The 208,704-nt window shown below is 52.1% G+C and overlaps 7 protein-coding genes across 14 annotated transcripts; 3 read left to right on the forward strand and 4 right to left on the reverse strand.

Moving 5' to 3' along the window:
* Positions 1–2,392: 2,392 nt before the first annotated feature.
* PRX (periaxin) lies at positions 2,393–17,297 on the reverse strand. 3 transcript variants are annotated; one of them, XM_055552766.1, is made up of 7 exons: positions 17,260–17,297; positions 13,135–13,178; positions 12,953–13,051; positions 12,689–12,817; positions 10,260–10,416; positions 6,859–7,055; positions 2,393–6,251 (listed from the first exon to the last, which is right to left on the reverse strand). In XM_055552766.1, exons 4-7 carry the CDS (start codon positions 12,713–12,715, stop codon positions 2,598–2,600), a joined length of 4,035 nt encoding a protein of 1,344 aa, XP_055408741.1. In that variant the 5' UTR covers positions 12,716–12,817; positions 12,953–13,051; positions 13,135–13,178; positions 17,260–17,297; the 3' UTR covers positions 2,393–2,597. The 3 variants fall into 3 exon arrangements, with proteins under 3 accessions (XP_055408741.1, XP_055408740.1, XP_055408743.1); XM_055552765.1 differs by lacking the exon at positions 17,260–17,297 and having other exon boundaries at positions 13,135–13,382; XM_055552768.1 differs by lacking the exons at positions 10,260–10,416; positions 12,689–12,817; positions 12,953–13,051; positions 13,135–13,178; positions 17,260–17,297 and adding an exon at positions 9,341–9,828.
* An 8,462-nt stretch (positions 17,298–25,759) lies between these two features.
* SERTAD1 (SERTA domain containing 1) lies at positions 25,760–31,682 on the reverse strand. 2 transcript variants are annotated; one of them, XM_055551517.1, is made up of 3 exons: positions 31,664–31,682; positions 28,539–28,642; positions 25,760–26,813 (listed from the first exon to the last, which is right to left on the reverse strand). In XM_055551517.1, the coding sequence occupies exon 3, from the start codon at positions 26,811–26,813 to the stop codon at positions 26,094–26,096; it is 720 nt and encodes a 239-aa protein (XP_055407492.1). In that variant the 5' UTR covers positions 28,539–28,642; positions 31,664–31,682; the 3' UTR covers positions 25,760–26,093. The 2 variants fall into 2 exon arrangements, with proteins under 2 accessions (XP_055407492.1, XP_055407491.1); XM_055551516.1 differs by lacking the exon at positions 31,664–31,682 and having other exon boundaries at positions 28,539–28,706.
* Positions 31,683–35,759: 4,077 nt separating this feature from the next.
* Positions 35,760–39,225, reverse strand: SERTAD3 (SERTA domain containing 3). Of its 2 annotated transcripts, none has more exons than XM_055552797.1 (2): positions 39,069–39,225; positions 35,760–37,022 (listed from the first exon to the last, which is right to left on the reverse strand). In XM_055552797.1, the coding sequence occupies exon 2, from the start codon at positions 37,014–37,016 to the stop codon at positions 36,420–36,422; it is 597 nt and encodes a 198-aa protein (XP_055408772.1). In that variant the 5' UTR covers positions 37,017–37,022; positions 39,069–39,225; the 3' UTR covers positions 35,760–36,419. The 2 variants fall into 2 exon arrangements, with proteins under 2 accessions (XP_055408772.1, XP_055408774.1); XM_055552799.1 differs by lacking the exon at positions 39,069–39,225 and adding an exon at positions 37,451–37,944.
* A 2,919-nt stretch (positions 39,226–42,144) lies between these two features.
* BLVRB (biliverdin reductase B) lies at positions 42,145–59,223 on the reverse strand. The gene is made up of 5 exons (XM_055553089.1): positions 59,034–59,223; positions 48,187–48,351; positions 47,961–48,050; positions 46,592–46,720; positions 42,145–42,408 (listed from the first exon to the last, which is right to left on the reverse strand). The coding sequence occupies exons 1-5, from the start codon at positions 59,110–59,112 to the stop codon at positions 42,251–42,253; spliced, it is 621 nt and encodes a 206-aa protein (XP_055409064.1). The 5' UTR covers positions 59,113–59,223; the 3' UTR covers positions 42,145–42,250.
* Positions 59,224–63,220: 3,997 nt separating this feature from the next.
* On the forward strand, positions 63,221–140,448 carry SPTBN4 (spectrin beta, non-erythrocytic 4). The gene is made up of 35 exons (XM_055552315.1): positions 63,221–63,392; positions 73,989–74,140; positions 75,267–75,440; positions 76,541–76,632; positions 77,660–77,740; positions 79,256–79,371; positions 82,019–82,131; positions 82,231–82,418; positions 82,493–82,610; positions 83,060–83,218; positions 83,952–84,254; positions 85,030–85,180; positions 88,923–89,853; positions 91,387–91,524; positions 94,979–95,729; positions 97,625–97,827; positions 102,095–102,185; positions 105,919–106,065; positions 107,606–107,869; positions 121,524–121,748; positions 122,649–122,738; positions 125,024–125,302; positions 125,405–125,535; positions 126,412–126,616; positions 127,628–128,008; positions 129,281–129,525; positions 133,065–133,203; positions 133,298–133,382; positions 133,734–133,930; positions 134,503–135,128; positions 136,202–136,271; positions 136,886–137,178; positions 138,340–138,513; positions 138,668–138,710; positions 140,285–140,448. Exons 1-35 carry the CDS (start codon positions 63,221–63,223, stop codon positions 140,441–140,443), a joined length of 7,686 nt encoding a protein of 2,561 aa, XP_055408290.1. The 3' UTR covers positions 140,444–140,448.
* A 1,204-nt stretch (positions 140,449–141,652) lies between these two features.
* SHKBP1 (SH3KBP1 binding protein 1) lies at positions 141,653–153,795 on the forward strand. 2 transcript variants are annotated; one of them, XM_055552316.1, is made up of 18 exons: positions 141,653–141,813; positions 142,045–142,098; positions 142,214–142,259; positions 142,360–142,433; positions 142,738–142,796; positions 143,025–143,105; positions 144,070–144,231; positions 144,311–144,401; positions 144,498–144,688; positions 145,531–145,646; positions 146,653–146,740; positions 146,871–146,987; positions 149,372–149,542; positions 150,676–150,831; positions 151,246–151,342; positions 152,401–152,579; positions 153,171–153,285; positions 153,388–153,795. In XM_055552316.1, exons 1-18 carry the CDS (start codon positions 141,653–141,655, stop codon positions 153,617–153,619), a joined length of 2,190 nt encoding a protein of 729 aa, XP_055408291.1. In that variant the 3' UTR covers positions 153,620–153,795. The 2 variants fall into 2 exon arrangements, with proteins under 2 accessions (XP_055408291.1, XP_055408292.1); XM_055552317.1 differs by having other exon boundaries at positions 153,174–153,285.
* A 2,461-nt stretch (positions 153,796–156,256) lies between these two features.
* LTBP4 (latent transforming growth factor beta binding protein 4) lies at positions 156,257–185,803 on the forward strand. Of its 3 annotated transcripts, XM_055552371.1 has the most exons (33): positions 156,257–156,287; positions 160,490–160,548; positions 160,686–160,843; positions 161,329–161,438; positions 166,344–166,535; positions 166,687–166,934; positions 167,011–167,113; positions 167,469–167,543; positions 167,639–167,761; positions 168,301–168,465; positions 169,661–169,810; positions 169,937–170,044; positions 170,602–170,733; positions 170,818–170,943; positions 171,698–171,823; positions 172,612–172,854; positions 173,594–173,719; positions 173,808–173,927; positions 174,777–174,905; positions 175,125–175,250; positions 175,543–175,665; positions 175,904–176,035; positions 177,198–177,329; positions 177,409–177,534; positions 178,748–178,894; positions 179,955–180,221; positions 180,534–180,605; positions 180,880–181,008; positions 181,218–181,364; positions 182,342–182,494; positions 183,446–183,826; positions 184,222–184,374; positions 185,397–185,803. In XM_055552371.1, exons 1-33 carry the CDS (start codon positions 156,272–156,274, stop codon positions 185,549–185,551), a joined length of 4,752 nt encoding a protein of 1,583 aa, XP_055408346.1. In that variant the 5' UTR covers positions 156,257–156,271; the 3' UTR covers positions 185,552–185,803. The 3 variants fall into 3 exon arrangements, with proteins under 3 accessions (XP_055408346.1, XP_055408344.1, XP_055408343.1); XM_055552369.1 differs by lacking the exons at positions 156,257–156,287; positions 160,490–160,548; positions 160,686–160,843; positions 161,329–161,438 and adding an exon at positions 162,627–162,933; XM_055552368.1 differs by lacking the exons at positions 156,257–156,287; positions 160,490–160,548; positions 160,686–160,843; positions 161,329–161,438 and adding an exon at positions 162,627–162,933 and having other exon boundaries at positions 169,661–170,044.
* Positions 185,804–208,704: the final 22,901 nt, after the last annotated feature.

A 208,704-nucleotide genomic window follows, 5' to 3' on the forward strand; every position in this document is an offset into this window, starting at 1 on the left:
GAAAATTTTATTTAGTTACTTATTTTTAAATTTTGGCCTCAAAGCTTGCAGGATCTCAATTCCCCGACCAGGGATCAGACCCAGGCCACAGCAGTGACAGAGACAAATGCTAACCACTAGGCCATCAGGGAACTCCCCAGGGTCAGATTTTGAGTGTCAGAAAGCTACTGTGTGAAGAAGAGTGGATTGGAGGGGGCAAGAGTGGAAGCCCCCAGACTGCAGCAGAGTCCAGGTGGGAGAGGCGGGGGAGGCAGGTGGATGGGACACTCAGGAGGCCAGGAGGACCTGCCAAGGGACTGGCCGGTTATGGGCAAAGGAAGGAGCCGTGCAGGACAGGGCCCAGGGCTCTGGCCTGGATAACAATGGGACGGAAACATGGATTGGCAGTTCAGGGGAGCAGACTTTAGGAAGTTTAACACTGAAACATTAAAACACATATTGAATGCTTTAGAAGCCTTCTCTGATCCTTACACTATATATATATATATATACATATATATATATATGTATGTATGTATGGTTTTTTTTGGTCATGCTGCCTGGCTTGTGGGATCTCAGCTCCCTAACCAGAGACTGAACTTGGGGCACAGCAGTGAAAGCCCAAAACCCTAATCTCTAGGCCACCAGGGAATTCCCCACAATATGCATCTTTTATTTTTTTTAATTTATTTGGCTGTGCCGGATCTTAGCTGTGACATGCAGAAGCTTATTCCTTGACCAGGGATCGAACTTGGGCCCCTGCATTGGGAGTGCAGAGTCTTAACCACGGGACCACCAGGGAAGTCCCTACAGTATGCAACTTAATACTTCCATTTTATAGAAGAAAAAATAGAGGCCAAAAGAAGTTTAAAAAATGCCCAAGGTCACTCAGGTGGGTGCCAGAGGCAGGCTTTGACCCTGAGCAGTGTGTTCTAGAGCCAAGCTCTGAACCACCAGTCACTGCTTCCTAGTGTCCAGGAGATGCCAGGGGAGGTGTGCAGAGATGCAGACAGGCACTGGAGGCCCATGTGGACCCAGGAGAGACTTTGAGAATTGTCAGCACAGAGGTGAGGAGTGGAAGCCGGGGGAAGGGTGATGGGGCCCAAGGAGGGTGAGGAGGTGGATGAGGGCCTGGGAGGAGCCCTGAGGACCCAAGGGGCCTGAGGGAGATGGAGGAGGTAGGAGAGAGAAGAGAGTATTCAGAAAGGAGGAAGGAATCCTGAGAAGTCAGAACATAGGAGACAGAAGCAGCCCTGAACGTGACCATGGACTGAGGACACTGACAGTCAACCGTGGTGGGAGGAAAGCCCCCAAATGCTAGGGGGCTGGGCAAGGGGTGTGCACCAGGAATATAGGTATCTCATGCTACATTTGGTGGGGATGAAGAGGAAGCATGTGATGGGTAGTGACCCAAGGGGTGTCAGCTTGAAGGAAGAAGGTGATGGATTAAGTGAGGAGACTGGGACAACCCAGGGCTTCCCAGGGGGCACTAGTGGTTAAGAATCCACCTGCCAAGGCAGGAGACACGGGTTTGACCCCTGGGTCGGGCAGATCCCCTGGAGGAGGAAATGGCAACCAGCTCCAGTATACTTGGCTGGAGAATCCCACGGACAGAGGAGCCTGGCAGGCCACAGTCCATGGGGTCACAAAGAGTCGGACACGACTAAGTGACTGAGCAGGCGCACACGCATACTCATTGGGACAACTCAAAGGCACAGCCCTTCTTCCTCTAGAATGGGAGGGTGGAGACGTGACGAGAGTAGAGTGGCGGTTATAGCTGCATCATCGGGAGAGTCGCACCTGGACAGCTTACCTGGGGCATCTCGGTGAAATGGGGACCCTGGTGGGGCCTTAGATCCTGAGTGGGGAGGGGTCCCTGGGAGGCGAGGCCCAGCCCCAATATGGGCTGGCAATCCTGGGACTTAGTCCTAAGGTGTCATGGGGTGGAGGTTCTGAACCTGGGAGCTTGGAGAGGGGGCCGGGAAAGGCCTCCCTGGGTAGGGCAGGGGTGGACCGGTAGTCAAACCAGCCAGGCCGGAAAGGGAGAGTAAGGGTGCGGAGGCAGCCAGCAGAGGGCAGGGGGTAGCAAGCATTTTCTGCCCTTAGGGCTCCTGGGGTTGTCCTGGCAGGAGGGGCCCCCAAAGGACATGTGGAGTCTCCAGCACAGGGGTCCCTGGGCTCTGCTGGGGCACTTCCCCAGCTCAGAGGCCCCTGAGAATTTTGAAGGACTAGGACAGCCCCCCTCCCACTAGGCCCACACCAAGGCCTTCCTGACTCTGGGCTGTCTCCCTGCACAGAGGACCCCTTCAGGCCAGACCTCAAGGGACCCCTTTCTCTGGCCCACCCCCCACCCCCCACACTCCACCCCTGCAACGCGAGCACACAGAGGAGACCCCACACAGAGCCACCTCTGGATTATTTTATTCACATGACTTGGCAAGACATAGGCACTCCTGCCAAAGAGCCAGGCACGGCCACCCTGGCCCTGCCCTGGTCAGTCGCCCACCTCCCAGCCTTCTGAGGGTTAGTGCTAGTTAACTCACACACAGAACAAGGGGTGGGGGGTGGGAAAGATGAGACGGGGGCGGGGGCGGGGGTCTCCCTCTGCTCAGGGGTTTTCAGATGACAGCAGCCTGAGCCCCCTCCATCCTCGTGGGGCCTGGAGGGCCCGTCTCGGAAAACCCCACGCTGGGCAGCCGCACCCGGAATCCACCCTCATCCTGGTCCCCGCTCCCGCCCCGGGTCTTGGGGCTTAGGGACACCCGGGGGAAGCGGAACTTGGGTGACTTCTCCCCGCTGGGAGACTTGGGCGCTGCCTCGCCCTCCTGCCCCCGGGAGGCCTTGGAAGGGGCAGCCAGGCCCACACGGGGCAAGCGGACTCGGACGCGACCTCGGTGCCCGGAGGCCCCTTCCCCGCCGCCCTCCGCGTCCTCCTCCTCGGGGCTGGGGGAGCCTTCCCCACTGACCGCCTCGCTCTGGCTGAAGCCCACGCGGGGCAGCTTGAGTTTCGGGCTCTTGGCCTTCTCACCTTCCTCAGCCCCCTCCTTGGCCCGTGCCAGGCCAAACCGGGGCAGCCGCACCTTGAGCTTGTGTCCAGCATCTCCCTCGCCCTCTGCCACCTGGTACTCAGCGTGGGTGCCCACGGCGGGTGGGGAGAGCTCCACATCAGGCAGGGAGAGGTGGAAGGTGCGCTCTGCCCCTGCGGACTGGTCGTCCGGCCCCTCAACCCCAGCCCCAGCTCTAGCCCCCAGCGTAGGCACCTTCAGCTTCAGCCCACCCTCACTGGTGGCAGCCTCCCCATCCTGCACCTCTCGGCTCAGCCCCACATCCAGCTCAAGCTGGGGCACTGTCACGGAGGGCATCTTGAAGACACCCTCGCCCACCAACAGCTCGCCACCCGCCGCCTGGGCTCCAGGTAGAGCCAAGGTCACTTGAGGCACGTGGACCCTGTAGCCTGCTGTGCCCTCTGCTGGAGGGGCCGAACTCTCAGCCTGCTGGCCCGGGGTGGCCTCCCTAAAGCCGGTGAGCTCCACCTGGGGCAGGGAGATGCCCAGCGGCATCCTTAGCCCCCCGTCCTGGGCCTCAGTGCCCACCTGCTTGGCTGGGGACACTTGCAGGCCTGCGAGCCGTCCTCGGCTGCCAGCTGCCTCCTCCTCTACCCGCCCCTCCTCCTGGGCCCCCAGAGTAACCAGTTCCACCTCGGGGATCTTAAGTTGCACAGCTGTGGACTCTGGCTTTTCCCCGGGGCTGACTCGCCCACCCGAGATGTCTGCTTCCTTCCCTCGAGCCAGCCCAAAGGAGGGCATCTTCAGCTTGGGCATCTTCACCTTCCCATCCCAACCCCTGCTCTTGCCCTCCAGCTCAGCCGCCCCTGGCACTAGTTCTCCTGCCTCAGTGTCCCGGCCCCTGACCCCAAACTTGGGCAGGCCGAACTTGGGCCCCTTGAGCTTGATATTGGCCCCGGCCACCTCTGCCTTGCCCGTGGGCAGATGGGAATCCAGGCTTAGCTGCGGGATGGACAGGTCGAGGGCAGGCAGCAGACCTGCCTCCTCTGTACCCTTGGCCTCCACCTCGGTCCCCACCCGAGCCCTGGGGAGTGAGATGGGGAACTTGGACACCTTCAGCTTGGCAGCTCGTCCTGCCCCCTCAGCCTCTGGTTTGGTCACCTTTGGCCCCGAGAGTCCAAACTTGGGCAGGGAGAACTTGGAGGAGAGCTTGACTTTCGCCTCTGTCACCTCTGCCTGCCCTTCCTCCAGTGTGGGCAGCTGTGGGGTGACGATCTCCACGGAAGGCAACCGGAAAGCAACTTCCCCGACCCCAGCTGCTTCTGCCTGCTCCCCTTTGCCCACTTCGGCGGCCACGGCCTGCCCCTCCAGGCCCAGGGCCCCCGGCAGGTCTAGCTCCACCGAGGGCAGTGTGAGAGAGGGGACACCCACACGAGCCTCGCTGCCCACCTCTGGCTGCAGACAGGGAGGTGTCACCAGCTTCCCTGAGACCTCAGCGCCTGCCTCACCCGGCTTGCCCCGAGATGGGGACTCCGCCCTCCCTAGCTTGGGCAAGGTCATCTTGGGCATCTTGAAGCCGAAGTCCATGCCCTCCGCCTCCTCTACCCTGGCAGCTTTTAGCTGCGCCTCTGGAGCCTTGGGCAGCTTCACTTCTGGTGCCTTCGGCAGATGCACCTCCGGGACCTTGGGCGCCTGGACTTCTGGCAGCCGCATCTCTGACACCTTTGGCAGATGCACTTGTGGGAGGTGGACGTCCGGCACGACCATTTCCGGCACCTTGGGGAGTTTTATCTCCGGGAGCTTCACCTCGGGGAGTTTCACCTCGGGGACCTTCATCTCTGAGACTTTCGGCAGCTGCACCTCTGGGAGATGCACTTCCGGCACGGCCATTTCTGGCACCTTAGGGAGCTTCACCTCGGGAAGTTTCACCTCGGGGAGTTTCACCTCGGGGACTTTCGGCAACTGCACCTCTGGGAGTCGCACTTCCGGCACGGCCATCTCCGGCACCTTCGGGAGTTTCATTTCCGGGCATTTCATCTCGGGCACCTTCGGCAGCTTCATCTCTGGGACTTTCGGCAGCTGCACTTCTGGGAGACGCACTTCTGGCACGGCCATCTCCGGCACCTTTGGGAGCTTCACCTCAGGGAGTTTCATCTCTGGGACTTTCGGCAGCTGTACTTCTGGGAGACGCACTTCGGGCACAGCCATCTCCGGCACCTTTGGCAACTTCATCTCTGGGACTTTTGGCAGCTGCACCTCTGGAAGTCTCACCTCAGGCACGGCCATCTCTGGCACCTTCGGAAGCTTCATCTCTGACACCTTCGGGAGCTCCACTTCTGGGAGTCGCACCTCTGGAAGGACTGGCTCAGGCATTTTGGGGAGCTTGACCTCTGGGACCTTGGGGGGCTTCACCTCAGGCCCCTTGGGCACCTTGACCTCTGGCGGCGAGACCCCGATACCAAAGGAGGGAATCTTGATGGTGGGCAGCTTCAGCTTGCTCTCGGGAGCTTCGGGGACAGCAGGCCGGGGCTCCAGGAGAGAGAGCCCGAAGGTGGGCATTCGAAGCTTGGGCCCCTTCACCTTGGCCTCAGCAGCTTCCTTTGCTCGGGCCCCAAAGCGAGGGAAACTGAGGCGGGGCATCTTCAGGGCCACCTCAGGCACCTCGCCTCGGGGTTCCACCTCTGCACCAGGCAAGGCCAGGTCCACCCCCACTGTAGGTGCTGCTACGTCCAGGGTGGGCACCGTCACTGCCAGAGCCCCTTCCCGGGTCTCCAGGCAGGGAAGTGTGGGCAGAGCAGGTAGCGAGGGCAAGGAGGGCAGCTCCACTTGGGGGACCTGGATCCCTACAGCCGCAGGCTCCACGGCAGGGGCCGCCTCCCCCTTGGGGGTTGGGACCTGGGGGACACCCACCTCGGCACCTGGCAGCCGGGGCCCAACCAACTCCACTTGGGGAGCTGTGAAACGGGGTCCTGCTGCCACCTCGGCCTCTGCTTTGGCCTTCCGGGGGGGAGGAGCGGCGGCCGCCAGCCTGGCTACCTGGGCCTCTTCGGCCACTTCTCGGACCCGCAGCCGAGGCAGCTGGAGGCGCCGGCGGGTGGGGGCAGCTGGGACAGGACCCTCGACAGCCTCGGCTTTGAGGCCTCGACGCAGACGGGAGAACTTGGGAAAGGAGAATTCGACGTCAACAGGGGCCAGGTCTGCAGGGGCCCCCAGGGCCCCGGGCATCACCATCTTCTTCTTCTTCACAGGGGACAGACTCTGGATGTTCTGGGGAGAGAGGAGAGAGGCAGGAGGCGGTGGGACAGTGGGAGGCCTAGGGTGGACAGGGGGAAAGCCCCATGCAGTCATTTCACCAGGATGGGTATGTGTTGGATGGAGCATCTTGTCTCCAAAGCACCATCCCCACTTCCTGCCTGTCATGTCACCATGACTGTCCAGGAAGGCAAAGACTTTAATCTAGACTCTTACAGTGCATCACCAGGGGTGTATAAACTGTGACCCAAGACTTCTGGCTCCTCGTCCACCATTTTCCCCAATACCCTCACTTTAGAGATGGGGAAACTGAGGCCCAAGGAGGTAAAGAAGTTCCTCCAGGGTCACTCAGCAGTAAGTGAGCCACCCTTTGGCTTGACTGAACCTGGCCTCTCTGGTTCAGGACCCCTGGTGGGTGAGGATCCTGGTTTGGGTGGGTGGGTCCCCCTCCCCAGGGAGGAGTTTAGGGGCAGAGAACAGGAGGCAGTGGATGGGATTAGCGCTGGGTTAGTGATGAGACAGAGGGCAAGGCTGGCCCACAGGTGTGGGGCAATGGGGCTCACGGCGCAGAGACAGGATCGCTGGGGCAGTCCAGGGCCGGGGCCGGGCTAAGCACGCGTACCAGCTTGGCCACCTTGGCCCGCGGGCCCTTGATCTCGTAGCCGGCCACGGTCCCGGGCCGTAGGGCCAGGTCCCCGGTGGGTACAGTGCGCTTCAGGCAGAAGGAGACCTTGTAAGGCTCGGCGCATTGCAGCAGGCGGAGCGCGTCCTCGTACTTGAAGTTCTCGAAGAACACTCTGGCGCTCAGCAGCTGGTCCCCTGTAGGCCAGGTGGAGGTGGGCAAGGCGTGGGCATCGTCCGGCCCCGCCCAGGCCTGGTCCCGCCCACTTCCCTGGAGCCCCGCCTATACCCGCGTGCAGTGCGTGCTCGATCGCTTCAGTTGTGTCCAACTTTTTACAACCCTATGGGACTGTGGCCTGACAGGCTCCTCTGTCCATGGGATTCTCCAGGCAAGAATGCTGGAGTGGGTTGCCATGCCCTTCTCCAAGAGCACAGGATACTGAGACGCAAAGTTCTTCCCTGTTTGAGGTTCTGACACTTAGAGAAAGCCGCGGCCTAGGCTTTAGCCCTGCCTCCCTCAGAGCAAATCCAAGCCCATTTGCCGCACCTCTCCCCTTTCTACTCCCCTCCCCGAACCTCACACTTCAAACACTGATTTTGCTTTCTTTTACTGAGAAACAGTCAGAAGAAAACTTCCAGAAGCCCCCACCCAATTACTCACCCTCCCTGGTCCTGTGGCGATTTTCTCTACTCTCCATCTGTCCTAGGGATAAACCAACCCCACTCCTAGCTCGGGTCAATCTCTCCACCACCTTTTCAGGGACACACTGCAGCAATTCTCCTCTTGCTCCCTACATCATCATCAATTTGTCCTTCTCTTCTACATATTGTCATCAGAAAAGAACATATCACTCTTTCACCCATAAGAAAGGTTGTCTTGGACTTCCCTGGTGGCTCAGTGGATAAGAATTGGCCCGCCAATGCAGGGGACATGGGTTCGATCCCTGGTCCAGGAAGATTCCACAAGGCTCGGAACAACTAAGCCCCTGTGCCACAACTACTGAGTCCATGTGCTGCAACCACCGACGCCCTTGCGCCTATGGCCTGTGTTTGCAACAGAAGAAGCCACTGCAACTAGAGACCCACATACTGCAGTGAAGAGTAGCCCACACTGCCGCAACTAGAGAAAGCCCTCAAAAGGCACGGAAGACTCAGCACAGCCAAAAATAACTCTTTTTTTTTTTTAAGAAAGGTTGCCTTGACCTCACTCTTTCTGGAACTTCTGCCCCACTTATCTGTTCACTTTAACAGCACAATTCATGGAGTTGTCTGACTGCGTTATTTTCACTTCTCCAATCATACTTTTGACACCCCCCTCCCAGAGCCTCGAACTGGTCTCTCAAGGTCTCATACAGTGACCTCTGTGTAGCTGCTAAGTCCAGCAGTAAAGTCCCAGACTTCATCCACTTAAACCCCTGCTTGAGACCCAGCTTCACTCTCTCTCTTTCATCTACTTGCTCGGCTTGGCTTCCAGGGTGCCCAACCCTCTGGAACCTCCCTGGGGGCTTCTTCTCAGCCTCCAGGGATGATTCCTCCTATCTCCCAGACCTCTTAAAGACACAGAGTCCCAGAGAGCCTGCTCAGGCCTTGGACCTCTCCTCTTTTCCATACTACTTATCCCTTAGGGAAGCTCACCCAGATTCAGGAGTTTAAAGATACTGACAACTCCCAACTGTGTCTCTCCAGCCCAGCACTCCCCACATCCATCCTAGATTCACATATCCCTTCACATCTCCGCCTTGGTGTACAGCTCTCATTTGACAGGTCCAAACTGTACTCCTGGTCTTTCTCCAAACACGCTCCAGCCCCAGGGTTTCCCATTTGTGGGGCTACCAACTCCATTCTCAGGCCAAGAATTCCTGGACACATCCTTTACCCCTCTCTTTCCAACAATCCCATATCCAGTCCAGAAGACTCTTCCTTCAGATTATATCCAGAATCCAAACCCTTGTCTTCACCTCCAATAACACTCTTTTGGCTCCAAGTAGCACCAATCCCTGTCCTCCACTAACTCCCAGAGTTTGCTCAAATCCATGTCCACTGAGTTAGTGATGCTATCTAACCATCTCACCCTCTGCTGTCCCCTTCTCCTTTTGCCTTCAATCTTTCCCAGCATCAGGGTCTTTTCCAATGAGTCGGCTCTCACATCCATAGGGTCACAAAGAGTCAGTTCCCTGTACTATAAAGTAGGTCCTTTTTGGTTATCTGTTAATATTTTAAATATAGCACTGTGTACACGTCGATTCCAAACTCTCTGTTTATCCCTTCCCCTGGCTAGTGAACAACAACAAATCACCAGTCTCTTACCTGGATAATCACGGGAGACTTTTTCCCTGCTCCCCATCCTGCCCCCTACAGTCTACTGCTAATACAGCATTTCAATATGGTCAATTTATGTTCTTTCTTCACTCACAACTTCTGATTAAAAATCAAAGTCCTCCCCATGGTCCATTAAGCCCTCGAAAAACTACCCGTTCTCTTACCTCTTTGACCTCATCTCTTACTCTACTCTTCACTAACTCTGCTCCATTCACACTGGCTTCCTTGCTGTTCCTCCAACAAACCAGGCACTCGCCCATCTTGGGGCAGATGCACTGGTTCTCTCTGCCTGGAATGCTTTTCCAGATGGCCACAGAGCTCATTCCCTCACCTCCTTCAGGCCTTTCTGCCCTTCCTGGTTCAGCCTACTTAAAAAGCTTAAAAAAGCTTCCTTCCTAGCTTCCATAAGCATACATGGCCTTCTAATGTACTAAATATTTTACATTATGTTTCCATGAATTATGTACATATAATGTACTCTGTATTTCACAGATTTTGCTTAAACATGTCTCTCCTCACTAGAATGTAAGCTTCATAGGCGCAGAGAGTGTTGTCTGTTTTGTTCACAGCAGTAGCCCAAGCACCCAGAATAACATCTGGAAATAGAAGGCACTCAGTAAATAGTTGTTGCATGAATAAATCATCAACCTCATCCATGTTACTTAAAATATCCCTTACTAAGCTCTCTTCGCCACTCCCTCCAAGTTGTTAACTCCGCCTCTTTTCTTCAGCCCCAACAACCAAACTATAACTAGCACTTATATAGTGCTTACCATGTGCCACTTAAGTTACATGCTGTGTTTTCAAATATTGAGTCATTTAATCCACATAATAACCCTATGAGGTATGTACTAGAGTAAGTCCCATTTTGGAGGTGAGAAAACCAGGTCACAGAAAGATGACAAGATAGTTAACTGCAGATTTGGGAGACAATGAACCTCCAGAGCCGGTATCTGAGCAACCACGAAACCAAGACACACAAAGCCCCGCCCCTAGCCCTTAACCCCGCCTCCCGGCCCCGGGCCCTAGGGCAGATTCCCGCCCCCGCAGGAAGGCCCCACCCCATGCCCGCACCCCTCCCACCTTCCTGTAGGCTGAGGCTCCTGGCCGCTGGCGAGTCCTCACGCAGGTCGCGGACGAAGATTCCTTCCTTGCCGCCTCCCGCTACGTTGATGCCGCTGACCCCGGTCTGCGCCTCTGTCTCCACGATGATCTCCACCAACTCCGCCCGCCTCAGCTCCTGTGGAGAGCGGCGAGGGGTCGCCATGGCGCGCTGGGGCCGGACCTCGCCCAGAGCCCGCCATCGCGCTTAAAAGCAGCTCTTAACCGGGTCCTCAGGGCACAGGCGCCCAGGCGGGGCTCAAGCCGGTCGTGTGGGCCCACTCTCGCCGGCATCTCCCCTTTAAGTGAGCGCGAGGGCGGCTCGCTGAGACCACGGAAGAGTTCAATGGGTCTCCCGGCTCACTGGCCTGGGGGAGCCCCGAAGGCCGCAGTCGGGAGAGGCGGGGCGAGGGGCGGTATTATAGAGGAGGGATGGGATGGGGAATCCAGAGGGAACCTGAGTTGAACCTGAGAGGCGGGCCTGATAGTGAGGGCGGGGCTGTTTGCCAAGGGGGCGTGGTCAGTTCGGAGGCGGGGTTAGGGGTTGGAGCGCGACCGGATAGAGGACAGTGGCCGGAGAGGAGCGGCCAAAGATAGGCAAGGGGTGTGGCTAGAGTGTGTCCGTGGAGGCGCGGAAGGGACCCGTAGTCTATGGACGGGCTTGAATTATGGGGAGGGGCTTTAACAACGGCAGAATAGGGGTGGAATTGAGGATGGGGTCCCGAAGAAAGGGTGCGGTATGAAGGGGTGGGGGTGGGCCTGGCCTCCTTGAAGGCTTGAATATGTGTGACTGTCCTATTGTGTACTCTGTGACCCCAAGCCCTGCATAACGCCCATTGGAGAGGGAATCTAGTGAAGAGCGGCCGTGCGTGGGTAATGAGGGGTGGACTGGCAGACGTGGTATGCCTGGTATTTACTGTAAATGGTGCTGACCTGGCCCTGGCCCAGCAGTGCACTGTGGGATCCACATCCAGGCTTCCCAGAAGAGACAGTGAAAGACCTCAGTTTCACAACGCGTCCAGGAATGCACTCTGCTGTGTGTCTCTAGAGGAGAACTGTGCCCTCTCTGGGCCCATTTCCCTCCTGTAAAGTTGGGTGACATGGGTATATGGAAGGAATCTCTGATTGTGATTGAAGCAACAGAGATGTGAGGGGATACTGTAATGGGCAGTGTCTTGAGGCTGGCACAGACTGGCGTTGAGCCCAGAACTGAGCCCAGGACTTGGAGAAGGGAAAGCAAATTTGCCCAGATGCTCCACAGCAGTGGCCCCGGGACTAGAGCGCTGGGCAGAACATGGTGAGAAGGGGTAGGAAGAGTTGCGGTAGGGGCAACAGGGAAAAGCATGACCATCACCACCATCCTTAGGCCCTGGGCCAAGTATTTTATGTGTGGTGTCTCATTTCATCCTCCACACAGCTTGGGCAGTGACAGAGGAGGACACAAAGGTCCAGAGAAGTGAAGTGACTGCCTGATGCTACACAGGCAGTTCAGGGATGGGGCCTCAGCCTCGGGGGTGTGACCTCAGAGCCCATAAGCTGTCCTGTAGGCAGGGACCTCTGTGCATGTTACCCCGTGTCTGCCACCCCTCAGCCTCAGCTTGGCTGCTATAAAAGGAGACCCACTGTATGCTTGGCATCCAGTAGGATGCAGTCAGTGCTATGCTCTGTCTCCATGACAGTGAAAGCTGCTCACATTCAGGGAGGCCAGGTACCAGGCCCTGGGCAAATGACAAGTGTGAGTCCTCAGCACCCTCAGAGATGGGGACCATTGCCCCATTTCACCGATGGTGAAACTGAGGGTTTGAAAGGTCAGGTCGTCTGTTCAGGGTTGTACAGCTGAAGTGGTAGGACTGGGATGTAAGCCCATAGGTCCAAAGGCCATGTCTTTAACCCCTGCACCATTCTGCCTCTTCTAATGAAGAGGCTTTCTACTCTATTTTCTTTAGCTTAGTATTAACAGAATTCCAGTATGATCCTATCCCTTGTAGCTCAGTCGGTGAAGAATTCACCTGCAATGTAGGAGACATGGGTTCAATTCCTGGGTCGGAAAGATCCCATGGAGAAGGGAACTGCAAGCCAGTCCAGTGTTCTTGACTAGGAAATCCCATGGACAGAGGAGCCTGGTGGACTACAGTCCATGGGGTTGCAAGAGTTGGACATGACTTAGAGACTAAACCACCACCATGCTCAATGAATTAGCTTCTTGGAATCTTAGTCTGTGTCAGGTACTGTCTTAAGCACATCATGAATGTTAATTTCTCTTTCCCTCACAGTGACCTATAACAGTCTCTGTTGCTGTCTCCATTTCACAGATGGGAAGACTGAGGCAGAGAAGCCAAGAAGTGCCTCAGTGCCACCCTACTCAGTGCCCCTCACCAAGGCCCCGCAGGTCCCCTTTGAAGGGTACTCACCTCGGCACTCCGGCTCCTGGCCTCCATGGTGCTGCTGGGAGTCCCCTGAGCCCCCGGCTCCTCCGGTTTCCTCTCTCCCTTCTGCTGTAGGACCAGCTTCAGTTCTGCATGGAGCAGCTGCCTCTGAGCCTGTGGGGTCAGGGATGCAGGCTTGAGGCTATCCAGGGGAAGATGGGGGAGAAGGCCGGGCTTAAAGGGAGAGGTCAGGGTGGGTATGAGACGGGGAGAAGGGCCCCCCCGCCCCAATCCCAGATGTCCTCTCACCGCTGCCTGAGCACAAGCACCCCCTCCTAACAGGAGCCCAGCCCGGGGTGGCGCACAGTCGTCTGCAGGGCTTGCGCCTTTCCTCTGGGGTCTTGCTGCCTGCCAGGGAGAGACCAGGTCAGGAGGCTCCAGGCAGGCCAGGAAAGGGCAGGGAGGGGCATGTGGCACCAGCCAGTGCTCACCTCAGGGTCACCTCCAGCTCCTTGAGCCTTCTGGGTCCGGGGCTCTAAGAAGAATAACATGAGCATTACTGTCGCTGACCCTACTGATGATTCCTGAGTGTCTGACCCTTCCTGCACTCTGTCATTACTCTATCCCCACAGGTTCCCTGGTAGTCCAGTGGTTAGGACTCCACGCTTCCATTGCAGGGGGCAAGAGTTTCGTCCCTGTTTGGGGAACTAAGATTCCATAGCCTGCTGCATGGCTTGGGGATAAGAAAGGGTGCTCTGTCCCCAAAGTGCAGGTGGGAAACCTGAAGCTCCAAAAACCTTAATCCAAGGTGATGTGGCTAGACAGGAAGCAGTAGTATAGCCAGGAATAACTCCTAGGCCTTTCTGACAGCACCATCCCTATGTTAACCACCTCGGCTGACCAAGGGGGCCAAATTCACTGTAAAACCATTGCCTCTACTTGCCAGGTAGGCAAATCAGCTCACCTCTCTGTGCCTCAGTTTCCCCATCTATAAAATGGGGAGAATGAGAGCACCTACCTCCCAGGGCTAGTTAGAGCGTCACGTGTATTTGTAAATATACAGTGCTGGGCACCTGGTAGGCACTTCATAAGCACTTGCCATGATTATCACTAAGAACCTCCTGTGGTCCTGATCTTGTTTCAAATATCCCACAGGGGTCAGGGTATGTGGACTTCAGAACACCCTGGTGAGATCAATACAGTTATTGGGCATGGGACTTCCCTGGTGGTTCAGTGGTTAAGACCACACCCTTCCAATGCAGGGGGCACAGGTTTGATCTGTGGCCAGAGAACTTGGGTCCCACATGCTGAAGAGTGTGGCCAAAAAATAAAATTATTGAGCTTGTTACAGAGAAGACATCTGAGACTGGGAGGAGGAAAGTTACTCACCTGAGTCACAGATGGCCTAGCCAGGACTTTTAACTTGTCTGAAAGCTCCAGCTGCTTCTACAGATGCTAATAACTAATGGGCACTGTGTGGTAACTCTTTGCCAGTCCTAGGCTAAGACCTTCACTTCCCACCTCACTGCAGAAAACCCTAACCCCGGAGAGAGGCCAAGAACTTCATTCAAGGTCACACGGCCCAGTGAGAAAGAGGCAGAGCTGGGGTCTCCGCCGACAGACCCTCCTGGGGGAAGGGAGATTGATCCTGTCCCTCCTCCAAGCCTTGTCCTCCTGGCCCCCACCTGGCATGCCAACCCACCAACCCCCACTCCACAGGGAAAGGTCAGGCCTCACGCGGCACATTCCCTCAAACAATGGCCCATCTGCTGTGCTCAGTCACATTCCACCCCTGCCCACCCACCCCCAGCCACACAAAGGCCCTTCATAGCCCACCACTGGCCGAGACAGAGGACACAGAGACCCCCTCATGCTCCAGCTGTACCCACTCCACTGGTTGTCTTCCCTCCGCCACCACAACCCCCCGGTGTCAGAAGGCTCCTCTCTGGCTCTCCATGTCCTTCCCTGGCCTCCCCTGTGAGCCCCCAGGCCCTCCCAGCAGGCTTGACACCCACATCCGGGTTATTTCCTCTAGACTGGGCCTTATGCTGGCCCCCTTAGGCCTTGAAATCACTCTGGATGTGGAGGCTATTTTAGGGTTGGAAACTGGGGCTCAGAGAGGGAAAGTGACCTGTCTGGGGTCATACAGCTAGGACCCGTGCCCTTGACCCCCAACTCTGCACCTTAACTTGCACTGGTGACTCAGCACTGGAGGAGGCCTAGGCAGCAAAACAGTTGAGGCAGAAGTTGGGCTGGCAGAGGTGATCAAGGGTGCCAGAAACGTGTTTTTAGAGCGACTCAGTGCCAACACTGGGCCAGGCAGACACTTTATGGCTGTGGCCTCATGGTACCCCATTTTACTGATGAGTAAATGTGGGTTAAGAGATGGGCTATCACAGGGAGTTCCCTGGCAGTCCAGTGCCAGGGCCCAGGTTCAATCCCTGGTCAGGGAACAAAGATCCCACAAGCCACGTTGTTGTTGTTTAGTCGCTAAGATGGAGCCAACTTTGCAATCCCATGAACAGTAGCTCACCAGGCTCCTCTGTCCATGGGATTCTCCAGGCAAGAATACTGGAGTGGATTGCCATTTCCTCCTTCAGGGGATCTTCCTGACTCAGGGATTGAACCTGCATCTCCTGTAGCTCCTGCATTGGTGGACAGATTCTTTACCACTGAGCCATCGGGGAATCCCATTCACAAGCCATGGGGCATGGCCAAAAAAAAAAGAGAGAGATGTGTGGGATATCACAGTGATGGAGTTGGGACTTGAGCCCCGGTCTGAAAAGCTAACTCTTAGTCCCTGATACAAGGTAGTGTCCTGAGCTGTGGGTGAGAGAAGCCTGGTACTTGCAGGAGATAGAGACGGAGGGGAGGATCTCCAGGGCCACAAGCGCCCTGTCCAGGACAAGCCAGAGAAGGTCACACCCAGAAGCTGGCACCGGAAACCCAGCCAGGGTGGGGGCAAGAGAGAGAGTGACCAGTTTCTCCATCCCTGCCCGGGACGGCTGCCCAGCCCAGGTTATATTTAGCCCAACTGTGCCCTTCCTGAGCCACGTACCCAGCTCCTGGGGTGGGATTGGGTGGGAGCAGCTTCGGAAGGAAGCCCCCCCCAACCAGCTACCCCACAACCCCGGGCACTCTCTGTTCCCAGCTCTGGCTGTCCCACTAGGCAGGGGAAGGAGGGGTAGGGAGGTACCCGGGGGCGGGCCTGACCTGTGTTAGGGGAAGCTCTAATGCGGCTTCCCTGGGGAATCAAGGCTAGGCAGTACTCTCCAGAGGCTAACTGCCGACTTCTTGAGCTCCTGCGGCACTTCCCTGATCCATTCCTGAGCTTCCAGAATTCTGAGAATCCCCTTTCTTGAGCATTCACTATGTGCAAAGATTCTTCCCTGCCTGGGCTCATTAAATCCTAACAACACCTCCCTGGGGAAGTCACAACTCAGATGCTCATTTAAGATGTCACTCCTGCCCTTCTGGGTGTCATTTGTACCCTGAGCCCTTCAGCTGAGCTTTGGGCCTGCTGAGGAAGCCCCCAGCTTTGCCTCACTGTACCTTCTTCCACTCACCCATGCCTGGCACCAACATCACTTAAGAATTGTCCCCACTCACAGCCTCAGCCACCCCGAAGACCAGAGTGACCTGGAGCCCTTGCAGTGGCGGAGCAGGGGGGGGGGGTGGTGAGGGGTTGACCTGACTCATCCAGGCCCCCAAATATCATCTGAGGCCATCTAGTGATGTGGAGGGGGAGGCATTCTGGCAGTGGCCTCTGGGTGCCTCATTTAGGCCCAGCTCCAGCACTCCTCTGGTTTGAATACTGGGCAAGGTTTGAATTTCACCTCTCAGGGCCTCAGTTTCTTCCTCTGTAAAATGGAGCCAGTAACAGTGGCTTTGAGGAATTAGGAGATAACAGCAGGTGCTTAGAATATTCGGAGTATACAGTATAAGAGCTCAAGTAATAGAAACTAGTCTCTGAAGGCAGTTGTGTGTGGGAAGCAGGGGGCTGAGTATCTTAGTGTCTCATATCCAGCCTTTGCCCACAGTGACCCCACTTTCCTCCCCTACCAAAGAGGAACTTTGGGTGAGGGACAAGATCCAGCTTGGGCACCAGCCTCCAACCAACAAGATCAGCACTGCCTCCCCAGTGCTCTATTCCAGGGACCAAAAAGCCTGTCCCACCCCCAACTCTTTATAAGCAGCCATTCATTTACTCTCCTGTCAGCCCTGTGAGGTGGCTTCCATCAGCTCCTCCCGCCCCCCTGCCTTTTTCTTGGCTGCACTTTGAGATAGGCGAAACTTCCCCAGCGAGGATGGAACCTGTGCCCCTGCAGTGGAAGCACAGAAAGACTGGACCACCGGGGAAGTCCCATCAGCCCATTTTAGAGGTGAGAAAGCAGAGGCACAATGAATGCAGTGTCTTGCCCAAAGCGACACAGCCAGAAAGAAGAGAACATTGGGATTTGAACCCAGAGTCTGGTTTCAAAGTCTGTACCTTTAACTCCTACACCTTGCAGCCTCCTGAGCTCCAGGCACCCTCTCAGACCCTCCCAAGATCCTGGGTCTCATTCCCACAGCTTCTTAGCTTGGCCAGGATGGGAACTGGCTGGCTGATCTCTTACCACTAGGCCTCCAGACACCTCGAGAGCTCCCAGGTCCCGGTCAGTCTGCTCAGTCCTGGTCCCAGGCTGGGGGGGAAAAGGAATGGGGAGGGGGAGGAGGGGGAGACCCCAGCCATTGGCTGCCGAGGTATGACATCACCAGGGGGTGGGTGGTGGGGAAACAAACATCCCCTTCTCCCAGCCACATCCACCCGCCAGGGGGTGGGAGCCACAGAGGAGAAGCCTAGACAGCTGCTCTTCCTCACCTGGGCTGAGACCTCCACTGTGAGCCCTGATCCTGGGGTTGACAGGTTGCTAGTACCATGGGAGACTAGCCTCCTACCAACACTATTCCCTGGCTTCCAGGCCCAGGCATGGCCCTGCTGGTTCCTGGGGCCCCTAAAAATAAACTCTTTCCACTCTCTCTCCCAGTTAATGCGGTTTCAAATCCCAGCTCAGCCGTGTCCTGGCTGTGTGATCTTCGGCAACTCATGGCATCTTTCTGCACCTCAGTTTCTCCATCTCTAAAACAAGGATCACAGAAGTGCCTGCCTTATGGGTTTGTTGTGAAGATAAAATGAGTGAAAAGAGACAAAAAACTTTCAAAAGCTCCTGGCACGGAGTGACTGCTACTTATACGCATTTTGTATTATTCAAACAAATTAGGGGACCAGCTAGACTCGTCAGCGGATTTTTGGCTTGAGTGAGACTGGACCTAGGGAGCCCCACTTCTCTGTTTAATGGAGTTGCCACTTGGGGGGATATCTATCATGTACCGTGCTGGGCACCCAAAGCTTGGCCCCTGGAATCAGGGATGCAAGACAGGCAGATGAAGGCCCAGTTTTTAGTTAAAAATCCAGAAAGTGCTGGAGCTGGGATCCAACCACAGTTCTCCAGGACCACCAAGACCCTGCAATATGCTCTGTCCCCTTCATATAACAGCCAAGGAGGCTCAGAGAGGGGAGTGACACCCAAGGTCACCCACTTCAGGTAATAGGTAGCACGGGGATTTGAACCCACATCTGCCCAATTCCCAAACCAAGGCCACCAGGCCTCACCCTGATCCCCCGGCCCCCGGCCCCCAGCCGGCCCTGACTCACCAGACCCCGGGGGGCGGCACAGGGAGCATAGGTATTCCCACATGCCCCTCACACCCACCCGGCCGCTGCCTCGGATGCTCCTGGCTCTCTGAGCCAGAGCCTGGGGCCAGGGCTGGGCTGAGGCCGGGGATTACCCCCAAAATGCACATCAGCAGCTTCTGGCCCATTGTCCACCCGGGCACGGCCTCCAGGCCCTCAGCAGAGGGGGCACCCTCACCTTTCACATCAGCTTAGCTGGCCCCTCAGCAGCCCCCTCCCCACCTTGAGCAGTTGGGGCCCACTCCCGAGGGGCTTGAGGGACCAGAGACTGGCTGGCAGTATCCCAGAATGCCAGGGGCCTCCTCCCTTCTCTCCGAAATGCCCCCTGCCCACTCTCAGCCACCGGGGAAGGCAGGAATGTGCTGAGCTCTGGGAAATGCCTTCCAGGCCTGGCAGCCACCAAAGGTTTGGGTGTGGTGGAACCCAGCTAGAACCCTCCTCCCGGGAAAGTTGGAAGGCATGGTGTGGTCAGGGCTACTGATGGGCTCAAGGAGACCTACCCCCATTGCAGGCGCACGCTCTCTCTCTCTCTCATTCATTCATGCATTCAGACATGCATGGGTTCGTTCATTGATTCATTCAAACATTCATGGGTTCATTCATTCATTCAATAAATCTTCACAAGCCCTTGGTGGCTGGCCCTTTGCTGGGCACTGGAGACACTGTCAGATCTAAATTCACCACAGAGGGCAGGCTCAGGACACAACTTCTGGGGTCAAACTGGAGGGTTGAGGAGGAAGAAGCCAGGTAAAAGGTTAGGGAAGAAGCTTCCAGGAGGGAGGAGGAACACGGGCAAAGCACCAGCAGGGAGAGAGGGAGCAGTCCTTTATCCAAAGTCAGCAAACAGTCAATGAGCACTGGTCTTGTGCCCAGCCCCAGGCTGGATGGTGCTGGGGACACAGTGTGACCAAGATAGCCTGGGCCTGCTTTCACAGGGTTCACAGTCCAACCGGGAGACCAACCCAGAGTGGCCAGGGTTGGGATGGGGCAATTGCAGACAGAGAGATCAGAGCCTTGCTGGGGGAGCCCAGGCAGTGTACCTGCTGCAGCCCAGGAGGAGAGGTCAGGGAAGGCTCCCTGGAGGAGGGGACATGTGAGCTGAGACCTGAGTGACCCATAGGATCTAGGCAAGAGAAGAGGCGGTATGAGACTTCCCTGGCGGCCCAGTGGTTAGGACTCCGAGCTTCCACTGCAGGGGGCACAGGTTCAACCAATGGTTCAGGGAACTAGGATCCCTCAAGCTATACAGTGGGTCAAAAAAAAAAAAAAAAAAAAAAAATAGAAAGAGAGGGAGAGAGAGAGAGAGAAGAGGGAGTGGAAAAGTTTTATGAGCAGTGGGAACAGCCCATGTAAAGGATCTGAATCCAGACAGAGGTTCGCACATAGGAAATTCTCTGGAGCCAAGAACCATGTCCTTGTTCATGGCTGTGTCTCTATGGTCACATATGCCCTGTCATCTGCATCTCCTTCTCACTTATACATTTATTCACCAGCTATTTGCAGACACTTCTTCTGAATCAATCCATCCCTGGGCTGGGCGATGCTGGGGACACAGCGGTGACTGTGCCCTCATGGGACTGTCAATCCAAAGGTGGCAGACACTAAAGAAGTGAGCAACTAAATGAGTGTATAATTGAAACGAGTGTATAATTACACACTAAGTTAAGTGCTCTGAGAAAAGGATCCAAGTTTGTAAGAGGGGTCTGACACTCTGATACTATCAGCAAGGGCAGGGAGAGCTTCTTGGAGGCGGCAACATTTGAGTTGGCACTTGAAGGATACAAAGGAGTTCATGCCAAGCTGCGGGTGGTGGATACATGAAAGTGGGTTTCAGGTAGAGGGAACATCCCATGCAAAGGGCCCCTTTGAGAAACTGGTGAGTGTGAGAGCAAAGGGAAGCTGAGGGAAGGGCCACAGTCAGCAGGGCCATGAGGAGGGCCTCAGACTTTGTCCTGCCCAGCCTGGGCACCTGCAGGAGGGACGAGGCCAGAGCTGAGTTTTAATAACTGAGGGTGGAAAGAATCTACCAACAGGCCAGGCTAGAACCAGGAAGAAAACTCACTGCTTGCTACTCTGGCAGACAGAGAGGCTGGTACTGTACCGATAGACAGAGGCTATCCGGTCCCTCTCCATGTCTCGGAGGGCAGATAACCTTCTTTATCCCCGATTTTATGAGACAAGCACAGTCCTCTGTCATGAAATATAACATTAGCTGTATGTTTTTTGTAGCTGCCCTTTAGCAGGTAAAGAAAGCTTTCTTTCCTAGTTTGCTGGAGGCTTTTTTTTTTTTTTTTCTAATATTTCTCTATTTATTAGGCTGCATCTGATCTTAGTTGAGGCATATGAGATCTTTTTTTTACTTTTTATCTTATTTTTTTAAACTATGAAAATATGATAATACATTTACAGGAGACTTAGAAAATACAGAACAAAGTTACATATATTCCACTAAATATTACAGTTGCTTAAGTAAATAAGTTAAGATTCTCAGTTGGAGTTTCAGTATCAAACTCTGAAGCACGTGGGATCTTCATCTCAGTTGTGGCACGCGGGATCTTTTGAAGCGGCACATGGGCACCAGAGCGTGTGGGCTCAGCAGTTGGGGCGCATGGGCTTAGTTGCTCTGTGGCATGTTGGATCTGAATTTCCCCAGCAGGGATCGAACCCATGTTCCCTGCACTGCAAAGCAGATGCTTACACTGGACCACCAGGGAAGTCCCTGCTGTGAGTTTTGTGTGGTGAGTGACAGGTCTCTGTGTGTGTGTGTCTCTGTCTCTGTCTCTGTCCTCATTCCTTGTCTCTCTCTCTCTGTGTCTCTCTTCTCACTCTCTCTGTGTCTCCCTTTCTCTGTCTCTTGCTTTTCCTTCCCCCCTGGGGTGGGGGGTGGGGTGGCCATGGGAAGTTGAGTTCAGGGGCTGGCACCAGTGTCCCAGTTCTGGCCAAGGCCACCTCCGTAAACACAGGACATCCTGCAGGGCTGGGGAAGGACATGGAGGGCGCTGCTCAGGGACCACCCTCTCCCCACCCATCTGAGCCATGCAGGAGTCAGGTCCCACCCAGTGCAGCCCAGGGAAACTACCTCCCTCACCCCCATCCTTTACTCCTGCTCCTGTCCCCTGCCCTCTCTACTGAGCTCCAGTCCCCGGGGTTTGGGGAGGGGGGCAGCTGCCTGGATACCTGCCCCTGAGTGTCCCCCTAGTCCCTTGCACCCATAGGGTGTCCCTCTCTGGCCTCAGTGTCAACCCCAGACCTGGTCACCATCATAGAGTAGCCCCAGGTTCCCCGGCTAGAGCCCTGGATCTTGTCCTAGGCCCGTCCTCCACTGCAGCTTCTACTCACTTCTACAGGCTGTCCTCTCTGGTAGCTCTGCCTTCCCCTCCCTCCCCTCTCCAAGGCTGATCTGTCTCTCTATGGCCTCCCCTCGGCTCCTGGCCTCCTGTATCACCTCCCACCCCCTGGTACACAAGGCAGCCAGACAGATCCATTTATTCCTAGATTCCTTTACCCTAGCGCCTTCAGAGTAAAGTCTCCCAGCCAGGGCCTGTGTGCCCTGGTCCCTACCAACCCCTCCAGCTCCATCACTTACCTTACTGCTTTCCCCTTCTTCCCAATCAAACTCAGCAGCTTACAGATCCCTGAAAAGGTTGTAGGGTCCCTCACTCCCTTAGCCTTGCGCATCCTTCTGCCTAGAACACTCTCCCCTCAGAACAATAGCCCTTCGAGGTGGCCACACTTACTGTCCCAGCTTACAGATGAGGACTCTGAGGCCCAGAGAAGTTGAGTACCTTGCCTAGGGTCACACAGCCACAGAATGGCAAAATATAGGTGGCCTGGCTATTAACACAATCCATTTTTTTTTTTTTTTTTTAAATTTTGACTGCATCTCACAGCATGTGTGATCTTAGTTCCCCAACCAGGGCACAAACCTGTGTGCCCTGCATTGGAAGTGTTGCAGTGAAAAGGAAAAAAATGGGGAATGAGTGCTTCTCTTCTTTCCTGAGAACAAAGATAAAGAGAACAATAAGCAGGCCTGATCACTCCTAGTTTTTACTGTAACTGTTCTAATCTGTATTCTGTAACTAAGTTTGCTTTTCTGCCCCCTAACTCGGCAGGAGCTACATTTTGCAACTATTATCCTTTGACTCTGTGCTAATTACATTCTGTATCTGGTGCTCACCTTTACAGCACTCTCTTCACAGACCACCCCTCATAGTTTTTTTCTCTTTTTGCATTATATAGAGAATGCCACACATAAAAGACAGTGGACCTGACCCGCCTGCCAGATCCAATTACTGGGCTACCTGATGCCAGCCTATGACTGTTTCTGAAACAATGTAAGAGCAAGAAGAACACAAGTTCCTTATACCTTTCTCATCACTGACCCCTGACTGTGAGCCCTTGTCTTATATAACTCCCTAGATTCTTCCTGGAAGGGGAATCTGGACTTCAAGCACACAGTTCTCTGAAGCATGAGCCTACTGAGTTCTCCCCTCTGCCGGCTGAGGATTAAAGATACTTGTCCATTTCCTCTAGACTCTGTCTCTGTATCTTTTATTCGGCTTCAGTGGGCAGAGAAAGCCAAGACTTTGGCCGCAGAAGCTTGTAGTCTTAACCCCTGGACCACCAGGGAAGATCCCCGGTACAGCTTATTGGGTCAATAATCATTGACTAAGTACCATCAGTGGCTTCCCTGGTGGCTCTGATGGTAAAGAACCTGTCTGCAATGTGGGAGACTTGGGTTCAGTCCCTGGGTTGGGAAGATTCCCTGGAGGAGGGCATGGCAACCCACTCCAGGAGTCTTGCCTGGAGAAACCCTATGGACAGAGGAGCCTGGCAGGCTGCAGTCCATCGGGTTGCAAAGAGTTGGACATGACTGAGCGACTAAGCACAGCACAGCAGAAGCATCGTTAGATTTCTGCACTGGGACCAGTAAATGTTCATTGAATGAATGAATGGGACCAGGTGGAAGGTGAGCCTTGGAAATGGCAGGGTTCATATCCCCAAGGAGAGGGATACATTCTGAGGGGCCCAGAGGGTGGGAGAAATGCGGTCAGATTTGCCTTTTACATACAGCCCGGCACCTGGTAGGGTAGGTACCAGTAAATCTTTGCTGAATGAGGGAAGGAGGGGGAGGGGAAAGAAGGAGACCAAGGACAGTTCTCCCAGGTGCTGGAGGAGAGAAGGTTGTGTGTTGTGTGTGTGTGTGTGATGGGGGTCCCCGGGAACGCCCAAGGAGGGAGCAGGCCTGGGGAGGGTCGTGGTGGGAACACACAGAGGCTCTGTGAAAAGCAGCCACAGCAGCAGGGCTGGCAGCTCCATGTGGAATGGTGTGGGCCCTGGAATCTGCTGGCTGAGGTAGCCTGGCTTCCTGGGGTTGAGTCTGAGGGCGGAGGGGCACACCAGAGCCAGGGAGCTGCACAATCCTTCTCCAGGGGTCAGACACAGGGAGAGTAGCACAGGCCCTCAGCCACGAGCTGTCATAAACCTGAGGGCAGCAGGGGGATGGAACCAGAACCCACCTAGTCCATATGCTGCTTTTGTGCAAAAGGCACGCCCCCTTCTCCATCTACTGAGAAACTGTCCTCGTAAATATGTAAGCACAGGTGCCAGAGACGTTTGTGGCAGCCCCTTCAAAATGGAGCCTGTGTGCAGTACAGGACCTGGACAACTGTACACGGAGACTGGGGAGAGGGGAGCATCCCTCACCAAACAGGCACAGGGGTAGACGGGGCCATCGTTGACAAACTGCCTGCGTCAGTAGGCATCACAGATTATCCCCCAATCTGGCACTCAGAGACACCATCAGAAATAGGTCCTCACGGTGTTGTAAACAGAAGGCATTGCTGACCCCGCACGGGGGACTCCTTGACCCCCGGTCAGGTCACAAGGGAATCTTAAGGTAGTGACAGGACAGACCCCCTCCCCCAGACTGGGCACCAGGGGGCATTGCTGAGCTCAGCCTACCCCCAAGGTCTGGGTCTGGGTCAAAATCGAATCTGAGTCCCACTGCCCAGGGGCTGGAGCCCCCAGGTGTTGGAGTCAGGCACCCGGAAGACCCTGAACTGGGGCACCAGCTCCCTTTGGGGCATTCCCACTCCCCTCCCGGGGCCACCCCATCCACTTCCAGAAATGGGCACGACTTCCTCCGCTCCTCCAGGAAGCTCCCCTGTGCCCGCCCCTTCCAGGCCCGCAGGCCCGGCCGAAGCTGCCCGCCTCTCCCCCTCCCTCTCCCCTCTTCATCCTCCCGCCTTCCTCCGTTTCCACCCCAGCTTCAGCCTCCCCGAAGCTTCCGGCCAGAGTGGAGGCACCCGGGCCCCACGATTTGAAGTGTCCCTTTGCCGGGGTTTCCCGCATCCGAGACCCTGCCAGTCCGCTCAGGTCACCCTCCGCCCCTCCCCCAGCCCGCCGCCGCCCTCCCCCGAGGCCGCGTTCCCCGTGCCCCTCCCCCCTCCGGTACCCGGGGCGCGGCCCTGCCCCCACGGCCGCCAGGAAGGACGCCGCCTGGGTCCCGTGCCAGGCCTCTGAGTGTGCGGCCCCTCCCAGCCGGGCCAGGAATGCGGCTGGACGGCGGGGGCGGCGCAGACACCCGGCGCTCAGGCCGGCCCTATCACACAGGCCTGTCAGGCAGGTGGCCCCAGCCCGCCGGGCCTCAGAGTTTCTTCTAGAAGGAAAGCAGGATCCCTTGCCGTTCTTTCTGTCAAGCCACCACACTTAGTGGCTTTATTTCGGAATCGGCTTCCCAGCTGCCTTATCCCTAGCCCAAAGAGAGATTTGAGACCCGGAGTGGATTTTGTTTAAAACTTGCTGGAGTCTTTCTTTCACCATTTTCCTAGAGAACTGGCTCTGCGCTCAGAGGAGAGGCTCCATCCAGTCTTCAGCTCTGTGCTTTTATTTCTGATTCATTCTGAAAGCTCCTTCTGCACCACCAACACCCCCCCCCCCCCTACTCCAAGACACACAGGTAGACTCCAGGCAAGGTCTAGATTTCATTTTTAAACAGTGGCCCGAGGCTCCTCCTCCTCCACCACCACCCACCACCACCATTAGGTACACACATAGGCACAGGGGGAGACCTGACTGAGTATATTCCAGAAGTTTTCTAGAGAGCCAGTTTCCAGACCTAATTGGTCTGCTTCTCAGACCAAAAAACAGTAAAGTTTGAAACTTATCTCCCTAAGAGTTGACTTCTTGGAGCCTCAGTTTTCTCAACTGTAAAATGGGGATAATGACATGCCCATCTTGTTATGAGGATTAAATCAGTTAGCACATGTCAAGTGCTTAGAACTGTGCTGCATGCACAGTCCTCGCTTGATAAATGTTAGAGGTTTTCTACCACCCTCACCCTTGCCTTGGCTCAGAAACAAAGCAGTACACACACTTCAGACTTTCCAGGACTGGCTTTAATTTCAAAAAACAGGTTGGGGTCTCGTCCCACATCGTCGCAAATGTATACCAGGCTGTGCCTCTGGGGATTCAGCACAGGACCTGGTCCAATCACATTCCAGCCACCAGGCCCTGTCATTTCATCACAAGGGCCAATCCCAGACTCCCCTCCCCATCAGTCAGAGACAAGAGGATGGAGGTGACGTTGCCCAGGACTGGATTCTTTCTCTCCAAAGCCCCTCTCGAGGGAAGCCAGCTGTGTCTTTCCAAGGAGAGTTGGTCCAGCCAGCAGGCTCAGTTTGGACATCAGATCAACATCCTGGCCCAGAGGAGTCAACGCCCTGGCCCCGGTGGTCGCTCCAGCGCCTGTGTGCCCACCAGCACATCCATGAGGTAGTCCAGCTCAGCCTCGTCCAGATCTGGACCTACCTCCTTGCCTGGTCCATCTTCAGGGCTGGATTTGTGGCCCTCAGAGACTGGTGCCCAGAGTTCACTGTCATACATGGATGTGTCAATGTCCTCAAACAGGCCCTCGAGCCCATCGTCCAGCAGACAGCCAGTGGCTGGGCCCAGCAGGTCCAAGGCGCCCAGGCTGGGTGAGGCTCCCCCAGCAGGGCGGCCTAGTGGCCCCTCATCTACCAGGGGCTGTGGGGCCTGGCTCAGGCCCTCAATATGGCTGAGGTCCTCCAGGAGGCTGGCCATGGAGGCTGAGAGGGCAGCATCAGAGCTGGCCAGCAGGCTGTCAGCCACGCTGGGGGCTGTGGGTGGGGTGGGCACAGGTGGCAGGGCAGCCGTGGGTGCCATGGATGCCTGGATTCGCCGCAGTGTGTTCACCACCAGCACCAGGTGCCGCAGGTCCGGCTCACTTTGCCGCAGGCTATGATGGAGCTTGAGCACCGAAAGGTCAAAGAGAGAACTGGAGGCCACGGCTGGGGGTGCCTGAGCTACTGCTGAGTGGCTGGGATCCAGCCACCAGGCGTCCACTGCCAGGGTTTCCTTCTCCTCCTCCTCCTCCTCCTCCCGCTTTCGCTTCAGGCCCTTGCTCAGCATCATCTGTGGGGAGGGAAGAGTCATTCAGTTATGGAAAGCCAGTGTGAAGTTCTGACCATTGCTGTGTGATCTTGGGCAAAGCATTTAACCTCTCTGAGCCTACGTTTTCTTGGGGAAGCTTTAAAACATGGATGATAATTGTATCTACTTCCTAGAGTTGTTTTAAGGAATAAATGAGATTAAAAAAAGCACTTTGGGCAGTGTCTGGTACATAGCAATTACTCCTGTAAATAAGTACTATTGATAATAATTATTATTATCTATTTCTTCAATGAACTATGAAATGGCTAATGTGAAGTGTCCAATGTGAAAATGTCCAGTGTGAAATGTCCAATATTCAACTTTTTTTAACCTACAAAAGCAGTTTTTTCACATAGTTTAATCTAATATTTACTGAGTGTCTACTCATAGCATCAGACAATAAACAAACACAAGAAATGTACCGATGGTGCTAGGAAAATGCTAAGTTTCTGGAGAGTGGTCAGGGAAGGCTCCCCTGAGGAGGTGACATTTGAAATGAGCCCTCAAGTACAAGAAAGAATCAGCCATGGAAGAACCAGGGGGAAGGCATTCTGGGAATAACAACAGCAAAGGCAAAGAAAAGCCTAGAGACTGGATGAGTTTGAGCTGAAAAAAGGACTCTGTAGTCAGTGCGGGGGGTGGGGGGAGTAGGGGGGGTTGAGGGTGGAGTAGGGGGGATGTGGGGGGTTCGAGAGTAGGCAGAGGCAAGGAGCTTGGATTTTATTGGGGGGTGTGGTGGGAAGTCATTGAAGGGGTTTGAGCAGGGAGGACAGTGGTGTTGTGGACTGATGAGGTTTCCAGAAGATCCTCTTGGCTGCTAAGAGGCAGGGGGAGCGAGGAGGGGCGGGGAGAGTGGCCCTGAGATCCTTTCGGAGGCTACTGCAGTCTTTGGGGTGGGCGAAGACGGTGACTTGGGAGTATAAGGTGGCAGTGGACATGGAAGGAAGATGGTCGCTTCAGGATTTATTTGAGAGGCAGCGTGGACAAAGCTTGCCGGAAAATCCTGATGGGCACGGGGGTCAAGGAGAGAAGTTTGAAGACCCACACTTTCCCCGGGCTGGGTGCCCCTAACCCAACCTGCTTTTTTAAGCCAGGCAGCCTGAAGGGTACAGTACCCAGATCCTTGCCCAGGAGGACTTCAAGAATGACCCCCTCACACTACTCAAAACTTGGGTCCTCGCCTCCTTCCCAGCAGATCCGAGAGTCCGGAACCGCAGGAATTCAGCCCCCATCCCCGACTCCGCCCCCCCGGTCCCGGCGCCCCCTGGCGGCACCAGGCCGGCTTTCCCCGGGGATTCCGACTCTCCAGACCCGGGGACTCTTTACAGTGCCCCTCGGGAGGCGGTCATTTCTGCTTGCCACCAGGGACCGTGCGGGCCGGGATCCCCGGAGGGCCGTTCTGCCCTCTCGGCCTCCGCTCGCTTCCGGAAGGCAGTGGAGGCTACTCCTCCCGAAGCGGCGGCGGCGGCGGCGGGGGCGGGGGCGGGTGAGTCACGCAGCCGGAGCCAGGGAGCCGGCGCCTCCGCCCCCTTCCCGGGCTGCGGTGTGATTCACCCGCCAGGCCGGGGCGGGCGGCACGGAGAGGCCCGTGCGCCTCGATCCCGGGCAGCCCTGGCGCGCACCTGCCGGACCGGGGGATCGAACCTGCCAAAGGACCCCGCGGCCAGTACCCCTCTTTCCCCAGGCCTCTTCCCTTCATTTACATACCTAGTTCACCAGCTGCCAATCAGAAAGAAGAGGGAGCCACCCGCAGCCAATCAGGAAGCGGTGGCGGCAGCATTGCTCGCCCGCTCTGCTTCAGCAACCGGCGCCTGGGTTGAGAGACGCAGTTCTAACTCCAGCTCACGACTCCCGGCTCCTGACTCCCCTTAGTTACCGCCCACTCCCGTGGCAGCCCCGCCCTTCGCCCAGGGATTGGTCCTAGACGGTGATGGGCGGAGCCTGTAGAAGGCAGGCTAGAAAGAGGGGCGAGTTGTGTTTAGGGCGCATGTCCGGGAGGCTGCGTGAAGGGAGGGAGGAAGATAGGGTGGCTCTTGGCCCTGTAGGACGGTGGCGCGGTGGGGTTTTTGTCTCTCAAGCTGTGCACCCCTTCGCATCTGCCCACATCTGTATCACATCTGCCCACATCTGTATCACATCTGCACTTGTCAAACCCAATAATTGAGCTTACGCAAGCAGCCCCAACAGAGGTCTACACTCTAGGCCAGCTTAGTCCTGGGTTCAAATTCTGGTTTCTGAGCCCACAGAGTCTGTTAAAGGGGGATCTTTTTGCCTACCTCTTGAGAGTTGGGAAACTTAAAGTAAGGTATTATCTGTAAGAGCACTATATAAGCAAATTCTGGGTAGTTGAACTCAATCGTGGTTACAGACAGGAGTTAGGGGTAGGGAGTGGAATGGCACTGGAATCCCTGCCTGGGCTCCATTCCGTAAGTACAATAGCTGTGTGACCTTGACCAAGTGCTTTAATTCTTTAGGTTTTCTCACTTATTTTTTAAAATGAGAGAAATAGCCTCTGGCTCAGAGGATTGTTTTGAGGATTAAACAATTCCTGCACAATGCTGAGTGGTGTGTTAGGCGTCCTTTTTTCAGTAGTAATCTCTCTTGTAGTAAGAGCACAGGTGCTCAGTTCAAGGGGAGACATTCAGGGTGGGGTGCAGGTGGACAGGAGTTTAATACATGTCAGATAACCTGACAATGGGACTTACCTTCTTCAAATACCTCATTTGCTAATTCCTCATTTGCTAAGGGGAAGAACTGTTTGTGTATAAATCTTCTGACCAAAGTAAGCTATCAAAAATGCTAACTCAACTACTTGATTCAGGCAACCATTTTCAATGGATGCTCACCCTTTGGGGTGAAAAGTTAATGGGGAACAGGATCTCGACAGTTTCCAAAGCATCATCCCACAGATTCCTTGCTAACTGCAAAGGGGGAAATATCCTTTTATGATGGGAAGAGGAGGTGCTCAGCACCTTAACTATATAATGAAACTTTGCATCCACAGCAGTGGGATGCCCGGACACTGGGTGGTACCTGATGTGATGCATTAGTACACAACATTCGTTGTGGAGTTTCCCTGTTACATTTCATAAAGTGAGTCTCAAGCGTCTAGGCCCAAACTTCAGCTTACAGGGAACACAGAATGACAATATTAAACACAAAAACAATCAGACAAATACACAATGTGGGAAGTCTACGGCAAGACTGGGCTGTTCTTCCAAAAATTCAATTTCAAGAAACCACAGAAAGGGATTAGTGAGGTTAGGGGGAGGATGTTTCAGAATAAAAGATACTGTATAATTTCTTTGTTACAACCAAATAGGCATGTGAACCTCCCTTAGACTCTGCTGCTGCTGCTAAGTCACTTCAGTCATGTCTGACTCTGTGCGACCCCATAGACAGCAGCCCACCAGGCTCCCCGGTCCCTGGGATTCTCCAGGCAAGAGTGCTGGAGTGGGTTGCCATTTCCTTCTCCAATGCATGAAAGTGAAAAGTGAAAGGGAAGTCGCTCAGTCGTGTCCGACTCTTCGCGACCCCATGGACTGCAGCCTACCAGGCTCCTCCGTCCATGGGATTTTCCAGGCAGGAGTACTGAAATGGGGTGTCATTGCCTTCTCCGCCCTTAGACTCTAGTATGCGGTAAATTCTATAAAGGATGTTCTTAAGAAAATTGGGCAGACTTGAATATAGGCTGGATACTAGGTGATATTATGAAATTCTTAATTCTGTCATATGTGAAATAGGACTGTGGTTTGTAGTTGAGTGTCCTTAATCTTAAGAGATGCCTGCTGAGCTATTAGGGGTACAATGTTCAGATGTCTGCAATACACTCTCCAGTAGTTCAGCAAAAGAAAAAAACAGACATATAAACATACACATAAGGAAACAGAATGTTAACAACTAAATCTAGGTGAAAGGGTATTCAAGTGCTCAGAAACATACTTTTTTTTTTCATCTTTTTTCTCTGCTTGAAATTTTTCAAAATGAATAAAGGGTAAAATGCTAATTAGAACCAGGCCCCTGTTAGGCAAATTCACATAATTATCTTTTTGGCTTGGAAAAAGGAGACTCAGAGTCTCCAAGTGGCTCTTTCCAGGTCATAAAGAGAAGAGCTCATAGGCATCTGATTAGCGTGTGTTTATTGAGCACCTAGTATGTGGTGGGCAGTTGTAGACAAAGGGGGCACAGCACTTGATACGCCTCATAGGGTCTCTCTTCTCATGGAACAGGGGACGGATGGAGTGGAAAGAGAAAAGAAATATGAAAACAAATGAATTGAGCACTTTCTGTGTGCCAGGCACTGACGATATGGCCGGAACATTAGAAATAAAAATCCCTGATGTCAGGAGGTGGACAATAAACTGCATATAGCAATGATTTAGTATCTTAGAGGGTGATAAGTGAAAAGGAAAAGCAGAGCAGGAGAAGAGTAATGAAAGGGGGTGCAGTTTGGACAAAGAGCTGGTGGTGGAGGGTTTCTCTGAAGAGGTGACATCCACTGAGTAGAGACTTGATGAAGTGGGAGAGGTGGTAAAGCTCTGGAAGAAGCGTTCCAATCAGAGTAAAGGGCCAGTGCAAAGGCCCTGAGGTGGGGAGGTAGGGTCGCTGCGGCCAGGGAGGAAGTCAGAGAAGTTTTCAGGCCCTTCAGAGCACTCGGCGAACCTTTTGTTTTTTATTGAGTGGGATGAGAAGATCCTGGAAAATCATTAAATGAGGAAGATACTTTCTGCTTCTTTCCGTTCTTTCTGCTTTCTGTTCAGTGACTTAAAAACACACATACACACAAATAGGACGGGTTAGGGTTAGGGTTAGAGATGCTAGGAGAGAGGTACCTGCAGCCGAAGTGGTCCGGGAGAGCCTCCCTGAGGAGGTGACTGAAGAGCTGAAATCAGAAAGTGGAAAAGAAATTCAAAGGGCTAGGGGGAGGGAAACAGAGAGAGGCCGGGCCTCGAGAAATGAAACCAGAAGCGGAGCCAACGTCCCGGCAGGCCTGGGGAGGAGCCTCCGCCAGCAGGGGAGGGAGAGGGGCTAGGGGGGTTCGGGAGAACGCCCCGCCCCCAGCCGGCCGCTCCACCCCGCCCCTGGGGAGAGAGGAGGCGCCGGCCCGGCTCCCAGGCAGAGTGGGCAGGTGGGAGGGGCCAAGGTGGCCGAGGCCCATCCCCCAACGCGGGACCGAGGCGGAGGGCAGGTTGCGGAACGCGGACTCTGCCCTCAGGGACCCGATTTCTTCTGCGGGGCCAGCCCTTCCACTTCTCTCGCCAGTTTTCTGACGGCTGTAGCTGGGCCTCTCTGAGCCTCAGTTTGATCATCTGGAAAGTGGAGGTGCTCCTCATACTGGCCTCACCGTGGTCCTAACAAACTCCACGATTCCTCATCATTCCTGTATCTTTGGGCTTCCCTGGAGGCTCAGACGATAAAGAATCCGCCTGCAACGCGGGATTTTGGCCTTTCCTGGTGTCTCAGACAATAAAGAATCCGCTCACAATGCGGGAGACCTGGGATCAATCCCAGTTTGGGAAGATCCCCTGGAGGAGGGTATAGCAACCCACTCCAATATTCTTGCCTGGAGAATCCCATGGACAGAGGAGCCTGGCGGGCAACTTTCCATGGGGTCGCAGAGTCAGACACGACTGAGCGACTAAGCATACACCTGTATGTTTAGGGCAAAGATAGTTCATGTAAAAGTGAGTCTGGGGACTTCCTGGTGATTCTTAGCTAAGACATCCTGCTCACAATGCGTGTGGCCAGGGTTTGATCCCTGGTCAGGGAATTAGATCCAACATGCTGGAATCAAGAGTTCCCATGGTGCAGCTCAAAGATCTGGTGTGTCACAACTAAAGACTCTACATGCACAGCCAAATAAATAAATTAAATAAATGAATATTGGGGGGGGGAAAAAGTGAGTCTCCTTCCTGCACAGCCAGCCTTGCCTTCCATCTCACTCAGGGTAAAGCTCTAGCCCTCCCTACGGGACTCTACAACACCCTACAGGACTTGTCCCCTCAAACTCTGTCATCTTGTCTCCTAGTACTTGCCTCCTTGCTCTCTCTACTCCAGCCACATGGATGTTTGCTAAGTTATTCAGTCGTGTCTGACTCTTTGCTACCCCATGCACTGTAGCCCACCAAGCTCCTCTGTCCATGGGATTCTCCAGGCAAGAATACTGGAGTGGGTTGCCAGGCCTTTCTCCAGGGGATCTTCCCAACCCAGGGATTGAATCTGAGTCTCTTACATCTCCTGCATTGGCAGATGGGTTCTTTACCACTAGCTCCACCTGGGAAGCCCCACTGACCTCCAAATGGTCCTTTAAACTCCCAAATAATGCTCTGACCACAGGGCCTTTGCACTGGCTGTTCCTGCTATAGGGATTGTATCCCCACAGATTCACAAAGATCACGTCTCACCTCTTTCAGGTCCCTCTCAAATTTCATCTTGTCAGTGAGGCCTTCTTTGGCCTCCCATCTAAATAACAACATCCCCATCACTTTCTTGCTTTTTCTTTGTAACATTTGTCACTACTTGACAGACTACATTTTACTGTTTATTTCAGTGTATATTTCAGCCTCTCCCACGATGATGTTTTATGAGAGTGGGAACTCTATTTTGTTCATGTTTTTGGAAGAGTGCCAGGTCCACATAGGCACTCAGTAAATCTGAGCAATTATTGGAATCTTTGGTGTGCAGCAAGCGCCCTCTTACACACTTTGCATGATCGCTTAATGAGGCAGATACTACTCCAGGTGTTGAGGGTGGGACATGATGTGTTTGAAGAGCATCAGAAAATGCTATGGGGGAGGTGAGTCGAGAGAGGTGGCAGGGACATTTGGCTATCTCAAGATTGGGAGTTCATCTTCTCAACAACAGCAAAAAGAAAAAAGAAAAAGTTTGAGTGTCCACCTGTGCCAAGGGTAGTTCTGTGCAGTACCCAACCCCTTCCTCTGAAAGATTTCTCCAACAGACCAGAAGCCTAACCATAAAGAGGTCATAAATAACTTGAGATTGGATAGGTACTACTAGGGCTTCCTCGATGGCTCAGTGGTAAAGAATCTGTCTGCAATGCAGGAGATGCAAAAGGCTCTGGTTCCATCCCTGGGTTGGGAAGATCCCCTCGAGGAGAAAATGGCAACCCGCTCCAGTATTCTTGCCTGGAAAACCCCATGGACAGAGGAGCCTGGCAGGCTACAGTCCAAAGTGTCACAAAGAGTCGGACACGACTGAGTGGCTGAGCACAAGGTACTACTAACAAAGTCAAAGAATGTGAAGTGGGGTTGGGGTCGGGGTGCACCTGGACATGTTGAGCTAGGAAGGGCGGGGAAGACCTCTCCGAGAAAGAGACATTTGTGTGGGTGAACTTATGCAGGAAGTGTCCTCTGGGCAGTTAATAACAGGTGCAAAAGCCCTGGGGTCAACTGGAGTTGTGTGAGGAGTGGAGGAGAATCAGAGCTAAAACTAGGGAAGCTAGGTGCAAAATTGTCAGGCCTTGCATGGATTGGGGTTTTATTCCGAGTGTGGGTTTCCCCGATGGCTCAGTGGTAAAGAACCTGGCTGCCAATGCGGGAGATGCAGATGTGCGTTTGGTCCCTGGGTTGGGACGATACCCTGGAAGAGGGAATGGCAACCCACTCCAGTATTCTTGCCGGGATAATCCCATGGACAGAGCAGCCTGGAGGACTGTGTCCATGGGGTGGCAGAGTCGGACACGACTGAGTGAGCAAGAAGTCACCTAGAGGTTTAAGTCGGAGTCAGACATGGGCATGTGCCTTCTGATCCCCTTGACCACCTCCTTTCTTTCTCCGGATTGGCACCCACCTGTCAGTTACCCAGCTGTTTTCAGAGTTAGATGCAATGCCTCTCTCAGGGTGAGAATCTGGCTTTGAGCCAGAAAGCAAAGGCAAAATCCCCTTCCTTTCCCTGCATGTTACACCCACAAGTGGTTCCTCCTTGTATCCTTTCCAGAAAAGTCCCTAAATGCAGCATAAGCTTACCTGTTGTCATGTTTTCAAAGGTCTCTGTGGAGGCCTAGCCAGTGCAGCAGTATACATCACATCTTCCCTAGCCTCCCTTCTTTTCCCCTACTCTTGCCAGCCTGGGGTTGCACCTCCTAAATAAATCATTGGAACCTGGACTGTACTTCCTAGCCAACAGTTTTGTAGAAAGATCTGCTGTTAGTGCTGGGGATCTCTGAGCATTTTCATTCTCCTCTGGGCCTCTGTAGCACATTTCCTACAAAATAAATGGGCTGATTTTTAGTTTTTTCATTTAAAAATATTTTTCATTTAAAAATATTTATGTTTATCTATCTGGCTGTGCCAAGTCTTAGTTGTAGCATACGTGATCTGTAGTTACAGCGCTGAATTCTTAGTTGTGGTATGTGGGATCTAGTCCTCTGACCTGGGCTTGAACCTGAGTCCCCTGCCTTGCAAGCACCGAGTCTTAGCCACTGGACAGGCAGGGAAGTCTCAAAGGGCTGACTTTTAAGTGTCCGGGAGCCCTATCCTTTGACATGTTAATTCATGTGACCCAGTTTCTCCTTCCTGTGTCCACCATGTGGCTGGGGAGTCTAAATCTACAAAGCAGCAATGAATATAATAGTTAAGAAGGCTCTGGAGGTAGCCTGAATTTGAGTTCTAGCTCCTTGGTCCTTACTCTTCCTGAGCAAGTGACTTGACCTCTCTGAACCTTAACCTCCTCTTATGTAAAATGTGGTAACAGTATCTATTTCAGTATAATCATGAGGACAAGATGACTTAATTCAAATAAAGTAGGTAGAACAGTGCTCTTAGCGTTCAATAATGTTAGTGGTCTTAACATTCAATAAATACTGTATCTAATAATATACCTGCCCCAACTTTGACTGGAAAGGGGTACATGCCCCTAAGGATACCAGGTCCCTCCCACTGACCTACAAAGAAACTTTAGGCAATATCACCCCTTCCAAAATACTTTTATTAAAAAAAAAAAAAAAAAATCATTACAAACAATCAAACAAACAAACAAACAAAAACACCACAAAACCCGCTTTTCTTTTAAATAATGCGGCATGGAGCAGTTTGGTTTCCACCCTATTGCACGTGGTCCGGCCTGGTCATGAATCAGGAGGCTGCTGGGACTGGGGTCCTGCGAAGGAGGTGGGGTTCAGCCTGGGGGAGGAGGCCAGCCTCTCCCACTACCTGGAGGTGCCATGAGGCAGAGGCTGGGTTTCCATAGCAACCAGGTAGCACATCCCTGTCATCCTTTGACAGGCCCAGCTTATCTTCCCTGAGGCCCCAGTGACACAAGGGGAGTCGGAACTGGAGGAAAAGGCAGAAGAAATGTGGAAGTGGGAAATCAGACTCCTGGAAACAGAGTCTCATTAAGGCATTTGGAACAGATAAATTAATTCAGGAAGACCCACCTTCACAGAAGGCTGAGATAACCAGACACACACACACATGCAAGACAATTTGTGGAACCCTGAAGTGGGAGGAGAGGAGGCCACTGCTTAGAGGCCCCATCAAAACACACACACGCACACAGAATTGCATCCAGGGAGTCATCCCACCAAGGCTGGGATGAGGAAGGAGCCCTCCCCTGCCCCCCATCAAAGTTTTAGGATCCCAGAATGATTTCCATGATGTGATCTAGTTCATTCCATTCCCAGGACCCTGGGGCACAGAAAAGGTTGTGAGGAGGTTCTGGTGGGGCCACTGCAGGCTCCTTCTCCACTGCGGATGTGTCGATGTCCAGGAAGAAGTCATCCAGGCCTGAGTCCCCCAGGTACCGGGAGCTCAGAGCTTCTAAGAAGACTGGATCGGGCTGGGGAAGCACTTCATTCTGGGGGCTTGGGGGAGCTGCTGGATTCTGAGGTGGCTCGGTCTCATCCATGGAGGTCTCCAGCTCCCGGAGAATAGAGCCAATGGTTGCCGACAGCGAGAAGTCCTCCTCGCCCAGGAAGAGGGGCTCTGGGGGCAGGGCAGGTGCAGGAGTCAGGCAAAGCGCCGCTTGGAGCTGCTGGAGGGTGTTGTGGATGAGGACGTGCCTGCGAAGGCTGGGTGCTCGGGGGCCTAGACTTCGCTGGACTTTGTCTAGGGAGATGCGGAGCAGGGCTTGCTGGTAGCTCCGCAGGCCTGCTGGACTCCAGTCCCACTTCTCATCCTCTTCTTCTTCCTCCAGATCTGAGTGCTTCCTCTTCAAGCCTCCTACCATGATGCCCTAGGGAGAGAAGAGGGGCAAATAAGACACAGCAGGGCTAATTCAAATCCCAAATCTCTAGTATGACTATTGTTGATTTGTAATGATCCAAACTTCAGTTTTTGCATCTAAAAATTAAGATAGTATGAGTCTCACAAGGCTAAGAAGAAGAGTCAGTGAATGTGATTAAGAAAATTAGATCTCAGGACTTCCGTGGTGGTCCAGTGGCTAAGACTTCACGTTCCCAGTGTAGGGGGCCCAGGTTTGATCCCTGGTCAGGCAACTAGATCCCAATGCCCCAACTAAAAGTTTGCATGCTGCAAGGAAGACAGAAGATCCACATGCGTCAACCAAGACCCAATGCAGCCAAATAAACAGATAAAAATATTAAAAAAAAAAAATACACCAAAATCTGGACTTAAATATAGCTGGGTTTGAATCCCACTTACTTGCCCGTGTTGCCTCAGTGAGTTTAACTCCTTGAGACTCAAATTTCCTCATATGCAAGATAAGGATCCTAACTCAAGTCCCCCTAAATCTTAAAGTTGTTCTTTTGACAATACTCTTTTCTTCAAGTGTGACAGATACAAGACAGGTGTTGAGCACAGAGCTATGGCCTTGAAGCAGAGAATCCTGGGTCTGAATTCTGCTTTTCACACTGCTCAGTTGTGTGATCGTGGGAAGTAATGTGACATCACGCACTTCAATGAACGAGAGTTAACTGCTATTTATTTATGAAATATTTTTGAGTGCCTACTACATTCCAGCCACCTGGAGCCCTGTTAAGGCACCTATCTGTGAAGACGCTTCTTTCCACATGGAAGATATTTCTGTCCATGCCCTCATCCTAACTGACTGGGAACGTGCCCAACGACAAGGTATGGGGCCTCCCTCATTCCCTCTGCGGACGCCTTCAGGTTCCCCCTGGGCGAGCCCCACAGGAAAACTTGCTAGAACCGACTCACGCCAAGCCCCGCCTCCACCAGTCCATCCAACCAGATCTCGGCCCTCTGCAGGCCCCGCCCTCTCTACGGTTCCCCTTTCAGCATTCAGACACGCCCCAATTTGGCCCAGGGGCTTCTGGGAAATGTCGGCCAATAGCCACCAGGTACACGAACTGACGTTGAGCAAGCACTACAACCCCCGGACGGCTCCGCACGCCACAGGGACTAGCCTTCCCCGCCCTGCCCCCCCGGGGCATGCGCACAGGGGCCCAGGGTACGTGGGGGAAGGGAACCCGGACGTCCAGCTGCCTGGCGATTGCCAAGCCCCGCCCTCCGCTGCCTCCTGGGCTGCGGGTCTGAGCTCCACGCCCTGAACACCCCTCCCCCACTCCAGACTTGGGCTCTAAAACTGCTTTCTCCCGGCCCTTTGGAACCGCAGAAGGTCCTGGATTCTTCACTCAGGCTGCTCTCGGGTCCAGAGACCCAGGACCCCAGCACAACGCTCAAAGACTTACAAATGCGCTCCGATTCACTCCGTTCGGGACACTAAGTATCTCAGTTACGAGATCGTCTCCCGTCAACGTTCCTCTATTCTCCCGTCTTTGAAACGCTTTTCGACTTCATCTCCAGTCTCCCACTGTGACTTCCAAGACCCGACAGGGAACTCTCCCCAGAACCCGCTCTCCGACACTGCGTCTGGGAGACCCAGAGTCCTTGTCCCTATTTCTCTCGCTTCTCCAAAGGTCCAGGATCCCAGCCCAGCCCCTCACACCTTTCCCTAAACACTAGAGCCCCGAATTCAACCTGTCCCAGAGACCAGAACTGTCCTAATTTTTAGCTTCCTACCCCAAATTTTCCTTCTCTAGTTTTCTCGCTTCTCCAAACACCCTATCTCCCAGCTTCAAACTTCCTCCACTTGAAAATTTTGTCCCCCACCCCCAAAACTCTGTCTTCCGTGCAAGGATCTCGAAACCCCGGTCCCTAAACCCTCTCTTCAACCCCTATTATCACCCTGAATCTGCGCCCCCTACTCTCGCTCATACCCCGCCTCCACAACTCTCGAGGGAGCGCCTCCACTTCCCTCATCTCAAGGCAGATCCCAAGTCAGGTAGCCACACCTCACCTCAGCTGCCAGGTTCGCAACCACCACCTCCGGGAACGCCCGCGGCTTAGCGACCCTCCAGCTTTGGGTAGGGGCCTCGTTCACCTCCCCCGGGCCTCTCACCCTGGTCTCAGGCCCACCCAGCTCCGCCCGGGAGCCGAGCCGCGAGTAACGATTGGCTGGAGTCCTGCCGGCCGCGGGGCGCGGACTGCTGGGCGGGGCCATCCGCTAGTCGCCAGGAGACGCCCCACCCGCCCTCCCCTCCCTTGCTTCGCGGACCAATTAAAGGATTCCGACTGGCCGGGGCCACGTCTCTACAGAGCGGAGGGCACATCAACGCACTTTCCTTTAACTTAGCTACTATTTTCGCTCTTGCTCTCTGCGATCCCTTTATACCAGGCCAGGACCGCGTCGCGAAGCAAAAGCTGGCTGGCACTGCCCACTCAACCCGCTTTCGGGGCTGGAGGGGCTGAGCGTCTCGCTGAGACCGCGCCCATTGGATTCAGAGGGCGGACGCAGCGGGGAGGATGACGCATTGACGATCAGCCAATAGTTTGGCGCGGCCTATGTTGCCTGGGCGATCGTAGCCCCGCCCCTCACCTCCCCTGTCCTGCCCCTCACACTTTACCCGAAGCCTTCTTCTTATAAGGACTTCTCTGGCCTGTCTTCTGGTGGTGCCTCATGCGTCTTCCTAATGCCCTCTCTTTCCGCTCTCAGGGTGGCACGTCTGCTGCTGGAGACTGGTTTATGGCTCCCCACTGTCATGGGGACAAAGTTCAATCTCATTTTTGTCTCAAAGCCCTTCAGGTCTGGCCAGATACAAACTCCTGCTTGCTCGCTAAAATCCTGCCACACTCTGACTTTCTGTATTTCTAAAATGGCTTCAAGTGCACTCCACCATCAAGAACACAGAGATTCTGTTTTCTTCCCTGCTTTATCCACAGTGCCTACAACAATCCCAGAAACATAGCTGCTGCTGCTACTGCTAAGTCGCTTCAGTCGTGTCTTACTCTGTGCGACCCCATAGACGGCAGCCCACCAGGCTCCACCGTCCCTGGGATTCTCCAGGCAAGAACACTGAAGTGGGTTGCCATTTCCTTCTCCAATGCATGAAAGTGAAAAGTGAAAGTGAAAATGAAGTCGCTCAGTCGTATCCGACCTTCGCGACCCCACAGACTGCAGCCTACCAGGCTCCTCTGTCCATGGGATTTTCCAGGCAAGAGTACTGGAGTGGGTTGCCATTGCCTTCTCTGCAGATACATAGCAAGTACTCAGAAATGGAAGGGAAGAAGAGGCCTCTGGATCTTTAAACTTGTGTCCCCATTCTGAAAACACACCCTCATTTCCCAGAACCCAAAATTCTCATCAGAAACTCATTCCAAAGGATTCCTTCTCTCGGAAGCCTCCCTTGAAGCTCCAGGATGGGTTGGGGCCTTTTCTGGGCTCCCTTGGTGTCCTGTGTTGTTTCTCCCATCCGGGTTCTGACTCTTCTGCTCCTGCCACTGCATCTTGGCCCTGGGCTGTCACTATCTAGACTGTGGACCCTCTGATATACCAAGGTTATCTCAGGCTCCCACTGCTTGGGCCACAGCATCACCTCCCACAAGGCTGGACACAAAGCAGGTACCCAGTGAAAGTTTGTAAAATGCCTAGACAATGTGATTGAAAGAAATAAGAGGGCAGAAATAAAACAGTGCTAGTGCTGTGAAAGCCTGAACCAGCCTTGTCCCATCCCTACGTGTTCTCACCAAGGGAAGGCAGTTTTCTCCAGGCCCGCCCTGGGAAGGAAGGTTTAAGTCTCCTCAGGCCAGTTCTCACCGGCTGGAATTTGCTAACCAAGTTGTCCAGCTGTTTGCAGAAGTGCAGGATTGGAACGGATTGGGGGTGGGATGTGGACGGAGAGAGATTTGGGAGTTAGGTGGATAGAGGCTGGAGGTAGGGAGAGAGGAGTGTCTTGCTCAGGCCTGGGAGAGGTGTCTCTGGGGAACAAAGGTTGGGGAGAGTAGATTCCAAAGAGGGACATGTTTAGGAAGGGGGGGCGGCAATTCTTCCCCTTCCTCCTCTCAAACTTGCCCCTCCAGGGTTCCCTTCACAGGGTGACAGCACTAGAAGCCCATCTCCAGGATATAGCCCCAGGCTTCTTCCTAGATGTATCCTTCCCCTCGTCAGGGAACTGTCCACTCAAGACTCTCTCCCACCCACTCTCCCTTCTCTACCTCTGGGCACCTAGGTTCCCAGCCTCTGCTCTTTCATCCTCTGATCCATCTTCACACAGTTGCCAAGGAAAGCTTTATAAAATACAAATCTGAATGTGCCCCCACCCTGCGTCTCCCTTGCTCGACTCATTGCACAACACCTTAGACTGAAATTTAGACTTTTTACAAGATTCTGAACAGCTTCGTGTCCTTTGAACAGCCCCTCTTGGGGCTGACTGTGCTTCTCCTCCCAGCGAAAGTGAAAGTGTTTGTCACTTAGTCATGTCCGACTCTTTGCAACCCCATGGACTGTAGCCCACCAGGCTCCTCTGTCCATGGGATTCTCCAGGCAGTACCGGAGCAGGTTGCCATTCCCTTCTCCAGGGGATCTTCCCAACCCAGGGATGGAACCTGGGTCTCCTGCATTGCAGGTGTATTCTTTATCATCTGAGCCACCAGGGAAGCCCTCTCCTCCAAGCAAAGTGTTATTAACTGTAGGGGATAGATCTGAGTTCTTTAAAGGCACCATGTGCTCTTCAGTCACCTGGCTCAAGTGGTATCTTCTACCTAGAATGTCATAATGTCTTAGAACCTTCTCCCGGCTCATTTTCACTAAATCAGGTTTCAGGTGGGACATCTGCTCTTCCACAGAACCCTGTCTGCACCTCAAGCTGGGTCCCTCAGCCCTCTGTGCTTCCTCCATCAGCGTTGTGGCCACTCTGTGTTGTCACTGTCAGGGCAGGACTGTCTTCCGCCCTGGACTGTGAGATCTGTGAGGGCAGTGTCACCGCTTGGTCCACACAGTCACCACTGGGTCCCCGGCACAGAATCAAGAGAGGAAATGAATGAATGAATACCCAGAAAATCTCAGAGGCAGACAGAGACACTGAGACACTCAGATAGCTGTGGATCCTCTAGAGTAATTTGAAGCTCTTGGCTGTAGATTTATTGCCCCCTTCCTTTGTTCTGTTTCACAAGATGCTGTCTTCCTGGGACAGGGCCAGAGCCCTATTCATACACATGGGAGGGGTAGGTGGTGTGCCCGTCGTACTCATCAGTGGTGAGGCAGCGCAGCATGAAGTGGCCCAGGTCATGTTTGGAGATGACTCTCGAGGGCCCTCGTCCATCCAGGGTCACTGTGTAGGCCCCAGTCAACGGGTGGTCTCCTGCGAGGTAAAGACAAAGGGGCCAGGTAAAGCGGATGACCTTTCCTCTCCCCCAACTTGTGATCATGCCAATGACATCCCAGGGTGTCTACAGAGTGCCTAGACCAGATGGTAGAAGATGGTATAAGCGCTGGGCTTCCGTGGTTGTCCAGTGGTTCAGAATCTGCTTGTCAATGCAGGGAACTCTGGTTCAGTCCCTGGTCCGGGAAGATCCCACACATCTCAGAACAACTAAGCCCATGGACACAACTATGGAGCCCGAAAGCCTAGAGCCCATGCTCCACAACAAGAGAAGCCACTGCAAAGAGAAGCACAAGCATCGAAGAGTACCTCCCCCCTGCTGCAACTAGAGAAAGCCGGGTCACAGAAAGGAAGACCCAGAGCAGCCCAATAAATAAATTGAAGAAAAAAAAAAAAAAAGAGGAAAGAAACCCATGTTTCTGTCACCCATGTGGCATTCCTCCAAAATTATTTAATCTGAGCCTGTAAGACAGAAATTTCTGTAATGACAGAAATCCAGAATGTGGACTATTTTAAAAGATATCTGGGACAACAAGATCCTACTATTTAGCACAGGGAACTACATACATATGGGATAAACCATAATAAAAATAATATTAAAAAGAATGGATTCAAGAGGGAGGGGGCATATGTACACCTATGGCTAATTCATGTTGATGTATGGCAGAAATCAAACCAATATTGTAAAGCAATTATCTTTCAATTAAAAATAAATTTAAAAATAAAAGAATGGATATATATGTAAAAAGAAAAGACACCTTGCCTGTTATGTTTCATGTTAAAAAATAATTAAAAAAAAATGATATGGAGGATTGTTCCAGACTGAAGGTGACATGGCAACTAAATGCAACACATGATCCTGGATTGGATCCTGATTTTGAGGGGAGGGGAAGGTTGGAAGATATTTTTTGGCAGTTGGGTATGTCTGAGTACGGAGTGGATACTAAATGATGTGATAGAGTGAATGTCAATTCCCTTAGTACAATAACCGTACTGGGGTTTGTTTCCAAATACTTCTTGGAAGATGCCTACGAAGAGGTTCTAGGAGTAGAGTGTGCCAATGTAGACCCACACATTTAAAAAAATGTATGTTTATACACTACATATATATTCACATGATCACACATGTACATTGTGTGCTAAGTCGTTTAAGTCGTGTCCAATCCTTTGCAGCTCCATGGATTGTAGCCCACCAGACTCCTCTGTCCATGGGATTCTCCAGGGAAGAATGCTGGAGTGGATTGCCATACCCTCTTTCAGGGGGATCTTCCCAACCCAAGGATCAAACTCATGTCTCTTTACATCTGTCTGCATTGGCAGGTGGATTCTTTACGACTGGTACCACCTGGGAAGCCCCTGCACATGTATTCACATAAACACACATACACATTAGCTGCATGCATAAATGATAAACAGATAGATGGGGAAAGAAACAAGCCAAAATGTTAACAAGTGCACCCAGATGAAGGGTTTATGGGTAGATCTTAAACCTTGAATTTCTTTAACTTTTCTGGAGGTTTCAAAGTTTTCATATTCACACAAAAAAAGAACTAAACCCCGCCCCCCAACTTCATGTTAAATAATTTTTAGGCTTAATCTCTCCGAATATTCACTTTAAACCTGGGACGTCAAGAAGTAAAATGAGCCCTGTTTCGAGATGAAGAAACTGAGGCTCAGAGGTCACAGGCCTGCAGTCCGCACAGCGCTGGGGCTGGAGCTCTCCTTGGCTTCTCCACCATGCAGCCTCACCACTGATTCACACCTCAGGATTCTCATCCAACAGGGTCCCTGAACTGAACCTCAACACCGAAGCTTACCTGAACCTCTGGAGGGTGGTATACAAGCCTCCTCCTCCTCCTGGCAGAAGGCACAGAACACAGAACCGCTCATCCAGCAGGCAGGCAAACAGGAAGGAGATAACAGTTCCCGACTCAGGCCTGGGCACTGCTGTTCCCTTATCCCAGAATGTCCTCCCTTCCCCCAGACACTCACCTGGTTCCCTCCCTCAGGGCATGAAGCCATGTTCTTAGAAAGCCTCTAAGCAGCACCCCATTACTCTCTTCACTGAACTATTAATGTATGTTTCTTCATTCAGCATAGCACCACTCAACAGTAATATGGATCATCTATCTTTCGTCTGGGCTTGCCTGGTGGCTCAGATGGTAAAGAATCTGCTAGCGATGCAGGAGACCTGAGTTCAATCCCAGGGTTGAGAAGATCCCCTGGAGAAGGGAGGGGCTATCCACTCCAGTATTCTTGCCTGGAGAATTCCATGGGCAGAGGAGCCTGGTGGGCTACAGTCCATAGGGTTCCAAAGAGTTGGACGTGACTGAGTGACTAACACTTGTTCTTTCACATCTTTCTTTTGTCTCCCCCGCTAGAAATGTAAGCCTCATGAGATCTGAGACTATGTCAGTGATACTTGTTTTATTTTTTTGGCCTCATCACGCAGCTTGTGGGATCTTAGTTCCCCAACCAGGGATCAAACTCTGGGCCCTGGGTAGTCAAAGCCAGTGAAACCCTGGAGTCCTAACCACTGGACTCCCTGGGAATTCCCATTGGTACTTGTAATGGTGGCCAGGTGCACACCTCCTGTGCAAGAGACATTTGTAAGTGAATGAATCTCTCCCTCTGACTTTGGGTCTCTCAATGTGAATTCCAGACCAGGGAGGGGTAAAGAGGGTGTGGTTCCCTCCACAGCACCACCTGGAAGCAAGGCATCTCCCCTGGTATTAGTTCATTCGACAAATATTTACTGAGCACTTGTTACAAACCAAAGGCTTCTCCAATGGCTCAGCAGAAAACAATCCTCCTGCAACACCAGAAACACAGGAGATGTAGGTTCAACCCCTGGGTTGGAAAGATCCCCTGGAGGAGAGAATGGCAACCCACTCCAGTATTCTTGACTGGAGAATCTCATGGACAGAGGAGACTGGTGGGGTACAGTCCATGGGGTCGCAAGAGTCAGACAGACTGAGCCAAGAGTAGGACAGGACTGAGCGATTGAGCCAAGCCCTTTCTAGGCACTAGGAACACAGCAGTAATCAAAACAAGACAAAATCCGTGCCTTCAAACAAAGCTTCCTACTTCACAATTCTAGTGAGGGAGACACACACTAAATAAGATTAAAAAACAAGGGAATTCCCTGGTGGTCTAGGGTAACCACTTAGCATTTCCACTGCAGACGGCAGGGGTTTGATCTCTGGCAGAGGCTCAAACAGTAAAGAATCTGCCTGCAATGCAGGAGACCTGGTTTCGATCCCTGGATTGGGAAGATCCCCCTGGAGAAGGGAATGGCAACCCACTCCAGCATTCCTGCCTGGAGAATTCTATGGACAGGGGAGCCTGGCAGGCTACAGTCCATGGGGTCACAAAGAGTCGGACATGACTGAGCATTAACACTTTCTTTCACTTTCAGAGTAACTAAGATCCCACAAGATGTGCGGCACGGCCAAATAAATACATGGGTTTTAAAAACAAAGAACCGATGTGAAGCATAAGTCCCCATCCCTTGAACGTGGGGCAGCCTCAGTATAACTTCCTTCTAATAAAGAGAGTACAGTGGAAGAAGTCCTGAGAGACTGCAATTTCAACAAACCTAGACAGCATATTAAAAAGCAGAGACATCACTTTGTCAGCAAAGCTGTATAGTCAAAGCTATGGTTTTACCAGTAGTCATGTACAGATGTGAGAGTTGGACCATAAAGAACGCTGAGCACCAAAGAACTGATTGATGCTTTTGAACTCTGGTGTTGGAGAAGACTCTTGAGAGTCTCTTGGACTGCAAGGAGATCAAACCAGTCAATCCTAAAGGAAATCAGCTCTGAATCTTCACTGGAAGGACTGATGCTGAAGCTGAAGCACCAATACTTTGGCCACCTGATGCGAAGAGCCGACTCATGGAAAAGACCCTGATGCTGGGAAAGATTGAAGGCAGGAGGAGAAGGGGGCAACAGAGGATGAGATGGTTGGATGACATCACATGAGCTTGAGCAAATGAGTTTGAAGGACAGGGAAGCCTGGTGTGCTGCAGTATGTGGGGGTCACAAAGAGTCAGACACGACTGAGCGACTGAACAACAAGAAAGGCCCAGAGAATGTCCCCAGAGGACTGTAGGGGGCAGGCTGGTGATGACCCTGCAGTTGGCTCTCTGTCCACTCACCTATATGTGGTGGCATCACGGCCACGTACTTCAGGCCCGACTGCTGCAGTACCTTGTGCATCCGGACATGGTCATCAGTCACATCCTGCAGTCTTGGGGGCACCTTGGAAGGGTCCCACAGTAGGAAGGCTGGGGGGACACAGGGCAGGATCAGACAAGACTTGAGGACAGCCTGGCCAGGCCCATAGCCCGCAGGTCTCCTGCGAGAACATCTCCCTGCAGGGACTCATTACTGCCCTTCAGTTGTTCCAGGCTTCTCACCCCACCTGCTCCTGTCTGCTGTTACCTCCTGCCTAGACCATGGCAGAGCCTCCTCCCTGTTCTCCTGACCCTACCCTTGTACATCTGGGACCCTACCCCAACCCCATCTCACTCAGGGGGAGAGCAGAGGCCCCATCAGGGCTCTGGGGCCCAACTTGATCTGATAGCATCAGCGCCCTGGCCTCAGCGCCCAACACTCTCCCCTTCACTCGCTCTGTTGCAGCCACGCCCCTGTCTCACAGTCCTTTCCTCTACTCACTCCCCCTTCATATCATCTCCCTTCCCTGGGAGACAACAGGTGTGATGGAACAGCGGTGAGGCGTGTGGCTAGTGGAGACAGACAGCCTGGTTCCACACCCCAGCTCTGCCAGCTACAGGCTGTGTGATCTCGGGTAAGGCGATGGCATCTCTGTGCCTCCACTCCCTTAGCTGTAGACGGGAGGCGGTAAGAACAGCTACAATTCACTGGGTACCTACGATGTGCCGCCAAGAATGGAAGTACTATCAAAGGAATTTTGAGAGGATTCAGTGGCATTCATCTGTAAGGGGCTCAGATGGTGCCAAGCACACAGTAAGTGCTCAATAAACACTGCTAGCATTAACTGCTCCTGTCACACACCCTGCAGCCTTCTTTTCAGATTATTCAGGAAGGGCATCTCTTTGTAAATCGGGAGCTCTTTGAGAGTAAAGACCTGGCCCATGTATCCAAGGCTCTGTCACTTCCTCTTCCATTCTCTCCCTGACCCTTTCTTAGGCTGGGTCAGACACCTCCTTTGAACCCCCAGAGCCCTCTAGCCTTCCCCCATCGCAGCTCTGAGCCATGCTCCCCCCAGGTCCTGGCCTTGACCCCTCTGCCTGTGCCCCATCCCCCATCCTGGCCCTGAAGACTCCAGCCTGTCACGGTTTGATGATCAAACTGTTACCACTTCCCTTCTATTCATGAGACCCATGAGTGCAGAGCCCAGCAAGGTTCAGATGCAGAATCGGTGCTCAATAAATGCACAGTAACTTGGACTAACTCCAATGCCACCTTGTAGAAACCCCTGGGCTGCCTGTCCAGTACCCAGCCCCCATTTTTCAGCCCCAACCCTACGACCCTGCCACCCACCCGAGGTGCAGGCCACGACCTTGTCCACGCCATGGGCCTTCATGGCCGCCACAATGTTCTGGGCACCCTCGGACATCACTGTGGTAGGACCTTAGAGGAGACAGAGAGTGGCTGTCACTGGTGGGCGGCGGCGGTGGCAGGGGTGGCAGGGGAGGGGCTGGGGGCGGGGGCGGCGCTGGGGGCCGAGGTGCAGGGGTGGGCCGCGGGCAGAGGGGGGGCTCTGTACTGAGGTCATTGCGGGTGCCCAGCAGCACGACGACAGCGTCCTGCCCAGCCACGGTCTTGTCCACATCGGCCGGCTGCCGGACGTCACCCACAACCACGTGGGCCGGCTGGGGCCCCTCTGAGGGCAGCCTGGAGGGGTCCCGCACCAGCACCGTCACCTCATAGCCTGCAAAGAAGGGCAGAGAGGCAGGTCAGTCAGCTTGCAGCTGACACTCCTAGGCTCCAGAGGCTCAGTCCTGGAGGGTGCCATTAACTCCCAAATCCATCCCCCAGATCCCCTGTTCTGAGACCATGGTCTTCAAACGTTTTTGCTGACATACTCACAGTTGATATACATACAGTTGATTGTTAAAGTAGGGTGATACCTCCCTGCCAGTTAATAAATAATCTGCCCCGATGCTTTTCTCTGCCTGTCATCCCCTTGACTTCTCCACTCCCTCCTCCCCCAACAACTAAAGGGTTAATGCTCATCATCACGCGGGTCTATGTCCCCCGTCCATGGTCCTGGAGGAAGTGGAGGTACTGCTAAGTATGTTCATCATTGGGTTTGGTCCCCCAGGCCTTACTTCTGAAGGGCTGGGTCCTGTCTTTTGTGTATGTGCATGCCAAGTCGTTAAGTCCTGTCCAACTCTTTGTGACCCCATGGACTGTAGCCCACCAGGCTCCTCTGTCCATGGGATTCTCCAGGCAATAATACAGGAGTGGGTTGCCATGCCCTCCTCCAGGGGATCTTCCCGACCTAGGGATCGAACCTGCATCTCTTACATCTCCTGCATTGGCAGGTAAGTTCTTCACAACTAGCGCCACCTGGGAAGCCCTGGGTCCTGTCTTAGCGGTCATTTATTTTGAATATTTCTTTGGCATGTCACCTCCCAAAAGAATTGTGGATAACTCTGTGTCCCTTGGCCCCACCATCACACACACAAATACTCCTTTTTAAAGTTTATAACCAACAGGGACTTCCCTAGTGGCCCAGTGGCTAAGACTCCGTGCTCCCACTGCAGGCACCTGGGTTCAGTTCCTGGTCGAGGAACTAGATCCCACGTGAGGCAACTAAGAGTTCACATGCCCCAACTAAGACGTGGTACAATCAAATATATATATATATTTTTTTTTTTAATCAAGTTTAGCAGAAACATATTTCTTTCTTTGTTTTAGACAATGGCAAAATATATTAATGTTTATGCATATTGCAAAAAAAAAAAAATCCCAGTAGTTGTAGTCTCTGTCATGGACTGAATGCTTTTGTCATGTGCTGAATTCATATGCTGAAGCCCTAACTCCCAATGGGATGGTATTTGGAGATGCAGCCTTTGGGAGGTAATTAGGTTTAAATGAGGTCATGAAGGTAGAGAGTAGGGTCTCCATAATGAGATTGCTGCTAAGTCACTTCAGTCATGTCCAACTCTGTGCAACCCTATAGACGGCAGCCCACCAGGCTCCCCCGTCCCTGGGATTCTCCAGGCAAGAACACTGGAGTGGGTTGCCATTTCCTTCTCCAGTGCATGAAAGTGAAAAAATAAAGTGAAGTTGCTCAGTTGTGTCCGACTCCTAGCGACCCCATGGACTGCAGCCTACCAGGCCCTCCGTCCATGGGATTTTCCAGGCAAGAGTACTGGAGTGGGTTGCCATTGCCTTCTCCGATAATGAGATTAGTGTCCTTCTAAGAAAAGGAAGGGGCTTCCCTGGCAGCTCAGTGGTAAAGAATCTGCCTGCAATGCAGGAGCCACAGGTTCAATCCCTGGGTCGGGAAGATCCCCTGGAGGAGGGCATGGCAACCGTCTCCAGTATTCTCACCTGAAGAATCCCATGGACAGAGGAGCCTGGCAAGCTGCAGTCCATGGGGTCGCAAAGGGTCAGAGATGACTGAAGCAACTTAGCATGCTTGTACTCAAGAAGAGGAAGACCAAGGTGCTCTCTCTCTACAGTGTGAGGACACAGCATGAAGGCAGCCATCTGCAAGCCAGGAAGCAGGCCCTCACTAGAAACCACACCAGTTGGTACCTTGATCTTGACCTTCCCAGTCTCTGGAACTGTGAGAAATGAGTGTTGATTAAGCCACTTGGTCTGTGGTATTTTTGTTATAGCAGCCTGAGCTGAGTAACACAGCCTCTAAACAGCATTCTTGTGAAAAATGAACCAGAGCTCCTTGAAGGAATGGCTGCTTGCTGGGCCGGGGCAGAAAGAGGACAAGATGAACCTGGAACATCTTGTACCACCAGCTATGTGAAGTTTAAAGAACGATGAAGTGAGGTCAAGAGGTCACAGAAGCCACTTGAAGGGGTTCTCAGGACAAATCAGGGGCAATTTGATTTGTCCCAAAGAATATGGATGGCAAAGAACGGAAGCACATCAAATATAAAAAAATATGTGAATTCATAATGATAACTAAGAAACGTCATTGGTACCTATCAGAGAATTAATCTATTATTCTGAAAATGATACAGGAAAAGCAAAACAACAAAATTGTCCCAGTTTCCTTGATACTTGTCATCATATATTTAAAAAACAAATAATTAAAAATCTGTATACTCTGGGGCAACGATGATAATAGTGATACTTAGTGGCTTCCTTGGTGGCTCAGTGGTAAAGAATCTGCCTGCCAATGCAGGAGACATGGGTTTGATCCTTGATCCGGGAAGATCCCACATGCTCTGAAGCAACCAAGCCCATGTGCCACAACTACTGAGCCTGTGCTCTAGAGCCAGGGAGCCACAGCTGCTGAGCCTCCATGCCACAATGACTGAAGCCTGCGAGCTCTAGAGCCTGTGCTCTGCAACAAGAGAAGCCACCTCAACGAGAAGCCCACTCACAGCAACTAGAGAGTAACCCCCTCTTGCCACAATGAGAGGAGGGAAAAAAGTTGTTGGAGCAACGAAGATCCAGTGCAGTCAAAAATAAATAAAATTTAAAAATAAAGATACATAATATTTATAGAGCACTCACTAGATGCCAGGTGCTAAGTACTTTACATTTATTAGCTTATCTAATTGTCAAAGCTCAACATTCAGAAAATGAAGATCACGGCATCTGGTCCTATCACTTCATGGGAAATAGATGGGGAAACAGTGGAAACAGTGTCAGACTTTATTTTTTTGGGCTCCAGAATCACTGCAGATGGTGACTGCAGCCATGAAATTAAAAGACGCTTACTCCTTGGAAGAAAAGCTATGACCAAACTAGATAGCATATTGAAAAGCAGAGATATTACTTTGCCAATAAAGATCCGTCTAGTCAAGGCTATGGTTTTTCCAGTGGTCATGTATGGATGCGAGAGTTGGACTGTGAAGAAAGCTGAGTGCCGAAAAATTGATGCTTTTGAACTGTAGTGTTGGAGAAGACTCTTGAGAGTCCCTTGGACTGCAAGGAGATCCAACCAGTCCATTCTAAAGGAGATCAGCCCTGGGTGTTCTTTGGAAAGAATGATGCTAAAGCTGAAACTCCAGTACTTTGGCCACCTCATGTGAAGAGTTGACTCATTGGAAAAGACTCTGATGCTGGGAGGGGTTGGGGGCAGGAGGAAAAGGGGATGACAGAGGATGAGATGGCTGGATGGCATCACCGACTCAATGGATGTGAGTTTGAGTGAACTCCGGGAGTTGATGGACAGGGAGGCCTGGCGTGCTGTGATTCATGGGGTCACAAAGAGTCGGACATGACTGAGTGACTGAACTGAACTGAATTGTCAAAGCAACTGGGATTTTGAATTCTATCTGTCCCTACCACTAGCTAGCTGTGTGACACTGGGCAGGCCACTTAACCTGTCTGGCCTTAGAGCCTTCATTTGTAAAATGACACCAATAATAGTCTCTGCCTTACAGGGTTGATGTAGGTTTAAATAGTATTCCTAACAGTTTAAAGTGGTTGGTTGATTTTTGACAAGGGTGCCAAGACAATTAATTCAATGGGAAAAGAAGAATCTTTTCAACAAATGGTGTGGGGACAACTGGATACCCATATGTAAAAGAATAAGGTTGGATCCCTACCTCACACCATATATGAAAATTAACTCAAAATTATCAAAGATCTAAATGTAGGAGCTAAAACTGCAGTCCACGGGGTCTCGAAGAGTCGGACACAATTGAGTGACTGGACTGAACTGAACTGCTGCTGCTGCTGCTAAGTCTCTTCAGTCATGTCCGACTCTGTGCGACCCCATAGACAGCAGCCCACCAGGCTCCCCCGTCCCTCGGATTCTCCAGGCTGAACACTATAAAAATCCTTGAAGGAAAGTGAAGTTGCTTAGTCATGTCGGACTCTTTGCGACCCCATGGACTGTAGCCCACCAGGCTTCTCCATCCATGGAATTTTCTAGGCAAGAGACTGGAGTGGGTTGCCATTTCCTTTTCCTAGAAGGAAACATAAGCATAAATCTTTTTGCCATTCGATTAGGCAGTGGTTTCCTAGCAGTGACACCAAAAGCACAAGCAACAAAAGGGAAAACAGATTCACTGGACATCATCAAAGTGAAAAATAAAAATTGGTGACAAAAGAAAAAATGAAATGAAAAAAAAAAAAGCTTCCAAGGATACTATCAAGAAAGTGAAAAGACAACCCACAGAATGGGAGAAAACTTTTGCAAATCATATATCTGATGAGAGACTTGTATTTAGAATATATAAAGAACTCTTACAACTTGATAGTAAAAGACGAATATTAAAAACTGAGCAAAAGATCTGAATAGACATTTCTCCAAAGAAGATAGACAAATGGCCACTAAATGTATGAAGATACTCAATATCATTAACCATCAGAGAAATACAAATCAAAACCATAGTGAGATACTATTTCATACCCACTAGGAGGATTATAATCAAAAAGACACAATGACTGTTGGTGTGCCTGTAGGGAAATTGGAACCTTCATACACTGCTGATGATGTTGAATGATGCAGCTGCTCTGGAAGACAATCTGGCAGTTCCTCAGGTTAAGAGTATTGTTACCCCTGTGATCAGTTGTGTCCAGCTCTTTGTGACTGTAGCTTGCCAGGCTCCTCTGTCCATGGGATTTTCCAAGTAAGAATACTGAAGTGGGTTGCCATTCCCTTTTCCAGGGGATCTTCCCAATCCAGGGACGGAACCCACATCCCCTGCGTGTCTCATGCACTGGCAGATGGATTCTTTACTACTACACCAATTGGGAAGCCATTGTTACCCCAACGACCCAGCAATTTGACTCCTAGGTATATGCCAAGAGAAATGAAAACATATGTTCACACAAAACCTGTACATGAATGTTTATAGAGGCATAACTCATCATAGCCCCAAAGTGGAAACAACCCAAATTCCCATCAACTGAATGGATAAATAAAAGTGGTATAGAGGGAACTTCTCTAGTGGTCCAGTGGCTAAGACTCTGCGGTCCCAATGCAAGGGGCCTGGGTTTGATTCTGGTCAGGGAATTAGATCCCACATGCCTCAGCTAAGACCCAGCACAGCCAAAAAAAAAAAAAAAAGTGGTATAGGGAATTCCTTGGCAGTCCAGTGGTTAAGACTTCACACTTCCAGTGCAGGGGGTGCAGGTTTGATCCCTGGTCAGGGAACTAGGATCCCACATGCCACACGGCACAGCCAAAAAGTAAGAAAGAAAGAAAGAAAAGTGGTGTAGGTAAATAATGTAATGGTGCTGTGCTGTGCTTAGTCACTCAGTCATGTCCGACTCTTTGCAACCCCATGGCCCACCAGGATCTTTTGTCCGTGGGGATTCTCCAGGCAAGAAAACTGGGGTGGGTTGCCATGCATGCCCTCCTCCAGAGGATCTTCCCAGGGATCGAACCCAGGTCTCCTGCATTGCAGGCAAATTCTTTACCATCCGAGCCACCAGGAAAGCCCGTGAATACTGGTGTGGGTGGCCTATCCCTTCTCCAGGAGATCTTCCCAACCCAGGAATCAAACTGGGGTCTCCTGCATTGCAGGCAGATCTTTTACCATCTAAGCTACCAGGGAAGCCCAACGCAATGGTATTCAACAATAAAAAGAAATGACACATATGCTACAATACAGATGAACCTTGAAAAAATTCTTTTTGCTAAGTGAAAGAAGCCAGTCATAAAGAGTCACATGATGTATGTCTCTATTTATAAGAAAGGTCTGGAACAGGCAAATCCATATAAACAAAAAGTAGATGAATGATTGCCTAGGGCTGGGGACGTGGTTGAGCAGGAAAATGGGGAGTGACTTCTAGGGGTTTCTTTTTGTAGTGATGAAATGTTCTAAATTGATTGTGATGATGTTTGCATGAATCTGTGAATATGCTAAAACCCATTGAATTATATTCTTTAAATGGGTGAATGGGGTATGGTATGTGAATGAAGTTGCTATTGAAAAGATGCAAAATGAAATGAAAACAAATGAAAAGCTTAGAGGAGTGTCTGGCACAGAAAAGAGGGCTCTATGGGTGTTGGCTGTGACCAGGCCTTTTCATCATCTCACAACTGTATTTCCTGGCCTGGTCTAGTCCTCCCTGGGCTCCTGGTGTGTCTCAACCCCTCCAACCCACACTGCACATGGTAGCCAGATAGAGCTTTCCACAGTTATATCAAAGTGCCCTAGGACTTCCCTGGGGGTCCAGTAGCTAAGACTCCATACTCCCAGGGCAAGGAGCCCAGGTTTGATCCCTGTTCAGGGAATTAGATCCCACATGCTGCATCTAAAGATCCTGCCTGTTGCAATTAAGACCCAGTGCAGCCAACATAAATAATTAATTAAAAAAAAAACTACCCCAAAAAACAAAGTGCCCTTGGCTCAGATCTCTCTCTATCCACCCTCCACCCCAGTGCCTTAAGATAGTCATGTTCCTTATGATAGCCTTCAAGCCTCCCCTCTACACGCCCCCTCCATGTGGCCTCTCCTCTCCAGACTGCTGGAGCCAAAGCCCTCTTCACTCACTGCGCTTCTTTCAGTTCCTCAAACGCGCCATGCTGTCCCCTGCCTCCTGGCCTTCACACACGCTCCTCTGCCTGGAGCACCCTTACCCTCTTTCTCCAGCCAATTGTGCTTCCTCTGTCATGGCCCTACTTATGCTGACCAACCAACGGCCCTGTGGTTGCAGGGGCTATGACATACTCAACACCATCTCCTGGATTTATTATTATTATATTTTAATGGCCCTGCCAAGTAACATGTGAGATCTTAGTTCCCCGACCAGGAATCGAATTTGTGCCCTTAGCAGTGGAAGCACGGAGTCTTAACCAGTGGCTTATCAGGGAAGTCCCTCCTCTGACTTTTATATCAACACAAAAGCACAGGCTATACTGTCCTAGGGACCTGAGTTCGGACTCCAGCTCCACCTCTCCTTTTTTTTTGACTGTACCGCATGGCCTATAGGATTTTAGTTCCCTGACCAGGGGGAACCTCAAGCCACTTGCAGTAGAAGTTCACAGTTTTAACCACTGGACTCCCAAGGCATTTCTCAGCTCCACGTCTTACTGGCAGAGGAACCTCAGAAAACACCTTCCCTGATGGTCCTCGGTCTCTACTCTAAAGCGAAGATCGGGGCTCTCCTGGTGGCTCAGTGGTAAAGAATCCGACTGCTAATGCAGGAGACACAGGTTCGATCCCTGGTCTGGGAAGACCCCCACATGCCTCAGAGCAGCTAAGGCCTCGAGCCACAGCTGTTGAGCCTGTGCTCTAGAGCCTGGGAGCCCCAACTACTGAGCCCACGTGTCACAGCTACTGAAGCCGGAGAGCCCTAGAGCCTGTGCTCCACAACAAAAGCCACCGCAATAAGAAGCACATGCCCTGAAACTAGAGAGTAGCCCCTGCTGGCCGCAACTAGAGAAAGCAGCGATGAAGACCCTGTGCAGCCAAAAATAAATAAATAATTAAAAAAAAAAACCCTAAAATGAAGATGATAGTCTCTAGCATGCCCATCCTGTGTGATCACCTTTCATATGGAATGCTGGCCTCAGACACATTGGGGAGCAACGGGGGCTTTCAGGGTGTCAATGTAGTCACTGGTTAACTACCACCGTATTAGTAAAACGGACCCTGGTAAATTGTGGGCATTTTGGAGGAGAAACATTCTCACCAACATGAGAGCTCTGACACAAGCCCAGCACAAGAGTGCCCATCAGCGGGACATTATTGGTAATTGTGCTGGTGCCAGGTCGCTTCAGTCGTATCCGACTCTTTGTGACCCTATGGACCGTAGTCTGCCAGGCTCCTCTGTCCATCGATTCTCTAGGCAAGAATACTGAAGTGGGTTGTCATGCCCTCCTGCAGTGGATCTTCCCAACCCAGGGATCGACCCAGTGTCTCTTGTTTCCTGCATTGGCAAGTGGGTTCTTTATCACTAGAGCCACCTGGGAAGCCTTATTGGTGATTAGAGACATTTACTGAGAGCCTCCTACAGAATTTCCTGGTGGTCCAGTGGCTAGGACTGCATGCTCTCACTGCTGAAGGCACAGGTTCAACCCCTGGTTGGGGAACTAAGATCCCACAAGCTGCAGGGACCAGCCAAAAAAAAAAAAAGGCTTGTATGTGCCAAGTGCTGTGCTAAGCTCTTTCCACTGACCAGTGACTTAAAAAAAATTTTTTTAAGCACAACTGACATTTAAATTTAAATAGCCACAAGTGGCTAATGGCTACTATGTCAAACTATAGTTTTAGAATTCACAGATTTTGCCCTTTACAAAGAACAAAAGCATTTGTAAGGTTATTGCCAAACTTAAAAAAAATTTTTTTTCTTTCTTTCTTCCTTTTTTGTTTAAAACAAATCTCTTACTTTATCTTTTTTCCATTAAATTTTATTTTGAAATAAATTCAGACCTATAGGAAAGTTGCAAGACCTAGATTCTCATATTTGCTTTATCTTTCTCTCTGTGTGTATACACAACACATATATGTAACATGTATAATTATATGTATATGTATAAAGTTTTTTCCTAACTATGTGAGAGTAAGTTGTAGAAATCATGCCCCTTTAAGCTTTTTTGATCTCAGCCCTCCATTCAAAGTAGATTTCACTGTCTAACCCTGTATACACAAACTTATACATGTATAACTGAGACAATAGTTTCATAAAACCAGTATTTAACAATGATCCATTCCAACACTGTTACGAACCATTAAATATATTTCAGAACTCTCTATGACCCGCAGTTTGAAAATGGCCCTCAGATTGCAACAACCTCACAAGGTAGGATGTATTATATGCCCATTTTGTGGCTGGGGAAAGTAAGGCAAGTTTAGGTAACTGGGCCAGGATCACACAGCTATAATCTATATTCACTCAGCCAAGGGGTGTCTACTGAGTACCAGCTATATGCTGGATGGGCTTCCCAGGTGGCTCAGGGATACAGAATCTGCCTGCTAATGCAGGAGATGCGGGTTCAGTCCATGGATAGGGAAGATCTCCTGGAGAAGGAAATAGCAACCGACTTCAGTATTCTCCTCTGGGAAATCCCATGGACAGAGGAGCCTGGCAGATTACAGTCCATGGGGTTGCAAAGCGTCAGACACGACTGAGAGACTGAGCACAGCACACCACATGGGTACCAGAGTCTGTGCCTTCAGGACTCAGTCCTACAGAACCACTGAGGTCAATAAAAGCCTAGTTCATTCAAGCCTCTCCTTTTTCTGATGGGGACAGGGAAGCTCAGGCTCACTGTGGCTCTGAAGAGAACTGTTAGAGCCACCGTAAGAAGGCAAGGACTCCCCTAGGCCTCAGGTACAGCCCATACTTCCAGGTGCAGTCCCAGCTGTGACCAGCAGGGAGGCTAAGTGAAATTTTATAGAATCCAAGATTAAGAGAAAGGTAGTAATCTGGGAATGCAAAACTCACAGTGACTCAGCATCTCTCAACTTCTCCCTCTTACTTCCTCCCGAGAAACATTTATCAGCAAATTTGTTTCTCCTGTCCCCATAAGTCAACATTCTCACTAGGTCTTCCCTGGGGAGGCGGAGAGAAATGGGGCTAAAGGGGAACTTTGAGTCACAATCCTTCCCAGGGAAAGTTGGGCTAGGAGGCAGCTGAGAGTGGGATCCTGGTGGCCTCCACCCTTTGGGGGCACCCAGATAGTCAATATCTTCAGAGTCACTCAGGCCAGCAAGGGTGCGGCCTTATATCTGGACAGGCCAGACTCTGCTGGGAGTTGGTGAAGTTGGGATGGTGGGGGCTGGGTCCTGCTGCATGATACTTATCCCCTTTCCTGCCCCCTTTCCTGGGGGCAACTCTGAATTTTCAGCCCTCTTTGACTTTCCTGGGACCTGTGTCCCCAAGTCTTCACCCTTGTCTCCATGATCTTCTTTCCATTAGGTACTCAGCAGCTTACCCCTCAGTTTTTCCATTTTAAAATCCTTGGTGCTTAAACCAAGTACTGGCGGGCTCTCAGTGGTTAAGAGCAAGTGCCAGGTAACAAATTTCAGCATTGCCCTTTTCCAGTTATGTGACACTGGGCAAATCACTCAGGGAGACTCGGTTTTCTCTCATTTGTCAGGTGAGGTGATACTAGTTCCCACTTCACATGAGTGCTATGAGGATTCAACACAAATGGCGAGAGGGCACTGCTGAGAAGATGCCTCAGGCCTGGCAGTGAAGCCCCTGCTGGCTGTGCAACCACCCACCACCATCACCGCCGCCACTGCCACCAGCACACCAACTGTCGTTCATAAGAGCATCGGATCGCTACAGTCCCCCAGCCTCCCAGGGCCGTTTCGTTTCCCTTGGGACTCAGATAAAGTTGGACCTCATAGCGTCCCCCATTTCTACCCCCGTGGCCACCAGCTTTGCTCTCTAGGTCCTCGCACACCAAGGCACGATGGCTCCAACCTCCCTGGGCCCAATCCCACGATGCCTAAAGTTCTAGCTGTGCACCCCGCGACAATCCCTGCCCGTCCCAGCTCATGCCTGCTTGCACCGCCTGCGCCAGCGTGGTGAGCCCGGTGTTGCCGGTGGCGCCGAAAAGGGCAATCTTCTTGACGACCATGCTGCGGGATCGTGGGGGCGCGAGGCCGTGGAGTCGCAGGACACGCGGGAACCGACTGGCTGCTGGTTCCCCCTCGCGTCCTTTCCTAGAGGGAGGGACGGGGCGGGGCCGCCTAGAGGGCCACCCTCAGCCCGCCTCCAGCCCCACAATTCGGTTGAGGGGAGGGGCCAAAGGCCACGCCTCTAGCTAAGGACAGAGTGGGCGGAGCTGGAGCAGCTCTCCTGAGGCCCAGCACCGTCCCCTCCGCCCGCCACTTAACCTGGAAGGCGTGTCTGGCGGTCCGCGAAGGTGGACGCAGAGCACCGCCTCCGCGCTCTAGCAGCCCGGGGTGGGGCGGGGCGAGCTCGGGCCCCGCCCACAGCTCTCTCGTTCACGCTTCCTTTCGTGTCACGGCTGTGAGTCTGGTCTGGGGCGCACATAAAGCCCCACGGCCTCCCCAAGGCTACAAGGGAAGAAAGTGAGGCAGGACAGTGTGGATGCGTGAGGGAGACACTGTGTAGCTGCGTGTCTAGGTGCCCGTGTTGACCCTGTGTGACTCTGCGAATAACCCCAAGGGAGAGCATGATTATGGAAGACACTTGTGCCCTCTGTGTAAAACACCGTGTAAAACAGTGTGAGACTGTGTGACACCACGTGTGGAAAGCACTGATGCTCTTCCTCTGTGACCTTCTGGTGACACCGGTGGATAGTGTTACCGTTTGTGGTCCTATATGCATCCATGACGCTGGGGGATATGGTGTGAGTGTGGGACATGTGTGAGTTGTGATATACGGGAGTGTGTGACTCTTCGTGTGTGACTCTGTGACATCATTTGAGTGTGGCTGTGGGTGTTACTGTTGTTGTGATGTTATTTGTGACCTGTGACTGTGTAACGTGTGTGTGACTGTGCAGGATGCATGACTCCCATGTGAGTGTGTAACAAGTTTGAGTGTGTAAAAGTGTGACGCTGTGTGACGGTGAAGCCGTGTGTGATATGTGAGTCGATGATACTCTGTGATCCCATGGAAGTGTGCTACAGTGTGTGGCACAGGTGTGCTCGTATGACTCCACGTGAATGGTGGTGACACAATTTGAGTGTTTTACAGTGTGTGACGCTGTCGGGCACCGTTTCAGCGCGGGACCTCGTGCAAGCTTGTGACTGCGTGACACACTTTGAATATTTGACCCTGCGTGACCCCGTAGAAGGGGGCGACAGTGTGAGCGTGTGGATGTGGATAGTCCTTGTGACGCTGTATGAGACCCCGCGTGTGTGTGGCAGTGCGGGAGTGTGTGTCCCCGAGGGAGTGTGCACTGTGTGTGACGCTGCCTCTGGCCCCTGCAGCTGTGTATCGCACGCCGTGGCCGGGTGTGTGGCCGCGCGTGGGCAGGCGCTGCAGGCTGCCGGGGTTGGCGGGGGACCCGCGGGCGGGAGAGGGTCCCGGGGGCGCGCCGAGCGCGGCGGCCGCGCGATCGGGAGGAGGCGCGCCGGCGGTAGCGGCGCATGCGGATCTGGCCAGCCGAGCGGCGGAGCCGGTGGGGCCGAGCCGAGCCGGCTGGGCCGGGCCGGGCCGAGGACACCGACAGGGAGGGCGGTCGGCCACGGCGAGCAGCGGGGACAGCGGCACCGGCGGCCGCGGGGCCAGGTGAGCGGCGTGGGGGCCAATAGCCCCTCCCTCCAGCATCTTCCCACCTGCCTGAGCATCCCTCCCCCGCGCCCCGTGGGCATGGCCTGAGCCCCGAGGGTCTCCCCGGCTAGGGGAGGCAGAGGGTCGAGGGCAGAATGAGTCCCCAGTCCCTCACCCCAGTCCAACCTTGGCGCCATACGTGGGTCTTCCACCCAAGCCATGTCCTTCCCAGGCCTCCCTCCTTGGGAAGGGTGACTAGACTGTAGGGAGAGAGAGGCGCGGCCTTGGAAGGGTTAAAGCATCGGCTGTCAGCTCCTATCCCCAGCCTCGCCCGACCAACCTTTCCAGGGGCCCTCAGGACACCCCTTTTCACCTCCCCCACCGCCTTCTCCCTTCCTTCCCCGTTGAATCACGTAATAGACAGGGCTGTTCCACCGCCAGCCTGACCGAGATCTCACCAAGTGCTAAGTGCCTTTCCATCTCCAAGTATCCTCCATTGAGGGAACAGTTGTGTTCACCGTTTAACAGGGAGGGACACTGAGGCACGGAGAAGCAAAGTTAAAGGTTATCAGGTTTAAAGATACAGCAAGAATAAAGCAGGACTTGAACTCATTTTTGTCTGACTTCAGCACAGGCACTTTGATTTGCTAAGATATGTGACTGGAGGATGAATAGTAACAGCAAGGCCCGTGTATTGAGGGCTTTACTGTGTACTAAATACCATGTTCCCCACATCATTAATTCTCTCATCTTCAAACACCCCTAGGAAATGGGTACTATTATTATTGTTACCATTTTACAGATGAACAAACTGAGCCCTAGAAAAGGTGACTTGGGCAAGGTCACACAGGTGCCCACTTAAAGCTTTCCGTGGAAGAAGGGAAAGATAATAATGGATTTTTGAGTGTTTATGGAAAGGGACAGTCTCTACTACATTGACCAAGACCAGACCCTGCCTTCCTAAAATCTGTTTTGTTGGCTACTGTCTGAATATTTTGAGAATGGGGACATTGAGCTCCTCCCAGCTCCCTCTTTTCTTAGTCTTAGAATCAGGGCTGGGGTTCTAGAGAATGGAGGAGATGTATCTAATATCTCCCACACCCTTAAATTTCATATTTACAATCTGGCAGTGTTCTAGAACATCGCTCTAGAGTCAGACAATATGTCAGTCAGCTAGTGCCACAATAATGCTACATAAGAAAACCACCCCCAGACTCAGTGTCATAAAACACTAGGCATTTATTTAGCCTTGAGTTAATCTGAGGTCAGTGACTTGGGCTCATCTGAACTTATTTACCAGTTAGGATGGGTAGGGGGATGTTGACTGTTGGTTGCTGAGGCTGGCCTTGGCTGTGATAAGGGCCTTGGACTTGGTCTAGCCCTGCAATGTTTTTCTCATGGCCACAGTCAAACACAAGCAAAAACATGCAAGATCTCCTGAGTCCTGGGCTCAGACCTCACTAGCACTTCTACCTCATTCTGTTGGTCAAAGCAAGTCATGTGGCCAAGCCCAGAGTCAGGGGGTAGGGCTTCCCCCCACTCAACCCCACTCTTTTATTCCTCCCATCCCCAGAGTGGGAGAACACTGAGGAGCTTTATGGCAGAGGACGTGGCTATACGGATGAAGAATTGAGACCGTTAATGCAGTTATTCAGTCACAGTGACTAAGTTTCCATCCTGGTTACTGTGTGACTTTGGGCAAGTGAATTAACCCCTCTGTGCCTCAGCTTCCTCCTCTGTAAAACAGGCCTAATAATACCTTTCTTTAGATTATTAAATTTGTGGGAATTAAGTAAGATATAATGCATATAAAGTACTGAGCACAGTGCAAGTGCTCAATAAATGTTAATTATTATTGATACTGCTTTATAGAGTTCTATTGATAACAATGCTATAATTCTAACAATAACAGTGACAGTTTTTTAGTGGGGAGGCCACGTGGCATGCAGGATCTTATAGGTTCAGTCTCTTGTTCCCCAACTAGAAATTGAACCTATGACCCCTGCAGTGGAAGTGCCAAGTCTTAACCACTGAACCACCATGGAGTCCTAACAGTGACAATTTGCTAAGCCCTTACCCTCTGCTAGGTATTAAGGTGGGTGTTTGACCACAGCCCTATGATGTGGTTAGGGTGAAAATTATTGTCATTATTAGCATGTCCCTCCCTTCTAAAGACAGAGAAACTGAAGGTGAGAGAGGGGACAGAACTCACAGTCAGTCCCTGTTAGAGGTGGGATCTCTAGACTTTACTGGTGGTCCAGTGGCTGAGACTCCATGCTCCCTATGCAGGGGGCCTGGGTTCAATCCCTGGTCAGGGAAACAGACAGAGCCCATGTGCCACAAGTAAATATCTCGCTTGCCACAATGAAGATTGAAGATCCTGCATGCTGCAACTAAGACCTGGCACAGCCAAATAAATAAATTTTTAAAAAAGAAGTGAGACTTCTGAACTCAGCCCCTATCCCTAACCTGCCTCTCCTCATCCCCAGGCCTCATCTCCCCCAATGGCGCAGGTACCAGGGGAAGTGGACAACATGGAGGGGCTACCAGCCCCCAATAATAACAACCCTTCAGTCCGCTGGGACAGTCCCGATCGGGGCTGGGAGCGGGAGCAACCAGCCGCCTCCACTGCAGCAGCCTCACTCTTTGAGTGCTCCCGGATCAAGGCCTTGGCAGGTACCTGGAAGATGGCTGGGGTTGGGGTTGGAAGAGAAGGAAGGGAAGGCACTGCTGGGGTGGTGTCTGTATACCTTGATGACCTGGAGGATGGGAAGAGGGTTACAGACACTTGGAACTTGAGTCTTTAGACCAGCACTCTCTAGTAGAACTTTCCACGATAATGGAAAATTGTTCTCTATCTGTGATGTCCAGTATTGTTGTTTAGTTGCTAAGCATGTCCAACTCCTTTGTGACCCCATGGATTGTTAGCCCACCAGGCTCCTCTGTCCATGGGATTCTTCAGGCAAAAATGCTAGAGTGGGTTGCCATTTCCTTCTCCAGGAGATCTTCCTGACCCAGGGATTGGACCCGGGTCTCCTACATTGGCAGGCGGATTCTTACCACTGAGCCACCTGGGAAATCTCTCATAGAACCTTAGAAATGTACAATCCCAGAAACGTGGGACTTTCTAAGTGTGCTTCCTTAGAATCCCAAAATGCTGACATCTAGCATCTTAGGACCATGGAATGTCATACTCAGAGATTCTTTGAATCAAAGACCTTTAGAAATGGAGACTCTTGTAAACAGAACTTTGTAATCACCGATCTTAAACATTTTAATTGTTGGGTCTTAGAATCTTAAAGCCTCAGAAATCTAGACTCTAATATACATAGGTCCTTAGGACTTTATAATCCTAAAGCTTTAGGATTTCAGATTAGAAATGTGGATGCTGAGTAGAATGACCACACCTTCATGTTTTTTTGCACTGAAACCCTCAGTCTTGGGACAACTAGAATGGTTGGTCACACTACTTTGATGTTTTAGGACAATATAAGCAAAGACCAGAGAACTGTATAGAATCTTAGGACCTTAGACCTTTGGAACTTTAAGTTCTTGATCCTTTGGACTTTGTATTCATGAAGTTTTAGAATCTCAGAAGTGTTTAATCATCAATACTAAAGTTTTATGAGCAAAGACCCTTCTCAGACACACAATTCCATAATCGTAAGCCTTTAAAACATTAGACCCTTAGCACGTTGACCCTTGGAATGTTAATATCTCAGAAATGTGGCATGTTATACACATAAAATATATATTGTCAGAGTCGTGAAATCTTAAAATCCCAAAGTCAGTATCAGTTCCCTCAGAATCTCAGAATGTTAGTAACTCAGCATTTGACAATCGTGGGATCTTCAATACTGAGATTCTTGGAACTTTATAAGATGTTGAGCATCTTGTTAAACTCATGGGCCTCTGGGGAAGCAGGTGACATACACAAATGAGTGGCCTGGGGGCTGTGGTCAACTGGGTGCTCTGGTCAACTGGTCACCAGCTCTAAACCCAAGGAAATGTGGGCCCAGAGCTGCTAGCTCTGATGTTTATCTGCGGTCTCCCAATTAAAAAAAGAAACTGTAAATAAGTGCACAAAGTCTGAACCAGATTCAACCCATGGCTTGCTGGCTTCCTCTGGTTTCGACACCTAGAAGGGTATAAACATATACTCATGAAAACTTAAAACTGTATTTTATTTTTTCATTTTTTTTAGTTGTACCACACAGCATGTGGGATCTTAGGTCTCCAACCAGGGTTCGAACCCACACCCCCCATATTGGAAGTGCAGAGTCTTAACCACAGGACCACCAGGGACGTCCCAAAAATGTATTTTTAGACTCTTAGATTTAAAACCTTGGGAATGTATCCACTTAGAATTCTAGAATTTATTATTTCATCCACAAAATATTTAGGCAGTGCCTGCGCTGTGCTCTTGTGCTCTGTGCTTGGACAATAGGAGGGATATAGTGGTGACTGAGGCAGCCCAGGTCCTGCTTCTCCAGGGCTCCCAGTCCAGTGGGAAAGTTAGATCCAGTCCAGTGGGAAAGTTAGATCCAGTCCAGTGGGAAAGTTAAATCTAGCCTGGCTGTGATGAACCACAGGGATCAGAGCCGAGATGGGGGAGGCACGAGCAGAGGCCAGATGGGGAAGCTCAGAGCTGTAGGAGCCCAGATGAGGGGCCTGATTGAGGAGAGAGGATCAGAGTGCTTCATGGAGGAGAAGATGGCTAAGCTGAGCTCCAGAGGATGAACAGGAGTGAATGCTGGGGAAGAGACTGGAAGAATATTCCAGAGGGAGGGAACAGCATAGGGAAGACCTCCAGAAGTTGATAGTGGCTGGAGTGAGGTGGTGAGTAAATGATGATGGGAGAGGAGGCAGTGGCAGCCAGATCTTGAGGGGCCTTTTTGGCCATTCTGAAGAGTCTGAGGGCACCTGGGACTATGGGGAGATTTTATGCAGAGGTGGGATGTGGCAATGTGAGGATCAAGGACTCTACAACTTTAAGAACCACTGATTCGAGAACACCAGCCCCAGACACTTCAGATAGCATCCAGTCCAGAGAAATGTAGGGACCCCCTTTAAGGAAAAAAGCTTTCTCATACACTTCCTGTGTCTACTTAAATTATTACCACTGTGGTTTTCTGTTGTCTTTTTTCTTTTCCATTACGGTTTATTACAGGATATTGAATACAGCTCCTTGTGCTATCCAGTAGGGCCTGTTTTTTATCCATTCTATATATTTATAATGGTTTGCATCTGCTAATCCCAACTCCCAATTTCCACCCCCACATTCTCTGCTTCTGTTTCATTTGTGTCATATTTTAGATTCCACATATAATTATTATCATTGAACTATGGTTTTCTTAAATGTACAAAAGCACACAGCTCTGTTTATATCTCTTATGCTTGTTGTGCAAATAAAACACATAAGTTGGATTGAGACTCAAACCACAAAACCAGTAACTTCAGCTTAACAATGATGTCAAGATGCTGCTGTCCTACTGTGCAAAATATCATTATGACATAGACAGCTACCGTGCATTTTCTTTTGCATCCCTTTGCCCACTTCTCTCATGGTTTTTTTTATTCAAACTAAAGCTAAATCTTTGAGCAGAGTCCTCTAAATGTTTTTGCATGAATTTATTTAAAAAACTGTCTGGATCCTGTGCTTACAGAATTTGTGGTTCGTTGGTCTCATGTGTCTGTATGAGGTCCCATTCTTTCTCTCTCTTAAAAAAAATTTTATGTATTTATTTGTCTGCTTCGGGTCTTAGTTGCAGGATGCAGGGTCTTTTAGTTGCGGCCTTTGAACTCCTAGTTGCAACATGTGGGATCTAGTTCCCTGACCAGGGATCGAACCGGGGCCCCCTGCATTGGGAGCTCAGAGTCTTAGCCACTGGATTGCCAGGGAAGGCCCAGAGGTCCCTATTCTCTTGATCTACTCTTTTATTCTCTTGTATTCCCAAATCTCACATCAATGACTTCTCTCTTATAGGCGATCATTCAGATTGTTTTAATGCAAATCTTTTTCTCTGCATGTGGATAACTGCAACATGCATTGCTAATTCCTGTGCATGCATCCATATTTTTAAACTCTATTAAAATATCACATGCACAGAGAAAGGCAAATATATTGTATGGGCAGCACTTCCACGAGTATCCCCTTATAACTAGATTGGGACACAGACTCTGACAGCCCCAGAGAAGCCCCCTTCAGGCTGCCTCTATATCATCCTGGGTGTAAACACTGTCTTAGCTTCTAACAGTGTACATTCAGTTTGCTGGCACTTGAACTTTATATAAATAGGACCATGTAGTGGGTACCCTTCTGTGTTTGGTTTGATTCACTCAGCACTTGGCTCATGAGATTCATCCATGTCTGTAGGCTCTTCCTTTTCATTGCTGTATAGTATTCCACAATGTGATTATGGCATAGCTTAGGATCCATTCATCTGTTGATGAGCATTTGAGTTGCTTCTACTTTGGGACTATCACAAACCAGAAGATACAAACTAGTAGCTAGTGGTATCACAAGCTATCACAGATTTTTGCTGCTCTAAACTGTGTAGGATACAGGCACTCATTTCTGACAGCTTATACCCACCCAGGAGTGAAATTGTTGTGTCACTTGGTATGTGTATATCTAAACTTTAGAAGAAGCTTCTGGTTTGGATCATTTCACATTCGCACCAGCAGTGTATGAATGATTCAGTTGCTGTACAGCCAACCCTTGGTGTGCTCAGTCTTTGTAATTTTAACCATTCTGATGGATGTGCGTTCTATTGTGGTTTTAATTTGCATTTCCCTGGTGACTAAAAGCAACTAATGAAGTGGAGCGCCTCTTCAAAGATTTTCTCTTTGGATATGCTCCTGTGAAGTGCCCATTCAAGTCTTTTGTCTACTTTCTTATTAATTTTTTTGCCTTTTTTTTTTTTGACTGCTCTGCAGGCAGTGTATGGAAGCTTAATTCCCCAACCAGGGATCAAACCCTCACCCCCTGCATTCAAAGCACAGAGTCCTAACCACTTGGCCACAGAAATCCCTTTCTGCCTTTTTTTGTTTTGTGGGTATCCTTATATACTTTGGGTACAAATCCTTTGTCTGATATATGTGTTCTGAATATTTTCTCCCATTATGTGGCTTGTCTTTTCATTCTCTTAATGTTGCCTTTAAAAAAATAATTTTATTTATTATTTTTGGCTGTGCTGGGTCTTCGTTGCTTCGAGGGCTCTCTAGTTGTGGCGGACAGGGGCTAGTCTTCCTTGCGGTGCTCGGGCTTCTCATTGCGATGGCTTCTCTTATTGTGGAGCCTGGACTCTAGCGCGTGTGGGCTCAGTAGTTGTGGCGCTTATTTGCTCCTCAGCACGTGGGATCGCCCCACATCAGGGGTCAAAGCCGTGTCTCCTGTATTGGCAGGTGGATTCTGTACCACAGAGCCACCAGGGAAGCCCTTAATGTTGCCTTTTGATGAACAGTGTTTCTTAATTTAAAGGTAGTTTAATTTGATAATCATTTAATCATGATTTCCTATATGGCTCACACTCTGTGTCTTGTGTAAGAAACTTCCTGCACCAAGGTCATGGAGATATTCTTTGATGTTTTCCTCTGAAAGCATTATTGCATTCATTTCACATTTAGGTTTATAAGCCAAATGGTATTTAGCGTATTTATTATTGTATACAGTGTGGGTCAAAGTTCTTTTCTCCCCCTCCCTGCCCACCCCCCATGAATGTCCAGTTGACTCAGTTCCACTTATTGAAGAGACTTTCCTTTCCCTACTGAACTGCCATTTCACTTTGTTGTAAATCTGGGAGCCCTATATGTGTGGGTTTGTACATAAAGGTGTGGCTAATCAATGCATGTTTTATCATAGTCTCGATTGCATTTTTGGCATTATGTTCTCATTCAGCGCTGTGGCTTACAGCCTCAAGACTCATCCATGTGGCCCTGTGTGCCTCTAGTCTAACTGCTGCCTGGAGTTGATGGTGTGTATCTGCCATGCTCCACTTTCCCAGTGATGGATAACCAGCCTCTCTCCAGCCCTCAACCTGTCCCTGCCCCTCCCAGCAAACAGCACTGCGCTGAGGCATCATCATGTGTGCTCCTTATAAACCAGTGTGGAGGGACTTCCCTGGTGGTCCAGTGGCTGACACCCTGCCCTCCCAATGCAGGGGACCTAGGTTCAGTCCCTGGTCAGGGAACTAGATCCCACATGCTGCAACTAAGACCTGGTGAAGCCAAATAAACAAATAATAAACATAAAAAAAAAACAACCCACGTGAGAACGTTTATAGGACATATCAGATCAGATCAGATCAGTCGCTCAGTCGTGTCCGACTCTTTGCGACCCCATGAATAGCAGCACGCCAGGCCTCCCTGTCCATCACAAACTCCCGGAGTTCACCCAGACTCACATCCATCAAGTCAGTGATGCCATCCAGCCATCTCATCCTCTGTCGTCCCCTTTTCCTCCTGCCCCCAATCCCTTCTAGCATCAGAGTCTTTTCCAGCGAGTCAACTCTTCGCATGAGGTGGCCAAAGTACTGGAGTTTCAGCTTTAGCATGATTCCTTCCAAAGAAATCCCAGGGCTGATCCCCCTCAGAATGGACTGGTTGGATCTCCTTGCAGTCCCTTGCAAGGGACTCTCAAGAGTCTTCTCCAACACCACAGTTCAAAAGCATCAATTCTTCGGTGCTCAGCCTTCTTCACAGTCCAACTCTCACATCCATACATGACCACAGGAAAAACCATAGCCTTGACATATACATAGGGAAAGAATTGTTGGCTCACAGAGGGAACGCACCAATTTAATTTGACTCAGATTGTCTTCAGAGTGGGCTTCCCTGGTGGCTGAGATGGTAAAGAATCTGCCTGCAATGCAGGAGACCTAGGTTTGATTGCTGGGTCTGGAAAATTCCCCTGGAGAAGAGAATGGCTACCCACTCTAGTATTGTTGCCTGGAGAATTTCATGGACCGAGGAGCCTGGTGAGTGACAGCCCATGGGCTCCCAAAGAGTAGGACATGACTGAGTGACTGACACAATGGCTGCCCCACCAGCTGGCATGAGGGTTATGATATTCCCACATTTCCATCAACACCTGGTATCTCCAACTTCCTCACTTTCCCCAGACTAATATCCAATGTATCGTTTACATATTGTCTCTATCCTTTCTTGGAAACCAGTATAGATTAGTCCCTGCTCTATGAAAATCTTAATGTATTAAATATGTGAAAAAATTAATCTTATTCTAAGGAAATGCATTTCACTTAAAAAAATTTTTTTGGCTACACTCCACAGCGTGATTGGGACCTAGTTCCCTGACCAGGGATGGAACCCTCGTCCCCTGCATTGGAAGTGCAGAGTCTTAACCACGGGACTGTCAGGGAAGTCCCAGGCTTGCATTTCGCTTATAATTGGTGACTACCACAGTGGGGAAGAACACATAAATGGCAAAATAGTATGAACACAATGGCAGACAAAGAACAATTGTAATTTGACTTAGAGTCTTGACAACCCAAAGATGTGTGTGGCAGCTAGAGGACCAGGAGGAAGCTGATGGGCTCCTCAAAAAGGAGAATTTAATGAAGGGACTGTTTATAGACGTGTGGAGACCCCAGGGACTGGGACAGGGCAGGGAGTGCTGAGAGGGGAGCGAGGCGTCCCCAGCAGGAGTGGGGGCTATAGGGAGTGCCAGCAGGCCCTGGGGGAAGCCTGGTCAAGCAGAGAAAGTGAAAGTGTTTGTCATTGTTCAGTCATGTCCAGCTCTTTGCAACTCCATGGACTGTAGCCCACCAGGCTCCTCTGTCCATGGGATTTCCCAGGCAAGAATACCAGAGTGGGTTGCCATTTCCTCCTCCAGGGGATCTTCTCGACCTGGGGATCAAACCCATGTCTCCTGCATCGCAGGTAGATTCTTTGCCCTCTGAGCTACCGCGGAAGCCATGCCCTCCTCCAGGGGATCTTCCTGATCCAGGGATCGAACCGGTGTCTCTTATGTCTCCTGCACTGGCAGGCGGGTTCTCTACCACTAGGAAACCCTGGGGAGGAAATGAATCCCTCAGCCCTTTCTCTCTCCCCTCATCTCCTGCTAGCCAAACCCAACCTCTAATGGCCCAAGAGCCCATTCTCATGGTCCACCCTGGCCAGCCTCCCTGGGCTCACAGCAGGTGCACCAGAGAGGAGGTGGCGCCAGAGGGGCAGATGGAGGGCACCCAGGGAGGTAGCCCCATGCACTCAGGCATAGTCAACATTCAATGTCAACTTAGGCCAGAACTGGCACTCTAGGACACATTTGGTTTCAACCCCACTGTGTTTTATAAAAACGTAAATCAGTTGCCAGCATTTAAAAATAGGGAGATTCTTGTCTCCAGATTTTTGGCACCTCGTGGGCTATCACGTGGTACGGCAGCACCGGGCCTTCACTCCCGTGAGGCTCCAGTCATGCGGGGCTGTGTGGCTGCTGCTCCCTTTTACCAGGGCCTCATTCTCCCTTGTGGAACCTGCTTGGCCCCGGTGGGCATTTCAGTTCTGGACCCCAGCTCCATGGTAATGAGACTGTAATCACAAACTCCCAAATCTCACTACATAGTTCTCTATAAAGTCACCATCTAGACAGTCCAGGATGTGTTTCTTCATCTTTAAAAGAGTATTTATTTATTGGCTGTGCTGCTGAGTCTTAGTTGCTGAGCTCAGGCTTTCTCTAGTTGCGGTGAGCGGAGGCTACTTTGGTGCACAGGCTTCTCACGGCAATGGCCTCTCTTATTGTGCAGTACAGGCTCTAGGAGAGGGGGCTTCCCTATTGGCAGCTCGTGGGCTTAGATGCCCTGCAGCATGTGGAAACTTCTCAGACCAAGGATCGAACCTGTGTCACCTCCGTTGGACTACCAGGGAAGTCCATCCAGGATGTGTTACTACTAATTTTCTTTGCAGATCACAGAAATGGAGTTACAAAATTCAAAACTATTCTCCCGAGTCCTTGTTTTCCAAGCATGCATTCCCAAACACCCAGGGTCCCCTAGAGCCCACTGAAGTAACCCTGACCTAGTCTAAACCCCTTATTTTGGAAATGGGAAAACAGAGGCCCAAAGAGGAGGGATGGGCTTTGGGCTTTTCCCAACATAGCCTGTCGTTAGTAAAGGCAGAGCTGAATCCAGTTGCCCTCATTCTGCCCCTCTCAGGGGATGCACTCAAGTTCCACTTGGGCCGCAGCATGAACTGCAATCTGCTCTGGGTGTTGGCTGTCAGAGGCAGGATAAGCAAACACTCTATTTACATTATTTCCCATTATCACTTCCTTATGTGTGATCATTGATCATGTATTCACACAGGTCCCCCATCCCATCCAAAAGCACACAACTCACATTTAGGCAAACAAGTTATACCATTTGGATTCACTGGGTTGTTTCTGTATATTCAAAAAACATTTATTTTTAAATTTTATCTATTATTTATTTGGCTGAGCTTGGTCTTAGTTATGTGGGATCTAGTTCCCTGACCAGGTAGTATATGGTATATCCATACAATGGATCACTGGGGCTTCCCAGGTGGTGCTAGTGGTAAAGAACCCACCTGCCAATGCAGGAGACATAAGAGACGTGGGTTCGATCCCTGGGTCGGGAAGATCAGCTGGCGGAAGGCAAGGCAACCCACTCCAGGATTGTTGCCCGAAGAATCTCCATGGACAGAGGAGCCTGGGGAGCTACAGTCCATAGGGTCACACAGAATGGGACACAACTGAGTGACTTAGCACCCACCTTAGCATGCATGGAATATTACTTAGCTGTAAAAAGGAATAAAAAACTGCCACATACCACAACATGGATGAACCTTGAAAACATTATGCCGAGTGAAAGAAGTTGGACACAAAAGGCCGCACGATCCCATTTATGTGAAGTATCCAGAGTAGGAAAATCCTTAGAGTCAGAAAATGGATGAATGGTTGCCTAGGGTTAGGAAAAGGTGGAATGGGAAGTGACTGTTAACAGGTATGGGGTTTCTTTTCTGGGGTGGTAAAAGTGTTCCAATATTAGATAGAGGTGATGGTCGTATAACTCTGCTGCTGCTGCTGCTAAGTCGCTTCAGTCGTGTCCGACTCTGTGCAACCCCATAGACAGCAGCCCACGTATAACTCTGTGAATATGCTAAAAACCACTGAATTTACAACTTAGAAGGACAAATTCTATAGTATGGGAATTATAGCTCATACTAAAACTGTTATTTAAAAAAGAAATGACAGGAAGAGAGGTCCCAAACAATTTCTTGGTAAGCAGCGAGGAGTTTCACACCTCCTCCCCACCTTGCACTTCCCCTTTAAGTCATCCCAAGCCCACTCCTTGCCCCAGGGATGAGGGAAACCTGGCAATCCAGCTGCTGCAGAGAAGAATATGTGGCTCCTGCCCGCAGGGAACATGTAGTCTAGCATAGTCCTTCCTCTTCATTCCCCCCAGCCTGTCAATGGCTAACCCTTACTTTTTCATCTCTAAATAACTCCAAGATGCCCCCCTCTCCCATCCCCTCAGTGTCTGCCCTGGTCCAGCCTCTTCCTGTCTCTCCTGAGTCCTTTCCCCAATCTCCTCCCTGGGCTCCAGGCTGCCATTCTTGTCCTCTAGGATGTACCCTCCTCACAGCAGCCAGGGATATTCCTGAGACCCAACCCTCATCCTCTCCTCCCTCCTTAACCCTCTATGACTCCCTAGACTATTATCTGTGTGCGTAGTCACTCAGTCGTGTCCGACTCTTTGCATCCCCAAGGACTGTAGCCCACCAGGCGCCTTTGTTCATGGGATTTTCCCAGGCAAGTATACTGGAGTGGGTTGCCATTTTCTCCTCCAAGGGATCTTCTCCACCCAGGGATCGAACATGCGTCTCCTGCATTGGCAGGCAGATTCTTTACCGTGGAAGCACAGGGAAGCCCCAGCTTATTATCTGTGCCTCCACTAAACTGAGCTCTACCAGGAAAGGGCTCTAACTGAATTCAGAGCCCAGAACAGTGCCAGGCACATAGTGGGTGCTCGAATACTTACTGAATGAATGAACAGAGCTGACTAGGGTAAGATACAAGACAGTTTTCCTATGGAACTGATATCTCAGGAAGATTTTAAAGGACAGCAGAGGGGGGGTGAAGAAGGGCGTCCCAGATAGGAGGAAGCACCTGCAAAGACCTGATAGTTGCAGAGAGCTGGGCCTGGGCGAGAACTGCCCGGGCCTTGGAGGGCTGGGGTGAAACTGGAAGGCGGAGTTCCTGGAGGAGCTGGGGGCTCATCAGGACCTGTCCTTCAGATGAACGGGAGGCCGTGCAGAAGAAAACCTTCACCAAGTGGGTGAACTCGCACCTCGCCCGTGTCGCCTGCCACATCGGGGACCTCTACACAGACCTCAGGGACGGCTTCGTGCTCACGCGGCTGCTGGAAGTGCTGTCCGGGGAGCAGCTGGTGAGGGGGCCAGAAGGGCTGGGGACAGGGGGCCGCCCTGGGGTCTCGGGCTGGGCTACTGCAGGGCCAGGCTAATGGATGAATGGAGCTTAGGAGAAAGACTGAGTGGGTTAGAGGCCCCTCATTCAGGTGGGCGGGGCCATGGCACAGGGTTGAGCTTAGTTGGGAAGAGCCTGGGGTCTGGCTTGGAACAGAGGTGGGATTCTGTTTAAGGAGAGGGCTGTCCTTCGGGGAGGAACTCTGGGCTTGGGTGGGGCTCCATTGGAAGAGGTGGTGGTTGGGGGCTAATGGAGAAGGATGGGGCTTTATTAGAAGGGCTTGCTTGGATATGCAGTAGCAGGAGGCATGGCTATAAAATTGGGGCAGAACTCTGTTGCAGGGGTCTATGGTTGAGGGTGTGGTTGTCATCGGAAAAGTGAGGCCGAGGTAGCGGGAGTCTGGGGATTAAATGGAACTCATGTATGGATACAGCTTATTGTATGGGTTGCAGTTGTATTTCTGGGCTTGGATGGGACTTCATTGCAAAGGGTGGGGTTATGATGGAGCTAGAGATTGATGAAAGGACCAGCGCTTAAAGCTCTGGAAGTCATGAGGGGCACAAGGTATAGAACAGGAGCACCCTTATAAGGAATAGAGCAACTGAACAGCAACATAAACAAGAGGAGACTCCTGGAGTGGGGCGGGGCTTGAAAGGGGTAGGCGTGGCTCTAGGCAGAAATCTGAAGAGGAGGAAGTGAGGGGTGTGGTCATGGGACTAGTGGCAAAACAGTGGTGGCCTGGGATGGAGATCCAATAGAAGGGGCGGGAGTAAGACTATGAACAGGGGGCGGGGCTTCATGATAAAAGGTGTGGCTATCAGTTTAGAGGTGGAGCTTAACTTGAAGGGGCGGGGCCAGGAACTAGAATAAGCCCTGAAAGAGCACGACTTAGAAAGGGTCTGGCTATGAGTGGTGCAGAGCTTCTCTAGAAGGACCGGATCCCGGGTCTTTGATAAGGCTGAGGGGGTGTGGCCTGGACCAGGGGTAGAGAGGCCTAGTTATGTAGATGACCTTCTTTGAAAGAGGTGGGACCGAGGGCACGTGCTCTTGGCCAGGCCGTGGCTCTCCTAATGACCCTGCCACCCTAGCCAAGGCCCACGCGTGGTCGCATGAGGATCCACTCACTGGAAAACGTAGACAAGGCCCTGCAGTTCCTGAAGGAGCAGCGTGTGCACCTGGAGAACGTGGGCTCACATGACATCGTGGACGGGAACCACCGACTGACCTTGGGGCTGGTCTGGACCATCATCCTTCGCTTCCAGGTGATCCCAAGTGACCCCAGCCCAGCCCACCACCCAGAGGGAGGCCTTAAGAGGTTGTCCCTCACCCACTCATCCAGTCATTCCAGAAATATTCCTAATATGCTCCAGGAAACAATACCATCATTACAATCATCATGTATATAGATTTTACTCTGTTCTAAGCACATATATGCACAATAACCCCATAAATTAGATATTATTCATTATACCATTTTACCAACAAGGAAACTAAAGCCCAGAGAGGTGAAGTAATATGCTCAAGGTCACACAGCTGGGTAGTGGAGCTGGAATGGGAATCCAGGCAGTCTTGCTCCAGTTCAGAGACAAAATAGACAAATTTTCTGTCTTTATGGAGCAAGACATGGGGGGGCAGCAGTAGAAAGATAATAAATAAACCTATCAATATGTAAACAAGACATGTGTGGGAAAAGGACCAATTCTAAGCAGAGAAAAAAGAAATAAAGAGTCACGCAGAAAAGAATAGATTATGATAAAGCAGTAATAGGGATCGTATGGACCAGAGAAGGGCTTGGTGAGAGGCTGGTGGCTGAATGATTACGAAGATGAAAGGGAAGAGCATTCCAGGCAGAGGGCACAGCAGATGCAAAGTCCCTGGGGTTGGAATGAACTAAGCTTGTTGCAGGAACAGAAAGACCAGTATGACTAGAGACTAGGAGGCAAGGGGGAGACAGGGAGGAGATGAGTCAGAAGTGTCAGCAGGGCCTAGGTGATCTGTGATTAACAATTTGATCTTATTCTGTCTGAGATGGGGAGAAATTAGAGTTTTATCAAGAGAAAAGGCATCATCAGACTTAGAAATATCTCTCTGGATTGGGGGTCATCACCAAGATTGGGAGCTGGAAGCCCAAGGAAGAGGCTGGAGCTGGACTGGGGTGGGGCATAGGCAGGTGAAGAAGGGGCCAGGTAGGGTAGGGGGGAGTGGACATGCCATAGGGGAAGGGGAGGGGGAGAGAGCTGGTGCCCCCACCCTGAGCCTGAAGCTGCCTCTCCTGTCTCCTCTGTCCCCCCAGAGTGTGGGTGGGGTGTCTCCCAGCCTCAAGCCCTCCAGACCCCAGCAGCCGTGTTTTGTATCCCCACAGATTCAAGTCATCAAGATTGAGACTGAGGACAACAGAGAGACACGCTCAGCCAAGGACGCGCTGCTCTTGTGGTGTCAGATGAAGACCGCTGGGTAAGTCCCCCATCCTCAGGGGAGCCAGGCCCTCACCTCTGGGCTTTCCTCCGGGACAGGGGTGCAAGGGGTGGCTCAAGTCCTCAGCGTCAAAAGTTACATCTGAAGTTACCAAACTCTTCCAACCTTGATGTATCACAATCCCGTATCACAGTGTAACCTGTATCACAATCTGGAAGAACTCGGACTCCTCAGGGGAATAATGCTGGGAGGTGGGGGGCTGTCCCTAGCCTGCTCCCTTCTCTCCTTCCACCTGGTCCCGCACCCCTAAAGGCCTCAAGTGCACCTGTGTGGGACCCCTGGGCCCGATTCCTGAGCTGTCCCCCACCCCACACCCTTGAAAGTAGCCCCCTCAGCCTAGGAGGGCACACCCAGGGCTCAGGCTGGGGTGGGAAGTTCAGGGTCCTGGTATCTTCAGTGGGTTTGAGAAGAGGTGCACAGACACCGCTGGGCATGCCCCCGGTCCCGCAACTCTCTGTCCTGCTGGGAAGGGCCTGGCCTGAAGCTCAGGTGCCCTTGAGAGCAGCCTGGGGAGGAAGAAGGTAGGGGCAGGCATGGATGGAGACTGGGCGTTCTCTGTCTCTTGTCCTCCTGGGGCTCCCTGTCTGTCTTGCAGCGCTATCTGTTCTTTCGTGTGTCTGTCTTTACCTTTATATCTGCTTTTCCTTGTTCTGATCGCTCCCTCCCCCCTCTCTTCTCTCTCCTCCCTTCTTCCTTTCCCCACCTCTGTCTGTCTGTCTCTCTGTCCCTCCCTTTTCCTTCTTCCCTCTGCTTCTCTCTCTCTCTTGCTCATCTCCTGTCCCTCTCAATCTCTCTCCCCTCTTTCTCCCCATGCTGTCTCCATCTGTGTTCCCTCCGTTCTTCCTTTCTTTCCTCATATACCTGTGTATCACCTGTGTCTTTCTGCCCATCTGTCTACCTACCTACTTTTCTATCATTCATCTTTTATCATCTATCTATCCATCCTCAATCCATCTCTGTCTCTTCCTCCCTCCCTCTTCCTCTGGACTTTCTCCATCTCTGCCAGTTACCCCGAGGTAAACATCCAGAATTTCACCACCAGCTGGCGTGACGGCTTGGCCTTCAATGCCCTCATTCACCGGCACAGGTACCACCTGGCCTGGGGCAGCTCTGCCCTGCACCCTACCCCCACCCTGTCCCTTGGGTGTTCCCCTGTACGTGGATGTGTACAGATGCCACTCACGGACACAGGGCCCACTCCCTTTACCTCTCTGCTTCCATATGCATTTCAATTCACACACATGCTCTTACACATTTACACAGAGATGCACACACACAGAGACCCTGTGCACACATGAAGACCTTTATGCCCTCCCATGGATGTGTGCACACCTGCATATACTCATTCGCATATACAACTTCTACATGGACCAGCTGCTTGGGTGTTCCCAGATGGGCAGCTCACTTGCTATGGATGGTCGAATCTGGTGTGTGCACAGCGCCTCCTCCTCTCAGAAAGTTCTTCCTTGCAGTGAGCCCCCAAGTCCCCCTTCTGGCTCCCTGCACACCCACCTATTCCTGCTTTAGGGTCTGGTGCCGAGGTGGCTGAGGAAGGGTTCCCAGATAAATTACACCCACATAATGATCCATAACCTGGAGGAGGGCATGGCAACCCACTCCAGGACTCTTGCCTGGAGAATCTCATGGACAGAGAAGCCTGGCCAGCTACAGTCCATGGGGTTGCAGAGTCGGACACGACTGAAGCGACTGAGCACACACGCACGTGATCCATAATAACAGGTCTGTTCATATGACAGATGGGAGACACTGAGGCCTGAGACTGGAAGGGACTCGCTTCCAGTGTGAAGGAAGCCAGAACCCACATGTACACACTCATGTATACGGGGAGACCCAGCCCACCTACATGCCCATCAACCCACAAGCTCTAACTGGAGTCCTGCTAACAATGGGAACGTCACTGAGTGTACCCGGAATGTTCTAAGTGCTTTCCAAAAAGTCGTTCAATATTCAGTGAGCCTATAGGCAGAGCCTATTTTTCTCCCCTTTTTACAAAGGAGGAAATGGAGGCACAGGGCAAGACAATAACTCACTCAGAGTGACAACCAGGAGAAGGCTGGGTTGGGGTTTGAGTCAAGAGGGTGGGCTCCAGACCTCACACTTCCAAGCGCTACACAATGCAGTACAGAACCCACCCACATAGACACGTGAGTGTCATTGTCAGACGTACATGTGAGCTTCCCCGGTGGCTCAGATGGGAAAGTGTCTGCCTGCAATGTGGGAGACCTGGGTTCGATCCCTGGGTCGGGAAGAGCCCCTGGAGAAGGAAATGGCAACCTACTCCAGTACTCTTGCCTGGAAAATTCCACGGATGAAGGAACCTGCTAGGCTACAGTCTATGGAATTGCAAAGAGTTGGACATGACTGAACGACTTCACTTTTCTTTACACATGCCCTCACGCAGAGCTTGCCCCACAGCTACATGGTGTGCAGACATGCACCAGTACACACGGCTTTCCCTTGGCTGGGTTGTGCGCCTCCTGCCCTCGCCCTGGGTGGGACTCAGACAAGGATGTCTTTTCACCCGTTTGCACACCGGCTTTGGAGCCTGCCTGCTGCCTGCCCACTCTGTGCCCCTGCCCAGGCCCGATCTCGTGGACTTCAGCAAGCTCACCAAGTCCAACGCCAACTACAACCTGCAGAGAGCCTTCCGCACAGCTGAGCAGCACTTGGGGCTGGCACGTCTCCTGGACCCTGAGGGTGAGCCCTGCACGGCGCCAGCCCGGGTTTCCTCCTGGGGAACTCCCAAATCCAGTGCTGCCCCCAAACTCAACCGCAACACCAGCCCAAAGCCCAAGATAATTTCAAATTTAACTCCCTCCCAGTCCCCACCTCGTCCTCATGAAGAATCCTACCCTCTTCTGGGCTCCATATCTGCTACTTTCTCCGTCTACCTGTTTTTTTTTGGCCATGCTGTTCCCCAATCAGGGATTGAACCTGTGTCCTTGGCAGTGAAAGCCTGTAGTCCTAACCACTGGACTGCCAGGGAATTCCTGTTCATCTCTGTCTCAAACCCAACCCTATCTCCATTCCTGAGTTCAACTTAACCCTCCTTCCCCAACTGTATCCTTTTTAAAAAAAAAAAACACTTTACTTTCGTATTGGGGTGTAGGCAGTGAACAATGCCGTGGTAGTAATAGTTTCAGGTGAACAGGGAAGGGGCTCAGCCATATAAATGCACGTATCCGTTCTCCCCCAAACTCTGCTCCCATCTTCCGCTCCCATCCAGGCTGCCACAAACATTGAGTGGAGTCCCATGTGCTATACAGTAGGTCTTTGTTGGTTATCTATTTTAAATATAGCAGTCCCAACCCCATCCTTGGGCTTCCCTTGTGGCTCAGCTGGTAAAGCATCCACCTGCAATGCGGGAGACCTGGGTTTGGTCCCTGAGCTGGGAAGATCCCCTGGAGAAAGGAAAGGATCTCCACTTCAGTATTCTGGCCTGGAGAATTCCATGGACTGTATAGTCCATGGGATCCCAAAGAGTTGGACATGACTGAGCTACTTTCACTTTCAACCTCATCCTTAATCACCTCCCTGCCAAATCCAACCCCCCCAACCCCAGCCCCATCCCTAAAGCCAACACCACCCCCAACCCAATCTCCAATACTATCTTCATTCCCATTCCCAGCCCATCCCTATTTCTGCCTGCATCCACAGCTCTGCTCTCATCCCCAGCCCCTTCCCATTTTCAGTCTGTCCCCAGCCCCACCCCTGACTTCAACCTCATTCCAAATTCATGATCACACCCAATACCAGCCCCCCATCTCCAGGGTAATGGCCATGATCATACCCCACCAATCCCCTGTATCTGGAATAATGGTTGCTTCCTTTTTCTGAGCCCCTACGGTGTGCCAGGCACATGGCTGGCAATTGTATCAACACTGTTCCCTTTCATCCTCACACTGATTCAATTGGATAGAAGTCATCAATCCTGTCTTAAACTGATGGAAAGGAAGGCTCAGAGATGTGGAGTCACTCGTCAGGCATCACACTGAAAACCCAGTAAACAGTACTTTCTGATTCCAGAACTCAGTGACTTAGTCATTCCTCTGCCCTGCCTCTTATAGTGCCTGGCACATAGTGGGTGTTTATAGGACGTCAGTTTTATGAGGTGAAGAAGAATCAGGGCCAAGTATGATGCTATGCACTCAGTGGGTAAATTGAAATGATAATCAGGATTTATTGAGCTTCTCCTCTATGCCACTATGCGTATTCTCCACTATGAGTATTCTCTCTCATACTCATAGTGTTCTTAGGTGCCAGGCACTGTAACTATCCTTACTGCAACAATGTGGAAACTGAACTCAGAGCAGTTCGATCTATTTTATTAGGATATTGAGTGAGTAAGTGGTCAAGTTAGGATTCAAGCTCATGCTGCCTTCAAAGCCCATGTCCTTGACCTCAAACTTCATATACCATTCATATACTTAGTTTATGTATTTTTTTGAGCTTCTGCTGTGTGCTGGGCATGGCAGGGACAGTGGTAAAAGACAGGCATAGCCCTTGTCCTCATGGAGCTCAAACTCAATAAAGACACAATCACACAAGGCAATATGTAATTAGAAACTGGACTTCCCTTATGGTTCAGATGGTAAAGAATCTGCCTGCAATGCGGGAGACCTGGGTTCGGTCCTCTAAAGAAGGGAACTCACCCCAGTATTCTTGCCTGGAGAATACCATGGACAGAGGAGCCTAGTCAGTTGCAAAGAGTCAGACACAACTGAGCTACTAACATACACACACAGTTATAAATTGTGATATATTCTAGAAGGAAATGATAAGAGGCCATGAGGAAGAATAACAGGAAGAGATCATGTCTAGACAGGATGAACAGGAAGGCTTACTTGAGGAAACTTGAGTGGAGCCCTGAAGGGTGAGTGGGAGTTTGGCACATGGAAAAGGGAACAGTGTTCCAGACAGTGAGAACAGCAAGTGCAAAGGTCCCGAGGTAGATAATAGAATGAATGGTATGTCCAACAAATCACTATAGATAATTTATCCATGGTGGTGTATATGGTCAGGCACTATTTAATCCATGAAGTAGATCCTCGCTGGGCAGATAAAAAAACCGAGGAACAACACGGACTTCCCTGGTGATCCAGTGGTTAGGACTCCACACTTCTGCTGCAGGATTACAGGTTTGACCCCTGGTCAGGGGACTAAGATCCCGCATGCCGCTTGGTGTGGTCCAAAAAAAAGACAAACTAAGGAACAGAGAGGTTAGTTATCTTGTCCAAGGTTGCACAGCTAGGAAGACTGAGTTCTCCCAACCTCCACTCAATATGTTTGATCTCTCTGTCAGAGTGCTTCTCGTCACGCTCTCTCACTTTCCTTTACCCCTCAGATGTGAACATGGAGGCTCCCGATGAGAAGTCCATCATCACCTATGTGGTCTCTTTCTACCATTATTTCTCCAAGATGAAGGCTCTGGCTGTGGAGGGGAAACGGATTGGAAAGGTACATGGGGCCCAGGAATGGGGTAGGTGGGAGCCTGGGAACCATACGGGGCTGCGTCTGGGATGAGACTGACCCCCCTCCCTTCCTCTGCCGGGCCAGGTCCTGGACCAGGTGCTGGAGGTGGGGAAGATCATTGAGCGCTACGAGGAGCTGGCAACCGACCTGCTGGCCTGGATCCACCGCACCGTGGGCCTCATCAGCAACCAGAAGTTTGCCAACTCATTAAGTGGGGTGCAGCAGCAGCTTCAGGCTTTCACGGCCTACTGCACGCTGGAAAAGCCTGTCAAGTGAGGCCTGGCTCAGCAGGGAGGGTGGCAGGTGTAGGTGTGGAGGCAGGGTTCCTGAGCTCAGGCCCCTTCAGGTTTCAGGAGAAGGGAAACCTGGAGGTGCTGCTCTTCAGCATCCAGAGCAAACTGCGGGCCTGCAACCGTCGTCTCTACGTGCCCCGGGAGGGCTGTGGCATCTGGGATATTGACAAGGTGAGGCTGAGGATGTAGGGCAGAGAAAGGGTTGCCCTGTGAGGTTGTATAGGTTGTGCACTGCTCAAGGGAGCTCTTCACATTGCAGATGTCATGCATCTGACATCCATTCTGATGGTTTTTCCAGGAGTAAAGGGTCATGAGGAAGCAAGATTTTTTTTTCCAGTGTGTGCAAAGGTGCCACAAGTGCTGAGCATGACCTCACACAGAGAAGCCAAGGCCATTAAACTGTGGGGAATTATTGGAATCTTATTTATTTATTTGACTGCCCCAGGTCTTCATTGCAGCATGTGGGATCTTAGTTGTGGCATATGAACTCAGTTTCAGTATGTGAGATCTAGTTCCCTGACCAGGGATGGAACCCAGGGTCCCTGCATTGGGAGCACAGAGTCTTAGTCACTGGACTACCAGGGAAGTTCTAAGTTGTTGGAATCTGACTGCCTCTCTAGGCATGGGGACAACTGGAGAAGGCAGAACATGAGCGAGAGGCTGCCCTCCGGGCCGAGCTGATCCGGCAGGAGAAGCTGGAACTGCTGGCCCAGAGGTTTGACCACAAGGTGGCCATGCGGGAGAGCTGGCTGAATGAGAACCAGCGCCTGGTCTCCCAGGTACAGGGTGAAGGGCTTGGCTCCAGGGGAAAGGGAGAAAGGGAGAGGCTGATGGCCCTGGGACCAGAAAGGGAGACTTCTTGATTTCCTAAGCAACAGAGAAGTGTTGGATTAGTCTGCTAGGTGACAAATGAAGGTGGGATGGGAGAATTGGTTTCCTAAGTGACTGGTGGGGAAGGGATGTGGGCCTGCTCTCCAGGGTAATAGGAGAGTGAGGCTGGTCTCCAGGGTAACTAGAGAGGACAGAATTAGTCTCTTTAGAAATAAGGAGAGTAGTTAATTATCTCTTAAGTGACAAAGGAGGTTGTTATCAGGTGTCCAATGTAACTCAGAAGGATAGAATTGGTCTAAGCAACAGGATAGGGTAGGCCTGGTCCTCAGTCTCTAAGGAAATGGAAAGATGGGGCTTGTTTCCTGAGTAGCAGATTTAGGGTTAGAGATGTAACCGGGAATGGTGGGGCTGGTCTCCAGGGTAACTGGGGGATGATGAGACTGGTCTCTAAGGTAACTGGGGATAGTGGGGCTGGTCTCCAGGGTGACAGGGAAGGTTGGAGATGGTCTCCAGGGTAACTTGGGGTGATGGGGTTGATCTCCAGGGTAACAGGGAAGGATGAGACTGGTCTCCAGGGTAACAAGAGCAGGTAGGGGAGTTTCCAGGGGTCACACAGGGTCAAGGTAACAGGTTAACTGCTGAGTCATTATGGATGAGCATCTGTGGCCTACCCTGCCCCAGGACAATTTTGGGTATGAGCTGCCAGCGGTGGAGGCAGCCATGAAGAAACACGAAGCCATCGAGGCAGACATAGCAGCCTATGAGGAGCGGGTGCAGGGCGTGGCAGAGCTGGCCCAGGCCTTGGCAACTGAAGGTTACTATGATGCCCGCCGGGTGGCAGCCCAGCGTGACAGTGTCCTGCGCCAGTGGGCCCTGCTGACCGGGCTGGTAGGTGCCCGGCGGACACGGCTCGAGCAGAACCTGGCTCTGCAGAAGGTCTTCCAGGAGATGGTGTACATGGTGGACTGGATGGAGGAGATGCAGGTAAGGGCCAGATCGGGGACCAGTGATGGGGGTGGCATACCTGGAGAGGATGGAGGGGTCCTTACCCTGAAAGAGTTGTCAAAGATGGAGAGGGAAGAGGAGAGAGACAGAAAGAGGTAATGAGAAAGGGAGACAAAGAGAGTGAAAGATACAGAGAGAGACAAAGAGGCAGAGGAAGAATGTATGAGAGACAGAAAAATACCCGGAGAAATAGATAAAAAGACACAGTAGTACAGAGACAATCAGGGACAGACAGAGACAGAGATTAAGTCAGAGGAAGATTGAGACAGTTTCAGAGAAAGAAATCAGAGAAAAAGAGAGCCGGAGAAGCAGACCCAAAGGTATCACCAGAAATCTATTAAAAATGGCTACAGAGGACACGCAGGAAGATGGAATCCGTTTGAGAAAGAGAGAGAGACCTACGGGGGAGAGAGAGCTGGATACAGAGCGAGATGGAGATAAGATGATGGAAGCATAGGGAGAGAGAGACACAGACACAAGCCATGGAGAGAAAGAGATAGGAATCGAGATGGAGGCAGAGAAATATAAACAAGAAAGGGATGAAGGCAGAGAGAGAGACAGAGGCCAGAACTATGGCCTCTCTCCAGAGAGACAGAGATGGAGAGAGGTGATGACAGAGACATGGAGTCTGAGACAGAGATCAGAGTTCAGGTGATGGAGTAGAGGAGCGAAGGCTGGTGTGGGTGGTGGGTGGAAGGGGGAGTGGCCTGAGGGCTGATGCCCAAGCTACACTCAGGGCAGCTCTTACTTGTAGGCTCAGCTGCTGTCCCGGGAGTGTGGGCAGCACCTGGTGGAGGCGGAGGACCTGTTGCAGAAGCATGGACTGCTGGAGGGGGACATCGCAGCCCAGAGTGAGAGGGTGGAGGCCCTCAACGCTGCTGCCCTGCGTTTCTCACAGTTGCAGGGTGAGTCTGGGGTTGAGGACTGGGGTGGAGACTTTCAGGGCTAGTGCTAACAGAAGCAAAATGTCAAAAAAGAAAAAAAGAAGAAGCAGCAGCAGAATGTCTCCTGAGATACAGATGAGGAAGTGAGCTCCCTGTCTTTGGAGGCATCCAAACACCAACTAGGATCACACTCCATCAGGGATATCACATGGGAAATTAGTGCCTTGAGTGTGAGGCTGGCCCACATGACTTCTTCCTGCTTTGAGATTCTGCAGTAATAGTTCACAGTTTTTGAGCATTTGTTATGTGCTAAGCCTTTCACAGCGGGGTCTCAGTGAATACTATAAAAAGACTGGGTGGGTAAGGCAGTTATTGTCAAGGCCTGTTCAGCATCAAGTGATAGAAACTCAATTTCAGTTAAGGAGAACAAGGGAAGGTATTGGCTGATGTAACTAAATGTGTAAGAAGGGTTGAGTTTTGCTTCAGGTATGGCTGGATCCAGGGATAGTTCAATAATGCTTTTAAGACTCCACCTGTCTCCAACTCTAGTGTTTATGCTTGTGTCACTATTGGGCAGTCCCTCCCCTTGTGGTGTAAATCTGGGACCATCCAGCCCACATTTACATCCCAGCAGCTTCATAGATCCAGCAAGAGACAGGCCCCTTTCTCCCGATATTCTGGCAAAAGGCCCAAGGAAAGCTTTCATTAGCCCATGGTGGGTTCCATTCCCACCACTCAGTCAAGCATTATGGCCCAGGGCTATATACATGATCTAATTGGCCACGTCTATGTGACATGCTCACCCAGGGCCAAGAATGGAGTCAGCTCTCTCCAAAGACATGAACTGAGAAGGGGGCAGTGATGGGATGCCATTAGCAGAAGCAGGGGCATGGATGCCGATAGGCAAAAACTTAGACTGACTCTAGAAAGGTTCTCATTTTAGTGACGTCAACACCCTCCAGCTAAAGACCACCAGGAACCCCGCTGTAGTCAAATCAAGCTTGATTTGCATGCATGGGAGTGTGGGTACCATGGGGCATCTTAGTAACAGGATGTTAAGAGGGGCTCATTGTAGGATGTGGGCTTGTGTTAGGTGATTTGGGATAATTTAATGTAGTGTATTTTGCTGCAGGTTGGATGCTATCAGGAAGTGGGGGTAATTAGACGATTGTGTGTCTTAATCATTTTTAACCAGGTGGTGGGAGGAACATGATTGGCAGGAGTGCTTCACCTTGGCCAGGCGTGGGTAGGCAGGCAGGTGACTGTTTTGTGGTTTGCACAGTGACCTTGTTTTGTGTGCACTCAGACATGATTGTGGAATGGTCTTGTCTTCGTCTCCATCATGATTGCCGAGTGGTCTTTTTTTTTTTTTATAGTTTTATCTATTTATTTTTTGGTTGTATTGGGTCTTTGTTGCTGTGCGGGCTTTTCTTTAGTTGTGGCGAGTGGGGGCAGCTCTCTCATTGTGGTGCATGGGAGTCTCATTGTGGTGGCTTCTCTTGTTGCTGAGCATGGGCTCTAGGGCGCATGAGCTTCTTTAGTTGTAGTTCCCTGGCTCTGGAGCACAGGCTCAATAGTTGTGCCCCATGGGCTTAGCTGTCCTGTGGCATGTGGGATCTTCCCAGAGCAGGGATCAAACCCGTGTCTCCTGGATTGGCAGGTGGATTCTTTACCACTGAGCCACCAGGGAAGCCCTGCTGAGTGGTCTTGTCTGATGTTTTGTCTTGTGCAACTGTGTATGAGTGCTGACAGCATCAAGACTGCTTTTTTCTTTCTCACTGATGAGGAAACTGAGGTGCAGAGGTGCAGAACTGATAAGAGGGTTTAGAGGCTGATCTGTCTCACTTCTTTATCTGGAGCTAAGGCCCTTGGGAATCCTGGTGCATTGTTAGAAAATGAAGAGGCTCTCCAGCTTTCAGGGGCTACCCAGGTGGTGTAGTGGCTAAGAATCTTCCTGCCACTGCAGGAGATGTGGGTTCGATCCCTGGGTTGGGCAGATCTCCTGGAGGAGGAAATGGCAATCCACTCCAATATTCTTGCTTGGAAATTTCCACAGAGGAGCCCAGCATGCACACACACTCCAGCTTGCAGGATGGTCAGGGGAGTTTCTCACTCTCATGGGCTGGGATATGTCCTAAGAGCAAATGTTGAGGTCTCCTTCCAAGCCCCGGTGCAGGCATCCCCATCCTGGCTCAACCCATCACCAGCCTCACAACCCCAAGAGACATCATTCATTCGCCATCCTTCACCCTTCATTCCTGTGGATGTTTGTCCAGGAGGCTCCCCCTGTCTTTTCCTTGTGAGATCTCAGCGCCCAGTGATAATGCACCAGCAGTGCCGTGGAAACAGCAAAGAGGCTAGTGTAGGGTGTGTGTTGTCATGGTGACGGGAGACAGCAGTGTGTGTGTTGTCATGGCGATGGGAGGCAGCTCTGCCTGAGAAATGGTCCAGAGTTGGCCTCCTGATGTACTACTTATTAGCTGATCCTGAGCAAGAAGCTTCACTCCCTGAGTGTGAGTTTCTTCATCGGCAAGATAGAGCTAAGGAGGATACTGGCCTCATAGGATGGTTGTGAGAACTCAGTGACATTGGGTCAGAGTAAGGGCTGGATACATGGACGCCACTGATGTTTATTATTCAGTTGGGTGCCTTGGAATTTGGGTCAATTTCAGTGAGTGTCCAGCAAAGCATAAACCTCACATGCCATCTAGGGCAGTGTCTCTCCCACTGTTTTGACCCAGTAAGAAATACATTTACCTCATGACCCACAGTTCACAGGCACACGTCCAGACACAGAGACACAAAGCCTTTGGAAAACAATGCTTCCCCTTACTTCTCATATTTTCTATTCATTCTACTCTATTCCATTAAAGAAATGCTGACTGCCACCCATTAAGTTAATCTCACAGTTCTCAAACCAGAGGTCCAGGTGTGTGCATGCGTGCTAAGTCACTTCAGTCGTGTCCAACTCTTTACGACCCCATGGACTGTAGCCTTCCAGGCTCCTCTGTCCATGGGGCTGTCTAGGCAAGAATGCTGGAGTGGGTTGCCATGCCCTCCTCCAGCAGATCTTCCCAACCCAGGGATTGAAACCACGTCTCCTGCCGCTCCTCCATTGCAGGCAGGTTCTTTAAGAGGTCCCAGGAGGAAGGTGAAATATTTGAAGATAAAAAGGAGTTTAGGTCATCACTGGGTTAAGAGATAAGATGACAGAGGATGAGAGAGGAGAGTCAAAACATAGGTTAAGAATAAAGAGGTTTCATATTGTCAATTGCTGAAGGAAAAACACTGCACTTACACTAACATATAAAGATTCTAGGATTCTCTGAGTCTCTGATTCCATTCCTCATTCAGTCAGTAAGTCACCGTTTTCACTAAGCGACTGCTCTGGGCTCCACCATGTGCTGGGCAGTGGTGGGAACATGGTCTGATGGAGACAGCCCCAGATCTTGTCCTTATGGGGCTCCCACCCCAATGGGAGAGACAGAATGTTCGCAACAGCCCAGAGGGGTCAGAGGTGGGATGAGGGAGTCACAGGCAGAGTGGCCCGCGCTGGGATGGGGGAAACAAAGAAGCCTGGGAGAGCCTGGTAAGGTGCTTGCTCCAGATTTGAGGTGTTGGGGAAGGCTGCCAGGAGGAGGGGACGCATAACCTGACATCGGGTAAAGTCGGGCCAAGGACTCGGCCTATAGCCTGTTCCACGCTCTCTTGGGCGGCTCCTGGTCCGTGCCCAACCTGGAATCTCCCCCTTTCCGTGGCCCAGGTTACCAGCCCTGCGATCCGCAGGTCATCTGCAACCGCGTGAACCACGTGCACGGCTGTCTGGCGGAGCTGCAGGAGCAGGCGGCCAGGCGGCGCGCGGAGCTGGAGGCCTCGCGGAGCCTGTGGGCGCTGCTGCAGGAGCTGGAGGAAGCCGAGAGCTGGGCCCGCGACAAGGAGCGCCTCCTGGAGGCGGCGGGCGGCGGCGGCGCAGCGGGCGCGGCGGGTGGCGCACACGACCTGTCCAGCACCGCGCGCCTCCTGGCGCAGCACAAGATCCTGCAGGGCGAGCTGGGCGGGCGGCGGGCGCTGCTACAGCAGGCCCTGCGGCGGGGCGAGGAGCTGGCCGCGGCCGGTGGCGCCGTGGGTCCGGGCGCCGAGACGGTGCACCTGGCGGGCCTGGCGGAGCGCGCGGCGAGTGCGCGGCGGCGCTGGCAGCGGCTGGAGGAGGCGGCGGCAAGGCGCGAGCGGCGGCTGCAAGAGGCGCGGGCGCTGCACCAGTTCGGAGCTGACCTGGACGGGCTCCTGGACTGGCTTCGCGACGCCTACCGCCTGGCAGCCGCGGGCGACTTCGGCCACGACGAAGCGTCCAGCCGCCGCCTGGCCCGCCAGCACCGCGCGCTCACAGGGGAGGTGGAGGCGCATCGCGGGCCCGTGGGCGGCCTGCGGCGTCAGCTGGCGACACTGGGGGGAGCCAGCGGAGCCGGGCCCCTGGTGGTGGCACTGCAGGTGCGCGTGGTGGAGGCCGAGCAGCTGTTCGCCGAGGTGACCGAGGTGGCTGCGCTGCGGCGCCAGTGGCTGCGCGATGCCCTCGCTGTCTACCGCATGTTCGGCGAGGTGCACGCGTGCGAGCTGTGGATTGGGGAGAAGGAGCAGTGGCTGCTGGCCATGCGCGTGCCCAATTCATTGGACGACGTCGAGGTGGTGCAGCACCGGTGAGCGCGCACCGGTGGGACTCCTGGTCCCCTTCGTCCCGCACGCAGTCTCGATTTCCTTGATTCAACCATTTTTCCATGTTCACACACTTGGAACCAGTGTGTGTGCGCTTAGTAGCTCAGTCAGTTCCGACTCTTTGCGACCCCATTGGACTGTACAGCCCACTGGGCTCCTCTGTCCATGCGGTTTCCCAGGCAGAAATTCTGGGATGGGGCTGCAATTCCCTTCTCCAGGGGATCTTCCCAGCAAAATGGGAATGATATTTACTGGTCGCAACCTCATGGGCTCCTGGAGAACAGTAAATGTGCAAAGTAGTTAGCAAATGCCTGGGTCCAGGGAGCATTCCAGGGGCGTTTGCTGCTATTCCTGTGAGACTTACAGTCACTTGGCTATATTAACCTCCAGAGATGGTCCAGCATGATCCCTCCCCCGGGTCGCCCATCCCTAGATGGGAAGGATGTTACCCCTTGCATAGATGTTACCTCCGCAGCTAATAAAACCACTCTGACCCTTGTCACTTTCTCTTCCCTCACCTCACTTTACATTTCTTCATAGCAGTTACCACCCTGGGACATATTAGATACTGATTTACCTGTTGGCAGACTTAGAGATGGGTCATTAAGTCAGTGGATGGACCCTCTACACCCCTCTCTCTGAGCATATTCATCCATCCACTCATTCAGTGGATACTTATTGAGCCCCTGCTCTGTTCCAGGCCTTGGGCTGGGCATTGCTGGAAACACAGGCCTGGTCCCCGCTGTTACTGTGCCCACAGTTACCCAAGCCACAGCCTTGGGCATTGTTTTAAACAAGGGAAGACCATAGCCAACTTAAAACAGTTCTCCCTGGCTGCCACGTAGAGGGTGGGCTGGAGGGGGTGAGAACGGTGGCTGGGAGCCTAGAGAGGCAGCTAGGATAGGGGCTCAGGTAGGAGAGGACAGGACTGGACCAGGGCAGGAACCCAAGAGGACAGGCCATGGGGGCAGACAGGCTTGGGGGGAGTATTTGTCCAAAACAGAGCCCAGGGCTCTGGCCTAGGGAATGGCCAGGGTTGCGGTGGGGGTGGGGGAGGTGGGGGGGTAGGGGGTTGGGGGGGCGGTGTGGGAAGGAAGGGAGGGGAGCTGTCCCTGGGATGGAGACCCAGAGGAAGAACAAACTAGGGGAGATGTTGAAGCAAGTGTGAGTCACAGCAAAGAGCCCGGACAAAGAGCACAACAGGCTTTAAGGTGGGGGACAGGCTCAAAAGGGATAATGTTGAGGCTGGAGACAGATGTGGGCTGGGGGCAAGGGTGGAAGCTGTGGGGATGGGTGAGATGGACCAGATAGGATGTAAGGGAAAGCTGAGAGGGCCCAGGGCAGAGCCCTGAGGGACCTAACACTTAAGTGGCAGGTAGAAGAGGAGCCAGCAGAGGAGCCTGAGGAGATGAGGTTGAGAGTTCAGAGGAGAACCAGGAGAAGGCAGTTTCACAGAAGCCAGTGAACAGGTCCCCAGGGTCCAGGCCTCACTGACTGTGTCCATCCTTCTTCCGCAGATTTGAAAGTCTGGACCAGGAGATGAACAGTCTGATGGGCCGTGTCCTGGATGTGAACCACACGGTTCAGGAACTGGTGGAAGGAGGTCACCCCAGCTCAGATGAGGTGCGTTCCTGCCAGGACCACCTCAACAGCAGGTAAGTGGAGCCTGGGGCTGAAAGTCCTTCTGAGTCCCAGGCCAGTTCTTCTTATCATTCTTTTCCCCAGTCATTCAACTATAGAGGTCAAGAATGTGCCCTTTCAAATTCCTGAGATGATAAGGTTGTTGTTGTTCAGTCAACCCCCTGGATCCCAGCACCCTAGGCTTCCCCATCCTTCACTATCTCCCAGAGTTTGCTCAAACTCATGTCCATTGAGTTGGTGATGCTATCCAACCAGCTCATCTTCTGTTGCCCCTTTCCTCTCCTGCCCTCCATCTTTCCCAGTATCAGTCTTTTCCAATGAGTCAGCTCTTTGAATCAGGTGGCTAAAGTGTTGGAACTTCAGCTTCAGCATGAGTCCTTCTAGTGAATAAGGGCTGCGGGCTGCCTAGTAAATTAGCAAAATCTTGAAAAAAAAATGATAATGCCCAGTGTTAGCAATGATGTGGTAAATTGAGGATAGAATACATTTCAATGGGCTCTTATTTACTTGTTCAGAAATGATTTATTGAGAATCCACTAGCTACCAGGAATTTTTCCAAGCACTTTTTTTTTAATCTCCCAATATCCCAATTGCCATAGTAAAGTTTCCAGCATTCAGAACTCTTTAAGAATAGTAACCAGTTAAATCTTTCCCCCTAGAACACTACAAGTAGCTCTTGCAAGGTAGGATTCATAGATGAACACACAGATCCAGAGAGGTGAATTCCTTATCCAGATTTACTCAATCTAGTAAGCAGGAGTCAAACCCAGTTCTGCCCGAATCCAGAGCTGAGGCCCTTGACCACATATTGCAGTCTTCCCAGCAACTCTGTGGGGGGTGTAAATACCCATATAAGAAAGGAGGAAACAGGAGCTCAGAGAGGTAAAGGTGGCCTAAGGTCCCATGGGAAATTAGGTGGGAATCAAGCCTAAATTTGAAGTTGAATTTGTCTGACTGCAGACTGTGCCCTTAACTGCTGTGCTGTGAGATCCCAATATCCAGTGATTTCCAAGCCTCTGTATCCTCAACAATCCCAGGGCACCAGGGCCTAAAAAGACAATGACAGCTAGTGATTTATGGAGGAGAAGGCAATGGCACCCCACTCCAGTACTCTTGCCTGGAAAATCCCATGGGTGGAGGAGCCTGGTAGGCTGCAGTCCATGAGGTTGCTAAGAGTCAGACACGACTGAGTGACTTCACTTTCACTTTTCACTTTCATGCATTGAAAAAGGAAATGGCAACCCACTCCAGTATTCTTGCCTGGAGAATCCCAGGGACGGGGGAGCCTGGTGGGCTGCCGTCTATGGGGTCGCACAGAGTCGGACACGACTGAAGCGACTTAGCAGCAGCAGCAGTGATTTATGGCATTTAGTGAGATGAGGCGCCAGTGCTTTAGCCACAAGAACTCATTAATCACCTAGTGAAGTGGACATAATTATCTGCCTTTTTTCAAATGAGAAAACAGAGACGACAATGATTTGCCCAAGTTCACGTGGTGAATCTGGCCAGAGCAGAATTTGAACTTGAGCCCTTCTGATTTCAGAGTCCTAATCTCTGCCCTTGTGCTGTGTCCATTCAAGAGGGGACAGAGAGAGAGTTAAGAAATAAACAATAAAAGAACAAGATATTTGGAGAATTGTAAAGATTCATGCAAGGAAACCAAACCAGTCAAACCTAAAGGAAGTCAACCCTGAATATTCATTGGAAGGACTGATACTGAAGCTGAAGCTCCAATGCTTTGGCCACCTGATGCAAAGAGCGGACTCACTGGAAAAGACCCTGATGCTGGTAAAGATTGAGGGCAGAAGGAGAAGGAGATGACAGAGGATGAGATGGTTGGATGGCATCACCGACTCAATGGACATGAGTTTGAGCAAACTCTAGGAGATAGGGAAGGACAGGGAAGCCTAGCCTGTTGCGGTCCATGGGGTCACAAAGAGTCGGACACGACTTAGCGACTGAACAACAAGACAATGCAGGAAATACAGTGACCTGGTAGGGCATAACTGGGGCTTGGGGGTGAGTTTAGATCGTGTCATGACGTTTTGAACTGGGCCCTCAAAGGGAATGAAAAGGATCTAGCCACAGGAAGAGTATAAATGGGGGAGGGAAGGGAGGGTAAGCATTCCAGGCCAGGAGCACAGCCAAGGCAAAGGCCCTGAGGCATAAAGGGGCTTGATGTGGTCCCGGAGTGTATCCCCACTCCTAGCTAGCAGGTACTGTTTGAAGTGCTTCACGAATCATATCAATAACTCATTTGACTCTCACTGCACCCCTGTGAGGTCAGTACTGTTCTATGATTGTGTGCATTTTACTGGTGGGGAAATGAGGCACAGAGAATGTTGCCAACCAAAGGGTACACAGCTCAGACCTGACTCTGAGCTTGACACTGTCCCGCAGTATCATCACTTGCTTGAGGGCACAGAACAAATTAAAAAAAAAAAATCTTTTGACGGCACCTACAGATCTTAGTTCCCTGACCAGGGATCAAACCTGTGCTCACTGCATTGGCAGTGTGGAGTCTTAACTACTGGACCATGAGGGAAGTCCCATAAATTTATTTTAGGATAAAATAGTTTTGACTCAGCACCTGGCTTATAGTACATGCTCAACTACTATTTATTGCATCCAACATATTATCTGACGTCATAAGCCAGCAGATTTCACATTCTTTGGTTCCAGAACCCTTTGCATGCTTAAAAGCAATTTAAAGACCCCCAAAGAACTTGATTAATGGGTTATATCTGTCAGTATTTACTATATTAGAAATTAATACTGAGTAATGTAAAATAGTAAGTCGTTAAAATAACAATAATAAACTTACTATGGTAACATAACTTTTTAAATGAAAAAGTGACTATTTTTCAAAACAAAAAAATGTAGCAAGAAGAATGGTGTTGTTTTGCATTTTAAAAAAATTGTTATTTACTTTGGCTGTGCTGAGTCTTTGTTGAGGTGAGAGCTTCTCTAGTTGCCTATGTGGGATCTTAGTTCCCCCACCAGGGATAGAACCTGGCCCCCTGCATTGGGGGCTGGGCGTCTTATCCATTGGACCAGCAGGAAAGTCCCTGTTTTGCATTTTTGCACATCTTTTTAATGTCTGGTTTAAGAGAAGGCAGCTGAGTACTCAGGTCTGCTTCTGCAATCAGTCTTTTTCCTGTAGCTTTTGGAAATCTCCACAGTACACTCGGCACAGAATGAAAGTGAAAAGGCAAATAGCGTCTTGGCATTTTGATGAAGATAGCTTTGCCCTCGCTCAGGTTACATTTTGAGAACCGCTGTTCTAAGCAAATGTGCCCGGCAGAGTCCATTTTACACAGGCAGGAACTGGGGCTCCGGGAGATAAGGATGACATTCCAAGGTCACACAGTGGCTGGGTTCCACCCAGGGTCATGGGCCCTCCACACCCAAGGGTTGGGGGGGGGGGGGTCTCCATCTTCCTTACACTGCCCTGCTTCTCCTGGGCAGGTGGAACCGCATCGTGGAGCTGGTGGAACAGCGAAAAGAAGAGGTGAGCGCGGTGCTGCTGGTGGAGAACCATGTGCTGGAGGTGGCGGAGGTGCGCGCCCAGGTGCGCGAGAAGCGGAGGGCTGTGGAGAGCGCGCCCCGGGCGGGCGGCGCCCTGCAGTGGCGCCTTAGCGGTCTGGAGGCGGCTCTGCAAGCGCTAGAGCCGCGCCAGGCGGCCCTCCTGGAGGAGGCGGCCCTGCTGGCTGTGCGCTTCCCGGCTCAGGCTGCGCGGCTGCATCAGGGTGCGGAGGAACTGGGCGCCGAGTGGGGCGCTCTGGCCAGCGCGGCTCAGGCCTGTGGCGAGGCGGTGGCGGCGGCCGGACGCCTGCAGCGCTTTCTGCACGACCTAGACGCCTTCCTGGACTGGCTGGTACGCGCCCAAGAGACGGCGGGCGGCGGCGAGGGGCCCTTGCCCCGCAGCCTGGAAGAGGCAGACGCGCTGCTGGCGCGCCACGCGGCGCTTAAGGAGGAAGTGGACCAGCGAGAGGAGGACTACGCGCGCATCGTGGCGGCCAGCGAGGCGCTGCTGGCGGGCGACGGCGCGGAGCTGGGCCCGGGCCTGGCACTCGACGAGTGGCTGCCACACCTCGAACTTGGTTGGCACAAGCTGCTCGGCTTGTGGGAGGCGCGCAGGGAGGCGCTGGTCCAGGCGCACGTCTACCAGCTCTTTCTGCGCGACCTACGCCAGGCGCGAGCGGTGCTACGCAACCAGGTGCCCGCTTCGGGGGTTGGCACATGTGGGTGTCTGAGGCCGCAGGGGATTTCGGGAACAGAAAACTCTATGGAGGAGTGTGTTTGCGGGGACCACTGGGTTCCTGGCGTACCTCATGCTGCGGGGGTGGGGGGGCGGGCAGCGCGGGTATCTGGTATGAATAGCTGGGTTTGTGAATAATCCTGTGTGAACAAGTGTGGGTGTGTGTATAACAGAATTTGAGTATTACGATGGGGAGTAGGGTGTCTTAGTCTGGTAGAGGTGACTAAGAGTTTGTGGACTGTTCTGAGTGAGTAATGCACTTGGACGTTCTTTGGAGTGACTTCCTGGGTTTGTGGGTTATCTGGAAGGAAATAAGAGTATGAGTTTGATTGGTGATGGTTAATGGGGTTTAAAGAAGCTCTTGGGGTGGATAACAGAGGATGAAGGTTATGGCAGGAAGGTTCAGGTTGAGGGATTCTTGTGGTCAGTAAATGTGGATTATGTGGCTGTGGGGGCCTAAATTAGCAGACTATCTTCTTCTTGGGAATGGCAGATTGTCTGCACAGCGTCACTGCGTTTATTATGGCTTGAGGAATCAAGTGCCATGGTTATCTGGGAACAGCTGATCCAATTCAAGGATCTTTCTGCGATGGGAACCAAGTTTGAGGATTTGGACACGATAAAAATATCTAGTTTTCAGATTGTCCAAGAGTAGGTACCAGCTTTTAGGAATCATTTTAGGAAACATGGGCTTCCCAGGTGGTGCTACTGGTAAAGAATCTGCCTGCCAATGCAGGAGATGCAAGAGACGAGGGTTCAATCCCTGAGTTGGGAAGATCCCCTGGAGGAGGAAATGGCAACCTACTCCAGTACTCTTGTCTGGGAAATCCCATGGACAGAGGAGCCTGGCGGGCTATAGTCAGTGGGGTCACACAGAGTCAGACAGGACTGAGCAGGAACACCTGTTGGAAAGCATGACAGCCTGTGCTGGTGTCAAGAGAGAGCTGGCTTAGACGGAGGATGAGCTGGAGGAGCAGACAGCAGGCCCCTGGAATCATGAGGTTACTAAACACTGCAGCTGAGGTGGCCTTGAGACACTCATTCTGACCCACCCATGTTACCAGTTAGAAAGCTAACCCCAGAGAGGGAAGGAACTTCCTTGAAGTCATATGGCACCTGGTAAGTCTTCATCAATTAATCAAATACTTACGGAGTGCCTACGCTATATCAGGTGCTTTTCTGGAGCTGAGCACAGAAGAAACAGAACACAAAATCCCATCCTCATGTGGCTGGCATTCATGTGTGTGTGTGTGTGTGTGTGTGTGTGTGTGTGTGTCTGTGGAGGAGATGGAGGAGATGATAAAAAAGTAACTGCATATATAATATCATGTCAGATGTATGCTATGAAAGGATTTCCTAGGTGGCTCAGTGGGAAAGAATCCACCTGCCAAGCAGGAGACTCGGGTTCACTCCCTGGGTCAGAAAGATCCCCTGGAGAAGGGAATGGCAACCCACTCCAGAATTCTTGCCTGGAAAATCCCATGGACAGAGGAGCCTGGCGGGCTGCAGTTCATGGGGTTGCAAAGAGTCGGACACAATTTAGGGATTAAAGAACAACATCAAATACGCTGTGAAAAATAACAAAGCAGAGTAAAGGGATAGCTGCGGGGGGTGGGGGGGGGGAGCATGGAGAGGATGATACTTTTGACAGAAGGTCAGAGACCTGAGGAAAGTGAAAGAGCCAGGATGGGGATATCTGGAGGGAACAGCATGGGGCAAGGACCTGACGTGGGGCCACGCCTGGCATGCTCAATGCTAGAACCTAGTGAGCAGGGGAGAGCAAAGTGGAGGCTGGGCAGGCTGGTCCTGGATGGAGCAGGGCCGACCAGAGCCTCCCCGTCCTCCATCCCCAGGAGATGGCACTGTCAGGTCAGGAGCTGCCGGGCACCGTGGAGTCGGTGGAGGAGGCGCTGAAGCGGCACCGCGATTTCCTCACCACGATGGAGCTGAACCAGCAGAAGATGCAGCTGGCCGTGCAGGCCGCCGAGGGCCTGCTGAGACAGGGCAACGCCTACGGGGAACAGGCCCAGGAGGCTGTGACGCGGCTGCTGGAGAAGTAGGTCCCTCAGACCCCAGGGGCCCAGGGGCTGGGATTAAGCACAGAGGAGGGGTGACGAGGCCAGAGTTCCCTTTCCTTCCATCACACTTCTGCTTCTCTGTCTCTGTTTTTTTGGCCGAGCCATGAGGCTTGTGGGATCTTGGATCCCTGACCAGGAATCGAACCCGTGCTCCCTGCAATGAAAGAGCTGAGTCCTAACCACTGGGCCTCCAGGAAATTCTCTCTTTGTCTCTCTCTGATTTCTACTTAATTCCATATTGCTTTAGATTTGATTTAAGTTGATGTTGGTGAAAAGGTAACTTGTGATTGATAACCCCAAAGCTGCAGAAGTCTGTACTGTGAAAAGTTTCTCTGCCAAGCCTGCCCTCAGCCTGGAATAGCAGGACTGGTTGTTACAATGTTAACATCTACTGTGTGTCAAGCACTATTCTAGTTCAGTTCAGTTCAATTCAGTCACTCAGTTCTGTCCGACTCTTTGCAACCCCATGAATCGCAGCACGCCAGGCCTCCCTGTCCATCACCAACTCCCAGAGTTCACTCAGACTCACGTCCATAGAGTCAGTGATGCCATCCAGCCATCGCATCCTCTGTCGTCCCCTTCTCCTCTTGCCCCCAATCCCTCCCAGCATCAGAGTCTTTTCCAATGAGTCAACTCTTCGCATGAGGTGGCCAAAGTACTGGAGTCAGTTTTAGCATCATTCCTTCCAAAGAAATCCTAGGGCTGATCTCCTTCAGAATGGACTGGTTGGATCTCCTTGCAGTCCAAGGGACTCTCAAGAGTCTTCTCCAACACCACAGTTCAAGAGCATCAATTCTTCGGCACTCAGCTTTCTTCACAGTCCAACTCTCACATCCATACATGACCAATGGAAAAACCATAGCCTTGACTAGATGGACCTTTGTTGGCAAAGTAATGTCTCTGCTTTTGAATATGCTATCTAGGTTGGTCATAACTCTTCTTCCAAGGAGTAAGCGTCTTTTAATTTCATGGCTGCACTATTCTAGGCCCTGGGCAAAACAGCAACCCTTCCCTTCCCAAGAAATATTCCAGCCCCCAAGCAGTGACAGGGAAGCCTGACATGCTGCAAGCTGTGGGGTCGAAAAGAGTCACCATGGGGTCGCAAAGAATCGGACACCACTTAGTGACTGAACAACATGACACCAAGCAGAGTCCTTTACAGGATTTCCTTCAGGCCTGCTTCTTTCTGTCTGTCATCACTGTTTCTACTCATCCTCGTGACCCCAGATTTCTCCTCTCTGGCATGAGTGAGGCCGGAGGAGAGCCTAATACTCCTCTGTCTTTTGTCTCCTGATGGAAATCATACCCCGTCCCTCCACCACTGTCCAGAGTCCTGAGACCCCAGCCCCTTATCTGTCTGGCTCTGGCATCCTTTTTCCCTAAATTTATTTGGGAAATGGATGGTGGAGTTTCCTAAAGGAAACTTGTATGGGGATTCTCATCCTGAGGAAACAAATTCATGATCTAGTGTCCCCAACTCCAGGCCTGGCACCTTCTTTCTTTCACTCCATGTTTCTTTTTTTTTTTTTTTTAATTATATTGGCTTTATTTGTTTATTTGGCTGTATCGAGTCTTAGTTGCCACACACAGGATCTTCACTGCATGGCACGGACTCTCTAGTTGTGGCACACAGGCTTAGTTGCTCCAAGGCATGTGGGAATCTTAGTTCCCTAACCACGGATCTAACTCAAGCCCCCTGCATTGCAGGGCAGACTCTTTAACTGCTGGACAACCAGGGAAGTCCTTCACATTTCTTGAGTATCTACTCTCCGCCAGGCTCTGCAGAATCAGGAGGAGGAGCCTGGAGGGCTGTTCTTTTGAGTCGCGCCTTTCTTCCTTTGAAGTCATTACTTGTTTCTTTCGTTCTATTGTTTATTCATTTATTCTTCAGCCAATTAAACAGGGACTGAGTCCATGCTGTGTTCCCGGCTCCATGTGGGGCAGTGCCGGGCATCCCCTGGTAATCGGGTCAGAACACGATTCCATCCTTTACAGAGCTCTCATGCCATCTGGCAAGGATGGCCAAGAATGGTCAGGGCCGGGCTGGGGGAAGCATGGGCAGAATGGGCAGGTCCAGGATGGAAGAGATGCAGGGGTCTGAGGGAGCCCTGGGGTCAGACAGCGCCAGGTCCCAGTCCCAGCTCTGCCTGTCAACCTGTGAGATTCAGGGCAAGTCACTTCTCTCTCCCCATGGGCCTCACCTCGCCTGGAACCTGGCCCTGCCCTGCGTGAAAAGATGTTCTTGCGTTTTGTCTGCATTTGGCACATGAGGCTCAGAGAGGGGAACAGACTGGCCAGAGGTCACAGCTGTTTTCTCACCCTCCAGGAGACAAAGGGTTTCTCTCATCCCTGGGACAAGTTGGCTGGTGAAGGCCTGGAGGGACTGAGTTCAGTTCCATTTCAGAGGCATTTCCTGTTTCCTGAGCTGAATCTGGGCAGGACGGAGTGCATACTCTGCTTGTCTCTGGCTCTTCATGTTCCTCCATTCAGCTGTGTGCTCGGGTATCTTTGTAACTTCCTCTCACATACTCCATCGCTTTGCCTCCATCTCTCTGTAATCTATGTATCTGTCTCCTTCTCTCTCCCTGTTTTTTCTACTTATATCTACATCTGTCTTTTCTGCTGCCTCTCTCTTTTTCTCAGACATTTTACTTCTGTTTCTGCCCTCCCTCTTTCTCTCTGCCTGTCTCTCTTTCTCTGTCTTTTAAAATTAATTTTTGGCTGTGCCGGGTCTTCATTGCTGCTCATGGGCTCCTCTTGTTGCAGAGCATGAGCTCTAGAGAGAGGGCTCAGTAGTTTCAGCGCATGGGCTTAGTTGCTCCGTGGTACATGGAATCTTCCTGGCCCAGGGATCAAAGCTGTGTCCCTGCATTAGCAGGCAGATTCTTAACCACTGGGCTACAAGAGAAGTCCCCTCTATGTCTCTCTTGCTTTCTTTCACTCATCAAATATGTATTGAGCACCTACTGTGTGCCAGGCCCCTTTTTTAGGTATTGGGGAATACAGGGGTGAGCAAAACAGATAAAAATTCCTGCCCTTGTGGAATGACATCCTATGGGGAAGACAGGATAAATACGGGATATATACAGTGTGTTGGACAGCGTTAAGTGCAAGGGAGAACGTTAAAGAAAAGAAAGCCAGAAAGTGTTGGGCAGTGGTCAGGAGGGGTCTTGCTAAGAAGGTGACATTTAAGCACACTTTGAGGGGAAGAGCGTTCCAGGCAGAGGAAACAGCCAATGCCAGCCAACACTCTGAGCTGGGAGTTGTTTGTTCAAGGCACAGCAAAGTGGGACCCTTTCAGCCCTCTCTGCCAGGCCTCTCGGGCGCTTTGCCTGCACTGCAGGCAGGAGGCCAGGCTGCCTGGGGCTGTGATGCCTGCTGGCTCCGGGTTGGCAGGGCCTGGGTGCAGCCTGGCCAGTTCACTTAGACCAAGGGCCTGCCTCTCTTTGCCTCCCTACGGCTCCAGCCCTGCTCTATCCATGCCCTGCTTTCATCCCTCTTTCCAGCTCTGTTGCAGCCATCTGTCTGGCTGGTTGTGTCTTACTGGTGGCATCTTGCCACTTCTCTACCTGTCCCTTTCTGGGCTCTCCCTCCCAAGACTCCCTCAGCCACTTTCTTTCCCTCTGCTTCCTTGTCTATGGTGGTCTCTTGCTCTCTGTCTCTCTGGCACTACCCCAGCTTCATTTCTTTTTCTCTATCTTTTCCTATTTTCTCTATCTCTGGGCCTCTTTCTCAGTCTCTCCTGAGTCTCTGTCAATCACTCTTTCTCGAGGTCTCTGTTTCTCTCTGTCTCTGGTCTTGTGTGTGTTTCTGTTTGTCTCTCTAGGTCCTTGCATCCTTCTCTGTCTCTCTGAGTCAGTCTACCTCTCCCTCCTGATCTTTCTCTCTAGGTGTCTCTTGTTCTCTAAGTTTTTGTCTCCCTTGGTATCTCTTACTCTGTCTGTAGATCTCTGTTATCTCTCTCTATGGGGTTGTGCCTCTCTAAGTGTCTGTATTTCTTTCTTTCCAGATGTCTACCTGTCTCTGTCCCTCTCTCCCTCCCCTCTGTCCTCTCCAGCTCTGTCTCTGGCTTTGCCCCCACTGATGTTTCTTTGCCTTTCCTTGCATCCCCACGTTGCTCTCTCCTCTTGCTCGTTCGTACATATGCCCCAGGTTCCTAGCCCTGCCAAGTTCGATGCCCTCACAGCCCTGCTGCTAGCGCCCCCAAACTCAGGCTTCCCCCAACTCCTATCTTCTCATCCCCAGGAGCCAAGAAAATCAACTACGGGCCCATCAATGGATGCAGAAGCTACACGACCAGCTTGGGCTGCAGCACTTCCTCCGAGACTGCCACGAGGTAGGAACTCTAGCTGAATTCCAGCTGTGCTGGGCACTGGGACTTCTTCGCTAGGAAGGGAAGTGCTCCAGAGCAGAGGCGTGGTGGGGGCAGGGACGCCCCGTCTAAGTGGGTCGCGGAGCGATGTTCACCTGGCACCGCCAGGAGGCGTGCGCATCCTGGCCTCAGTGCGCATGCTCCTCAAGTCCCTCCGCCCACGCGGACGCGGGGAGGGGCCTTGGGCGCCCCTGGCAACGGCGCGCGTCCGCGCCTAAGGGTCCCGCGGGGACGCGCGCTGATCTCACCTTACCCGCAGGAGATTCGTGAGAAGTGCTTTGCTGGGGAGAGGGACCAGAGACAAGGAGAGGAGTATGCGGGGAGGCGCGGGTGGACTAGAAATCCAGAGCGCAGCTTCGATCAGAGGTGGTCCAGGACCAAGACTTCACCCCTTTAAAAGTGTCCAGGAATCAAGCTCTGCCCCTTTGGAGATGATCTGCACACCCGTTAGGATCTCCCCAAAACAGAGGTGGTCTAGATCCCTTTCTTCATTAGAGACGACTCAGGAGATAACGTTGCCTTGCATTCTATAGAAACTATGCTGGATTCTGACCCCATAAGAGATGGACCCATGAGAGATGGCCCAGTAAACATTTTCCTATTCCCAAACAGAGATGATCCTGGTCTCACCTATCTACCTGACCCGGGATAATTAGCAACCCCTCCACGAAGACACAGTACAAGTTTTCTGCAACCAAAGATGGTTCAGGAACCAGGTCCCAGTCCCCCCAGTCAAAGATGATTTGATTCCCGCCATGGTGAAGCCCCGTGTTCCACTCCCCCCGCCGCCCACCCCTCCCACCCCCCATGAAATGGTTAAGGGCTTCCATCCTCTCCTCCCAACTCAAGTTCGTTAGAGATGGGTCTGGGACTCGAACCTACTAGAGATAGGTTCGGGTACTCCCTGTCCCCTGCCTTTTTCCCACTGGGAGAGTATTCTGGACTGAAGTCTTAAATAAGAGTCCAGGCCCCCTCCCACATTTTCCACTCCTGTATATCTGAGATAGCCAGGAATCTGAGCCCCTTCCCATCAGAGATGATTCAGAAGCTCACCCCCCTCACATCGCTGGAGTAAGCCAGGTTCCAGCCTACCCCCCAGCCCCTCTCCGCCGCTGTTTGGCCCTGGAGCCCCTTCCCTCTCTCGTTAGATTGTTATGGACCAAGCCCAATCATCTGAGATGGCGCAGAACCCCCGCCCCCCATCCCACGCTTTAGGGAGGGTGATGATTTCTCCACCCGCATCTGGGGCCCGGTAGGGAGGCGGGCACCGAGGCAGGCAGGGGGCGCGCGCGGGCGGGCGCGTTGCCGCGGCGCGGGGGCGGGGGAGGGGGCGCGCGTCCGCCGGAGACTCAGCCGTCACCACCGCTGCCGCCGCCGTCGCAGTGGAGGGGCGAGAACCCGCCCGCCCGCCGCAGGGACGCCCCATCAACGCCTCCGCCACTTCAGGTCTCGGGGGCGCCCAGGGGAGGGGGCTGATGCGCGCCCCCGCTGAGGCGGGCGGGGGGGGGCGGGTAGGGGGCTTGGGCGCGTGCTCGCCCGCCCGCCGCGGGAGGGAGGGAGGGGCGTAGGCGGCGCGGGGGTGGGTCGGCTGGGCGCTGGGACCCCAACCCCGGGGAGGGGCCCAGATGCCGGGAGCTGTCCGCGGTGCTGCTGCGGGTGGGACTGAGGGGCCGGGTCCCAAGGGATAGTATCGGAGACACGGGACTTCTAAGGCTACTCCTGGGGTAGTGTGGGTTTGCCCTGGGGATTAAGAGGGTCCCAACCTCTCTAGGGGCCTCTTCTCTGGGTAGTGAGGCATCTGAGATTTGCGCTGAGGTGGGGGGGACTCTCAACCTTTGAAGAGATTCTTCCCTGGTTCTTGCGGAATCTGAATTAGCCTTAGATGATGGGGGCGAGTCACTTTTGCCGGGATCTGCCTTGGGCGATGAGGGTCTTGGACTTGTTCTGGGTTTGGAGTGCTCCGGCTTTGGGGGCTTCCCCCCCAAGTTATTTGGGACTCTGGCTTTGCCTTCAGTGATGGGGGGTCAGTCACTTTGGGGGGGGCTTTACTTTGATGACGGAGTACCTCTCCTTCAGGGTCTTTGCTTTCCCTGTGAGCTGTGACTGCCATTGGCAAACTCTTCCCTGTTATGTGGGGAATCTGTGAATAGCGTTGGAGGATTCAGCATTTGACTTGGCTTGTGTGTGTGTGTGTGTGTGTCTATGTATGTATGAAGGAGTCTGAAACTGTCCTGGACCCCTGGGGAGCACATGCCCAGGGGACAGAGTGGTGTTTGGCCGACTGGGAATTTGTCCTTGGCTATGACTGCAAGCTAGAGTCCATGGGTTGTTTTTTTTTTTTTTTTTTCCCAAGAGGGAGGAGGAGAATCTTGTGACTGAGGGGGGAGGAGAAAGAGGAGGAGCAAACTGTCCAGGTGCCAGGTTTGGTCATGAGTGGGGAGGTTCCTGCTTGAGGGACAAGTCTTATTGGAAGGGAAGGGTGGCTCAGAAAGCAGCCTTGTGATTGGTCCTGCTGAGAGTAGAGAGAAGGGCCCACTCCTGTTGCTTGCGTTTGGATGACTGATTTTGTTGGGAAGTGGGGGCACTAGAACTGGCTTTGGTTTGGGAGGGGGGTTGGCTACAGAAGTTCTCTCTGGTCCATGTTGGAGAGTCTGATCCTAGATTTGGAGTGTCTCCTTTGGGGCAGACTCATTTGGGGAGCCAGAAGGTAGCCCTGATGCTTGCATTTGGGGGGTTGGCTTTGCTTGGGGGTTAGAACTCATCATGGTCTTGGGAAACTGTAGTCTTGGCCTGAATCCTCAAGGCTGGATCTAGGGAATCCTGTGGGCTCATTAGCCAGGCTGGACCTGGGTTGCAGGGCACAGGTCTACCCCAGATGGGAGGGATGGTTTGGAGGGAACTAGACTTGGCACTGGGGCTTCCCAGGTGGTGCTACTGGTAAAGAATCCGCCTGCCAATGCAGGAGATGCAAGAGACACAGGTTCCATCTCTGGGATGGGAAGATCCCCTGGAGCAGGAAGTGGCAACTCCAGTATTCTGGCCTGGGAAATCCCATGGGCAGAGGAGCCTGGCAGGCTGCAGTCTATGGGGGCCATAAAGAGTCAGACATGACTGAGCATGCACACAGACTTGGCGCTAGTTGGGAGATTTTAAGGGGTTCATCTAGCCATATCGGGGGTTTGTGTTTAGATATGGGGCCTTCACTTGATACCTTTGGGAATGATTTGGATATCTTGAATTGGTCCTTATTAGAGGTGGTGAGAGGAATCAAAGGATCTAAGTATTTCTGGGGGTGGAGTGCAAGGCTGAATGAACTGAATTAGGTTGGGGGGCTTGTTTTGGAGGTTTGATTTGGCTAGGGGTAGGAAGACTGGTCCAGGAACCCTGCCTGGGAGCTTAGGTCTTGTGGGGAGTTGAGAAGGGCTGTCCTGAAGACAGGGGCTAAGGGATGAGGCATTCTGGAGAGCCTTTCATCCATCCTGTACTCCCTAGAAGAGGGCTTAAGCTGCCCTCACTACAGCCCCCCAACCCCCGCCATGAAGGCCTTACTTGCAATGGTTCTTCCATCCCACGTTTTTCTTCCTCCCCAGTCCTAGAAGCCTAGCCCCCCCCTCCAAACTGGGGACATGGTGGTGGGAATGGGGGGCTATGCTAGGTTGTGGAGAATTGGCTGAGCCCCTCCCCCTGTCCTGCATAGCTGGATGGCTGGATCCATGAGAAGATGCTGATGGCGCGGGACGGCACACGGGAAGACGGCCACAAGCTGCATAAGAGATGGCTCCGGCACCAGGCATTCATGGCCGAGCTGGCTCAGAATAAGGAGTGGCTGGAGAAGATTGAGAGGGTGAGGATTCAGAAAGCCCCTCTGCCTCTGCCCAGGGTCAGGGTCCTCCAGGGAACTCATGTCTCACCTCCTTCACACTCCACTGCCAGCCTGCATTTCTCATACCTTTGAACTGCTTCAGGTCATTTCCATGCCTATTCCTAGCTCTGTGGCCTTGAGTAATTCATGTAACCTCTCTGAGCCTCAGTTTGCCCATCTGTAAAATGGCCAGCATCTCTTCTGAATGGCTGTTAAATATTTCACCCCTTCCTAGAATCTCTTCGCCAGGCTTCCTTCCACACCATTTGGAGCATTTGCAGTAGGAAGTCAGGCAGTCAGAGTGAGGCAGCCCCAGGAAGCTAGGGTTAAAGTGAGCATTGGACTTCCAGGGACATCCCAGGGCTCTCATTCTGTCTATGCCTGTTACCAGCTCTGGGGCCTCGAGGGAATTGCATTAACTTCTTTGAGCCTCAGTTTGCTCTGCTGTATTTTCATTTTTTATTATTTTTTACTTTTAATTTTTTACTGAAGTATAGTTGATTTACAATATTGTGTTAGTTTTTGGTGTACAGCAAGGTGATTCAGTTATGTATATGTATATATATATATAGATAGATAGATGCATATATTTTTTTCTTATGGTTTATTATGGGATATTGAATATAGTACCCTGTTCTATCCAATAGACCTTGCTCTACTTTATTTTTTTAATTTTATTTTTTAACACCAAAAGCATTTTGTATTGGGGTTTAGCCAATTAACAATATTGTGATTGTTTCAGGTGAACAGTGCAGGGGCTCAGCCATATATATTATGCTCTACCTTAAAATTAAGGAAATAAATAATAACTTCCCTGGACTCTTGTGTATTTAAAGTACTTAACACAAGGCCAGGCACCTAGGAGCTGTCATTGCTATGGTGTTGTTATTTTTAATATGTAATATGATATATGTGGCTCTAGGCCAACATATGTAGGAGTTGGACTTCAGTCTTGGGGGGACCCAGGTAGATTTTTGCTGTAAACATCAACCCCCAAAATTGCCCCTAGACCTGCAGCCCTGTATCCCCCCACCATTCTAACTCAAACGGAGACACCAAGGTGGGTCTTAAACCCTTAAATGGTCACTGGTGCCCCATAAATGGTGGCATGAGGCAAAGCCATGCTCCTTGACTTTGAATGTAACAGAGGTTTGCTCTCTCTGCCTCTCTCCCCCTCTGTCTCTTTCCTCCTTCTGCCTCTCTCCGTCTTATGGTCCTCTTGCCATGTTTGTAACTTGCTACATATCTGTGTCCATCACTGTTTTCTCCCTGTCTCCTTCCCATGCCTCTGTGTGTGTCTCTGCCTCCCTCCCCCCACCGCTATCTGTCTGTCTGTCCCTCCTCCTCTCTCCTCCCATGCTTGGTGCTTTCTCTGCATCGACACCCCATGTCTTTGTCTCTCTGTGTGCTCTCAACTCCTTGTTTCCGTCTTTCTCTCCATATCTCTCCCTATGATCTGCTGCCCTCGTATTTCTCTGTCCCTCGCTCACTCTGATTTCCTACCCCCCATCGTCTGGGGCAGGAGGGCCAGCAACTGATGCAGGAGAAACCAGAGCTGGCGGCCTCGGTGCGGAAGAAGCTGGGCGAGATCCGGCAGTGCTGGGCGGAGCTGGAGAGCACCACTCAGGCCAAGGCGAGGCAGCTGTTTGAGGCCAGCAAGGCCGACCAGCTGGTGCAGAGCTTCGCGGAGCTGGACAAGAAGCTCCTTCACATGGAAAGCCAGCTGCAAGATGTGGACCCTGGTGGGGACCTGGCCACTGTCAACAGCCAGCTGAAGAAGCTGCAGGTATGGCCTGGCTGATGCAGGTATGGCCTGGCTGATGCAGATGGGGGCTTTCTAAACACAGTAGGGCCCCAGCCAGAGTCAGACCCCACAGGAGGTATTTCAGAGGATATTTAAGATAGGGGTTTAGTTCAAATGTGTTAGAAGGGCTGGAAGTGGAAAGGGAATATGAGACAGTCCAGCTAGTTAGTTACCGGAAGCAGCCGCCGCCCCTAGGGCAGGAGAGGAAAGGGAGAAGAAAGATTTAGAGCCAAGAAGGTAGATAACAAGCACACTGAGGGTTTCTCAGAACCCTGACATCTGTTTCCCTGGATAGAGAAACCAAGGCCCAGGGGTCGGGGGATGGCTTTACACAGAACAATAACAGTATTCATGGGACTTGCCTGGTGGTCCAGTGGTTACAGCTCCGTGCTCCCAATGCAGAGGGCATGGGTTTGATCCCTGGTCATGAAACTAAGATCATTCATGCCGTGCCACGTGGCAAGCAAACAACAACAAGAAGAAATGGCATTCATGGAGTGCTTCCTACTGAGGAAGCCTCTTTGCTCAGCTCTTACTGACTCCCGCCAGCAATCCTGAAAGAGCAGTACTATTATTATCTGCCATTTGACCAACAAGGAAACTGAGACAGAAGGTAGAATGCCTGGCCCAGGGACACACAGCCAGTCAGCGTCTCCATCACAAAGCAGGGGCTCTTAGAAGACAGACCACGTCTGCTTTATCTCTGCTTCTAGCCCGGCAGCCAGTGGATGCTCAGTATCTGACTGATGTGCTGACTGAAGGTTTGAATGTGGGTGTTGAGTCTGTCTCACCTCTCAAGGTGTGACAACTCCTGGCCATACATCTTAGGAACTATGCCTGAGGCTCTGGGGGGTGAACGTATGGCCCAGGGGAGCAAGTGGCCGAGCCTGGATTCAAATCCAGGTCCCTCACCTCTTCACTGCTCCTGCATAATTATGCATCTAGAGTGCTTGACACGGTGTCTGGCAAAAAAAAAAGTCAGCTGATAATAAAAATCCATGTCACCGGTTAGTATTTATTCAGTTATCTATGCAGCGAATCTTTATTGAGCAGTTATGTCAGCACGCCAGGCACTTTTCTAGAATACAGCAGTAAGCAAAACAGATGGAAAATTGCAGCCCCTGTGAGGCTCCCATTCTGGAGAGATGGGCAAAGGAGCAAAGAGAAACACAGACCTGCATGAGATGCCAGGGTCGTTACCGCTTTCTCTACCCCAGTGGTTCTCAACTGTCTCGTCTCTAGGATCCCTTACAAATCTCCAGGATCTCTTACAAATCCCTGAGAATCCCAAAGAACTGGTTTGTGTGGATTTTATCTGCTGATGTTTACTATATTAAAAATTAAAACTGAGACATATTTTTAAAAAATATTTTAATTTATTTGGCTGTACAGGTGTTAGTTGCAGCAGGCAGCATCTTTAGTTGTGGCATGCAGGCTCTTAGTTGTAACATATGGAATCTAGTTCCCTGAACAGGGATCAAACCTGGGCCCCCTGCATTGGGAACACAGAATCTTAGTTACTGGACCACCAGTGAAAGTGAAAGTCACTCAGTCATGTCCAACTCTTTGCAACCCCATGGACTGTCGCCTGCCAGGCTCCTCTGTCCATGGAATTCTTCAGGCCAGAATACTGGAGTGGGTAACTGTTCCCTTCTCCAGGAGATCTTCCTGACCCAGGAATCAAATCAGGGTCTCCTGCATTGCAGGCAGGTTCTTTACCAGCTGAGCTAAGTCCCTAAGACTGAGACATATTTAAATGATTGGTTTGTTTTAAAACAACAGTAAGGAATCAGTCAATCACATATTATCCCCAAAGCATTCTTTTTCGAAGAATAGCTATAATTTCTAAAACAGTGGAGGCAGAAGGGTGGCTTCATTCTCAGTGTTACAGCCTCCTTTCATGCCTGGCTTAAAAGAGCACTGGAGGGACTTCTCTGGCGGTCCAGTGGCTCTCTGCTTCCACTGCAGGGGGCATAGGTTTGATCCCTGGGTGGAGAACTAAGATCTTGCATGCCATGAAAAAAGTACTGGATTCTCACTGCTTCTGCATTCCATCTCTTCCAATAGCACAGGCCCTACAGTCCCTGCAGAACCCTGCTGTGCACCTGGGAGAGAATGAGAGAGGCAAATAACACCTTAAGTATTTTTTAAAAAAATAATAGTTGTAACCTAGGGACTTCCCTGGTGGTCCAGTGGCTAAGACTTCATGCTCCCAATGCAGGGGGCCTGGGTTCCATCCCTGGTCAGGGAACTAGATCCCACATGCTGTAACTAAGAGTTTGCATGCCACAATTAGAGATTCTGCGTGCCGTAATGAAGACTGAAGATCCCACGTGTCGCGACTAAGACCTGGTGCAGCCAAATAAACAAATATTTTTTTAAAATAGTTGAAACCTTGCAGACGCCTTGAAAAGATCTTGGGAATCCCCAAGAGTTCCCAGACCACACTTTGAGAACCACTGATCTGCGCTCTGTGCCCACCACAGATAACCCATCCCTCCTCTCCAGCAGCCCTACAAGGAGGGGCCGTGGCCATCCTCACTGGACATGTGAGGAGACCACAGCACAGGAAAGGTCTGTGGCTCTCCCACAGTCACACAGCCACACAGTGGCCATTCAGGGCCACATTTAGTTCCCAGTCGCCTTCCTCCCTCGATACTCCCAGACCACAGTGGGGGGGTGACCCCCTCACTGGTCTCTGAAAAATCCATCACTACCTGAGGTCCACACAGTGTTGGCTGGGTAGGCAGTGGGCAGGCGGCGATGGCCTGGCCTCAGGTCTGCTCTGAGATCTCCCAGAGTACTAGCAGAGACAAGTGGTGGCCTGGATGGTCAGACAGAAGAGAGAGCAAGAAGCACAAGCAGCCAGGGGCCAAGCGATGAACATTTGGGCAGGGGAGGCAGGTAGGCCTGGGTTCAAATCCCAGCCTAAGTGTAGTCCTGCTCTGAGCCTGTCATCCCATCTCTGCCTTAACACAGGCCTCCCAGGGCCCCAAGTGAAAGTTGTGCACCAGGGTGTGGTGAGTTCCCAACAAATGGGGATCTGTGACTGTCGGGGTCCCAACCGGAAACAGAAGGCACACTCCGCTGAGGCCAGCAGCAGGGAGCCTTCACTTCTAGGGGGGAGGGAGAGGGGGGCATGGAGTCTCCAGACAAGAGCAGGGGCCCTTAGTCAAGAATGGCTACAGGGGCTTCCCAGGTGGCACAGGTTCGATCCCTGATCCAGGAAGATTCCACGTGCTGAGGAGCAGCTCAGCCTGTGTGCCACAACTGTTGATCCTGTGCTCTGGAGCCCAGGAGCTGCGACTACTGAAGCCTGTGCACCCACCTAGAGAATAGCCCCTGCTCACCACAACTATAGAAAAGCCCATATAGCAGTGAAAACCTGGCACAGCCGAAAATAAAGATCAATAAAATTTTATATATATATTATATATATATATGAATGACTACAAAAAAATAAAAAATAAAAAACACACACAAAATGGCTGCTGCTGCAGGGAGGAGCTGGGAAATAATACATCTACCCCCCGCCCCTTAGTTTTGAAATTCATTTTTTTCTTTTTTTGGCCATGCTGCAGGGCATGTCAGATCTTAGTTCCCCGACCAGGGATCGAAGCCTCGCCCCTTGCAGTGGAAGCACAGAATCTTAACCTCTACTGATTTTGAAATTCTTAACATGTGAATCAAAGGACCTGCATTTTAATTTTTCACTGGGCCCTGCAAATTACGTATCTGGTCCTAAGCCCAGCCCAGCTGGAAGCCAGAAGGCAGGGGAGCCAATTGCTGTGATCCTTACAGGGCACCACCCACCCAGGGCACAGAGCAGGATGGAGAAGCTTAGACTGTGGTCAGGAGGGGCAAACCAAGACCTCCAGCACAGTAACAACTACAGCTAGGATTATTCATTGTCTTACAATGTTGGCTAACTCTTTCCAGCAGCTTATTGCAGTGGATAAAAGCACAGACTCAGCACTCGGCGGTATGGGTTTGAGTCAGAGCTCTGCCACTCACTAGGTGTATGATGTTAGGTGCATGGCTTGACCTCTGGTCTGAGCCTCTGGTGCCTCTTCTGTCCAATGGAGAGGACCCTAATACTAAGCCACTCGGTGACAACAGGGCTATGAGAGGCAGTACATGCCAAGGTCAAGGCCGTGTATACTGGAATCTGGCTGCCTGGGGTCAAGCCCAGCTCTGTGATTTATTAAGTGCGTGATCTGGCGTTATTTCTCTGTGCATCAGTTTCTTCTTCAGTAAAATGGACATAATAATATTAGCAACTTCATGTGAACAATGTACAGATTAAAAAATGATGTAGTTTCAGAATTGCTGACCCAGCAAATATAAGAGACAATACTTGTTTACAGGTTTTAAATTTTTAATTGTCTCCAACCAAAGGGTACATCATTACTGTACTGTGTTAGAAAGTTGGGTTATTTCTCTGTCTTCCATAGATGATGTTGACTATGTGAAATAGTTGTTTCATTTGTTTCTGATTATAGTCCATTTTGGCATTTCCCCCCTCCCCCATCCATGTAGCTTTTTAAAAATGTATTTGGCAGGGGTCCAGCGAGCGGGGGTTACTTCCTGGTGGTCCAGGAGCTAGGATTCCAGGCTGTCATTGCCGAGGGCCTGGGTTCAATCCCTGGTCGGGGAACTAAGATCTCACAAGCCCGGCAGTACATCCAAAAAAGAAAATTCAGTTAGAAAAATAATGTCTTTGGATGGGGACGTACTATATGAAACATTAATATAGTGTGAGAAGTTAGGGGCATTTGCAGTTCACCCGGTTGTGACAGATAGCTTGCCTAAGTCCTGATGCCGTTTGATGCATTAAACGAGAACTCCTTTTCCCAGCCATACTTGCCAGCACTTGGTGTTGTCAGACTTTCTAGATTTTTCCCCAGTCTGGGGGATGGGAAGCATTTCTCACTGTGGGATTTGCATTTGCAATTAGAAGGGGCAACTGACACCCTCGAGCACACCCGTCTCCCTTTCTGGCCATTTAGGTTTCAGAGGGAGGGTTTGGGGCCCCGGGTTTGGGGCCCCCTGCCCTGGACAAGTGAGGACTTGGCTTGACCCTCCACAGGGCGGTGGGTTCACAGGGCGGCAGGTTCAGCCCCCCACACCCTAGAGAGCGTGATGTGGGGTCCCCATCGTTTAAGGGAGAAACAGATCTGGCGGGGATGAGGGCCTGGCTGGGAGGGTCACATGGCGATGAGCAGGCTCCAGCGCGGGACTCCTGGGCCCTTTCTCCAGCAGAGGGCGCCCGAGGCGGGGAGTGACTCAGTGGGTCGAGGCCCCCAGACGGAGTCCAGCTGGGCCTCAGGAGCTGCCCCTGGGGGAGGGAACTCCCGTGGCCCCAGCGGTCAGCAGGGATCCCGCCTGAGATCCCAGACACTGGGCTTGTGCAGGAGGGAGGGGGGCGGTCCAATGGGGCACATTTCCCGGCTGCCCCACCCCTCAGGGCACCCGATCCGGCTGGGCTGGGGGAGGTAGGGCCCCCGAGTCCGAGGGGCGTGGATACGTGAGTTCTGTCTCCCCTTTCTGCCTCGCTCTGGGCCTGTCTCCCAGCCTTGCTCCCTCAGTTCCTCCTTGTCTCCGTTTCTCTTAGTTTTTTCCCTTCTCCTCTGTCTCTTTCTCACCTGTCTTTCTCTGCATCTCCATCTTGCTCTCTCTTCACTTCCGTTCCCCTTCTCTGCCCCTCTCCCTTGACCTCTCCTCCTCCCTGCGTCCTCCTCGCGTCCTTCCGTGTCCCTCCATCCCAGCCTCTGCAGCAGCCTTTCTGGAACTCCAGTTCCCAGGTTAAGGCCACACGACACCCTCCCCCCAGTCCTCCTTTGGGGCCTCCTCCAACTGTCCTTCCCAACTGAGGGGCCATATGGTGGAGTCCCAAGCCCCTGCTTTCCCAGTCCCCAGGGGCCAGGCCAGCTGGTCTGGCTCAGCCTCGGGCTCTCGCTCCAGGAGGGAAGGGGGGAGCTGGTCTCCTGCCATCTGAGGGGGACCAGCCAGGGGAAAAGGCACTGGAAGCTTTGCAGCTGCTGGGCTGAGTCCCCAGAGACTCCTTACCCACCCCACCCTGAGCCAGAAAACACTCTGGCCAAGGAAACACCCTCTTTAACCGAGAGGGATAGGGTGGGGAGGGAGGTGGGAGGAGGGTTTAGGATCGGGGGGTGGGGGGGGGGGACAGACATATGTATACCTGTGGCTGATTCATGTTGATGTCTGGCAAAAAACATCACAATATTGTAATTATCCTCCAATTAAAATAAATTAATTGAAAAAAGAAAGAAAACACCCTCTTTGCCCCTTTTCAGACTTTGTCCCACATTTCTTCATCTAGCTCAGCATGGCCCAGAGTCAGGAGCCACACCGTCCAGGGTTTGAACCCCCATTCTAATACTGTGTGACTGCAGGTGACTAACCCCGCCTTTCTGGACCTCATCATCCCGGATTGCAGCGAAGGAGAGTGACCGAGAGCCATGAGGGTTTTGTGGTCACCTGGCCCTGGCTTCAAATTCTGGTCCTGGAAGTTTTCACTCTAGACCAGGCACTGATCTTCTCTGAGTCTCAGTTTCCCCATTTGGAGTACGGGAAGGCAGCAGGTAGGGCTTCCCTGATAGCTCTGTTGGTCAAGAATCTGCCTGCAATGCAGGAGATTCGGGTTTGATTCCTGGGTCGGAAAGACCCATTGGAGAAGGGATAGGCTACCCACTCCAGTGGGAAGTCCAAGAGGACTTCCCTTGTGGCTCAGCTGGTGAAGAATCCTCCTGCAATCCGGGAGACCTGAGTTCGATCCCTGGGTTGGGAAGATCCCCTGGAGAAGGGAAAGACTACCCACTCCAGTATTCAGGCCTGGAGAATTCCATGGACTGTATAGTCCATGTGGTCGCAAAGAGTCAGACACGACTGAGTGACTGTCACTTTCACTTTCAAGGCAGCAGGTGGGTCTGAGCAGCAATCAGGTTGTTATGGGGAATCTGGGTTTGCGTGTCACCAGGTGGCAAAGCACCTAAGGTTCTTTTGTAAATAGGTGCCTCTGTGTTTTGTTGATTTGGTTTGGTTTTTACCTTGAATTTGAATGTCTTTTTAAAAATGAGATATTCCATACCACAAAATGCACTTTTTAAAAGTGTATAGTTCAGTGGTTGTTAGTGTATTTGCAAAGTCGAGCAACTCTCACCATTAATTCCAACACAGTTTCATCACCCTGAGGAGAAACCCTGCGGGGCTTCCCAGGTGGCTCAGTGGCATAAATCTGCCTGCCAATGCAGGAGACTCGAGATGCGGGATGGATCCTTGGGTCGGGAAGGTCCCCTGGAGGAGGAAATGGCAACCCACTCCAGTATTCTTGCTTGGGAAATCCCAGGGACAGAGGAGCCTGGTGGGCTACAGTCCATAGAGTCACAAAAGAGTTGGACATGACCAAGCGATTGAGCACACAACGAGAAACCCCATCCTTACTCACTCTCTCTACTAGTCTGCTTTCTCTCTCTACACATTTGCCCATTTTAGACAGTTCGTATAAATGGAATCATACAATATATGGCTCTCTTTGTTTTCTGGCTTTTCACTTGAAGTTTTCAAGAGTCATCCATGTCATTCCTTTGGTTGTAACATTTCAAGCTGGTTTAATTTTTTTTTTAATGTTAACCTTTAATACCAAGAGAAGGAGAAGAACATGGTGACCAATCCAACAAACAAAAGCAACACACATTTATGGAGACTTACTTTGTGCCAGGCATGGAGCCAGGAGCTGGGCTCCAGCTGTGAGCAATACGAACATCCCCATCTTCCCTGACCTCATGGGCTGTTGTGAGGATTAACTTAATTCATTCTTGTCAAGTGCTGAGAGCAAACATGGTTGTGTTACCCATTATTGCTGTTGTGGTAAGAAGTTCAAACGGAAGGGTATGATGTGAAAAGTAAAAAACCTTTCTCCTCCACATGCAAGTCCCCCTCCCCAGGGGTGTAAGTGCTCTCAACTGTTTCTTCTCTATCCTTCTAGAAATATTCCATGCATACTCCCACACGTACACATGACATACAGACCACAGTGAAGCTTGCCTTTTCCCTTGGCCGAACACCCTAGGCGTCCCTCCTTGTAGGACATACCCAGTCCTTTTAAACTGTTGCATGATACTCCAGGGGATAGTTTGACAATGTCATTGACCAGCCTTCTGTTGAGAAACCTTTAAGGCCGTTTCTGAACTTCTGCTAGTATAAATAATGTCACAACGGACATCCCTGTCTGTGTGTATTTAAGCCTGTGTACAAATATTTTAGAATTAATCCTCGGGACTTCCCTGGTGGTCCAGTGGCTAAGACTCCATGCTCCCAATGCAGGGCGCCTGGGCTCAGTCCCTGCTCAGGGAGCTAGATCCTGCATGCCACAACTAAAGATCCTACATGCCAAAAAGTAAAGATCTCGCATGCTGCAAGTGAGACACAGCACAGCCAGATAAAGATGTACATATTTACCACTGAACCACCTGGGCAGCCCCCCTTCAGTGTTTAGGAAAATGCAAATTAAAATAACTACAATACAGTATCTCTCACTCCTCAGATTAGCAGAGATAAAAAGCTTGCAAATACCTAATGATGGTGGCCATGTGGGGAGATGGATGGTTTTATATATACACGTTTATATTATATATGTATATAAATATATATTCTTTTCTTATATATGTATATTTATAGTGTATTATAAGAAATATATATTAGAAAATAATTCTCAAAGTAAAATTTTGGTACCAGAAGATTTATGCATTAAACTTTTCCCCTCATTTCTTTGCTTCTTTCCCTTTTTTTTGGCCACGCAGCTTACAAGATCTTAGTTCCCCAACCTATGCCTTCTACAGTGAAAACGAAGAGTCCTAACCATTGGACCTCCAGTGAATTCTCTAAACATTTTGATAAATATTACCAAATAGCCTCCTAAAAAGGCAGTGGACACACTTGCAGAGTGACAGCCATCCGTCTCCCCACGTGGCCACCTTCAACAGCTGTTAGCAAGCCTTTTATCTCTGCTAACCTGAGAATCAAAAGATAATTGGTTTGTGTTATGTTAATTTGCATTTTCCTAAACATTGAAGGGGGGACTTCCTAGGTGGCTCAGTGGTAAAGAATCCTCCTGCCAATGCAGGAGACACAGGTTCAATCCCTGGGTCGGGAAGATCCCCTGGTGAAGGAAACGGCAACCCACTCCGCTATTCTTGCCTGGAAAATTCCATGGACAGAGGAGCCTGGTGGGCTATAGTCCTTGGGGTGGCAAAGAGTCATACACGATTGAGTGACTAAACGATAAGACACTTAAGGAGCCTGAACATCTTTTCACATGTTTAATGACCAGGTACTTCTGTATCCTTTGCCCATGTTTATAAGAAAGGTTACATATTAAATAGGTGTTTGAAATACTTGGCATTTTTCTAGAAGTAGAAACAGAGCAGTCCCTGGAATAATTCCATCTCAGGCCACATGGCCACTTGCTCCAGAGGGATGAAGGGGTTTTCATTTCATGGGGAACTGGAACTTACAATCTTAATATTTCAGACTATATTCACAAGTGTCCTCAATTCTAATGTGTTTTTATTTTCTACATATCACTGCAATGATTTTCTTAATAAAAAAGTTTGGGGAATGACTATTTCATTTTTCTTTGATTTCTACCACTCGTGTGTCTAAAAAATTTCCATTGGACATGACTTTGATTTGTCATTTTATCCATTTTTCTGACTCCTACAGATTGTGAACTGTATCAACTGAGACTCTTTGAGATGCAGTTCCTAGGACTTAGGCTAAAAGGAGCTGGAAGTTGTTGGCTCATATAGCTGGAAGAACCAGGGGTGGGAGCTTGGGGTAGGAGCTTGGGGCATGGCTGGATGGGCCCCACAAATTCTGTCCTTTGAAGTTTCTCTTTGTTTCTGCACCCTGCTTTCCTCTGTGTTGGCCTTATCATTGGGGAACCTGTTCTCTCTTGGTGGCAAAATTGTCCCTATTATCCCAGGCCTGTGTTCTTCCAGCTTTAGAAACAGGTTGAGAAGGAGACCACCCCTTTTCAGCTCACATGCTTTTCCAGAAAAAGTGTGAAGAGTTTTCATTAGCTGATCTTAGGTCACATGCCATCTCTTACCCAATCCTTGTGGCCAGGGTGATTCAGTGTTCTTCTTGGCCAGGCCTGAGTCACATGGCCATTCTTGGACTGATGGGTTTCATCAGCCCCTCAGGAAGCTGAAAGAGTTTTCATTGGCCCAGCTTATGTAATAAGACCATCCTTGATCAATCCTTGTGGCCACAGTGGTTTCTGTGTTTTGATTGGCCAGGTTTGGATCATGTGGCCCTCTTTGGCCCTCTAGGTTTCAGTAGAAGACCGCTCAAAAAACGCAGTTTCTCTGGTGGCTCAGCAGTAAAGAATCTGCCTGCCAATGCCAGAGAACTAAGAGATGCAGGTTTGATCCCTGGGTAGGGAAGATCCCCTGGAGAAGGAAATGGCAGCCCACTCCAGTATTCTTGCCTGGGAAATTCCATGGGACAGAGGAGCCTGGAGGGCTACCGTCCTTGGGGTCACAAAGAGTTGGGCTGGAGTTAGCTACTACACAACAAGAAGTTCAGGATCTGAGAGTGGGATTTGAGGTGCTAGGAAAGAAAGGACCAATTTTGGGCAGGCAAAAGCAACGGGCTCTGCACTTCAGAACCTTGCAACAAAAGTCTTGACTTTGTTCTTAATATTCCAGCTTTGGGTTGCAGTCTTTTGCTTTAATCTGTTACCACTTAATTTCATTCCTGTTATTTTGTTTTCTATATTTCCCCCATCTGTTTAGAATCACACAAGTAATACATAAATATATTCTTTTGTTAAAAGCTACTGTTATCTTAGAGATCTGTAGTAAAACATAAAGTCTCCCTTCAACTTGCCTCTGGATCCCACACTCCAAAGAGAACTTCAATTATTATTTGGTATGCATCCTTCTAGACCTCTCTTTATGTGTTAATAGAGGTACCTACATGGATTATTAATGGTTTTAATTTCTTCATGCTTCAATTCTTTTTTAATTAATTTATTTATTGGCTGCACTGGATTTTCATTACTGTGAGTGGGGCGGGGGGCGGGGGGTGCTATTCCTGTTGCAGAGCATGGGTTCTAAGGGGCTCTGGCTTCAGCAGTTGCAGCACATGGCTCAGTACTTGTGACGCATGGGCTTCATTGCCCCTCAGGATGTGGAGTCAAACCCATGTCCCCTGCATTGGCAGGCAGATTCTTAACCACTGGACCACCAGAGAAGTCCTAATTGAAATTCTTGAATAAATAAATATAATGATTCAGACATCAAAAACTGTATTAAAAAATCCTTTGTGAAAAATCTCTCCTTCATCCCTGTCCCCATTCACTAAATTCTCATGCCCCCAGTAGGTACCATCTGTGATTAATTTCTTCTTTATTCCAGGGAAGTTTTATGCATGTGCAATTCACTGCAAGTATCTATTCATAAGTACAAATATCTATTCATAAGTATGTTCTAATTTTTTTCCCTCTTAACAGTAAGTCTTGGATATTATTCCATATTGATGTGGATTTGTTTAATCATTTCACTCTTGATGGACATGGAGGTTAGTTTTCCCATTTTTTCCCCCATTATAAACTCTGCTCTGATGAGATCTTTATTTATTTATTTGGCTGTGTTGGGTCTTAATTGTGTCACGTGGGATCTTTGTTACACCATGTGGGATCTCTTCTTTCGGCTCAAGGGCTGTCTAGTGGTGGCATGAGGACTTAGTTGCACTTGGGATCTTAGTTCCCCAATCAGGGACTGAACCATGTCTGCTACCTTGCAAGGTAGATTCTTAACCACTGGACCACCAGGGAAGTCCCCATGATGAGATCTCTGGACAAACATCTCTTCTATGATGAAAATCCTTGGACGAACATCTTTGTGCATACATGCCACTGTTTCTTTAAATACATTCCTGGAAGTGCAAGTGCTGGTCAAAGCATTTTGACACGTACTGCATTTTGATAATACCTGCCAAACTGCCTTCCAAAAAGGCTCTTACTAATTTACACCACCACTGACAGAGGCTGAGTGTGTCCGTCTCCCTATATTTTTGCCAACACTAGATATTATCCATCTTTCACAATTTTGCCAATCTGATAAATAGAAAAGAATACCTTGTTTTCATATGTATTATCCCAATGATTAGATTGGGCATCATTTCCTGTGCTCATTTTTTCTTCTTTGTGTTGCCTGTTCACATCTGTTGCCCATTTCTCTTTCGGGCAATCTCTCTTTGCTGATGTCATTCATTTGTGCATTGGACAAACCACAGTGGAAGGTCTATTACATGCCAGACATGGTTCTAGACACAGGGGAATACATAGGTGAAGAGAGACACAGCCTCTGCCCTCATGAAGCTTATAGTCTAGAGGCAGACCAATAAAACAGAAGCCTCGTGAGTAAAGACAGTTATCTGATAGTGTTTAAGTGCCGAGGAGACAAAGGCAGCAGGATAAAAGGGAATTCTTTTACTGTTAAAGAAACTAGTTCCTTGCTCTAACACATATTAAATGTTTTTCCAGTTTGTCATTTGCCTTCAAATCTAGAAACTTTGGTTGACACAAAACTATTCTTTGTGGCCAAGTTTATAAATCTTTCCCTTTACAGTTTATATGCTTGGAAACATTTTCTCCATCCCAAGATTGTAAAAACATTTGCCCAGATTTTCTTGGTATGCCTTATGGATTTACTTATTCCACTTAAGTTTTTAATCCATCTGGAATTGTTTTCAGCATAAACAGTGAGGAAGGGATCCAGTGAAATTGGTCAGCAACTTGGCCCATGACCATTCATTGAATAATCCATCTCCTTGGAGGTTGGAAATGGCATCTGTAAACTATATGAATTCTCCTGTGTATTTGGGTCTGCTTTTGTACTTTCTGTCTCTCCCTGTGGGCCATCAACCATTTAAATCACTATAGCTTGTATTTATTTTTATTTATAATTATTTATATTTATTTATAATTATTATTTATTTATTTATTTGGTTTCTCCAGGTGTTAGTTGTACATGTGGGATCTTTATTTGTGGCATGTTGACTCTTGAGTTGCGGCATGTGGGATCTAGTTCCCTGACCAGGGATTGAACCCTGGCCCCCTGCATTGGGAGATTGGAGGCTTAGCCACTGGACCACCAGGAAAGTCCCTGTATTTATTTTTTATATTTGAAAAGATTGACTCTTTGGACAAATTACCTAACTTTTCTGGGCCTCAGTTTGCTCCTCTATAAAACAGGGATACCACCAACCTTGAAGGGTTTTTGTGAGAACTGATGGGCTGCTTTAGTCCAGGGACTCAGGCAAGCCTCATTGAAAAGGTAATAAGTAGTTGAACTGAAATCTGATTGACAGGGAAGAGCATATCTGGCAGAGGAAATAGGAACAGAAGAGGCCCTGAGTTGGGAACTAGCTTAGTGGGTTGCAGGGATCAGAGAGGAGGACAGCGCTTCTGGAAGGAACTGAGCAAGGGGAGAGTGGAATAGTGGGCCTCGACCAGGGGGTTGGCTGTCATCATAAAGGAACTGGGGAGACACAGCGGGATCGGGAGGGAGGCCGGGGCCTGCTGACCCTGCCCTTCTCCCTTCAGTCGATGGAGTCGCAGGTGGAGGAGTGGTACCGCGAGGTGGGGGAGTTGCAGGCGCAGACGGCGGCGCTGCCCCTGGAGCCGGCGAGCAAGGAGCTGGTGGGCGAGCGGCAGAACGCGGTGGGCGAGCGCCTGGTGCGCCTGCTCGAGCCGCTGCAGGAGCGCCGCCGCCTGCTGCTCGCCTCCAAGGAGCTGCACCAGGTGGCGCACGACCTGGAGGACGAGCTGGTGAGGATCGGCGCGGGGATCTGGGGCGGGGCCCGGATGAGAGGAGGGGCATGCGAAGATGGGGCGGGGGTCAGCGGGCAAAGGGGGTGGAGACTGGGATGGTGGCGGGGACACGGCTCTTAGGAGGGTTCAAAGGTGGAGATGGCGGAGGGATCTATCCACTAACACACCGATAGACTCCGTCATTTGATCCTTAAGTTTTTCATTTACTCGCGCTCATTCATTCATTCACTCTCGCATTTCATTAACACTTTTGTCTCGTTGATTTATTCATGAAGTCATTGATTTATTCATCCCCTCATCCTTTATTCCTTCCTTCACGCATTTATTTTTCATTTATCACTCATCCATTCAGTTCCTCATTCAGTCATTCACTAATTTGCTCATTCACTTGATCGTTCTGGGTCCCTTCTTATATTACGCTAGGGTCGCAGGAGTGACCACAGCAAATCCCGTTCCTCCAAAGGGGAAAACAGACTTATCCTAAGTCAGGGACAGCTCAAGATGGTTAGGAATGTGATGGGGGAAGCTAGGGGACTGTGGGAGCCCAGAGGAGGCAACTGGCCAAGTTTCGAAGTCAAGAGAGACTTCCCTGGAGGAGGGAATGTCTAAGCTGAGACATCAAACAAGAGCTGAGCCTGCTGACGGGTTGGGAAGGGAATTTTCCAGGAAGCACGACCTGCCTGTGCAAAGGCCAAAGGTAAGCAGGAACCTGACTCAAATGCAGAGAGCCAGTTAGAGCATGTCCAGAGAGCAAGTGGAAGACGTGAGCAGGCGTTTAGTTGAGGGAGGCCCTTGGTTGCTATGGAGGCTTGGATGCTTGCAGTTTAGTTGAGATGGAGGGGTCCTTGCCCTGCTCCCTGTGTCCTTCCCTTGACCTGTTCCCTGATTCCTTTCCAGGCATGGGTCCAGGAGCGACTGCCACTGGCCATGCAGACAGAGCGAGGCAGTGGTTTGCAGGCCGTCCAGCAGTACATCAAAAAGAACCAGGTGAGCAGAGCCAGGACAAGGGAGTGGGTTTGGACACATTTGGATACAAATGACAGAAAACGCTCAAGGTGGTTAAAGCTGAAGAGGAGAATTTATAAACTCTTGTAATTGAGGAGATCTGTGAACAGCAGATACAGATGTGTCCAGGTGCTTCCAAGAGGTCATGAATCTCTCATTTCCATTTTTTTTCTTCCTATTAGCTTTTTTCTCAGGCCAGCTCACCTCTCCTGCTGGTAAAAGAACTCTCAACAGATTCAAGTTTACATCCCACAAGGAAAACTAAAGAGACTGTCTCTCAGTAATTTCAGTAGTAGTCCCAGGCATAACTCTTTTTAGCTCAACTTGAGTCACATGTCCACTCTGGACTAACTGTGATGGCCAGGGATTTAGACTGCTCTGAATGGCCTGGTCTGTGCTGAGGGTTCAGCCTTGGAACCTGCAGGTGAGATCAGCCTTAATTATCTGGGCTGAGATGGAGGCAAGGCGGTTCCCCAAAAGAAAATCAGGGTCCTGTGACTGGAAGTAAGGAAAATGGCTATCGGGCCATGAAAAAAGAAAACAACAGACAAATAAGAACTCCAGGGACTTTTCTGGTGGTCTGATGGTTAAGACTCCATGCTTCCACTGCAGGGGTCATGGGTTTGATCCCTGGCCAGGGAACTAAGGTACTGCATGCAGTGCAGCTGGAAAATAATAATATAGTAGTAATAATAATAATGATAATACATTGATTAAAGACTAGACTAGCCAACCAGACTCCTCTGTCCATGGGATTTTCCAGGCAATAGTACTGGAGTGGATTGCCGTTTCCTTCTCCAAGGGATCTTCCCAATCCAGGGCTCGAACCCGGGTCTCCCACATTGTAGACAGACGCTTTACTGTCTGAGCCACCAGGGAAGTCCTGATTAAAGACTTACTATGTACCAAATACTGTCCTAGAGGGTTATGTCAGATATTTAATCTCTGCAATAACCCTATGATGTAGGTATTGTCATTACCTCCTTTTATAAATAAATAAATAAATATATATATATATATAGTTTGGGAGAACAGGGCACTGAAGAATGGTGGGGAGGTGGGCACACAAATTATTTTGGAAAGATTCATGATCATGCTCTACTAGGTGAAGTTCTTTAAGAGGCTGGGGGTTTTCTACGATTTTGTTTTTCTGTCTTGATGAAAATACTGCTGGTGGTGGACCGCGCTAGGAACAAACAAAACTGGCCCATCATTTTCACAGTTGAGGAAATCAGTCAAGTGTATTTAATATTTAAAATTGGAGATGCTCGAGCTGTGTGTGTGAGAGATTGCAAGATACCCAGGGGCTGTGAAACAAATAATAGCAGCTAGTGTTGATTGAGCACCTGCTGCAGGCCAGGCACAGCCGTCAGCGTGCCACGGCACCGCAGCCCTACAAGGCAAACATTAGGCGGCCGCCGCTAGCCACGTGCCTTTGGCAATTTCTTCAACATCCCTGTGCCTCAGTTTCCCCATCTGTAAAATGAGAATGATGCTTGGCTCCTGGAGTTGGAGTGAGGACTAAATGAGCGGCTACAGGGACTTCCCTGGTGGTCCAGTGGTCAGGACACTGCCCTTCCACTGCAGGGGGCACAGGTTCCATCCCTGGTTGGGGAACTAAGGTCCCACAGGCCACACAGTGTGGCAAAAAGAAAAAGAAAGTGACTACATTATGCAAAGCCCTTATTTAGCAAAGTGCCTGGCAGGCACTGGGTGTTAACTGTTGTTATCGTGTTATTATTTAATATCTCCATTTACCAGTTGGGAAAACAGAGGCAAAGGAGAGGTTAGCTAAAGAACTCAGCAAGTACGGAGCTGGGTGAGAGAACCTTCTGGGGGTGATGGAAGTATTCTGTATCCCTATCTGGGTACACAGGTGTAACAATGTGTAAAATGTGTCCAGCTGTATTCCTAAGATGTGTGCAGTGCACTGTAGGTAAATTACAGCCCAACCTGTGTTGAGGCCTGTGTCGGGATCATTAGGCGGGCATCATGGTCACCAGGGATCTTGTTTGAAAGCAGAGTCCCTGGATCCAGCTTCTTGTGTTCAGATCCTGTCAGCCCTTACTGGCTGCTTGTTCTAACGCACTTCACCTCTGCGGCCTATTTTCCCACCTGCAACAATGGGAGGATGAGTGAGGAGGAATCGCGACATGTGGTATCCGGCTCGTCGCCAGCGATCTGCGGCTGTTTGTCTCTCTCTGCTGGGCGGTGCCAGTCGTGCAGGCGCCGAGCCTCTGAACGCCCCTCTCCTCTCCCACTCGCAGGGCCTGCGGCGGGAGATCCAGGCGCACGGGCCGCGCCTGGAGGAGGTGCTGGAGCGCGCGGGCGCCCTGGCGTCGCTGCGCAGCCCCGAGGCTGAGGCCGTGCGCCGCGGCCAGGAGCAGCTGCAGGGCGCCTGGGCCGGGCTGCGGGAGGCGGCCGAGCGGCGGCAGCAGGTGCTCGACGCCGCCTTCCAGGTGGAACAGTACTACTTCGACGTGGCCGAGGTGGAGGCGTGGCTGGGCGAGCAGGAGCTGCTCATGATGAGTGAGGACAAGGGCAAGGTGCGCCCGAGCTGGCGGTGCGGGGGGCCGGGGTGGGGGGGCGGTGCGCTGGAGCCCGGGGTCGGCCGCTGCCGCCTCATCGCGGGCGCCGTGTGTCCCCAGGACGAACAGAGCACCCTGCAGCTGCTCAAGAAGCACCTGCAGCTGGAGCAGGGCGTGGAGAACTACGAGGAAAGCATCGCGCAGCTGTCGCGCCAGTGCCGGGCGCTGCTGGAGATGGGGCACCCGGACAGGTGGGCGGGGCCAGTAGGGAATGGTCCGGCAGGATCTGGAGATTCGCGGTTGGAAATTGGGGCAGGGCCAGGACTGGACGTTGGGGTGGGAGGGGTGGGTCCCTCTTGGCCCCGTGCTGGTGCTTTAGGATTTTGGCAAGTGGTTGGGGTCCCCGCATGGAGGAGCGCTGTGCAAGGATGTTTGAACGCGTCGGGCCAGGAGCACTAGGATTTGAGTGTGTGGGAGGAGTTGTCTAGGACTGAGGGGAGAAGAGCGAGCTCAGGGCAGGAAGGGTTCTCTTCCTACCCAGTGTCTGGGCCCCTCTGGGAGGACAGAAAAGCCTGGAGCACAGTGAATGGGTGTGGCCTGAGACCTCCTGGACTGCGAGTCATGTGGCCTCTCTGAGGTTAAGTGTAGGGGCCGCATCTAGGAGGCTTGGCCCAGGGGTGAGATCCGGGACAGAGGCACAGGGCTCGACCTCTGTCCTTCTGAGCCTGGAGATCCTGACTGGAGGTCAGGTGGGTTGGCTGGGGAACCAAGTAAGGGGTCTGGAGTCCCACCGAAGTTGCTAGAAGGGCCAGGTGTGGGACCGCAGCCTGGAAGGCTGGGCGCACGCAAGGGGGTAAGAGGGAATGATGAGCTTATTAAGCTTAGGGAAGCAGAATTTTCCTTGAGCCCTGAAATGCAAGTGCTGAGTTGGCTGCATTCAAGACTTGTAGAAAACAGAGTCCTGCATGAAGGAGTCTCGGGTTGGGGACTCAGTTCTGCCTGAAGGTTCAGAGGAAACACAGTCCTGCTCTGAGGGGGGTGGCAGGGGCTCAGAGCTCTGTCCTGGAAGTCGTTGGGGGGGGGGTGCCATCCCTGCCCTTACCTGTCCCCTCCCTGTCCCCCTTCAGCGAGCAGATCAGCCGGCGGCAGTCTCAGGTGGACCGCCTATACGTGGCGCTCAAGGAGCTGGGCGAGGAACGCCGGGTGGGCCTGGAGCAGCAGTACTGGCTGTACCAGCTCAGTCGCCAGGTGGACGAGCTCGAGCACTGGATCGCAGAGAAGGAGGTGGTGGCTGGCTCCCCTGAGCTCGGCCAGGACTTTGAGCATGTCACGGTGAGCAGCATTAGGAATAAACACGATCCAGGGGCCACTGTGTCTGCTACTAAGGTTCTCCGGCCCTCAGTTTCCCCACCCATAACAGGGCGATTATAATAGCACCACCTCATGGCTCTGTTGAGTCACTGATGGAGTAATAGAATGTAAAGCCGCAGCTCCACCCTTTTTGGCACCAGGGTTCAGTTTCATGAGAGACGACTTTTGCATGGACTAGGGCATGGTTTCATGATGTTTCAAAGTGAAGTCGCTCAGTCGTGTCCGACTCTTTGCGACCCCATGGACTGTAGCCTATCAGGCTCCTCCGTCCATGGGATTTTCCAGGCAAGAGTGCTGGAGTGGATTGCCATTGCCTTCTCCAGGGGATCTTCCCGACCCAGGGATCGAACCCGGGTCTCCCGCATTGCAGGTAGACGCTTTACCGTCTGAGCCACCAGGGAAGCCCCAGGATGTTTCAAGTGCATTACATTTATCGTGTACTTGATTTTTATTGCATCAGATCCACCTCAGATCATCAGGCGTTAGATTCCAGAGGTTGGGGACCCCAAAAAAGCACTTAGGGCAGTACTGAACACCCACAGAGCCTAACACAGTGTTAGTTACTATTCTTGGGGTCTTGTTAGTTGCTCAGTCAGGTCCGACTTTTTATGACCCCATAGACTGTAGCCTGCCAGGCTCCTCCGTCCATGGGATTTCCCAGGCAAGAATACTGGAGTGGATTGCCATCTCCTTCTCTAAGGAGTCTCTGACCCAGGGATTGAACCTGGATCTCCTGCATTGTAGGCAGATTCTTTACCATCTGAGCTACCTTATTTTATTATTATTGTTATTATTACTGTTGCTATTATTGCTACAGAGTGAGTCCTCAATAAGTGTGGGATGTTATATTTTGTTCTGATGATCACCGTTAGTGTTGTTATTCTGCCACAAGATGGTGGGTTGGAGGGGGCTTGTGTCTACGGCACTTTGCCCATGATGGCACATCACCACCCCTCCACTCCCTGGTGGCAGGTGCTACAGGAGAAATTCTCAGAATTCGCCAGCGAGACTGGCACGGCAGGGCGGGAGCGGCTGGCGGCCGTGAACCAGATGGTGGATGAGCTGATCGAGTGTGGCCACACGGCAGCGGCCACCATGGCTGAGTGGAAGGACGGGCTGAATGAGGCCTGGGCTGAGCTGCTGGAGCTTATGGGCACGCGGGCCCAACTGCTGGCTGCCTCTCGGGAGCTGCATAAGTTCTTCAGTGATGCCCGAGAACTCCAAGGACAGATTGAGGAGAAGCGGAGGCGACTGCCTCGTCTGACCACCCCGCCGGAGCCGAGGCCCAGTGCCAGCTCCATGCAGCGGACCTTGCGCGCCTTTGAACATGACCTGCAGCTCCTTGTGTCCCAGGTTGGGGGCTGGTGGCCAGGAGGGGCTGGTGGGAGGGCCTGGCAGTATGGCCAAAGGACGGGGGCAGCAGTGCTGGGAAAAATCAGGCCGCAGACCACATTGAAATTAGACAGTGGAATAGACAGAAAACGGACCACAGAACAGGGAGAAGTTATATGATGGGGCAGGTAGAAAATGGACTGATTGCATGGTGTGCAGAATCAAACAATGACAGGGAAAAAAGGGGGTATAGAGTGCCTGATAGAAATCAGAGTGTTTCCAGTGGAGGTTGGGCAGGGGTTCCCTTGAAAACTGCAAAGTGAATCTTACCCAAAGCCCAATGGAGAGTCTAAAAAGAATTGCAAGGAAGTTGAGAGAAATTTGGCTGCAAAGCAAATAGAAATTAGACCGCAGGTCTCTGATAGAAATCACATGATTTTCCCTGGAGAAATTTGATGGGGTTGGATCTCATGAATGGAAATCAGGGCTAAAAGGAATCAGGGTGGGTTTAATAGGAATTAAGAGGTAGATCTGAGAAACCAAATGAAAATGAAGCTGTGTGCCTCACAGGAAGCAAGCCACAGAACTGAAGGAAATAGAGTTGTAGGTCTAGTGGAAGGTAGAAATTGGACAATTATTTTATATATATGATGTGAAAGACCATGAGAAGTCAAGCAGAGAGATTGAATCTGACACAAATATGATGGTCCTCTGAAAGAAGACAAGTGGCTGAAACCATGGAGAGTGAGCACTGACTCTAACTCACATAGCAGAGCTAGTGGAACTTGGATGGGAGACCTGCTAGTAATTGAATAGCGATTCTGAAGGAAACTGGGTGATAGGGAGTGGCTTGAAACAATTGGACAGCACGTCTAATAGATGTCAGGGTGAGGAAGGGTTTCCTGAAAGAAATTGCATGGGTCTGAAACAAGACAGAGGTGGGCCTGAAAAAGCGAGGTGGCAGCCCCAGTAGAGAGCTCTCAGACTAGAAATCAGATAGTGGGCTGAAAGAAACCTGACGGTAGGTACAAAAGAAGCCAGAATGCAGGTCAGTCACAGAAACATTAGGCAGCAGACATGAGAGAAATACGGTAGTGGGTCGAAAAGAAGTCAGAGAGTGAGAAGGTCAAAAAGAAAGCGGGTAGTGGCTAGGAATGGATCCCACTGGACTCTCAAGGGTGTAGGCTCCTTACTTCTTCAGGCTCTGCACCCAGTCCACAGATGGGAGGTGGGGGAGATGGTGGAGCCTGGATCCCCATGGAGGGCTGGTGCTCGACCCCGTGTCCCCCTCAGGTACGGCAGCTGCAGGAGGGGGCAGCCCAGCTGCGGACGGTGTACGCGGGCGAGCACGCGGAGGCCATCGCCAGCCGGGAGCAGGAGGTGCTGCAAGGCTGGAAGGAGCTGCTGGCAGCCTGCGAGGACGCCCGCCTGCACGTGAGCTCCACGGCCGACGCCCTGCGATTCCACAACCAGGCCCGAGACCTGCTCTCCTGGATGGATGGCATCGCTGGCCAGATTGGGGCAGCTGACAAGCCCAGGTGCCCCTCTTCCCACCTCGGGTTTCCTCCCTGCCTCCGGGCAGCCACTCTCAGCCCCTCCACAGTCCCCTTCCCATAAAAAAAAATCACCATAGCCAATACCTGCGTGGCTCTACTGCCTACCATGCATTGTTCTACAGGCTCCTCATGTGTGCAGACCCCTTGTCACACCTGGCATCGAGCTCAGAGCACAGGGCATCCTTTGCCTCTGTAGGGGTGTCACAGCATGGGATGGATTAAAGCCAGGATAGGGATGGGGAGGTGTATATGGGGCTTGACCTAGTAGGCACTGACTGCTCACATCATGGCTTGATGTGAGTGTGCAGCAGAAGCCTCTCCCTCAGTGGTTGGGAACCAGTGTTCTTCTGTCATCAACCCTGACATGAGTTGCTGGGCCTTCTACATCCAGCTGCAGATGAGGAAAAGAGAGCTGAGGCTACAACCGGAGATTTTAGAGACTAAACCTGCGCTCGCATCCCTTTGGCTCAGTGGTCCAAACCTGTCTGCTAGGGACTCTGGGAAATGTAGTCCAGCAGTGTGTCCAGGAAAACAAGGACGTGGAGAGTAGTGGATACATAGCATTGTCTCTGTGACTGTGAGAACTTGAGTCTGCATTCATTTACTCAGCAAATATTTATTGATGCCTACCGTATGCCAGAGGGCTTCCCAGGTGGTGCTAGTGGTAAAAGAACCCGCCTGCCAACACTGGAGACGTAAGAGATGTAGGTTTGATCCCTGGGCTAGGAAGATCCCCTGGAGGAGGGCATGGCAACCCACTCCAGTATTCTTGCCTGGAGAATCCCATGGACAGAGGAGCCAGGTGGGCTACAGTCCATAGGGTCACAGAGTCAGACACGACAGAAGCAACTTAGCACACATGCACGCATGCACTGTATGCGTGTAAGGTCAAGCCCCTGACTGGTGCAGCTGACATTCTGAGGGAGGAATCAGGCAACAGATAAGTCAATAAACAAACACTTAATATTATTCCAGATAGTAATAAAAGAAAAATAAAGCAAAGTAAGGGGACCTGAGTGCAGTGATGGTGAGTTGGGTAAAGTTTTGGGGGAAGGGTCTTCCAGGTGAAAGGATCAGGAAGTGCAAAGGCCCTGAGGTAAGTTGTGGTTAGATATGTTTGCAGAAAAGCTAGATGATCATTGTGGCTGGACAGAGTGAGTGAGTGGGAGAGTGGAAAGTGGTAAGAAATGAGGTTAGAAGGACAGTAGCATGGTGAGGGCTTCCCATATGGTGGTAGTGTTAAAGAATCCACTTGCCGGTGCAAGAGATGCAGGAGACAGGGGCTGGATCCCTGGGCCAGGCAGATCCCTGCAGTAGGAGATGGCACCCCATTTCAGTATTCTGGCCTGGAAAATTCCATGGGCAGAGGAGCCTGGCAGGCTGCAGTCCATGGGGCCTCAAAGAGTCCAACATGTCTGAGTGCTGGGCGTGGTGAGGAGTTTCCCTTTTTTGGAGTGAAATGGGAGCCACCGGAGAGTTTAGAGCAGGAGGAGGGGGTGATGTGATATGATGTATATTTGAGAAAGATAAATCCAGGTGCTTGTGGAAAATGAGAGAGTGTGGAGAGCCAGGGTAGAAGCAGACAGGCTGCTCAGGAGGCTCCTGCCATCATCCAGGGCACAAGGTGACGTTGGCTTGACCCAGGGTGGCGGCTGAAGAAATGGGAAGAAGTGATTGATTTTAGGAAAAAATGATTTTAAAAATCTTTTTATTATGAGAAATTTCAACTCTCCACTGAAGTAGCAATAACAGAGAGAACCCACGCGTGTGCAGTGACTACCCGGCCAGTCTTCATCTATGTACTCCCCTCCGCCCCCTCCACCCTAAGCTGAGTTATTTTAAAACAGATACCAGATTTCCTATCATTTCACAGAGTACATTTTTAAACATTTGTTAAAGATTTTTTAAAATTTATTTATGGCTGCACTGGGCCTTCGTTCCTGCAGGCTTTCTCTAGTTGTGGCGAGCGGGAGCTACCCTCTAGCTGCGGTGTGCAGGCTTCTCACTGCAGTGGCATCTCTCGTTGCAGAGCACGGGCTCTAGGCGCATGAGTTAGTAGCTGCAGCTCATGAGCTCTGGAACTCTGGCTCAGTAGTTGTGGCACACAGGCTTATTTGCCCCAAAGCATGTGAGATCTTCCTGGACTGAGGATCGAACCTGTGTCCCCTGCATTGGCAGGCGGATTCTTCACCACTGGACCATCAGGGAAGCGCATTTCACAGAGTATGTTTTAAAGTTATAAATGTCCAGTCTTGGCTGATGGATTAGGTTCCAGAGCTGAGGGAAAAAAGAGGAGTTATAGATGAATGATGGGTGAATTTATTGAGGTGGAGAATTTCGGGGAGGGTATGTTTGGGAGATGGGAGAATCAGGGAGACTGTTCTAGGCATACTAAGTCTTAGGTAGGAATTGTTACAATGTGGATGATCAGAAATAAATTTGAACATATTCAACATTAAATCTTTTTTTTTTTTTTTTTTGGTCACACTGCTTGGCTTCTAGGATTATAGTTCCCTGACCAGGGATTGAACACAGTTCCTCAGCAGTGAGAGTGTGGAATCTTAACCACTGGGCTGCCAGGAAAGTCCCTGGACATATTAAGTCTTATTGGGCTATACTTGTTGACTGATGGAACCTTCAGAAATTTGGAATTTGTTTTGGCCATATAACAGTTTAGAATGGCTCTGTCCAATAATTATACAACACAGGCCACAAATGTGAGCCACGTATATAATTTAAGACTTTCTTGTAACCACATTAGAAAAAGTAAAAAGAAGCAAGTGAAAATTCATTTTAGTAATTCATTTTATTTAACCCATTTGTGTGTGCGTGTGTGCTAAGTTGCTTCAGTCATGTCTGACTCCTTGCGATCCTATGCCAGCCTCCTCTGTCTGTGGGATTCTCCAGGCAAGAATACTGGAATGGGTAGCCATGCCCTCCTCCAGGGGATCTTCCCAACCCAGGGATCGCCCGTGTTTCTTAAGTTTCTTGCATCAACAGGCAGATTCTTTACCACTAGCGCCACCTGGGAAGCCCTTTACCTAACCAAGGATACTCCAAAAATGATTACTTCAGCATGAAGTGAATATTAAAATTGAGATATGTTTCCTTCTTTTTTTATACTAAATCTTCAAAGTATGGTGTCTGCTTGACCCTTGAACACATCTCAAATCAGAGTAGCCACATTTCAAGTGCTTGACTGCCACATGTCTAGTGGTTACCCTCTGGGACAGCACAGACTTAGAATCACAGGTTAGTGGAAGCTTCAGAAGTATAGCTTTAGAGGATTAGAAAAATTGGATCTTGAAATTCTCAGAATCACCAAAGGGGGACATTTTAGCACTCTGGGAGAAGTCAGAATCATTTAATCAATGAAGAAGGTTGGCCCCTCAGAACCTGGTTGTGGGAGGTGGATGGGGGAGCGCCAGCCTGAGGGATCTGGGCTCATCACAAGAAGTGTATGTGGGGTGGGTTGAGGGAGGTGGCCCGTGGCTCAGATCCCTGCCTGCCACCCACTGTAGGGACGTGTCATCGGTGGAGGTGCTCATGAACTACCACCAGGGCCTGAAGACTGAACTGGAGGCACGGATGCCAGAGCTGACAGCCTGCCAGGAGCTGGGGCGCTCTCTGCTGCTCAACAAGAGTGCCATGGCTGACGAGGTGGGAGGGGGGCCGGGGGTTCCCCTTTGTCCTCTGTGCCCATCGGGGTGGGGGGCCAGCCCTGATGCCTCTCCCAACCACCTGCCACTCCCAGATCCAGGCGCAGCTGGACAAGCTGGGAACCAGGAAGGAGGAAGTGTCGGATAAGTGGGACCGCCACTGGGAGTGGCTGCAGCAGAGTGAGTGTGGGCCCAGACACACGGGGCTCAAGGGCACAGGACATCATGCCCCAGCATGTCAGGAAATGCCCAGAGGGTGACAGAGTCATGCTTGCATACCTCACGGATCCCCAGCAGCAAACATGAAGGCCTGGGCAAGTGGACAAGGGGGCTGCCCTGGCACTGACTCCCAGCACCTACGGGAGAAGCTGGTGTCCTCAGAAATAGCCCAGCCCTTCACCTTCCTGCAAAGCCCAAAGTGGCCAGGGCTGGGATGGAGGAAGCCAGAGGGTGTGGAAGGCCAGAGAAAACAGCCCCCAGATAGGACCCCCAGGTGCCCCCAGCACCCTTCCCCTGAATGTCTCTCCTCAGTGCTGGAAGTGCACCAGTTTGCCCAAGAGGCAGTGGTGGCCGATGCCTGGCTGACAGCCCAGGAGCCGCTTTTGCAGAGCCGGGAGCTGGGCAGCAGTGTGGACGAAGTGGAACAGCTTATCCGGCGGCACGAGGCCTTCCGCAAAGCGGCCGCAGCCTGGGAAGAAAGGTTCAGCTCTCTGCGGCGCCTGACCACGGTCAGCACCCCATTTCCTGCCCCAGACCCCACCCCCCACAGCCCCACATCCATCTCTCTATATGAGACAAACACACGGGCCAATACACGGCCTCCACGCTGTGTTGAATGAGGCCCGAGACAGACCATCACTGTGTTTCCAGTCCTGGGGGCGAGGCAAGCTTTGAAGGGAGAGGGGACAGACTGTCACCTATCACCAGTGACAGTCCAGGGCTAGGATGGGGGAAGCACAGGGGAAGGTGAGAGCCCAGAAGCACTTGTCCTGGCCTGGGAGGAGTCTGACCTGATTCTTGAAGAATCAGGAGATCATTGTAATAAAAAGTCTCAAGATCCTGAAGGAAGGAGGCAGTGGGTGGGAGCAGAAAGGCACCTACAGAAAGTGATGATTTAACCCGTTATTAAATGAGCGCTAGGTGTTTGCTGGAGAAAATAGGAGTTAAGCTTCTGGCCAACCCTGCTTTTTCACTGATAAGAACCAATAAACTGGGCGGTGAGGCAGACGACCCAGAGCCACCTTCTCAGCCCCCACCTCCACCCTGCCCCTCCACTGGAGCCTGGCCTCTCTGTCCCCAGATTGAGAAACTCAAGGCAGAACAGAGCAAGCAGCCGCCCACCCCACTCCTGGGGCGCAAGTTCTTTGGAGACCCTACGGAACTGGCGGCCAAGGCCGCGCCCCTGCTGCGGCCAGGGGGCTCTGAGAGGGGCTTGGAGCCGCTGGCCCGCCGGGCCTCAGACACGCTCTCGGCTGAGGTGCGGACCCGGGTGGGGTACGTGAGGCAGGAGCTCAAGCCGGAGCGCCTCCAGCCGCGCATCGACAGGCTGCCCGAGGTCCCGGGGAGGGTGGAGCCTACGGCCCAGCCGGCGGCACCAGAGGACGCCGCTGAGACCCCCGGGGCCCCTGCGGTAGTCGCAGCGGAGCAGGTCCGGCCGCGGCCCGAGCGGCAGGAGTCAGCTGATCGCGCGGAGGAGCTGCCCAGGAGGAGGCGGCCCGAGCGGCAGGAATCGGCCGATCAATCCGAGGAGGCTGCGCGGAGGCGGCGGCCAGAGCGGCAGGAGTCAACGGAGCACGAGGTGGCACACAGCCTTACCCTGGGCCGCTACGAGCAGATGGAGAGGCGGCGGGAGCGGCGGGAGCGGCGGTTGGAGCGGCAGGAGTCCAGCGAACAGGAGATGCCCATCAGAGGAGACCTGGCCAAGGGGTGAGGCCTAGGGAGTGAAGGAAGGGGGACAAGGAGAGCTTCTGGAGTCGCGCAGGCCCAGAGGCAAGGGTTTCCAGGCTCAGAATGGCCTAGCTCCCTAGATACATTTGTGGTACCCGTTGTACAGGATGTAAACTGAAAGAAGCTGAAAGAGGGTAGGAATTGCGCTCAATAACCCACAGTGGCAGTGGCTTCCTTCAGGTGCAGGTTTTCAAGTACCGGGTCCCTGACCCCTGCATCAAATCCCCTGGGTGACCCTGAGCAAGGATTTCATCCTCTCTGCATCTCAGTTTCTCCACTGGGCTAACAGTGGAACCATCACCTCTCTGATTGAAGTTAAGATCCTTCATCACCATCTCCACCTTATAAACTGGGGGCTTTAATCACACATTTTATGGATGGAGCAACTGAGGCTCAGAGAGGGCAAGTCACTCAGTTTGGGTGAAACAGGACTGGAACCCAGACCTTTCAGAATCCAGAATTAATGAGAATGTGTCATGTGGATCACTTCAATCAGCTGTGTCCCCAGAAAGAGGCCTTTGGTCAAAGACGTTTCAGTGACAATGATTTCCAGACCCCTTTTAAATTTTGTATTTCACGAACACTGGCCAAGCGCTCACTCTGCGTGGTATGTGCTAGGGAGAGCAATGACCCAGTCAGCTCCAGCCCTGCTCTCATGTGGCTCACAGTCCAGGGGAAGAAACAGCCTTGTCACCGGAGAGTATGGTGCAGAGTGATCAGGGGCTGGGAGAGGGCAAATCCATGGAGCCTGAAAGCTTAGGGGATGGGTGGAAAAGGCAACGGTGTGTTCAAAGGCTCGAAGGCACCGGTTTGCATTTTGGTCTTTGTGTTGCTTAAGACTCAAGAGGGCAGAGAGGTTCCATCGTCCACTTCGCAGACACAGTGCTGAGCACCTGTGGTGTGTAAGGCAGACAGCCGAGACAGGCAGCTGTGGAAGTGGACGGGGACCTGGTCTCTCAGGCTAAGATGTGGAGGCTCCTCTGGCCACCCAGGCTGGTCTCTGGGAGAAGGCATCCCAGTCCCAGTGAATCTTTCTGCGCCCCTGCCCCTAGGAAGGCCACCCTGGCTGACATTGTGGAGCAACTGCAGGAGAAAGAGGCAGGCCCAGGGCTCCCTGTTGGGGTAAGTTGAACCTCGGCATGGGTAGGGGCATGGGGGCCCCTCTCAGAGCAGGAATTAGGATTCCAGAAACACAGGAGCCTAGCCCTGCCCCCTATCTGAACTGTGCAGAGACTCTTGGGATGGACAGCGGCCCTGAGACACCTACTATAATCTGAAATTTTCTCCCTTAGAAAGATGAGGCCACCGACCTGAGATTCCTACCACCCTACACACACACACACACACACACACACAGATTCCAGACTTCCCACATTTGTCCTAGACCCTTTCCTCTAAGCACAGCAGGGGTCTCAATAGTCCTTACTGACAAGTATACACAAACAGAGAAAGCCCCAGATTCCTCCTCCTACAGATAAATGGGACACCCACCTGCCCGTTTCCCCACCTCCATAGGACCAGATCCCTTACCCCCAAGATCTAGAGGGATTCCAAACATAACATCCGGGGAGCCCTTAAGCATTGGGACTCCAACCCTGAGGTCCTCCCAGACTCGCCTCCAAGACAGATAGCTCTGCAGACAGATGGGACCCCCCCAGGCCCGTGAGTTCCCCCAGACAGATGGCCCCCCACGCCCCACTATGGACAGCACCCCTCTTCCCCCTCCCTTCACACAGCCTTCGCTGCCTCAGCCTCGCGAACTTCCCCCCGGCCGCCTGCCCAACGGGCTTGAGCCGCCCGAGCGGACACCTCGGCCGGACCGGCCGCGGGCTCGGGACCGGCCCAAGCCGAGACGGCGGCCGCGGCCCCGAGAGGGTGGTGAGGGCGGGGGAAGCCGGCGCTCGCGCTCCGCCCCGGCCCAGGGCGGCTCCGCCCCCGCGCCTCCACCACCGCCCACTCATACAGTGCAGCACGAGGGCTTCCTGCTGCGCAAGCGCGAGCTCGACGCTAACCGCAAGTCGTCCAACCGGTGAGCGTGTGGGCGGGGTTTTGGAAGGCGGGTTTCAGATCAGTGTCCAATGAATGAATAGGGGGACCGAGAGGGGGTGGGGCCAAACTCTGGGCGCCCAACCCGTGGTGGGGTAGGCGGGGCCTGAGAAGGGGGCCTTAACTTCAAAGAGTCAAGCAATGAACCAGAGAAGCGGGGCTTAAGGTTAGTGTGTCCAAAGGGTGAGCCGGCGGAGGGTAAGCCGGCGGAGCTTAAATGGACGAGACCTGAAAAAGGCGTTATTGCTACTCAAGTCTCAGATCAACCAACCCAGGAGTAAACTAGAGCTAACAGCAAACTATATGTGGGGTCTAGTCTAGAGGGTTCTCATGATCTGTGAGGCGGAGCCTGGAGAGGTCCTTCAGCCAATGATTAGGGTGGGTGCATTTATTTCAGATTCAGATTGCGAAAGGGTCTGATAAAAGACTGATCCGAAACTGAGGAGTTGGGGGCACCTCATATAGGTTTCCTTCCGGATGGGGGGCCTGACAGTGATGTGTCTACTCTTGGGAGTCAGCTCGGGATTGTCCAACCCGTTTTTGTCCAACTGGGAGTCAGAATCTAGGGAGAGGTGGAGCCCAAAAGGGAAGAGTTGAACAAGCAGAATGAGTTGGGCGGAACAGATTGAGTTTTTGTCTGTGGGGTCTGGAGTTAGCCTTTCCTCCTTGTACTGAGACCAAGGGGCACCTTCGGAGTATTTTGCTTGTGGGAGACTTCCTCTTCGGTTGGGGCTTTAGTTGAATGGAGAGATAAGAACTCCTCTTTTCAGACATAGGCCAGTAGATCAGCCCTTCTGGGGATGAGGGTGAGCAGGGGTGGAGGAGTAACAAGGAACATGCCCAAGCAAAGGCTTGTGGAGGAGACAGCTTAAGTGTTGCCTTCAGGAATTTCAGTGTGGGAGGGGATAAGGAAGAGCAGTTCCAGCAGGGGCCAGTCTGGGCAAAGGCTTGGTTCCCAGAGACTGAGACACTCCTCTCAGCTCCACAACTGCCGTAAGGAAGAGTACTCCCGGCGTGTGGCTCAACTTGGGCAAAGGCCCAGAGGGAGGAAGACTCAGGCATATTCGATCCCCGGAGGGTATCAATGAAGAATACCCAAGCAGAGTGCTTCGACTCTGCCTTGAGCCCCATCTCATCGCCCCAGGTCATGGGTGAGCCTGTACTGCGTGCTCAGCAAGGGGGAGCTGGGTTTCTACAAGGACGCCAAGGGCCCGGCATCTGGGGGCACACACGGCGGGGAGCCGCTGCTCAGCCTGCACAAGGCCACCAGCGAGGTGGCTAGTGACTACAAGAAAAAGAAGCATGTCTTCAAGCTCCAGTGAGCCCCCTCAATGGGTGGGCGGGAGGTTCCCAGACCCAGCTTCCCCCTCCCAACAATACCGTGCTCCCCTGGAGGACAGTCGGTGGATGGGTGGATGGGTGGGCTGGGCCCCTGGTCCTGGAGCCCCCAAGTCTTGTGTCCTTTCCCACAGGACCCAGGATGGCAGTGAGTTTTTGCTCCAGGCTAAAGATGAGGTGAGATCCGTTCCTTTCTCTCCCTATTCCGACCTCAGGAACCACCTGGCTAGCTGGCTGGCTCCTGGCCCTGAGTGATGGGGCTGTGAAGAGGGAAAGTGCAAGGCAGAGTTACCTGGGCTGAATGGGCAAGCTCATGGCAGCGAGAGTTCAGAAGTTCCTAGCCAAACTGTGGGAGATAGAGGATCAGAAGGGCTGCCTGGAGACCCCATGATAAAGTTCAACTTCCTTGTCTTGGCTTCTGAGATGAGACTGAAAAGTTAGGAGGGCATTAGCTTTAAAAGATTAAAAAAAAAAAAAAAAATGAACTGCAAGTGCAAGGAAACAGAGGTACAGAATTGCAAAGGGTTAACTGTGCTAAAGGACAGTTCAAGGAAGAAATTTCTTAGAAAGTTTCCCTGAGGCTGGATCTCTAAGGACACTGTGGATCATTCAGAGGAGGCTGGCATTTATTCTAAGTACACTAGGGAGGGACTTCCCTGGCAGTCAAGTGGTTAGAACTCTGCTTTCACTGCTGAGGGCTGGGGTTCAATCCCTGGTCAGGGAGCTAAGATCCCACAAGCTGCAAAAACAGAACAACAAACAAAAAAACAATTCTAAGGGCATGAGGAAGCTGTGACAGAGTTTTGAGCAAGGGAAGGTTACAGCGCTGCATAAGAAGGATCCCTTTGGCTACCAGTGTGCAGGGTAGATTGGAGAGGGCAAGAATGGAGGAGTGAAGCACAGGAGGTGGCCAAGGCAGGGACCTAGGTGGGAGAGCACAAGTCGGACCAGGACAGGCCTGTGGGGAGGGGTCGAGGAGGTAGGTGAGAGAGAGGAATGTGAGTGGACCTTGGGACTAGGGCTAAGAGGAAAGGTAAGGGGAGGAGGAGCAGGCACAGAGGTGGTTTGAAGAGATGTTGAAAATAGTAACACTTGCTACCCATTCATCTTCCCAAGAGGCTATGAAGTAGGCCTTTATTCTCTTTTACTTATCTTTAAAATGGAAGTAAAAATAGTTTTCCATCATAGGGTTATTATAAGAATTAAATAAGTTGATACAAGTAGAATACTTACTGAGCTGGGAAAATACAGTGTCTGCTGATATTATTGTTTCTTGTTTATAGTGGGAGTCAGATATAATCCAGTTGCATTGGATTAAGTGAGTTGATCTACATTAGTGCTTAGAACACTGTGTGTGTGTTAGTCACTCAGTCGTATCCGACTCTTTTGTGACCCCATGGACTGACTGTCCCCTGCCAGGCTGTTCTGTCCGTGAAATTCTCCAGGCAAGAATATTGGAGTGGATTGCCATTCCCTTCTCCAGGGGATCTTCCCAACCCAAGGGATCGAACCCAGGTCTCCTGCATTGCAGAGGGATTCTTTACTGTCTGAGCCACTAAGGAAGAGCTAGGCACAAAATAAGGACTAAGTAACTATTTACATCATCATCATCCTTGTTGTCATTTTTATTATTACCCCGTTTAATAGATGAGGAAGCTGAGGTTCAGAGTGGGCAGTCAGATTCCAGACTCATCTATTCCTTAGTCTCCTCTCTTCCAAATATAGACTACGTGCCCTATTTCTCCCTCCAGGAGGAGATGAACGGTTGGCTGGAGGCTGTGGCCGCCTCGGTTGGGGAACACGCCGAGATCGCCCGCTGGGGCCAGACACAACCCACCACGTCGTCCACAGACGAGGGCAACCCCAAGCGGGAGGCAGGGGAGCGCAGGGCCAGCGGGCGCCGGAAGTGACTTCCCACCTTCTCGACCCTCCTCCCTGCACCGTGGGCACAAAGACACTTTCTCTTCCGCAGGAGCGGGAGCCCCTAGTCCCACCAACACTGAGGATGCGCCATGACTGGCACTGGAAAGGAGGGCACTTCTCCTGCACCCCAAGAAGTGGTGGGGGGATTGCTGCCCCTATAGCCATATCTCGGCCCCTTCCCGCTCGCCACCCCCACCCCAGGTGCTGGGGCTCTATTATTTTTATGCAATAACTGAGCTTGGGGGCGCGGGGGGCGGGTAAGGGGCCAGCTGAGCCAAGCCCCCTGCCCCACGAAGCTGGGGTGGTAGGGGCGATAATTCCCGTCCCCCCCTCCGCCCTAGGGACGGGCATGGGGGCGCTGGTGAGGTCCCCTGGACCATCCAGGGTGCTAGGGGGTGGGGAGGGGACGCCCCCTCCCCGCCTTTACCTCACTTCCAATGCTGCCTTGATCTCTGTCTGGGAAGGAGGCGTGAAAGGGGCCCCTAGCCTCCGCACTCCGCTGTCTCAGAGCCATGCGGTAATTCCTTAGTTTATTTTTGCAAAACGTCGACCTCCTCCTCCCCCGCCCCGCATCCGCGAAGGCTTTTAATGGGAGGGGCGTCAAAGCTCAAAACTGTCCTCCTCTCTCCTCCCCCCTCCAGTTGTAAATACGACATCGTGAGGGGAGGGGCGAGGGGAAGCCCTCCCCCCTGCATGCTTCTGGCTGGAGCACCTTCCTGGGGAGCGGGGGAATTGGGTTGTGGGCAGCCCCCATGGCCACCTGGAGAAGCCGCTGGGGTCCAGGGGTGAGGAGAGGTGTGGCAGGCGCACACTCTATGTATCTATAATAAATCTTTTGGCTTTGACGGTCTATGCTGGTTTCTTCGCGTTTCATGGGCTGCGCCCAGGAGGATTGGGTGGAGCGACAGGAAGAAACTGTCTTACGGAGGACATTTAGATGTCCCTCTTGGTGTGGACTAGTTTCGAGGTCTAAACTCGTGTTCCCGATTAAGCACCTAGATGCCACTCCTAAACTGGGAATCCCAGAGGGATGAGGAACGGTCTGCTATCCGTGGTAACTAAACTTCCCCAAAGGAGCCGTTCGGTCCGCCCCGTCCAGGACAGGAAAGGCGGGGCCCTTTAAGGAGGCGGAGAAGTGAACCGCGATGGGCGAGCGTTTTGCCCAATCGCCAGCTGCTCTGGGAGTCTGAAGCCCAATGAGCACGCGGTGGGGGCGGGGGCGGGATACACACCCGGAAGCGGGTGCAGGCCGGCCGGCTAGCCCGGGGGCTATGGCGGCCGCGGCCCCTGCAGTCGACGGGGTCCCAGGTCGGGGGCCTCCCGGAGAGGTGATTCATCTGAATGTGGGAGGCAAGAGGTGAGTGTAAGAGTTTCTTGAGTCATTACTCTCGGGGCCGGGGACCCGGCTGGGAGTACCCGCCTCTCCCGCGGGGGGAATTCTGTCCATCAAGGATTGCTCCGCCTCCTACTGGAGGCGCGGGAGCCTGGATGGATGCTGGGGGAGGGAGGGAAACTCACCCGGGGCTGAGACTGGGGGCCGAATTCTTCATCCTCCGTCATCTCGCGTCTGCTCCCCGTCCCCGCACAGATTCAGTACCTCTCGCCAGACTCTCACCTGGATCCCAGACTCCTTCTTCTCCAGGTGATTGGGGAAGCGAGTTTAGCGTGGGGGACTGGAGGGTTGGGTATGGGGAGACCTCATCTCCCCTCACACACACTCCGGCCAGTGACACCTGCTCTGCGTCCCCTCCCTGCAGTCTTCTAAGCGGACGCATCTCGACACTGAAAGATGAGACCGGAGCCGTGAGTAGAGCTGAAACGGGGCGGCTGGTAGGAGGAGGGACAGGAGCCCCACTCAGCCCCGCTCTTTGCCGCATCTATTCTCTGCCTCCCTTCCCCGCAGATCTTCATCGACAGGGACCCCACCGTCTTCGCTCCCATCCTCAACTTCCTGCGCACCAAAGAGTTGGACCCTAGGTGGGCATGGAAGATAATGGGGAGTCCCCCACGTCTTTACCCCTTGAAAAGTTTCTTCTTCCCCTCAGAATGTTCACTTAAGTTCTTTAGAATATCCCTCCCCAGCACACACACACACACACACACACACACACACACACACACACATTTTCACCACCCAGATCATTTCTTCTTTAGAATCTTGATACCATCAACATTTGCTATCTCTTGAGATTCTCTGTGCAGTTTCAAAAACTTGGTCCTCAGAATTCTCTGCCCACTCCCACTCCCCAGACCCTGACACCTAGTCAATTCTACTACCCAGGGGTGTCCACGGTTCCAGTCTCCTCCATGAAGCCCAGTTCTATGGGCTGACTCCTCTGGGTAAGTGGGCCCACCCCCTTAGCATCCTCATAGAAAACCAGCCCTCTAATGATACTCCCTCTTTCTCCTCACTTCTGAAAGAAGGTGGGGTTAGAGCTGAGAGCACTGGATTTGGTGGTCCTGAGTCTCAGGGGAGTGGTGGTATTCTGTGGAGAAGGAGATGGGGGAGGGGGAAAGGTTCTGCCTCAGCCTTCTCCAAGTCCCAGCCTGTGAGTCCTTCTGCCTCAGTTCGTCGTCTACAGCTTCTTGAAGAGTTGGATCGATCTTCTTGTGGAAACGTCCTCTTTACTGGTTACCTGCCTCCACCAGGTGGGAACTATTACGGAATACAGGGTGGGAATGGAGGGTGGGGGATTAAAGACTACATTTCCCATAAGGCTGCAGCCCTTGTTTGCCTCAGCTGTGATCCCTGAGACACTATGGGAGTTGTAGTTCTACATCAGATGCTTTGACTAATGCTTGGAAAGGAAGTAGGAAACTGCATTTCCAATGAGGCAATGGGGCAATCTAGTCCCCTTGAGGCTCCAGCTTGCCTTGGAGCCTGATGGAAGTTGTAGTCCAGTTTTGATTTCCTTGTAGAGAGTCTTAGGGAGAACTGGTGTCCTTTGCATGGAGGGGAGAGTTATTGACTGTAATCCCCAGGGAGCAGCCAGCCCACTGGTCATGGAAAATATGCCCCAGTGGTTATTGGGAACTGTAGTCTACTATGTTTTGCTGATTGGTAGAAGGAACAGCGTTGGGGAGTTCAATTTATGAGTTTATTTCCCTAACTTCAGTCAGTACCTGTCACCTTCATGAAGTTTGCCAAATATGAAGACCTACTGTTCTCTTAACTTAGTTTGATCCTGTATTTTTTTTATTATTATTTTAAATAGAAGCTTTATATCACTGCCTTTTATGCCATAAATAAGTGGATGTGAAATAACCCTTAAACATAACAGTGTAATTAAACTCTGGGTAGATGCTGTTGCCTGCCAAGGGAACAGGCTTCCATTTCTTAAAAGGAAAGATTAACAAATATTGAAGGGGTTCATTATCATCGAAGCCCCAAACTGATTCTTCGTGATGGGCTCAAAGGAACTGATAAGGGAGCAGCTCACTGTGCTTCAGTGTCACTTAATGCCATGTCCCTGCACCACCAAAAATCTTTTCTCTAGGAGACGATGCTACCTGTGTGGGAAAATCAGTATCTGGCACATTTCAAGTGTTTGCTCTGTGACAGTTTTTACAGTTATTACAATGACTGTTGCTCTGCCCCTTCTTTCTGCCATAGTGTTTCCGGTGAAGCGGCGGAACCGGCACAGCCTGGTGGGGCCCCAGCAAGCAGGGGGTCGCCCAGCCCCTGTCCGACGGAGCAACACAATGCCCCCCAACCTGGGCAATGCAGGGCTGCTGGGCCGAATGCTGGATGAGAAATCCCCTCCCTCCCCATCAGGTATATTTCTGTCTCATGGGAGATCGGGGTAGCCAATGGGCCCTGTAACCCTGCCCTGATCCCTGCCTTTCCCCCTAAGGGCTACCCGAGGAGCCGGGGATGGTGCGCCTGGTGTGCGGACACCACAACTGGATCGCCGTGGCCTATACCCAGTTTCTTGTCTGCTATAGGTGCTCAGGGAGGGTGGTGGGAGGAGGCCTTGAGCCCCGTTGATGCGGGTAGGGGATGCACAGGGTGAAGGTTGATGATGTCCCCCAATCCTCCAGGCTGAAGGAAGCCTCCGGCTGGCAGCTGGTATTCTCCAGTCCCCGCCTGGACTGGCCCATTGAGCGCCTGGCACTCACAGCCCGGGTGCTTGGTGGGGCCTTGGGAGAGCATGACAAGATGGTGGCAGTAGCCACAGGCAGCGAGATCCTGCTGTGGGCTCTGCAGCCAGAAGGCGGTGGCTCTGAGATAGGTAAGAGAGGGAGCCTGGGCTTCCCTGGTGGCTCAGCGGTAAAGAATCTGCCTGCGATGCAGGAGACCCGGATTCGATCCTTGGGTCAGGAAGATCCCCCAGAGAAGGGAAGGGCAACCCATTCCAGTATTCTTGCCTGGAGAATTTCATGAACAGAGGAGCCTGGTGGGCTGCAATCCATGGGGTCCCAAAGAGTTGGGCACAACTGAACGACCAACACTTTCACTTTCTTTCTGAGATAGTTATGGCCCCAGGCTTTTTCTAGAACCCTTTCACCCTTTATAATTCTGCTCCAACCTGTGGCTTGTTAAAACAGCCACCCTACACAATTCTCATACCTGTAAGACTTTGTGTTGTTACAATGTGCCAACCCTTTGAAATTCTGTATCCCATTAGCATTCCTTGGTCTGGTAGAAAAATCCACCCACATACAGTTCTCTCCTATGTCAGAATTCACGGCCCTGTTAGATCTCTTTGCTTTGGTTGAATTCTCCATGCCAGTAGAATCCCCAAACCTGTTAGAATCTGTTCCCATTAGAAGAAATCTGACTCCTTAGACTAATCTGTTCCCTGACCAATCTTAATCCTCGTGAGAATACCCTGCCACCCATAGGGTTTTTTGCCTTTGTTGAAAATCTCAGCTGAATTCCACACCCCGTTAGAGTCCCACACCCCAGCAGGAATCCAGCCCATCATAATCCTCTGTAATTCCTGCTGGAATCCTCTAGTCTGTAAAGACTCTATGACTGAATTGAATCCTCTGGCCCTCGGAGTTCTCCCTTCCACCCCACTTCTCCCGCTGTGAGAGGGGGTCCTGGCCGAGCCCTTCTCACCCTCTGCAGGAGTCTTCCACCTGGGGGTGCCTGTGGAAGCCTTGTTCTTCGTTGGGAACCAGCTCATCGCCACAAGCCACACAGGGCGTATCGGCGTGTGGAACGCTGTCACCAAGCACTGGCAGGTCAGGGAGCTGGCCAGCCTGGCTGCCTCTTTCCCAGGTGTCCAGACCAGCCAGACCCAAGGAGGCGTTCCTTTCTGGCCCATCTGACCGGAAAAGAACCAAAGAATCTGGTAGTGGGCCAGATGCAGTATCAGGGTGAGGTGGGGTATGATAAAGGCCTAATGAGGATCTGGGGCTGCTGAGCTGACATGAAGGATGGGTGGCTTTGGAAAGGAAGAGAGGGATCTCCAGGCACTGGGGTGACCAAGCAGGTAAGGGGAGAAGGTGTAGGAGGCTGAAACCAAGACATATGTGCAAACGTCTGTCATTCTCTTTGCACTCACCCCAAGCTCTGTCCATCATGTAAAATATGTGTGTGTGTGTCAACATATATATATACCTACAGCGTTGTTTTCTAAAGTGTAAGTCTGGGTGAGAGAGATGGACAAGCAAAGAAAGGAGAGAGAAAGAAACAGAAATGGAGAGAAATAAATAGAAACAGGAAGTCAGAGGCAAGAGAGAGAGCGAGAAAGGGTGGATGGAGAGAGACCTAGACTAAATGATTGTGGTAGATGAAGGCACCACAGAGAGATAGATGGAGATGAATAAAGAAATGTCAGGGATAATAAATAAAAGAGAAAACAACCAAACAAAAAAAGAAGTGTCAGGGCATTCCCTGGCGGTCCAGTGGTTAGGACTGTGCGCTTTCAGTGCTGTGGTCAAAGTTCAATCCCTGGTTGGGGAACTACAATCCTGCAAGCTGCACGGCCTGACCAAAAAAAAAAAAAAAAAAAAAAAGAAATGTTGGGATGTCAGAAGTACAAAGTCAAGGAGAGACCAAGAAATAGCGCCAGCAAGAGTCATTCAGAGACAGACGTCAAGGGTGCAGACCTGGACCAGGCAAGGATGGGGAGGAGGGAGCCTAGAAACCCTGCCTGGTGGGTGGTGCTGGAGCAGAGAGGCGAAGGCCTGCCGGGAGGGGCGCTGCAGGGAGGGTCACCCTGGCCACAGCCCTCCCCGCCCCCAGGTCCAGGAGGTGCAACCCATCACCAGTTACGATGCTGCAGGCTCCTTCCTGCTCCTGGGCTGCAACAACGGCTCCATCTACTATGTGGGTGAGCAGCAGCCAGCACCCCGGCTATCCGAGAGCCTCCCCTTGGAGGTGGGAGAGGAGGGGAAAGGCTGGGCTACCTTGAGCCGACCCACTTATCCTCCGTGCCCCCCCCCCACCCCCGCCACCGCCAGATGTGCAGAAATTCCCCCTGCGCATGAAGGACAACGACCTTCTGGTCAGCGAGCTCTACCGGGACCCAGCGGAGGACGGGGTCACAGCCCTGAGCGTCTACCTCACCCCCAAGACCAGTAAGCTATGGCTCAGCCTTGCCCCTCTGCCACGAGCAGCCAGCCCCAGCCCCAGCCCCAGCCCCAGCCCACAGCAGTCTCCCCACCACTTGACACTTGCGTAGCATGGGCCAGTGAGATATATTGAGAAGGAGACAGATTCAACCCATTCAGTCATTCCACAGTTAGTGAGCACCACTTACATGTAAGCACTGTGCTAGGTGCTAGCCATGGCAGGCTTCTCCACCAAGGGCAAAGCTGACCTCTTGTAGTTCTTGGTGTTTCTTTCCCATCTCTGTGATTAGGGCATGATGTTTGCACGCTACTAAAACAAAGAGGATGTGTGACTCGAGAATTCCCTAGCCATCCAACTGTTAGGACTCCATGCTCTCACTGTGGAGGGTCTGGGTTCAAGTCCTGGTCAGGGAACTAAAATCCCATTAGCCTCAGGTTGTGGCCAAACTGTACTCCCCCCCTCAAAAAAAAATATCCTAAATAAACACAAACAAAAAGAGGATGTGTGTCTTACACGGGGTGAAGCTGAGTTCTCTCACTTGGAGCAGTCTTTGTTTTGTTTTCTTAATCGCAAATGCAGAGAAATAGATTGATTTTTTATTTGTTTTTATTGAGATACAATCCCATCCCATAAAGTCCACAATTCAGTGATTTTTTAGCAGATTCACAAAGCTGTGCCACCATCACCACTGTCTAACTCCAGAATGTTCTCAGCACCGAAAGAGAAACCCCACGCTCGTCGGCAGTCACACCTGTCCTCCCTGCTGACTGCCCCTGGGCATCTCTAACCCGCTTTCTGTCTCTGTGGATCTGCCTGTTCTAGATGTTTCGTGTAAAGGAAATCATACAGCATGTGGCTTTTTGTGTCTGGCTTTTTTCACTTTGCGTAATGATTCATTTTATTTTATGGTTAGTGCTTTCTGGAGCTTTAGATGTCTTTCCCTACCTGCAGGTTGCAAAGACTTATTTCCTATATTTTCTTCTAGAAGCTTTGCATATTTCGCTTTTACGCATAGGTCCCTGTTCCATTTCAGATTAACTTTGATGTGTGGTGTGAAGTAGAGGTCATAGTAGTACATTTTTTCTAGCAGGAGTAAACTGAATAATACATTTAACTTCACAGCCTATCATCACATAAATCCCCTTTCTTTCTTTCTTTTTAAACTTTATTTACTTATTTTTGGCCATGCCTCACAACTTGTGGGATCTTAATTCCCCGCCAGGGATCAAACCCAGGTCCTTGGCAGTGAGCATGTGGAGCCCCAACCACTGGACTGCCAGGGAATTCCCAAGGGCCCTTTTCTTATTTCATTGACTTACTCCTTTTCTCCTCACCACATGCCACTGTTCTGTCATGCGTGTTTAACATTTATCTTTTCATTTGTATGTACCCTTAAAAAACACGTATTATTAACATGTTTTTGAATTTGCATAAACAGTATTGAGTATATATCTCATTTTATATATTTCACTTTGATCCATCCTGCCTAAGCTTCCCTTGTGGCTCAGCTGGTAAAGAATCCGCCTGCAATGCGGGAGACCTGGGTTCGATCCCTGGATTGGGAAGATCCCCTAGAGAAGGGAAAGACTACCCACTCCAGTATTCTGGCCTGGAGAATTCCATGCACTGTATAGTCCATGGGGTCTCAAAGAGTCGGACACGACTGAGCGATTTTCACTTCACTTATCCTGCCTTAAATTAAATGTCCATCCATGTTGCTACGCATCACCTGAATTCATTGCTTTTAACTCTTGCACAAAATATTAAACCCACCTTTTACCCACATTCTTTAAGATGGCCCATTAAGTCTGTGACATTACAACATACCTTTTCCCCTGTGGAAAGTTGGCAATGGGGGAGGAGTCCCTCAGGCACACAGGGTTGCATTTTCTTGTCTTGCTGTCATTTTTTTCTTTTTCCGTTTTCCCCCACTGTGCAGCTTGTAGGATCTTAGTTCCCTGACCAGGGGTGGAACCCTGGCCACGGTAGTGAGAATGCTGAGTCCTAAACACTGAACTGCCGGGAGTTCTCACTGCTGTCTGTCTGTATGTCCCTTTCCATGTTTCTCTGTTTTTCTCAAATTCCATCTTTCTCTCTGTCAGTCTCTGTCTCTATAACCCTCCCTGTTTCTGCTTTTCTAAGTCTTTCTCTGTTTTTCTCTCTCTCCCCCCACTCCTCTTAGCTCTGTCTCTGTGTCTTCATTTCCGTCTCTGGTTCTCTTTGTCTGCTCCATCCCTCTCTCTTCCATTTCCCATGTCTTGCCGCCTTGTTCTCTCCCCTCCTCTTTACTTTCTGACTCCGTGTCTGTTCCTTGCTGACTCTTTCTCTCTGCCCCAGTTTCTGTCTGTCTGTGACCTTGTACCTTTCTTCCTCCCTGGCTCCTCACCAGGCGACAGTGGAAACTGGATTGAGATCGCCTACGGGACCAGCTCAGGGGGCGTGCGGGTCATTGTGCAGCATCCCGAGACGGTGGGCTCGGGGCCTCAGCTCTTCCAGACCTTCACCGTGCACCGCAGCCCTGTCACCAAGATCATGCTCTCGGAGAAGCACCTCATCTCGGGTGAGTCTCATCCAGCTGCCCCGGGCATCTTTCTCCCTGCAAGAGGGATGGCTCCTCTGGGAGCGTGAGGCCAGGCGATTGAGGGTCTCCACTGGGGAGGGACATGGTGTGGGGAGTGGCCTCCAGAGAATTCCGTGAAGGGGAGCAGTCTGGGGGAGAGTGAATTGCCAGGAGAGGGGAGAATTCATCAATTTCACCATTTCCAGGCACGGGATACTGTGATAACAAGACAGGCCAAGTCCCTACCCTGTGGAGCTGACAGGCAAGAGTACTGGAGTGGGTTGCCATTTCCTTCTCCAGGGGATCTTCCTGACCCAGGGATCAAACCCAGGTCTCCCGCATTGCAGGCAGATGCTTTACCCTCTAAGCCACCAGGGAAGCTCCCTAGTTGGGGCAGCAGATGATAAATCAATACAAATATAAATCACTATCTGATAATGATGGGGGCCATGCATAAAAACAAGGCTGTGTGAGAGACTAGAGAGCACCAGGGTCATGAGAGTATGTGGTTCCTGATGAAGGCACTTTGAACAGAAATGAGCAGTGCAGATCAATGGGGCCAAGCATTCCCGGCAAAGGGAACAGGCACTGCAAAGGCTGTCAGACGGGAGGACCATGGACATACCGAAGGAAGCCCAGAGTCGAGTGGGCGAGGAAGAGGGTGGGGGCTGATGGGGTAGGTCGGGGGACCTTGTAGCCCCGGAGAAGGCTTGGTCCTTAAGCCTGAGTGAGATGGCACCGCAGGAGGGCTCCCAGCAGAGGAGGGCTGTGGCCTGATGCAGGTGCTCACAGGGTCCCTCTGACTGAACATGGGGACAGACTGGGGGGCAGGAAGGCCAGGGCGGAGGCTGTTGCGATGGTCCAGGCAGAAGATGAGGCGGACAGGACCGGGGTGGGGGCGGGTTGGGGTCAGTGGGCAGGGAAAGGCAAGATCAGCCTCTGGAATGACTTGGAGGCAGAGCCAACAGGATTGGTAACTTTAGAATTCTGGGGAAGAGAGGATGAAGAAAGGGAAGAATTCAGAGGGGGCCGGGATCCTGACACCTTGGAAAGGAGGTCATCTCGGGGCTCAGGAAGGTCAGGCAGTGGCCATTCCCCCGCCAGGCCTGACCTGCTGCCCTCTGGCTCCCCAGTTTGTGCCGACAGCAACCACGTGCGGACATGGTCTGTGACTCGCTTCCGCGGCATGATTTCCACCCAGCCTGGCTCCACCCCGCTGGCTTCGTTCAAGATCCTGGCGTTGGAGTCGGCCGACGGGCACGGTGGCTGCAGTGCTGGCAATGACATTGGTGCCTCCTGCCCCTGGGCCCCCACCCCCACAGACCCTGCATGACCTCCACCCGCCTCCACTATCCCTTTCCTCACCCCTGAAGGCCTCTCTTGACCCACCCAAATGATGGAGTTGACCTCCACCGACCACCACCTGACCCCTCCTGACTGCCAATTACTCCCAGCTGCCCCACTTGGATTCTGTTACCCCCACCGATCCCTGCCGATCCAGGACACTCCCCTGGATGTGCCTGAACTCCACTGACTATTGCTGACCCTCGACCCTCTCTGACCTTGCCCAGCTCCAGCATCCTGGGGATGGAGACCTAGTCCTGGGTTGGGAGATTCAACTGTGGGGAAGAGGGCAGAGTCTTAGGGTCTGGAGGTCCCAGAGACCCCAGCTGGCCGTGACAGCCCCCCTCTACCTGGCCCAGGCCCCTACGGTGAGCGAGATGACCAGCAAGTGTTCATTCAGAAGGTGGTGCCAAGTGCCAGCCAGCTGTTCGTGCGTCTTTCATCCACTGGTCAGCGGTGAGGACCATCCCATCAAACAGGGAGGGTGGTCAGAGCAGAAGGCAGGATGCCAGCTGGGTCACAGAGGTCAGAAGGGCATCTCAGCCAACGGGGCACAGCAGGAGCTGAGGCTGGGAAGGAGCGCAAGCCTGGACCTAGGTGTAGGGCCTGAGGGTATCAAAGGTGTGACAGGTGTGAATGAGAGTGAAGCTGGAACAACCCCAGGTACTTGTGTAGTTGTGGCCTGGATGGGGGCCGGGGGCGGTGAGGGCTGGGATGGGGGAAGGATGGGAAACCATGGGAACCCAGAGGCGGTGCTTGCGTCAGCCTGAGAACAGGGGTCTCTTGAAGAGGGGCCTCTGAACAAAGACCTTGAGGATAAATAGGAGCAAAGAGAAGAAAGGAGGGAGGGGATAGGTGTGCCTGGCTGAATGGGCAGCATGTGCCAAGGCTGGAATGGCCAAAGAGGGTAACCAGAGATGTGCTTGCAGTCTCTGGGGGCTGCAGCGCAGAGCTGGAGGTGAGCGTTGAGGCTGTAGCGGGGCGGAGCCTTGCCAATTGTATGGAAAAAACAAGACTGTCCTGCGTGTTCTGGGAGCCAAGGCTGTGCTCAGGGGGATGGATTGGAGGTTGGAAGAGAGGAGGCCAAGAGCCCAAGGAGGAGGCTGGGACAAATGGCTGGCCGGAGAGGGCAGGGCTTGACCAGGGCCAGATGGGGAGGGGGGAAGGGGTCCAGGGAGAGAGGCAGGAGGCTGAGTGGACCCACCGTGGGTAATGCCGGCAAATGAGGGAGCACTATTCTCCTGGATCAGGAGCAGGGAGGGCAACAGGTCTGGGGAGAGTCCCATTTAGGCCCCATGATGTGTGTGTGGGGCTGGGGACGTCCACAAGGGCACTGGACCCGCAGGGCTGGAACCCAAGATCTGGGAGCGACGGAGAAGCTTGGGTGGTCATCGGAGAGGCAGGAAGGGAAGTCATAATGGTGGGGACTGAGGCCCGGGAAGGGTAAAGGACGAGAAGAGGGAGCAGGCCAGGCTCTGGTGTGACCAAGGTACCCCTGCGCCCTCCCCTCTCAGGGTGTGCTCCGTGCGCTCCGTGGACGGCTCACCCACCACCGCCTTCACGGTGCTGGAGTGTGAGGGCTCCCGGAGGCTTGGCTCCCGGCCCCGGCGCTACCTGCTCACCGGCCAGGCCAACGGCAGCCTGGCCATGTGGGACCTGACCACCGCCATGGACGGCCTCGGCCAGGCCCCTGGTACTCCCACCGCACAGACTCACCCTGAATCCCTCTGCACAACCTCCTTCGCCATGACTGTCCTCCCCAAGCCCTGACCTTCTGACCCCTTACCCTCAACCCCTCCTTACCCTTGCTTTTTAAATATAATTTTATTTAGTTAGTTTCGGCTGTGCTGGGTCTTCGTTGCTTCGAGCAGGCTTTCTTTAGTTTCGATGAGCAAATAGCTGTGGTGCTCGGGCTTCTCATCGTAGTGGCTTCTCTTGTTGGAGAGCACAGGGTTTACTGGTTTCAGCTGTTGAGCCTCTTGGGCTCTAGAGCACAGGCTGAATAGTTGTGGTGCAGGGGCTTAGTTGCTCGGTGGCATGTGGGATCTTCCCAGAACAGGGTTCGAACCTGTGTCTCCTGCGTTGGCAGGCGGACTTTTTATTACCGAGCCACCAGGGAAGCCCCCTTTGCCCTTGCTTTCTAACCTGTCTCTCTTAGCTTCTGACCCTTGTTCCTTGACCTCTGCACCTTTTTTCCTATCCCGACCTCAGTCTTTGCACATGACCTTTGTCCCTTGGCCTATGACCCCTGTCTTGCTCCTGACCCTGCTTCCTTGCCCCCCAGCAGGGGGCCTGACAGAGGAAGAGCTGATGGAACAGCTGGAGCAGTGTGACCTAGCCCCGCTGGCTTCCTCCAGGGGCTCTCTCCCCAGCCCTTCACCCCGGACCTCTCTCACCAGGTAGGCATGACCAATGGGGGAGAGGGCAGAACATGGTGGCCTTAGGGGAGGGGGACCCAGCTCCACCCTGACGCCCTTCATTGACCCTCATCACCTCCTCAGTCTCCACTCAGCCTTCAGCAACACCTCCCTGTCCAGCCATCGGGGGAGCCCAAGCCCCCCACAGGCCGAGGCCCGGCGCCGCGGGGGAGGCAGCTTTGTGGAGCGCTGCCAGGAACTGGTGCGGAGCGGACCGGAGCCCCGGCGGCCACCAACACCAGCCCCCCGGCCCTCCTCGGGTCTCGGAGCACCCCTTGTACCCCCCAAGACGAAGCTCAATGAAACTTCCTTCTGAACACAGCTGCCGTGGTGCCTTGGGATATCCAGGTCCTGGGGAACTCAGGTGCCTCCCTCGCTTTCTGTCAGAGCCCTGGGTTGAGGGCCAGGGCCTCCTACTGTTACGAGACCCCCCCACCATCTCCCTTGTCTGGAGCCAAAGTCACCCTTCCTTAATAAAGTTCTCACTGCCAATGCTTTGGGTACATTCTTAGAGAGTTTGGGGACCCCTAGGGAAAGGGTGCGGAGAAGGCAATGGTACCCTACTCCAGTACTCTTGCCTGGAGAATCCCATGGACGGAGGAGCCTGGTGGGCTGCAGTCCATGGGGTCGCTAAGAGTTGGACATGACTGAGCGACTTCACTTTCACTTTTCACTTTCATGCATTGGAGAAGGAAATGGCAACCCACTCCAGTGTTCTTGCCTGGAGAATCCCAGGGACGGGGGAGCCTGGTGGGCTGCCATCTATGGGGTCGCACAGAGTCGGACACGACTGAAGCGACTTAGCAGCAGCAACAACAGCAGCAGGGAAAGGGTGAGAGAGATGCAGTACCCCATCAGGTCCCTGGCTGTAGATTCAGGGACATCTGTCTCTCTCAGTTTAAGTGAAGAAGGGGAATTCGTTTACACTCTGGCTTCAGGCATGGCTGGATCCAGGGCTCAAATCCTCATCCGGAATGTCTTTCCATCCTTTGGCTTTCTTCTCCTCTGAGATCATTCTCAGTCAGGTTTTCCCCGCTCTGTGCCAAGATGACTCCACATAGCTCCTTAGCAACTTTTTGTCTCTGTTGTTGTTCAGTCTCCAAGTCGTGTCCAGCTCTTCATGACCCCATGGACTGTAGCACGCCAGGCTTCCCCGTCCCTCACCATCTCCCAGAGTTTGCCCAAGCTCATGTCGATTGAATCCGTGATGCTATCCAACCATCTCATCCTCTGTCACCCTCTTCTCTTTCTGCCTTCAATCTTTGCCAGCATCCGGGTCTTTTCCAATGAGTTGGCTGTTCACATCAAGTGGCCAAAGTATTGGAGTTTCAGCTTCAGCATCAGTCCTTCCAATGAGTATTCAGGGTTGATTTCCTTTAAGATTGACTGGTTTGATCTCCTTGCTGTCCAAGGGACTCTGAAGAGTCTTCTCCAGCACCACAGTTCAAAAGCATCAATTCTGCAGCACTCAACCTTCGTTATGATCCAGCTCTCATATCCATACATGACAACAGTCATGTCTCTTTGTAGCAGCAGAATCACAGGATTGATCCTCACTGGCTTAAACTGAATCGGCTGGCCATTCCTGAAGCAATCATTGTGTCTTTCCAGGGATCATGTACCCTCACAAGCCAGGCAGTGAGGTCAGCCCCGTGCTGACAGAGTTCCTTAAAGGTGAATCAGGACACTATTACCACAAACGGGGATGAATAGGTACAGGCTGGCAGAAACACAGCTGTCGGCTAGGTGACATTTGTGCCCCAAACCTCACTGCTGCAAACACCTTGCCCATCCACATCCCCGGCTGCCCAGTCTTTACCCCTCTCTTGTTTACAACAGAGAAGGTGTGTAGGATGGCATCAGCTTGCCCCAGCCTGACATCCTTGAGGTTTTCCTCCAGATAATACCTATTCCTCTGGCAGCTCCTCAGGAAAGTTTTCTGCATCTTTTCCTTGGGTCAATGAAAAAAAGAGAAAGTAGGCCAACTAAGAACAAGGGATTTTAGAGCGTGCTAGTTCTAGAAGTCCAGGGTTTCTGGGATGCCAGAACTTCTGTACCTTGGCAGGATGTTAGGAGATCTAGAACACAGGAATATTCTGTAGTGTTAGTGCATGAACAGTATTAGGCTTCTCCCCTGCCTATCAAAGAATCCACACTGCAGAAGTTTCTGAAAAACAACCTGGAAATTTGACGATTCTAGAACAGAAGAGTGCTCTAGAATGCCTATCCCAGTAGGAATAAGTTTTACAAGCCAGAGATTCTAGAATGCTGAGAATTGTAGAACACAGAAAAGAATCTGGATTATTAGGAAATCTAGAGCATAGTGGTATTCTGGAATGTCAACCCTTCTAGATCACTAGAGGTTTGCTTTGCATTCTAAGAAATCCATAATGTCAATGGGCTCTGGATTGCCAGAGAATCTAGAACATGAGCCCTAAAAGATGAGTGAGTCTAAAACATGAGTGTTCTGGAATGTCTGTGCTCTAGAATATGCGGGTATTTTGTGATGCTCATAGAGCTGGAATATTGAGAGAGTTTTTTTCCATGCCAGGGAATTCAGAACACTGTTTTGGGATACTAGTGATCCTAGAACTGAGGGTGAGAATGTCAGAAAATCTAGAATACTAAAGAGATTTGTTTGTTGTTGTTTTTAATACCAAGGTAAAACCCTGTGTGTGAGCACATACAATGGAGGAAGCTTCTGGAATGCCAGGACTCTAGAACTCTGAGAGATTCTGAAGGATTGAGATCAGATCAGGATCCAGGAGTGACATAGAAACAACCCTGGGGTTAGTAGCACCGATAGGGAGGGACTGGGAGCTGGGAACTCCAAATTCTGGGGGGAGGGGAAGCCAAAGCCATCCCCGGAAGTTGCAGTGGTGAGCCAGAGGCTGTTGCCTAGCAACGAGCATTGAAGATGCCCTGAATCCCAAGCAGAAGGGAGAAATTTCGGCAGCGCCCCCAGCAAATGCTCCAGCTACAGGGTAGGAGATGGGGAGGGGGGCAATGGGAGCAGGGCCACATCGTCCTGCAGGGCCGTGTCAGCAGGGATCATGGGAGCCACACGAAGACAGGGACACAGCCCACAGCACATTCAGTGGGCAGAGCCGGGCACTCCATCATTGAGCAGGGGCAGCCCGCGGACGTCCCTGAATGGGGCCTGAGTGCCATCATTCCTGCTCCAAGAGGCTGTGTGTCCTGGACAGTGTGTGAGCCCAGACTTCTGGGTGGCAGTGTTGGGTGGAGACTGTGGGTGGTGGTGACGGGTGCATGTGTCTGTGTGAGTCAGCCCGTATGCCTCAAGGTAAGGAGGGAGGGTGAAGAGACCCCCTGTCCCCCTTGCACACCCCCTGGAAGAAAGAGCAGGAGTCAGGGATGAGGTTGAAGCTGAATTGATTGCTGTTCTTAGTCTGGGGTCAGCCCTTTGGTCAGGCCTGGTACCCTGTGTGGGTGGAGCCTGGGATCTACTCAGGGTGGGGCTAAGGCTACAGAACTGGAAACCTTAGGGTTTGGAACCCCTGGAGGGGCAACAAGAAGTCAGTAGGGTTTGGCACCCTAAGTGTGGGGACTCAGCCTAATTCTTGTGGGAAAGGATTTGGTCTGAAACTCAGAGGAGAAGGGATGGGGAACTGGGGTTCAGGCTCTAAAGCGCTGATGCCTTTGGGAGAAGAGAGGGTTTTTAATTCCAAGAAAAGTGGAGCCTTGAATTTATAATGAAAGGACTGGGCTGGGCTTGAGACCCTCTGAGTTGGAGGGTTGTGAGCAGGGCTTGGAGCCCTAAACCCACTAAAGTGGGAGCAGGTGGGGACTAAGGCCCCTTGTGGCTTGGTGCTCCCAGTGGTAGAGGTCCCTAGAAAGGGAGGGGACTGGAATTCTTTTTTTTTTTTCTTTTAATTTTATTTAGTTTTGACTGTGCTGGGTCTTCATTGCTGCATGGGCTTTTCTCTAGTGAGGCATGGGGTCTATAGCATGTGACCTTCAGTAGTTGCTGCATATGGACTCAGTAGCTGCAGTTCCCAGACTCTAGAGCACAGGCTCAATAGTTGTGGTGCACGGGCTTCGCTGCTCCGAGGCATGTGGGATTTTCCTGGATCAGGGATCAAATCCGTGTCTCCTGCTTTGGCAGGCAAATTCTTTACCACTGAGCCACCAGGGAAGTCCCAGGACTAGAATTCTTTAAGGAGAAAAAGTCTGCAATTCTGGGAGTAGGCTCTCAGCTTTTAAAAATTCAGTCAGGGAAGTGTGTGTGGTACCCTCTGGGGTGGGGGGGTTAAGAGGGGTACAAATAGGGGAGCAGAGCCAGGGGGAGCCCTCTGGAAGGGAAGCAGAGTCTGTGAATTAGGGGCCCAGCCATGGTCCTGTGAGAGGCAGAGGCTACAACTTTCCTAGGAACAAGCTATTGTTTGTCAAGCCTGGAACCCCTGAAACACAGGGCCTTGAGAAGGGGCCAATCCTGTGGGAGGGTGTAGAGTCGGGGTACCGTCCGGGGGGCGGGACCTGGAGCTCGGAGCAGCATTAGAATTAGCCCCCGGAATCCTGAGTCTCTCGCGTGAGAACTGGGCACCCGTGGGTTCTTCCGGAATCTACCCCCGTCGGGGAGCAAATTCTGATGGATTTCTCCCAGGACTGTGAGCCGAGAGATGAGGTCTTCCAGCGGGAGTCTAGTTTAGGGGAACCGGGCTTCCTAGGTGGCTCAGCGGTAAAGAATCTGCCTGCAAACCAGGAGATACAGGAGACGCAGGTTCTATCCCTGGGTGAGGAAGATCCCCTGGAGGAGGGCATGGCAACCCACTCCAGTATTGTTGCCTGGAGAATCTCATGGACAGAGGAGCCGGGCTGGCTACAGTCCATAGAGTCTCACAGAGTCGGACACGACTGAAGCCACTCAGCAAACTTTCACGCCTACCACCTACGCATCGACTAAGAGGAGCCCCAGCAGCTCCACACTTGGGGCCTCTCCTTTAAGACAGGATTCACTGAGCCAGTACCCTCCTAGGGGCACTGAAAATTCCGGGCCCCAGCGCCCCCCGCCCGGCACCTGTCCACGTAGCCCCTCCCCTGTCGTCTCCTGATTGGCCGTGTAGGCAGCGCCCCCTGGTGGCACTGGGCTCTGATTGGCGGGAAGTTCGCAGCCCGCGACTGGGATTGTGGAGAAAATGAGTTGGCCTCCGGCGGGGGCGGGAGGCGGGGCAGCGCCGAGCCGGACCCGCTGGACAGACCGGCCGCCTGGAGCGCGACTCCACGCCGGACACGATGCGGCTGCCTGGCCCCAGCGGCCGCCGCCCCCTCCTGTTGGTGCTGCTGCTGCCGCTCCTTGCAGCCGCCGCCACTGCCGCCTCCGCCGCCGGCCCCAGCACCAGCCAGGCCGTCGAGGTCGCGGCGATCCCGGGCCGTCCGGCCGGGTAAGCCCCGCTGCGGCCCCTTCATCCTTGTACCCCCTCCACCCAATAAGTCTGGCGGTCCAGGAGGACCAGGAATTTCGGATTTAGGGGAACATGAACCCACTGCTTCGTGATAGGGATAAAGAACCAGAGCTCTTGGATTTATTAGGGCCCTCTTTTGTAGGGGTTAGAATCCGAGGTGTATTGAGGTTCTGGGCGGAGGGACTCCCCGCCGGTGCGGTAGAGACAGATGTGGCTCCAGAGAATTCTAGAGTCTATTTGGAGCAGAGTCCCAGTTTATATAGGGATGGGGCTTTGGGTTCTCCTAGGATGATAGATGGGTGGGGCCGAGCTGAGACGGGGTCCCCCAGGTTTCTGGGATGCTTAAGGAGGAAGAGTATGGGAGGTTATCAAGGCGCTTTAAGGAGGAGTTGAGACGTCCTGGTTTTCTGGGGTTTGGGAATTCTTTAATTAATAGAGACCTTTCCCTATAAGACTTGGAGTTTGGTGTTGATGGCGGAGGGGCTTGTGGGAAATTGTGCGGAGGTGGGGTGGGGGGGTGCTCAGATTTCACGAGGGTTAAGGATGCTTTAGTTTCCTAGAATTAGAGGATTCCGGGGTTGAATGAGGTACCAGTGGTTTCGCGGCAAGAAATCCAGAATTTCGTATAGATTTGGGAGTTATAGCCACTCTTCCTGTCTACGGGTGACGAGATCGGAGGAAACAGTCTGCCCAGTACCCCCACCCCCCGCCCTGCGGCCCAGCGCTCCGTTACAAAGGCCCCGGGCTCCGCTCCCGCCTCGGTCTCTGCGAATACGTTTAGTAACCCGAGCCGCTCCGGGGGCGGGGCTGGGAAGGGGTTAACCCGGAGAAAAGGCGGGAGGGAATGACGGCAGGATCGGGGGTCAGGGAGGCTCCCACCCGGGCCACCCCCTTCTCTACCGGGCCCCACCCGTCTAAAAAGAGTCCATACGGCCGACATTCCCTTCGTAGCATCCCGCGCTGCTCCTCTCTCCTGACCTGCGCGCGCGCCCACGGCCCTCGTCCCCCTTAGCCTGGGGATAATGGATTTGTCTGGGGGGCCCCTGGGTTGCGACGCACTTGCGCCCAAGCTGAGGGCTCCGCCAGCCAGAATCGGAGACCCTCCCGGCGCGGAGATTCCTCCGAAGAACGACTCCTTCCTCGTGGTTAGGCGGGAAACTGAGGCCCAAAGACCAGGAGACTCTGGCTCCAGGACACACAGCGTGGAAGGGCAGGAACGGGCTAGAACTCAGACTTCGGGATTCTCAGTGCTGAGCTGTGGCTCCTGTATCCCTGTCCACCTCTGCACCCCGCTGGACCCACAGTCAAAAGAGGACTTCCCTCCCCAGCCGTTGAGGCCTGTGGACGTGGTGCCATCTGCCGGCAAACTGCGGGATGACGGCTGAGTCCAGGACAGGGACGTGCGGGGAGGGCGGGGTTCTAGATTCCCAGAGCCGGGTTGGAAGTGCCCTTAGAAATCCTCTCTGAGTCTCTCTCTTTTTCAAAAAAGACTTTAAAATGTCTTTTCCAATAATGCCTTACCCACAAACATTTCAGAAGGAAAATAAACGTGAAGTTGCTGTGACCTTTACCTAAACAAATTTGCCTCCCATTGTACAGATGGGGAAACTGAGGCATCGAGCGAAGTGCCTCAGATTGGTCACATATCAACCCCAAGCACCTTCCAGCCTTATCTTGGCTTCCCCTTCCCTATCTCCCATCGCTGTCCTTTGGGGAGTTCTATAGTGCTAGAGGCTGAGTGACTTCCATCCCTCTATTTATAGTGCTCCTGCTTGTCGCTGCTGTCCAAGCCGATCGCCCAGGAGAAGCCGCTGCTTTAGAGGTGGGTTCTTGTAGGCGTGGTATAGGTTGGAGGGGAAAGATAGGAGAGGCAGAGGAGCTGGGGGTCCCTTCCTCATCCCTCACTCCAGCTGGAGAGCTGGATGAAAGAAGAACTCGGTTGCCTCCTTTTCCACTTAGTCCCTGGCTGTCTCTGAAGCCTCCTGCAGGGTCCGGAGCTGCCGGCCCGAAAAGTGTGCAGGCCCTCAGCGTTGTCTGGCTCCAGGGCCCCCAGAGCTGCCGAGCGCCAGCCCCAGCGTGAGGAAGAGACAGGTGTCCCTTAACTGGCAGCCACTGACGTGAGTGTGTGACCCTCTCCTGCTAGATGCTCCCAATCCCGCCATTTCCAGCACATATCTCCCTGCTCCCTGGGTCTCCTTTTCCTTGCTCTCTCTACCAACTTGTGTCTCTGTTTCTATTTCTCCTTTTTTTGCCTATCGCTGTCTCTAGGTCTTTCAGTTTCTATCTCTCTGTCTCTGTCTCCGTGTCCCTCTCTCTCTATTGGTTCTTTGCATCTGTCTCTTTCTCTCATAGTTAGTTACCTGTCTCTTTCCTCTGTCTTCTCTCTCTCTCCCTCCCTCATCCTGGTTTCTCCCACTGACTTTGTTCTTCCTAGACTCTAAAGAATGTTCCAGGCCTGATCCCCAGAAAGAGATGGAAGGGGGATGCAGAGCCTCCACTGGAAGACCTCCTGATATAGGAGGTCCCTTCCAGCCGCGGGGGTTGGGGGGAGGGGGTCAGCCTAACCCCGGTGACAACTCCTTCTCTGCCCCCTCCCACCCAGGCTGCAGGAAGCCCGAGCCCTGCTGAGGCGACGGCGGCCCCGCGGGCCGGGGGCCCGGGCATTGCTGAGAAGGAGGCCCCCACAGCGCGCCCCTGCCGGCCAGTCCCGGGGTAAGAACATCCGCCCTTCCTCCGCCGGGTTGGGGGGGGGGGGCGGGGAGGCGGTGAAGGGGGATGGGGGGGTTCCGGGCCAGATAAAGCCGTCTGGTTCCCACGGTGCAGCCGCCGCCTAGCCGCCCCCCACTGTAGCTCAGCACCCCTCCCCAGGACTCAGCCCCCTCTAGGGACCCCGGCGTCCGGCTGCGAGAGGTGAGTCCGGGACAGGACTAGACGCGGGCCAGAGGCGCTGACCCGCGGGGGTGGGGCCAGGAAGCCAAGCGTCCGGGCTCCCCGCGGCCGAAGAGGGGGGCGCTGTCCCGGCAGAGAGCGCCCGAACTAGCCCAGACAACAAAAGCGATTGTGCGGGTTGGCGCCTGTCGGGTCACCGAATGCCCCAAATTGCGGGGCGGCTAGGGGCCAAAGGCCTCCCACTGCTCTCCCGACCCTCCTCCCCATCTCCTCCTGCTCCAGCTCTCAGCCCCTGGGCTAGCACACCCCCTAGTCTCCGCTACCCTCAAAAGTCTCCCTCCTGCTGTGGCCTTCAGCCCAGATGTGTCCCCTCCTCCCTAAAGTCTTCCAGATGTGGGCCTTCCGCCAGATGTGAGGACCCCCGCCCACCATCTTCCTCCACCGTTTCCCCTAATCCATTCTGACTTCTCCTCCCAGGTGTGAGGGTCCCGGTCAGATGTGACTGCGTCCTCATGTGGGCCCCTCCAGCGTCCTGCCCACCAGGCAGACCCCCAATCACTTCGTGTGCCCAGGTGCACCGACCCTTCTCCTCCCACCCCCCAGATGTGCCACCTGGCTGCCCAGATGTGCCATGACAATCGCCTACTCAGATGAAGCCCCTGTCTCTGTGACTGAGGCGGGGACAGCCTTTAGCCTTCTCCCCAAATGCGGCCCCCACTACTCTTTCCTCTTTAAAGACTCAGCTCGGTCTGGGATGGGGTGCGGGGGGGACCGGCCCGCCCCCACCTGTTCCCTTCCCCGCCGCTCCCCTGCGGGCCCCATTCACTTGTTGATGCGGGGCGGAGGCAGAGGGGGCGCCCCCCTCCCCGCTCCGAGTCTAGCGCCCAGCCTGCGCGCCTCTGGCTGCGCGCCCAGCCCCACGCGCCCCCGCGCGGCCGCCGGGGAGGGAGTGGTGGGGAGGGGGGGCCTGAGCGGGGGCGCGGCCGCCCTCCCCCGCGGGCGGGCGGGCGCGGCCGGGCCCCTCGGGCGGGCTGGGGCGGCGGCGCGGCGGAGCGCGGCGCTGCAGCCATGGCGGGCGGCGCGCGGCTGCTCTGGGTGTCGCTATTGGTGCTGCTGGCGCTGCTCCGGCCGCAGCCCGGGCTAGGTCGACCCCGAGAGCGCCTCCGCGTGCGCTTCACCCCGGCCGTGTGCGGCCTGAGCTGCGTCCATGGGCCCACCGGCCCCCGCTGCACCCCGACCTGCGCGCCCCGCAACACCACCAGCGTGGACAGCGGCGCGCCCGGCGGGGCGGCCCCGGGGGGACCCGGCTTCCGCGCCTGTGAGTGCGGGGTGGTGGTCCCGAGGGAGGGGTTCCCGGGGGGAGGTGGAGGATCCCTGGGGATGAGGGAGACAGTCCCCAGGAAGAGGGATCCCAGATTCCTTGTGCCAGAGTGCTGGGGGATCCCCGGCTTATTTGAGGAAGAGAGCCTCAAATTCCTGGCTTTTGGGGTTGGATCCTGAGAGTCTTGATTCTGCAAGCAGTGAGGGTTCTCAGGGACCTGTGGTGTCCCATGTGAGGCGACGGGGGCTGACTTTCTTACCTTTGAGTCAAAGTGGGGAATCTCAGAATTGAGGGGCTCCGGAACTTGGGGGAAAGGGGTCTGAATCCTGCGACTGTGAGCAGGGGTCCCCAGAGTCCAAGGGAAAGTTCCAGGGCCTTGAGAAGCGGTTTTCCGTTTCTGCTTCTTTGGGTGGGAGGCATTAGGAAAGTCTAGGATGGAAGTGCCTGTGAGGAGGGGGATTGGGGTGTGGAAAGTCGATCCTGAGAGCTGAGAGGAAAGGTGTTCATAGGAGGGTCTCTGCAAGACCCTGAGTTGCAAGGGTCGCACGTGGAAGAGCAATCCAACAGGCGGTCTAGGGGGAAAGGCGCCCCCTGGGGGGCAGAGGGGACAGGAGGGTCTGCGCACCAGGCTCTTCTAGAGATGGAGAGCCCTGGTGGGGGCGGGGGGAGCCAGGTGAGGTAGGGGTAGTGGGCCACCTGTTGGCTCCGGGACGTGATGGTGGGTGGGCTCTCAGAGTCTGGGCCTACCTGCCCCCAGTCCCGGAGGCCCTCTGGAGTGGGGAGTGGGGGCCCCTGGCGCCGAGAACTCGCCCAGCCTGGCCCCCGGCCAACCCAGCCCTGGCCGGCGTGAGCTCATCTCTCGCCGGAGCCCCCGCCCGCTGCCACTCCCTCTCTCCACCCCTTCCTCCCTCTTTCCCTCACTCCCTCCCGGCCCAGCCTCAACGGGCCTCTGCCAGGCGCCGTGCCCAGGCGGGTGCCAAGCCCCTGGAGGCGCAAGGAGGGGACTGCGAGGGGCGGAGCGGGGGGCTGACCTCGGGAGGACCTCGATGTCCTCAGCTCCTCAACCCTCCAGGGGTGTGGGACATGGAGTTGCTTGTGCCCATCTAGCGGCCCGCCCTGGGTGTGGGAGCCCTCAGGGAGCTGGATGGGGGTGGGGGGGCTACATTCAGGACAAGAGAAGACAAAGCAGTATCTTTGATGGCTCGGAAATGCCCCCTCCCCCGACCGCTGCCCCCCAACAGAGACTCTTCTTATTTTAGAAACTTCATTCCTAGTTAAGCCTTTCCTAAGCCTGCCACTTAATTAAGGACCCCTCTTAGAGCACCCTGGAGTCCTGGCCTGAGCCCCCTAACTAGGGGAGCCAGGAATCTCTGCCCTCAGTCCCTATGCCCCTCCGCACCGCTATCAACAGACTCCAGAGACCAGCCCCTTCAGTGAAATTCCCGCCCATTCTTCTGATGTAATCGCCCCAAACTGCACCCCTCACCAGAGAACTCTAGTTTTGTCCCTCTGCTACTCCTCCCCACTTCCAGGGGAAACCCCAGATTACAAAGGCTGTACAGTGATAACTACTCTAGCTGAATTCCCTTCCTGAAAAAGTTTCCCGTTTTCTTCTATTTCCAACTGAATCCCGTCAGAGATCCCTGATTGCTGGGTATCCAAGTCCTTCTCTCCCAGCTGACACCCTCCCCCAGAAACTTCTGATTCCTCTATTTCCAGAAAAACCCAAAGTTGGTCTTGATCAGCTGATTCTCCCAAGAGGACTCCAGATACTGTGCTCCCCTCAAGCAGCCATTAATCTAAAGACTGGGCACCTTATCCCTTAGCTGAGAGGGAAGCGGGTATTCCACAATATCTTAGAATCTTCTCAAACAGCTGAGGCTCTCATGTGCTGGAAAGAATTCCACTACTCCATCTCCACCTTGCTCTAAGCACCTTCAAATTGGCCGTTCCTTCTAAGTCACTAGAGTCCTGTTAGTAAGGAACTCTCCCCAAAAGGACTAAAGAGGTTCCTTCTGCCTCCGTTTCCTCTGGGATCGGCTCCCTTTCTGTTCCAGAAACCTCCTGAGGTCTTCGAACGGCGGAGTGCTACCTTCTAACTGATCTCTTCCCAGGAGTCCAGTCTCCGTACCCTTATAAGTTGAGGGGGCTCCCTCTATGTTTTCCTGTCTCCAGTGTGTGGCTCAGAATCCCACACACGCCTTTCTGGACGGCCCCGGCCGCCTGCCCCCTCCCTCCCCTCCGCACAGCTGTCTCCAGCTGTTCTCGGCAGCCCCAGGGGAGAAAGGGAGGGGGGGTGCCCTCGCAGGATGTGTCCGGCCTTCTTTGGCTCAGCGGGCCCGGGGCTCCCCCAAGGGTCCAGAACGAGGAGCCGCCGCCCTGCCCCCGCCGCACCCCTCTCTTTGTTTACCCCGCCGCACAGCTGGCAGTGCCCCGCCCCAAGGTGGCCCGAGGCCCAACGAGGACGCGCACAGGGGAGAGCAGGCGCGTTCCCGTTGGCTCCGCCCCGGGCTACCGGAGGCGGGAAGTCAGAGCTGGAACCGGGGAGCCGGAGCCAGAGGGGAGGTGGGCGGAGACAGAGCGCGGGGATGTGGGGCTAGGACGCGCAGATAGCGGGGAGGTGGGATGAGAGGAGCGCGGGCGAGCGAGCCAGGGCAAACTAACGTGAGGAAGGGAAGGTGGGTGGGGCTAAACGCAGCAGGTTAGACGCCTCGATGGGCGGGGTTTGCAATCAGTGTAGAAGAACGCGATGTGGGCGGGGCGCATAGAAGCGAGAGGCGGGGACGGGGCGGGGAGAAACGGACAGCCTGTGGGCGGAGCTTGAACCGGCCGCCCGGGGTGCAAACGTGCCTAGAATGGTAAGGAGACAGAGTTGCGAGCACGGGATGGTGCCAAGGAGTGACTGAAGTGTAGTTTTAGTCAATGGAAGTGACAAGCGCTAGGTCTGACGGGGCTGGAACAGCAAAAGATGGGCAGGACTAAATGCGAAGGCACGAGTTAGAGTGGGCGTGACTGAGCCTATAGGCGGGGCCAACACTATCTGGGCGGGGCTAGTAAGCCTCGGACTCTGCCGGAAAGTGGGACTTGAGAGGGAGGGCGGGGCGATATGAAAGTGAAGGAGGAGCTTGGGGGCGTGGCAAGTGGACTCAGAGGGCGGGGCTACACCTCCAGGACCTGGACCCAGCCAATGCCAGTGGTCAGGGTTAGTGAGATGACGCAAGACGACTCAAGGGTGAACGACTTAGAACTGAGTGATACCTTTGATGGTGTAGTTATAACGTTAGGGGTTGAGCTAGTGAGGGGGGTGTAGTTATAACGTTAGGGGCTGAACTAAGTGAGGGTGCTCTCGTCCCAAGGGAGGCTGCAAGGAGGGTTGCCGACCCTGAGTGTCCTCGCTCTTTCCCCAGTCCTGTGTCCCTTGATCTGTCACAATGGAGGAGTGTGCGTGAAGCCTGATCGCTGCCTCTGTCCCCCGGACTTCGCTGGCAAGTTCTGCCAGTTGCATTCATCGGGCGCCCGACCCCCGGCCCCGGCCATGCCAGGCTTCACCCGCTCTGTGTACACCATGCCGCTGGCCAACCACCGCGATGATGAACATGGTGAGAGTGCGGCCAGAGTTCCCTCCGTACCCTCTACCACCTCGTCGTTCCTCTGACTCCCATGTTTCCTTCTGTCTCCTGAGTACCCTTCTCCATCGCGCCCTTTTCCCGCATTCCTACTCGCACTTTGCCCCGCGGTGCCTCTCTCCAGGCGTGGCGTCTATGGTGAGCGTCCACGTGGAGCACCCGCAGGAGGCGTCGGTGGTGGTGCACCAGGTGGAGCGTGTGTCCGGCCCTTGGGAGGAGGCGGATGCCGAGGCAGTGGCGCGGGCGGAGGCGGCGGCACGGTCGGAGGCGGCAGCGCCCTACACAGTGCTGGCACAGAGCGCGCCGCGCGAGGACGGCTACTCGGACGCCTCGGGCTTCGGTTACTGCTTTCGGGAGCTGCGCGGAGGCGAAGTGAGAGGAGGCCGGTGGGGAGGGGCCCGGAGCGTGCCACCGCGCGGGGGCGCGCTCACCCTACACTTCCCCACAGTGTGCGTCCCCGCTGCCCGGGCTCCGGACGCAGGAGGTGTGCTGCCGAGGGGCCGGCTTGGCCTGGGGCGTTCACGACTGTCAGTCGTGCTCGGAGCTCCTGGGTAAGCCCCAGGATGTCCCCAAGGTGCTCGGAGCTGGGGAGGACTGAGAACCCTGCCGCTCCCTGTACTCTGCCCGTAGAATGTACCCTTACACGAATTCTAGCCACGCCTATCCCGTTGTGGGGATCCTTTCCAGTCTAGACCCACCCATATCAGCTGGGACCATCCATCCCACTTTCTGACTTTGGCTAGCTACCCTGTTCTTACCCGACCTTCACGCCATTCGCCAACCTAAGGCTGACCTTGCGCTCAAACCACACTGAACACCTTTTAGTTCCTGACACCCCATTTTTGTCCCCGCCCACTCCATTCTCGCTCCTCCCGCCCCTGGCCCACCCCTCTCCTCTCTCCACAGGTAACACCCACCAGGGGGGCGCCCCAGAGGGGCCGTGTCCAACTGGCTTTGAAAGGGTTAATGGGTCCTGCGAAGGTGAGCTGGAGCAGGGGTGGGAAGAGCTCGGGTCTAGGGAAGGGGCTGGCGGGGAGCTTGCCCTGATGCCTCTGGGATCACCCCATTCCTCGTAGATGTGGATGAGTGCGCGACTCGAGGGCGCTGCCAGCACGGAGAGTGTGCAAACACGCATGGCGGGTACACTTGTGTTTGCCCCGACGGCTTTCTGCTCGACTCGTCCCGCAGCAGCTGCATCTGTGAGCCGCCAGGGTCTGAGGCTGGCCCCGTGTCCACCCTATCCTCATGGCCGAGCATCCCTGGGTCTACTTACTTAGGGAATTACTTAGACCACACCCTCCCAGATCCTTCCAGATTCCCTGGTCCGTCCCCCGCCCCCCAATCACTCGTACCTCCCCTTCCGCGCATCTTAGACTCTCAGACTCTCTGGAGCCTCTTTGGCTCCTCTAAGAACCCCTTAAACCTTTTGAACTCAGATCTCCAGACTTTGATCAGCTCCTCTCAAGCCCCAACATTTCCTCATCTCTCGCGATACTTCTTCAGATCCTGAGATCCTTCCCAGACCCCCTTTCACCCCCTCAGATTCTCCCCAAGCCCAGAACCCTTCTCAGACCTCTAGGCCCCCCGCGCCAGCTCTTCTTCAGACTCTCTCAGAGATTTCCCAGATGCCCTTCGCACCCACCGAGCTCTCCTTGGGACCATTCCCCTACCTTCCAGATCCCCTAGACCACTACACTGCCAACCCTTCCCTGAAGAATTTCCTCCCCGACCTCCCCAGCCCAACACGTGATCTCAGAGGCCAAGGGGCCGTGCTTCCGCGTGCTTCGAGATGGCGGCTGCTCACTGCCCATTCTACGCAACATCACCAAACAGATCTGCTGCTGCAGCCGTGTGGGCAAAGCCTGGGGCCGGGGTTGCCAGCTTTGCCCACCCTTCGGTTCAGGTGAGTGCCTCCTGCCTGTCTTTCTCGAGCATTTTTTTTTTTTTTTTTTTTTTTTTGCTTTCGTTCTCTCTGTTCGACTCTTTGCAACCCCTTGGATTGTAGCCCGCCAGGCTTCTCTTTTCGTGGAATTTCCCAGGCAAGAATACTGGAGTGGATTGCCATTTCCTACTCCAGGGGCTTTTCCCGACCCAGGGATCGAACTCGGGTCTCTTGTATCTCCTTCATTGGTAAAGTGGATTTTTTACCACTTTGGCCACCTTGGAAGCCTGCCTTTCTTTCAGTTCAGTTCAGTTCATTTCAGTTCAGTCGCTCAGTCTTGTCCGACTCTTTGTGACCCCATGGACTGCAGCATACCAGGCCTCCCTGTCCATCACCAACTCCCGAAGTTTACTCAAACTCATGTTCATTGAGTCGGTGATGCCATCCAACCATCTCATCCTCTGTCGTCCCCTTCTCCTCCCGCCTTCAATCTTTCCTGCCTTTCTTCAGAGTTGACGCAAATAGGCCTTCTAGGCTCCGCCCCCAGACTCTCCAATCAAGTTAGACCCTAGTCTTGGCCAAATCCCCGGCCTTTGAGACAACCTATCATCAGACTGGACTCCGCCTGGGCCCCCACCCCACCTTGGGCCACAACCACACCTGAGGCTTGCGACCTTGAAGTTAGGCTGTGTCCTACGAGCGTCACCCCCAGCCTCAACCTCTCATAGCCCTTGAGATAGACTGCTTGCCCAACTTTGTCTCGAGGCTTGGCCAAGTCCCCAGCTTCTGAGACACTGCCTCCTATCTAACTTCAGCTTTGAGCCCTGCCCAAGACACACCCCTCTCCGAGACACCTCCCTGGCAATCTTTTTCTGCATAAAACCAGATCCCACAATGGACCTGATTGGTTCCTGGCCTGTCCCTGTAGACACCAAACCAGACCCTGCCTTCAACTCCTGTCCCTGCCATCATCCCAAAGAGGGAAAAACATCCTTGGTCCCACCCTTAGCCTCTGAGATATCCCATTCTTTGCCAGGGTACCACCCCATCTCAGCATCCAAACCAAACCCCTAACACACCCCCAGGCCAAGCCTTCCCCACGATCAAGTCCAGACCCTCAACTCCCTCTTTTCTTTCTCTGTCACCACCCTTCCCTCTCATTCCCCCTACTCTCTTGCCCTTTCTCTGCCCATCTTTCTCCCTTTCCTGTTACCAGAGGGTTTTCGGGAGATCTGCCCAGCCGGCCCTGGCTACCATTACTCGGCCTCCGACCTCCGCTACAACACCAGACCCCTGGGCCAGGAACCACCCCGAGTGTCCCTCAGCCAGCCCCGTGCCCCACCCTCCACCTCTCGACCACCCTCAGGTGAGCTGGTTTCTGGAGGAGGGGGTGTTGTCTCCAAGGGGCTGCCCCAGGCTCACCAAAAAAAAGGGGAGATGATCAGGGACACCCAAATCAAGGTCTCCAATGCTGACACTCCTTCTTTACCAGGCTTTCTGCCCACTCATCGCCCAGAACCTCGGCCTGAGCCCCGGCCAGGTCCTGAGCTTCCCCTGCCCAGCATCCCTGCCTGGACTGGTCCTGGGATCCCTGAATCAGGTGTGGTAGAGGGAAATGAGGGCATTGATGGGGGGTATTACAGGCAAGAGTTCCAGGGAGGGAGGCTTCACCGTGAAGATTCTAGAATAGAACAAATAGGGATGTGACAGCCAGAGGGTGGGAAAAGATCAAGGTTTGCTGGATGGGGTGGTGTTTACACCAGGGCCTGGAGTCAGACAGGCCTGGGTGCAAATTCTCTGTCATTACTGTGAGGATTAAACAACCTGTCTGTGAAGTATCTAGGAGATAGTAAGTGCTCAGTTAATGTGAGACAAGTGATTTTCGTGGAGGACACTAAGAACATATTTCAGGCAGAGGACGGGATACTAAAGTAAAATATTAAAAAATGGAGACTTTGGGGTGGCAGTATGGGAGGATTCAGGCAGAAGATCTGATGAGAACATCGCATGATAGAGAAGGGCATCAGAGGGAGAACACTGGGTGTGCGGAGGGACACCCAGGAGGGTGTTTTAGGTAGAGGATCTGAGGGAATTGTACTGGGGTGAAAAGGACGGGATTCATACATGGGGGAACCCTGTCTCACTGGACCCCCGCAGGTCCCTCTGCAGGCGAGTGTCAACGCAATCCCCAGGTCTGCGGCCGCGGACGGTGCATCCCTCGGCCCAGTGGCTACACCTGCGCGTGCGACTCCGGTTTCCGGCTCAGTCCGCAGGGCACACACTGCATCGGTGAGCCAGGCTGGGTGGGGAGGATGGAGGCAGGGTGGGAGGCTGTACGCTGTCACCTCCTGACCAGCCCTTCTGTACCCTCAGACGTGGACGAATGTCGCCGCGTTCCCACGCCTTGTGCTCCCGGGCGCTGCGAAAACACGCCAGGCAGCTTCCGTTGCGTGTGCGGGCCGGGCTTCCGAGCCGGCCCGCGGGGTACGGAGTGTCTGGGTGAGAAATCCAGGCCCCACCCCAGCCAGGGTCTCGCTCCAGCTCTCCCTCGGGAGCAGTCCCCGCCCTCGCACGCTTTCCCACGTCCCTTCAGCCCAACTACTGCCTTGGCCTAGCCCCCGGCCCCGTCTCCAGTCTCCAGACCGGTTCCGGCCCCACCGCTGCCTCTTTCGCGACCTGCCCGCCCTTCCCGTCGGGGCGGGTCCCTGCCTTCTACTGCCTGGCCTTCTCTACGGCGCTGGGTCCTGGCCCCGCCCTTCCGTTGGCCCCGCCCCTTTCGTGTTCCAGACTAATGCCTGCCCTCTCCAAGGCCCGGCCCCTGACTCTCAACTGCTGTAACCCACCTCCTAACCGTGACTCGTGATTTCCGCCCTGTCACACCATTGCCCCATCCCCAATCCACCCCTTGCCCCCTCCTGCCTTCCCTTTTCTGGGTCTGCAAAGCTGCCCTTCCCGCCCTTGCCTTACCCAGTCCCTACCCTCCCCCAAATTGTCCCCCTCACGATTCTCCTCTCTGCCTCTGCCCAAGCTGGTTCCCCAACTCAGGTCCTGTCCTCACCGCTGAAGCTCCGCCGCAGCCTTAAACCAACTCCGAGCCCCTCTACTGCCCCTGGCTCCCGCTTCAGCCTGGCCCCTGCCCCAGCTTGACTCCGCCCCTGCTGTCCCCGGCCCCCCGCTCCCTGCCAAGCCGTCTGGGGGAGGGGAGGAGGCGGAGTGTCTGCCCCTGCCCCAGCCACCCTGTTTGTGCCCGCAGACGTGGACGAGTGCCACCGCGTGCCGCCACCTTGTGACCGTGGGCGCTGCGAGAACACGCCAGGCAGCTTCCTGTGCGTGTGCCCCGCGGGGTACCAGGCTGCACCCCACGGAGCCAGCTGCCAGGGTGAGGGACTGGGCATGTATCGGGGAAGGGAAGAGCAGCAGCGGTGCGGGATACTGAGCCAGAGCCAGGAGGCAGAGGGAAGCTGACTGATTCGAGACAGAGGCCAGGCTCTGAGAACCAGACGGGCAGCCTGGTTGGGGACTGAGAGGCCAAGTGACGGAAAACAGAAAGGCTGAGTCATGGAGGTTGGAGAAACAGAGGGAGGGGGTGGAGATGAAAGGGTAGAGTTATGAAGGACAGAGTTTAAGGAGGCCCGCTGATATGGACTAGAAAGAGTTCTAGGAAGCAGACAAGCAGCTTCATAGGGATTGAAAAAATAGAGGGCTAGAGGATGGAATGGCACCGCACTCCTGTACTCTTCCCTGGAAAGTCCCATGGACAGAGGAGCCTGGTAGGCGGCAGTCCATGGGGTCGCACCGAGTCGGACTCGACTGAGTGACTTCACTTTCACTTTTCACTTTCATGCATTGGAGAAGGAAATGGCAACCCATTCCAGTGTTCTTGCCTGGAGAATCCCAGGGACGGGGGAGCCTGGTGGGCTGCCATCTATGGGGTCGCACAGAGTCAGACATGACTGAAGCGACTTAGCAGCAGCAGCAGCAGAGAATGGAGGTAGGATGATGAGGGATAGGCTGGCAGAGTGATGAAGATGGAGAGACCAGGGATTAGGACAGGGTGGCAGGATGGTGCAGGGTGAAAGGTCAGAGCGATGGAGGTCAGGGAGACAGAATAGAGTATGGGGGGAGGGGCATAAAGGAGGTATGACCTGAGTCCCTTGTTCTGAGCAGATGTAGATGAATGTATCCAGAGCCCGGGCCTGTGTGGCCGAGGGGTCTGTGAGAACCTGCCTGGCTCTTTCCGCTGTGTGTGCCCGGCTGGCTTCCGGGGCTCCGCGTGTGAAGAAGACGTGGATGAATGTGCCCAGGAGCCACCGCCCTGCGGACCTGGCCGCTGTGACAACACAGTGGGCTCCTTCCACTGTGCCTGCCCTGCTGGCTTCCGCTCCCGAGGGCCTGGGGCGCCCTGCCAAGGTGAGGGGGCCAGGTCTAAAATCACTCCGCCCCCACTCTTTGCTGTGGGGACCGGAGAGAGACAGGTTTGGGGTGGGGCGTGGGGGCAGCAGAGAGGCAGAGGGATGAGATTCAGTGGAGGAAGACAGAGACAGAGGCCTGGGGAAAATGACAGGGTGGGAAGGGTCTGGCTCCAGAGTCTTTCCCCCTTTCTCCAAATATGAGGGTGTTCTCCAGTCCTCCCCCCTTTCTTGGATGATGCTCTTGTGCTTGTGGGCTTCTCCACTGGCTCAGCAGTAAAGCATCCACCTGCAATGCAGGAGATCATGTACAATGCAGAAGACACAGGTTTGACCCCTAGGTTGGGAAGATCCCTTGGAGAAGGAAATGGCAATTCACTCCAGAGTATTCTTGCCCAAGCTATCCCATGAATAGAGGAGTCTGGTGGGTTACAGTCTATGGGGTCGCAAGAGTCAGGCACAACTTAGCGACTAAACCACCACCTTGTGCTTGTGGGAACTCTCAGGAAGGGACAGGGCTGAGGCACAGAAGGCATCATGCGGGAGGTGGTGTCCTGGCCACTTCATGGCGGTTGGAGAGACCATTAATGGGGAAGCAGTGAAACGATCCGTTCTTCTGGCAGGAGGGGGCAGCTTGAGCAAGGTCCATGGCACTGCCTCCAGAGTGGAAAGTTGGGGTGGGTGGTGATGGTAGGGGGTCCAGGCCCCTTCTTCAGCCCCACTGGCCTCCTCTGCCCCAGATGTGGATGAGTGTGCCCGTAGCCCACCGCCCTGCGCCTATGGCCGGTGTGAGAACATGGAAGGTGGCTTCCAGTGCGTCTGCCCCACAGGCTTCCAGCCCAATGCTGCCGGCTCCGAGTGCGAGGGTGAGGCTGGGGAGGGAGGGAGGAATGTGGATGGATGAGGGGAGAATTGGGCCACTACTTCAAAGCCGCACTCTTGTCTGCTCCCCAGATGTGGACGAGTGTGAGAACCACCTGGCATGTCCTGGGCAGGAGTGTGTGAACTCACCTGGATCCTTCCAGTGCAGGGCCTGTCCTGCTGGTCACCACCTGCACCATGGCCGATGTACTGGTAAGATCAGGCCCTGGGTGTGACCTTGGACCTGCGTCATGACTCCTGACCGAGATTGTGACCCTTGACCTGACCTGCAGCCTTCTAACCTGGATCTCAGTCCCCTTACCTGGACCACAACCCCCAGAGCATGACTGCGATTCTTGACCTAGACTTGACCCCCCATCAGAGTGCAGTTTCTGATCTGGACCATGACCCTTGGCCCTGAATGTGACTTCTGCCTCTGTGATCAATGACCTTCAACTTGACTGTGACATTTGACCTTAGCTGTGAACACTGCTGATAACCCTGGGACCCCAACCCTGGTAGGAGTTGTGCCCCTCCTGTCCTCTGGCCCTGTTTTCGACCTGTGACCCCTAAACTTGACTGTGACATCTGGTCTAACCATAACTACCAACCATAACCCTGACCATAACCCCTGACTCTGTGTGATGCTTGACCCTGTCTTTTTCACTTCCCCTGCCCTTTCTCAGGGTCCCTTCTCTGGGACCTGATTGGGTTCATGATCTGGATCCCAACCCCTGACCAGAGACTCAGACCCCTGACTCATCAGAATGGCATCCAATTATCCTGCTTTATAATACCTGACCCCTTACCCTAACTAATGTCTGAACCCTGTCCCAGTCCCTTCACCTGCCCCTAGGATCCTGGCACAGGGAGTTCCCAGAAACCCAGACACAGGATCGCCCGAAGATGGTCCCCAGGATTAGGGAGCCCTGGTCTCCCTTACCCAGTTCTCCTGCTGACTCTTTACCTCACGTCCAACCCAAGACACTTCCCATCATTTCTTTCTGACCCTCATCCATGTGTCCTTAAGTAGAACCTCCTCTGAAATCCCCGTTCCCGCAGATGTGGACGAATGCAGTTCGGGCGCCTCCTGCGGCCCCCATGGTCATTGCACTAACACCGAAGGCTCCTTCCACTGCAGCTGCGAGCCAGGCTACCGGGCGCCAGCTGGTCGGCCCGGGCCCTGCGCAGGTGGGCTGGGTGGGGAAAGGGCTGGACAGCCTGGGAGTGGGCCCTGGCTTCCTGGACAAAGCCTGGTGGGGAGGTGGGAGCTGGACTAGGGGACTGTATAGGTGGAATTAAGAAACTGGCCGTCTGGGGCGTGGCTTGCGAGCAGGGTTGCTGCTTTGTAGGCGGGGCTTGGGTCCTGGGGCGGGTCTGGTGACCCAGTCTGAACTCTGAGTACCCTAGACGTGAACGAGTGCCTGGAGGGCGACTTTTGCTTCCCCCACGGCGAATGCCTCAACACCGACGGCTCCTTCGCCTGTACTTGTGCCCCCGGCTACCGGCCCGGACCCCGCGGAGCCTCTTGCCTCGGTCGGTACCCACGCCGGGCCTGAACCGGGAAAGAGTGGGGAAAGGGAGGGGCGGAGTTGGAGAGGAAAGGGGGAAAGGGCGAAGTCTGGATAAATTGGGCAGTGAATGGACAGGCTCGAGTCAAGCTCGTCGGGGAGGTGGGGCTTGCAGGAAAGGGAGGAGCCTAAGGCAGGTGGGGGAAGGCGTTAGAGTCTCGGAGCCGTAGGGGCGGGGAAAAGGCGGTGGAGGGGCGTGGTCTGGAATGTCAGGCGGAGAAGGAGACTGGCTTGCGGTTGCTGACACTGTCCCGCAGACGTGGACGAATGCAGCGAGGAGGACCTCTGCCAGAGCGGCATCTGTACCAACACCGACGGCTCTTTCGAGTGCATCTGTCCTCCGGGACACCGCGCCGGCCCAGACCTCGCCTCCTGTCTCGGTGCGAGGCCCCGCCCTGGCCAGATCCCTCTCTCCTCTGCCTCCTGGTCTACCCTATTTGTCTCCCTCTCTGCCTCCCCTCTGCTGCTTCCTCCTTCCCCCTTTCCAGCGTCTCCCGCCTCCCGCTTCTAACTCTGCTCTCCCCTCCTTGACTCCCCAACCTGTTCTCCTTTCCCTCCTTGCCACCCTTCTGCCCGCGCGCTGCTTCCCCCATCTGACTGCCCCGCCTCCTCCCTCAGACATTGACGAATGTCGGGAGCGGGGCCCTGCCTTGTGCGGGTCCCAGCGTTGTGAAAATTCCCCGGGCTCCTACCGCTGTGTCCGAGACTGCGACCCCGGCTACCACGCAGGCCCCGAGGGCACCTGTGACGGTGAGACCACTTCCCCCGCCCCCACGAAGAGCTTTCTCGATGACCAAGGAGGGGCTCCAGGCTTCACTTAACTCTCTCCCCATCGGTGGTGCAAAGAAGCTACTAGTGTGTCTTTACATTGTCTTAGTGGGGAGACAGGAAGCTGAGGGAAGACTCTTCTGTCAGGAAACAGACCAAACCTCGCTTCCAGAAGGAGCCCAGATTTGGGGGTAGCAGGGATGGTATGCAGGTCAACATTTTGTGGAACAGATGAAATGACTGTGAACTGCTTTGCGTTCTTGGGTTGCCAGAGCCCTGATTCATGGAAACCTAGTTTCATGGACCTCATTCACTAATTTCACAAGAATTCATTAAGCCCTACCGTGTGGGACACTGGCAGCAGAACAGGCAATAAGTCCAACAAAATCCCTGCCCATGGGACTTCCCTGGTGGTCCAGTGGGTTAGATTCTGCAGTCCCAATGCAGGAGGCCCGGGTTCGATCTGTGGTCAGGGAACTAGATCCCACATGCTGCAATTAAAGATCCCACATGCCACAATGAAGACCCAGCACAGCCAAGAGAAAACAAACAAAAAGATCTCTGTCCTCATGGAACTGATGTTTTAGCGGGGAGAGACAGACAATAAATATGTAAATAACTCTGATTCATCCAGCAAACGATTTAGGGGCAGCTACACCTGGGGATACAGCGAGGAACAGGACAGACACAAACCCCTGCCAACGTGGAGCTTGGATTCTAGGGAGGTGACAATCAGCATGCTAATAAATACATGGATATAAGAAGTTTAAGAAGGAAAGTAAAGCAGGATAAATGGACACAGAGGACAGGTTAGATAAGGGTTGGGGGGCTGGTTAGGGGGGCTTGACCTAGACTCTGGAGTGAAGCAAGAGAGGGAGCCATGCAGATAGCTGAGGGAAGAGTGTTCCTGACAAAGGGAACACCAAGTGCAAAGGTCCTGAGGTGGGGTCACATTTAGGCTATTTGAGAAATGGTAATGAGGCCTTGCCTGCCTTAAGAGGTATTGATGCTTGTTGGTCAGACTCGTAGAATACCAGATTCAGACACCTCTCAGGCATAGGAACTGGAAGCAGCACCAAAAACCTGTGAAATCAGGCCTGTGACTCCCCTTTCTTTCCCCTACGCCCTCCCCATGCTTTTGTAGACATAGATGAGTGCCAGGAATACGGCCCAGCGATTTGTGGAGCCCAGCGCTGTGAGAATACCCCTGGCTCCTACCGCTGCACGCCAGCCTGTGACCCTGGCTACCAGCCCACGCCAGGGGGCGGATGCCAGGGTGCGTGTCCCTGGGGCCGTGGGTGAGATGCGGAGGGGATAGAAGTTCCAGCCTCGGCCTGACTGTCTGGTGATTGCAGATGTGGACGAATGCCGGAACCGGTCCTTCTGTGGGGCCCACGCCATGTGCCAGAACCTGCCTGGCTCCTTCCAGTGCCTCTGTGACCAGGGCTACGAGGGGGCGCGGGACGGGCGTCACTGCGTGGGTACGGGGCTCCTGGGGGAGGGTGGGGCCAGAGGGTGGGGAAGAGGCTGGTCAAGCCCTGATCCTCTCCATAGATCTGAGTGCATGTAACCTTTAGAGGTATGGAATTTAGACCTTGGAATAGAAGATCATCTTCATGTCAGTCAGGAGTCCCTATTAACTCAGATTTTATTTGGGGTGTGCTTTAAAAATTCATGCATAAGGGAGTAGAAGTACAGTAACCTTAAGTGTATGTAAACATTTTTTCCCCAAACATTTACAAAAAAATGTTTGGCAGCACATGGGACCTTAGTTCCCCAACCAGGGACTGAAACCCTGTCCTCCACATTGGAATGCAGAGTCTTAACCACTGGGCCACCAGGGAAGTCTGCCAACATTTTATGAGAAAATTTTCTAAACATATGGCAAGTTAAAAGGCCTGTAGAGTGAATCTCTGCACAGCCATGACCTGCATTCTATTATCATTATACTTGTTTCCTCACATGTCTCTCCATTAATCCACCTAATTTTTTGGAGAGATTTAAAATTAAATTGCAGGCATCACTATATCACTCCCCCAAATTTTTCATGCATAATAATGCATATTATTAACCAGAGATCAATATGTGTTCACAGATATTTTTGAGGTTCATCTTACATACAGTGCAATGCATGATTCTTAATTATACATTCTCTTAGTTTTGACAAATATGAACACATCAGGCTTCATTTCTTTAAAGGGAATCAAAACTGTGAAGTTCAGGGAAATATTTGAACTTCGGGGATACGTGAATATAGGAATTGTAACGAGGCTAGCTGTCTCCCAGCTCTGCTATCCTCTATTGCATTTATCTTCATTCAGGCAGATTCTCTTTTCACAACGACAAAACGGGCCATCGCACCTCTGGCTAACATCCTCAGCTTGCCATCCCTAGCTACAGAGGGATGCTCTGAGTATTTCTAGAACAAGTCCCAGCACTGGCTTTGATTGGCCCAGCTGGGTCACTGCCTGTCTTTGACCCAGAGAAATGCTTCAATCTGCTTGACCTACTCAAAACACATGGGTTGAAAAATGGAGAAGCAGAGGGCTCCCATGGGGAAATCAGGGTTTGTCACTGGAACATAAGCAGAGGATGGGATCTGAGCCGTTAAAATGCTTGAAAGCTCAGACTTTGATGGAATTCCAGAAGTTTACCACTGTTGACTCCCTCTTCCATCTTGTCTCCTGCTGACAGATGTGAATGAATGTGAGACACTACAGGGCGTGTGTGGAGCTGCCCTGTGTGAGAATGTGGAAGGCTCCTTCCTCTGTGTCTGCCCCAACAGCCCTGAGGAGTTTGACCCTATGACCGGGCGCTGTGTTCCCCCTCGGACCTCTGCTGGTGAGACTGAGATCAAAGTCTACTTAACTGATGGCTGCTGGCCCCACAGGAAAGTAATGGGATCTAACCATTCCTGATGTGGACAGCTGCCATCAGTTAGATGCTGTTGTTTTAAACAACAAAAAACTGTAAAACACAGGAGTTAACCTAGGTGTGGGACTCAGTGTCAGAAGTAGATCCTGGTTCTGACTTGACCAGATTCCTCCATTCAACAAATGTTCACGGTGTTTAGGCCCTTTTCTGGGCACTGGGAACACAGTGCTGCTGCTGCTGCTGCTAAGTCGCTTCAGTCGTGTCCGACTCTGTGCGACCCCATAGATGGCAGCCCACCAGGCTTCCCTGTCCCTGGGATTCTCCAGGCAAGAACACTGGAGTGGGTTGCCATTTCCTTCTCCAATGCACGAAAGTGAAAAGTGAAAGTGAAGTCGCTCAGTCGTGTCCGACTCTAGCAACCCCATGGACTGCAGCCTACCAGGCTCCTCCGTCCATGCGATTTTCCAGGCAAAAGTACTGGAGTGGGGTGCCATCGCCTTCTCCGGGGAACAGAGTAGTGACCAGAAAAGACCACCCTGTCTTCAAGGGGGACAGATAGCTATATAGCCTGACAGTAATAATATAGAGAAATCAGGACTGTGATGGAGGCAACGGCCACGGGGTAGGTAGGGAGGAGAAGGCAGGTGAGAGAGGGGCTTGAGCGGTTCCACGTGGACAGGTTGTGGGGCTGCCTAGGTTGGGAAACAGTGTCTAGGCCTAGGTCTGAGTATGAAGATTCCCAGGCCGGTTTGGGATGTGTTGATTAGGAGGCCTTCAGGATGCCAGGGAAATGCCCTCTTCTCTGACCTGAACTGCAGGTGGGATGAGGGGCCAGATGCTTGGGAGAGGGAGATAGGGAGGCAAGAGGTGCAGAAACCAGAAGAGGCAAGAATGGAAGAGACCATGGCGGATCGATGGTGAGGGGTGTGGAGCCTGGTTCTGCCACACGGGGGCCTCAGTTTCCCCGTCCATAACGGAGGGGCTGGAGGCTCAGCCCGCACTGGGCTAAAGCCCCTTGTCTCCCCAGGTACGTTCCCAGGCGCACAGCCCCACGCACCTGCCAGCCCCAGTCTGCCGGCCAGGCCCCCGCCCCCACCCCCGCCCCGCCGGCCCAGCCCACCCAGGCAGGGCCCTGTGAGCAGCGGGCGCCGGGAGTGCTACTTTGACACTGCGGCTCCGGATGCCTGTGACAACATCCTGGCCCGGAACGTGACGTGGCAGGAGTGCTGCTGCACTGTGGGCGAGGGCTGGGGCAGCGGCTGCCGCATCCAGCAGTGCCCGAGCACCGAGACAGGTGGGCATGGGCCTCGGGGTGCATGCAGGGCTGAGGGTTTGGGTAGAAATAGGTGGACATGGGACTGGGCTGGGACAAGGGAACACACTTGGACAAGGGGCAGAGGTGCCGGTATTGCATGGGCAAGGGTAACTTGCCAGCCAGGTGGGCATCAGGCTGAGAGGTGGAGACAAATAGGCACAGGGGCTGAAGTCTTGGGCAGTGAAGGGCAGGCATGGGGCAAGAGTAAGCACTGAGGCAAGTGGGCACAAGCAGGCCCAAGGCAGGGGCTAGGGCCAGGGTGTGGGGGCTCAGCCTTGTCTCTGTGTGCAGCTGAGTACCAGTCATTGTGCCCCCATGGCCGGGGCTACCTGGCGCCCAGCGGAGATCTGAGTCTCAGGAGAGGTAAGGCCCACCCACCCTCAGCCTCCAGCCCAGCTCTGTCTCACCCTGTGTCTGTTTTCTTCATCTCTATCTCTCATCCTGTTTCTCTGTCTTTCCCCTTCCCACCCCTACCTTCTGACCCTCTGTCTCTGGGTCTTTGTCACCATCTCTTCCTCCTTCTCTTTCCTGATCCTGCCCTGCAGCCACACACTCCCCTCCCCTGATCCAGCCCATCCCACAACCTGGCCCTCCCCATCTCTGGTGAGGCGCGTGCCTCTGATCATCTTTCCCGCAGACTTGGACGAGTGCCAGCTCTTCCGAGATCAGGTGTGCAAGAGCGGCGTGTGCGTGAACACAGCCCCGGGCTACTCGTGTTACTGCAGCAACGGCTACTACTATCACGCCCAGCGACTGGAGTGCATCGGTAAGAGTCCCCCACCTCCACCATCACCCCACCCTCGCCTGGGACTCTTTCCAACCCTTGGTCACGCCAGCGCCTCTCTGGAATGTGACCACCACCAGCAGGAAGTCGTTCCTGAAGTCTAGACTCCATTTATCAGATTGTCAATGCACTGGGGAAAGGGCAAAAGGGGAGGAGGCTACTTCTTAATCACTCCCTCCATGCCTCCCTAGATAATGACGAGTGCGCGGACGAGGAGCCAGCTTGTGAGGGCGGCCGCTGCGTCAACACTATCGGCTCTTATCACTGCACGTGCGAGCCCCCACTTGTGCTGGACGGCTCGCGGCGCCGCTGCGTCTCTAACGAGAGCCAGAGCCTTGGTGAAGTCTTCCCCCGCCCCGCCCCGTCGATTATCACGCCCCAGTCCCGCCCACGCCGTCCAGCCCCTTTTAACCTCAGCTCAGCCTCAGGCCTACACCCAAGCCACGCCCCTCGCGCGTGGCTCGGTCACGCCTCTTAACGCTCCATTTAGCCTCTGGTCTTGGCTTTTGGCTCTCAGAACTGGAGGCCAGCTGGCGTGGTTAAAGACTAAGGTTTAAGAGGAACCTCCCTGCCACTTGCTGGTCCCGTGTACACGAGCACGTTTGCTTATTCCCTCTTGGACCCCCACAGCTTGTTTTCAGCATATTGGGTAGATTGGCAGTAGCCCCTATCTTAGAGGGTGGTTCTAAAGAATTCTGTTTTCAAGAACAGAAGGAGGACCTGGTTTCACTAAGTGCTAAAAGCATGCTTTCTGTTATTTCCCTGTGTGTCTCTCTTTGCACCTCTCTCTGAGTGCCTGTCTTTAGGCTTTTCTCTAAATTTCTGACCCTCTCTGCATCTGTCTTTGCTTTTACGTCTTTCTCTCTGCACCTTTGCTTTCCTGTGTTTCACTGAATCTCTGACTCTTTTGATATGTTTGTCTTTATTTCTTTGGGTCCTTTCTTTTTGCCCATTGACCCAAACTCTCTTGCTTACTGTTCCTACAACATCCTCCCACACTCTATCTAAGACGTCATTCAAACAACAATGCTCAGAGAGGAAAAGCAACTGCCCTGGGGTCACAGAGCCTTCCAGAGGCCAGGCTTGGATAGATTCCTCCTCTCCAGACCCTATCTCCCTCCTATTTGATAATTTCGTGCCAGGCCAAGCCCTGTACTCACCTGGAGCTACTTCAGAGGACTTCCCGAAGCCACATCACAGCTGATGTGAAGGGCTGAATGATAGGGAGGGGCTGGCTGGGCTGAAGGAGATTGAGCAATTTGGGAGGACTTGAGTGTCTTCTTCCTGCCTTGATGCATGCTGTCTCTGCCCTCAGATGACAATCTGGGAGTGTGCTGGCAGGAAGTGGGGGCTGACCTCGTGTGCAGTCGCCCTCGGCTGGATCGCCAGGCCACCTACACAGAATGCTGCTGCCTCTATGGTGAGGCCTGGGGCATGGACTGTGCCCTCTGCCCCGCACAGGACTCAGGTACTGCCACCTGCCTGGGCCACACTCAGAGACTCTGCCCCTCAGGCTCCAAATCCAGTCCTCAAACTCCCAGTCTTAGACCCCAAGATCCCCCCAAACTCAGCCCCTCAGACCCCTATGTCCCAGCCCATTCCTAAATCTTGGTTTCTTAGGCCCCAAGTCACAACCCAAAGACCTCCAAGCCTCAATCACAGAAAACCCAAGGCCTGACTTAGCAGGTGTCATAGTTCCAGTCCCATAGGGCCCTGAGGTCTGGGCTCTCAGACTCTCAACCCCTGGTCTCTGGTACCCCAAAACAGCCCATGAGACTCCTCCCCCAAAGCCTGGACCTTTAGAAGTCAAATGCCAGTTGCTCAGATCCTGCCATCCTGGCTCCCAGACTCTGGTCATAGCTCACAAACCTCCAAGTTCCACTGGCTTGGATATTCACATCCAAGTGCCTAAAAGGCCAGCCCACAGCAACAGAGATCCCCCTTGCCTTGTCTCTTAAAAGCCCAGAGTCCCCTATTTCTCAGCCCTTGGGAAACCAGTGCCAGCCCCAGGTCCTTGGTCCTCTGACTTCCAGGTCCCATGGCTCAGATCCACTCCCATGCATCCTGACCCCTCAGGTCCCTGATACTTCCCAGTCCTAAAACACCTCCATCCCACCTTCATAGGCCCCTAGCGCCAGATCTCATGGGTCCACAAATTCCATCACTTGGATCCTGACTTCTAGCTGTAGTCCTCAGTACTCCTACCTCAGTGCCTTGGAATCCCGGTCTCAGTTCTCAGACCTGGCTCCAGAACCCCTGATCCCAACCCTGAAACCCCAACCCGCTCCTTTGACACCCTCTAATGCCTCAGCCCAAGCCCCTCCCACTCTCTCCTCCAGGCTCCTCTTCCCTGAGGGGGGACATAAATAGCCGGTGTCGGGGAAGCCGAGCTGATTGTTAGGCTTGGTCCTATTTGCAGATGACTTTGAGGCCCTGTGCAACGTGCTGCGCCCCCCTGCATATGGACCCCCACGGCCAGGTGGCTTTGGACTCCCCTACGAGTATGGCCCAGACCTAGGTCCACCTTACCAGGGCCTTCCCTATGGGCCTGAGTTGTACCCACCACCCGTCCTACCGTATGACCCCTACCCACCGCCACCTGGGCCCTTCGCCCGACGGGAGGCCCCCTACGGGACGCCACCCTTCGACATGCCGGATTTTGAGGACGATGGTGGCCCCTACGGTGAATCCGAGGCTCCTGCTCCATCCGGCCCAGGCACCCGCTGGCGCTACCGGTCCCGTGACACCCGTGGCTCCTTCCCAGAGCCCGAGGAGTCGCCAGAAGGTGGAAGCTATGCTGGTCAGTACTGAGGCCTGAGTGATGAGCGCTAAGATGAGGACCAAGTTGTACAGAGATGGCGCTAGGAGAAGGGAAGGCGGGAGGGACGGGGAGAGACAGAGATAGAAACAAAGAGAAGTCGGGGGGAGACAGACTCAGAGAGACAGGAAAACAGAGATATTGTTGGAGAGAGCGACGGAGAGCAGAGATGAAGAGGAACACAGCCATCTCGGTAGATGAACCGAGAAAACGATGAGGACAGAGGGAAAAACCTAGAGGGAACAGAGCAACGCAGTAAACATCCTGGCCCCACAGCGCCGCCCACAGCCCTGGAGCGGGATGGACAATTTAGAAGGGGACCCAGGGAATCAGGACAGGGCCCCACTCGAACCCCGGAATCCCCACACTCTCCGCAGGCGCCCAGGCTGGGCGCTACGAGGGACTGGAGGCGGAGGAGTGCGGGATCCTGGATGGCTGCGCCCACGGCCGCTGCGTGCGCGTCCCCGAGGGCTTCACCTGCGACTGCTTTGACGGCTACCGCCTGGACATGACTCGCATGTCCTGTGTTGGTGAGGGGTTGGAGATAGGGTGGAAAACCTTTACTAGCGGTGGGTAATCAGGGTCGTCAGGAAGACCGGCCAAACGGCTAGGCAGGGGAACAGAAAAAAATTCTTGCTCAGGGATGGGGCATGCCTTCAGGAGAGGTCAGGTTGTGAGGAAAGCCAGGTTGTGACCACAGCACCAGGGCTGGGCTTGAAGCTGGATGGAGAGAATAGAATCCTGCAGACGTGATTGCTAAGGACTCCCAGAGCTATTTTGAGCGATTTGCTTGACTTCTTTGAAGAACCTTCAGTCTTCCCATCTGTAAAATGGGAATATGCATCATGTCTGCCTAGTTTAGACAGCAGGAAAGCGGAGTGGTTACAAGCCAGGACTCTGGGGCAGTTGGATAGACCTCAGGCTCTGTCCACCAGTGTGATATGTGATCTTGGACAGGTCACTGTCCCTTGCTCAGTTTTTCTCATCTGAAAAATGAGCATATCTTACAGAACCCATTTCACAGAGCCGAGAACATCGATTTGCAATGACCGTGAGGCCTTTGTGTAAACCAAAGCTCAGCGAAGAGAACTGACTTCCCGAAAGACTCAGAACTAAGAAACAGCAGAGGGCTGGGAACTCAGTCTTTGCCAGCTGGTCTGAGAACTTCCTGGACTTTTTGTGTGACATTGGGCGAGGGGCTTCCCCATGCTGAGGCTCAGTTTGCCCAGTACCTACCTCATAGAGTTATTAGGAGGATGGTTAATACAGGCAATATGCTCAAAACAATGTCTGGCACAACAAGCATTTGTGGTTGTTGATACCATCATCAGTATTGTTTTCCTAACAAAACCCCAGTGTCCTAGGGGGCTACTATACCCATCTCACAGAACACAAAGCTGAAGCGCAGAGAGGTTAAGTCACCTGTCCAGCTCACACAGCCAACAGTCTCCACTCCGACAGGAGACTCAGCATCCACAATCCTCAGGGGCCAGGGAGGCGGGCACCTGGGTCCCCAGCCCTGAATAGCACTCCTGGTATCCCCTCTCCCCAGACATCAACGAGTGTGACGAGGCCGAGGCGGCCGCCCCACTCTGTGTCAACGCGCGCTGCGTCAACACCGATGGCTCGTTCCGCTGTATCTGCCGCCCAGGATTCGCACCCTCACACGAGCCGCATCACTGCACACCCGCCAGACCCCGGGCCTGAGGCCCCAACAGCCCTGGGCCTCCCACTCCGCGCCTGCGCACGCGGGGTCCCTGCTGCGCAACCCTGCCACCCACCCACTTGCGCGCATGCGCACAGCGATGCCGGACCCGGCGGAGAGGAGGGTCAGTGGGACAGATGAACAGAAGGAGCAGCCTTCCTACCGACGCCGCGGGCCCAGGCTTAGCCCACGGTCCCCTTCACATTCCTGCTCCTTTTTATAAAAATGTTCAATTAAAAAACACCTATTTTGTACCTTCCGCCTCTGTCTGCCTGATGTTTCTCAAAGTTTGGCTCCAGAATTTGTTCTTTGAGGCACTAAATTACATCCTCTCCCCATTCCTGCACCTCCGTCGCTTGCTCTATCTCTGCCTCCTTTGGTCCCTGTTTTTCTCCTGTGTCTGTTTCTTTGTTTCTGTCTTCTGGCTTTTGTCTTTCTGCTTCTTTTCTCTGCCTAATTCTCCGTTTTTCTGTGTCTTTCTCTTTCCCTCTCTGTTTCATTCTCTCTCTAATCTCGAGGTATTACCTCTGGATTTTTAATACTCCTGCCCTTCCCGATAAATCCTGTCCATAGCCTCAATTTCCCCCTGCCGTAGGCCTCAAGAAGGGGTAGGATAGGGTAGGCTAACCCCTGATCAGAGTGCTCCCTCCTTACTCAGCTAGAGGGAACCCCAGATTTCCTTTACTTCCCAAAGGAGTTTCAAGCTTCTCTGGTGCAAGTGGGCCATGGGGAGGAGGTGGGAGCAGGAGTCTCTGGAGGGGGACGTCCAGACCGGGCCTCCAGCTGGAATTTGGCTGTGGTAGGCAGGGAGTGGCACTCTTGGTGGGTGGCCTGTGCAAGGACATGTGGAAGCCGGGATGAACTCTGTGTGTGGTGGTAAAGAGTCTAACTTGTACCCCTCCTCCCCGTTGGTCCCTGCCCGCTTCCTGGCCATGTAAGGAATCCACAGTACTTCTCTCTGAAAGAATAAAAAATGGTCTGAACGGGAGTAAGCTCAGCGGACTGGGGACAGTTGGGAGTGGGGGAGCTCTTTGACACTGAAAAAAAAATATGAAAGATTGTATCTGGACTTCCCTGGTGGTACAGTGAATAAGAATTCCCCTGCCAGTGCAGGAGACACAGGTTCAGTCCCTGGTCCAGGAAGATACCACATGCCACAGAGCAATAGAAACCCTGTGCCACAACTACTGAGCCCGTGCTCTAGAGCCTGAGAGTTGCAACTACTGAGCCTCCGCACATCCTAGAGTCCACGCTTTGCACCGAGAAGCATCCCAGTGAGAACCCCATGCACAAATGCACCACAGCTCGAGAAAGCCCATGAAGCTATGGAGGCCCAGCACAATCAAAATAAATACACAGATTCAAACCTGAGTCATTCTTCACCCCCCTGTTAGTGTGAGGGTCTTGAACTCAAACGCTTCAGGGACCAGGTGACATGGAAGCTGGTGCAGGATAATAAAGTCAAAGTACAAGGATATGAACACACAACCAGGGACACTCTGCTTAAGGGTTGGATGGAACAGAGAGGGAAATCTCCCCATTAAAAAAAATTTTTTTGGCCATGCTTTGCAGCTTGCCAGAGCTTAGTTTCCTGACCAAGGATTGAATTTGGGCCCTCAGTAGTGAAAGCAGAGAGTTCTGACCACTGGACCACCAAGGAATTCCCTCCTTATTTTAGACAAAAATATTGGTTATAACCACTCTGTGGATCTGCTCCATGAGAGACCAATTTCAATCTTTCAGTTTCAGCTCAAGTTGTGTAAATGGGGAACAGGGGCCCCTTCTTGACCTGACCCCTCATGAGCTTCAGGAAGGGTCGCTTTCTCCCTGGTGCCACATAGAGGGTCACACAGATAGCGCCTGATCTACAGGGGTGCTGGCGGCAGTTGCGTGAGCCATCTGTCAAGTGCTTACAACTGCACCCTGCACCTGGCAAGTGCTCAGTGACTGTTACCATAACCCTGATCAGATGGCGAGGGCAGGTGGCCAGAGCTCGTTCTTCACTCAGTCTCCCTCCCTGAGGCCAGACTCTCTCCCCCTCCCGTGGGGCAGTGAGAAAGCTAGCACAGGGACCTTAGCTGTGAGGGGCTCAAAGGTCCAACAAAGCCAATGATGGTTGCACAATTTTGCACTGAAACCCACTGAACTGTACACTTTATTTCTTTTATAATTTTATTTCTTTTTGGCTGTGCTGAGTCTTCACTACTGTGAGGGCTTTTTTCCTAGTGGCTGCGAGTGGAGGCTACTCTTCCTTGCAGTGTGCGGGCTTCTCACTGCAGCAGCTTTTCTTGTTGCCAAGCACAGGCCCTAGGCAAGAGGGCTTCAGGGCCTCAGTAGCTGTGGCATGTGCGCTCAGTAGTTGTGGCGCGTGGGCTTAGTTGCTCGGAGGCATGTGGGATCTTCCCAGACCAGGGATTGAACCTGTGTCTCCTGCACTGGCGCACAGATTCTTTACCACTGAGCCCCCAGGGAAGCCCTGAATTGTACCCTTTAAATGGATGAGTTGCATGGTACGCAGTTCAATAAAGCAGTTAAAAAGAAAACTCCACAGAGGGAGTCAAGAAGTGACTTGTCAGTTGACACAGGGAACCTAGCCCAGACATTGACTTGTCATTCATTCATTCAACAAATATGTTCTATATAATACCTACTTTGTAAAAAGCAAGTGTTGAGAACATGAACTTTAGCCCAGCCGTTGGTTCCTTGGAGAAGACGTCTGAGCTAAGACCTGAACAATATGGGGAAATGAGCCAGACGAAGCAATGCAGGAGGGTGTTCCAGATGGAGCAAACAGCTTCTGCAAAGGCTACAGGTCAGGAAGGCAATATCTTTTAAATGTCCTCTCCTTTCTTTTAAAAAAATTTATTTAAAATATTTATTTATTGGCTGTGTTGGGTCTTCATTGCTGCTCGCAGGCCTTCTTTAGTTGCAGTGAGAGTGGGCTTCTCACTGCGGTGGCTTCTCTTGTTTCGGAGCACAGGCTCTAGGCCCGTGGGCTTCAGTAGCTGTGGCCCATGGGCTTAGTTGCCCTGAGGCCTGTGGGATCTTCCTGAACCAGAGATCAAACCAGTGTCCCCTGCATTGCAAAGCAGATTCTTAACCACTGGATCACCAGAGAAGTCCCTCCCCTTTCTTTTGCATGTCACTCCTTGTGTTGGACAGTGCTGCTTTGAACAATGCTGGTGACACTTTCAGTGCCCAAGCAATCCCTGGTCTCTGCCTTCACTGAGCTCCTGTCAGAGACAAAGACAATGCATCATCAGACATGATCATTTGTACTGGGATGGGAGAGTCACAGGAGAGGGGTCAGGGCTGGGATAAGGAAGATTAGAGGCTGTAGGTTCCCAGGGGAGGAGGCACCTGACCTAGTCTGAGAGGACATCAGGGAAGGCTTCCTGGAGGAAGAGATAGAGTTCTGAACAGTCTCTGTTCAAAGATCCCTTTGAGAATCTGTTGAATGCTCTGGACATTCACAGAAGAAAAAACACACAAACGCTGTGGGCAATTCCCAAATACTATCATTCCTTCAAGCGCCTGTGCCTAGGCAGCCCATAATTATCCGATGACCCCCCACCCCTGCCACGACCGCCTTGCTATCTAAATGTCCCAAGAACAGGGCCGGGGGTGGCCAACAGTGCTGGAAAACTTTGGGATGAAATTTCAGCATCCTGGGTGTGGGGTGGGGTTTTGAGAGACCCAAATATCCCTCTCATCCACCGCCGAGACGAGAGGGTGTGCCGAACATCTATTTTTTTTCCCGCCTACATCCTCCACACTAACCTTTAGCTCTGGCGCTGGGGGGCCCTTGGCACGTGCAGAGACCAGCGCATTCTCCTCCGGAACGTGCAGAGGGATACAATCCAGGCTGTCCCCTCTCTCGCCAGACAAGCGCCGCAGCGCCCCCTGACGGTCACCGAGCAAGCGCGTCCCAAACTACCCTCGCCCCCTAGTGGCCAATGCTTAGTCAGAATTTACACAGTCATCAGCTAGCATCTTCAATTTAAGTCTGAATTTGGCAATAAGGAGTTCATGATATGAGCCACAGTCAGCTCCTGGTCTTGTTTTTGTTGACTGTATAGAGCTTCTCCATCTTTGGCTGCAAAGAATATAATCAATCTGATTTCAGTGTTGACCATCTGGTGATGTCCATGTGTAGAGTCTTCTCTTGTGTTGTTGGAAGAGGGTGTTTGCTATGACCAGTGCATTTTCTTGGCAAAACTCTATTAGTCTTTGCCCTGCTTCATTCCGTATTCCAAGGCCAAATTTGCCTGTTATTCCAGGTGTTTCTTGACTTCCCACTTTTGCATTCCAGTCCCCTATAATGAAAAGGACATCTTTTCTGGGTGTTAGTTCTAAAAGGTCTTGTAGGTCTTCATAGAACTGTTCAACTTCAGCTTCTTCAGTGTTACTGGTTGGGCATAGACTTGGATTACTGTAATATTGAATGGTTTGCCTTGGAAATGAACAGAGATCATTCTGTCATTTTTCAGATTGCATCCAAGTACTGCATTTTGGACTCTTTTGTTGACCATGATGGCTACTCCATTTCTTCTGAGGGATTCCTGCCCGCAGTAGTAGATATAATGGTCATCTGAGTTAAATTCACCCATTCCAGTCCATTTCAGTTCTCTGATTCCTAGAATGTCGACATTCACTCTTGCCATCTCTTGTTTGACCACTTCCAATTTGCCTTGATTCATGGACCTGACATTCCAGGTTCCTATGCAATATTGCTCTTTACAGCATCGGACCTTGCTTCTATCACCAGTCACATCCACAGCTGGGTATTGTTTTTGCTTTGGCTCCATCCCTTCATTCTTTCTGGAGTTATTTCTCCACTGATCTCCAGTAGCATATTGGGCACCTACTGACCTGGGGAGTTCCTCTTTCAGTATCCTATCATTTTGCCTTTTCATACTGTTCATGGGGTTCTCAAGGCAAGAATACTGAAGTGGTTTGCCATTCCCTTCTCCAGTGGACCACATTCTGTCAGACCTCTCCACCATGACCCATCCATCTTGGGTGGCCCCACGGACATGGCTTAGTTTCATTGAGTTAGACAAGGCTGTGAGGAGAAGGGGACGACAGAGGATGAGATGGCTGGATGGCACCACTGACTCGATGGACGTGAGTCTGAGTAAACTCCGGGAGTTGGTGATGGACAGGGAGGCCTGGCGTGCTGCGATTCATGGGGTCGCAAAGAGTCGGACACAACTGAGCGACTGAACTGAATTGAACTGAGCAGCTAGCATCGACCGCTCCTTTTCAACCTTTGGTCTGCTGGCTAGAGTCATCCTCGTGGCAGTCATCAATGTCATTTCCTTCTTCATCACCACCATCACCATCATCATCATAGCTAATACATAGATAGTGCTTCCTATGTACCTGGCGCTATGCTGCTTTATACATATCATCTCATTTAATCCTCACATCAGCCCTGTGAAATGGGTTCTGTTACCATCTCCATTTTCCTCATCTGAAGCACAGAGAGGTAAGGAAACTACTTGCCCAAGATCACACAGCTACTAAATGGCAGAGTCTGGGTTGAACCTAGGCAGCTTGTCTCCAGAGGCCATTTTTCTGAACTGTTCAAAAATAATCCTGAAGTAATAGGATGGTTGGAGATTGCTTCAAATTAATTCCACAGAACAGCTGTGGTGTCAGAGTGGAAAGAACCTGGGTCCCGGAATCACCATGTTGCTAGCTTGGATTATTTAATCTGTGGGTATTCAATGAGAATAAACTTCTTGGCTATGGTTTTTCCAGTAGTCATTTCAAATGTGAGAGTTGGACCATAAAGAAGGCTGAGTGCCAAAGAATTGGTGCTTTCGAACTGTGGTGCTGAAGAAGACTCTTGGACTGCAAGAAGATGAGACCAGTCAATCCTAAAGGCAATCAACCCTGAATATTCATTGGAAGGACTGATGGTGAAGCTGAAACTCCAATACTTTGGCCACCTGAAGCAAAGAGCTGACTTATTGGAAAAGACCCTGATGCTGGAAAGATTGAGGGCAGGTGGAGAAGGGGACAACAGAGGATGAGATGGTTGGATGGCATAACCGACTCAATGGACACGAGTGTGAGCAAACTCAGGGAGATAGTGAAGGACAGGGAGGCTTGGCATGCTGCAGTTCATGTGGTCACAAAGAGTCGGATACAACTTAGCAACTGAACAACAACAAATTTTGAAGTCTCTTTGTTGTAGCGACTTAGCTTTGATCCTAAAACTAGGGCACCAGAATCACCTAAAGGGCTTGTTAAAAGGCAGAATCCTGGTTTCCACTCCCAATAAGTCTGGAATAGGGACCTAGAATTTGGATTTCAAATAAGTTCCCAGGGGCTACTGCTGATCTGGGGACCAGACTCTGAGAAGCACTGGAATACAGGTCCTTACCGGATGTTGTTTTGTATGCCTATTGCTCATTCTCTCTCTTTGGGAGAATTACCTTTTTCACTGAGACTATAAGGCTGACCCCACTGGAAGACTCCAGGCCAGGCCAATGAGTGAATCCCTCCCCTTAGCCTTTGCAATTGGTTCAGGAATGGGGGTGGCCCTGAAGTCGGACCAATGAGAGTCAGTCCTCGGAGTATTGCGGGATTGTCGGGAGGGGCCTCCTAGACTTGCTGTGGGGAAGGGCACTGGCGGGGAGCGTTGGGGACTTCCCTGAGGGAAAACCTAGTCTCAAAGTGAAGCCAACACAGGCGAAAGCAGGGCCGGGAGATAAATAGAGACACTGTTCCTGACATATGTGCCTTTGGGTCCAGTGAATCCCCAGAATGTTTCAGGAATTGGACATTTTCCTTCATATCCTACATCAAATCTATAAGCAAATTCTGTCAGGTCTACCCCTAAAAGATCTTCCGTCCTGTATTTTTTAACTGAAGTATGTGCATGCTTGCTAAGTCGCGTCAGTCGTGTCTGACTCTTTGCGACCCTATAGACTAGCCCTCCAGGTTCCTCTATCACTGGGATTTCCCAGGCAAGAACACTGAGTGGGTTTCCAAGTCCTTCTCCAGGGAATCTTCCCGACCCAGGGATTGAACCGCTTTCTCCTGCGTTTCCTGCGTTCCAGGCAGATTCTTTACCGCTGAGCCACTGGGGAAGCCCCTAATTGAAGTATAGTTATGTACAATATTATATGTTACAGGTGTACAATAGTGATTCACAATTTTTAAAGGTTATACTTCACTTATCGTTATTATAAAATATTGACTGTATTCCCTGTGTCGTGCAATATATCTTCCTGTCCTGTACTGGAAGAAAAGCTAGGTTCTTGATATAAATTAGAACATTATTGGGTCAATGACAAAATTGGAATACAAATAGTAGAGCAGGAAACTTTTGCATATTAATGTTAAATTTATGAAAATTAGTCATTGTACTGTGGTTATGTAAGAGAATATTGATATTCTTAGGAAATGCACACTGAATTATTTAGGAGTGAAAGGCCATGGTGTATCTTAACTTCAAATTATACAACTCCCCCCCCACCACCTACCTAACAGAACAAATGTTAAAGGGTAAAAATGGGGTTTCCCTGGTAGTTTAGTGGTAAAAAATCTGCCTGCCAACGATCCCTGGTTGGAGAAGATTGCATATTCCCTGGAGCAACTAAGCCCGAGCACCACAGCTATTGATCCTGTGCTCTAGAGCAAGGGGGCTGAAACTCCTGAGTCCATGTGCCACAAGTACGGGAGCCTGCTGCCCTAGACCTGGCGCTCTGCATCCAGAGAAGCCACACAATGCAACAGAGTAACCTCTGCTCACTACAACTAGAGAAAAGCCCATGCAGCAAGAAGATCCCAGTGCAGCTGGAAAATAAATAAATACAAGTATTTTTAAAAGAGGGTAAAAATACTATCAAGAGGTGAACCTGAGTAAAAAGTATATGAATGTTCTTTATACTGTTCTTAGTCTGGCAACTTTTTTTGGTAAATGTGAATTTATCTCAAAAAAAAATTAAAAACACGTTTTGAGAAATGAGAGATCTAAAATTCTGGACAACAATATCTGTATAAGTATAAGTGGGGAGATAAAGATAAAATGCTTTACATTCCAGGTAGTGTTTGGTCTGAAGATTAAACTTTTAATTAAACTTCAGATCTGATTTTCTTTACAGTGTGTATGGTTAAGTTTCAAGGATTACTGCTAAAAGAATAGAAGTGGTACCTAGATTCCAAATTAGTACAGGGAAAAGGAAGAGTAAGAAAATATGACATAGTAAACAAAAAACACAATCACTTCAAAGAAGTCTTATTAAGAGCAAGGGTGGCAGGAAGCATAGAAAAAAAAAATGAGGACAGTAAAATCACAAAGTAATGGGACTTCCCTGGTGATCTGGTGATTAAGACTCTGAGCTCCCAATGCAAGGGGCTCCAGTTTAATCCCTGTTTAGGGAACTAGATCCCACTAAGACGTGACTCGGGCTTCCCAGGTGGTGCTAGTGGTAGGGAATCTGCCTGCCATTGCAGGAGCTTCAGAAGATGCTGTTTCAGTCCCTGGGTCTGGAAGATCCCCTGGAGTAGGAAATAGCAACCCACTCCAGTATTCTTGCCTAGAAAATTCCATGGATGGAGGAGCGTGGTGGACTACAGCCCAAGGGGTTGTGAAGAGGTTGGACACAACTGAGCGACTGAGCACACACACACACACACACACACACACACACATGACCTGGCTGCTAAGTCACTTCAGTCGTGTCCGACTCTGTGACCCCATAGACGGTAGCCCACCAGGCTCCCCTCGTCCCTGGGATTCTCCAGGCAAGAACACTGAAGTGGGTTGCCATTTCCTTCTCCAATGCATGAAAGTGAAAAGTGAAAGTGAAGTCGCTCAGTCGTGTCCGACTCTTAGCGACCCCATGGACTGCAGCCTACCAGGCTCCTCCGTCCATGGGATTTTCCAGGCAAGAGTACTGGAGTGGGGTGCCATTGCCTTCTCCACATGACCTGGCACAGCTAAATAAATAAATATTTTTTAAAAACCACAAAGTAAGATGGTAGGAGTGAATGAAATACAACACTAATAACAGAGAAAAAGTGTATTCTGGGTCTAAATGCTTCTGGATAACTTCACTGCTTCCACCTGTGTACCACCCTTCTACCCAGACTTCCTGCTCCCACCCCTGTCCCTGAGTCCCTTTCTCAAGCAGCTAGAGCAGGGGTCCCCAACCTCTAGGATCTAATGCCTGATGATCTGAGATGGAGCTGATGTAATAATAATAGAAATACAGTACATAATAAATGTAATGCACTTGAATCATCCCGAAACCATCCCCACCCCATCCGTGGAAAAAATCGTCTTCCACGAAACCGGTCCCTGGTGCCAGAAAGATTGGGAACCGCTGAGCTAGAAGGACTCTAAACACCCAAGTCAGATCCAGTCCCTCCCTTGCTCCATCTCACTTGTAAAAGCTGGGGCCCCCACTGCAGCCCATGGGACACTGCACCATCTGCTTCTGGTTTCATTCCACATCTCCTTTCCCTCCCTGCTTATTCTTCTCCAGGCACATGGATCTCCTTGTTTCTGTCTCTAAGAAACCAGATGTGTTCTCGCCTCAGGACCTTTGCACTGGCTGTTCCTTCTGCCCCAAGGACTCTTTCCACTTGGCTCACTCCCTCACCAACAGAGACCAGATAAATAAACTGGGTACAGCCACACAGCAGGATCCACCAGAATAACCTATAACTACACATGATTACAAGAACGAGTCCCACATTGTGTTGAATGGGAAAAGGCAGACATTTGAGATAATGCATTTTCTGATTCCATTTACATCAACTTCAACACAGGAAAAACCAGTCCATGTCACAAAGTCAGAATGAGGGCGACTCTGATGGGAGGGCAGATGGGCTGAAAGGAGCCCACCTTGGTTGAAGAGCTGGTGACAGAGGTGTGTTCAGCTGGTGAAAATTCACTCCACTGAACACTGATGGTCTGTCCTGCTTTGCAAGTGCGACGACTTCAATAAACAACTTCAAGGAACGAAATGAAAGAATGCAAAATGCAATGAACCCTCCATATTCCCACCACTCAGCTTAAGAAACAAGACATTTCCAGCCCTCAGGGCCCTGCTCTCCCTACACAATATGCTTTTATAGCCACACACCCAGCCCCTCCGCCCCAGTAACTTTCCCCAGTTTACTAAGCACATCTTCCCACTCTGGCAGCTAGCGGGGAGGGAGTGTATCGGGGAGGTCTTGGGGGTGGGGGAAGGGAAGAGGGATGGGATTTCTGGGTTCCCACCCAGGCAGTGGGAAGTTAATGCTCCTGAGATGCCCTTGCCCTGAGTACTGATGGGGGGACACTTTGCAGGGAGCCCCCCAAGTGCTCAGGGCCAGTGTCTGGGAGGTGGGACTCAGGCACTGACCCTTCCTGCTAAGTAGTCACTGGAAATGTAACCTACTTGCTTGCACACTCTCTCTATCTCTTTCCATGTCTCTTTCTCTCTCTGTCTCCCTCCCTCCTTCACAATCTCTCTCTCCTCAAGAAGAAAAAAACTCACAACTATTTACATAAACTTTTATTACATCAGACTGTAACCAAAGGAACCACGTTCCAACTCTAAATCTTTCAATAAACTTTGAATAAATAGCAGGGCTTTTTATTTTCTTTTTTGTACTGTAAAATTTATTTTTAAGTTCTTTTTTTACTGGCAGGATTTTATATAGATGAGGTTCAAGAATAGTTCAGCCTTCATATTTCTTTTCTGGCCATTAATATTATTCATTTCATTTCCCGATTATTATGGGAAATTATCTTGTATAGCGAATGGAAGTGCTTGGCCGGTCTCTGTGATAGCCAAGCCGCATGCCAGAGGGTGTGGTGACATTTAGGAAGCTGGGGGCTGGGGGTGGGGTGCTGAGGGGGCCCAGATGACTTAAGGGAAGACAGGAGGTCAGGCAGGGACCCCAGATGGGACAGGCCTTGGGGACTCTGGGCTGGAAGAGGCAGTGAATTCCAGTGCCATTGGAAGTAGAAACCACAGAACACAATGTCATGTTGGTTGCAAGGGAGGAGAGGGTAAAAGGAGGGCGTGGCCATTCTGGGCAGACCTGGTCCCCACATTAGGAGATGGCTCAACCTGTGGGGCTGTGAATAAAGAAGGAAGGGCAGGTCAGGCTAACCGTTGCCATCATTGAGCGCTTCCTTATAATTGTAAGGAAGGGAGCCATTCCTTACAACCTGGGTCCTCACTGCACCCATCTTACAGATGGGAAAATTGAGGCTCCAAAAGAGGAAGACCCCAAGCCTTAGAGCAGGACTGGAGCTCTGGTCTCCTACTTAACCTTGTGCTTTGAAATCTTAACTTCAGGGCTTCGACCACCTCCGATTGCTGCTTTTTCTCCATTAGGAAAAAAAATACAGAAACATAAAAAGCAAACATGTTTGATTACAAAGCCTGAGGGAATTTTTGGAGTGACAGAACTGCCATGAATCCTGCTTGCGGTGGTGGTTATACAATTCTATGCATTTGTCAAAACGGAATACACACAGATATCCAGCCATTGATGACTTGTACTGTTTGTAAGCAAGAATATTTTATTTTATTTATTTTCTTTCTTTTTTTTAATTTTATTTTTAAACTTTACAAAATTGTATTAGTTTTGCCAAATATCAAAATGAATCCGCCACAGGTATACATGTGTTCCCCATCCTGAACCCTCCTCCCTCCTCCCTCCCCATACCAGCCCTCTGGGTCGTCCCAGTGCACTGGCCCCAAGCATCCAGTATCGTGCATCGAACCTGGACTGGCAACTCGTTTCATACATGATATTTTACATGTTTCAATGCCATTCTCCCAAATCTTCCTACCCTCTCCCTCTCCCACAGAGTCCATAAGACTGTTCTATACATCAGTGTCTATTTTGCTGTCTCGTACACAGGGTTATTGTTACCATCTTTCTAAATTCCATATATATGCGTTAGTATACTGTATTGGTGTTTTTCTTTCTGGCTTATTTCACTCTGTATAATAGGCTCCAGTTTCATCCACCTCATTAGAACTGATGCAAATGTATTCTTTTTAATGGCTGAGTAATACTCCATTGTGTATATGTACCACAGTTTTCTTATCCATTCATCTGCTGATGGACATCTAGGTTGCTTCCATGTCCTGGCTATTATAAACAGTGCTGCGATGAACATTGGGGTACACGTGTCTCTTTCCCTTCTGGTTTCCTCAGTGTGTATGCCCAGCAGTGGGATTGCTGGATCATAAGGCAGTTCTATTTCCAGTTTGTTAAGGAATCTCCACACTGTTCTCCATAGTGGCTGTACTAGTTTGCATTCCCACCAACAGTGTAAGAGGGTTCCCTTTTCTCCACACCCTCCCCAGCATTTATTACTTGTAGACTTTTGGATCGCAGCCATTCTGACTGGTAAGAATATTTTTAAAAAGTAAATGTGCCTTGTCTAGATCCCAATTCAAACGGAACAACTGTAAAACGATGTTTTGGGAACAGTGCGGGGAAAACTTGAATAAGAAATAATTGGGAGATGACAGGCCCTTTTCCGTTGTCTCTGTGGTAAAGAATTCACCTGTGATGCAGAAGCCACAGGAGAAGCAGGTTTGATCCTTGGGTCAGGAAGATCCCCTAGAGGAGGGCATGACAACTTATTCCAGTATTCTTGCCTGGAGAATCCTATAGACAGAGAAACCTGGAGGGCTACGGTCCATAGGGTCACAAAGAGTCGGACACGGCTGAAGTGACTTAGCACGCACAAGAGGTGATATTTTAAATTTTGTTAGCTCTGATAAGGCATTGTAGTTATATAAAAATATGCACCCCTTCTTTATTTTGAGGTTCATTGTGGTATTTAAGAATGAGCATGTCCATCACTTGTATTTTTTTTTTAATAGTCCCAAATAGAGGGGAAAGAAGATGAAATGGCAAAATGTTGATATTTCTTGAAGTTGGTTGATGGGCCTATGTGGCTTTATTGTCTCTCTGTTTTTGGTATCTGTTTGGAAATGTTCACGACCTAAGTTAAAATTTTTTAAAATAAAATTAAAAAGAAGAGTTCATTGTTGGTTAAGCACAATTTGGAAAATAGAGAAAATTAGAAAAAGACAGTACTTTCCCAATCCCACATCACTATTGTAATTAAGATTTTGATGTATTTCCTTTCAGCGTTTTCTATTTTATTCAGGCTTTAAAAGTGGTGTGTGTGTGTGTTTTACATAACTGTGTGAGCAAATTGTTTATACAGTCCTGCTTTTTCCCTTCTTAAAACGTAAGCTGTTCCCTTGTTAAAACATCTTTGTGTAAACACAATCTCTTAATGTTTGTATGGTGTTTACTCAACGGGGCAGTGTTGCCAGACATTGAAGCTGTTTCCAATTTCCTCCCATTATAAATAATGCCTCGATGCACAGCCTTGTGCGTCCCAGAGGTGGAATTGCTGGGCCAAAGGGTGCGGATCCCTTGGCAAAATCTCCATAGTGTTTCTGCCTGACCCGAAGCTGAAATGACCTCATACGGTTAAAGTGAGATTTCACTGCTATTTGTTATTTCCTAAAGGTTTGATTCATGACTCGAGTTCATAAGAGGATGTATTTTTTCCCCCCAGTTGCAGGAAACAGAAATTCATTCACACCAGCTCATGTCAGAAGAGGGTTGTGTCAGCCAGCAAGTAAAGCCAATATTGTTTTGTTGGCCTGAAACAATAAGCCAGGTATTTTACCAGCAAAATTGGGTTTACTTGGGAACAACAGGAAATTATAATTTGGAATACGCACTCTACAGTGAAGCACAAGCAAGTGGCGAGAACAAAGCAGAAGAACATTCTTTTATAGAGGGGAGGGTTGGGCGGAGCTCTTGGAGGAAGTCCATTGGAGGAAACTTGGGAGCTTGAAGTTTAGTGTCTTTTCATTGGCTGAGTTGTAACTTTCTCTCATTGGCCATGGAGTTGCCAGGCAAGAAGAAACTCTTCCTCCTGCTGCTGCTAAGTCACTTCAGTCGTGTCCGACTCTGTGTGACCCCATAGACGGCAGCCCACCAGGCTCCCCCGTCCCTGGGATTCTCCAGGCAAGAACACTGAAGTGGGTTGCCATTTCCTTCTCCAATGCATGAAAGTGAAAAGTGAAAGTGAAGTCGCTTAGTCCTGTCCGACCCTCAGAGACCCCATGGACTCCAGCCCTCCAGGCTCCTCCGTCCATGGGATTTTCCAGGCAAGAGTACTGGAGTGGGGTGCCATTGCCTTCTCCGTTCCTTCCTCCTACTGGGTAGTAAAGCAGTAACCTTCTTCCGGTTGGAAATACAAAGTTACATCTCTTCCTGTTCAGTCTATAATTGCCCCAGAGAGGCAGAGCATAACAACCCCCCCTTACGGCCTCTCCACTTCATATTTTTAATTAATAAATAAATTTTATTTTTGGCAGCACAGGATCTTTGTTGCTTTTCCCAGGCTTTCTGTGGTTGCGGCAAGTGGAGGGCTACTCTTCCTTACCAAACATAGTCTCTCAGGCTTCAGTAGTTGTGGCTCACAGGGCTTAGCTGCTCTGCAGCATGTGGAGGCTTCTCAGACCAGGGATGGAACCCTGTCTCCTGCATTGGCAGGTGGATCTCATCCATTTCACCACAAGGGAAGCCCTTCAACTTCATTTTAAGTGAGACTCCTGTTTATTAATTTTCACAGTCTGGACCAGCTATCCTGCTATGTTGACTGTTGAGATACTAGATTATTTTAATTTTCACAGTTTGGATGAGCTATCCTGATATTTTGACTGTTGAGATACTAGATTATTTCTGTATTGGTTGGTAAATCGTGCTGCCCCAAGACCTGCACGTTTCCCTTACTATGACCTCTCCAACTTCCCCCACTTCCCAGACCTCCCACAATGCAGGGGGGGAAAAAAAGCCTTACTATGAGGCACAACATTGAAGCATCCTGATCGCTCAGTGCCCAAATTACTGGTTGTTAAATGTTTTTATTAATCTTGGATACTAGAACAGAAAAGCTGACTCAGATGGCTTAAAGGGTACAGGAAATTTGTAACTGGAAATTCCACACTTGCCTGACTTGAGCTAAAATTGACACATCTGTTCAGCAATGTCACCAAGGACCCTATATCTTTTCACCTCTCTACCCCACCTTTTCCAGGGGCATCTCCCAAGAGAGCCATGAGCAGGCTTTGGGCCACAGGAACCCTCATTCATATCCCCCAGCTAAAGGGAAGCACCTTTATCTCAGGTTCCCGCCCCCAAAGTAATAAGGCTGGCTGTGATTGGCCAGCTGAGGTCACATGCTGTGCCAGAGCCAATCACTGTGGCCTGGGGTGGACCCAAATGCCCAGATTGGCAGAGCCAAGTCACCTGTTCCTCAATGGTAACACCTTTTATTTGAAGCCACAACCGAGGTTCAAATTCCATTTTTATCCGATTCCCCACTGTCCTCTCTGCCCAGTTTCTGGTAAAACAGAGATAATAATGACGCTCACCTCCTAGGATTGCTGTGAGGAGTAAATGAGTTCATTAAGCTGAGCACTTAGAATGGTGCTCATAGACAGAAAGCGCTTACATGCTAGCTGCTGTTACTGTCGTTAGGCGATTATTTTCAGCGCGCCAGGCTGCCATTCTCTGCAACTTTATTTTTGTACTCCACCCTCTTTCTTGTTGCTATTGCTGGGTAACAAGTCCCTCCAAAACATGGTTGGCTTAAAGCAACAATCAGCCTTTTATCTCTCACCATGTCTGTGATCAGATTTTTGGGAAGGGTCCAGCTGGGCAGTTCTGCCTTGGGATCCCATATGGATGTAATTAGTTGGTGGCTGAAGCTGGGACAGTGACAAAGCTGGAGGTGGGTGGGCAGCGCTCTCTTTCATTGTAGTCTCAGGGCTTCTCCAAGTGGTCTCTCCCCAGGGCGGGTTTGGGCTTTCTCAAATCATGAATGGCCTCCAGCAGTCAGACTTCCTGAATGGCAGCTCTGGTCTTCAGTGTCAGTGTCTCCCCCAGGAGGCCGAAACAGCCTCACCTCTTCTGATCTAGCCTTGGGGATCAAGCGGCATCACTTCCAGCACGTGCTACTGGTTACAAGCAACTCACAAGCCTGCTCAGGTTCAGAGGGCAGGCAAACCCCACTTCTCAATAGGAGGAGTGTCAAGGTTCTAGAAAAATCTGTGGGGTGGGAAACGTCATTGCAGCCCTCTTTGGAAATTACAGTCTGGCTTCTTTTCGTACTAACTTAAGTCCCACCTTGGTACAATCAGTGCCCAAGGTGGGTCACATTCTCCCAATCCCAATTCTAGATGGAAATAGTTTATTGAGAAATCTCAATTCCTCGGCATCAAAAACACCATCATTTCCTTTTGTTTTTTAGTGACTGCCTCCACCTTTGCTATGTTAGTTTACTTTTTCCCGCCAGATAAAGGCTATAGGTGGCTCACATGGTAAAGAATTTGCCTGTAATACAGGAGACCTGGGTCAGCCCTTGGATTGGGAAGATCTCCTGGAGAAGAAAAATGGCAAGCCACTCCAGTATTCTTGCCTGGGAGAATTCCATGGACAGAGGGGCCTGGTGCGCTACAGAACATGGGGTCACAAAGAGTCAGACATGACTTAGTGACTAACACAAAGGCTATAGGGAACCGTAATGACAGTGTTACCAGATTCTCTAATGTTTCCCATATTTTCTGTTTGTGGCTGGGCTGGGTCCTTGCTGTGGCGTGTGGCTTCTTCATTGCAGCTTGCAGGGTTTCTCTATTCTGTAGTTCAGTGTGTGGGCTTCCCTTGATGTGAGAGTGTGGGCTTCAGGAGTTTCAGGGCTCAGACTCTCTAGTTGTGGCCCCTGGGTTAAGTTACCCTGGGTCATGTGGGATCTTAGTTCACTGACCAGGGATCAAACCCATGTCCTCTCCATTGGAAGGCAGATTCTTAACCACTGTACCACCAGAGAAGTCCCTGTTTCTCTCATTTTCATTCATTTTAAAACACAGTCTTGAACACTAGATTATTTTATGAAATGATTGCTTCCGTTTTTTAGGTGTGGTAATAGTATCATGGTTCTATCAACTTTTACTTTCACTCTGTAAGAGAATGGCCTCATTCTTAAGAGGATACATGCTGAAGTATTTAGCAGCCAAGCCTCGGTATGGTTCAGCAAATGTTCATATATGTGTGAGTACGTGTGGCTATACAGAGAAAGAAGGGAAACAGCATGAAATGTTAACAACTGCTTATTGCTGGGCTTCCCAGGTGGCGATAGTGGTAAAGAACCTGCCTGCTGATGCAGGAGACGGAAGTTCCATCCCTGGGTTGGGAAGATCCCCTGGAGAAGGAAATGGCAACCCACTCCAGTACTCTTGCCTGGAGAATCCCACGGACACCGGAGCCTGGTGGGCCACAGTCCATCAGGCCACCAAGTGTCAGACTAACTGAATCAACTTAGCACGCGTGCCTGCTAAGGTAAAGGGTATGCTGGAGTTCGTTGTACCGTTCTCTCAACTCTTCCATAGACTTTGTTTCCCTAACAAGTATTTGAGGGGAAGAAAACTTCAGCTGAAACCAGATTCAAATTTCATCGGTGAGGGAAGGTCCAGCTTCTCCCGAGGACTCTACCCTTTCATTTCCCTCCAAAGAGGATGGCACTTCTTTTCCTTTTTCCATCATTTTCTGGGGGAGATAACAGAGGTTAGGCTAGCCCTGTGTAGAGTTTTCAGGGTAGGTGGCTGGTTCCTATTGTGGTGATCTTGAACTGAGGCAGTGGGGTAGTTGGCTGCTTTTCTTCCCATCTTTGGACCTAGTACCAATTCTGGAGGTCCTGGGAAAAGTTCAATTTAGCATCCTCCGACAGAAGCCTGAAGACAGAGACTCGAGGTGGCTTTCAACAACTGATGGCTGTATTCTCACCCAGGGCCAGTGCCTGGGGGCCTTTTCAAAATGTGTGGGATATTTGATGATTGTCACAATGACTTGGGAAAGGGTTGCTAAGGGCAGCGGTTCTGGATTTTGTAAAAAACTTTTTATTTTGTATTGGGTCAATTAGGGGCTTCCCTGGTGGCTCAGTAGTAAAGAATCTGCCTCCATTGCAGGGGCCACTGGAGACATGGGTTTGATCCCTGGGTAGGGAAGATCCCCTGGAGGAGGGCATGGCAATCCACTCCAGTTTTCTTGCCTGGAGAATCCTGTGGGCAGAGGAGCCTGGCAGGCTACAGTCCATAGGCTTGCAAAGAGTTGGACATTACTGAAGTAACTTATTCCAAAGGACTGGTTCCAAATAGGAAAAGGAGTACGTCAAGGCTGTATATTGTCACCCTGCTTATTTAACTTATATGCAGAGTGCATCATGAGAAATGCTGGGCTGGAAGAAGCACAAGCTGGAATCAAGATTGCTGGGAGAAATATCAATAACCTCAGATATGCAGATGACACCACGCTTATGGCAGAAAGTGAAGAAAAACTAAAGAGCCTCTTGATGAAAGTGAAAGAGGAGAGTGAAAAAGTTGGCTTAAAGCTCAACATTCAGAAAACTAAGATCATGGCATCAGTCCCCATCACTTCATGGAAAATAGATTGGGGAACAGTGGAAACAGTGACTGACTTTATTTTTGGGGGCTCCAAAATCACTGCAGATGGTGACTGCAGCCATGACATTAAAGGACGCTTACTCCTTGGAAGGAAAGTTATGACAAACCTAGACAGCATATTAAAAAGCAGAGACATTACTTTGCCAACAAAGGTCTGTCTAGTCAAGGCTATGGTTTTTCCAGTAGTCATATATGGATGTGAGAGTTAGACTATAAAGAAAGCTGAGCGTCAAAGAATTGATGCTTTTGAACTGTGGTGTTTGAGAAGACTCTTGAGAGTCCCTTAGACTGCAAGGAGATCCAGCCAGTCCATCCTAAAGGAGATCAGTCCTGGGTGTTCATTGAAAAGACTGACGCTGAAGCTGAAACTCCAATAATTTGGCTACCTGATGTGAAGAGCTGACTCATTTGAAAAGACCCTGATGCTGGGAGGGATTGGGGGCAGGAGGAGAAGGGGACAACAGAGGATGAGATGGTTGGATGGCATCACTGATTCAATGGACATGAGTTTGGGTAAACTCCGGGAGTTGGAGATGGACAGGGAAGCCTGGCGTGCTGCGGTTCATGGGGTCACAAAGAGTGGGACACGACTGAGCGACTGAACTGAACTGAACTGAAGCGACTTAGTATGCATGCATGCATAGCCAATTAACAATGTTGTGAGTTTCAGGTGAACAGAGAACGGACTCAGCCATACATATACATGTATCCGTTCTCCCCCCAATCCCCTCCCATCCAGGCTGTCATGTAACATTGAGAAGAATTCCATGTGCTTTCCAGTAGGTCCTTATTGGTTATTCATTTTAGTTTTTTCACTTTCTATCTTTTAACTTTTTTCAAACTTTAAACTTTTTATTTTTTATTAGGCTATAGCCAATTAATAATGTTGTGATAGTCTCAGGTGAACGAGAAGAGACACAGCCATACTTTTACATGTATCATTCTCCCCCAAACTCCCCTCCCATACAGGCAGCCATGTAACACTGAGCAGAGTTCCATGTGTTATACAATAGATCTTTATTGGTTATCCATCTTAAATAAAGCAGAGTATACATGTCCATCCCAAACTCCCTAACTATTCCTTCCCCCCATCCTTCCCTGTTCTGGAATTTTTATGTCAAAGCCCCTTTTACACTCTTAAAAGTGATGAGGACCCCAAAGAGCTTTTATTTATATGGGCTAGGATGTCCAGTGGTTAAGACTCTGTGCTTTCAATGCAGGGGGCGAGAGTTTGATCCCTGGTCAGAGAACCAAGATCCCACATGCCACACAGCTCTGCCAAAAAAGTTATAACTATTGGTATTTACTGTTGTGAATGTCAAGTCACTGTATTAGAACTTAGAACTGATACTTTGGATATACAGGAATCCACAAGCACATATCCCATCCGCTGGCAGAGCAATGACATCATCACATGTCCCGGAGCTTCTGAAAAACTCCACTGAACACTCGAGAGAAAACGAGAGTGGGCTGGCCCAAAAGCATCCTGGTATTGTTACGAAAATAATGTGACCTTTGTGGACAAAAGGTCTGGGGGACTCCCAGGGTACCCTGGACCAAACTTTGAGACCTTTTCTAAAGGCATTTATAAACCTGGGATGGCTAGGTATGCCAAATGGACCGCAGTGTACAGGACAATTCAGCCCCAAATGTCCAAAGCACCCCTTTGGATGGATTGCTATCCCTTTCATCCAGTTACCTATGACTTGGAGGGGGTCTCTTGCATATAAACAGTGTTGCTGGAGTATTTATACATTGTTCCCTCAGATACAGGCTTGACTCCTTCATTTCAGTCAGGTCCCTGATCAAATGTTCTTCTTAGAGAGGTGCTCCCTGACCACTCTAAAACTGAACCCCTGGGGAGACTTTTCTTGTGCTCCAGCAGTTAAGACTCTATGCTTCCAATGCAGGGGGTTCCGGTTCAATTCCTGGTGGGGGAGCTAGATCCCATGTGTCATGCAGAGGGGCCAATAATAAGTAAAACTGAATCACTGGAAATTCCCTGGCTATCAGTCCAGTGTTTAGGACTCTGCACTTCCACTAAATGGGACCCAGGTTCCATCCCACAAGCTTTGTGGTGGATCAAAAAAAATCACTACCTCCTCCCCTGGTTTATTGTCTTCACAATTCTTTTCATCGCCAGCCATTATACCACATATATACTTATTTTTTAAATCCTCTCATTAGAATATCAGCTCCAGCAAAACAAGGTTTTTTTCCTCTCCCCACCCCTAGTGCTATATCCCCAGGGTCTAGAACAGTAGCTGGCACAGGTGTTCAATACATATTTTTGAAGGAAGGAATGAGGGACCAGACCTATTTTCCCATTAGCCGTGGGACCCAACCGGACTCTGTGTGTGTCATTAAGTATTCTCAACACTCAATACCTAATAGAAGCAAGCATTCCGAAAATGCTTGTAAAATAAAGAGAAGAATACATAATGGTGGGAAGTAATCAGTGGTTGCCTGGGGCCGAGGCTGGGAACCGGAATGGGAATGGACTGAAAGAGGGCACGAGAGGAGAGATCTTCTTTGGCTGATAGAAATGTTCTAAAATTGGATTGTGGGGATGACTGTATAACTGTAGAAATAATCATCACCCAGTAACATCACATCACTTAAAACAGGTGGATTGTATGATCTGTAGATTACATGTCACCAAAACTAAGCACCGTCTGGGTGAGGGAGCAAATGAATGCTCCCTAGGAGGTGCCCCGCGGGTCGTCTGAGCCTTTCACTGTACTGCCCTGGACGATGCTGGGGACACGGTGGTGACTAAGACTACCCAGAGCTCAGGGCCGGGAGCGGGGAGACACAGGCACAGGGGTCAGGGCAGGGATGGGGGAAGCCTAAGTGGCTGCAGGAGATTCAGATGAGAAGTCAGAGAGGACTTCCTGGCGGAGTGAACGACTGAGCCAGACCCTAAAGGATCATGTTGTCCATGACCGTGACACTAGTTGTTTTTTTTTTGCTGTTTTCCTTAAACACTTTTCCTATTAAAACCTTAGCACGGGTCGGGCGGGTCTCTCCACTAATCCGGCCCTTCCGCGAGTTCCGCAGGACAAGGCCACACGGGGGCGCAGTTCTACTGCGCTCTGGGATCGCCTTGGCCTTGGAGGAGCCGGAGATAGGAGCGGCGCGTTCAGGGCGGAGCGGGGAGATTGGGGTTGTTCGTCCGGGGAAAGGTTTCCGAAGGGCGGCGCGTCCCCTTCGTAGGGTGGCGGAAGCAGCCCCAGGGAGCCGCCAATCGTCAGCGGAGCGGGGGGCCGCTCTCGGTCCTGCGCGGGAGCCCGCGGCGAAGCGGGCGGCTTTCCGCGGCGCTCCGGGAAGGGGGCGGAGCGCTAAGCGCATTCTGGTGTGGAATTTCCCAAAATAGCCCTGGCCGCAGCCGACTGTTCCTGGAGAGGAGGCGCCCGGGGGGCGGGGGTTTGGGTTTGGGGGGCGGACCTTTCCAAAGAGAAGCGGGAAGGGGGCGCTCAAGCAGCCTGAGCTGCACGTCTCCCCAAAGATGACCTCGATGCTGGCGTGGGGGGGGGGGGGGGGGATGCATCACGTGGTGTTAGGTGGGACGAGGTCACTGGGGAGGGCGATGGCGCTAACTCCGCGTCCCTGGGTCTATTCTGAGAGAGTCTTCTTTGGGCGTGGGAGGGAAGATGGGGAAACTGGCAAAGAGGAGGCCGTGGGAGGTCTTTGGGAGATAACGGGTCCGCGGAACTCCACATCTGCTTCAATGGGGATTGGGGGGAGAGGGGCTTCGTGTGTGTGTGTGTGTGTGTGTGTGTGTGCGCGCGCGCTTGCAGGCGGAGGGCGTCTGAGAAAGACTGCTTTGGGCACAGCGAAGAATGGTTTTCTGTAAAGATCAGCCTCTGGCATGGGAGACGACGGTCTTGACTCTGTCCTTGATTTCCTGTGTGCTGCGTGGCCTGTTTCCCCATCATACCAGTAATTCGAATCACCTCCGAGTCCTAGGCTCTTTCTGCCCCTCTCACTCGCCCATGGTTTGTAGGGGTGAATTGCTGAAATGGCCTCTTCTGGGCCTGGCCTTGTGCCCGGACATCAAAATGACCAAGACAGCCCCAGACCCATCCTTCACCCATAGTCCACTGGGAGATCAGATAGTGATAGCGCAGAGTGGGTCGGGCCTGGTCTGGGAGAAACAGAGGAGTTAGGCCAGGATGGGGGACGCTCAGGGCCCTGGAGGACCCAACTGGAGACTGAGCGCTCCAGACTTGGCCTGAAGGGCGACAGTTTTGAAAGGATTGGATGGGGGCGGGGCCTTGAAGAGGCTCCACCTCTACAAAGAGGAGATGTTTGAACTGAGGCCTGAAGAACGAGAAGCGTCCTGTGAACTGTTAACGGAGAGCTGACACGGATCTATATCTGACTCACCGATATGAAATGGCATATCCAGGACATTCTATTATTAGGGGAAAATAAAGCAAGTGTTAGTCACTCAGTCGCGTCCGACTCTTTGTGACCTCATGGACTGTAGCCCACCAGGCTCCCCTGTCCGTGGGATTTCCCAGACAAGGATACTGGAGTCGGTGGCCATTCCCTTCTCCAGGAAGTCTTCCAGACCCAAGGATTGAACCCAGGTTTCCTGTATTGCAGGCAGATTCTTTACTGTC

This window comes from Bubalus kerabau, chromosome 17 (assembly GCF_029407905.1).
Source record: "Bubalus kerabau isolate K-KA32 ecotype Philippines breed swamp buffalo chromosome 17, PCC_UOA_SB_1v2, whole genome shotgun sequence".
Classification (NCBI taxonomy): Eukaryota; Metazoa; Chordata; class Mammalia; order Artiodactyla; family Bovidae; genus Bubalus; species Bubalus kerabau.

What these genes read in the sequence shown, in the direction of transcription:
- BLVRB (XM_055553089.1), bottom strand. Translation starts at nt 59,112, where the DNA reads ATGGTCGTCAAGAAGATTGCCCTTTTCGGCGCCACCGGCAACACCGGG. An exon ending in GGCGCAGGCGGTGCAAGCAG is followed by an intron (nt 48,352 to 59,033) that starts GCATGAGCTGGG and finishes CCTTCTTTGCAG; the next exon opens with GCTATGAGGTGACGGTGCTG. An exon ending in CGTGATGCCACCACATATAG is followed by an intron (nt 42,409 to 46,591) that starts GTGAGTGGACAG and finishes TTTACCTCGCAG; the next exon opens with GAGACCACCCGTTGACTGGG.
- SERTAD3 (XM_055552797.1), bottom strand. Translation starts at nt 37,016, where the DNA reads ATGGTAGGAGGCTTGAAGAGGAAGCACTCAGATCTGGAGGAAGAAGAA.
- LTBP4 (XM_055552368.1), top strand. Translation starts at nt 162,684, where the DNA reads ATGGCGGGCGGCGCGCGGCTGCTCTGGGTGTCGCTATTGGTGCTGCTG. An exon ending in GTCGTGCTCGGAGCTCCTGG is followed by an intron (nt 167,114 to 167,468) that starts GTAAGCCCCAGG and finishes CTCTCTCCACAG; the next exon opens with GTAACACCCACCAGGGGGGC. An exon ending in GCCAGGGGGCGGATGCCAGG is followed by an intron (nt 177,330 to 177,408) that starts GTGCGTGTCCCT and finishes TGGTGATTGCAG; the next exon opens with ATGTGGACGAATGCCGGAAC.
- SERTAD1 (XM_055551517.1), bottom strand. Translation starts at nt 26,813, where the DNA reads ATGATGCTGAGCAAGGGCCTGAAGCGAAAGCGGGAGGAGGAGGAGGAG.
- SHKBP1 (XM_055552316.1), top strand. Translation starts at nt 141,653, where the DNA reads ATGAGCACGCGGTGGGGGCGGGGGCGGGATACACACCCGGAAGCGGGT. An exon ending in TGAAAGATGAGACCGGAGCC is followed by an intron (nt 142,260 to 142,359) that starts GTGAGTAGAGCT and finishes CCTTCCCCGCAG; the next exon opens with ATCTTCATCGACAGGGACCC. An exon ending in CAGTTTCTTGTCTGCTATAG is followed by an intron (nt 144,402 to 144,497) that starts GTGCTCAGGGAG and finishes CCAATCCTCCAG; the next exon opens with GCTGAAGGAAGCCTCCGGCT.
- PRX (XM_055552765.1), bottom strand. Translation starts at nt 13,200, where the DNA reads ATGCTCATGTTATTCTTCTTAGAGCCCCGGACCCAGAAGGCTCAAGGA. An exon ending in CCAGGAGCCGGAGTGCCGAG is followed by an intron (nt 10,417 to 12,688) that starts GTGAGTACCCTT and finishes CGCTCTCCACAG; the next exon opens with GAGCTGAGGCGGGCGGAGTT. An exon ending in GAGCCTCAGCCTACAGGAAG is followed by an intron (nt 7,056 to 10,259) that starts GTGGGAGGGGTG and finishes CCTGGCCTACAG; the next exon opens with GGGACCAGCTGCTGAGCGCC.
- SPTBN4 (XM_055552315.1), top strand. Translation starts at nt 63,221, where the DNA reads ATGGCGCAGGTACCAGGGGAAGTGGACAACATGGAGGGGCTACCAGCC. An exon ending in GGCTGGAGAAGATTGAGAGG is followed by an intron (nt 106,066 to 107,605) that starts GTGAGGATTCAG and finishes CGTCTGGGGCAG; the next exon opens with GAGGGCCAGCAACTGATGCA. An exon ending in GCCCAGGGCTCCCTGTTGGG is followed by an intron (nt 136,272 to 136,885) that starts GTAAGTTGAACC and finishes CCCTTCACACAG; the next exon opens with CCTTCGCTGCCTCAGCCTCG.